The sequence below is a fragment of the Chrysemys picta genome, chromosome 3, assembly GCF_011386835.1.
Source record: "Chrysemys picta bellii isolate R12L10 chromosome 3, ASM1138683v2, whole genome shotgun sequence".
In the NCBI taxonomy this organism is placed as follows: Eukaryota; Metazoa; Chordata; order Testudines; family Emydidae; genus Chrysemys; species Chrysemys picta.
The window spans coordinates 165,939,188-166,227,545 of record NC_088793.1 but is presented as its reverse complement, the minus strand read 5'-3'; the positions used below and the strand labels follow the sequence as shown (position 1 = coordinate 166,227,545).

General features: G+C 42.1%; 2 protein-coding genes and 1 pseudogene across 5 annotated transcripts; 1 reads left to right on the top strand and 2 right to left on the bottom strand.

The window, feature by feature from the left end:
* Window positions 1-56,485: 56,485 nt before the first annotated feature.
* KCNK2 (potassium two pore domain channel subfamily K member 2) lies at window positions 56,486-270,662 on the bottom strand. Of its 4 annotated transcripts, none has more exons than XM_065589481.1 (9): window positions 270,285-270,662; window positions 265,700-265,856; window positions 229,749-229,939; window positions 182,083-182,393; window positions 162,948-163,062; window positions 105,778-105,938; window positions 101,312-101,498; window positions 88,195-88,334; window positions 56,486-58,673 (listed from the first exon to the last, which is right to left on the bottom strand). In XM_065589481.1, the coding sequence occupies exons 3-9, from the start codon at window positions 229,780-229,782 to the stop codon at window positions 58,356-58,358; spliced, it is 1,266 nt and encodes a 421-aa protein (XP_065445553.1). In that variant the 5' UTR covers window positions 229,783-229,939; window positions 265,700-265,856; window positions 270,285-270,662; the 3' UTR covers window positions 56,486-58,355. The 4 variants fall into 4 exon arrangements, with proteins under 4 accessions (XP_065445553.1, XP_065445554.1, XP_005288776.1 ...); XM_065589482.1 differs by lacking the exon at window positions 270,285-270,662 and adding an exon at window positions 224,473-224,587 and having other exon boundaries at window positions 265,700-265,839; XM_005288719.5 differs by lacking the exons at window positions 229,749-229,939; window positions 265,700-265,856; window positions 270,285-270,662 and adding an exon at window positions 184,661-185,707.
* LOC135982086 (tyrosine-protein kinase RYK-like) lies at window positions 172,119-173,849 on the bottom strand (annotated as a pseudogene).
* Window positions 270,663-283,309: 12,647 nt separating the features above from the next.
* Window positions 283,310-285,502, top strand: LOC135982499 (general transcription factor II-I repeat domain-containing protein 2A-like). The gene has a single exon (XM_065589480.1). The coding sequence runs from the start codon at window positions 283,490-283,492 to the stop codon at window positions 285,296-285,298; it is 1,809 nt and encodes a 602-aa protein (XP_065445552.1). The 5' UTR covers window positions 283,310-283,489; the 3' UTR covers window positions 285,299-285,502.
* The last annotated feature ends 2,856 nt before the right edge of the window (window positions 285,503-288,358 follow it).

Genomic DNA, 288,358 nt, shown 5'->3' with positions numbered 1-288,358 from the left:
TACATGACAACTGAAAGCACTTTAAAGCATGATGACAGCTGCAGCAGATTTTCACTTTACTGGCAAATCAAGGCTGCCTACAATTTGCGGCTGAGGAGACATATTCCACTCTAGAGGGTCTGTTTGAAACCCTTGAATTGCAGGACTGAAATTAGTCCCTGCCTTTTGTGTTTGGAGTCGGAAGAAGTTTTTTTTTTTTTAATTTAAAGCCAAACAGGTGTTTAAATGTAATGCTTTTGTATAGTACCTGGTTGATGTTTCAATGGCTGGCAGTCTCTACTCACAGAACACTACAGTATCAACATGATCAGTGCAAACTTCCCCTCACTGCCTTCTACCCTGACATACCATAGCAATTCATTCTATTGACTCTGCCAGTAAGGGTGTTCATTAGTACCAAATGTGTTTGAGGGGGATACTTGACTACTGGGCTCTCAGTTGGGACCACTAAACTCATTTCATGTAAACAAAACTGCAGGCAAAATTTACAGGGCCTGCACAAAATAGAAGTTGGCCATGAATAGTACTAAAGGGGATCGGTGGAACCTGGTAACCTAAAAAAAATGGCTGAGCCAAACTGACAAATCAAACTACTTCCAGAAGTAATGTAGAACAGAAGCAGTAGGTAGAGCTCATTCTTCAAATATTTCTGGAGGAAGGCAATTTGAGAAAGCTTGTCTCTTTTGGATGAAGGAGCCCAGAAGCATTAAAAAGACTATATACATTATACTTTATATCTGATTAAAAATAATACATGAAGGACAGTGTTTGCAATAATGCCAACAATAAAGCCAGGAGGAACATTAAAATTTTTCATTTACCTGGATGGTACCCTCCCCCAAATCTAAAGTTCTTTACTTGTTCTTTCAAACATGAGGGAAATTCAAGCCCTGCTGAAAGACATCAACACTTAATGGGCAGGAGGGTCAGGTAACACCTGGGACAGTTTCCATACTTATCCTCCAAATAATGGCCTGCACATTGGCTGTCAGAGTACAACAATCAGTTACTACAAATCTGAACCAGATTTGAACTGGCAAGCGGAGAAAGGGTCAAATTCTGCTCTCACCCACAACACACTGAGATAGATTTCCTAAACAATGCAACCTCACTGAGGTCAAACCCTCAAAAACACCCACGTATGCGCCAAGGCACCTAGCTGTGAATATACTGCTAAAAGGCAACCTTTTTCGGACCAAAAGAAAAGCAGCCAGCTAAAAAGTTATAGGTTAGCCCATCTGTTCATAACCTAAATAGAATTAGCACAAAACATGCAGAGTTCAAAGGGATGGAGGAGGGAACAGAATGGAGGCAGCAGGGAAGCAACTACCAAACAAACAAACAAACAAAAACCCACTTATAAAAGGTTTGTCCTTTGGATATTTAACATAAGAATATTCTTGAGTTACTCTTATTTCTTCAGTTACTCTTCCACTTATCAAAAGCTACTAAACATATTCTGGTATTCTTTTAGTAAATGAGTTATATAATTTGATGGTTGAGGTACATGCATTTTCCTTTATTTGTATAGTACTTTGCATTAAATTACTAACATACTTAATGCTAAATATATTTAATGCTTTTAAATACACATGGAACCCCCCACCCCTCCTGCTCACTACCCCACTATTAGGTTGTTCAAGATAGGGTAAGTCTGCCTTGTGGCTTTTTACACAACTTTGTGGGACTGGGACTGAGGTTCCTCAGTGTGTTCTACATTGTGTGCCTGGGTCTATTCACTTCAGACCAGACCCACTCAGACAAACCAACAGAACAGTTTTATATCCCAAGGAAACAGACTAGGATTATAGTCCAGCAGCCTCCTCTCACAACTTTAGGATGGCAGAGGGTTATTCTAGACAGGAACCAGGGAGTTCTCCCAACTTGCAGCACAAGGGCAGTGCATGGCTCTGGCATTTGGGAATGCTGGCCTGAGCACCAGAAGCTCCTCCGGTGCCTGGACTGTGGCACTGCCCCCTGCTTTGCCCCAAGACCCCATCCCCACTTGGCTTCCTTCCACAAGGCCCCACCCATGCTTCACCGCTGCCCCTCCCCAGGCCCTGCTCATGCTAGGCCCCCTCCCCCTGTCAAGTCCTTCCTCTCCTCCACCCTCCGCCCCCGACGCTCACCAAGTCCCTGCACCCCTTCTCCATGGTCCCCGCCGAGTCCCTCCACCCCCAAGCAGTGGGCACCTCAGGAGAGGAGTGGAGGGAATCGGGACTCAGGAAGCAGTGGGGCCATGGGGGAGAAGAGGTGGAGGGATTCAGCAAGAAGCACAAGCATCTTGGTGGAGGGACAGAGCAGGGATGGGAAGAGGTGGAGCACAGGTGGGGCCACAGGGGAAAAGCAGGAGGAGCAATGGGGGCAGAGCACAGGCAGGGCCATCACAGCCCAGGCATCAATGCTCATAAAGGCAGCGGGTTGGCAGCTGCACCGCAGGGGAGGCTTAGCTTCCCCTGGCCTATTACATCCATTGCCTAAGATGAAGCAGTTTGTAGTACACAACATATAGTTCCCACTACTGCTGCTGGAGCACAGTGGACCTTGTGCTACACCCACACACCAACATTCCAGTTCTTTTGGCAGAAATATGCTGCAACATTATATGTAGTACCAAGTAACAGAAATATCTGTGTTACTAATTGAAGCTTGCTGCAGAGCAGTCAGCCCATTTCCATATTCACAGATGTGCATAAGGAGCTCTACTGTATCACATATGCACAGACAGAGTTTAGGGGTATTCAGATTTTGGAGTTTGATTTGGGCCCATATTTAGTATATATATATCAATTATGTTTGTGTATGCATATGAATATTTTTAAATGAAAAACATGATTGCTCTCTCCATCCTCACAGCCTCTTTGGCCAGGGACTCACAACGCTGCAATGGAAAACACAAATGTCTCATCTGATCCTGTCTTTCAGAGATGGCCTTGATCTTCTGAAGTATCGAGTGTTCTTCCCTCGGCCTCCCAGGGCTTAACACCCAATTTCCTACTGATTTCCATTGGAACTGTTGTCTTTCAGCACCCTGAAGGCGGTGCTCAGCCCTAACTGAACTGACCAACTGTTTTGACAGATTCTTCTCATAAACTACCCTCTTGCTTTCCATTCCTCTTGTAATGGGCAAAGCAACCCTAAAGTGCTGGCACAGAGACTTGTTTGGAAGGAATTTGTATTTCATTACAATGTGTGACAGATTAAAAAGCAAGAGTAATCATTTTCCATATTAATGGAAAGAAAGCCAAATCGCTGTATGTTATCCACATCCAAGAAGTTATTGTCCCTTATGAAATGGAAGTTAGGAAGTGAGGTGGAAGAGTTTCATTTTGGCGTTCAAGTTTTGCAAAAATTTACAATATTTAGGTTTGTTTTATTTAACATTTGTCTGCCCATACTTTGGATTGATAGGAATTTCTAATGTATCCAGAATGCATGGGTCTAGTTTGGTAGAGAATCACCAGGTGGCATTCTACACCTACTTCGCACAGGTGAGAATCACAATACACGTGTAAGAGAGACAAGCTATCTAATATTTTGGGATTGACACAGTTGCAACACCACTGCGTATACCCATGTAAGGATGTAGAAGAAAAAAAATCAGACACCATGTCTTTTGTGGTCACACCAATATAAGCTATAGGGCTAGAAGAACAAAATAAAAAATTGAAATCAACAAATGCTCACTTGCATGTGCTGCATAGATTATGCATTTAGCTAAGCCTATGTTACAGTCATTTTGTGCTATATAGGAGGAATTCTAGAGCTGAAGTGAATTTTAGATAAATATAATTTGAATGTAATTTGTCAGTGGGATAGATGAATATAGGATCAAGTAAATGCATAGAGATCTCAATAAAATTCTAGATCATCATAGACAATATTGTCAGAATTTGGCTCAACCAATATGTTGGATTTATAAGTATCTGACTTTTCATTATATATGGGTGTTTCACACTTACTCATGATGATCTGTAGCATGCACCTTCTTCCCCAAGTGGCCCCTCTGATTTTAGTGGGACTACTCGTAGGGTAAGGTTCTACTTCTTTGAGTGAGAGAGGTAGAATCTGGTACTATATAAAAAATATGAAATCTTGATTTAAAAAAGTCAAACTGAATTGATTCTATAATTGCCCTTTATGTGATTGCTCTCAATCCCATTTTGGTGTCCAGCAATCACAAAAGGTGAAACAACCTTATGCAGGGGGCCAGCAGAAGCCCAGTACATCATTTAAATTCTACTTAAACCCTCAAAATACTGCTTAGTGGGTTTTAAGTGGTGCATATGCCTTGTGCTAGCAATCAGCAGAGATGCCAATTTAATCCTAAATGATTATCTGCTGGCTCTGGGTAATAGCAGTGTTCATTTGGAAATCAAATATCCTCTCACATGAATCTGTTAGGTTTTCCAAATGAGGGCTGATAATGTCAAGAAAAAAAATCCTAATTTTGGCTGTTTTGGCTTTTTATGGATGTGATTACCTTTGGGTCTTGATGAGCCTTGTTATTACTGGCTATGCTCTACTGACATAATCCATGACAACTGTTAATGGCACAGTTACACCACTGCTCTATTAATGCCTAAACTAGTTGTAGAAGTTTGTGTAAATAAGAATCAGACCGGGCAAGGCCCCTTTACACTGCTCCAGTAATGTGAAGAGGCCCTAATGAAAATAAGAATCAGGCCCAATATTTTTTGAATATATACCTGTATAGGAAAACCAACTACCAGGATAAAGGAAAGCAACAGAACGTTTATATTTAAAAGGTAACCAAACTAAAACTAAGCAGACACTGGCCCTTTATGAGCATGGAAAAAGCCACAGCCATGAGGGTTAAAAGATGGTTAATTTCCCCCCCCCACTACTGAAATGTATTACTTGGTTCACACTTTAAAACCATACTGTTTTGCCTGGTTTCTTCAAGTTCCCAGATACCTGCACTGAATGATCACCCCATTCATATTTCATCTTGGCTGTTGGAACAATCCTTCTTGCCATTAAAATGACAGATATGGAAGTGGAAAATGTGAGGACATATGGTGCATGGAGAGTCCATAGTTTGTAGTGATAACCATGTGGTTCATTGTGTGTCTTTACCTGTTTATTTTTGAAATAAAAGCTTTCGTTTGAAGAACACCTTGTATCCTGAAGATATTTCTACCATATGGCAAATCTCATGTGTCATTTTTAGTGAGATCACACTAATTTGGTGTGGTAACAACTTATTGAGTCACTTGTCTCAATACAAACTCACGTTGTTTAAAGTACATGTGAAAAATGCCTCATTCATTGACAAACCTGGAGATCAGAATTCCTTTATTTATCCACAGAAAAAATACAGCATAGGTAGTAGCATTTCAAAATACTTGCACCGTCTCATCACTGACTAGGAAAGACCCCTTGCAGCCATGGAAGAGTAGTTCATTCTATCCTGGGCCTCCCTGCTGAGACTACTACTAATGGTTTCAATTAGTTGTGACGTGCACACTTGCTCACTAGAAATTGGCTTGAGACCAACTAGTTTCATATATACCCCTAACAGCAATGAGCCAGATTTTACTCGTAGTTAGTAAATTTGGAGTAACTGTTTAAGTTAATAGCTACCCTGAATTTACACCATTGTAGCTGTAACCAATCTGACCCAAATTACTTTTAATCACTAGCAGCCTAGGATGAAAACTGATCTAGAGATGGCACAAAATTCTTCAAATAAGACAAATCACACTTTGGTTTCAGGGTAAACCATATAAATAGTACTGGTTCATATTATTAGCAATGCTCCTTTTTTTGCACAGACTGTTTTGATCTTGGGGCATTTAGTTAGATTTTTGCCATATTTTTTCCTTGGCTTGCTTTGGATTCTGTTTTGGGGATTATTAAAACAATCTCACTTTACATCCCATTTGAAATTCAGAACGTAACATTTATGAAAGTTTTAAATTATTCTCCCACTCTTGTTGACAGAACGCTCTTGGACAAATTTTATTCTGCTTGCATTCGCTGCCATACTTCACCAGCAGTAAGTGGGCTTCCACTACTGTACTGTTAACACACACAAGAGTTTTAAAAACATATTCTAGAAACCTTTGTTTTGTCTCATTCTCTTGCAGATTGTGATGATCTGGGTCTGTGTACAACTTATTACATCTGCGTGAGATTATGAACTCTACGTATCTTTATCAGACTGTAAATTCTATTGTGAATGTGGGCACTAGTTATCTTTGGTTGTCTCTGCTTCCATTTTGGACGGAAATTCCAATACTTATTGATACAGAGCTGACAATAGAGGGCTGTTAACTCAGGATGGTCCTCTAGTCAAATACAAACACCGTAGACAATAGGCATGCTCCCACCCAGAACTGGTTTGTCACTGGCAAGAAAATCATCTGATCGGAGTCTGGGATCACCTGTAAAGGCCAATCCAGGAGTCACCTACCAGAGGGACTGGGACATTACAAAAAGGGCAGGAGCTGATCTAGTCAGGGTCTTTGGCCATTTTCACCACCTCAAAACAGATAGAAACTATTGCAGGGGTTTGAGGCATAGTGGGGGGGAATTCAGATGGTCCTTCAAGAACTCCCGAGAGAAGGGCAAGTTAGAGTGAGGGTCATTGCATTCTGGGTATATATGTTTTCTATATGATCTGTACTCTGTGCTTTAGCTGTTAAGTAAATAGCAATGATGGTTTAAAATCTTATGAAAAAGTCTACCTGTGTGCATTAAGTGTTGCACCTACCATGTGCCCCTTTGAAAAGATCAACCAGCAGGCTCATATCTTTGAGTGAAGTTGTGGGAGAGGGTGCGTTTAAGCTATGGGGAGAGAATGAGGGCTTACCACTGATTGCAGGGACTGGGCACTGGGCCATGTGCTTGAAACTATCAGGAGAGGGTGATCAAAGATCCACACCCTGAGTGTGCACTCAGAGACCTTAAGACAGAGCCCAGGCACTGTCCCTGTTTAGACTCTCGAGGCTTAAAATACATGGGATCCAGTGGCTGAATCGCCTCAGAAATCTGGTGAGTAGTTAAGATGGGGCAGGGTGCTCACCTAGAGCTGTGACACAGGCATGGGTGACTAGACGTGAATGACTTACGGTATTCTGAATAGGGAGCTTTTCACCACTAGATCTCTGATTTAAATATGAAAAGCGTGTGCTTGTTTCCATGTGACAGTTGAGTTGGAGGATTCAATCTGGTTCCTAGTTGACAACAGTCCAGACCCAAGTTGTCACAACATGATATCTGAATTGGTCAAGTCTGTACTCCACCTATTGCAGTACTCCACACACAATATGGTTTGGTCCAAAACTCATTCTTTCCTAGGAACAGCCTTTGTTCTTAACAAAGCCTTCAGGCAGGAGAGCATTTATAAATTTAAAACCTTAGTCAGAGCTCCTTCTTGAGCTGACTGGTCGCAATGCTTTTTCTCAGCCAGAATTTTTAGCAACTATAATATTGCTTCAAACCTAGTCAAAGAGGCTGGAAGTATTTTTAGATTTGGCCCTTACCTCATCTCACACTTAGTAAAAGGGGAATATTTTACTCTTAATATATAGATGGAAAAGTTTCCATACTTAGTGATACTGAGACACTGCAACCATCTATGCAGAAGAGTCATACAATTATTTTATTGATCTTCCAGATATCCTACAAGCAGGCTCCATGGAGTCTAGAATTCTTCCACTAGGGATCTACGCTAGATGAGATCTTCAGACTGTTTACGTTATTTAAAAACAGTTCACTGGCTTTCAGTAATAATTTTAGAGCTGTGCTAATTATTCACCTCATGGCCTTGGCCCCTAGAAGGTATATGAATTCCATAGGAGTCCCCATCACTTCTTTCTTTCTTCCAAGAGAGAAATGTTAGTCTCATTTTTTTTTAAAAGACATCCCTTTCAGAAAAATCTAATGTGTACCTTTTTAATGACATTCTCTGCCTGGAAGTTATGCAAGAGATGTGAAGCTTATTTCAAGGTCTCACTGAAGTCCTGTGGGTTAAATCCTGGCCCCAGTACTAGAGTCTATGGCAAAACTCCCATTGACTCCAGTGGGGCCAGGATTTTGCTCTGTGTGCTTACTACAAATCTTTATGACGCAGTCACCAATGACTTGTTTGTCTAGTCAGTAAGCCTTCTGTGCACTACATATCGTTAGGAGTTCGGACAATGAAATATCACTTTAGTTTTATCAAACCATTCTCTCGTCTCATAAAACAAGACATTAGTAGAAAGCAAACTAACTCTTTAGGTTTGAGAGTACCCATGTTTGAGTGTTTAGACATTCCTCAAAAGTCAGCCAACTTAACAGCTTTAATAGATGTTTACGACTATTTTCTATTTATTCCTAGCACAGAGTTTGCAAAACAAATGTACTTTTACAAAAAAAGGTCCTATATGGAGATAGGTCTGATCCTTCACTGACTGAAGTCTTTTCAATGGCTTCCCAATGCTTGGAAGGGACTCTGTTCCCAAAAGACTTCTAAGAAGAAAAATACCAGTCTGACCATAATATTATGCAAATTACATGCCACACCTGTGAAGTGCTGAGCACCTTAAACAGCTGAGGAAGACTGTAACGGGGCACACTCACCTCTTGAGAGTGCCCTGCTTGGCCAAGTGTGTGTGCCTGCACTCACACTCTCTGTGCTGTGTCCTTGGTGACTCAGCCCTCTGGCCTAGTCTCACACACTGTCTGTGTGATGAAAACTAAGGAAAACCCCCATGGGGTACAAGCCCAACAGGAGTCTCTCTCAGTGGCCTCTGTAATGTCTCCCACAAGTTGTCCCTGCTCCAGGAAAGAACAGTGCCTCTGGGCTCCCGCCCTGGTGACAAAGTTTTCGCCTTCTAGGGCCTTTCTGGGCACAGCTCTCCAGCTGGGCTGCTGCAGTTCAGCTCCCAGTGGGTGCCTGGCTGGGCCATGAAGGGGGAATCCAGGTGCTGTTGCCCTGAACTGTGACAGTTTGATGATCTCATTCAGATTTTAAATATGAAAATCTCAAAGCATTTTAAACGGGGACTCAATATTTTTAACCATCAGGTAAAGCCTCTATGCATTTTGGTGTATGATAGTTATGAACTCTTTTGGCATTGCCATCCTAGTTCAATAGTATCGTGCAAGAAGCCTGTATAATAGGAGAATTTGGGCTCTAGTCTCTTTAATGTCAGCATAAGTCTCTGTTTCTAATTCTTTTTGACATTACTCTGGTTTTATAGTGGCATAATCACATTCCAGCTCTGCATTTTTGTCACTTCAGGCACCTTCCCTAGAAGAACTTGAATATTAGAACCTGAAACAATGATAGGAATGGCCAATGCAATTAAAATAAGGTATCTATCTAGGCTCTTGGAGAAACAAACGACAAATCTAAGGGATTCTCCACACCTAACCAAAGGCACTCATCCAATAACCCATTTAAACAGCAATAGAAATGTTAATTGACAAGGGCTAAGTTGATCACATTCATACACAAACCCCAAGGTCTTGTGATTAAAAAAACCCACAAGTACTGGGGACTAACATTCACTTTTTTTTCTTACCATTACATTGATAAACTTGTCTGTTCAAGTATATACTAGCATAGAATACCATATTGCTCTCAGTATTTAGACTCTATTTTGAGGTCTTTCTAATTAAGGAACATTTCAGTGAAACAGAAAATAAACAATACAGTGTTGAAATGGGGAGTCCATAGCAAAAGTAACATTTAAACAGTCCTGGATTTGGTGAAGATAAAGAGTGATGGATGTACCTTAATGGTTTGAATGGTTAGGGATCTCTCTCTCTTGGTCCAGTATCCAGCAATCTGGGTACTTGAGAGCCTGGAATAAAATGAGCTATAAAAATAAGATCTCTGACTTTGTTAAATTGAAATGCTTGTTTTTGCAGCAGCATGGTGGTAATCAAGTGAATAAGTGAGGGTAAGTTGTCAGGCAATTTTCTCCTTAGATTCCCTTTTATTTTTGAAATCGCCATCCCAAAGATTACAGCATCAATGTTGTCAATAGATAAGATTGTGGAATAGTCTTATTGTCTGCGCCAAAAAGGGATCATTTTGTAGATTCTCAGTGCTTAACTGCTCTTACTAATTACTACTCACAATGCACAAACATGTGACACTTAACTCCCTCCTTATAAGAAAGGGCAGCACTCGCTGATGACTGCCACAGCAACTCTCCCAGGATAGGAGTCCTGGATGCCACCCTGCAATCTAGTCCCAGATGATATGTTCAGCACCCGTTGGTCTTTTTGATGGGGTATACCAGACCCTCTGAGCCCCCTGCTGGAGGCCTTGTGGTCCTGCCACACCCGGCCCCCAAAAAGGGCAGTGGAATGGGTCCTCCAAGCTGCCTAGAGTGGCTGTGTCCCACACAATCAATCAGGGTCCAGCAGCCTAGTATAAGAAGAGCTGCAGGATACATGTGCCAACTTTCTAATATGTCGGGGGGTGCTCGAACCCCTGCCCTGCCCCCACTCCACCCCTTCCTCCAAGGCCCTGCCCTGCCTCTTCCCACCCCTGCCGTGCTTCTTCCAGCCCCCACCCCCTCCCCACAGCGCACTGTACCCTCGCGCTTCCCCCTCCCTGCCTCCCAAAACCTCCTGCATGCCGCTAAACAGCTGGTTGCGGTGGGCAGGAGGTGGGGGGAGGGAGAGGAGGCGCTGATCAGCAGGGCCTGCCGGCGGGCAGCAAACACTGAGGGGCAGGGAGGAGAGCTGATGGGGCTGCCACTGGGTGCTCAGCACCCACCATCTTTTCCCCATGGGTGCTCCAGCTCCGGAGCACCCACAGAGTCGGAGCCTATGCCCACTATAGCCTCCTGACTCCTCAGCTGTCACCTCTTTTGGTGAGACCTGTGTCTCTCACCCTCCTGACCAGGGTTTTTTCCAGTCTGCACAGTTCCCTGGCTATACTGCCCCAGCAGGGCAGATGGTCTAAGTAGACCTGCTTTGCTTTCTCTTCAGAGGCTATAAACAGAATATTTAAAAAAAATAAACGATACAGAAACCACACAGCCCTTTCTAAGCAAATGTATTAAGGTGAAAACATTGCAGAGAAAAATCAGAGATAACAGAAGAACCTACTGGCATGCGAATAAGCTTGCCAGAACTTACCCACAACTCTTCTACCAGAGTTCTTTTTATTCAGTCCTTCAAACCCCACCAAGGGATTTCTGTAGTCACGAATTCACAACAGCCTTTGCTCAGAAAAAGAACTCCTCTGCACAGGTTAGCCTTTCCTTTATACAGCCTGGCTGTTTGATCTGCAAAGATCCTGAATAGGTAACGAGCTAGACAATGGTTCTCTCCTCAGGGTGTAGCTTCAAAGGGCTGGGTCAATAGGTAGGAACTTGTATTCCCCTTCCCCCAAAGATAGTTCTTAGCAAGGCCACTTAACTTTCTTGTCTGGCACATTAACATAGTCCTTTGATCATAACACTTTCCAAGGCTTACATTGGCCACGTCTCCCACCTCGAGAGGAGAGACAGTCCCACGATAATCCATGAACTTTATTTTACATGGACTTCAGTGCTATTTAAACATAATTCAATAAGCTCTCCCAAAGATATTGTAGGAAATTGACATAACTGTCACCAACATCTACTTTATATCAGTATGATTCAGAAAGTACCATTTTTCTTGAAATGAAATATTTCCTCATTATTTAAGCAGTTGACAGGAAAAACAAACTAGTCACTCTTTAACATGAAGAACTATTTAATGCAAAATGTCCTACTAGGTTTATGTCCGTTAAACTGGCACTCGTGTGTCTATGCCAGGGAGCCAGAATGTCTGAGCTACAATTCATTAGAACAGTACAACCTTGGATGAAAGAGATCCCATCTGCTTATTAATTCTGTGAGATCCCAGGTGCAAGACTCAAAATGAAATACTCCCACATTCTTCTGTTTTACCACTGATGAGCTGGATAATGGCCTATGAGTTCCTTCCTCTTTGGCAAATTTGATAAAATATTCAGATCATGGTCCAGTTAAGCTAAACACCATAAGGTCCATGATTACATTCCCTCTTAGTGAGGCAACTGTTGATGTTACACATTTTTCAGTACATTCCCTAAGAGGAGGAGCAGCACCTTTTGCAGAACATGCAGGTATCCCAAGATACGCAGGCAGTGCTGTAATCTGCTTGTAGCAGGGTCATCCACCACCTAAGTACCTCTCATGACCAGAGGTCACTCTATGGCCCCCTGTCTCTGCTTTCCCCCTTCTTTGGGGCTCCTTAAATAAAACAGCCCAAAGGAAATTAACACATTTCCCACCTGGGGTTCACTTTATTCAGTCCTCAAATATGCACTGGCCCTTCAGGTCCCAACCCCAGTTCGATATCTCTCTGCTTTAGTTGGTGGGGATCTAACTCTCTTTCCCAGAGCTGGGGGACAATTCAATGTCTCTGCAAGAGCCAAGTCTTGCTCCCTGCAGCTGATGACCAGCTACTGCTTCTCAGGCTTTTGTTTCCTTGAGCATTGCTCCCCTTACTGCAGCCACTTGGTGCCCTTCAAAGGGAATTTCCTGATCCTGCTTAGGTGGGGCTCTCCAGTGCCTAGGGCAGTGGTCCCCAACCTTGAGGGTGGTGCCCCCCCTTCCCCTCTGTCCATGTCCTCCCAGGGCCAGGAGCAGGGCCGCAGCTTGAGGGGGCAGGGAGGGATGTGGACAGGAGTAAGAGGGGGTGAGGGTGGGGCCGCAGCTGGGGACGGGTCTGGGGCCATGAGTGGAGCCATGGCCAGGGCGGGTCCAGGAGCGGAGCTGCTGCTAGGCCGTGGTGGAGGCTGGCATCTGGCCCCCTGGCCGGGTGCAGAGCTGCACTGAGGCTGGGGACAGGGACCAGTGCAGGGCCAGAGCAGAGCTGGGTATGGGGTGGGGCTGGGTGTCACTCGCTCCCTTCCCCTTGTGGGGGCTAACTCCAACCCACCGCATCCCCATGAACGTTCCTCCGTTCCCCCTAGGGGGGACACGCCCCACAGTTTGGGGGCCTCTGGCCTAGGGCAAGCCACCCTGGCTCCTGAAAAAACACCGTCCAGAGTCTCTTGGAGTCCTTCAGATACAAATGTATAAAATTTACTCTTCAGGATCTCCCCACACATTCTAGAGTGTTACATCTTCTTTGTAAAGAAAAAATTGTTACTACCCATGACATTTGAGAAAAGGAGATTACTCTGAATTAATGAAATGATTCTCCTGCATCTTAATCAGGCCAACTTAGGCCTGGTCCCCACTTAGTCCGGACTTCGGACTAAGGTACGCAAATTCAGCTACGTTAATAACGTAGCTGAATTCGAAGTACCTTAGTCCGGACTTACCGCGGTCCAGACGCGGCAGGAAGTCTCCCCCCGTCAACGCCGCGTACTCCTCTCGGCGAGCTGGAGTACCGGCGCCGACTGTGAGCACTTCCGGGATCGATCCGGGATCGATTTATCGCGTCTTGCGATAAATCGATCACAGAACATCGATGGCGTGCCGCCGGACCAGCCGGTAAGTGAAGACTAGGCCTAAGAAATAATGCTTAGAGGCGCCTCCCCCCCCTTCCAAAAACAAGTAATCTAGGAAGGCTAAAAAAGAGTCATATAGATTTTTTTCCACTTAAGTATGATCTGGCAAAACAGTGAAGCGTGTGCTTAACTTTAAGCCCATAGTTAAAAACCATTAAGTCAGTGGGAGTTAAACATTAAGGATGCTTAAATTCTTTGCTAATAGATATAGCTTGATAAAATAATATTTGCTATTTCAGAGTTTTATTAATATTAAAATGTGGCCAAATATTGAAGTCTTTACTCAGGCAAAACTCTTATTGATTGACTGGATAACAGGATTTCTGAGTTCTGTCCCTGGACGTCACTGACTCACTGTGTGAATGTGGGCAGGTTCCTTAAATTTCCTGTGCCTCCATTAACCTGATTGTCAAATGGGGATAGTAAAATGTACATAGCATACGGGTATTTGACACTTAGGTGTCTACACTACAGCCTATGTCACCCAAAGTTATGTCACTCAGAGTATGAATATTCCCCCCTCCCCCCAGCAATATACATTAGACCAACATGAGTGTTCAGCAGGAGAGCTTCTCCTGCCAACATAACCATCTCCGCGAGCGGCATAAGCATTCTTATGCTGACGGGAGAACTGAGCCAAAACCTGAGTTCCTCTCTCATTTTTAGCTCACTCAGGCAAGACTGCCATTTCAATTGACTTCCTACACAGCTCTTTAACAATCATAAAACTAATCAAACTGTATTAAAATGAAGTCTATAAAAATCCATCTCTGCCATAATAGCTACATACTGAGAGAATTAAAAATACATTAATTTAATATTTAGATAAGTTTTGTATTCTGTTTTTCCCAGTGCAAGTTTTATAATAGGAATAGACAAGAATTCCAAATAATTTTTCGTTGGCTTTCTAATTGGTTTGTGTTATTTTGCTATGTTGCATTTTCCATGCCTGCTTACTCTCAATTGCCCATGATTTTTTAAAAAAATGTTTCCTAAATTGCCATAATTAGTAATGTCATTTTATAATGAATTTGTTTGCTAGAATAAATAATTCACTTTATTATACTGAACAAGAAAGCTATAATTCCTTTTCATGACAAATTATTAGTTCATTTAAATGCTCTTGACAGTGACTAGTTGGAGCATTTCACTTTTGTACGCCTATGCCTTTTATTTCTTTCTATCTTGGTTAGTAGTTGTTAACATTAATATACATATTGAAGAGAGCATTAAAAAGTCTTATATTTGATGGAAACAGGATTATTAGTCCTGGATGAAAACCCACAAAATAAAAATTCAAACCTATGCAAAATTTTGAACAAGTTTATTTTACTGGGTCCATGCCCTTTTTGTACTAGATTTCGATTAATATATTAAAATGAATGAGCTTAGCAATGGGATCATTCATGGAATGAGTTAATTTTAAGCAAATATTGATGGAGACTCTTGAAAAGTTAAATTCTGGTTCTAAATGTGAATATTCATACTGATACTTAGTCCAATTAGAATCAATGGAGCTACTTGTGGTAGTTAAGACTGTGTGCAAGTGTTTTGTGGGTTTGAGGCCAAAGGTGGGTAATGCTATCAGAATCTGACTCACAGGAGATCATAATTTATGGACTTCCAGCTGTTCTGCTTGTTTAGTGAGAATATATTTCAGAGATCAGAATTCAGGACCCAAGCTTAATTGCTACCTCCTTGTACTGACTTGAGCTGAACATGCTCATGAACTGGAGGGAAAAAGCACCTGCCATTGTTCTCTAGAAACTATATTGCCTGTCTCAAGGGAGGGAGTCACATTAAATCCACTGCTAGAGTGAAGGTTACCATCACATGAAGCTTTTAAGTACATGTGTTAAATCTCAAATACGAGGAGATTTGGATGGGGTAGAGCATCCAAGGAGAAAAAATAGTGGTTGTTTGGCATTTAAAAAACTAACAATTTTTAAGTCCACCTTGTCATTTTTTGGGGCCTGACCCATGACTCTTTGGGGTTACTGTAGTATCCCATGTGTTAGCTCACGAGGAGTTTGGACATAGACCTTGCAGGTAGGCACCACCCTCTCAGGGCTGTGGTGTGTCAGCCCATGTGATAGTCAGACACCCTTCCAAACATTCTCTTCAGCACTGAGACATTCTACCAACTGCATGGGCGTGAGGGTGCTCAAGGCTTGCTGCCTCTCTATCCCATCCACCTGTTAAGCATAGGTCACGGCAATTCCTTTCTATTAATGAAATCTCCATGTTTTCCTAGTGCAATGAGCTCTGTTGAAAATAGAGATAAGAGTAACAGGAAATTGCTAGATATTGCTAGTAAAGTCATTTATTCTAATTGATTACGTAGCATGTCTTATGCTGTTATAATGTTTAGTAATCAACGGTAATTGGAAGCATATAACTAAGTCATTCCTAGCTGTGGGGAAGCATGCACAATATGAACCATAAAAATAGGAACAGCTGTAGCAGTTGATATTCTGATTTTTTTTAAATGTGCATTGGAAATTGTATTAGCCAAGATAAGAGAAAGGGAAATGTCTTTTGTTTTTAAGATAGTAAAAGCATAATTAGATTTGGGAATCCAAATGGTTTCAGTAGAGTGGGACATGGTGCAGTTTGTGACAAGGGAAAAGATTATATGGTTTTATGAATTGTCCATAACTCAGTAAGCAATGAAGAAGCCATGGGGACTTTAGGTTTTGCTGTAAGTGTGATTATTATTAACACTTAAATATGAATTTATATCTCTAAGTCCGTGAACCCTCACTTGGGAAATATGAAATAGGGAGAGGGCTTGACAAAATTCACTTATGACAGCCAATTCTCCTCTCATTTCCACTGACCGGAGGAACTCTATGGAAGTCAACGGAGTTATGCTGCTAGTGTAAAGGTGAGATTAGAATCTAGCCATTGTATACCTAACACTTTTCTTATGTTGCTTCTTTGTATATCAGAACTGTTATTTTCCTAACTTTTTTTAAACATGTACCTACATTTTTGCTCCTCACTGCCAAATTGCTCATGGAAATCATGTAGATTTAAGCACCCAGTGTTTACATCTATAGTTCAATGGTATCAAAAGGGATTGGCTATATATGGGTTAAAAAAAAATCTAGAGATATAATAGTTATTGTAACAAGTTTTGGAAAGGATTTTAAGCTATGTGCTTCAGAATTTAAGTCAATCTCAATTAGATATTTTAGAGGAGACAATGTAGGAAGCAGGTTCCCCTCCCTCACCCCCCCACCTTCCTCTGAAGTATCTGCTACTGATGCCATGACCATAGTTGGAGACAACATTCTGGGCTAGATAGAATCTCAGGTCTGATCCAGCATGGCAGTTCCTATGTATCTATGTCAGCTGTGATGATCATAGCTTTAGATAAAAGTTCCACATCAAGTGACCTGGGTCACTTCTTGGCCCAGACAGCAATGGTTCAAATCAAGTCAGCAAAAAAAAAAAAGGCAGTCTATAAACATAACTTAAAAAAGAGAGTCAAAAGGCCCTTAATCCTCAGGCCTTTGTCACTCTTTTATCTCCTTTGCCTCTCCAAGGGGCTTACTAGTCTCTCAGAGACAATCTGATGCTAACTCCACTCACGGGCTAGTAGAGAGTTATTGCTCCTTAGCCATTTCAATCTCTTCTGCCCTTTCCTCTTTATAATTGGCTTACTCTCATTAGTCACTGCAGCTGTGACTTTCCATAACTGGCATTTCTCATAGCTGCGTGGGGTGTGGCTAGTCTGGCTGTCCACAGGCAGGGCAGGGCAGGTTCTTGACCCTTTCCCACCTGTGTTTTGTAGATCCCACCACAGTGTGGAAAAATGGAAGCACAAGTTATATGAGTGCTAGTTGTGCACACATAGGAGAAAACCAGGCCTCAGTTAACAATGTACCCTAGAATATTAATTAAGCCTGACCTAAGGAAAATAGGGATGTAATCGATTAATACATTTCCTATTTAGTGAAATGTTTGACTAAAAAAACATTTATTTTTAAAATCAAGTTAACTTGCTATAGCCACGTTTAGTGTGAATCTTATTCCTTTACCAGGTTTGGCCTTGCCTATGATAATAGACTGAGTTATTTAAGGTGTGGATCGATAGCTGACACTAAGAAGTTTAGAACAGTATTAAGACAGAGTAACTGTATCACTGCATATTAATGGGATTTTTGAGTGACAACTGGTTATTTTTAACATAACTATTACGGAATGTTTCAGTTAATGAGGTTACATGATGAGTCTGGTGATGATATCACATGTTGTTAAAAGATATTTCTGTATATTCAGTGTGTTAAATCCTTATATTTCACTCATAAACTACCTTGAGTCCAGTGATGTTAAATGGGATGTAAAGTCAGGGCCTAATATAAGAACCTTAGAATATGGGCCAAAAATTTTAGTATGCAATTGTGTGATATACTTTCACTGGACGCGTTAAGTACAATTATTACAGGCAAATCTAACACTATAATTTTGTCTAAAACAAAATCCAATTAAACCTACTTCATACTACCCATAACATTCTTCACAACTTTTCTAAACTGAGAGCAACTTCCCATTGATAATTTTCAGTCAGTTATTCTAAATTAGGGAAATGAGATTTTCATCTACAAATAGCTTGCATGTGTTTATCCTTACCCACTGTGAGGAATAATCCTCCAATAGATTATCCACAAGCACAGCCTCCTTGTGCTGATGCTTCACTAGGCAGACATCCCAGATAGGTTATAAATCATGCAAATTTAAAAAGGTGATTTGCATGAAGCGACAGCTGGTGTGTGAAGAACAGATTACACTAGGAACAGTGTAATAGTGAGAGCAGGAGCTGGAAGCGTGTTTAACCAGCAATGCTTTGTCTGGCCCTTAAAAGGCCTTGTTGTCTGTGTTAAAGACATGAGTGATGTAGTTATTTCCAGTTCTTGTTTAGGTTCATGCATCAAAAAAGTGATGGTTTCCATCAACCCAAATATAAACACTTTCACAAACAGTTGTGGAGGACCCTCTGCATGGCTGATCTCTCTATAAAGCCCTTTCATAGGGTGTAGCACCATGGCCACTTACTGCCTCCCATGTGCCCCTCTTGGTTTGGATTGTCTCCCCTCTATTTCCCCTTCATCCTGGCCCCATACGAACCACACTCAGGGCACATCTACAATAAAAAAAGGCAGCAAGTCTCAGAACCTGGGTGAGCTGACTCAGGCTCACACCATAGGGCTAAAAATAACAGTGCAGGCACTCCTGTTTGCACGAGAGGCCAGGCTCTGAGACCCACGCACCTCACCAGGTTTCAGAGACCCGTCACCGGATACCTGGGCAGTGGTGGCCCCACCTCTTCCCCGAGGCTGCTGCTGCCTGCCTTGTAAGCCTTCCTCCACTCCACCCACCTTTCTCTAGCGGTCCCAGCCACTCGCCGCATCCCTCCTCACTCCCCTTCCCCGCGGGAGGGTGGATTGAGGAGGGATGCGGCCAGTGCGGGGTCTTGAGGCAGGCAGGGGGCTCTGGTGGGGGAGTGGAGGCAGCTTGTGGCAGGTGGGGAGGGTCTGGTGGGGGAGTGAGGAGGCAAGCAACAGGCAGGCGGGGGGTGAAGAGGCAAGCAACGGGTGGGGGTCTTGCAGCCAGCAGCAGGCGAGGGGAGCTTGCGGCAGGCGGGGGAGCGAAGAGGCACCCGGCGAGCCAGCAGCAGGCGAGGGGGTCTCGCGGCGGGGGGGGGGGGGGGTAGTGAAGAGGGATGCGGCTAACAGCAGATATTTGGGGTCTCGCGGCACGGGGGAGGTGAGGAGGGACTTGGCGGCGGCGAGGCTGAGCAGGGAGGGGGCTGAGCGGAGGCAGAGCGGGTGTGGAGTCTGGGTGGGGCCGAGGGCAGAAGAGGCGGGACAGGGAACTAGCCTCCCCCCGGGGAAGCTTCACCCGCCGCCCATGGTGGGCCTCGACTTTCGAGCAATGACAGTCTGTGCTAGCTGAGCTTCTCCCCCAATGCCACGTCCTCTTCCTAGCCCTGGTGCCCCCAGACACAGGGCTTCACCTGCCGAGCTGGGCACGTGCATGCCTCACCTTGGGCAATCACCGCCAGCAGCTCCTTCTCCATCGGCCTCAGCTCACCTTGCCTGGGGGGAGCCATGGCGCCTCCCCCTCGCCCTGCACTCACAGGGCCCAGATGTGGCGCTGTGCATTGCTGAACCCAGCAGGGACCTGGCGCAGCTCCCCCGGTGGGGGCCCAACTATTCCCCCTCCAGCAGCAGAGGCTGCGGGGTGAGAGAGTGAAGAGACACAGCAGCCTCCCTTCACAATGCACAGGGTTGATTTCCCAGCACAAATGGCCCACACTGCGTTCTGCGTATGGGAAGGCCTAGGACCCGCCCTCAGGGTGGTGGTTCTCGTTCCCTCCTTTTCAATCTTTCCCCTACCCCCCACGTTAGCAGCCCAATGGTACAGCCAGGCAGAGGGGGATGGCATGGGGCAGAACAGCTGCAGTGGTAATGTGTCTCTGTGGCACCACAGACCCAGGCCATGCCCCAGCATAGATGTACCCTCAGTCTCCAGGGCCCTTCTGAGATCAATCCTTTAATTCATTCCTCACCAGTTCCTCTCAAGCTAGCAAGAGGGTTTGTACTCATCAGAATTCAAAAGTCCAAGACAAACATGTTTTTCAGACCATCTTCCATTATTTAACACCCACCCTCCCAGGGTTTAGCTGGCTAGAGCTCTGCAGGAACCAAACTCATTCCCCGTAGCTGTTTCTTCACCCAGCTACACAACTGCCTGTTTCCTGAGTGTTCCAGCTCACTGCCACACTTCCTACCTCTGGCAATCTCAGGCACTCACACCCCTACCTACACCCTCCCCCTGCCCTTTATATTGGAACTGCCGATTCGCCTCAGGTGGGGCTCATCCTGAAATCAAAGCTAGCTTAGCCCCAGCCTCTCTAGCCCATGGGCAAGCCAGCTTGTTACATGGGGCTTAAGGAGTACTGAGAACCTTGTGCGGGTATCTTTCACTCTCGGCTGGGATATACAATAGTACTCAGCAATGGCCTAACTGTGCCTCTGTTGAAGTCAATGGGAGTTTTACTATTAACTTTAGTAGGAACAGAGTTAGCCCAACACTTAGTATTTTTTAAAATCCCATGTTTAACATCTTTAATACATGTCTTCTCACTTCCATGTGATTGTAAGTATTCCACTGCCGTAAAAGTCAACCAAAAACGACAATTTGGAACTAAATTGATTATAAGACCCAATATTATATAACATGAATGATAACGATACATACTCATCTTTGTGCAATACAGAGACTTCCTCGATTATAGCCTTTTGAAACACATTTATGTCTCATCACCACATCAACTGCCAACAACACTGCTTAGTATTAAACAGCTACTTTTCCCATGAGCAGCCTACCTTCTTCCACTTGGGGTAGCTGTCTGAACCCTTTCTCCAAATGTAACACAGAACTCTTCCAAAATTTCCCAACTTATGACAGCTATTTTTAACAACACTTAAAAAAAAAAAACTTTCTAAAGACAGATATAGAAAAGATAAATCCCAGAACCCCCTTTTCCAGTGCTGATTTGCTTATTGGTGCCATCTATTGGGGAGTGTACTACTATATTATAAAACAAGGAATAGATTGTCCTCTCCCTGATGCTCTCTATATGCATGCACAGTATGGAATGTAGTCTAGTACTTGGAGTACGAGCCAACCAACATCCAATTTTATTAGCCTCATTTTAGGGGAAGAGTGTAATAGATGTGAGGCTTAATTAATGTATGTTTTTAAGTGCTTTGATTTCTTTGCATGAAAGGTGATTTCTAAACGCCAAGAGTTATTATTATCTCATAATATAAACATACTGTGCCTGATTTTCCACTCACAGCAGGTTTTACATTCATTTAACTCTTGATTCTTAATGGAATAACTCATGATTTCTTCCAGGATAAAAGAGGGAAGGATCCAGCTTACTGTTATGCTGGGAGATCATTAAAAGCAACAAAATATAAAGGCCCTAAACCGTAAGCATCTCAAAATTGTAACAAGAAAAATTACTAACAGAGTTTTCACAAGCATAAGACATTGGACTTTGAATAAAAAAAATCCCGACAAATCTCTGTTTGCAGAAGATAAAGAAATATTGACATCCAAGAATCACAGCATGGTTTCCAAACCTCCTTCCCCTCTTAATAGATTAAGGGATAGAGTAGGATAACACATACTGAATATGTGACAGATATTGAAATATAAAAATGAAAAATTGTAAGGGTAAGAGCTTTGATAGTTATACTTTAATGATTTGTAATTATGCATCGTGAATGAGTTTAGATAAGGTAACACTTAGGCCAGGGCCTGGCGGGCGTAAGTGTGGTTTTGCCAATTCTTCTCTTACATAGAATTGCTGATCTGCTTAAAATGATGTTATGGCTAACAGAACAAAGATAATTCATTGTGCTGGAAGTTTTGAGGTAAAAACACACTAATCTGTAACAAGACGAAGGGAAGACACAGAATGACATGACAAACTGCATAAACAACAAAAAATGCAGAAGTTGGGTAAACTGAAGTGAGCACGTGCGTAAAGAATGAATTACATAAAAAATAAATGGGTGATGTGCTAACAGCTGGCTGGAGAAAAGTTAAGCAATACAGAATTTGAAAATGTATAAGAATCCAAGTGAACATGGCCCAAATTGGAGAGGCCAGGCCAGAGGGGGGCGCCCGCCGATGGCCGGTTTTGCTAAAGATGCGTTCAGGTGTTCGGGGTCTAATCCAGACAAGAAACTGAAGGAATGGGACTGAAGGACCAGACCAAGGGATCAGAAGAGGCAATGACCATCATGAAGTATAGAATTTCCTGGTGCCCCAGAATGTTCTAATTTGGGCCCTTTACCTATCCTTCTTGTTTGATATTATTGTCTGGTATCTGTATATGTTCAGATAATATGTGACAATAATTCTGTCTGAAACTGTATAAATAAAGCCAAAAATTGATTAAGCCTATATTGGGTGGACTTGTGACTCAGTTTCCCAATTTAACTCCATGAAAAAATAGTTACGTGCTCCCTCTATAAAAGCTGAGCATGGAATCAAAACAAAAATGAGTGTATAAACATTTGCCCATATGGGGTTTTTAGGGGCTGGAATGGAAAATTGTCTTGTTTTCAGAATATATTTTTTTCACAAATGTTTTTCCTTTCTACTGTCTCAAACTGTTTTTAACAGTGTTAAGGAGAAAAGCAAGATCAAAAAAGAGTTTCTGTTAAGATAATTTGATTAAAAAAGGCATAGAGTGTCAGAGCCCTGAGACACTTTTCAGTAAAGCTTTGTAACATTTGTAAAAATGGAGAGGAAAAAAACAAACCTGTCAAATGTTAAAATCAGTCCTGAAGTTATGAGCTTTAATTCTCTGCAAGTCACAGGAGGCCCTTTATCTTGGCCTTGATTCTTTCAAGTAGCTGGAAATGAATGCATGGTGCAGAGGCAGCAGCTTCAATTAGACGTAATATTGAAAAAAAGGTTGATGGCTCTTCCTTGTTAATGAGGAAAAAACAAGTGTTCCACTCTTTGGAATAGTGCCAATCTACCCTGATAGTTGATACCAACATAACATGATCACACATATCTAAATGGTACAGAAAGCAGGGCATCTTACAAATGTGGTTCCATTCTGAAAAATAACTCTATAAAAATGGCACCTTATTCCTCTACAGACCATCTCCCTCTGTGTATCAAGAGACATTCTCTAGTGATTCAAATAAGCTTTGATATATTTCCCCACTCTTGTTAGCACTGCAGAATCACCACAATCAGAGAGAGAGAAAGAGAGAGAGAGAGTGAGAGCGAGAGCTGGTTTCTGTTCTGGCTCCCAAGGCATATAGAGGGTCTGATTCAGCTCCCCTTGAAATCAGTTATCTTCTCTGATGACAGTGCTTTATTTCTGACTGAGAAGAGGCCTCTCAGCCTACTCTGGATGGATATTGTTAATTTAGGAACGGACTTTTGTGGGACATAAAATGCCCCTCTCAGGGTATGTCTACACTGCTTTCCAACTTGGGAAGACACACCTATGCTAGCTTTGATCAAACTAGTGTGTTAAAACTGGAGCATAGCTGCAGCAGCAGAAAAGGCTAGCCATCCCAAGAACATGCCTACGGTTTCAGATGGGATTGTACTTGGGGTGCTCCCGACACTGTGGTGACGCTTCTATTTTTCGGATCATAACTCAGGCAGAGCTAGTAGGGTATGTCTACTCAAGCTGGAAATTACACCTCCAGCCCCAGTGTAGACATACCCTCAGTCCTCAATCTGCACAACCTGCTATTTAAAATATGCATCACTTAATGGATTCCCATCCTGACTTGTCAGGTTCAGAATCCTTTCGTCACTTTTTAAAAATACTGATGCATCATTTAGTAGTTAAAGTACAAGAATGGGAGTCAGAAAATCTCAGTTCTAGTCCTGGTTGAGCCACAGGCTTGCTGGATGATCATTTAACCTCTCTGTCCCAGAGTTTCCCCATCAGTAAAAGAAGAGAGATAATACCTGCTGCATAAGTAGGGCCCTGCCAAATTCACGGCTGTGAAATACACATCACGGACCATGAAATCAGACCTCCTCCAGGAAATCTAGCTATTGGAGGGGCAGGGCTTGGGGCACCACATCTGGGGGCTCATACCATTCATCAGGGTCCAGCTGCTAGTCCGCCAGTTTGGGACGGGATGGGACTTCCTCTTCCCCTGCATGGCCACTCTTGGGGGTGAGATCAGACTCATTTTCAGGTACATTCCCCAGTTGCAGGAAGCTCCGCGGCTGCTGCCTTCAGAGCCCAGCTCTGAAGCCAACACAGAAGTGAGGGTGGCATCCCCCTCCCCCCCCATGACTGCTTTGCAACCCCCCCCCCCAACTCCCTTTTGGGTCAAGACCCCCACAGTTATAACATTGAAATTTCAGATGTAAACATCTGAAAACATGAAAAATGCTCAAGGGAAAAGATTACAGGACTGATACACAAATACCAAACATGGATTTAGCATCTAATTATCCTGACCTTCCTAAGGAAACCACTGACTTCATTTGGAGCTTTGTCCAGGTAGGACTGTACAATTGGGCCCATGTTTACAGATGCCTGGGCTGCTTCTACCACCTCTAGTCACGCACCTTACTCCACAAAAAGTTCTACTGAAATCAGTAGAACTATTTATGCAGTAGGTTAGTACTCAGTGTAAGTAAAGATGCCAGCATATGGCCAAAGTGAACATTTATATTGTTATCACTGAGGTTGGGTGAAACCTCACTGGAGCTGGCAGGCATGACATTTGCCCTTCATTCAGGATAAATGTAAGAAGCAGTTAAGTTTGGATGGTTTAAACACAATGACTAGATGACCCTTGCGGTCCCTTCTAACCCCATGGTTCTATGATTCTAAGCTCCTTTTTGGAGTCAGATAGCTGAAACAAGAAGTCATCACATGAAACCCCTGCCACATGCACGACCAGTCAGAAACTGAGCTATGTGGGCAGAGGGTTTTTTATGGATATTGTTTGATAGTGGTGTCTGTGTCTGTAAGCAGAAGCAGCAAGAGAAGAAGCAGAGAGAAACAAGCATAGAGGAAGTGAAGCACTGGAAATGTGGCCCTAAGAAAAAGTAAAGAGAGGGAGATTTTTGGGCAGAGTGCTAGCTGGAAAGAGGCTTGGAACTGTGAGCAAAGAAACTGCCTCCTGTTGTTTGATTGCTACTGTGTTTGGGGAAAATAAGACTTTATATGTTCTTTGTAAATAAACAGGATTGCATCAAAGAAGCATTACCATAAACAACCTGAAAGGTCCTGAATACTCAGTTCTTCAGAGATAATGGTATTAAGGATGTGAAAATCTCCATGCTTTTTCCTGTTTATAATTTGATTTAATTACAATATATTTAATTAATAAAGTTTCCCTCCCTGAAATATGCTACAGATCGTTATTGTAATTTCATGATTCTGTATGAAGAAATGTTGCTATTTACAGATTCTGAAGTCAGACTAGAAATGAAGGATGAAAGTCCAAACTTCCCCGAGTGACTAGAAACATTAGAGAAAAGGTGGACATGTGAAGGACAACTTTCAGTTACTACTGCAGTGTAAAAACACCTACAACAATACAGCTAATTTTGTTAGCCTTATTAAAAGGCTACATTGGGGTGCTGACCAGAGGGCAGCTGATAGCCTCTAAAGTAAACTCCCCTATATATGGAACAGCTGATCCCCTCTGAGCAGGCTCTTTAGTTACATTGGTATGTGACCTACTTTTCAGGACTTCCTGTAGTATAATGAATTAGGAGTTAGCATGTATTATTCTTGTCTGCATCTACTAGGGGGCAGCAGAAATCCCGACAAAGGAGACTAACTCAATTGACCAGATACTGTGTTTGACCAGATTATTAGGTGAATAGTGAGTACTTCCTGCTAGTTTTGGTTGGAGGTCAGTAATGCTAGCTAAAAAGCAGCACAGCTAATTAAGAGTGAGCCCTGCAGAAGTAGTGTCTGCCTCTTCCTTACCACACGATCCACCAGTAACACCATGGAAGGGTGTCTAGGATTCAGGTATAAGGATCAGGCAGAGTCCTTCTGCTGGGCTCAGAATTTTTTAAATACTAGGATGCTTGTTAGACTACCCTGACCAACCTCCAGACAGTGAAAGGAACTGGAAGAGAAATCATATGCAGCCCTTTCACCAAGCTGATTTGGTTTTCCAGTGGTTGTGTCCTAGCAATGCAGTTGGGAGAGCACATTGCAATATCATCTCCTGGGTTCAAGAGATTTCTAGAGGAGGGACACCAAGTCAAATACGCACAAAGATACCAGCTAGCCAAAACAAACTCATTAATAGAGATGGCAGAGTTATTAAAGAGAGACTAAAATTGCCTCCAGCATGAACCTTCATCCAAAATGCAAATAGAACTTCAACTCATGGGATTTTTGTTTGATTGCTTGTTTTTGTAAAGTAGCATAATCTAGTGATAAAATCATGAAACTTTGAGCCAATAAACCTGAGTTCCATAGCCAGGTCTGTCACAGACTTCCTATGTGGCCTTGGGCAAGTCAAAGTCAGATTCCTACACTCCCGTCGAGTATTACCTTATTCCACGAGTAACCTCACAGATTTCCCAGTGCCATGAAGTATGGGTGGCTGCATCTGGCCTTTATCTTCTCTACCTCTGAGGACAATGATGCTTACCTGTATGAAGCACTTTGAGATCTCCAGATGTAATGTTCTACATGCAAATATGATTATTTATAAATGATGGTTTAATTCCCCTCCACCATTATTTCTCATCGGTGCATGTCTCTATCAGGATCAGAGATGAAAGTGACAAAATACAATGAAAAAAACAAAACAAACCAAAACACTATCCTTCTGGTATTTCCAACCTGCTTGGAAACATGAATTTTAGCAAATCTCACAAAATAGCTGCTTCTCCCAATTTTTCCAGCCCAATTTTGGAAATAGAAAGAGGTTCTGATGGGAGTTGCTTACTACCTTTAGGGTGTTTATCTGAACCAAACCGTAACTTGGACCTTTTGAGTTTAGTCGATTGCTAATGATTAAAGAACAAGCCAGTGTAAATATAGGGAGAAAACATGGTAAGTTCAGACCTGGTGTGCTATTTATATCATTCAAGTTCTGAACAGGCCATTGTATGTTTTTTTCAAATCCTATTAATTACCGTGATAGTGGAAGTTTTTGTGAACTTGGCAAAAAGTTTGTCAAACCAGTTAGGCTTATCAATTTGCAAGTGAGTTGTCAGCACTGAAGCTAGCAAGATGTTGCTTGGGGAATTGCTCAGGGGAAATAACTTGCCTAATTAACTGGTCCTCACTAAAGGGATCTTAAAAAAATACTGCTTTATCAGCAAGGTACCAGCATTGTCTCAGGCACCATCATCAAAAGTGTATTAATTAGAAACGATTCTGTGATCTTTTAGAATTGTTTGCATTTCAAACAAAACTCCAAAGCCAGGCTACAGCTCTAAACTCTAGATTTGTATAGACTTTGTGACAAGTCAAATCTGAATCCAAACTGAGTATAGAACCAGACCATTTTGACCCCCTTGCTAGAAATTGATCCAGGGGGTGCTCAAATTGCAAGGATTTGCCCAATTCCCTTGGGGATTTGCCATGGTGATTAAATCTGAATACAAACATTGCTGTTCAAACTTATCATTAGCACAAAGCCATGATTTTTTAAAAAAGTTTTGGAACAAAAGTAATGGGCTAAGATGTTTAGAATGTTTAATTTCATATTGATTTTTAGCAAGAAAAGATGGTAAAAGTCACTCTTTCCACAGAAGCTACCATGTCCTTGCAAAAAGTCAGGTAATTTGATTTACTGAAATGGACAGAATTTCTTTCCTGTTGATTCAAGAGGAAAAACAATCAAATCTGACTGCTATTTTAAGTACATAATGAAAACATTGAAGGGTTTAGCTGAGGTTTGATTTTAAGTTAATTTGGTTTAGTTAATTTCAGAGGCAGGTGTGGGTCTAAGATCTGCACAAAGAGACCGCTGATCTGAAACACACATGACCAAAGCCAAGAGTGCCCAGGGATTTTCCTCCACTTTCCTGCAGGCTCTCTCCTACCCATGAAGAAGGGAGAAAGGTTTCCCTGTCAACTATCTTTTCACTCGTTAGTCCAAAATTACACTGAGGTCTAAAAATGAAGTTTGCCTACAAGGAGGTCTGAAAACAAGCTCATGAGATTAATGGACAATATTCAGGATTTTTATATTCAATATAAATGCAATAGCAGATCTATTCTTTTATAAATTTAGTATCTGCAGATAAACCTGGGGTGGGGCAAGGTTGCAATTTGTTTGTTTTTATGTATTTATTGTTAGAGTTTGCAAGCTGGGGTTATTATGGGTCTCCAGTTGTTGGATAAACCTACAGCAGTTTCTACAAAGGCCATTTTTCATCTTTGTTTTCACTTTAATAGATTGAAATTGTTGGTTTCAGCAGTGGACCTTGTTATCTACAATCCATACCTTTGTCACCTCCAGTTTAGTCTACTGAAAAGAACTGTATATTGGACTACGCTGTAAATATAATAACATTACATAGTCCAATTTGATCTTTCAGTAAAGATTATATGACGTTTTGGGTCCGATTCAGCTAACACTAAAGTCAATGGGAGACTTGTGATTAACTACAATGGGAACAGAACTTTCCCAACTAATTGGTAGACTCCTGGTACTGCTGAGCACCTACTACTCCCACAGATTTCACTAGGAGTTGCATGTGCTTGGAGTCGCTGAGGATCCAAGCTGAGATGAAGTATCACGGGTCATAGATCTAGTTAAACTCCCCTCTGCTGGACACTTGCAAAACTGCTGAGAGCAGGGCCGGCTCCAGGCACCAGCCCACCAAGCATGTGCTTGGGGCGGCGCCTGGAGGGGGGTGGCGCGGCGGGGCGCTCCGGCCCGAGAGCTGGGCCGCGACTGGGCTTGCCGCCCTCCCCCGGCGCTCCGGTCGGGGAGAGCGGGGCCCTGGCCGGGTTCTCCGCCCTCCTCTCAGCGCTCTGGCCGCCGGGGAGAGCGGAGCCGCGGCGGGCTTGGCGCCTTCCCCTGCCGCGCTGAAGGGGGGTGGGGGGGTGGGGGCGGCGGGTGGCTTTTTTGCCTAGGGCGGCAAAAAAGCCAGAGCCGGCCCTGGCTGAGAGGGATCCAGACACTTAGCTTGCTGGGGCTGGGCACAGTTTAGGCACTGTCCCTGGGTTTGGGCCTCTCAGCCTGTGCGCCAGGTGCAGACCTTGTGCCTGACACCCCTTTTGGCAGAAAAGACCCCCTCAGTCCAAATGCCTAGCCCCAAATGCCTAGGCTTCTCTCCACCTAGCCTCCCAAGCAGCTCTTGGATGTTCCCCAGACTCCCACCTTCTGGTTTACAGCTTGAGTCATCGGGGATATGTGACAATGGAAGCAAACAGACAGGCATTGCACAGGGTTCTAAAACAAATACATTGCTCTTTTCTTAGGAGCACAAGAAATACATTGATCTATACAAAATAATAAACACATAAGTATGTATTTCACTGTCTCAGGTGCCTCACCACCCTGGATTGTTCTTTGGGCTTAGGCAGAGTTCACTACGGTGTCCAGGAGTTTTCCCTCAGAGCTCATGAATCATGGAACCTTTTCAGCACAGCTTGCTTTCTCTGACCTTGGCTGGTCCCACAGTTGAACCGGACCCCTGCCCTACACACACACACACACCCTGCTGTGAAAGCCTACCCATCTTTTCCTTTTCCTGCCCAAAATTTCCTGTCCCTCCACAAGCCTTCCTGTTAGTTTCTCATGTGAGTCCATTTTAAATTCCTATCACCTCTGTCCCTTTCTCCTGTTTGGAGATTTCCCCGTCTCTCCACTTCCCCCTCCCTGCAGACAAGATGGAGCAAGTAGCTTCTCCCAGCTCCAGCCAACCTCCTTAGCATGCCTATTGTTCAGAGTACAGTTGTTAAGGTTAAAAGTACGAGGAGTACTTGTGGCACCTTAGAGACTAACATATGCTCAAATAAATTTGTTAGTCTCTAAGGTGCCACAAGTACTCCTCATTCTTTTTGCTGATACAGACTAACACGGCTACCACTCTGAAACTTGTAAAGGTTAATGACTCTCCATTGTCCCTTGTCTGGTAAGTACAAAATGGTGGATTCCACATCCACATAAAGGCATTCTCTGTTGCAACAATTTTATAACAACTTTATAACATCAACCAGTTGTATATACATTCCCCAAATTGTCACACCACACTATGGTCCTGCAATGAGCTCCACAATGAAGACAATAGAGTTACACCAGAACTGAACTTACCCAATTGAGAAAAAACAATTGTCATTACCAGAAATATGCTTTTCACTTACAGTGAAATCTGCAAAACCATTCAGGGAAACCAATGAAAAAAATCAAATTCTTTGTGCAACTTCTGCCACATTCTTTTCCTATCCTGCCAACATAGAATCATAGAGAATTAAGGTTGGAAGAGAACTCAGGAGGTCATCTAGTCCAACCCTCTGCTCAAATCAGGACCAACCCCAACTAAATCATCCCAGTCAGGGCTTTGTCAAGCCGGGCCTTAAAAACCTCTAAGGATGGAGATTCCACCACCTCCCTAGGTAACCCATTCCAGTGCTTCACCACGCTCCTAGTGAAATAGTTTTTCCTAATATCCAACCTAGACCTCCCCCACTGCAACTTGAGACCACTGCTCCTTGTTCTATCATCTGCCACCACTGAGAACAGCCTAGCTCCATCCTCTTTGGAACCCCCCTTCAGGGAGTTGATGGTTGCTATCAAATCCCCCCTCAGTCTTCTTTTCTGCAGCCTAAATAAGCCCAGTTCCCTCAGCCTCTCCTCATAAGTTATGTGCCCCAACCCCCTAATCATTTTCATTGCCCTCCGCTGGACTCCCTCCAATTTGTCCACATCCATTCTGTATATCCAAAATGGACACAATACTCCAGATGTGGCCTCAGCAGTGCAGAATAGAGGGGAATAATCACTTACCTCAATCTGCTGGCAATGCTCCTACTAATGCAGCCCAATATGCCATTAGCCTTCTTGGCAACAAGGGCACACTGTTGACTCAGATCCAGCTTCTCGTCCACTGTAATCCCCAGGTTCTTTTCTGCAGAACTTCTGCTTAGCTAGTCAGTCTCCAGACTGTAGCAGTGCATGGGATTCTTCTGTCCTAAGTGCAGGACTCTGCACTTGCCCTTGTTGAACCTCATGAGATTTCTTTGAGCCCAATCCTCCAATATGTCTGGGTCACTCTGGACCCTATCCCTACCCTCCAGTGTATCTACCTCTCCCCCCAGCAATCCATCCCATCATCCAGAGAATTAATGAAGATGTTGAACAAAACTGGCCCCAGGACAGACCCCTGGGGCACTCTGCTTGATACCGCCTGCCAAATAGACATCAAGCTGTTGATCACTACCCCCGCTGAGTCCGACGATCTAGCCAGCTTTCTATCCACCTTATAATCCATTCATCCAATCCATACTTTTTTAACTTGCTTGCAAGAATACTGTGGGAGACCGTATCAAAAGTTTTGACTTTGCTTTCCATGTGCAATTGATCAGTTCATCCACAGAAACACAGAAACTGACATACATGTTTGGAAACTTTTTTAAAGGGCTGGGTAACATTCTGTATGTATGTACCCAAGCAGTTATAGGGATTTTCAAATCTTGATGTCTAAAAGGTTGGGGTCTTTTTGTTTGTAGTTGTTGTTATTGTTGAGTTTTAGTTATTTTTTTAGGAGTCAGAAAGAAATTAAACTCCCATCTTACAGGTACAGCATTGCACAACTCCTCACATGAATTTGGGGATGTTTCGTCTTCTTCTGAAACATCAGGCCGGAATCTGAAACATCAGGCAGGATTATCAATTTGATGGATCAATGGTCCAATTTTGTATGTCAAATTAAAATTATTCTAATATTACAGAACCAGCTTATATGGCCATGTTATGTGACTTTCACCTGTACAAGTGTAATCTTTAGTTTTCAGTTTTAAAAAAAAAGACATTAACTTAGGGCAACCTCTGCCATTAAAACTAAAGCCAAGATTTTCAAACTTGGATGCCTAAACTTAGGCACCTAAATCCATAGTTGAACATCTTACCATTGACTTTAGTGGCAGTTCTGGGCACTCAGCACTTCTGAAAATGATTGGAACAATTTGACTTTCTTGCAAGGGGAAGCAAATATTTCTGTAGCTAAAAAATAATGTAAATAAATTTGCTACAAAGAAAATCAAAGTAAATACCTCTAGGGCAAACTTAAAATTCAGAAATATTTTTAACAAACATGAAAATGTTCCACTGGTGACACAAGACTAAAGCCAACAGAAAAATAAGGTCATTCCTATTAGATTCTTAAGACACATTTAAAAATTATTTATTTGCATGGCAATTAGTATTCAAAACTCAGCTTAGGAAAAAACTGCATATCCTTGGGGATCCCAGTTCTATAGGTATTTTTTAAGCTGTCCAAATGTAAATATAAAATCACTCAGAGGATCAAAGCAGCAGAAAAAAGTTAAATTGCACAGTTTGTCCATACAGCAAGATAAAGCAGAGTCATGAACGGAATCAGTAAAATCACTGATGTCACTGGCACCACAAGCACTCCATTAGATTTGATTGGAAGTGAACATTAGGAAGAAGCAGATTAGCTCCCATAGCAATGGAAACAGGAACTCATATTCCAGATATTTTTGGAAAATCTGGTAAAAATCCAAACTTCTACCCTCCTGAAAAGAACCATGCAACTTCTGGTTATGTCCTTGATTAGAAAAGGACAACTACATACTTTTATGCTCCACCTTTTATTTCCTTGGTTAGGAGGATAATGTCTTCATGGCTTATGCAACATGTTAAATCTAGATAATAAAAGAGACAGAAAAAATGTGTGTTGTTTTATTTAAACAGCTTAGATATATAATATCCAATCACTTGTGCTTTGATGTAGCCAGATTTTAAGGTAAGGAGGTTTTGGCTGGGTTGGGACTTGGATAGGACACCTCAAAGGAACAGCTATAAAACATGCTGCAGAAAGTAGTGTTGGTGATTCAGTGGGTGGCATTCTTCACTCTGAGTCAATAGTGAACCAATGCCTCACAATGGTGCTGGGGGCACTATGCTGCTGGAGGAGCCATCTTCTGGAGAAAACAACAAAATGAGGTCTTGGCAACCGGTGATCATTAAAGAACCTATGACAATATTTGCAAAACAGAGATGTTGACCCTAATGTCATGATCAAATCCTAGCTCAGATAATGACATTCTGCCTATGTAAATTCCCCCTGCTTGCTCACTTACACATGGTATTCTTTCCTATCCTAAATTGTTGTAAAATATTGCTGTATGTTGTTAAATGGCTGCTGCATTTGATCCCACAGGTGGTATTACCATATATCCTTTAAGTATGTTCCTGGAGAAGATCCAGAAGACTGGTAACAAATTGGTGGTGTGCTGATACAGTATTTCAAAAGGATAAATAGAATGACTTAGGTAAATAATAGGCCAGTTAGCCTAACTTCAAACCTAGGCAAAATATAGGAACACCAACTATGGAATCTCAGTCAATAAAGAATTAAGAGGATAGTGTCATAATTAATACCAGTCAACATGGTTTTATGGAAAATAGGACTTGTCAGGTAAACTTGAACTAGTGTCAAAAACAATATCAAATTTAGTTGATATGGGCCACTGTGTTTAGACTAGATGATCTTAGTACCCTCTATGACCCTAAAAATCTATGAATTACCAATACCTACTTTACAGAAGTACTCTGAGCTTTCATTAATCTTAATTTATGCAAGATGCCAAAATCTGCCCTCAGCATAAACATGGAGTCACTTCGTTGATGCCTACTGAAATATTCCTAATTTTCAACAACGAAAATTGGAGTATAATTTGGCCCTGTTTGTGTAAACTGCTTTGCGATCTCCCAGTGATAGGTATTTACAGAAGTGCCTCTGAAATACAGTTATATAGGTCAGATTTAGACTAAAGATTTAAAAGCAATAAGAATACTTTGCATTTATATTTTTCATTGTTTACTGAATAATGAATTTTTACAGTGAATTCTTGACTACATAGACACATATGTGTTCTGTACCATTTGCATTTGAGTGCCAAGACATATACATGATCACTGTATGGAATGCTCTTCAGAGTCAAACATTTGCTTTTTGGCACCAACTATCAAAGTTGTCCCAATGCACTGCATTTGTTCCGGTGAAATTCATTCATGCAAGAGAGATTTCCTAACTTTGAATATATTGCCAAACATCTTGGCCTCTGCTAGGTGTTGCTTGTGCACAGGAATGAAGTGTTTCATTATCAACCTCAGTCTGGATGCCTAAGCCTCATTGTTATCTTTATCTTCCTAAATGCAAATAAATATGTTCTAAGAGACCCAAATAACAGCTCCATTGCATACGCTAAGCCAAATCGTGCGGTACTTATATAAACTGCATTAGGAGCAAGGGAGTTTTTGCCCACTCTCCAGTGGATGGTTCACATAAAGAATATAATTTTCCAGACCACTCCGCATTGGCCCAATTAAATCTTCATTGATCCCACAGATGAGGTTTATGAAACTTCTAGCTAATGGATTTAAAGCCTTAGCTCAAACAGTAAAGGCTCATGCTTTTAGCACGGAAGCCGCCATGTTCAAACCCTATTGTTTGCCCAGGCAATGTCAGTTACACTTATTCAAACAAAACTCCAACAGAAGTCAATGGTAGATTTGTTTGGATAAGCACTAAATGCAAAATTTGGGCCATCAGGACCAGTCCATGTAAAATAAGAACCATCACCCAGAACTTGAATTAACTCAAATTTCTTTTGGCTGTTTGAAAAAAGTGTTCTTACTTTTTGTTGTTGGGGGTGAGATTTTTCAGAAATACTTATTTGCCCAACTCCCCAGTGGAACTAGTGCTCCTAAATCATTCAGGCATTTCTGTGAAAATCATGGATTTTGTGATGTGGACATCTGTGCACAGGAAAGAAGACTCGATTACTCACCTCATTTCTTCCAGGTCACCAGACAGCACTCATCACTGACTAAGCCTGCATGGGGGAAGTCTGATAAGGCACTCTGAGTGATGGAAGAAAGTATTTAAAAATAATTTCATATTTTCACTTACAAGAGACAATGTGTATGAGGATGAAGCCTGTTCTTTCTACTTATGCCCTAATTTTGTTACTGCCTTGGGGAGTGACGCAAAACAGCAGTTGCGACTACTTTATTCAATACAGTCTTGTATAAACGAATTTATTTTCCACATAGCTATATTTGATTTTTGCTTGTGTCCAAGCTTCAACTAATATTTTCCATAAACAGCTATGGGCATGCAAGGGAGAGGGAATTTTCTGAACCTAGTAAGCACCGAAGAAGAGAAATCAGTGTATTTTTTGTTCATAGCAGAATTTGTAGGACTACCACAAATATCTTGGAGCACAAGGGGTCCATTTTTCAAATAAAGGCCTCTAAATAGGGGATCAAACTGGTGCTTGATGTTAAGCTGGCAGTTCTATATTTAGGCTCCTAAATAAGTGGCTTGATTTTCTAAAGGGCTGAGCACCGAGCAGGTCCATTGACTTCTGTATGTTGTTGAGCAGTCACATTTGAAAATATACCTAAATATGGATTACATAGCCTAATTTTGGGCACCCAGTTGAAAATATTCACCAGGATGGCCAAATCCTATATTTTGGCATTTTAATTGTTGCTAAGGCAAGTAAAATGAGCATCGACGTGCCTACTTTCCATTCTCAGCACACTGAATATAGAATTTAGCTCTCCTGTTTAAGTGCCCCTTTTTGAAAATTAGGATCATAGTCAATAAAATATTGACATGGGAAACGCCATTTGAAATTGTTCCTGAATGACATCTGTATAAAAAGCAGAAGAGTTTATTAAAACAAAACAGTTGTAGTATATTCTAAAGAGTTACTTTTGTATTGGCATTATCTTGCAAATGAAGACAGGGCACACTTTGGAAATGTACTACTTATATTCGCTTTTGTTGTTTCTTACCTCACCTTCTCCAACAATCATAAGATCATTTTCCTCTAGGGTATGGGGTCACCCCAGAGATTCATGGATTTGCAGGATTGAGCCAGATTTGGGAACTTCACTACATGATGGTTGGTGTGACACCATCAGCCATGGTCAGTCTGGCTGGTGCATGGACCTCAATAAACTATGTGTGTTTGATGATGATGGCTTGATTGTGCTGTGATAGGAATTCACTCTGCACCACCCCATCTTCTACTTGTCCTTTTTCAAGCTAGGATGTCACTACGCTCAATTACAGTAGAAGCTCAGAGTTACGAACACCTCGGGAATGGAGATTGTTTGTAACTCTGAAATGTTCGTAACTCTGAACATAAGAACATAAGAATGGCCATACTGGGTCAGACCAAAGGTCCATCCAGCCCAGTATCCTGTCTACTGACAGTGGCCGATGCCAGTGCCCCAGAGGGAGTGAACCTAACAGGTAAAGATCAAGTGATCTCTCTTCTGCCATCCATCTCCACCCTCTGACAAACAGAGGCTAGGGACACCATTCCTTACCCATCCTGGCTAATAGCCATTAATGGACTTAACCTCCATGAATTTATCTAGTTCTCGTTTAAACCCTGTTATAGTCCTAGCCTTCACAACCTCCTCAGGCAAGGAGTTCCACAGGTTGACTGTATGCTATGTGAAGAACAACTTCCTTTTATTTGTTTTAAACCTGCTACCTATTACTTTCATTTGGTGGCCCCTCGTTCTTATATTATGGGAACAAGTAAATAACTTTTCCTTATTCACTTTCTCCACACCACTCATGATTTTATATACCTCTATCATATGCCCCCTTAGTCTCCTCTTTTCCAAGCTGAAAAGTCCTAGCCTATTTAATCTCTCCTCATATGGGACTCGTTCCAAACCCCAATCATTTTAGTTGCCCTTTTCTGAACTTTTTCTAATGCCAGTATATCTTTTTTTAGATGAGGAGACCACATCTGTACGCAGTATTCAAGATGTGATCGTACCATGGATTTATATAAGGGCAATAAGATATTCTCCATCTTATTCTCTATCCCTTTTTAATGATTCCTAACATCCTGTTTGCTTTTTTGACTGCTGCTGCATACTGCATGGACATCTTCAGAGAACTATCCACAATGACTCCAAGTTCTCTTTCCTGATTCGTTGTAGCTAAATTAGCCCCCATCATATTGTATGTATAGTTGGGGTTATTTTTTCCAATGTGCATTATTTTGCATTTATCCACATTAAATTTCATTTGCCATTTTGTTGCCCAATCACTTAAGTTTTGTGAGATCTTTTTGAAGTTCTTCACAGTCTGCTTTGGTCTTAACTATCTTGAGCAGTTTAGTATCATCTGCAAACTTTGCCACCTCACTGTTTACCCCTTTCTCCAGATCATTTATGAATAAATTGAATAGGACTGGTCCTAGGACTGACCCTTGGGGAACACCACTAGTTACCCCTCTCCATTCTGAAAATTTACCATTTATTCCTACCCTTTGTTCCCTGTCTTTTAACCAGTTCTCAGTCCAGGAAAGGATCTTCCCTCTTATCCCATGACAACTTAATTTACGTAAGAGCCTTTGGTGAGGGACCTTGTCAAAGGCTTCTGGAAATCTAAGTACACTATGTCCACTGGATCCCCTTTGTCCACATGTTTGTTGACCCCTTCAAAGAACTGTAATAGATTAGTAAGACATGATTTCCCTTTACAGAAACTATGTTGACTTTTGCCCAACAAGTTATGTTCTTCTATGTGTCTGACAATTTTATTCTTTACTATTGTTTCAACTAATTTGCCTGGTACTGATGTTAGACTTACCAATCTGTAATTGCCGGGATCACCTCTAGAGCCCTTTTAAAATATTGGCGTTATATTAGCTATCTTTCAGTCATTGGGTACAGAAGCAGATTTAAAGGACAAGTTACAAACCACAGTTAATAGTGCCGCAATTTCACATTTGAGTTCTTTCAGAACTCTTGGGTGAATGCCATCTGGTCCCGGTGACTTTTACTATTAAGTTTATCAATTAATTCCAAATCCTCTAGTGACACTTGTGTGTGTGACAATTCCTCAGATTTGTCACCTACAAAGGACGACTCAGGTTTGGGAATCTCCCTAACATCCTCAGCTGTGAAGACTGAAGCAAAGAATTCATTTAGTTTCTCCACAATGACTTTATCATCTTTAAGTGCTCCTTTTGTATCTCGATCGTCCAGGGGTCCCACTGGTTATTTAGCAGGCTTCCTGCTTCTGACGTACTTAAAAAACATTTTGTTATTACCTTTTGAGTTTTCGGCTAGTAGTTCTTCAAACAAAACGCAGCTCCAGCTCATCGCACTCTGGGCCAGGTTTCCAGAGGCAGCTAGACAGCTTCCTTGCAGACAGCTTCTTTTCCAGGCCCAGGCAAGCTTGTCCCCCACCCAACTGGGGTGGATGTGGTGTTGGTATTGTTGCCCACTTTCTAATAGCAGAAAACTGAACACCCTTGCATCACCCTCTGCCCTGTTCCTTCCAGAGGCCCCACCCCTTTCCCTTCACTTCTCTGAGGCCCCACCCCAACTCACTCCAACCCCCCTCCCTCTGTCCCTCGCTCTCCCCCACCCTTGCTCACTTGCTCATTTTCCCTGGGCTGGGGCAAGGGATAGGAGGGGCAAGGGTAGGAGGGGGGTGAGGGCTCCGGCTGGTGGTGTGGGCTCTGAGGTGGGGCTGGGGATGAGGGATTTGAGGTGCAGGAGGGGGATCTGGGCTGCGGGGTGGGGCCGAGGCATTCGGAGTGTGGGAGTGGGCTCCGGGCTGGGGCAGGGGATTGGGGTGCGGGAAGGGGGTGTGGGCTCTGGGCTGGGGGTGCAAGCTCCAGGGTGGAGCCAGAAATGATGGGTTCAGGGTGTGGATGTGGGCTCAGGACTGGGGCAGGGATTTGGGGTGCAGGTGGGGGTGTGGACTCTGGGAGGGAGTTTGGGTGTGGGAGAGGGCTCAGGGCTAGGGCAGGGGGTTGGGGTGCGGGCTCGGGTGCAGCCTTCAGGAGGGAGTTCGGGTGTGGGAGGGGGCAGGGGACTGGGGCACAGGAGGGGGTGAAGGCTCCAGGCAGGGCTGACCTCAGGCGGCTCCCGGGAAGCAGTGACATGACCCTCTGGCTCCAAGGTGGAGGTGCAGCCAGGTGGTTCTGCATGCTGCCCCTGCCCTCAGGCACTGCCCTGGAAGCTCCCATTGGCCGTGCTTCCCAGCCAATAGGAGCTGTGAATCTGGCACTAGGGCTGGGGGCAGCTCACGGAGCCCCCGTGGCTTCCCCTCCACCTAGGAGCCAGATATGCCGACCGCTTCCTGGGACCCATGTGGAGCCAGGCAGGGAGCCTGCCTGCCTTACCCCTGCTGCTCCGCCAAGAGGTGGTGGTGAAAACAGCACATCCCCCTCCAGGCCAGAGGGGTGTGTGTGTGTGTGTGTGTGTGTGTGTGTGTGTGTGAGAGAGAGAGAGAGAGAGAGAGAGAACAGCGTCCCCACAGCTGGGGGAGGGGAGGTGAAAACAGCACCCACAGCTTACAGGAAAACAGTGCAGACCACAATGCTACTCCTGCTCCAGCTGCCTTGGGCTGGCAGTGGGGGCTCACAGCTTTGCCAGTGAATCTCAGCATCTTCAACTCCTAGCTGTAAGTGGGTGCTCCGCAGGTGGGGATGGGGGTATGGGTAGGGTTTGGGACAGGCAGCCCAGATGTGCCTACCTTTAAGATGAAATTACAGGCACAGTAGAGTATTTACTTTTTTTTTTTTTTTTGGTCTCCGCTGCTGCCTGATTGGTTACTTCTGGTTTCACATGGTGTCCTGTTGACCGGTCAGTCCATAACTCTGGTGTTTATATCTTTGAGGTTCTACTGTAGTAACATCACATTCATTTCCATCATGATCTCAAGAACTTTAGCATTTGCAATTCACTGTCCCTATGATCGGTATCCTCAAATTCCATCCCTATGGGATGATTGTGAATTTTGGTCTCCTAATCCAAAACCACTAAACCAGGTCTTGCTTACCTTTCCTTACTAACACTATTATTAATTATTATTATTATTATTTATTGCATTAGCGCCTGCAGACCCCAGCTGAAACTGGGGTCCCATTGTGCTAAGGAGAGAGTGTTAAAGCAAAGTAAAGGAAGCATATAAGAAAGTACAGGGAAGAATAGAGACTTACTTCTGAGGAAATCTGTGTGGTCTGACTATCACTAGAGTAAGAACGCTGATAAGATCTCCCCCATTGATAAATGAAATATAGTCAATATTACTATAATAAAATAACAATAATATAATTACTTGAATAGTGTCTCTAGGAGTAAATCATAGGGAAGCACTCTGAAGGAGGAGTAAGAGGTAAGTAAGCATCAATAGTACTGTCTTTTCTGATTTCAGCCTATTACGTCAGTAAATGGCAGAGTGGTTGTGCAATAGAAAAAACAATATCAACCATCAGTCTTAATTCTTCTGCTAAGAGACAGTGTGATGATGGCTCCAGACGTGTATAGCTAGTAATAATTCCTTTAAAATATTTGGATTTCCTCACGCTATCTATATTTAAAAACTGAGGACTCAGCCCTGAGGCTCCACTGGATTCAGTGATGTTATCAAGATGCTACTTGATTGGTAACATTTAAAATATTTGTGGAAGGGGAAGGGAAATTGGGAGAGTGGAGGGGGTAATACAGCGGCAGTGTAGGGTGGGAAATAAAGGTTTGGAGATTCAGTTCAGAAAATATTCCCCAGAAGTCTGAAGACCAAATTCTATCCTGCTATAAGCACATGCTCCTCCCAGTGCAATCCGTCAGATGTGTTGCAGGGGGAAGTTTGGCCTGAAGGACACAATGTGGACACTACCTTTGACAAATGATACATCAAAATAAGAACATAAGAAGGGCCATAATGGGTCAGACCAAAGGTCCAGTTAGCCCAGTATCTTGTCTTCCGACAGCGGCCAGTCATGATTTTATGGACCTCAATCATATCCCCCCTTAGTCATCTCTTTTCCCAGCTGAAAAGGCCCAGTCTTATTAATCTCTCCTCAGACAGAAGCCGTTCCATATCCCTAATCATTTTTGTTGTCCTTTTCTGAACCTTTTCCAATTCCAATGTATCTTTTTTGAGATGGGGCAACTACGTCTGCATGCAGTATTCAAGATGCAGATGGATTTATATAGAGGCAATATGATATTTTTCTGTCTTATTATCCATCCCTTCCTAAATGATTCCCAGCATTCTGTTAGCTTTTTTTGACTGCCGCTGCACATTGAGTGGATGTTTTCAGAGAACTATCCGTAATGACGCCAAGATCTCTTTCTTGAGTGGTAACAGCTAATTTAGACCCCATCATTTTATATATGTAGTTGGAATTATGTTTTCCAATGCGTATTACTTTTAATTTATCAACATTGAATTTTATTTGCCATTTTATTGCCCAGTCACCCAAGAACAGAATAGCAATACTGACTTTGTTTAATGAAGGGATTCAGCTGGAGATATCAGGTAAACAGGATCTGTCTCTCCCCCTTTCTCTGACCCCAAATACATCCTGGTTCTGGCCAGGTCAGAAAACCTATAGATTAAATCCTGACTCAGTGGACGTCAATGGCAAAGCTCATTGAGTTCAACGAGACCAGCTATGGGAATAGCTTCTTTCATGGTACAGTGATGTGAAAATACCAATCTGGAACCAAGAATTTAGAGGCTTGTGGGGAAAAAAAATTTCATGACCATTTTTTAACTTCAACAAAAGTTTGGATTGGGTCTAGTAATCTATAATGCGATCACAGATCAAATCCTTGTCCAACCCTCAAACACCTCAACTACTCTTTTGGTCTGTAAAAAAATTGGGAATGAGATAAAACTTGGGTGTGAGGTGTAGTCCTAGATCTGGTATAGATGGATCATTGTCCTTGCTGGAGAAGAAAGGATCGGCCTCTTGTGGAAGGGATCAGCACCACTGCTGGGACTATTTAATCAAAAGCTAGTGCTGAACAGAATTATGTAGAAGATTTTTTTTTTAAAGGCGTTGCTAAGGGTCTGATGCAAAGACCATTGAAATCAATGGGAATCTGGCCCTTTATACAGCTTGACCTGGACAATCCTTACTTGGTTTTATCAGCATATTTGTGTACCAAGAGACATAATAAGTTACTAATCGGACAGCTTGAAATCAATTACTATTGATTTGCCAGTACGAAAGTAACAGAACTGGAAATCACAAAGCATGGCAGACAAACCTGACTTGGACTGTATGTATTTAATAAACTGTGTGTATGTAATACTTGTTTCTTTTTTTACTCGATGTGAGGCTTATAGAAGATAAAAGGTCCCTGAACTGCAGGCAATACAGCCAGTGAATTATTTGGTTATAGATGTGGAAGTGAATTGATCAAATAATGATGATTTATTAGAAAAAATGAATAGTTTCACTGCTGAATACCCTCTTCTTTATGGGTATAAATAGAGCAACATAGAATAAAACATATTCATGAATCTATAGTATGTGTTGGAAAGCTGATACTTCCTTCAAATCCTGGTCTGTTATTGCATTGTTGCTGCTGTTATATTAATCTTTAAATACACTGTCTCGTTGGTTCAGTAGCACAGATTTCCAGTTAAAATTAATGTTTCTCAACAGCAGATCCATTAAAAAAAAAAAGCTTTAGTTCCTTTTGGGTTCATATCATTATCCACACCATATGGCTATTCTGCTTGTGTGTTTTCCTCTTTTGTCCTGTCTTCTTGACAAAATAATATATTATCTTTAATCTGTTATACTTCTTCAGAGCTGTGCTGGACATCTAACATCTCATAGGATAAAAACAAACAACCCAACAAAGAATCAAAAATAAAGGTCTAGAGAGATGAATGGGGTGTTTCACAGAGGAAAGTTGGCAACATTCCCATTTTTTTTAACAACACAGCAAGATTATGGAGAAGGTCAGCTCAAAAATAAGCAATGCACACCTCTGCCTTGACATTTAAAGAAAGTAATGTACTAAATATAAACATTTTCCTGGATTTCTTTGCTGGATACTTGTGTACTTTTTATTTCTGTAACATTGGCCGTTGCATCAGAGTTGCTAAGAAAACCAAAATCCAGCAACTTTTTTACCTATGAAACGTAATATTAAATAGACTTCTTAACTTGTGGTTCATTTTTAACTTAGCAATGAAAAATGGACTTAGCGTAAGAGGGCAGACAGAGGTGCTTAATTGCTTTCTTTAACTGGGGCCTGAGTGCCTTCAGCATATGGCAGGATGGAGTCCTTAATAAGAAATTTGTAAAGTTTTGTTTGTTTACTTTGTATGACCATCAAGAAAGTTGTAAACAGCATAATCACTATGGACCCCATTCTGACACCTTCACTCAATATCTTCCTATGTGAGTAGCACCATGGATGGCAGTAGCATCCTATATGTGCAAATAGTGACTGCAAAAATGTGAATGACTTAATCTGTTAGTCATAGGAGGCAAAGTTAGCCTGAGTTTCTCATTCCTTAGGGCATCACTACAGAGGGGTAGAATCAAGGTAGTTAGAGTGCAACCTTATATGTTTTGCCTGGGCTTTTACTTTTTAACTGTAATGAAAGCTAATATATATACTCAAACCATCGAAGCATACAACTTTAACTTCAACTTAAAGTTTTGTGTGTGTGTTGATGTTTTACACACACACACACACACACACACACACACACACACACACACACACACACACACACGACAGGTGACTTTTAGGGTTGCAGACATGTAAATGAAACTGATTAAAGTATATGTGCATTAATGTCCAGTATTTAGGCTTTTTACTTTTAGCAAATGAGTTTTCTGACGCCAAACAAAAAATATCCCTGTTTTCAGCAAATAGGCCATTGACATTCACTGTACTGCCACTGAGGATCATACATTCATTTGGTTAAATGGTTTTTAAACCATATCATGTTTGACTACTGCTACAAAAATATTATTAAAACGTAGCAGATTGTAATAGAACAAAATAGCAGATTTGAATTTTGCCATGCGGTCTGATGGTTGAAGAATTGATTGCTAAATAACAGCTCTGCTCACTAAGGAGATGATCATGCATTTCTTGTTCACCTATTCCTTGCACATCAGAGTTCACAGGGGATTCTGGGTGTGCAAGAAATGTAGGCTAGGCCTTGTTAATAAAAGGACACTTTGAAATACTGCTGCTTTTTAAAAATTAATATGGAGCAGCCATGCCAGAATGACAACAATAAAGAATAACAGTGTCTATACCTGTTCATATAAAGATATTTGAAATTAAACAATGCATTTAGAGCTGAGAATAGGTTCTGAACAATGAGCCTTGAAGAATGACACCCTTTGTTTATACACAGAATAGGTACATAGACAAACTTCTGCCCCACTGTCCAGCCAGTGTATCTCAAAACGGACCCTGGAGGGTCCGTCTGTGCAGAGAGTGTGTTTCTGCCTCTATACCCATTCAATCCTTGGTCTCTCCTGAGACTGCCAATGAGGCTGTCCAGCTGTAATGGTTGTATTTTGAGGAGAACTAGGCAACTTTCATTTACTATCAATCTGGATGCCTTGAATTGGTATAAAACTTTACATCCCATAACAAATCCCCTGAGACATCTTGTCTCCTGTCTGCATAGATTATTAGGTTGCACTTGCCTGTCATTTTATTTTCATACCTGAGTTTCCCATAAATTAAACATTAAGCACAACAACTTGGGTGTTTTTATAGTCCGTTGATTTATAACAGCCAATTCCAGACATTACTCCCACTTTCAGCAACTGCGCCATTGTAATTGTTGTCCAAAAATATCTATGTATCTGGTCTACCTATAGCATATTTTGGGCACATGTTTAAACCACATACTGTGGGGCCCAATCTTGCTCCCACTACAGTTGCTGGCAAAACTTTCCTTGATTTCAATGGGAGCAGGGTAAGAGCCTATGAAATGTGCTGTGCTTGGAACGCTGATATCTGAAATTGCAATCTGTTCGTACTGAGCGCAATGAACTTCATAGCTTGTTAACTTCAAGCCACTCAGATAGACTACAGAAATCAATAACAGACACTGACTGACTATAGCATATGAGAATTAATATGAAGGCAGTTCTCCACATAGTCTGTCTAGACTGGGATTTAAATGTGTGATGTTAGATCACTTTAGCTAGCTCAGTCTAATGAACACCTTCTAAAACTCTACTAGAGAAAAGACATGTACTTTAGCATGTGCTAAACCGATTGAATAAAACCAAGGGGGAAGCCTAGGCTTTAACTTGAGCAGTTTAGTATATGCTAAAGAATGATTGATCTTGTCTTGACTAGAATTTTAGAAGGTGTTAGAGCAAGCTAACAGGATCCAACAAGACATCTTTAAACCTTCATTTAGGCAATGTCTTACACATTTTTTACCTCATTTAGTAATTCCTTGAGTAGTCAAATTCACCTCAGAGCTGCAAGCCTTGCTAAGAATTTCTTTTTAACACAATCTGTGTATCTGATGCTCCTGGAATAATTGTGAATCTTTACGGCAGTAGTACAAAGTATCCTGCCATTCAGGATCAAAGCCAGCTAGAGGGAAACAGGAAGCCAGAGGGCTGGAAGTTAGAAAGTTCAAGAGTCAGTCTGCACACACCTCTCCGTCCTTCTATACTAAAATAAAAAACTGAACCAGACTAACGTGTCTGGCTTAACTGCCTCTCTGCATGACAGAAGCCAGCTGCAGACATTGATAAATTGTTTTATCCTTACAGTTTTATTGGGCCAAAAACCATATTCATTAAGTAACCTTCAGCAATAAATATGACAAAACATTTTCTTAGGGAAATATGAACACAATAAATGTGAAGAAGAGGAAGAGGCATCCCATCTCTTCCTGTATTACACATTCACCTTCCTCCTGGGCATTTCGCTGATGCTCCTTGATTTTCTCTAGCGATACACTATGGTTGCCATTGAGATCTTTATAGTTTTTCCTAATTAATGTCACTGGGATATTCCCTATATGCAGAGAATACCACAAATGTGGAAATGATAGTTACTTGCAAAAGCAAGTTGTAAAGATTTTCACAACAAAAACAGTGTAGGTAATGTCTCCCATATGCTTTCTATGGTATCAATCTATCTAAAGTATCTAGGTACTTTTATGACCCTCATTGCTAAAGTATGCAAGTGCCTTATAATCATGAGTGGGTTTTATCCTCACTACACTCCAGAAAGGTAGGAAAGTATTATTCCCATTTTACAGATGAATAATAGAGGAGAAACGTAGATGTTGGACTTGTCGTCATTGCCACAGTTAGCTCAAGTTAGTACATTTGAGTTACTCCACTTAAGCTAGCCTAGCTTGAATGAGAGTGAAGTGAGGAAAATCACACGGCGAAACAACACTCCAGCTACACAAAAGTGATTGGATTCACAGTTGATGAGCTGGAGCTACTGCTTCCCTGCTATATCACTAGCTGGAGCAAGAGCAGCAATCCAGCTTCAACCCACCCCCTTATGTGCCAGCTAACATGAGCTAAAAGCACCGCTTAACTTGAGCTAGCGATTTTTGGACATAGACAAGAGTCAGGTTAGGGGAAAAACTTGAGTTATACTCGAAATAATGATGCAGTGAAGACAAGCCCCAGACTATGACTTGCCCATGGGAAACATGTGGGTAAGCTGGGAACTGAGTGCAAATCTACTGAACCCCAGCCCTGAGCTATTTCCATTAAACTGCTAGTATGTGTGACAACCCCTTAGCTGGGCCATCAGCTAGGACGTGAAACGATCACATCACAAAAAACACCATTGGCAAGCTTTTCCAGAGTCTCAGCAGAGGGGCCAAAGATTTAAAGGGCACTGGAGGTGAACTTTCACCCATACAAGTGGTCCCTCACAGGCCAGGTTTCAAGCCCTTTGGCAGACAATGTGGGGAAGGTCCTAGTGCTGCTGCCCAGCCTGTGTTTCTTGTAGTTATAAAGGGCCCCATTCTCCCAGGCTGCCACTGCAGCACTTCTCAAATACTGAATTTACACACATTCAAAGAAACAAGAAATTAAATAATAATGAACAAGGAACACACACAATACCACGAATGTCCAGGCCATTAAAATAGCCTACCAGCCTATCTTTCCAGTCATATTCTATTGAGCCCCAAGAACCAAATTGATGAGAAGGTTCCAACAGTGCAGAAAAAGAGATTGAGAAGCTTCAGAAAGATAGATCACAAAATCAACTGAGAGAAGACACAGTCCTCATTTGTGCAGACCATCCCAATGAGCAAATGGCACTCTGCAACACATCTGCAACCACGCATGTGATAGCAGACAGCCCAAGGAAGTGAGGGCCTAAAATTAGATGACAAAGGAAAATCCAGAAAGTATCAAGTTATTAGTCTCACCTAACCAACGAGAAAGTGGAATCTGGCTGGTGTAACCTTTGCCCGTGCCTTTATTCTGGAATATGGATGTAGATATAGTCTGATAAGTGAGGATGGCTCACGTATGCCCTTTTGCTGCAGAGATTTGTACCTTTTGACAGCTGTATTATCACAGTGAAATTCTCATTGCAAATGTGACTGCCATACACTCCATGATAACTTACATTTTTAAGGACTCCAAGCATATAATGTCCTTTCATTTGAAGGAAAGGAAAAGATCCATCCTATTGCATCACTAGGCACATGCTTATATCCACCATTACTGTTCCTTATACACTTTTTTGAGATACAGCACTTGCCCTTTATATCGAGCTCATACTACTCATTTCTAATAGAACAAAACAAAAGGAGTGCAAACCACATACATTCAGCAAATAAATTGTTTAAATAAACCATAGTCATTATGCAAGATGTCACTAAAGAACAGAAAAATGTATGAAGTTAATTAACAGCCTACAAATTGAAACAGCAACATAATAATGGGCACTTACTTACTCTTATCTCTTTAGCCAATTTTACATTTACATATTGAATTTTTCAACTTAGAATAATTGGGTTTGATTTTGTAATGAAAAGGGAAAAAACCTTATTGTATTCCCTGTAGCTAAGAGTCTATCCATATTTTCCATTGCCGTTCTCCACTTTTAGAGTGGTAGGGTCAGAGCCTGCTCTCTGTGACACCAAAGAAATATGGAGTAACTCCATTGAGAAATATGGAGTAACTCCAATGGACTTTCACTGAAATTGGAATCTGTCCATAAAAAATTGTTTCAGGTCTAAACTTGGCACATATGGTTCTCAGCCAAGAAGCACATTTTTTTATTCACCAATTTTTAAAAAAGGCGCAATGTTCATGTTTCAGGCTAGTGTAAAAAAATTAGAAAATTACACGTGCTAATTTAGTTTTAAAAATAGTTCTAATTTAATGAGAAATGTTGACCAAATTCAGAGGAGGAGCAGCAGCGCCATAGGTGAGACTGGGCTGCAGCTCTGATCCTAGCTTGGCAGGTTGGATTTCATTCTTCCAACCTCTCCCCATCCCCACCCCCAAGATGAAATGCAGTTCCTGAGGCTTCATGGAGGTGCCAGTATCATTACCAGTGACTCCTTATTCCATGTGGCTGCTTTAATCCTACAGGCCCTAAACCTATTTCTTATTTCATACCCCCAACAGGAAGGCTAAAGAACAAGCTTTGTTCACCTCTCACGATACACAATCTTTGTTGTTTGCTTGGCACTGAAATAAGATGGAATAAATTCATTTTTAATGCACGAACTGAGCTAGCAACAGCATTCGCCTTATGTGGAAGTTCATTTCTGAGTCCTCCAGAAGGAAAAGAAGCTTTTGTGCCTATAAGCTTTAGGGATAATTATACTCACACAGTAAGGGGCATATTTCTCTTATCACCACTTTGCACAACAGAGCTAATAAATATTGCTATTTTGCTGTAGCACAAGAAGATGTATTCTACTGAAATTGATATTCACATCCAATGTGAATTACAAAGTGGGAAAGCAAGTATTCCTGGGACTATTGGGTGAATTCTCTGCTCCATTCTGCAGACACTGGCCTCACACCAGCCAGCGATTCCCACTGAAGTGTTCCCCCGCTGTGTAGGAGGAATCTTTGCTGCTGTTTAGCTGGCAAAGGTGGCATAACTTCTTATGCCAATCACGCTGTCCAGGGCATCAGGGGAGGGAGGAGCTACACTCTTCTAAATCTCAAACTCCACTAGATTAAAGGATTTTGCACCAGTGGTTTAAATTACAGCAGCACCTCTCCTGCTCCAATTTATACCAGGAGTTAGTAGGCCTGAGTTAGGGAGCAGGAAATGGCTCTCTGCAGTCAACACTTCCCACTCTGTGCAAGCACAGCCTGTATTTGGAAAGAACGGCTCTTTTGGTCATATTCTCAGCTAGTGTAAATCAATGTGGCTCCATTGATGTCATCTTACATTATCTGAGGATCTGGCCCCATGGATTTTCCCAAGAATTAGGTATAAGAAAAACTCAGAAATCTGAGTTGGTTTTTCCACAGATGATTTATTTCAGGAAAATTCTGAGCAGTATAAAATAAGGGGAAACTTTGGACAAAATGACCATCTTGAAGACAACTTTAAGATAAATCTTAATTTGTCCTATTTAAGGGTTCCTTACAGGGCCGGTTCCAGGCACCAGCTTAACAAGCAGGTGCTTGGGGCAGCCAAGGGAGAGGGACGGCACCTGCGGCAATTCGGGGGCGGCAGGTCCCTCACTCCCTCTAGGAGCGAAGGACCTGCCGCCGCCGATCGCGGCTTTTTTTTTTCCCCAATTGCCGCAGCCGGTTGCGATTGCAACTTTTTTTTTTTTTTTTTGCTCGGGGCAGCGGCAGAAATGCTGGAGCCGGCCCTGGTTCCTTAACTTCTGAAAAGACCCAAGTATTATTACTTCCATCTTAACAGACAAGGCAAAAGCCAGACAAATGTAGGGCCAGATCCTAGACTGCTCTAAATTGGCATGAATGGAGCTAAGCCAGTTTACACCAGCTCATGGTCTGGCCTAAAGTAAATTTAGTCTCTGCCTCTCTGAACCAAACTTGGCTAAACTTCAGTGATGTTGAAAACTCATATGTATCATTTTTGCAAACACTTTTTAGATCCAGCTATGTAATACAGAGTATCCAATTACTAGTGGTAAAAATCCGTAGTAGATAGCATTGGTCTTTATAATTAAAAATGTCATTTCAAGCTGCTGTTCATCCACCAGAAAATACTGTTATTTATTACTAACTAGAGGATGAGTTTTCCCCAGCTGGTTCTTTATTGTATGCACATCACATGTCTTTCTCTGGAGAAGGAAGATCTGTCTGCGTGCATTTATTCTCTATGATTAGCTAGCATTAACAATTGGGTTAATAAAGTAAATCCCTTTCAGGAGTAGCCACTAAGCAGATTTACTAGCAAAAGTCATTGTAAACATGACTACAGAAATACTCTCCTTTCTTCTGTAGACATGGTGCTATACCCAAGCTGTCTAATAAATGCAAATAGCAATGACTAGTAACAATGGAGAAGAAATGACGGAATTCTGCTATTATGATTCAAATCACAAAAAGCTTTAGATACCGGGGGCCCTGTCATAGTGTATTATTTCCAAAGCATAGAAAGGCGAGTTGTTTTCTCTATAATTAGCTGTGTAGCAGTGAGAGTGTTCTTAATGTTACAACATTCATGAAATTTGTGGGAAACCTGTTACATATTCTGGAATGGTTAATTCTTACTTAGGACCAAGATATAATAGCCAGAAAATAGAACACTTACAGAGTTGCCCCTGTCATCACTGATGGAGAAAGATTGCTACTGATGCGTAAAAAGTCATTAGATTCTGAAAAAAAATACTGATCTTTCACTGAACCAAATTGTACCATGCCAAATTAGTATTAAGAACAGTAAAATCTATATTGCTGAATTTGGTATTGTAATTTTAAAATGGACGGACTCAACATTTTCATAGTATGGTAGGAGGCACAAACAAACTTGGATCCCAGAACAAAGCAGTATATCAGCTACTGCGTAAGATATAACAAAGAGTAAAACAGAATTATTCTACGATAAATAATTAGGTTTGTAAACTTTTTCAACGAGTTGATTTGATGGTTCCTGGTTTCCAGAACAGCAATGTAAAAAAAATGGAAATTCTCCAGCCTTCCAGTTATAGCATATAGCCTTCTATCCACAAGGTCTTTTGGGGTTAATGTTCTCCTCCATCCCATCCCCACCCCATGCTGGCTGTTTGGGAGCACAGTAGTAATTTGGGCAAAGGTAAGCTCTCTCCCACACCAATCAGGTCAGACGAGACGGAATTGCCACTCTGTGACTCTTAGTCACAATTCCTCCTGTGGTTGTGCAGCCTACATATGACGCCTCATACAGGGTTATGCCTCAGGGCATAAGTTAGAATGATATTGTCAGCAGTGTGCTTGCAAAGTAGTTACTGTATATCGTCTGAGGAATCCAAAAGTGTCATATTAGAGAATTCCACCAAATAGTAAGCCTGTTGTACCAGACATACCACAGGCAATGGCAAAGACAACAGAGGTTTTATCCAACTGCTCCACTGACAGCTTTCATCTCAGGTTTACTAATACAGTGTGTTATCTGTCAAGGAGAAAGAAATGAGTCATATCGTTTGGTGGCATTTGAGCCTGCAAAGGTCACAACATGTCAGATCAGTCAAGTCATTTTGGAGCTTCTATGACTGTCCTTTTTTTGTGCTATTGGTTTGAGTTCATTAGTAGTGAAATTGAAAATTACACTCTACCAAAGTGATATGTAAAAATCTTGCCCAGACTTGGCAGGCTGAGAACAGTTCTCTGCACATACAAAGGAAAATAGGTCTAAAAAGGGAATTTGGTGCAGTCATAACAAAAGTTATTATGGCTCTACATTGACTATGTTGGACTAGTGTATTTAATAATTTAACACATCTGGAAGGAAAAAAGGAGCTGTCTTGGAACTTCAAAAGACAAGAAAGATCTGATTTTTATGTTAAAACATGTATCTTTGTCAGTATGTTTCAGACAAAAAAAAAAAAAAAGAAAAATCTGATGATATCTTTCAACAAGCTGTATAAATACATGTTCAGCCCCTATAGAATGTGTGATATGATTCTATATCTGGGGCAGTGTGAGAGGAGGGGAGAATACTTCAACTAAAATTAATGGTACTGGGTCATATGAACTCCACCGATTTACACCATCTAGCCTATTGCATATTTTTGTCTTCATTCACTAAACGTCTAAACACTAGAATAAAACATTTTACAAATAAAGGCCAAATCCAGCTATACTTTGTCCCATTAAGACAGAATTTGGCCTACAATTTAAAGGGAAAGAGATAATTTCTTAAGAGATATAAAAAATTTACAGATTCCCTGTGTACTGAAGTCTTAAAAAGGATTCTTCCCTCTCCAAATCAACTCCAAAAATCATTGTGAATAAATGTTAAAATGATTTAACAAGTAGTAATAATAATAGTGTGCTTTTCATCCTAGGATCTTAAAACAATTTACACCTCACAGCCAGTCTCTGAGGAAGCAAGTGTTCTTAAAATATTCCATTAGAGCTTGATAACTGGAGACAAATAGTGTTCTATGATTTTGGATGATCTAGGTTTTAAGTGTCCAACCCGTGGTCCTAATTTTCAGAGGTACTGAGCACCAGCAGCTCCCATTAAATGTAATATGCTCAGCCTCTCTTAAAATCAGGCCCAAAGTGTCTCAAGCGGGACTCCCAAAAGCACACACAATTAATAAACACTTTTGAAAATTTGTGCCTAAGTGACTTGCCCAGGGAACACTGCAAATCAGTGGCAGAGTTAAGAATAGAATTCAGTAGTAAGGAATGTGCTGAATGTAAGCACAGAAATCCAGAACCTCGAAATATCAGAGTAGGAAGATGGGGTTCATTTAGCTCCCCCCATCTGCCCTTCTCACAGGTGCCTTCCTGCTAAATACCCTACAACTATCCCCTTATCCTAAATCCAAGGGCACCCACACATTACAATAAATGTTTTCAGTAGGCCACAGGGTCCTGTTCCCCATCCCTATGCCCTCTCTTTGTGGCTGGTGGCACTCTTAATTCTCTTGGTTTTCAGAAGTGCTGAGAATGGTTTAGGAGAAAGGCCTTGTACAGGTCACTGCTGCCCAATCCATATAGTGCAGAGACCTGATAATCCCCTAGCATGTTAACTAGGAAACCTTAGGAAGGTATCAAGTATATAGCTGATAAAGCTCTCAGGGTTTTCCTCACTACTGCATTAAGAATTATGAGGCATCTTTGTTGCCTGTTAACAAAGTATTTATTTTGTTAACATTGCTATTGGGGAGTGGAATGAAGCATATCCCTAGGAGGTCCACCCTTGTTGGAGGAAACAGCTATCTGGCATCTGGAAGACCCTTGTTAGGGCGAAGGGGGCTGTTGCCTCAGGAAGATGATCACTCTGAAGACACCTAGTTGCAGGGGGTGGCTGTGGGTTTCTCCTGGAAGTATGAGTTCTGAACCACCCAAATGAACCAATACCTGCTGCTGAACCCCGCTTAACATGGCTCACCCAGAATGAACCCTGCAGAATTTACACACTGATGAGCTCTGTGCCAAGCTCCAATCATTACATTTATGGGTCATCATATGGACCCACAGGAAGGAGGCCCTTGAAGAATTCCACCTGGATTTCAACAATTTCCACCCCACCATCAACCTCAGCCTGGACTAGTCCACACAAGAGATCCACTTCCTGGACACTACAGTGCAAATAAGTGATGGTCACATAAACACCACCCTATACTGGAAACCTACTGACCGCTATACTTACCTACATGCCTCCAGTTTCCATCCAGGACACATCACACAATCCATTGTCTACAGCCAAGCCCTAAGATACAACCACATTTATTCCAATCCCTCAGACAGAGACAAACACCTACAAGATCTCTATCAAGCATTCTTAAAACTACAATACCTACCTGGGGAAGTGAGGAAACAGGTTGACAGAGCGAGACGGGTACCCAGAAGTCACCTACTGCAGGACAGGCCCAACAAGAAAAATAACAAAACTCCACTGGCCATCACATACAGCCCCCAGCTAAAATCTCTCCAGCGCATCATCAACAATCTACAACCTATCCTGGAGGACGATCCCCCACTCTCACAGGCCTTGGGAGGCAATCCAATCCTCGCTTACAGACAGCCCCCCAACCTGAAGCAAATACTCACCAGCAACTACACACCACACAACAAAAACACTAACCCAGGAACCAATCCCTGTAACAAATCCCATTGCCTTCTCTGTCCCCATATCTACTCTAGCAACACCATCATAGGACCCAACCACATCAGACACACCATCAGGGGCTCGTTCACCTGCACGTCTACTAATGTGCTATATGCCATCATCTGCCAGCAATGCCCCTCTGCTATGTTCATTGGCCAAACCGGACAGTCTCTATGTAAAAGGATAAATGGACACAAATCAGACATCAGGAATGGTAACACACAAAAGCCAGTAGAAGAACCACTTCCATTTCCCTGGTCACTTAATAACAGATTTAAAAGTAGCCATTCTTCAACAAAAAAATATTCAAAAAACAGACTTCAAAGAAACACTGCAGAATTACAATTCATTTACAAACTTAACGCCATCAATTTGGGCTTGAATAGGGATTGGGAGTGGCTGGCTCACTACAAAAACAATTTTCCCTTTCTTGGTATTGACACCGCCTCATCTATTATTGGGAGTGGACCACATCTACCCTGACTGAATTGGCCTTCAACATTGGTTCTCCACTTGTAAGGTAACTCCCTTCTCTTCATGTGCCAATATATATTCATGCCTGTATCTGTATTTTCACTCCATGCATCTGAAGAAGTGGGGTTTTTAACCAAAAAAGCTTATGCCCAAATAAATCTGTTGGACTTTAAGGTGCCACAGAACTCCTCGTTTTTTTGTACATTTACACAATGAATCGAACAATGGAAAAAGGCCATGAGATAAGGGGGACCCGTTCCACTCCTGAAATTATATCTAAGAAATGTCTGTGGATAGCATGATAACTTTAATTTCTTGATCACCTTTGATTTATTTTATTACATATAGTTCGGCTTAAAGATTAAAGATTGCTGACTCAGTGTTGCTAGTTTTAGAGCCAAATTCAGCTCTCTGTTACTTCATTGACTTCAGTGGGGTTTCACAAGTGTAAATCAGGGTTCAGTTTGGCACTTATTTTGTCCTGGTGAATTTAAGTGTTAGATATCATACAAAAGAGTATATCAGTAGGTACAGTATATTCCAAGGGAAGGGACTTATACAGTATATATTGTGACAAAGTTCCTCCTCTGCCTTGGTGGGTCCTTCGCTTTCTGGCAGATTTGCTCGCCTTAGAGGTTCATGGCAGCCCTCAGTTTGCCCGCCTTTGCTAGAGGCTCAAACCTGCCATTTATTCAGCTAACCTCATCACTGGCCAGCATGGGGAGTCTCCGCAGTCTCTGTTGTCCCACCTAGTGGGTCGGGGACAGGCCAGATCCCTTCCCAAATTAAACCTTCCCCTCTGGTTTGTCTCACAGACCAGGTCAACTCCTCCTGTGTCAGAGAGGGAGTTGGGGAGATGGGGGGGGGGGGGGGGACCCAGGCCCGCCCTCTACACTGGGTTCCAGCCCCAGGCACTGTGGATAGCAGCTGTCTACAATGTCTCCTGTATCAGCTGCATGACAGCTACAACTTCCTGAGCTACTTGCCCATGGCCTCCCCCCAGCACCTTCTTTATCCTCACTGCAGGACCTTCCTCCTGAAGCCTGATAACGCTTGTATTCCTCAGTCCTCCAGCAACACACCCTCTCACTCCCTGCTCCTTGCACATGCCCCACTAACTGATGGGAGGTCCTTTTTAAACCAGGTGTCCTGATTAGCCTGCCTGCCATAATTGATTCTAGTAAGTTCTTAATTGGCTCCAGGTGCTTTAATTCGCTTGCCTGTCTTAATTGGTTCTAGCAGGTTCCTGATTGCTCTAGGGCAGCCCCTGCTCTGGTCACTCAGGGAACAGAAAACTATTCATCCAGTGGCCAGTATATCTGCCTTCTACCAGATTCCTGCCCCTAACTGGTCTGGGTCTGTCACAATATATACATTCCAAGGCTTATACTTTCTAATTGAAAAGTGTATTAGTATTGAAATTCAGTCCTGCCAAATTCCTTTAAAAAATAGCCACAAAAGAACATTTAAAGGTGTAGCAACCCGAAGAACATTACTGTTTAACATTTAGAGAAAATGTTTTGATTGTTGGAGTCAAGTTCTTCTTTTCATTGTTAAGACTGCTTAAATTTAAGCAGGCTGCAAACAAGTACAAAAACTGTAACCCTCGAGCCCTCGAACAGCTGGTGTCTCAAGTGATTTCTCAGCATTCTGGTGGGGCAGCAGCAAGCAGAAGACTCAGAAAAGCTTATTTTAAGTAAAAACTTTATTTTTCATTACAATTCACAGTTTATACATGGCAAGAAGAGCTTCTCACCACGTGGACATTCAGAACACTGTGCTGGGAGAGACAGGGGTCTTTTTCTTTTAAAAGAGCATGGCCTGGTACTATTTCATGGAACTTTCCTTATTTTAAAAGCTTACTCTCTGTAAATGTTAATTGACTGATATTTACACTGATAGCGTTGATTAATCAGAGAACAAGATTAAGAATCCAGAACATTAACATTCATATTTTGTATGTTATCTAATGGTCAGAAATGCTACAAATTTGTCATTTTCATCATGGCCAATCAACAAAGTCTAATTTTTCTTTAATTTGCACAGAGCCTAAATTATTCCCTTAGGGCTTGTTATGTTCATTTTATGTACAGCCAGCTTACGATAGACTAAAATATGAAAAAATTTAAAAAAGACAAAATTATCCATTCCTTGTTTTTATCCTGCATTCCTTCTGAATCTCACACACAACTATAAACAAAACAACAGATATAGAATTAAAGTCAATGCTTTTCTTTAAAACAAACACAGAAACCCCAAGGATTGGTTTCAGATCTGCGTATCATCAGCCTGTCCTATCTGAACAATCATCAGCATTCCGATTGTGCTATTTATCAGCTTTCCTTCATGTCTGTATTTGTATTCAGAGAAGTCTGTAGTTTATATGTAGAAAGTCACAGTGATACCAGTTTCAATTGCATTCCCACATCAGTCACAGTTCCGGTGTAGGCAACCAATGTACAGTGTGACATTCAGAAAGATCCAGTAGGATCCAGTAGGTGCCTGGTGTGACTTGGCTTAAATAAAAAGTTTAAAATTCTTTTCATAGATTAACTTTCTGGCAGCAGATTTGTGATTATTAGAAATTGCTGTGGTATTTTTCTGTAATGTTTTCATGAGTATGGTTATTAGAATGCACCAATTTAAAACATTTCCACATAGTATTAACTTCTACTTGCTCTTGTCATCTAGCAAATAATTTAATTACATATAACTGGAGATTTTTGGTAATCTGACACATGGGATAACATTGCTGAACAATGCTTGAAAAATAAAACTCAAAATGGATCCATAAATTCTACAGGTCTGGTTCTAATATAGTGTGAGCATGCATCACCTGGATGGGAGTAAAATAAATATTTTCAGGGGACATTTTTGCAACTCTTGTAACTGCAGTGCCTTTAAAGCTAGATTTAGGAGTGTGGCTTTGATGTCTGTTGATTTTTGGCATCCATTCTCAATGCTGGTATCTTCACTAAAGACACCTTTAAAACGTCATCATTTCAGGCAAGATGAAAGCTCAAATGAAATACATTACTCATGCAAAAAACAAATAAACAAACAAACACAAACCATACAAGAGTTATAGAGGTTCTGTTTCTTCAAAAGATAAGGCACTGACAAAAACTTCTTAGGTAAAAGGCTGCATAAGAATTTCTTGCCATTTACAAATGTGTTGTAGTCCATAAATGGTCCATTCCTAGGCTCAGTAAGGTAGACCCTGAAAATTTAAGGACTGATCCCTCAAAGCTACATTGTTAACATAAACAAATATAATTCATTCGTTAGGCCATATGGCACATTAGGAGAAATGAACAACAGTCTGAGCACAAAAAGGCATTGGATGTTGCTTGCTCCAGCATCTATCAACAACAGAAATTCCATTCATCTTGTGTCTGAAGAGACATGACGGTGACACTGAATCCCTATCGTGGTGGTTTCTGTTGAACTCATGCACATGTATAAAATGCTACTAGCATCAATCATGGATAGGAAAAAAAGGAAGTATATGGCTAGTTTAAGCCAAGAGCTTCTCCAAGGATCAGCATCCAAAGTCAGCACTACTTAATGTTTTCAATCACAGCAATATCTTCTGCTGCACAGTGAGGAGTCAAACCATTCATATAAATGCTGTCTGTCTTTGTTAGAGCGGGCAAGATGTCCTTTTCGCTGGTGAGGTGGTTGACTGACAGGGTTCTCTTGCAAGGGGTCAGATCTTGACTGTGGTTGACAGCGAGTTCTGCAGAGAGCTTCCTTTTGATGGAGGTAGCCCGTTGGAACTTGTCATAAATCTCCACACTTAGACGCCTGCGGGTTTCTTTGAACTCTGCCGTGACATTGGCTGTCCATTCGGCAGCGTGAGCTCTGAACTCTCCCACCTGCAGCACACACAGTGAAAGAGAAGGGGAGAGAAACACAACATGACTAGGCACTTCAAGGATGGTTTATGTTCAGGACCCCAGAACGAATAGAGAATAATGTGTTCTACAGACTGACAAAAACTGTTGCCCATTGGCACAACTCTTTTTTTGGTTCAGGTTTAGCTTTTGAATAAAAAAAAAAAGTCTAGTTTCATAGAATTACATTCTTTCGTCCAAAAGGAAGAAATATTAATACAATAAGAGCTAAGAATGACATTAAACACAACAAGTATACAGTTAAAAATGGACAAGCTGATTTATATGGAATCAATAAGGGGAAGTTTCCTTTTAAAATGAAGCCCTGACAGTTGAGAACAACCCAGCTGGCCAGGGGGTGTTGAATTCCCAGAAATCCAGACTGTGTTATGTATTGTTACCAGGGGAGATGTACAGGGTTATTTATGGACACACTTACTGTCTGTGTAAAGATCTCTGTGAAGCTTGACACAGGATTTTCTAAATATAGATGGAAAGGGCTTTTTAAAGAAAAATGTCAGCTGCTTGTATTCTATTTTTAGTGCATGTTCAAAGCAAGGATTAATGCAAGTGACAGTTTTAGTCAAGTCAGCAATATGCTTTGCTTTTTCTTTCCATTTCAATTAAGTCTCTTATTTCAAATAGAGAAAGGACTATAATTACAATGTGGGACTCAAGGGCTGTCACTAATTATTCTGAAATGAAATGATGTCCACTAGTCAGAGAGCAGAGATGATGTGGAGTCTCACGGCTGTATGATGATGTGGAGTCTCACAACTCTATGATTGCCATTATGAAAATCCCTCCATTCTGACTGGCTACAGGAGGTGTTCCAATTTGCATAATGACTGCTACTTCTCAATTAGGAAATATGCAGATCCCTTCCCTTTGATTGGTTCGTGCTCTCAACACTCCAAATGCATTTGCCAGGAACTAACACAAGGACTGATCCACTCTCAGTGAAGACAGTAATCTTTCAACGATGTTTCTCCTCAACTTTACACTCCACTTAGCTTTCAGTATCAGCAGGCCTGAAGAACATGTGTGTGCGCACACATGCATCTGAGAGAGTGGGCAGGAGGTGGGGAGAGTCCAAAATTACCCTTTACTTCCCAGTGCCCCAGATGTTCAGCCGTTAGACCACTTGAAATGGGAAAGGCACTCTTTTTTGGAGAGAGGGGTAAATAGAGCAAAGAAAAAGATAAGAGGATGGAGAGAAGTAAGAGAGATAGGAAAGTGGGGGTGGTGAAAAAGCAGAGAGAAGCTTTTAAATATACTGTTACAAAACTTATTTTTTAAGGGAGCAGGGTGGGGGGGGGCAGGACTAATCCTTTCTAAGTAGCAAAGGCCGGGGAGCCGCTGAGGTGTAGCAATAGGAGGAAACAGATAAGAGGAGGGAGAAAATGTTTTCGTATAATACATGAAGGGGGATTCCTCTAAATTTGGCAATAACTTTGCACAGTGCTGATATGAACCTCAGCCTCTGACTTTATTTCACATTAACACATTGGCCTTTGACTGTATTTAGCCTAGGATACAGTCATTACACCAAGCAGAGAAAACCCTCCATTTATCACTTAAAATAAATGAAGAGGACTCCTTGGAATGATTAGGTTGTTTTTCAGGGTTTTGTGTTGTTTGTTTTTTCAATTAAACTCAGGAACAGATATTTTTGGAGGTTTTATTCCCTTAGGTCTCCACTTTTCAGACTGTTTTAATGGTAGGTTAGGCTCAGAAAGGAGATGGTAGACTGATGTAATTCTAAAGTGTAGCACATTAAAAGAATTAAACCACTTAAATAAATTACTCTAATTTGTAGTGTGGAGTCCCAGAATTTCAATCACTGGCAAACAAGCAGTGACAAGGTGAGCACATATTTGTTCACAAAAATCAAATGAACATAAAGTCAGAGTAACTAGAGGCTTTGCCTTTAAAATGGTCATGTACCTTAGCTCTGGAAGGTGGCCACAGGGCTATGTATATTTTGCAGTGCCACTGGAAACAGAAATGCAATGGTGGTAAAAGTCATCATCTCACTGGGGAATGATGAAGGGTGTTTAATCCTGCTTTTCTTCTCATTTCACAAACAAAAAAAGCCCCCAGATCCAAAGGTCGTGTTATTGAGTCTGTACATCATTCAACTTCAATAGAATTACACCAGAAATGAATGTGGCCTAATATGTATATTTATAAAACAAGGATTCTTTTCAGTTCTGCATAGCAGTTTAAACCAGCTGAATAATTAATCTGTATTCAAACCGGGCTAAAAGGAACACTGACATATGTACTTCATATTTTAGAAGAATAAAGCCTCTGATACCTACAGATTTTAACTGTGCCAGTACTTTTCTTAATAGAAAACAAGTAATGAAAAAAACCCCACCAAAACAATGAGCTAGATCATCCCCTACATTAGGGCAGCTTTGCCCTACTGCACTGGTGCAAAGCTATCCTAAGGACGGCTTTCCTGACAAGTAGAAAAATCCCCTTGAGAAGGGGAATCCTTAGATGGCACAGAGAAAGTGTATGGGTTGTGTTGTGATAATTGGCTTGACAAAGTTACCTTAAGATCCATTGTAAAAAGTATGTGAAAGTTCATAAGATGTTACAATAACCACAAAAAATAGGTCAGTTGTTTACGACGATGAACGTTACAATAGATTCAAGAAAACCAGACAGAGAAACTATTAATCCAACCCAAATGGCCTACTGATATAAATCAAGGACTGTGGTGAGATTATACTTGGTAAACAAGAAAATGTGGGAACAAAGTTACCTGTGCCAAATTTGGCCTTACAGAAATGGATTTAACTGGTGGACAAAACAACGAGGATATATGCCACCAACTTTTACTCCTTTTGGGGGTTCTTAAAAAGAGATTTTGAGGCAGTTCATCCCCACAGTTCATCCCCCAATGTGCCAGCATTTCAATGCCTCTCAACTCTTCTAAAGGACTCACTTCCTGAGAGGAAGGCTGGCTGGCCTTGCTCTTGTTTAAGGAACTTTGTCTTCCCATTTTAGTGCTGAAAGTCATCATATTATCTTGACATCCAGTCTTCTGCCCACCAGTTGGAATATCTAATTCCCAGCACCACAAAGGTACCGAAGATCCTGTATTGTATTCCCTTCCCTTGTTGTGTTATTTCCTGCCTACTGTTTCTTTCCTCCTGTTCTATCTCACTAATGTGGGTTTTCCTCAAATCCCAAAGTCAACTATACTGCATTCATCTAAACCTGCCTTGTCTAAAGAGAAAGAATCCAAACAGATGACAGCCCTGACTAAATCATAACTAACCAGAGTCCAAGCAGCAGGTGTTGTGGTCAATGTGCAAGCCAAAGCATCCACTCATAACTAACCAGAGGTCTAGCATTCCAAAAACATCAACAAAAGCCATATTTCACCCATCTTTTCTATCCTATCTCTCCTCCACCTTCTGTCCATCTGTTTGTTAAGAACTGGATAAGTGAATGCCCTTCACATCAGGGCTGAGAGTAAAATTAACCTTTTCCTTTTCATCAAAGAAAGGTTGTTCTGAAAATAAGAGACTCTGATACTTTAACTCCAAAGGGAGTTTGATAAGTCTGATAGGAGAGGGGACTTTGAAGTTTGTTTTGTATAATCACTTAACTACAGTTTCAATATAAATCTTGTTTTCTTTCTTCTTTGTGTGGAAGTGTGAGAGTTTAATCCATACATTTTCAATTTGAATGAATGCTTTTGGGTGTTTGCCAAGTAACCAAGTAAAACCAAGACCTCTGTTTAAAAGTAACCCCAAACCTATCTATCACCATTTAATGTTGACCAGTGATGAGTTTATAAACACCTTAAACTCTTTAGGCCTTTGAGATCAATATCCATACAACAATTCCCCTGCTATCCCCACACCTTTGCACTTTCTCAGCTGTGAGAGTACTTCTTGGCCATAGCTGAGGATCTAGCCCAGATATTTTACTCTGAGACACATTGCTGACAAGTCACGTTTCAAGGGATGTTGTCAAGATTGGTACATTTAAATTTAGACCTACTGAACTAGCTTTGTTTTAGTTACCACTCCACTGCTCTGTCAGCCTGCTCCACTCTTGTGCCCAGGCAGGCTATTGAAAGTCACAAGCATTCTGAACTGACCTACCCACCACCTTTTTAATCTCACTCTTATTTTTCTTCTATTGGCAGCTTCAGCTCTCTTCTCCCCACCCTCATACTTTCCCCACAAATAACCAGCTGGCTGTGCTGCTGGCACAACTAATTATTGGCAATCCCGAAGACATGCTTAATATTCACTGTTCATGTCCACTCAGCGACATGCAGATGACCATGCTATCTTCATAACACTGGGCCACTTGCTGTATTTTAACAGTTAGGCACATTAATTACTCCATGGGATTTTAAAAGTGTAGTTATTAGGTTATCTAGTAATTAAATTCTAATTAAATCTCCTTTGGAGGGCTAGGTGGTGTAATTGGTGAGGCTCTCCAATAAATATCCTCTTTGGAGACTTGGATTCAACTCCTGATTTAGATAATAAAAGACATGAACGTGGGGATCTTATCATCTGCCCATGTTTCAAAACTATCACACAGTTTGGCATAATTCAATTCTTATAGAATAAGAGAAAGAAGGATTGAAATGCAATGGTGTTGCATGGGGAAGCTGAGTAAGTGCTATGTCTCCTATGCCTGGCCCAAATTGCTGCTTTCAGCCCCTAACGTTTGTGGGCCCTGACATGCACTTAAAGAAAAATTTTACCTTTTCAGAATACAACATCTTTTATCATGTAACATTTATGGACTCAAGCTCAAGAGGTTATTGAAAGAGTAATGTGCAATTTCTAAAACTGCCAGAGCACATAAGCAACCTGCTCTTGTAATTTAATTCCTCCTCTGTTCATAACGACATTTCAGTGAATGTTCAGGTTCTCTCAGTCCCCAAGGTATGACATTTCCTCGTACTGCATTCAATTTTAGCTTAATTTGGGGTCTGGTAGCCACTTCATATCTGACGCTAAGTGATTGAAATGCCAGTTGTCTCTGCGGTTCAAAACCAAAAATATCTGCACTACAGCAAGAACTGTTTACTTTTTCTTCAAGTCCCCTTGCCTCACAAGATTACACTGTAGACTCCATAGGAGACATGTCTGCTTTTTTAATCAAATAGTTCTGAACTATATGATACACTGATGAAGACTACTAGTCACACAAATGACTGACTGCTAATCACTAACATGGAGTACAAGGATTGGAATACGCACAATATTTCTTAAGTGCTGGTGAAAGGTATCAGAATGACAGCCCAAGACTCAACCACATAACAGATATAAAAATTTTATTAAAGTTAATGTTTAAAATCAAATTTACACAAGTTAAGAGGGAAGGTACTGTTCATCTGGGGTCGGGCTTGGGTTGTGGGGGATTGCAAGTAACATACATATCACATAACCAGCATAGATCCAGATAGGGGTGTGGGAGTTTTTAAAGTGTCAGTAGATAAATGGGCTGAGGTACGCCACCCATGGAATGTATTAAGAGTCCCAAGTCAGTACTGGTGTAGAGAATAAGTACAAGTGCCAGCAGCCCAATATCTTCTTGTCAATAGAAACCTATGCTAGAACACCACCATTAAATGTGAGCAGTTCCAAGTCCAACCCCCAGTGTTGTCTTTTTCTACAGAGGCAATCAAAAATAGATTTGGGAGGAGTTAAACAGCCTCATTCATCTCAGTGGAGTATTAACTCTAAAGCATTATGATGGCAATTTAAATGTCAATGACTAACTATAACTTTTCTGATCATTTTAAAGAAAAAATTATCCAGCTATCTTGTGATTGTGGCTAAGTCTTGAATTTGTGCACAGAGCATGACTCACCTCCAATCTAACCCCTGATCAGGCATTCAGGTTATAGATAGTTGCAACTTTTCTTTTAAACTCTCTGATCTATATAAGCAATGTGGACTAATTTAGAATTTACAATTTATACTTAATGTGGTAATTTAAGCATTCAGTACTACTTAATTAGTTTTTAATAGGAATTTTCAAACATTGCATGTTTGCTTTGGGCTCTCCTGATCATGGACCTTTATGCTATTATGTTCCCTGACCCAACAGACACCACAGTCCCGCAGGTCTTCCCATAGGAACTTCAAATGTAGCAGCAGATTCTTCCAGAAATATGGTAATGCACTTATCATGGGACAGGAGAAAGCTCACTATCCTGAATAATGGAATTCAGATTGAACCAGATATGTTTCTCTTGAAGAAAGACCATCAATCTGCCTAAAGTGAAAATATCGACCTCAGTTGGTTATAACATAATGGGGAATATTCTCTAAATTACAAATCTCCGATACAGTTATCAAATAATAGAAAACAGTTAGCCACCATTTTAGTGTGACACACCTAAAATAATATGTGAACTTCCCTGTTCAGTAACAAAACAGACCTTTGCACAGACCTTTTGCTGATGCTACTAATAGACAGGCATGCAGGATTTGGCAAGACTAGGGAAGGCCCCCAACAGCATTAGAGTGGTCTAGTGGTTAGCGTAAGGAAGTCAATCCCATTACCAAGAAGCCATGCAGATAAATGAAAGTGCCCTGAAATGGCTTGAGTCATTACAAAGTGCCCTGTGCCTCCTGAGCCCTTTTATTTGGAGTGCCACAAGGCTTAGTTCCCAACACCACCCTAATCAATTTCTATATAAAACTGTTGGGGGAGATGGTGAGAGAGCATGGGTTGCAATACATCAATACCCCGTATGTCAAATGCAAGCAGCACCCTCTTCCAGCTTTCTCGGCACCTCAATGAAGATTCATATAGTCTAAGGCCAGAAGGGAGCATCTAGCTAAAGCAGAACACAGGCAAGACTAAGATGATGCTACTGGGAAGGAAAGCACTTTGAAGGACTCGTGTCTCTATAATTGCCTCCGCTATGCAGGATCTTTACCCTCAGATTCTCAAGTTGGCCTGCAGCCTTGGGATCCTTTGGGACTCCTCATTGCAATAGGTGCCCAAACATCCATAACAACAAAAATATACCGAGCAAATACTGAGTCCCATTCTATTAGACAGGGACCTGGCCACAGCAAGACATGCATTCATGACCTCCAAGCTTGATTCATTCATATTAGGAATGAAACTACAGACAATAAGAAAGCTCTAGTTGGTACAAAGCACATTAACCCATCTTTTTAGTGACACAGATTACTGTGAGCACATGACCCTGGTATTCTGCTCTCTCCTCTGGTTCCCCATTGCAGAGAGTTAAATTCAAAACCTCTCTCCTGATATTTATAGCCCTCTATGGAACTGATCCTAAGCACCTGAAAGGTTGCCTCTCCTTCTGCAACCATGACTTCCAATAACAGTTCCTATGTTCCACTGGAACTATAAAATTGTTAAAAAATAGCACAGGAGTTGCGGGAGACTTTGGAATTTCCTACCAGAAGAGGCAAGAATGACTATGAGCCTTTCCACTTTCAGAAATAAATGCAAAACTCATCCTTTGACTTAGCTGTCCCACTACAAGTTCATTCTCTCTCTCTCTCTCTCTCTCTCTCTCTCACACACACACACACACACTTAGAAAAAACACCCTACAATCTTATAATCTTAGCAAGCAATTTATTCCTATTAACAGGGAAGGAAGGGAGATATCACTATTTCGAATTAAATACTCGAGATGCACACAGCTACTGTGATAATGGATTACAAAGAGGCTATATAAGGAGATAGATAAGTATTGTGTACCATAGGAGAGGAAAAAGGAAATTTTATAGTAAGTATTTCTATTTACTTTGTTTGTTTTTCCTTGTCAGCTGTACTTTTACATTATTTTCTTTGACTTGTGCATTTTAATCATTTCCCTAAAGCTACTTTAAGCCAAAAATAGGAATTAAATAACAATTTGGTAGGCTGGGACTGGAGATATCCCCCTATTAATTCTGTAGAAAAAAAATGTGACCTGGTTTACAGATATTCTTAAAGCACATGCTCTCAAGTCTGTAATGTCTAACAATTACCACTAAAACATTCCCCCAAAGTATTTCATTTTTCCTGAGGTGAACTTTTCTTAAAAATAAAACTTCGAATTAACCTCTCTTGGACACAGTAGTCTGAGTCAAAACTAGAAAGAGTATGAAAGTGTCACATTGTCCTTGCAGAAGAGGAGAGTACATCAGGTTTTGTCTTTTGAGAAACTCTCATGCAATATTCTCAGGAACTGTACAGTTCAGCTCTTTTTTTAAATTTAATTCATATAGATAGGAAACAAGGCAGCAGGGCAATTGTTGGGTGGGCTGAACACGGCATGAGCAGCAGAGCTGGCCTATTTCCTCCCCTACTATCCTGCAAGTGCAGGCTACAGCTCTTCCGGCCTGCGGACATTCCTGCACTGAGCTAACTTGTTGCGCATCAACAATCCTAGCCACATACAGAAGCTACTATTGCCCCTCTGTTACAAAGAGGCTATGGTCCTCTTGAAGGCTCACACTGCCGAAAGGCTCTTTGGGCTTCCTGCTCTCTTTTCCATATCTCTCACCATCTGTCCTCCTATCTCTCCTCAATACCGCTACCCCCACCAAAGTCGCTTCTTCTAGACTTCTGTCTGTCATTCCCCACAACTGTGGTGGAATTATTATGATTTATTATTTGTATTATGACAGTGCCTAGCAATCCCAAAGATCAGGGCACCATTGTGCTAGATGCTGTACAGAGATGTAATGCAACAGAGGACACTTCCTGCCCCAGTAAGTTCATAATCTGCAGTTCAAATAGTATGCAACAGGAGGCTAAAGCAAAACTATTATATAAGAAAATGAACAGAACTGAGGAGAAAGATAGAAGTCATCACCGAGGTCAATGCCATTTGGGAGTGATTTGTATGCATTATAGCAAAGGAAAGTATTAAGGAGAGATTTGAAACTGGAGTGGCTCTACAGATCTTCAAATCCCTTCCAGCCTCCTAAGCACCCTCTACCCACTCCTTTTCATACACTGGATGTTTGCCACTGATTTAGATAATAAATAGGCCAATGCTCAAACCACAGGGCTAGCTCAGTGGTTTGACCATTGGCCTGCTAAACCCAAGGTTGTGAGTTCAATCCTTGAGGGGGCCATTTAGGGAACTGGGGATTGGTCCTGCTTTGAGCAGGGGGTTGGACTAGATGACCTCCTGAGGTTCCTTCCAACCCTGATATTCTATAAAAGAAGAGTCTCTGACATCCATTTATCCATGCTTCCAGTGACGTATAGATTTGTGACTATCCATTGTAATGCTTCAGAATATGTCAATTTGTAATATTCAAGGTTAACAAACAGATGGTTGGTTTGTGAGAGTAAAACAAGCCAGACCATGTAAAGTCCATGTGCACAGCTTGTCACTGGCTCAATACCTAAAGGGGGCTGAATGTTTGGAGATACACATTCTAGAACAGGAGTAGTCAATAGGTGGACCATTGGCCAAATCCAGAACACCAGATGCTTTTGAATGGACCTTGAAATCTTTCTATTTACTTATTATTTTTATTGTTATTGCAGTATGAAAAATGTTTCTCTGGAGTCTGGACCTTGACTGTAGCTTGACCAAGAAATTTGGACCTTGACAGAAAATAATAGACTCCCCCTGTTCTAGAACCAAATTTCCAAGAAAATTAGGAAGGCACTGTCCCCCTCCCATAGGACAGTGAGAGATGGGAAATCCTCCAGAGAGATTTATTTTGGCTGGATTGGGCTTCTGTTTGGACATTCAATAATTTCTTTGCTCCCAATAGCATTCAGCAATCATGCAGAACTTTACATTTTCATAGCACCATATAAGCTTTAATTAATTGATGCTCAAGTGCTACTTGTTGAAAATTGTAGTGCATGCCCAAGTAACAGTTTTAAAGATGTGGCTCACTTCCTTCTTTTTGATGGAAACAAATTCCTCACTCAGACAATGTACAACCACAGTGATGATGAGACCTACTAATGCAGTGGCTCTCAAACTTTTTCACTGGTGACCCTTTTCACATAGCAAATCTCTGAGTGCAATCCCCCTTATAAATTTAAAACACTTTTTTATATATTTAACACTATTATAAATGCTGGAGGCAAAGCGGGGTTTGAGGTGCGGGTTGACAGCTCATGACTCCCCATGTAATAACCTCGCGACCCCCTAAGGGGTCCCGACTCCCAGTTTGAGAACTCCTGTACTAATGTTTATAAAAAATAAAGCCAACTTCAATTACTTACAACACTATGCCAGGAACGAGATTGATCAAAAGTGAGCCAATGTATTAAGGTGACACAAGGATCATGTAAGTGAGTAGTGGATCAATAGAAGTTCAGTTTATGGTGCTAGCATTTCTTACAGAAGATTCCCAATATTACATTATTGGTGGCTAAATCTTAACTTTTAATGTCAAGATTTACTTGGTCCTTTGACCCTTTGAGTCATAGTCATCTCTAGCTGAATTCCATTGACATGGAGTAGAATTATACCAGGAATTGATTTGGCCCATAGTTTTGGGACTTAAAATCCTAAAAACTGGAAAGTGCTTTATTTTTAAAAATAGAGTACTGTATAGATACTGTTGGGGAAAGACATCAAAAGGGTATTCGAGAGACAAGGTGAGTGAGGTCATATCTTCTACCTGCTCATGAATAAAGTACATGCATTTAACACCTTTGATTTGGAAGGATCTCCAGGCACTTTATAGCCATGCAATGCCAATTCGCCAGAGAAGGCAGGCACCTCCCAGAGCAGGTATGGCAGTCAGGCAGACAGCAGGTTGCCCAACAACAGCGGAAAGGGATTTGGGAAGCTAAGGATCCCTTTTCTTATTAAAAGATGTCACGGGAGCTTCAGAAGCCGCACAGAAATAACATAGAGAATTTTTTCACTTCAAGGTCCCAGAAGCAAAGACAAGGTTTTCATCTCGAGGTCAAAAGACCAAAAACATCAAGACACACTTGACCAGAGCTCAGAGAGCCAGGAAGCGGTACTAAAAAGTGGTACTAAAGTTTCACTCAAGAAGTATTGGACTCCATTTATTGACATTGGAATGCTGAAGGATTAAACCAATTCTACTGGAATTTGAACACGTGGTTACAGAGAGCAATTCTCAACTCTGTCACAAAACCATGGCTAAACTTCAAGGTGTAAAGTTTCTTATGTGCTCATTAGCATGACTTTGCAACTGAAAAAGCCCACTGAGCTTATGAGTCAATTATTGTCTCTCTTCCATAGGATTTAAGTTAACACACTAGCCTTCCACTTCTGGAGACCCGGGTTTCATTATGCTCCTAGCCATAGTCTAAAAATGTTTGCTGTTTGCGGCTGCTACAGGGTGACAATTTCCACAGAACTGCCAAGGAATACAGATTCTTCTGATGAGTGACCTTAAACACAGGAGCTAGAACTTTGCACAAATATGCAAAGTAGTTTCTGCTGACTAATGCTGAAAGGTAGATATCGGTAACTCCAAGCAGGATAATAGAAGAGATTCGAGTCTCTCTCTGAGGCAGAAGGAACACAGAGCTGGGATTGAGAAAAAACCCTAAAAGCAGCCTACATGGGTGAGAAAGATCATCCATGGCTTTTTCCTTAAGTTATCAATAAAGTCAAACAAACCCCAGGTAAGCAGTAAGCCTGGACTATATATGCTGTGTGCATACTCTCTTCAGAACAGAGTGGGAACAGCTGCTGATTACAAATACCTATATGCTGAGAAGTTGGAAAGAATAATTTCCAGGCGCTGTCTAGCAGTAGAATAGTTCAATGTCTAAAATAATCTTTATGTGCTTACTCATATTTAAACTTTCTGAAAAAGAACTTAAGGGATAAAAGAATACAGCAACAATGAGTGGTTGTGTGTTTGAAACAGCAAGAGGCATGTTATATATTAAGTAAGATTCTAGAAGAGGGCAGCTATTGGTTGAACAGGCCATCTTCATTTCCACAATAAAGGGAAACATTAGCTAATAAGAGGAACATGAGCACAGGACAACTATTGAATGATTAAGATCATTTATTTATTTTTATTTTAAAAAACCAAAAGAGTAATCACTGAGAGATCTCAGATGAAAGAGATCTGGTCTGTGGTGATGAAGGTCACAAGTAGAGCTGGCTGGAATGTTTCAACTATTTTTTTTTTTTTTATGCATTTAGTGAAAAAAAGATTTGACAACACCAAAACATTTTGTGAATTCGGAATGATTTCACAAATTTGTTTTGGTTGAAAACAACTTCAGAAAATTCATTAGACTCAAAATAAAACTTTTTTGACTTTTCTATTTGCCAAAACTTTAGATCTGAAACATTTTTTTTTAAATTGACAGCAAACAAACATCCATTATTTGCACAGGTTCAAATCCTGACCCCTTGCAGGTGGTAGAGACCAATGATTAGCCACTGTAGCTACTGCTTACTACACCAATCATAACTAAGGCTCCCTGTTTGTCATGGAGGTCACGGAAGTCACAGATTCAGTGACTTTCTGTGACCTCCGTGACTTCTGCAGTAGCCTGGAGCAGCTGGCCTGGGAGCCACCTGAGCAGCTCAGGCAGCCCGTGGGCCAGTTGCACTGGCTGCTGCTGGGGCAGTCTCAGGCCCCCCCGCAACCCAGCAGCAGGAGTTGGGGGGGGCAGGGTTGGGGATTGGGGTGCAGGGCAGTGCTTACCTGGGAGGGTTCCCTGGAAGGGGGACAGGAATTCCCCTCCCTCAGCTCCTAACTCCACGTTCTGCCTCCGCTCACAGGCACCGCTCCCACAGCTCCCATTGGCTGTGGTTACCAGCCAATGGGAGCTGCAGAACTGGGGCTTGGGGCGGAGTGGAGACAGTATGTGGAGCTAGTAGCTGGAGTCCCCGCTTCCCAGGACAGGGAAGGGAACCTTCCCCAGCTCCGCCAACCCTCCGCTCCCAAGTACCCGTGGCGCCCCCCAGGTCCACAACTCCCTCCCCCGAGCACCTGAGGCATTTCCTCAGTCATGCCCCCCCCCCAGCATCCGAGTCTCCACCCCCCGAGCACCCACAGTGCTTCCACAGGGCGCACACCACCTTAGCACCTGCGCTCCCCCAGCACCCGCCGCTCTCCCCGTTGCCCCCCCAGCACCTGTGGCACCCCTAGGGCCGCCTCCCCAAAGCCCCACCCAAGTTTTAGTCAGGGGTATATAGTAAAAGTCATGGACAGGACACGGGCTGTGAATTTTTGTTTACTGCCCGTGACCTGTCCATGACTTTTACTAAAAATATCCTTGACTAAAACGTAGCCTCAGTCATAACCACCTTGCTGTTACCTTGTGGTCTCCCCTTCTGTTTGCTGTATAAACCAGCCATCTTGCTTTATATTTAGAAATAATAAGTGAAGCAGGGACAGTCTTTTCATTATACAGATATACAGCACTTAGCACAATGGGTCCTCATAGCTGATTGGGGCCTCTAGGCACTACCACAATACAAATATTAAACAACATCATCATCACCACCACCACAACAGGCCTGATTCTGGTTCCTGGCTCTGTCTCTTTTGTGCTCCAGCATTTCTAGGGGATGGAGAGAGCTGGTCCATACCACCCACCTTTTCCTTCCCTTCACCCAGATGGAGTGGGCCATTCCTGCATGGGCCAGGATCATGAGATGGCCAGAGACAGTGCTCTCCAATGATCACTGATGTCTAGGGGACTGTTCTAGTCAGCATAAGTTAGAGTAGCCCTTAGGCTGCTCTAAGGTATACTGGGACCTGCTTTGGCCTCTGGTCAGGATGAGGATGAAAAGAGTGGAAAAATAGCTTAGAATCATCTTGCCGTCTATTCTAGGTCATGCACCAGGCACAACTCAGCTGTTCTAGGGCTCAGTAGACTACGAGCCCTAGGAGTGTCCCTGAACTAGAAGAACAGACTTCTTCATCTTTATGTTATATGCACTTCATTGCATTTAGTAGCTATGTTCTCTTTGTGAAGGCTGCTCAGTACAGGAACAATGAATGGTGGACTGCACTAAGCATTTTATAATTAAAACCAGAATCTACAGCACTACAACCCACAATCAGGAAATATTGTTTTGAGAAGGAGGAGAGGCCAAATTCCACTCAGAATCAATTCAGACAGTTCTCCACTAATGGTTAATGATAAAATACTCTTGCTCACTTGGCTAATTGCTACTCTTTTTGAATCTCTCATTAATAAAAAATCTCTTTTCCACTGATCCCATTGGCATTGTCTGACCTATTTGGTATATGGAGATGGACACTATCATCGAGTATGAAAATTACTACTTCAGGGACATGTGCAAAAGAGACAAAATATCCACTCTCATCATTAAAAAAAAATTCCATTGCAAATTTCTTCCATGATATGAAATTTAACAGCTAAGTGGAGTAGATTTAGAAAGCTTTCAAAGTGCATGGCACCATAATGCAATAGCCATCCAGTTAATACTTTTCATTCATAACAGCACACAAAATGTATGAGAGAGGAACTATATCTCAAATAGATTTTTTTAAAATGCAGTTGTTGGATTAGTACGTCTGAGCAAAGGCATCTTGATGTATTTTCCTGCCAGAACCATTTATGAGTTTAGCAGTGCTTTGGGCCTCTCTAACATCTGATTCAAATATAAACACCTAGAAACTATTGCCTTTCTGAATGCAGCACTTCTCTATAAAACACACCTCACCCAGTATCCTGGATTGACTGAACAGACTCTTGGATGTGCCAGCTACAGTAACGCACACGCCTACTCAAGATGCAAAAACATTCAACAAAGGCTCTCATTCTTTCACAAAATAATACCTATAATTCATAACTATAAAGAGATAAGGGATTTATTAAATAAAACTGACCTGTTTTCCCCTTTTCCTCTCATAATCATCTATTCCTCATTCTAAAAGAAGAACATGTTATCAAAAGCTGTGCACTTTCCAATTGTTACATTTTGAGAGAGAAAGTCAAGCTGGGCTAAACTCATCACTGGTGTAACTGCACTGACATGAACATTTACAGTAGTAATGAATTTGGCCCATTGTACAGCACTGTGCAATTGGAAAATATTTAGGAGTCATTCAGCAAAGAATACCTCTGCACCTCCTTTCAGTTTTTTCATAGGTCTCCTAAAATTTAAATATGTGACATCTATGTCATAACATCATCCATTTGTATTCCAGTGGTATCCAGAGGCCCCAGATGAGATTATGCCCCATAGTGCTAGATGCTTTACATACACATAGTAATAGACATCACAGTCCATATGCACAAAAGGTAGAATTTCCTATTTTTTGAGTGTTTTACTTTGCAACCATTTCATATAGTTTTTTGTTCATTATATCTTTTCACACACCAAAGTTAATGCAAGATTCCTCACTGTAGTACATTTTCCACTCATACCTAATCCAGTTATACCATTACTGAAGTATAGGGGTTCTCACCACTCCCTAGAGAAGTTTACTCCACAGACTAATTATCCTTGTAATTAGGAAATCTTCTCTGATATTCAGCTTAAATTTACCCCTTTGTTCACCTTTCACTCCAACTTATTTTTGCAGAGCTGTCAAGTTTTGTCCAGTTCCATTTGTGAAACTTTATGCAAATTATTTGCAAAGATACAAATTATCTCACTGCATAATTTACATATTTGCAAGTAATTTGTATATAACCATAACCTTCAATTTACCTAAAGCTGCACAAAAGTTGGTAGCTGTGAGGCAGTTAGATGCTGAAGGAAGCCTTAGGAATACAATACCTACACTTATTGTTCTTAGATGTATGATCTTTTATTTTACTTTATTAAAAACACCCATTCAAATGACCCCAGCTTACCCAGTATCCATATTGCTTTGTAGAACTGACCTGACCTTATATATATTTACCATTTCACCAATTGTTTTCGTCATCTGAAAACTTTACCATCAATGATTTTATATTTTCTTGCAGATAATTGAAAATGCTGTATAACAGGTGATATTTTTTTGAAAAGAGTCCCAGCCTTTCCATTATTTCAGAAACAAATATAGCGTAATATACTACTTAAGATTAACATTTTTTGTCCTTGTAACATACTACATACTTATGTAAATATACTCCCAGTGACAAATTGCTTTTATTCATAGATTCCAAGGCTAGAAGGGACGATTGTGATCATCTAGCCCGATCTCCTGTATAATACAGGACATAGAATTTCCCCAAAAATTCCTAGAGCATATCTATTAGAAAAACATCCAATCTTGATTTAGAATTTGTCACAGATGGAGAATTCCAATAGTTAATTACCCTCACTGTCAAAAATGTATGCCTTATTTCCAGTCTGAATTTGTCTAGCTTCAACTTCCAAGCATTGGATCTCATTAAATCTTTGTCTTCTGGACTGAAAAGCCCATAATTAAATGTTTGCTCCCCATGTAGATATTAAGACAGTAATCGAGTCACCACTTAATCTTCTCTTTGTTAAGCTAAATAGATTGAGCTTTTAGACTCTGTTACTATAAGGCATGTTTTCCAGCCCTTTAATTATTCTTGTGGCTCTTCTCAAAACCCTCTCCAGTTTATCAACATCCTTCTTGAACTGTGGGCACCAGAACTGAACACAATATTCCAGCAGCAGTCACACCACTGCCTAATGCAGAGGTAAAATAACCTCTCTACTCCTATTCGAGATTCCGGTTTATGCATCCCAGGATCACATTAGCTCTTTTGGCTAAAACATCACATTGGGAGCTCATGTTCAGCTGATTATGCACCAAAACACCCAAATCTTTTTTAGAGTCACTTCTTCCCAGGATAGAGTCCCCCATTCTGTACGGATGGCCTACATTCTTTATTCCTAGATGCATACATTTACAGTTAGCCATAGTAAAATGCGTATTGTTTGCTTGCGCCCAGTTTACCAAGAAGTTCAGATTTGTCTGGATCAGGCTACCTATGCTCTGCATTATTTACCATTCTCCCACTTTTTGTGTCATCTGTAAACTTTATCAGCAATGATTTTATGTTTCCCTCCAAAAAAATGTTAAATGGCATAGAGCCAAGAACCGATCCCTGCAGGATCTTACCAGAAACATACCTGCTTGATGACGATTCCCGCTTGACAATTACAATTTGGAGACCTATCTGATAGCCAATTTTTAACCCATTTAATGTGTACCATGTTCATTTTATAATCAAAGTGTCATGTGGTAGCAAGTCAAATGCATTATAGAAGCCAAAGTATGACATAAATGCTATTACCTTTATTAACCAAACTTGTAAGCTCATCAACGAACAATATTGTTAATTTGACAGGATATATTTTTCATACATCCATGTTGATTTGCATTAATTACATTAATAGAATCATAGAAGATTAGGGTTGGAAGAGATCTCAGGAGGTCATCTAATCCAACCCCCTGGTCAAATCAGGACCAACACCAACTAAATCATCCCAGTCAGGGCTTTATGAAGCCGGACCTTAAAAACCTCTAAGGATGGAGATTCCACCACCTCCCTAGGTAACCCATTCCAGTGCTTCACCACCCTCCTAGTGAAATAGTTTTTCCTAATATCCAACCTAGACTTCTCCCACTGCAACTTGAGACCATTGCTCCTTGTTCTGACATCTGCCACCACTGAGAACAGCCGAGCTCCATCCTCTTTGGAACCCCCCTTCAGGTAGGGGAACGCTGCTATCAAATCCCCCCTCACTCTTCTCTTCTGCAGACTAAATAAGCCCAGTTCCCTCAGTCTCTCCTCATCAGTCATGAGGACATTAACCTCTGTGACAAAGTTCCTCCTCTGCCGTGGTGGGTCCCGCGCTTTCTGGTGGATTTGCTTGCTCAGAGGTTCACGGCAGCCCTCAGTTTGGTCACTTTTGCCACTGGCTCAAACCTGCCGTTCACTCAGCTAACCTGGCCAGCATGTGGGAAAGGGAGGAGAACAATCCCCACAGTCTCAGTTGTCCCCCCTAGTGGGTCGGGGTCAGGCCAGAGACCTTCCCCTCTGATATGACTCTCAGTCCAGCTCAACTCCTCCTGTGTCAAATAGTGGGTCAGGGGGATGGGGGGAAACCGGGCCCACCCTCTACTCCGGTTTCCATCCCAGGCCCTGTGGATTGCAGCTGTCTACAATGTCTCCTGCAACAGCTGTGTGACAACAACAACTCCCTGGGCCACTTCCCCATGATCTCCCCCCAGCACCTTTTTTATCCTCACCACAGAACCTTTCTCCTGATGCCATATAGCATTTGTACTCCTCAGTCCTCCAGCAGAACGGCCTCTCACTCTCAGCTCCTTGCGCACCCTTCACTGACTGAAGGGAGGTCTTTTTTAACCAGGTGCTCTGATTAGCCCACCTGCATTAATTGGTTCTAGTGGCTTCCTAATTGGCTCCAGATGTCCTAATTAGCCTGGGAAAAGTGACCTGCTTAATCTGGGGCTAATGTATCTACCTTCCACCACTCTCCGGTGGCCATCAGGCCTGACCCTGTCACACATCCTTTAATTCTTTACTAGTTGAGCCACATATCAGCATCTTGTAACTTTTAACATTTATTATAGATGGAGCTAGACATGTTTGATGATGCAGTAGTCTTTTCTGGCGTGGCGTCTACACTGGGAAGTAGACTTACATGACACATTGTCAATTTTCTCCATCAAACAGCAGCTGGACACGACTATTCACAAGCTACTCTAAAATCCCTCACTTAAATTTAACTATTAAAACGTTTATTTTTAAAAATACCCCAAACTTGCTTTACATTGCTGAAATTCTATTTACAACAAACTGATGAGAGATTTAGAGTTTTCCTGCAAATTACCACAGTCTAGGTTTTTTTTGTCCAGCCAATACCGCCCACAACAAAGTACATTTTACCTGCTCCCTCTATTATGGCAGTGGGTCCTGTGGGACCCTAGTCGCACTGCAGGGCTCTACCTACAAGTATAATAATTTCCCCCTCAAATTTCAAAGCAAAGTGAAGTCATTATTTTTCATTGCTGAAGTTCCAGATCTAGTCTTTAAAGGCCTTATCCAACTACGTTCAAGTCAGTGGAAATTATCCCATCAACTTGAACAGGACCAGCATCAGAGCCTGAGGCTGCGATTTTCAAAGGAGCCTAAGGGAACTAGGCACTCACCTTCCATTGAATTTCAATGGGATTTGAGCTTCTAAGTCCCTTAGGCTCCTGTGAAAATCCCAGCCTAAATTATTAAGATACTTGACTTGGGCATGTATTCTCACAATTTAAGAGCAGCAGCACTCAGAAGTCAAGAGAAATCCTACAAGGGAGAACTCCTGCTGAAATCTTACCTTTCAAGGGAATATATAGTCAAAAGACCAAATCAGAGTTCAGAGTAATCAAAGTCTAGAGAATAATGAAGAGGAGGAAGTTTGAGGAAAGCTAGTAGTGTCAAAGCTGAACTTCAGAGAGGCAGATCACCTACTTAAGATTAGTGTGCACAGCATGTTCCCCTGCCTTTCTGACTGCTAGTGTATCTTGCTGTATGAATTGATTCTAGCAACAGATCTATCCTCCAAAAACTCCCACCTTTGTCTCTGCTTGTCTTTCACTTCCCACCCCATTAGATACATTTCAAACTCTCAAGTGTGCTAATTTCGATTTAGGGTCATCTGAACTCTGACAGGCATGTTGGTTATCATCCTTTTAACATTAAAAACATCGAGATATTACTGAGTACCCCCCATAATTAAAAATCTTCAGCAATGCAATGGTATGTCATCAAAATAATTCTATTTTAAAAATATAAACAATTCATTTAAAAAAATCAAAGGAAGTGTAACAACAGTGGGGCCGTGTAGTTTTTCAACACAACACCACTTATTCCTGACAGACTTACCTGTGGGATCTCAAAAATGGCATTATGAATGTTATTTCTATTGGGACAATAAAATGTATTATTACCTCCATACCTTCTGTAAATTCCTTTATAAGCAAAATATAGCTACATTAGCAAAGGCAGAAAAGGGCCCATAGGACTGTAGAATTTAGACAAGATTAATTATCAACAAGACTATCTCCTAAATCCCAATTAAGGACAGATACACTACTCTTGATTTTAGCAAAAAAAAACCCCAAGCAACAGGAATAGAGGTATGTGGATTATTATGGCAATATATGAAAGCAGATATCAAAGACATATAATAAAACATGGTTGATTTGCACAGGGGCTGGGGAGGAGGGCAGGAGGGGATGGGTGCTTTACAACTGGGGCTGGACTGGTCCCTGGAGCAACTTAGAACATCCTGAGGGCTGCTCTCAGTTGCCTGGGCTGGTATTGGCGTTCAGAAGGCTATTCTCCCAGTTGGAGATGACCACAGTGGAATAGTATTGCAGCCATGCCTCCTCCCCCTATGCCTAAAGCCAGTAGTGGGGAGGAGGCAGTAATTTCTCTGTGCTGGGAAAATCCACAAATGACTTGTTAAAGCTGGTGTTCGGACTTCTTTGTGCTGCCATACCAGATTACAGCAGATTGAACAGGGATCCAGGATCTATTCCACTGGTGTAGTTTAAAGAACACTTATCCTTAATGAGTTAACGTACTTAATAATAGGGCTAATCTGCTCCTGATTCTCACCATGTCAGGAATTTTGCTATTGATCAGTGGGAACAGGGGCAAAGCTAATAGAATCTTCTGCTTTAGAAAGGCAGGCCTGTAGCCCTTGAACTATAAGAAAAAAACACATGGTTAGCTGTTAATACTATTAAGACTTATACCCTCCTTGTAAACCAGATAATATAAGGCTCTGCTTTGGCTAGCTAACACTCCCTACCAAACCTTACAGAACTGCATTAATAAGGAAATGCTATGTCTGCCCATATCAACTAATTTACAGTCAGTTCCACTTTTCTTAGTAAAGGGTCATGACAAATCTACCATAAAATCTGGGCAATTTGCTGGCCTTATTGCTGTATTTGTAATATGTTTATAGCTGTGTAACTCTACCAACATTAGGAACCCAGGATTGTCATCAGCTACCGCAGCTTGGTTGAATAAAACATGCTGCAGCAGCAAAATTTCTTTTAACCAATATTTATCTCATCAGTTTTTAGCTCTTTTCAAATGTTCTCTCAGACATTGTGGCAAATTAATGGAGTCATACTGTAGTTTTGTTGAATCATACAGCCAACATTAGTGCCTTTCAGCAAATACTGAAGCTGCATTTCTTCAATACTAATAGAATATCATTCATCTACATTTAACTTCTGGAGGGCATGTCTTCATTTTTACACGGAGCTGGTGAGCTGCCTGCTACAGTATTTATCAAATAGATTTTCTGAAACCTCTGGTTCTGTGTCTGTATCTGGAGAGAGTTCAAGTGACTGCATGCTTGAATATATTTTTAAAAATATATTCTTAATATTATATTTCTTGTATAAATTGTTCAAACAACAAAGGAGGAAAAAAAGGAAAATATGCACACAATTCTTTTCTGATAGAAAATTTAATAATTTATGCAGGCAATACTATTATTCCTTTTCCAAAGGGTCCATAAAGTTTCTTCATAGGTTTTTAAAATACGTCAGAATTATTCTGCAATCCGTCTATCATTCCGTCAGAACCTGCTGCCTGTTTAAATGCAATTCAGTTTCTGTAGCGGGACAGATACTCTTCCAATGATACAATTGGTTTTGCCATTATGAAAGCTTAATGTAGACACTTCTTCCAATAAGTAAGGATAGGTAAGATTAATGTTGTTCACAATACTGCACAGAAGGCTGGGGTAGCTTATTATTATGATTGGCCCATATCCTGCAATCCTTTCTAACTCAAAGTTCTCCTTGACTTCAATGGGATCTTTCCCTGATATGGCTGGTTGGGCCCATCATTTTAAAGTCACTTATTATAAATGTATATTGTGTTTAATTAATAGAGCCAGACAAAATGTCATAAAGAATTTACAAGCCAAGTTATCAGAGACAAACAAATGAGACTGGACTATAGTTCAGGTGAGGGAAGCTCTGGGGATTATTGATGATGAGAAGGTGGTAGGAAGAGTTACTGGAAAAAAACAGTGGATTGCAAAAGCTAGTTTGCATATGAGAACAGTGAGGCAAGCAGTATGAGTGAAGGTGTAAAGCAGAGAGTGGGCGAAGGAGACAAAAGGAGAGAGGATTGAGAAGGCAGAAGGAGCAAGTGGAGGAGTATTGGGGAATGAAAGCAGAAAGGTAGGCATAGCTTGTATTTTGACATCTAATATAGCTTTAACCTGTCTCATAATCCATCAGTTACGCATGGTTCTACTACCCATGATATACTAATGCTTTTCAATTTCTACTTCACACCTTCAGTAAATCCCTATTGTCCTTAATTTTAAGCAGAATATTTTAACGGAGTCCAATATAGTCCACTAAATAGATTGAATTATTTCAGTTTTAGCCATGCATCATTTATGGCATTATGGATTTTATACTAAACTCTCTCTCTCTCTCTCTCATTGGAATTCATCAATTTCATTTTTCTGGATTACAACATAATGAGCAATTCCTCCAGAGTCGGAAAGAGAATCAAAAGTCCCTGATGTGTAGTAAATCATCATGCTGCTATTTAGAACTTTCTATTGCAGTCATCATTGTGGCATCTGAGTTCCAATCAGGGACCTCCACCAGAACCTACACAGTGAAAACCAGAACAGACCATGGGTGAACTCTGGCTTCCTCGGGTGCAGAACCTTGTGGGGAGGCCAGGATGACAGAAAGTCAACTGGTGACAGGTTTCAGAGTGGTAGCCGTGTTAGTCTGTATCAGCAAAAACAACGAGGAGTACTTGTGGCACCTTAGAGACTAACAAATTTATTTTGGCATAAGCTTTCGTGGGCTAAAACCCACTTCATCAGATGCATGGAGTGGAAAAAAAACAGTAGGCAGGTATATATACACAATACATGAAAAGATGGGAGTTGCCTTACCACGTGGGGGGTCAGTGCTAACGAGAATTCAATTAAAGTGGACTATTCTCAAGAGTAGAATACTGTCAAGTGGGTTTTCCCAACAACAAAAGGGAAAGGAGAACAAAGGAGCACCCATTTAGCACAAAATCAAGATGTAAGGAATACAATTTTAATCAAGGAATCATAGAATCACAGAATATCAGGGTTGGAAGAGACCTCAGTAGGTCATCTAGTCCAACCCCCTGCTCAAAGCAGGACCAATCCCTAACTAAATCATTCAAACCAGGGGACTTGAAGAGAAGAAATTCTTAAATTGACTGTGCATCAATGCTAGGAGCCCAGATAATAAACAAGATGGAACAGAATTGCTCATTTATGAGTATGAATTTGACCAAGTTGATATTACTGAAACCTGGTTTGAAGTTTCACATGATTGGAATCTTAAAATCCTTGGTTATAACTTATTTAGGAAGGTATGAGTTGGCAAAAAGGGAGGGGGAATGGCACGCTGATCCTGAATCCTTATGGATTAACGTTCTAACAGATAAAGCACAAAATGGAATACTAATTGCTGTCTAAATGACATTAGAGAATGACTGCCTCATTACACATCTATCTACAAAGTGTAGGGGTAAAAAATAGCATTATCATGGAGGACTTCAATCTGAGTGACATATGCAGGTGATCTCATGCTGCCAGTACTAAAACTTCCTTGGGATTTCTAAAAAAATTATAGACGACAAATTTCTCACTCAAAAAAAAGTTGCATCCAATATATGGGGAAATTCTATATTAGACCTCACATTGTCAGATAAAGAGGGACTTGATCTCAGACCTAAAAAAAAAAAAAAAAATTAGTGGTTGCTTTGGTGCAAGTGATCAAGACTGGATTACATTTGTAATGTGCACACATAATAAAGTCTAAACCAGTAGTATATTTACTTGGTGCTTTTAAAGGGCCAATTTCCCAAAGTTGAAAAATATTCTGAGCCAAATCAGCTGGAAAAAACAATTTAAATGGAAAAATGTGAATAATAATAATAATTGGGAATTGTTTAAGAATATTTTACTGAAAAAGATTTGGGAACCATAGAGGAACCAAAGAGAAACCAGAGAGGAAAATCAGCTGAACATGAACTTCCGGTGCAACGCTGTGGCCAAAAGGACTAATTCAATCCTTGGATGTATAAACAGGGATATCAAGTAGGAGTATATTACCGCTATATATGGCAGTAGTGCAATCTACTGGAGTACTGTGTCCAGTTTTGGTGTCCACATTTCAAGAAAGATGTTGAAAAGGGTTCAGAGAAGAGCTAGGATAATGATTAAAGGATTAGAAAACGTGGCTTATAACGAAAGGTTCAAGGAGCTCAGTCTGGTTATCTTATCAAAGACCTGATCACAGTCTGCAAGTACCAACTTGGGGAACAGGAATCTGATAATGAGGATTCTCCTGTCTAGGAGGTATAACAAGAACCAACAGCTGGAAGTTGAAGCTAGACAATTTCAGACGGGAATGGCATGTACGTTTTTGGAAGTGAGAATGATTAATTATTGGAATATCTTATTAAGGGTTGCAGTGGAGTCTCCATCCCTGGAAATTTTAAAATAAAGATTGGATGTTTTTCTAAAAGACATTCTCTAGCTCAGGGGTCGGCAACGTTTGGTACATGGCTCGCCATGGTAAGCACCCTGGCGGGCCGGGCCAGTTTATTTACCTGCTGACGCGGCAGGTTCAGCCGATCACGGCTCCCACTGGCTGCGGTTCGCCGTCCCGGGCCAATGGGGGCGTTGGGAAGCCGTGGCCAGCACATCCCTCGCCCGCACCGCTTCCCGCCGCCCCCATTGGTCTGCGACGGCGAACCGTGGCGAGTGGGGGCCGCGATCGGCCGAACCTGCCACATCAGCAGGTAAATAAACTGGCCCGGCCCGCTAGGGTGCTTATCCTGGCAAGCCGCGAGCCAAACGTTGCCGACCCCTGCTCTAGCTCAAGCACAGCTATTGGATTCAAAACAGGAATTAATATAGGGAAATCTTATGGCTTGTGTTAGACAGGAGATTAGTCAGGTGATCATAATGGTCCCTTCTGGCCTTAAAAATCTATGAACTTCTTCATCATGAGGTCCTCAGACAGTCGAAAAGTCAGCCTCAAAATGATACTAATGGAGTAGCATGTTTGACCTAGTAAAGTCACTTGTAGAGTGAACTCTTTGCACAAGAGGGCAAGGAACCATCCTGTATGATTGGAGAAAACACTAAATGAGGTAATACGGTTTTTCAAGTTTAGCTTTTACGATTTATCAACATAGAAAAAGCTTCTTCCAGACAAGACTTACAGCATAATACCATATACTTTTATATAACTTCCTTTACACAAAGTGCACAAGAGTAGAATAGAAAAATAGTGTTTTAATATTTTCTTAGAATAGCACAAAAATGGGCCAAAACTCAGTCTGCTCAAGCTGATTTCTGTTACTTCTGAAACCTTAACAGCTATGGCTACAACACTCTCTGTTGTGAGTACTCACAGACATGCTTGAGCAATGAGATAAAGAAGCACACAGTGAGTCTTTGCTTCTCAACACAATGAAAATTTCAGTACCTGAGGGATGCAATTACTTGAGCAAATAGTGCCAGCTATTCTATGGCTGTATTTATTCTGACCTTTAAAAAAAAAAACAGAGAGAGAGAGAGAGAGAGAGAGAGAGAGAGAGAAGTGTATCACAATATTCTGTACCCCTGCATTAGCTAAGGGAACATGAATATATACATATATCTGAAGAATGAAATGTTCCTTTCTGTAGCCACAATGAATATGCTTGTTGAGGCTACAAAAGAGAAAAGGGAGAGGAAAGGGAATAGGGTATGCATTTTTGGTGCTTGAGGGAAATATGTTTGGCACTGTAGAGTGCTGCATCACCTGGGAAGTATCATTTTACTTAATATGCAATAGGGGAATGAATTTAAAAGCATCCAAACTTGTATTTGTTTAAATATTACCCAGAATTGAGTTTGGACTCAAATGCCTACAGTGCATAGTTAAAATCAACACGCGAAGTTTTAAAAAAATCCCAAGTCCAATTAATAAAAATAAATCGTAATGTATGAGACAGTAGTACACAGAGGCCTCAATCAAAATTAGGGCTCTATTTTGCTAGGTGCTGTACAAACATTTGGTACCGATAGTGCCTCACCCAAAGAGCTCACAATGTAAGGCTACATCTATACTTGGAGCAGGGGGTGCGATTCCCAGCTCATGTAGACGTACCAGTTCTATCTCTGCTCGAGCTAGTGTGCTAAAAATAATAGCATAGCTGGAATAGCATGGGCGGCAGCTCGGGCTAGCCATCCTGAGTATGTACCCACCCAGACCCTCTGGGCATGTACTTGGGCAGCTAGCCAGAGGTGCCTCCGATGCCACCGCATTGACAGTGTTATTTTTAGCATGGCAGCTCAAAGAGAGCGAATGCGGATATGTCTACGCAAGCTGGGAATCACATCTCCAGCTTCAAGTGTAGACATAGCTTAATAGAGAAACAAAAGGGTATATGAAAGGAAGCTTTATTATCGCTGTTCTACAGATGGGAAACTGAAGCACAGAGAGATTAAGGACCAGGTTCTCATTTATACTCTCCAATGAGAAGTTAATGTGAATGAGAATCAGTTTTACGTGACTTGCACAAGGGGACATAGGAAATCCATGGCAGACAAAGGAACCTAACCTAGAATCCCAAGCCAGTGCATCAACCACAACACCATAATGTTCCAAAAATATTAAATTAAGTCCTTAAAGTTTCACAGAATTCAAAGCATGTTCATTGAAACCAATAGATATGGTAAACGTTAATTTCTGGAGAGCTTTCAAAAGTGTAAATGGGATTTAGGAGCACTAGTTCTGTTGACTTACAATGGGACTTCTGCCCCTAGGCAAGGCCTCTTAGGCACTTCTGAAACTCTCTCCCTTAGTGATGAAGTGCCCATCTCCACACAGAGTATCTGGGATACTCAACAAGCTTTAGAGAGAACGTAAACAAAACGTGGATACATGCCCACAGAGATCAGCTTGTTTCTTTCAGAAAACTGGATGAAAGAAAATAGTCCAAAAATAATAGATGATGAAGGAAAAGGAGATCTAATTGGTAAAGATGCACTGACATGAACAGAAAGGCCTTGCTCTAAACCCTGAAGAGAGCTTTCCTGAACTAAGAAGGCCCTGTAAATGAAAGATTCAGATGGAATATCAGGAGTACAAGAATGACCTAGCTGACTGCAATTGCCTCAGTGTAACAGAGAGAGAGAGAGAGAGGTTTTTTGTCAAATGTGTCAGGCTCAGATTCATGGGCGGTGCAGATAAAAGGTCAGGGGAGGCAAAAGTCCAGCCAGGCAGGGGGGAAATGCCGTGGCTGTGGCGCAGGTCACCCCTCCGGAAGCGTGCCAGCCCACCACCACCTCTGGAGTGCCGGAAGCAAAGCTCGATACAAGGGGGTGGAACAGCACCTGGACCATGGCCACGCCCACGCTCTGCCTCACCCCAGCACCACCTCTTTCCCCGAAGCCCTCCCCACACCCACACTCCTCCCTGCCTTTTCCCCCGAGGCTCCACCCTTGGTCCGCCTCTTCCCGCCCCTGCTCTGCTTCATCCCCCATGGCCTCCCCCTGCCTGCCCCCCTCTGCCCCCTCTCTTCCGTCGCTCACCTAAGGCAGGAAAAAGTGATGGAGCCATGACCCCATCGTGGTCCCTGCCGTTCCGGGAAGGGGACCAAGAGAAACAAGTGGCGGGGGCCTGGGGAGAAGGGGCGGAGAGGAGTGAGTGGTAGGCGGGGTCTCAGGGGAGGCCAGAGGTGGAGCCAGGGTGGGAATTTGGGAGGGGGAAAAGAGGCTGAGTTGGAGCGGGGCCATGGTCCAGGTGCCAGTGGCCCAACCCACTTCTAGGGAACTTCTGGCGCTCGCATGTGAGCCTCCCCAAATGGAAGACTCATGCACTCCCTATGCTCAGATTACTAAGGCTGTAACAGCAAAATTTGAAGTAATCTGTTTATTTACTGGTTTCAAAGTCGCAGCCGTGTTAGTCTGTATCCGCAAAAAGAACAGGAGTACTTGTGGCACCTTAGAGACTAACAAATTTATTTCAGCATAAGGTTTCGTGGGCTACAGCTCACTTCTTCAGATGCATAGAGTGGAATACAATCTGTATGTATAAATATCTTCTGTTTGTGTGTTCCACTCTATGCATCTGAAGAAGTGAGCTGTAGCCCACAAAAGCTTATGCTGAAATAAATTTGTTAGTCTCTAAGGTGCCACAAGTACTCCTGTTCTTTTTGTTTATTTACTAGCAGCCAGTGCTGAGTGGGCATCATAGATTCCTTCACCACTTTTCCAGAGAGCAGGGTTCCAAACCTGCAAACGGTTAAACATGTTGTGCATGCAAGTAATCACATGTGTAGTGTCATTGACATCAGATGGAATACTCATATGAGTAAAGTTACAAATATCCTTAGAGGGTTTGCAGGAATAGGGCCAAGATGAGCAGCTATCTTCTTTAACTACTGCAGAACTAATATACATATTGTCTTCTAAGAGAGGACGTTAGATTAATACCCTTTCACTAATTAGATGCCAATTCTTTTCTCAGAATAAGTGACTATGAATTCACACTAAAAATGCACTCATATCAACCCTTCGCAATCAGCTACATGAATGATACCACTAAACATAAGCAACACAACACAGCGCTAGATATAGAAGAGCAGTTCACCTTGTATCTCCACTGAAAACAATGATTCCTTGTATTGTCTTTGATTACTGCAGATGAATTATTTGTAGATGACGTGAACCTAGATCACATGGAATGAATATCTTGCTTTTGAACAAAATATTTTTTCTTAATTTATGTTTAAAGCTTTTTAATCAAGCCTGTTCTCATTAGCCATAACCAAAAGAGGTTTTACTTATCCCAAAATGTTTACTGAAACTAAGCCATTTGGCTAACTGATTACATTTTAATTAAACTACTTTATCATCATTGGAATGATAGAAACACATTTACATGAAAAAGCACATTTGAACTTAAACCAACACATCTGACTTGTGAATTAATGTGTATGTAACTGAATGAGACTATTGTAAAACACCTCTGGGCATGCCTTAGGTGCAGTGCACTGTATGACAAGTAACATAAGACAAATTAATGTATCGCTAAAACAAGTCCAGGAGTCTCTTTCTGCTTAATATGGCTATGTAGTGGTACATTTGATTCTTTTGCTTTACATATCTGTATCATATAGCAAAAAATCATAGGAAAATATTATTTCTCCAAACACTGAGCGCAGGGCTGAACTATCAAAAATAGTTCCTATAAAAAGAGACATTTCCTTCCAGCAAGATAGGTGTACTTTTGTATTGCACACATTTTCCTTTAATTGATATCTATGTTTACTTGAGTTTATAAGTAGTGTCATAAAATCAATATATATTCAACCAAACTGGTACAAATGAATTGTACAATGACATCAGCTATTTCAGCCCATGCTGTACCTCATATATAGGCAACTTTGATTCATGCCCTAAAAGCAAACATTTACTATATGTTTTCCTGTCCTCTAATCCAAATACAAATGAAGAAGCAAATTGTTCTTACATGCAAGATGCTCTTACCTCTTCCTTTGTCTTTTTCGATATGACTCTTAGCCAGTCTCCAATCATGCTCAGGACAGCAGCAAAATAAGCAAGTCCTACAAGGATCCAAAACCATACCACTGGCTTGTAAAAATCAAGGTATTCAATGTCTGATCCCCCTGAAAGACAATAAAGTTAAAAATAAAGTGTGCTTCATATTGGTATACACAAAATTGTACTTGATGCTTTCCTTTTCTAAAACACTCATTTTTTAAAAATGTACATTTTTAAGGCTTTTAAAAAAATTCTTATTTTCCAACTGAGTTTTTCACATCTGTGCAAATAAGAATAGGCAATGAAATAAAAAGAAAATCACTGAACGAGACAATGGGCTAAATTCATCCCTGGAAGAAAAGCACTGAAATCCGTCGCATTACACAAAGGATAAGTGTCCCTCAATAACGGCTATCAGGTTATAATTATAAAAATGAGCCCACATAATTATGCTCAACAGCTGACAAACGTATTTATAAGCACTGCTGGTTCTTCCATACTTGCTCCAAACTCCTATGCTATGTAAGTATTAAGGGCTGATCCAAATTTAACGGAGGAGTAGGTAATATGTCAGGATCTGGATGGTGGGGTTGGGTGTTTGTGGAAGCAGTTAGAACTACACTGAATAGAGGTTTTTATCTGCCTAGCTACATTCATGGTCCCCATCACTTTAGTACCCTGAGCCCCTTACAAACATGAATGACTTTGTCCTCCCCACACTCCTGGGAAGCAGGAAATATTATCACCTCCGTTTTACAGATGAGGAAACCAAAGCACAGGGAGACTAACTAAACTGCTCATGATCACAGAGCAAATCTCTGGCACTGACAGAACCCAGATCTCTTTAATCCAAGTGCCAGGACCATCCATCTTCCCCTTTTTACTAAAAAGGAGAGAAAATCTGTGAAATGCCCATGGTGGGGCCATCATAAAGAATAGACATTCCAATTCCATAGGGGATTCAAGTTATGGTTACCACAGAGCTTTCACTCCACATTAAATAGTTTATATTTAATACCACATAGCACACTGAGCACTAAACCCCACACTAGCAATTCAGCCTGGCCATAATATGATAAAGCCCAATCTGGAGCCTCTGAGACTGCAGATTTGGCAGCAGCATCCAAACCAGCCAGGTTTATAAACTTGTGGTTGTTATTAGTCAATGAATCCACCAGTTACATGGAAATAACATACAGATTATGGAATTCTACTGATAATTACTTATTAGAGGGAAAGGCTTTTTAATGTATAGATTTAATGCTATATCTACAAATAATAAACTTTCATGTCAGTCAAAACTGCTGGGGTAAAGTATGGTGACCAGATGTCCTGATTTTATAGGGACAGTCCTGATATTTGGGGCTTTGTCTTATATAGGCGACTATTACCCCTCACCCCCGTCCAGATTTTTCAAACTTGCTGTCTGATCACCCTAGGGTAAACCCATGGATAACAAGATTTTTTATTTAATTGTTTATGAACTTCCAAAAATACAGGGAAATTCTGAATTCAGTAACATTCTGCAATTCCACTGATGGCACTGAAATGTAAAAAGAGGCTGCAAAGATATAAGAACATAAGAATATCCATACTGGTGAGATCAATGGTCCATCTAGCCCAGTATCCTACCGGTATTTTACAACAGTGGCCGGTGCCAGATGCTTCAGAAGGAAGGAACGGAACAGGGCAATTATCAAATGATCCATTCCTTGTCGTCCAGTCCCAGTTTCTAGCGGTCAGTGGTTTACTACCTGGTACATGGGATTGCATTCCTGACCATATTGGCTAATAGCCACTGATGAACCTGTCCTCCGTGAACTTACCTAATTCTTTTTTGAACCAAGTTATACTATTTGGCCTTTACAACATCTTTATGTTTTACCTTATTATATACTCAGACTAGTATCCTTATAAAACTGAGGTTTGAGTTGAAATTTATAATCAGCAACATAGGGAGGAAAATCTTATTATAGAATGTTGTAATTTAAGGACAAAAAATTCATTGCTGGGATAAGGTGGAAAAATATCACTTGCAAGTGTGAATTTAGCAGCCGCAAATAATGAGATATAAAATGTGCTTGCCTTGACAAGACAAATCTTAACTATAAGATCCACTATTGTGTTTAAAATGAAATTACAGCCATTAAAAATGATGAAAAGACATTACCAACTTTTTGTGTGCTTGCTCAAATGTGGTCCATTGGACAACGAGATAAATGGATGTGAATGAAGGTGGTAATTTGACACATTATTTGACAAGTTCCTAATATTAAAAAATGTTGGTCAAATGTTATCAAATTGCTTTCAAGACACAATGGAATCTTAAGCTACTAACTGAGTCAGCGTTACGTATTGATGAAAAAAATCAGATACAAAATCTTTTTCGTATGGACTGCAATTCCCCTTACTTGTGCAAAGAGATGGATCCTCAGAAGATGGTAACACTCATTTCTCCCAATTTAATGAGGATCTTATGTTGGTATGGCAGAATATTTTTCATATACACTTTTTATTTCTTGAGATAAAATACAAGATTTAAGGATTGCTTGTGATATGGGAGGAGTTTTTCTCATTTGTCTTAGAACACAAACATGCGGAAAAAAGAAGAACATGAGATTACTAAGGAGCTTGCTAGTCATGAGAGCAGCCTGGGAGGAGATCCCAGACTTCATTTTGCAGTATTTTTTGCTTCTCCATAGCGTATGCTATTCTTACATATATTTTATCATTATTTTAAAAGCAGAGGTGCTTTTAAAAAGTTTTAACACAAAAATGGTAGTATTTCTATCGTATTGAATTCTTATATACTTGTTAGTTTTTATACTGTGGAGTTTTGTTAACAAACAATTGGATCTGCGTTATGCACATTTTTATTTCTCCTCTTGTTAAAAAGGTGATCCATGAAGGGAAGATGCAAAATTCCAGCAAGTTAACTGTGTGATAAATATACTCAACAACCAGCCTAGGAGGGGCATTCAGCAAAATTTTCCTTTATAAGTGACTTTCTTCTTTTAGATCCCAGAATATTCACCCCATTGGAGCTGGCTCCCACTCCAAGCGATGGCTCTGCCACCAATAAACCTTGCTGGAGTCTAGAAATAGTCTATAGGAAATCAGGTACGTGTCTGTTTAAAATAAATTGCTTGGTCTTGCACATAAAGGAAAAACTATTTTAAATATGCAAAACCCCATATATATTTTAAAGCCCTCAGCACTTAGCTGACTTACTAAAAGCTGAGTCCATGCTACAACAAGCTTCTCTAGCAGCTGTAAAGTCACAAGCATGGTGCATGCTGCAGCATTATTTGAAGTGGGAGTCAGATAGTCCCTATAGAGATGGTTGTGTGGCACCAAGCCTGGAGCTAATATGCTAACTTCTTCTCTTCCTCTGGCTGTGGGAAGCATTCAGCACATAAGGTTAAACCTCATGGAGTTCTGTAATAAGGTTAACTAAGAATCTCATTAAATTAAATAGGTAAGAGAGTGGGATTCAAATCACTAATATAACTGTTCTGAAGTTAGAGTTAATGAGATTCATTAACTATTGAATTACAGTTCAGATGAATGAGTATGATAGCAAATGCATCCCCACTAAAATGTATGAGAGTAGCCAGCTAATGAATTTACCGGTTTATACTGTAAAAAGAAAAGAAAAAGAAAGGAGTTCAATATGTAACACATTTGCATTGACTTTTATGCAGCATAATCATTTATTCAACATTGTTATCTTTATTTTAAAAGCCAAAATGATCTATGTAGCAAGAAGCTGAACTCATTTGAACATGTTTTGCTTTGCAGAAACAGTACTGAGGGACAAAATTCTAGTTCTTTGCCCAGGCGGTTTGCGCAGCCTGGTTGCAGTTACTAATAATGACCATGGAGAAGAGCTGTGCCGCTCTACCCAGGGACATGGTCTGTTTGATCTGTGCACAGATCCATTGATCGCACCCCTTGCCTGCCCATAATCCTCCCACCATGGGGTGCTATAGAGGTCCACCACTGAGACCTCCTAACTAGTATGCAGGGGAGTGTGGAGTACACCAGGGGTCTGACCCAAAGCCCTGTGAAATCAATGGGAGTCTTCCCATTGACTCCAGTGGGCTTTAGATCAAGCTCCAGGACAGAGTCTACACTACTGCTGCCTCTCTGCACATCTTCCCCACAAATAAGTGATTTGGGACTTTCAATGGTTACCTAATACACCCTAGAACTGGGCCCAATCCAACAGACCTTACTGAGATAACAATCCCTTGAACTCCAATAGAAGTGTTGCCTTAGTAAAGACTTCCAGATTGGCTCCCCATTGCCTACTAAACTGAGAATGTTAAAAAAGCTACTTTTACAGAAATACAGTATATTTTCATATTGTTTAAGCAACCATTGAAACGAATAATTATTTCCGTAAAAGTAGCTTCTTCTTTTTTGTTTCAGACATTTAAATATATATATATATATATATATATATATAAATATAAAATATATATATATAAAAATAAGAGACAAGATAACCCCTCCAGTGTTGTAAGTTTCAGTATAAAGAGGTGGTTACTCTAAAGCTAACGCTTCAAATATTATTAGTACCACTATAAAGAATGCTCTTCTCCTGGCTCAGGTGAGCTGTACATTTGTGACAGCCAGCCAAAGCCTTTCAAGCAGATGCAGGATATGTGGCAGAAGCAGTCTAAAGTAACAGGGAACTAGGCCATTTGGGCTTTATAAACTGTAACTAGTACCTAAAGTATATAGGCAGCTACTGCAGAACATGAAGCACAATTGCAATATGCTCTCTCCAGTCTGATCTATTGAGGAGGTGTACAGCAACATTCCATACTAACTGAAGCTTCAAGTAGCCTTCATAGTTCACTCCAGGTAGAGCTTATTGAGCCAGTCTAGACTTGACGTGACAAAGAGTGGTTTATGTCAACACTGATGTAACCCCAGTTATAGTTATAAGAGCTTATCAGAAAGACCACATGCATCTTTTGTTCCTCAGCTTTGCAATCTATTTCTGCAGAGCCATATCCTATAGGGCAAGTAATATCACATAGTGGTGGAAGACAAACTGTGCTGCAGTGACTAATACACTTAGCATTCCAGCTTTACCAGGTTGTGTGAAGGAAAAACTGTCACTAGTATTGAACTTTGCTTTCAATTATAGGGCTAAATAATTTCATTGACTCCAGTACATTAGTGGAAACATTTAAGTCTCCATCTTAACGTTGTTAGGCCATTTCTGTGCCCTGCAGACAGTGGCAGGACTATCAATAATGCCAATATACTGAATCTAAGCACTGCAGAACACAGTAAGGAAAAGAACCAGTGAACTTTAAGGTGGAGGCAAGTAAAGAGGATATTCTGGAGTCAATTTTCGAAGTGGTGAGCAGGAGATATGCAGGCAAATCCTACCATTTATTAAACTGCACTGGTTGTGATGTGAGCTTACAAGTCAGGTCAAGTTTATTAATAATGACGCCGCCATAGGCCAAATGAGCCAAAACCTAAATATATTACAATAAACTAAATCCAGAATTTTAAAATCTATATAAAATAAATTTGAAAGAATATGAACTAATTAAATCATATATGCTTCCTATGCCACAGGTCTTTTCCTTCCTTTAACAGTTGACCATACAAATAGGACAACTGCTTGGTGCACAGATACACTGTCAGTTCCTAATAAGTACACCTCTACCCCGATATAACGTGACCCAATATAACACGAATTTGAATATAACGCGGTAAAGCAGCGCTCCGGGGGGGGGGAGGGGGCGGGCGTATTGCGCACTCCGGCAGGTCAAACCAAGTTTGATATAACGCAGTTTCACCTATAATGCAGTAAGATTTTTTGGCTCCCAAGGACAGCATTATATCGAGGTAGAGGTGTATTCTGTTTTCTGAGACGTCATAGAAAAAGGCATCCAGGACAAAAATACTGAAAGCCATTTTGATCTCAAGTGGCAATACAAATTACAATATAATAAATAATGGGGTAGGACTTCCACCTGGCCAGAGCTGCATGGACAGAGGTGGTTACATTTCTCAATTCCAATATATTGCCCTTCTGAGTAAACTGACTGCATAGATTGCAAATGGAAAGCTGTAAAGGCCCTCTTCCTTAACTTGTTATTAAACAAACTGTCTAAATATCTGACATATTGATGAGTCTTTTTAACAAGGGGGAATCAAGATGAAATATTGCCATGTCTAGTTGCTTATTAATATCCTCTAGTCTCAGCTTGATTAGGGATTTCACATTTTTAAACTTAAATCTAATTATTTCCAATTATGAGAGGTCTAGAGAATGAAAAGAATTTTGAATGTACTCTAACCAAGAAAATATATGTGAGAAAGCCCTGCTGAACAGGTCCTCTAAGCATAGCCTCAGCAAACAAAGGGGATGAATACTATGAATGTGAAACCAAAAATTGATATTATGGTATTACACTTTGGACAGAAAAGAATTCATGCTTGACTCCGCTCTAAGAAGAGCAGTGGGTTTATTATTTGGGAGACCAAGAATCTTTCTAAGAAATTTGTTTTCAATCACTTTCATTCTCAAGGGATTATTCCATGCCCATATTTCCGCACCATGCAAAATTTGAGCATATACCGGACACCTTGGCCTCAAACACTAAAGGCTAGAGCAATTAAGTTGCCCCAATGAGCCTACAAAATTCAAGCCTAACATATTTGCATAATTTATTTATATGCAACTCCCATCTTTGACCTTTGTCTAATTTACTTGAGTTTTTGGACATCTCATTTCATTTATATACAATACCTGCCATATTAAGATTCGCTACTTCAGAAAGGCTTGAAAATACCTGTTCATCCACTTGTTATCTACTTTGCACTATTTTTATATACAAATAATTTACTCTTGTGTTACAAATATCGTCATTTTGAGGCTAACTTTAGTACCTGATAATATCTTTCATTATACTGAAAGATGACAGATGTGGCATGAAAAAGCTCTCCACTTTTCACCTTCATAGAACATTTATATTATTGGCCTGATTTGTTCTGTACTGTTAAAGTCAATGGTTTCACTTCAAAGCAAGAGAAGGAGAGAATTTAGAACCACTGTGTCCTATTTCTCAACAGAGGATATAGGTTATTCCACAAGCCTGGTCTCTTACCTCATTTTCGCAAATAGGAACTACAGCCGCAAAGCTTTGTTCGGTTATGGAAATTATTTCTTTCTCATGGACATGACCTGCAAATTAGATTGTCTACCAACTATCTAATTCTGCCATGCTTACCTGTATTGATTAGTGCCCTTCTCTGCAAGTAGCCTCATTGGAATAAAGGACACTACTCATGTAGTAAGATACTACACCATGTAAGTAAATGTGGCAGAACTGAGACCTATGTTAATTAGACACTATTATTTACATAGCAACCAAAGCACAGCAGGCAATTCTGTTTATATCAGTGGAGTAACTCTGGTTTACACCTTTGTAAAACATAAATATATGAAAAATGAGAGAATAAAATGTAACATAAAATAACTCAATGGTGAGGTCAACACACATCTTGTTAAAACTATTATTTATGTTTACATGGTATTTTGTTTGATTTTTATAGTACTCAGGAAAACAAAATCTTTAGCATTGTTGTATCACAGAACTCAAAATACAGGATATGGATCAATTTGCCAGTCATTGTGGAATGCCACATTTTACCAGTCACTTTTTATTTTCTTCAATAGGTGCTGTAGTATTCCCTTTGAATGGTTTGTCACTTTGTTATGTATCGTGGCAAAGTACAATATTTTGACACTTGTTTTTGTCACAAATTGGAACAAAAAAAAAAAAATCAAAATATGCTCTTCCTGTGAAAGAATTTGATAAGTGTAATTGTTAAAATACTATATAATTATTTTCTTGGACATGTAACAAAAGAACTCTCTCTCCATCTCTCTCACCCCTTTTTTCCATCCTGGGACACTGCAATCCTCTATGGTTGCTCTAAGATATCCTATTTTAGTGGAAGTAGCCACTGAAAGTTTCCACTGGCTTAGGGTTACCATACGTCCGGATTTTCCCGGACATGTCCGGCTTTTTGGGACTCAAATCCCCGTCTGGGGGGAAATCCCAAAAAGCCGAACATGTGCGGGAAAATAGGGAGGTGCTGGGCCGGGGGCGCTTGGCGGGGGGGCTGGCCCGGGGGTGCGTGGCCGGGCCAGGCCCGGCGGTGCGGGGCCAGCAGTGCTGGGCCGGGGGCGCTGGGCCGGGGCCGGCAGTGCTGGGCTGGGGGTGCTGGGCCAGCGGTGCTGGGCCGGCAGTGCTGGGCCGGGGGTGCTGGGCCGGGGCCGGCAGTGCTTGGCCAGGGGTGCTGGGCCAGGGGCCGGGGCCGGGCCGGGCCTGGCGGTGCGGGGCTGGGGGTGCTGGGCCGGGGCCCGGGCTGGGCTCGGCGGTGTGGACCCGGGGGCGCTGGGCCAGGGGCACTGGGCCGGGGGCCGACAGTGCTGGACCGGGGGCTGGGGCTGGCAGTGCTGGGCCGGGGGTGCTGGGCCAGAGGCCGGCAGTGCTGGGCCGGGGCCGGAGGGAGCCGCTCGGTTCGGGGGGGTAGACTGGGCCGCGCCTCCTCCCTCCACCCCACCCCCCCACCCCCCGCTTACCTGCTGCCTGCTTCAGGCTTCCCGCGAATCAAATGTTCGCGGGAAGCAGGGGAGGAGGCAGAGTTGGGGCGGGGACTTTGGGGAAGGGGTGGAGTTGGGGCGTGGGCGTGGGCGGGGCTGGGGGCAGGGCCGGGGCCCTGTGGAGTGTCCTCTTTTTGGACACTCAAAATATGGTAACCCTACACTGGCTCCAAAGAGCAACTAGGTTTTGGATATAATAAAGATCTGTTAGTCTACTGTTTCCTGGGAATACTGAGTCTCGAACAGAAATCAACAGAGACCAAGAGAAAGAGTCTAGTGGAATCTACTGGAATTTCTGTCAAGGCAGCCTCCATTACAGCCTTTCAGTTTCATTACGCTTCTCTATGTTTAAATTCTTCTGTTTGCTCCCTTCCTTGTCCCAGCTATTCCAATACACACTCAATCTCTCTCTCTCTCTCTCTCTCTCTCATCTCCCTAAGGATTTAAGTCTCCTCCTTCCTTTTCTCAGCCTCTTGGCGTCTTGTTTTCTGCAAAACTCCTCTCTTTAAAAAGTAGTGATTTCTGGGTTGGTGTAAGATGCCAGTCTGGGGACTCACCTCTTCTCCTTAGGCACAAAACAGGCACCATTCAGGCAGTGGAAGTGGCAAGCTACACCACAGTGCCCTACCAGTGTACCTTAGTTCTGACCTGGAAAGACCATCCCTAACTTATGGCTACACTGCAGCTGGGAGTTCTTCCCAGTGTGGCTAGACAGACACGTGCTAGCTCTGCTCACGCCAGCACACTGAAAATAGCAGTGTGGCTGTGGTGGCATGGGAAGCGCTTGAGCTAGCCATCCAAGCAGGTACCAAGAGGGTCAGGTGGGCTTGTATTCAGGCAGCTAGCCTGAGCCACTGGCCGTGCCAACACAGCCACACTGCTATTTTTAAGCACACTAGCTCAAGCAGAGCCTAGCACGTGTTTGTCTACTAGGGTTACCATACGTCCGGATTTCCCCGGACATGTCCGGCTTTTTGGTCCCCAAATCCCCGTCTGGGGGGAATTGCCAAAAAGCTGGACATGTCCGGGGAAATAGGGAGGCTAGGATCTCCAAATTTGTGTGTGTGGGTTGCCCGCTGTGACATCATCTTGGTGCGACACTCGGCTCCTGCCCAGGGCATGCTGGGGGCTGTAGTCCGGCCGGGCCTCACGCTCCAGGGAGAGCCGGGAGAGGGGAGCGGCCGAGAACTACAACTCCCAGTGGCCCCTGCGACATGACCAACCTGCCCCTGTGAGGCAGCAAGCCGTCAGGGGAGGGGGGGCGCGGGCCCCTGTCCTTTGGGTGGGGGGTGTCTCTGGGCGCCGCTCGGCAGCCATCGCAGGGCTGGGGGGCGCCCCCGGGGGGGTTGTGGACGCCAGCGCGTTGCGGGGAGCCGGCACTGTCCGGATTTGCGTCCCCCTGGGGCTGGAGCAGCACCCCCACCCCGGGCACCAGTCACGTAGGGTTACCATACGTCCGGTTTTTCCCGGACATGTCCGGCTTTTTGGTAATCAAACCGCCGTTTGGGGGGAATTGCCAAAAAGCTGAACATGTCCGGGAAAATACCGGCCGGGCACTTCCCCTCCCGGGCTCCAGCTGCTCTGATCCTCCCCTGACTCTTCGGCTCTGTTTAAGAGCCAAGCTGCCCGAGCCAGCGCCACTGGCTTCGGGCAGCCCCCTTGCCTCTGGACCCCGAGCCGCTGGCTGGGCACTTCCCTTCCCGGGCTCCAGCTGCTCTGCTCCGGCGGCGCAGGGTCCGGAGGCAAGGGGGCTGCCTGAAGCCCAAGCGCTACCGGCTTCACGGTTTGCCGGGCAGCCTCCAGACCCTGCGCCCCCGGCTTGGCGCTTCCCCTCCCGGGCTCCAGCTGTGCTCAGACTCAATTAAAACTTGTTCCTCACTGCTGAGACAGTCAGCATCAGTGCCAGTTGTAAATGAGTTTTTCAGATGTAGACACCTATGCCTAAGACCTGGACTACAGCTCCATTTTTACCTGCCCCACGACTCAATTGTAATAAATACAAAACTAGGCACCATTTCACATTCTACAGCTCCAACAAACTAGGAGATTTTATTCAGCCGATGCACACCAATGTCTCAGAAGCATACAGGATCTACCCACAACTTTAGCAGAGGTAAGAAGAAAAAGGAGAAAGCCATGCTATGGTGGCTGAGCAAAACTCAAATCTTACTACAATACATGATCCCTATTAAGTAGCCAACTTGCAAACGTTCTGCATGCTTTCTCATATCTAATAAAGAAACCCAACCATTAAGTTAGCTCAATGTTTAGAATTATGCAGAAACTAACTGATCTTTGCAAAATATTCCAGACATCTGTTGTTGATGCAGAATAAACTAACTCACAAACCAAGGACAATGTTTAACCAATCAGCAGCCAACTTCAGATCTGTCGCAACCATTCTGAGCTTCACAGCTACAATGGAGATAGAAGTCTGATGCTCTTCCTCTAAAAGCACGGACCCATACAACTTGAAAATCACCATTACCAGTACAGGACCCAGGACACAAAGGCAAGCAGTTATGTGGTACACACACTGACTACATAAATACCAGTCTTCTGCATATTAATCTGAGTGGAAATAAAAATCAATAGTTTCATGTTAATAGTGGAAATGTGAAATGAAAATGTATATAAAATGAACTATTACAGAGTAAAATCACGCCAGGATGTTCTGCAGAAAGATAATGTGTTTTCTGGTAAAATACAAGTTTTAATTATACTGTGCACTGCAGGAACAAAATTATTATATCAAGTGGGCCCATGAAGAGGCAAATGTACAAAAATTTATATTGAAAGAAATGATTAATGTGTACTCAATGTTTCAGTTACAGCCAAGTGGGCCATTTCACATTATGCCCCTACTATAAATATAACCAGGCCTTGCATTAATGTACTGCTGATTGCATCAAGATAATATAAAACATGCAAAGCTTTGGCTTTGAAGCAGTGTATCAGCTTTGACATAGTGCTAGCCAGCAGCAGGTGAATCTCACTGGAATCACAAATTCTGAGCCAATGTCTACTCCTGCAGCCAGAACAGCAAGCAGAGGAAAAGAAGAGAATATAAAGACTATAGAAAGGAATATGGGAGAAAGAAAACAGCAAGCGACATACAAACCTAACATGCATTCACATTTTATATTTATGTATATGTCACACAAACACTACATTAAAATAACATTACAGTTGCCAAGTCAAGCACTCAAAAATTAGGAAATGCCACAATTAAGTTTGCCAGTGCAACCTTAATTCAACCCCCTTGGGCATAAGCATTATGCTACAGTCTTTAATTACATGATCACATACTATATTTTCCACAGGATCTCTGCCTCATTCAGTGCACAGGCCAGATGATGCTCCTGGAATAAATCCCAGCTGCTAGGACCAGCAATTGCAGAGAAAGACCTGCTCAGTTCCTGCAGCCTTGGATGGAGCATGCTTAGTCACTCTGTGGGGATGGTGCATGCGCAGTCCAGTCAGCACATGGGAGCTGTGAGCATGCTCACAACAGAAAAACTCTTCAGAAAAATGTAGCTCCCAAACTCTAACAAGTTTCTACCAAGCATATGTGAATTGTAACTTTTCAAAGCCTATAATTTGGCCAGTTTTTTCGGGACCAGACACATTCCTGACACCAGGACAACCTCCCTGCCACGTTTCAAGTCCCTGCTAAAAAACATGGAGGCACTAAAGCTTCTCAAAGAAACAGTTATAGGATTTTTTTAAAACATGGACAAATAATTTTTCTCTAGCCTCATTCTGAGAAATGGTTATAGAGTTTAGCTAAAACTTTCATAACAAAATTCAGTCTGACACTTAGTATGGAAATTTTCAGCCCAAACAGTTAAAGTTTGGTTAAGTTATAAGTGATTGAAAACAGGGTCTTGTAATGGAAAGTGTCACGCAACCTTAGCTACAGCGCAGTGCTGCCAACTCTGCCTATAACACACACAAATATATGCAGGGCGAGAGTGAACACAGGAGACAGAAAGCACAGAAAAAGAGAGAGCATGACAGCCAGAGATATTTGTACAGCTGAAACCAAATTCTGAAACAATATTTTGACAAGTGAGAGCAGAAGATCACCATTGTCAGAGCTGTTTTTAAATGACTCCAGTGTAAAAACCAAAATATTTAACAAACTGAAATAATGTACTTATTATTATAATGTTGTACTTGTCTAAAGTTAGAAAAAACTATTACAAAGTTAAAACAAGGTTTTTTGGTTTTGTTCATGCAAATGATTCCGATTGAAATAGCAGTCTGAAAATACTTGTCAAGCAGAACAACAGGTGACCCCACGTTCTCTTCTATAATCTTATCAGCAAAGCATCTACATTCTGATGGAGTTACGTGAACAATAATTATATTAATTATCACAATGTAAATCCTGTATAACTATTAAAAATATTACAGATTTAGGTTGAGAAAAGAATCATGACAAAATCTTACCTGCAACATAGTCACCAAATCCAATGGTAGTTAAAGTGATAACTACAAAATAAATTGCATCTAGTGTGCTCCAGCCTTCTATATGCTTGAATATTACGGCAGGAAGAGCAACAAACAGCACACAGCCAAACAATATGAATATTATTGTTGATATGATGCGAATCTTTGTCTGGCTCACATTCCATTTCTACAGAAGAAAGGGAGGGGAAAGAAAGAAAAATCCATGGTTAACAAAACTGTGTGATTGTACTTGATCACCTATCAAACCCAGAATGAGAAGCATCACCTTTACTAAGGAGCAGAGCTGGATGAATCATTAATTTTTAAGTTCATTAGCAGTTAAGAAAAAAAAGATTAGTCAAACAGAACAGCAACAAAATGTTTCAGAATTTTTGGTGAATTGACACAAATCAACAGAAATTTTGTTCCGGTTAATGAAATATTTTGTCCAACCAGAAACAAAATGTTTAATTTAGTTTATAGGCATTTTAATCCTTCAGAAAAATAAAAGCAAAAGAAATGAAGGGCCGGAGTTACAAAATGGCCAGAGGAGGAGGAGAAGGATCTCTACTTGTAACCTTTAGGCAGTCGGTAGGCACTCAGCTGGGACAAGTGAGATACAGGTTCAACTCCATGCTCTAGGCCAGGGATTAGAAACCAGCTCTCTCCCTGCCAGGTTGAGTGCCCTAACCCCCAGGCTATTGATTATTCAGGAGTGGGTTACTCTCAGCCTCTCGTGTTAAAGCTATTCCACTTCGCATAAATAATTAAATAGTAATTGGGTCAGGGCCTTTAACTGGGGTCTCCCCCTCTTTTCTCATCAACATCTCAAAGAGCTCCTAACTGTCCTTGTGAATCCAGCCTGAAAAAAAATTTAGAGCTGAAATGATTCAACAAATTTATGACTAGAGTTGGGTCAACCTGAACTGCATTTTTCAGCGCATAAACTATTTGTCTGAAAAAAATTTCCCAGCGGCACTCAGAAGGCTAGGATATTATCATTCTGGGTATGTCTACGCTGGAATAAAAGAGCCGCAGCTGGTCCAGGTCTACTGATTTAGGTTTGTGGGGCTCAGGCGGCAGGGCTAAAAATTGCTGTGTAGATGTCCGGGGCTCCACAGCTCAGGCTCCAGCCCAAGCCCAAATGTTGGCAGAGCAATTTTACAGCCCCACGGCCTGAGCCCCGTGAGTCCAAATCAGCTGATCCAGGCCAGTCGCCAGTGTTTAATTGCTGTGTAGAATTACCCTCTGGGTCCACCACAGGAATAGAGGTGTTTATTCAAAGCAAATGTGGATATTCTGGGAAACACTTGCAGTCTCTGAATGTGATTCCCTTTTTGTTCTGAACGAATGGCATTTATACCACTCAGTAATACTAAAGGTTCAGCAGATTTGTCATACTGCAGTTTGGCATACTTCACTAAATGTTTAAATGGGCCTCAAATGGCTTCTAATTTTGTAGGTGCAATTTTTCACCTGCAAGTAACTACGAGTAAAAATCATGCATTTTAGCCTTCTAAGTATCTGATTGCACCCACAAATCAGGTAATGGCCTAATTATATTGGTTCAATTAAATGCAGGCAGAAAATTGCACCCCCAATATTGGAGACTTTCTTAAAATCTGGCCTATTGTATAGATAATAAATGAAATCCGAAAAGAGCTTAACTGGTTCCTGATTGACCTTTCCTTATATTTTTTTAAACTAGTTTAGTGCTTGTGAAAGCTAGTGGAGACATCAAGACCAAAGCCAAGCTTTTATCATTCAAAACCAGGAAGCACCGGCTGTGGTGATGTAAAATCTCCTATGATGTGTCTCAATTTTTATTTTATTTTGCTGGTGGGGAGTGGGAGGGGAAAATCACCTCTAAGAGTGAGAGAGCCATTCAGTGTCTGACCATTCAAATCAAACCTTCCCTGCAGAGACTGCCAACAAGGGAGCAAATTGCTGCTCAGTTTTATAATATGGATACTTATCTATTAGGAACTGAATTAAGCAGTTTTCCACACAGGGAGACAATTAGCCAATAAATGCAAATAGAACTGGTCAAAACCTTCTAGAATCTGAATTTTTCAACAAAAATTTTCATGAAAATTTTGATTTCTGAAGAGAAGGAGTAAAGAATGATCAAAACACCTCATGATGTTTTCTTTTCATTTTTTCAGCCAACTCTAGATGCAAATAGCTCTTGGTTGCCAATGATCCAGCTGGGTTTGAAATGGTGGCTTTGAGCCGAAAGTAAGTACCCTGAGCCTTTTCTTTTCACTTGTCTGAAAGCCAGCATTTGCTTGGTGGACGAAACTGTCTGGCATAACACCATCTGCATAGTGAGAATCTCAAAAGCAACCATGCTAGCGGACAGTTCCTACTATAGAGGAAAACAGGCAAGCAATACGGCATGCCGCACAGAACTGGTCCCTTTGAACACACAACAGTTGCAGTGCTGGTACAAACAACAGGAAATTGCACTGCAAATTAAGGCTGCTAAATAAATATGTATTTAAAAATGTAATATGACAGGTACTGTACCACCTTCTGCCACTGGGACAACCAGCGCTTGGGTTGTAGCTGTAGCTGCTTCAGCCACTGGAGGCTGCAGTATACCTAGATGCAACTGAGGGACTTCTGGCCCTACAGCACAACAGGCAGTGGCAGAGAGAGGCAACACGGAGGAGGAAATTCACACTTCTGTGGGTCTAACTCGGCAGAGGCAGAGTATGTGGCTGTCTGCACATGCTTCTTGCTGCCTCTGCTACTGCTTTTCCAGATCTGGCAACAAGCGTGGGAGGTGAGACTCACAGTGGTGGTTGTCAGGTAGGAATGGTGAGGTTTCCATGTGACAGCCATCAACTAGTTAAAAGGAGCAGTTTTGCCAACTTTCACATTTTTATTGCAATTCTTGCAACCATTGGTGTTTTTCTTTAAGCCCTGGCTGCTGAATTCCTGTGAATATGTAAGAATCTCAGGTTTCATTTCATGTTTTTAAAGTGTCCACACTTCATGGTTGCAAAGATAAGCATGAAAGTGTGACCTCGGTGCATCTAAAGGCTCAAAAACCAGAAGGCCAATAAAAAGAAACCCGAATGTACTTTTCTAAAAATTGCAATCCTAGACGGCCCTGACTCATTGATTTTTGAATGTTTGGGGTTGGCAACTTGCTCCTAAATTCCCCTGGGGCAATTTTTGTGCTTTTACAATTATACTGTCCTGTTCCAAAAAGATGTTTTTCTCTGCCCTATTTCTACTGTAGATTAAAGACCAACCCAAACAGGGGCCACTTGCTCAGCCTTCAAAGACTTATGTCTGTGAGTAACTTCACATGTGAACAATCCCATTGACCTTAGTAGAACACCTGATGGTGTCATAAGCAGGCACAGACCTCAACTACGCCAAGAAACATTGAAGCCAAGTCCTGTCAAATACACATGAAAAAAATGAAATGAAAGGAGAATTTTGTTTCCAATCTCTTTCAGTTACATGAATTGTAGGTCTTACTTGTAACAACAGAGAAGTACAAATTTAAAAAAAATCATACTCTGTCTGAAAGTTAAGTTGCTAGTGTCCCTTTAGATATCTGTTTTATGCCAATCAGTGGGATAAAGCTATTATAGGCTCAGAAAAATAAATGTATAAAACAGGCAGTGGGATTTAGTTTCAAATGGATTCTTGTGTAGGTGTAAGCACAATTTTTGCCTACTACCATTTGCACATGCTTAACCCATGTATTTGCACTTATGATGAAGCAGAAGAGAGCACTGGCCAAACTTTCTTTTAAAGACTATATTCTCTCCCACCCCCTCCTTGTTAAAATTAAACAGAAGGATGCTTATTTTAGTTCAGGGGAAGTCCTGGAGAAGGGGAGAGTCCAAAGGTCACTTCCTATGCTGTGGGGGCTGTACAAGGAGGGCAAGATACAGTATGGGGAATGGAAAGACAATAGAAGGGCTCACTAGAAGGTGTAGCAAGGAAGTACAGGAGTTCACTTCCTGCTCACTTTGAACACTGCCTATAATATCAGTGTATGTTTTATCTATGGTTTACCATCAATGTCAAAGTGCCTGCACCGATTCCCCTATATTATCTCAAGTTATCCCATTCAGCCACATTTCTGTGTCAGTGACTTTTTACTATAGTGCGATACGATAATTTTTTGAAACAAACTGCTGCTGCTCTAGGGTATTTTAAAGGCAAATAAAAATATGAGTTGATTGATTTGGATCCAATTTCTCTTCCCAGTCATAATTATTTTAGGAAACTGAATCTGAATGTATATGTTGAACTTCACCCAGTTCTCTGTCAACAATGTTGGATAACATGTACTTTCAGTAACCTTCAACGCACCTTTTGCCAGACATTAACAATGATTCAATGCATTATTCCCTTTAAAAAGTTTACTATATTTTTACTTAATTTACTATATTTAGAGTGATGAGTAACATTCAGGACAATATATTTAGCATACTTACAACAAATGTATCTTCTACTTTGGCAATTCCTTTTCCAAATATGGTCCCTAGTTGATCTCCAACTCCAGCCAACAGAAAACCAAACAGAGGAATTCCCAATAAGGCATAGATGATACAGAATATCTTTCCACCTTCTGTACGTGGCGAGATGTTCCCAAAGCCTACATTACAAACAACTTGGGCTATTTATAAATTACTTACACATATTAAATTACATGTCCAAAAGTATTGCAAGAGGAGAAAACTTAAGCAGTCCCGTTGGATCAATCACATTATACACTGTACATTGCTATAGATTCACCCTCGTAATTTGATTTTCTCATTTTCCTCATTCAGAGTGTTGTCCAATTAACCAATTTGTCTCCCTTATACATAGAATTCTTATATTGCTGAATTTTTTTTCCTTCTCCCACAGAGTACCTTCACCATAAAGGCTGACTCCTGCACTCCCTAATCAGGCAAATCTCCCACTGAAATCACTTGGAGCAAATCTTCCATTGACTTCAATGGGTGATTAACCTGAGCACAGGGTGCAAGATCAGACCCTACTAAGTGGAAATTACTATAACTGGAATTGCAATTTGCAGACTGCAATGCATTGAAACGGTATGCAGCTTATATTCAAATGTAGTATAAACAGTGTTCCAAAATCACAACGAGCCACATTTTCAAGGGAGACCGTATGAAACCACATTTGGATGAGCAAGATGAGGATTTGTACATTAAGGGTACATCTATACTTACCTCCGGGTTTGGCGGTAAGCAATCGATCGTCTTGTCTAGACGCGATAAATCGATCCCGGAAATGCTTGCCGTCGACGCCGGTACTCCTGCTCTGCGAGAGGAGTATGCGGAGTCGATGGGGGAGCCTGCCTGCTGCATGTGGACCCGTGGTAAGTACTTTATAGTTCGAACTAAGGTACTTCGACTGTGTATCTTAGTTTGAACTGGGGGGTTAGTGGACCAGCCCTGTGTGGGACTATTCATATACTTAGGACTCGAAGGAGTACACACATACAGGAGGCACAATAAGACTTTGCAATTTGATGCCACTGTCCATTTGAAAACTCAAATCACTTACAAAGATTATTGAATTTAGTTAAAAACATACTTCCAGCATGCATTTTAGCTCTGTTTTAAAATAGGGAAATGGAGGTATAAATACATTCAGTCCTGTAAGATGCTGAATGCTCTGAACTCTAAGCACCTCACAGGATTGGACCCTAAATGACTTGTCCATGGCCACACAAGAAGACTATAGAATAAAATCCAGATCTCCCGAGTCCCAGTTCTGCGTCTTAACCCAAAAGCCTTCCACCTTCCTTGATTCACCCACATTTTTCATGGGCTATTTGCTGCAATCTCCTATCCCTATAAGCAATTTCCATGCTTCACTTTTCACCAAGATGGTATTCACTAATAAAGGCCTGAAAATTTCAGCAAAAATGTTTTTCTTTCCTCTCCCTCTCCGGTTCATTTTCATCAAAATCTTCTACAGAAAATTTCAACTTTTCTATGAAATATCAAATCAGAATATTTTGGTCACAAACCAAAATCCTTTTTGTTTTCAGGCATTCAGTTTTTCAACAAAATATCAATTTTTTCCATGGAAAGCAGACATTTTTTGCAAAAAATTTTGTTTACTCAAAAATCCAATTTTCTATTGAAAAACAATTTAGACAGAAAACTTTCAACAAGCCCTACTCGGAATTTATAATTATTTTTTTTCCTTTCATGTATAGTTCCCCATTTATACTGATTGAGATATAGTAGGGGCACCTGAACTTCCAGAATGCAAGAGGTAATACAAATAAGTGAAGGTCTTTTTTGTACCTAGCCCAATTTCTGTTTATCTATTTTGAGCACCCTGGTTTAGCATCAAAGACAAATTTTCTTCACATGCAGCATTTTGTTTATTTTTATTACTGCCCTTCTTGAAATTAGAGATAAATCAGAACCAAAATCCTGTATCCAAACATCTCCCCTTTTCCAACACATACACACTTTGGAAAATTTTAAATAAAAATCTGGTTATGAATGCTATGGCTTGAGCCAGACATTAGAAAAGTTTGTAGTAACGTATGTAGCAGTTGTATTGAACTAAGAAAAGCATTTCAAGAATGTAAAGTATCCCCAAACCAAATTTATGTTGCAGGCATTGTATTATTCTTAATAGAAACACTACCAGTATCCTTTTGTATATACGGGGGCCAAAATCATCCCTGGAATAACTCTCCGGAAGAAAACAGAATTATACAATTCTCAATATGCCTTAATGTAAGGCTCAATATGCTTTAATGTAACATTTAACCTTAATGTAAACCTCATTTCCCAGACAAAAATGAGTTATGAGGGAATTAAGGTTGAGTACACATCAATAATCAACAGCAAAAAAAGTTATCTGAGTTGTAATTATCCCAGAATCAAGCATTATAAACCCAGAAAATTCAGTTAAGGTAAAAAGAAGTGCCAACCTATTAGGGATAGAAATGCACCCAAACAACCTTAACTCTGCCCTGTAGTGACACTATGCAAAAAAAAATCACATGATTATGATTAAGACATTTTAGCATTTGTTGTCTCTGATTAGATTAAACTGATTTTAACTAAATATATGTTTTCTCCCTTCCCTGCCCACTACCCCGTGATGTCACTACGGGACAGTGTAATACAGTGCTCTGAGTTAATCTGGAGCCAGGACTGGAGCCACTGAGGTTTACTGATGCATTCCCCACTTTACTGCACCAAGCAGATCTCAGGGCACGATAGAATCTGGCCCCAGAGTTTTAAAATAAATTAGCTTCTGTTTACTCATGGCCAAACCAAGAGAGAGAAATAAATACTATTTAGTCTGGTTTAATAAACAGGTCTGTGTATGTGGCTACAGTATTTTTGAATAGATTCTATTGTTCAATTTTTATAAGGCCTTAGCATAACTTAGAACCAAGCATCTGGGGCACCATGTGCAATTCAGACTCTTGTCTTTGGCAATAGCCCTTGTTTTTGGTAGAGCCAAGAGACATATTTCCCTGTTCCACATCCTCTCAGTGATGATAAAATACTTACCCAACTAAGCATACTCAAAAGAAAGAGGCTGCTGTATTTTCTTTTTAACTCTGACATTGCCATTTCCATTCCTCCCACTGCTGTCAGAGGAGATATGTTTCTTGTGCACTCTATTTGTAATCTGCTACTAATCACTTCCAGGACATCTAGTTCCCATTCAGCTCTATGTATTTACATCTTTACAGAGATGTACTTTACATAGGAACTAGATGATGAATCTCTTTACTTTTATGGCTGTCAACCATTTGTATATGCTCTTCATAACAGATTTTTTTCATGTAGAAACACCATAGAAAAGGTCTCTTTTTAATTAATTGCATTTGAAGGGTTCTCACACACACACACATTCTGGATTAACGGCCAGCAGTGACAGGTGGTGCAGTGTACCTCTGGCTGGATGCTCACTTCTCAGGAAAAAAGACGACGTGTTTTGGGATCTATCGTTATAACTTAGTGCCTTAGCCAGGGCTTTGGAGCTGTGCTTCGGCTCCGGAGCAAGCTCCAGGCAAAAACCTGCAGCTCCACTGCTCCGGAGCTGCTCCGCCCTTCAGCTCTGGGCTCTGCTCCAAAGCCCTGGCCTTAGCAACATGGTCTGTTATAAGATTTCCATCACACACATGCACAATATTATGTTTCATAATAATATGCTACCACATATTACAAATCAGCCTGTCTTGATAGCTACATGAATTGTCCCTAAATAATATTGTCCTATTACTTCCCCACATTGTGAGGTATTCTTTTATTTAGGGAATGGGAGAGGAAATGTACATGTGCTTATTGTGATTGATTTAATTTTTAAATGTTTTGTCTAAAAGAAAGCTATGGTTCTCTAAAAACATCAGCAGCGTGCTGCTCCTACATCAAATGAGAGAAAAACTACATCCCACATGGCTACATCATGCTGATCCCAGCACATAAACCATAGGGACACCACTACATGCCTCCAAGTATCTTGCAGCTCTTTTCTATTTTCAGTGATCGCATAGACATTCACAGCATTAATGTACTTGCTATAGCTTTACCACTGAATAAGTTACATGGCAGCAAAGGTCTTCACTGCAGAGTTCTCTCTTTTGCTCTATTAGCAGCTCCAGGCCCATCCAGATGCCGGATCCTGTTCCCAGTCTGCCATATTGGCTGAATTACCTCTCCAAATCAGCAACATTTACACCCCTCCACACTCTCTCTCCGCCTGTCCCCTGGACCAGCATTTGTAAATAGAAACATGTCTGGGTTCTCAGGCTCTGCACACAGGTCAGCACCACAACCATACAGGCAGTTGCTGTGCAAGGAGAGATTCTTCACACCTCCTGTCCCGTGTGTGTTTCTACTCCTCTGGTTCCGGTACAAAGGGATTCCTGGATTTAGCATCTAGAGTCAAAGTATTTCTTTCAAACAGTTTGTGGATATGAACTAAGGCAGTGTTTTTCAAACTTTTTTGGCTGCATACCCCTTTCCAGATAATGTAGTCTACTATGTATCCCCATCTGAGATAGGGTCATAATATACCTATGATTAGATTACCTAGTCTTCCTAAATAAAACGCATTGTCTGCCATTACAGGATTTTTCTTGCCTACCCCAGTCTGAAAACCACTGAACAAAGGGATCCAAAACCCATTGAAGTCAATGAAAAGATTCCCTTCGAAGTGCTTTTTATCAGGCCCTGTCTGCAGTGAACTAGAAGAGAATCAAAAATTTTACTTCCAAAACTGGGTCACAGGCAGTCTGCCACCTACCTTACTTTAATAAACCATAGCATGACTTACCTCCTGGTTTCATAAAATCCCTTCCATGGTGTGTTAAATGCTAAGTGTGCCACTAATGCCCAAAGGGTTTGTGTGCATTTAGAATATGTTCTCTGACAGGTAGTTATAGACAGATACAAGAAACACATTTTAAAACCAAGTAGCTTCCATTCACCCATGAGTGAACCAAGACAGGAAGGGCATTGTAAATACTGCCTAATTGTTCTCTTCAGCAAGATAACACATTGCATGGTTTTAGCTGCAAAATCTACATCATCCAAGACTCAATTTACACATGTGATTTGGAAAACTCAGTCACCTACTGGCCTTGGTAGTAGTGGGTAGTGCAAGAAGTTGCAGTATTTTAACTTAAATATGTAAACATCAATTTGTGCTTTTCAAATTTCATTTCACCAGTTTCACACACTGTCATTTTTTCACTTGAGAAAGGGCCAGTTTTGCATGAAAATTAGTCATTTTCATGACAATTTGTCTTGGTTTTGGGCATCACAGAAAATGTTTAACATTTCAATTTCTGATTTTTTTTCCATGACCAACAACAATTTGCATTGAAACCATGCATAAATTTGAATTTCATGGAAATTGTTGCTAAAAGCAAAAACTTCTAGGCCACAAATTAGCCTGAAGTGAAATGACAAATTCTCACATACAACTGTACAACAAAATGGTCACTTTTGCATCGTTCTAGAAGAGAAATCATGTCCATAGCCAGTCACATATAAGAAAAGGAGACTGAGAATGAATGTACAAAATCTAACCTCTATTCTCAGTATTATCAAACTTTTGCTTTGGTTTCCCAGTTAACTGCTTGTCTTAGTCATTCAGAAAAGCATCCTTAGGTCCTTTACTATAGTTTCAACCAATTCACCTGGTACTGAAAATTGTTTGAAACTATAGTAAAGAACAGAATTATCAGACGCATAGATGAACACAATTTGTTGGGGGGAAAAGTTCTGTAAAGGGAAATCATGCCTCACCAATCTACTAGAATTCTTTGAGGGGGTCAACAAGCATGTGGAAAAGGGGGATCCAGTGGATATAATGTACTCAGATTTTCAGAAAGCCTTTGACAAGGTCGCTCACTAAAGGCTCTTAAGCAAAGTAAGCTGTCATGGGATAAGAGGGAAGGTCCTCTCATTGATTGGTAACTGGTTAAAAGATAGGAAACAAAAAGTAGGACTAAATGGTCAGTTTTCAGTATGCAGAGAGGTAAATAGTGGTGTCCCCCAGGGGTCTGTATTGCCACCAGTACTGTTCAACATATTCATAAATGATCTGGAAAAAGGGGTAAAAAGTGAGGTGACAAAATTTGCAGATGATACAAAACTACTCAGGATAGTTAAATCCAAAGCAGGCTGCGAAGAGTTACAAAGCAATCTTACAAAACTGGGTGGCTGGGCAACAAAATGGCAGATGACATTCAATGTTGATAAATCCAAAGTAAAGCACATTGGAAAACATAATCCCAACAATACATATAAAATGATGGGGTCTAAATGATAAGGTCTATAAAATCACAACCAGTGTGGAGAAAGTAAATAAGGAAGAGTTATTTATTTCTTCTCATAACACAAGAACTAGGGGTCACCAAATGAAATTAATACACACACACACACACACACACAAAAGGAAGTATTTCTTCACACAATGCACAGTCAACCTGTGGAACTCTTTGCCAGAGGATGTTGTGAAGGCCACGGCTATAACAGGATTCAAAAAAGAACTAGATAAGTTCATGGAGGATAGGTACATCAATGGCTACTAGCCAGGATGGGGAGAGATGGTGTCCTTAGCCTCTGTTTGCCAGGAGCTGGGAATGGGCGACAGGAGATGAATCACTTGATCTTTACCTGTTAGGTTCACTCCCTCTGGGGCACCTGGCATTGGCCACTGTCAGTAGACAGGATACTGGGCTAAATAGACCATTGGTCTGATCCAGTATGGCTGTTCTTATGTCCTAATTTTCAAAATAACTGCAAAGAACATTGGCTCTAATGTAAATTACTATTTTGAAATATACTCGGACAAACTTCTATTTGGAAATATACTCGGACAAATTCCTGGGACAAGCACAATCTTCACTAAGGTTAGCTGAGCGGAAAGAAGTATTTTATGGAAAAGGTTACATATATCCTTTTGATTTATATGAATAGACCCAGGGAGCTTCCTATTTTATTTGCAATATTGTGTAAGCGAGAAAGTCTCACTGATTCATTTATGTGATAATGACTTATCTTCACAATCAAGTGGGATCAAAAGGTCTGCTCTCTCTAATATTTTCCTTTCAAACAAGAAAGTGCAAGCCCACATTTCAAATGGGTGTTTTCTCACAGTGAGTTTCATAGGTCTCAGGACCAGAAAGAACATGAAGCCATCAGGAAAGTCAAAATGAAATATTTTGTTTCAGAACAGTCTGACCCAAATTAAAATACTTCAGTTTGTTCAATGTTTTGTTATGAGGCAGTTCAGCATTGAATTGCATGTGCCTACGGTCTCATGGGATTTGTAGTTTGGGTGCCTGATGTCCCCCATTCTCTTCTATGGGCTGAGCTCCCTGGCCAGATTACCTCTTCCCTCTGACTGAGCTGTGTGGTGCACCATGGGAGTCACATGGCTGCGGGTGCATCATGGGAGAAAGACAATGAACAGATTGGTACATTTCCCAAACAGGAAAATCCTTGTCATTGCCATTGGCCATGCCCTTTCTGTGGTAAGCACCATGTAGCACATGTATTGGTAGATGAAAATATTGTGGTTTGTTTGTTTTTAAATAATTGCCCTATTTACACAGACTTTATTCCTACACACTCTCACAGGATCTCATGCCCTCTTAACCATGCATCTGTTACAGTAATTCCCCTTTCCAAAAAGGCATCTGTGTGTTTTGGAGGCACATGTTGATTAGGAGGGAGAGAAGAACCCTGCCTCCACCCCCTTACCCCCCAGGGAATGGAAACTCTATGAAAGGAATCATATGGAATCCCTAGTCTGCAGTGCAGGTTTTTCCCTTTATAGAGTGTGGTTTGGGTTTAGGAGATTAGTGCTCACACATATGCTTACCCATCAGTGTCAAAAATTAGATATATTTTTAAATAGATTTACATCTGAAAATGGGTGAAAACAATAATATTTCTGCATCACATAAACACTCTGTGAATTGTTGCTACACATTTGATGCCTTCAAATGAAAACTGAATGGGTGGGTTCTGAAAATAGAATGGAAACTAGCAAATTGAGACATTTGAACGCATTGGCTGATACATAAAAATAAAAATTCCTAATTTTACTCATTTTAGCGGTATAATTATCTTGTTGGTTTTAAGCCAAAAGAAGAAAGATCTGAAATGATCAGAAGGCAATATTCTACAATAAGGGACATTGCTACAATAAATAAAGAATAGATAACAATTATTTTTTGAATTTCAGAGCTGTTAGTGCCAGTTTGCCAACATATTGGTTTGCTCTTTCAAGAAGGTTACTATAGGACTTCCATGTGAATGCTTGCAAAATTCTATGTGTACTATTATTATTATTGGGGTAGTGCCTATGAACCAGCCATTGATTAGAACCCTATGGTGCTAGATGCTATGCAAGCACAAAACAAAAAGATGGTATATGTGCCCATATGGCAAGTGCAAATATCTGCACACACTATAAAAATTCTATTGCCTGGGCATTTACACTCAGGGTGTGGAAATGTTCAAATTTACAATTGGTCCTTTTTCCTTATCCACTCTTTTAACTGTCTTGCCCACACACACCATCACATATACTAAGGGAAGGTAACAATGTTTTATGGCAGTGGCTCCCAAGCTGTGGTCCATGGATGACTTGCTGGTAGTCTATGGTTTAAATCTCCTCCACCTTGTTTCTAGCTGCTAAATTACAGCTAGAAATAATTAAATACTTTTCCATACAAACAATTACAGTTGCTGCAGTATACCAGTTCAAATTTACCTAGGGTGCCATGTGGGCTTGAACTGGGAGTGCTCACCTGAGTTAAGAGCGGTGTCTTCCCTGCTATTTTAACTGAGTTAGCTAACCCAAATTAAGAACACACCTTGTTTTGCAGAGAAGCTATACCCTGAGTTAATTACCTGGGAGAGATATTGTCATATAATCACCTCTTATTAGTTCTGTTCATTGTCCAATACAGCTTTGCTTTTAGCAAGATATGGATTCCAACCATTACAACGCCAACCATAGTTCTCATCAATACATTGGTCTCTGTTGGAACACTTCCAATATATTACACTGGGCTGTAACTATGTCCCTGCACATGCCTGAAAGAATCTCTGTATGTCATATATATAATATATCTTATTTTTCTCCATTTCAACATTCGTTAACAGCAACAACAGAAGCCTATATTAATGTTTATAAAATGTGTCATACTCCAGAGCAAGAAATTCAAAAACCAAGGGCCTTATCCAGATACATGTGAAGTCAAAGTGATGGTACGTTTTGTTTAGTCTTGAGTGGGGATAGAAACCCCAAGACAAAAAAATCAGGGTACCAGTATTCATAGAAATTAAATCTCCATTCAGTCAAGGCAATGTGCCAGAGCAGGGAAGGAGACAGCCACAGCCTCGGTATGGGTCCTGAAGCTGTTGCAGAGTCCTGTAGCTGACACTCTGTTGCCAGGGTAATTTAGGTAATTGTTACAAGCCTACTAAAAGCATAAAACATCAATTCACAGAGCTATGCTTACTAATGCTGGATCTTTATTTCACATGGCTGCCACTTTGCCCAGTGAATATTATCTACTTTTATCAATAAAAGGTTTGTCTATTTTTTAAAAACTTTTATTTGATTTTTTATTGCTATATGAATTTTCAAAATGTAATACTTATTCTAGCAAAACTGATACAATTCAAACAAAAAGTCCAACCATTATTAACACACACACACACACAAAGTTTGCTGAATGAGAATGTACTTAGCTATCCTATTTATTAAAAAAAATGAAAATCAAGCAAGTGAATAGTTGCAGACATCATTGATCTTGTACTACCCTCATAAAATAAAATTATTCTTATCAAGTAAAAAGTAACATGTATCAATCTTAAATCTGATCCAGGATGAATATTTTATTTTTAACAGTACTCTCATAATATAAATACAACAGAAAACCCTTTTGAAAAAGAAACAAAAATTGTGTTTCTTGAAATTAGGGATACACACAGTATACACACTGATGGGTAAGCACATTATTGTCCGTTGGCAACTTTAACAGATTTTGGAATATAGTATTTGGTTTCTGGAACTGCAGAGTTTTATTTAAGCATACCTGTCTCATCTTTCCATCCATGCAACTAAGTGAAGAAAAAAGATTTTTTGTTGTTTAAAAACCAAGGATTTTATGGTTCTGGTTAATAATGGCTTTTGCTAATGGATCATTCAAACTACACAATCTATGCACATTCACTATGTAGCTAAGTTATGCTGTTTCATGCTCCACAGGCTAGATAATAACATGAGAGTACTCTCTGTTTCTTAATCTAAACTGTCTCTTTATTAAAAAGAACTATTTACAGAGGTGCTCCAGATGCAGTAAGCATCCCAAACACATGTACACACACTCACTTCCTGGTGCCGCCTCTAAACTCCTCTCTCCAACAACCCGTGTTTCCCCCTGCAAGTTCCATGCAGGTTGCTACATCTTTCTGGTCAAGGATTTTTGTTGTTGTTGTATATTTTGTGCCAGTATTTGCTGAGGCCACAGATTATTAGTACATAATGCACAACAGGAACATGGCCTTTACTGCTCTCCCACTGCGACCTACTAGGCCTCATAGTCCTTCAAGGTGATGATCTTTGAATAAGTCTCCCATTTGCAATGCTGAGAAGTGCAAAGTAATGCACATCGGAAACATTGGAAAAAATAATCTGAACTATAGATTTAAAATGATGAGGTCTAAATTAGCTGTTACCACTCAAGAAAGACCTTGGAATCATTGTAGACAGTTCCCTGAAAACATCTGCTCAATGTGCAGCAGCAGTCAAAAAAGCGAACAGAACGTTAGGAACCATTAGGAAAGGGATAGATAATGACAGAAAATGTCATAATTCCACTATATAAATCCATGGTACGCCCACACCTTGAATACTGCATGCAGTTCTGGTGGCCCCATCTCAAAAAAGATATCTTGGAATTGGAAAAGATACAGGGAAGGGCAACAAAAAGGATTAGGGGTATGAAACAGCTTCCATATGAGAAGAGAGTGAAAAGACTGGGACTGTTCAAGTTGGAAAAGAGACGACTAATGGGGGATATGACAGAGTCTATAAAATCATGACTGGTGTGGAGAAAGTGAACGAGGAAGTGTTATTTACCCTTCACATAACACAAGAACCCAGGATCACCCAATGATTCTCCAACAACAGGCCAGCTGATGGCTGAGGCTCTTTCTAAATCTTCCCTGTCATAGATCTGGCCTGTCTGTCCAGTGTGCCTGCTGTCTGCCACTATTATGCAGTTATCTTTGGCATTGTTGCCACCACTGTCCTGAGGGGAGCTGGGTGAGAAACAGTCTTCCCATGTCATGAAGCTTTGAGATTTCAAAAATGTTCTTATTCCACATCAGGACAAAAATCAAGCCTTTTCCATGTGTTTTGAGAAGAGAGACTGGCTATTCTGGGTTGGGTCTATCAGCTGGAGGTCAGAGCACTTACCTGGGAGACCCAGTTTCAAGTTCCCACTCTGCCTGACTCTTGGGAGGGTCTCTCATTATTTCCTGATGGAGCTGTTCCACTTAGTATGAGGGAGAGAGAAAGAGAGAGACTGACTGGGTCTATAGTCCAATGGTTAGGGCACTCACCTAGAATGTGGAAGACCCAAGTCCCTGCTCCAATGAATATTTAGTCATTTAAACAAAGTGCAATAATTCCAAACAGAAGAGAATGAAAAAGACCGAGCCTAGAATAGACAATAGCCTGGTGGTTAGGGCACTCACCTAGAATGTGTTAAACCCAGGTACGAAACCCTGGTTTGGAGCAGGAACTTTAACCTGAGTTTCCGACAGTCCAGGTGGGTCTGGGGTGGGTCTCCTCTTTCATGTTGAAGATATTCTGGTGTTGTACTGCGATCAAATCTATAACTTTACTACCCTGCTGCCCAGCAGTGGGTGGTGCTCCTGTGTGTCAAACTATTATAAACTCCAAGTGATAATGTCTCCTCGTTCTTGGGTTTCTTATCCACAGTCTGAATTTGCCCACTGGCCTCAGACTGGTTTTACTGTATATCAAAACAACTTGTTCACATTTCTCCAGTCTAATATTACTGCCTATCGGTGTAGCTGGAATTACTTGGCAGCTGACTCCACAGTCCAGCTGGAATTGAGTTGTTCATTGGTTTAATAACATAGTTGCAAATGTGATAGTTGAATAGCTGACAGAGTTCTTCTTTAGTGCATGTACATTCTGAGTCCTAAATCTGACCAAGTCACAATGCAAATTTCCTCCTCTTCATTGGAAATCTCTATGTCCTCAATTTCTGCATGCATAACTGAGCTTTTCTTTCCTGGTGTCACTGCAATATCAGGACATCAAGCGGTTCTGTTTCCCACACCCCTTGCACCATTGCCACTAGGCTGGGTGTTTATTCTGCCTTTTGTGTTACTTTCCAAAGTATATACACTAGACCACAATGCTTGTATTGTTGGTCATTCTATCTCTGGCCCGAGTCCTGGGTTCCTTTAGCTTGAGCCTGCATATTTGTTTTGCGCGAATGGCAGTAGGTTTGGGTTTTTTTAATCCTTTCACCGGACAGTTCAGATGCCCTTGGTATTTTGGAGACATTTATCAAGTGTTACAGCTGTTTTTCCTCACTACTCTCTCCTGGAATCCTGTGTCCCACGAACATCCTGCCTGTAATTAGGGAATGTCCAAAGTTACATGTGTGTGTCAGAGTTCTCAGCTTTGTAATATGAATATTTATTCCCTTTTCTGCTTGTTGTTGTTTTGGTGGAAAAAAATCTCTCTACCATCTCATTCTGTCTGGGGTCAGAGTACTCATCCAGCACCTTGATCAGTTGTCCCAGTGTTTGGGCATTATTCCCAGTAGCAGTGTCTCATTCACTTCTCATCCTTTCCCCCCCCACAATGAGATAGTAAAAAAGCTTCACCTTCATTTTCTCATTTTTTCTCTAGGGCATGGTCAGGTCTGTATACAGATTGAATTCTTTCTTCCATGCATGTACAAGGCTTTCGTCTGGAGACCCAGTATTTCCAGTGGTCTTCATGCTGCCTCTTTGTTAATTACACCCTCTTCCTTGTTGTGAGTCTCACTAAACTGACTACTACTATGTTTTGTATACTGTGTGCTGGGTAATAATATGAGAAGACTCCATTTTTTAAAATACTGAACTGTCTCTTTATTAAAAGACCTATTTACTATTTACAGAGGTGCTGCAGCTGTCCTTCTGAACATGTGCACACAGACTGACTTCCTGGTGCCACTTTCAAACTTTTCCCTCCTGCAGCGTGCATTTAATCTTCCCTCTAAGTTCCAGGCAGACTACAGTCTGTGCTGTGCATGCATGCGTGGCTACAAATACTGGTCAAATGTGCCAAAATTTCTTAGCAAATTAAGTGCCAGATCCAATACTAGAACCTACATTAATTAATTCTGCCACCAGCATTTAACCCTTAAGCCCAGTGTCAGCCAATGTATCGAATCTCTGAGCATTACTCTATTTAAAAATGTGGCTAATAATAATGCTTTCCAGTTACCTACTGATTTTCCATCTATACTTCTCAAGCACTTAACAAGATTGTTAAACATGCTTAACCTGATATTATAGTTGTTCTAAATACAGTTTCTATATTTATATATGGGGAACTATGTCTACTGGACAAATAATGGGTCTGCCACTGGAGAGATCAGGTTTGTATTTTTAACTTTGCCATAAGATTTTATGTTAACTTCTGACAAGTCATTTAACCTCTGTTTCTCATTTACCCCATACACAGATCCCAGCGTTTCCTTTCACTATCGAGAAGTAGCCTTGACCAGTTTGGAATTCATCTATGAAAATATTTTCCCTCATCCCCTTTTTTCTTCTTCCATCTGCTTCACTGAAAGAGAATTGTGTGCCTTAAACATTTAACTATTCTTACCCTTGAAAATTGCCTCTTTTGTGAACCAGTATTAAAACATACCTGTATGTTAAGAAGTGTATTTTCCATGAGTGGATCAAAGTTACAGAGAAACACAAAATATTGCAAAATTTCTAAGAGTTTAAGGATTTTTTACTCATAAAAGTCCTTGCTCAAAAAAAATTCAGAGAACAGTCTAGTTGTTAATAAGACTTACACCTAAGTGTCTTGAAGTGAAAGGATGTTTACCTCTTCATTTTTTGGAGGCAAAAGAGGGACTTAAATCATCTTTGTAAGGTGACTGAAGTTGCAATCTTAAATAAAGATAGGTTACTCCCTCTCCCTAATAAAACAATATACAGCTGATCAGCTAAGACTGGACGCCTTGGTCTTCCTGTGCCACAAAATACAAACTTCCACCACTAGAGCAAAAGGAATATCTCTGCCAGCTACAGCCTACAGAAACACCTTTAATATTCTTTCTATGCTGTAATGAGAAAACAGCGGGTAACATGCTAGCCCCATTTTGGAGGGCCCAATTCAAGGCCAAAACTCCCACAGACATCAATGGGGACTGAACCAATATTGAGATGTGTGTCAGCTGTTGATTTGCTAGCTACTTCTTCACACTTACTAAACGGTACTATTAATACCATCAAAATGGTGAAATGCTGATGAACCTAAAATGTAAGTTAATCTTTAAAGCCTTCAGTGAGCTGCTGGGGGGACACTGGCTTTGAGATTGTTTCTCTTCCTGAGATCTGCCATGACAGCTATGATCGATGCCTGATGGAGCCCGCAATGAAACTCAGTGTGATTGAACTTAACAGACTGTATATCTGAGTTATTTTATATCAATTCTGAATTATGGAAATTTTATTTCCAGGGCAAATCCTGAAGTTATTGACTTCAGGTTTTGGGTTGACTCTTGCTGTACATACTGTAGCGCTGATTCAGCAAATCACTTAAGCACATGCTTAAATTCATCCGTACTCATCAAGCATTTAAGCAAGTGCATATAAACATATGCTATATCCATACACACTTACACAAAGATGTATAAAACCTACTGAACAAAGTAGTAAAAAAATTTATTAGCTGATTTTAAAAGTCATGAGGTAGCAGAAATTGTTCCTGGAACTCAAACTGTCCTATGTTCTCTTACTTCCTAGAATCTCACTCTGTGTGAGAATCTTTTAGTTATTTGAGGAGCTAAACCAGGCACAGTTACAGGACAGGAATAATATTTTTAAACCTTTCAAAGGACTAATAATTAATTCTGTGTTTTCAACTTGCAGGAGCCTTAAAACTCTGTATAGATGATAGTTTCTGTGATGTTGCTTTCCGTTCAATACAATGGATGCTATGCACTATATTGCTCACCAACATTATAGAATGGTCCCAGTTCATCAGGACACGTGAATATTTACATACAAACATCTAATAAATTGATTAACTGAATCCTCAATGAATATTCTGACTTGAATTCTTTGATACAGCCAGAAATCCAAAGCTGGGAAAGTTTGGAAGTGAACAGAGAGGGGTATCTTGTAAAGTTGGACTGGTGCTTCTAACACAGAGCTCTCAAAAGATGTGTCACTGAATCCAAAATTGTTACTGTTTGTGATATAAGCAATAGTGTTTGTGATATAAGCAAACACAAAAATTATTATTAGGAAATATGAAATACACTACCACGTTGTATTGTTTTATTGAAATATTTTTGCTTTCCAGGCCCTTCTTGCTTCTAAATCTATCCATCCAGCATAATTTTCCATGGACAGCAATTGCACCAATCAACAAAAAACGTAGAACCACCATCTCCAGGTTACTTTGTTGTTAAATGTGTAGGCCATATCTTTTCTTGAATTAACTGAAGTGAAGTGTTTCATAATATGAAATCACTTCACCTGGCTATGGGAAAACAGAACAAAGTAGAATAGAACACTTTACAAGATACTGATAGAGACTTTCAGTTAAGGGACCTTAAGTTAAATTGGTGGAGACCTTCAATTCATATCAAAGTGGGGCACAGAAAGTAGTAGAATATACCCTTTGTTAGAAAATGAGCAGCATTTAAAAGTCATTTTTCACTCCTGCCCCCCACTAAAACCAAGCTAAAATGTATATGCAGACCGAGCATGTGCAGCCTAGGCCATCTGATTCAGAAGGTCAATCTGATTCAGAAGGTCAGAGCTGGTATTCTAGACCAGCTCTGACTATGTATCTTGTGTGCTGTTCTTAGGTCAAGTGCTGAACAGAGTTTGGCCAAACATGCCAGCTCAGCATGTTCAAATTTGTTTTGAGAGGGCTGAAGCTGTATCTGAAAACAGTTTGCTTTCTAGGGTAGACAGGGCTTGTTTTTCCTAGGAAGGGTAGCGGGATTTTTTATTAATAATGGGCAAACCAAAGGAAAAAAGACTTGGAGAGGTGATAGCTAATAGATCAGGAGCTTATTTGAAATCTTTGAGGGTTCCTCTCTCTCATGTGCATGACACCAAAGGGCACACCCCATCACCTCTAAAATCCCTGGTCCTCCCTAATATTGGTCTCGATTCTGTAAATAGAGTGCCTCTTCGAGGGTATTGAATCTCCTCTGCTCTCCCAATCACATCAACAGAAGTTGCAGGCATTCAGTACCTAACAGAATCAGGCTCTTTGGTGTCAGGTTACCTTTTGGGAGGGCTGTGAAGCCTGCTGTTCCCCTCCCCTACAACAAAGCCCTATTGGAGATGGTCCAAAGTGGGTGAAATCTCACTACCATTGCCTGACAGGAAGAAGAGTCAGGATGGGAGAAAGACATCCTCTGAGGGTAGGTTTGGGCACTTTCCAAATTAACAGGGGGGATCTGATTCAGGGATGTACAAAGGTTTAGTCTGGCTCTTATTCCGAGCAAATTTGTTTACTCATATACCAATTTTTAAATATCAGTCCTGATTTTTTTCTTGTCTCAGCCTCTAAAAAGTGTCACCAGCCCTTAAAATAATGGGCACAAACCATAGCTGACAATGCAACTATTCCCTTTTCTTAAGAACCACAATATGTCTATGACCTGAAGGACAAGGACATCTGTTTCATGAAAGAAATAATCTCATGCTGCTTCCCATTTAACACTAAAGCATGAAGCATTTAGGGACAGAGCATCAGTAATGTAACCCATGAATAATAAATTGTAATGGTTTTTAAATAGCATTGCCATAAGTACTGAAAAGGGTCAATTAAATAAACTACAGTACAGGTTTTGCCATTAAACCTGAAAAAGCAAAACAAAAACAAAAAAACAAGATAGGGTTGGGGTGAGATAGCATTTTCTATACTCTCATGGTGGGTACAAATCTGTTGATTTTAGTTACTTAAGAATTTTTTTCTTTTATCATAACTTTGAGGGCACTACAAATTCCAGCCCCATTTCTAATATAATATTATAAAATGTCAAACAAACATTCTCAAAACTCAAGTTGTCTAGAATGCATAATAGAAGAGAACTCGTATGAAAGTCCGAGGGCATTATTTTTTTAAATAGCCAGTATCCCATTGATAGAGATTTACAAATTCTAGCAAAGGCCTGAAAACTTCTAGTAACTCAGTCCCATCACCAGCTCTAACAGAAATTCGATGACAACTTTTAACAGTTATGAAGTCCACATGGGTCACTACAGTAATTCAACAGGAGAAATCCACAGGACTTCAGAATCCTCAGGCTACATTTTGGAAAAAAAATCATCCTCAGAAATAAATCTATCTGCACACATTGTTTTAAACATGTATTTTCTCTTGCTAATTAAAATGGGAAAATTGCATGTAAATGTAACCCTTAAAAATATTTAGGGATAGATGAATTCTGCAAAACATTGTTCAAGCACTTTCACTGTAGTTCTGAATGGCAAATTATCCAAAAGGGAGAGGGGAAAAAAAAGAGTTGATTTTGCAATTAATGATTCTCAAAGTGTAATTCCACCAACTGTAAGCAACACCTTTGATCATTAAAATTGATGGAATTTAAAAAAATCAAATTTACTTTCCACTCCTTCTGTTGCTTGCATTTCACCTGTTGCTGTATGGACAATGAAAACAGAGTGGTCATTTTGGGTTTAAAACTCTGCAGTAGAATGTTTAAATCCAAATAATTTTATTTTCTTTTTTTTTTATTTCAAGAAAACATTTATGTTCATTTTAAGTTTTTTAACCCTAGAGTTCATCGTAATTTTCTGTTTGTAACTCCCTAATTAGTTAATACCAGGTAACTGTGATATCACAAATTGAAGACTAAAGCCAGATTTTCAGCTCCATCTTAACCACAGCTGCCTTTTCTATGACTACAAATATTTCTGAGAACCATGTGTGTCCTCCAGACGTCTGAGAGCCTAATTTGGAGGAACAAAAAGGGAGGCTATTTTTTATCGTTGTTTCGTATTTTTTAATGTGACTCTGACTTCATGTGGAGAAAAAGCAGTATCACATGACATCTTAAGCAGCAAATAAATCTCTTGTTTACATGCAAATAGACTGAGAACTGATGAAAGCTAAGTTTTCAAATTCTTGTTTGGTTTTCCACTGACTTTAATGGGAGTCATGCACTAAATCCTTATATTCCTTTCTTAAAATCACATAGGTATGGGATGCTGAGATACATTTCAGCTGGTGCTCTTCTAAATTCTTCCCATGCTCATGCAAAGGTACTAATAATATCACTAAAAAGATGACGTTCCAAAGAACCTGATGTGCTGGTACTACTCTTTAAACTGTCAATGGACTAATGAGCAGTTCTCTGAGGAAAGCATCCCTACCACATCCCACATGCTTATATTTAAGTCAATGGGATTTACGCACATGCTTAAATGCTTTCCTGAATCAGGCTTTACAGAGAGATAGGGAGAGAGCCACTCTCTCTGTGATCCATTGTAAAAACTGCAGTCAAAGGCAGATAGAGCCCAGGATGAAATTCTAGGGTCTATGCTCGCCTAGTGGTAGACTCTTAATATGTAATTCCTCAGATCAGGGTGTGTAAGAATCTTACACTTCAGGATACAATGTAAAATGCATCTTTTTGTGCAAGCCTTCACTCAATGACAATGACTGCAAATGGTTGGAACTTTCTTGGGCACACACTGAGAACACCCCTCATAAGCAAGCAGAATAACTGCTGGCAATTATATTATAGAATAATAGAAATGTAGGGCTGGAAGGGACCTCAAAGGATTATGTAGCCCATTACCCCCAGTTCCCTGCACTGAGGCAAGATTAAGTATACCTAAACCATCATTGACCGGTGCTTGTCTAGCCTGTTCTTAAAAACCTTGAGTCAGGCATTCCACAGTCTCCCTTGGTAACCTACAGTATTCCTCTTAGCTATCCAATTTATCTAGATCATTTTGAATTGTAATCCTGTGCTTGAACCCCTCCCAGCTTGATGTCATCTGCAGAATTTATAAGCATACTCTCTACTCCATTATCCATGTCATTAATGAAAATATCGACTAGTACCGGGACCCAGGACAGATCCCTGCAGGACCTCACTAGATACATCTTTCCAGTTTGACAGCAATCCATTGATACCTACTCTTTGAGTACATTTTTGCAACCAATTGTGCACCATGGACTTTTCAGAGGAACTGATGATATTTTTAGATTTGGTGTCTAAATACTACAGTGATGGATGCATTAAAAATATATAAACAGAAAAACTGCTCACTTCCTCTCCCCCTGTAAATAACTTTTCTCCCCAAACATTTCTCAATAGATTTAAATCACACTCAGTTATACAGTAGTGAGTTCATGATGTTCAAAACAAGCATGTATATTGGACAGAAATCAAATGTTTAATGAAATGCCGAAGGCAAAGTTTATTCAGTGAATGACAGCTACCAAATGCAATTCCTTGTAAATTAAGAGGCTTATAAAATTTATTCTAGTAAAGGTAAAATATAGAAGTAAAGTTAAATGACCCACTGCTACCTTTAACTGGACTAACCAAAAATAAAATAAGCAATCCTAAGAATCACACTTTTAAAATCAGCCTCAGGATACAGAGAGAGTATACACAACAGATTTTGTATAACATAATAGCATAGTGTTACTTTAGCATGCATTGTTAACTTCAGAAATACAATAAATATGTAAAAAAATCAGGTGCAAAATATGGATTGGAGGGCCTCCTTTTTTGTACCCTACTTTCTAGAAACTTGACATAGGTGTCACCTGAAAGAACATCAAAAATGCTCCAAAAACATAGTAACACTGAGGTATATTGACACATGTGAATGTATGTATTTACAGCAGAAGAAAAAATATATTCAGACCAAGCTACAAGCACTACCACAATCAGGAACCCCAACCAGGAGACTTGTATATGGTTCTAAAAATACAAGTAGTAAGCAATGAAAAATAGACTGTATCACGCATTTGCACATTGCACAAGTCTTTCACCCCTTGAAGTCAATGGGAATTTTGACACTGACGGAGCAGGATCAAGCTGTGACAAATATTGCAATCCCATGCAGTATCTTTGGGGGCTGTCATATTAAAGTTATGTAGGATTGTGCTCTACTCCACAGAGGAGGATTACCACAGCTTCTCCAGAAACTAAGAACAGAGGGATGATTAAGGTGACTCATTTAAATTACAAACACTTGCAGAGAGGTACCACCCCCAGGTATGGTGGCATATACTGGTTCAAACTGGTTTTTCCAGAGACAGACTAAAAAAGAGCTTTTGATATAAAAAGACTGAGTTTAAACTGACTCAAGGCCTTCTTTCTGATCTAGAAAACGGACAGGTCCTTCTGTCCAAAGGGGTCCTCCACAACCTTTGCAAAAGGGTTGGGAAAACTTTGGCCTACTAGGGCTCCATAAGACTGATGGGTGACTCCTGATATGTTTAGTGTGTGCTTAAACCTGTTCATTGTTTTTATTGTTTTCTCTAATGCTTTTACCTGAAAAATAAGTGTGCTTGCTTAGAAAGAGCTGTGTGATCACTTGGAACTGCTGGCAATACATGGTTCATAGCCCTCAAAGAGAAAAAGCAAAGCACAGGCAGTGGTCTTTAGGAAGGCTGACTTGATGGGGATATCAATGGAAGGCAGAGAGCTGTGCAGTCTTAAAACCACTGGTCTGAAGGGAGTGGGATACTGGTCCCTGACCAGAGTCAGGTGACGGCTGGAGACCTGAGACCTGACTGAGAACAGCTGGAATGGACCATGGAGGGAGACATACAGGTGCAGTTACCCTGAAACTGTGACACAAGCCTTGACAGAAGAAACATCAAGATGGGTAGAGAATATCCTAAAAATCATTTGTACATGGCACAAATAAATATATATGGCATACATTGTTAAAGCACAGAGACTGGCCTGTTCTCTCCCACCACTATATTAGTCCCCATGAATGTTAAATCCCAAGACTGCAGTAGTCTCCATTCTGATGAGGTACTTGTATACCAGAAGATCCTCGGTATAAAGCATATGAATCACATTTTCAAGCACATCTAGGTGTGTTTTTGACAATTAGAAAACTACAAACTGTGGGAAATGCTGTAGGTACAGATATAGCACCACATCACTCTTCATAATGAATCTTGAAGGCAAATTGTTCAGTAAACTGATAAGTAAACTTTTCAGATATGAACACTAGCCAAAAGAAAACCAGAACCACTTCAACAATACATTAAATTCCATCCATCAATAAAAGTTCAAAATAGATTACTCTCCAAAACAATTCTATCTCTTAGATACCACCAGCACAACAGCATATGGTGAACTACAAATAGCCATATACAGTAACACAGAGACAAGAATAGCTGTCACAGAGAGCATGCTTCTTTCCCTGCACATCTTAAACATCCATCACATAGGGCTAAACCACCTGATGCTATTACATCTATTTTCATTTTCACACACTAAAAGGAGCTTTCTGAAAAAAGGGCTATAAATCTGATCTCTGTACTTAAGAAATATAACCTGTGCTTAACAGACCCTGGCATGAAGTGTTTCAGCACAATTCTCTTTCCCAATTAAAAACCACATTGTGTAGCCCCAGCTGCATCATACAATCCACACTCACAAACCTTCAGTAAATACCACTGAGCTTTAGTAAATAGCTATTACAAGATCGATCCTTCCCACAGCAACTTTAGTATCATTTTCATGACCTACAAATCTAAAACCAGTTGGTACAAACTAAGCACCCAACTGAACAATTTATGCTGGGAAACACAGGCAACAAATCTAAAAATATGGACCAGCACAGCTATTTCAAGTATATGTAAACCTGAATAACAAAAAAAATTCCAAATCCAAGTATTGTTTTCTAGCCCTTACAGTAATGAGAGCTATTTCTTTTTGCCTATTGTTCATTTTATTAAAAATGTAAGTTCCTCAGAACAGGGATTTTGTCTACTCCATTGTAGCCCCAGCATATTTGGAGCACTCAGCCAATAATAAAGAAATGGAAATGTGTTTTCTTACCATATATCATCTATTGAGAGTCTTATGCTACGCTCCATAGATAGTGCCAAAATTAGTGAAAGTGGACAGAAAGTGAAAAGTAGCACGAACATTTTATAAGTCAAACTTTAAAACTGAACAAAAAAAAAGTTGAACAATTCTCACAGACAGATTGACTGATGTTTCTTCTTTCATTCTTTTCTCATTGTAACCCCTAGTGCCCTCAAGCTGGTGGTAAACACATCGATCTCCTTGGGCATGGAGTGTTTCTTATTATATGTCTGTACAGTGCCTCGCACAATGAGGGCATGTTAATCTTGAGAAAAGAAGACTGAGGAGGGACCTAATAACAGTCTTAAAATACATTAAGGGCTGTTATAATGAGAACAGTGATCAAGTGTTCTCAATGTCCAGGGAATGTAGGACAAGAAGTAGTTGGCTTAATCTTCAGCAAAGGAGATGTAGGTTAGATACTAGGAAAAACTTTCTAACTATAAGGATAGCTAATAGGAATACTGTAGGTTACCAAGGGAGACTGTGGAATGCCTGACTCAAGGTTTTTAAGAACAGGTTAATTACGACAATTACAAATAAAAATGACAACAAAACTTTTCCCTTCCCTTAGAAGTATCTTGAAGTTTCTGAGACGAGATGAGTAAACTTGGCTTCTGCCTCCTCCTTAACTCCTTTTCCCCAGCTCAACAAGAAAACCACCCACCCACCCTGTCCAGCCCTCCTCCTCAGTTGACCCTCGTGAGGCTCCTTCCACTGCTGTTGTCCTCTCTTGTTCCTCACCTCAAGGCAGACATAGAGCCTCACATTCCTGTCTGCTTTACCTCAGCCACCAGCCCCTTTTCCCTGCACTGACATCTTGCCACCAACATGCTGGTTTCTGGCTTCTGCTAGCTACTACTGCATCCTGACACCTCCAGCTGTTTTCTGGCCTGAGGGAGGGAGTAGGACCTTATAGTAAAGTGAAGTGTGGCATCCTGCACCTGGAGGCTTGAGGAGGACGGTGGCTCTCAGTAAGAGGGAGGAGGGCAGGGATTTTCCCCATCCCAAATAACTGAATGAGCTTCTGCTTATTTGCCCCTCTGGCGCTTGGAACCTCCACACACACAGGTTTCAGGGGTCATAGCAACTGGTGTGCCCCTGGTAGCACAGCTCCAATGGAACCACTCTGCCTAGATGCCAGAAAGGGAACTGGGCCTCAGAGCTAATATGGAGGCCCAAGAACCCCATACAGATGGTGCTTTGCTCCCAGTGGATATCCTAAGGCCAATATGTTCTGGGAGCTTAAACTACCTAATTAGTCCTGTGTGGGATAGAATTTGGCTGACGGTTTCAAACGTGCTTGTTACTAGCACAGTTTTTGATTTATAATGTAGACAGGACCTTACAATCCAGCACTGAAAGCCCTTGGAAACATTATCAAAGAACTACACTATACTGAGTTTGGCACCTTCAGAAATACATCCCAGGAAACACCACTATTGTCATTCTAACACCATCCTTTTCCAACATGTTGAGTTTAATTGTCAAGCAAAAGCTCCATAGAGAACAGAACAGCAGAGTATAGGGTGTCACAGACCCCTATGATACCTAAGTGCTTATACACATATCAGCTGAAGATAGCATAGGGTTACCATATTTCAGCAAGCAAAAAAGAGGACAGGAGGAGCCCCGCCCTAGCCCCGCCCCTGCCCCTCCCACTTCCCGCCCCCCCAGAACCCCCAACCCTCCCCCCGTTCCTTGTCCCCTGACTGCCCCCTCCTGGGACCCCTGCCCCTAACTGCCCCCCAGGACTCCACTCCCTATCTAAGCCTCCCTGCCTCTTGTCCCCTGACTGCCCCAACCCTTATCCACACCCCCACCCCCAGACAGACCCCTGGGACTCCCACGCCCCATCCAACCACTCCCCACCCCCTGACAGCCCCCCCCCAGAACTCCCAACCCATCTAAACCCCTCTGCTCCCTGTCCCCTGACTGCTCCGATCCCTCTCCCCACTCCTGCCCCCTGACAGCCCCCCCCCCCCAGAACTCCCAACCCATCTAAACCCCTCTGCTCCCTGTCCCCTGACTGCTCCGATCCCTCTCCGCACTCCTGCCCCCTGACAGCCCCCCCCAGAACTCCCAACCCATCTAAACCCCTCTGCTCCCTGTCCCCTGACTGCTCCGATCCCTCTCCCCACTCCTGCCCCCTGACAGCTCCCCCCCAGAACTCTCAGCCCCCCACCCCGCTCCTTGTCCCCTGACTGCCCCCTCCTGGGACCCCTGCTCCTAACTGCCCTCCAGAACCCCACCCCCTACCTAAGATTCCCTGTTCCTTGTCCCCTAACTGCCCCCTCCTAAGACCCCCCCAACTGCCCCCCAGGACCCTACCCCCTACCTGTACCCTGACTGCCCAAAACTTTCTCCACTCCCCCCAAAAATCCCCCCCCCGTTTCTTGACTGCCACCTCCAGAACCTTCCTGCCCCCTGGCCCCCTTACCCTGCTGCTCAGAACAGGGTGTTGGGCTCTGTGCGAGCCGGACACGTGGCTGAGCTCCCCAGCACAACAAAACCGGGTCCCTGGCCCTGCACAACAAAACCCGGTCCCTGGCCCGGACCGGACTGCAGGGGAGAGCTGCCCTTGTATCAGCACAAAGTGCTCTCGCTCCCGTTTTGCTACGCTGCATGGCAGAAACCGCTCCCAGTTGCAAAAGGGGAGGGCTGCACTTTGTGCTGATACACTTGCTCAGAATGCAGGGCGGATCCGGCTCCTCTACAGCTGCTCCGGAGTCCAGCCCGGGACTTCCCTGCAGCCCTCCCAGCCGCTCGGTCTGCTCTGCCTGGGGGGGAAATCCCGGACATTGTGAGTGCTTTACAAATTCCCCCCGGACGCTATTTTTAGTACAAAAAGGAGGACATGTCCGGGTAAATCCGGACGAATGGTAACCCTAAGATAGCACCCAAGAGAGACAAAAGACATTCAAAGGAAGTTAGAAAATTTGTTCTACCATATATACAAATATCAGGTACAGGTATAGTTAGTCCCTTTGAACCAAAAGGTGATCTCAAAACCATAGATAATAAAGGACAAAGAAATTACTTCTCACAGTTGATTTTCCTCTAGCCTCTTTGTACTGATCTTAGAAGGAAATCTCCAAAACACAAGAAACTGATAATGTGCACTTACTTTACAACAGCTGGAAATACTAAATTTATGATGAAAAGTAAAACCATATGCATATATATTTATGAGCATTACATATGTGTGTATATACATACACATAGCTACATACGTATATGCAATTTTTACATATGTACACATCGTATGTATCTGCAAATCAGAGAATATAAGAAGGTAGTGGCATTCTGCTCTTATTGGCGTCTGTATGACTCATGATTGCTGAAGCTAGTTTAAACAAATGCCAATACATTCTTTATACCCTCACATACTATCATGCTTTGGTTTGGTTTTTGCCATATTATAGAGAAGTTATTTTAACTCCTAGTGGCACTGAGCAAGGTAAGCTGACACAATCATAGAAACACCTCTCTCCAGTCTATATTAGCACTCCCACTAGCACCAGTGAAATTTCCCCAATGCTAGACCTGTGGAGGGTGGGGAAATTCCTTAAAGATCTCAGGGCAAAAGCACCTGACTTGACTGGACAGGCAAACTCGGTTTCAGCGCTACCCCTCTGGCACATTGTCTTCTGAAATAGCGTGTGTTGCATAAAGGTGATAATAAGAAGGACCAAGATCTGAATGTCTGTGGACTGCAGCAAGTCTTCCTTTCAATTTATTTTAGGTTGATACTTTTGGGGTAGGTAAAGGTAGGGGGTAGAGTCCAGAAGATGCCGGGGGTGGGAAGTAAAAACTCATCCGCCAATAAGAATATTCAACTTTAATTTAAAAATTAACTGAAAGAATGTGGATGGGGAGAGGGCTTAAAGAGTAAGGAGATAATTTAGACAGGTAAGGAGGTAAATTCTGCAGTACAGAAATTTCAGAAGTAACATGTTAAAAGAAATGACTGAAGAAATTTCTCAAAGAGGTCTCAAAATCAGATTGTGGAGCTACATGCATTGCTGGCATGAAGACATTTTAAAGATTGCGTGTGTGTCCAAATACTCTACGGTATTCAGAAACCTACTTTTAAAGTTGACCCTGGTAGTATTTACTATGTTAAAGATTTAGGAAACCTTATTTTAAAGTATGATTTTTTCCAATTGCTCTCAGATTAATTTATATTAAAATATCACAGAGTAGCCCGCGAGGAAAACAAAATGTCACAAGTTCAGAAAGAAGCTGGAGTAGTACGCTACTATTCAGGAAAAATATCAAACAGAAGAGTGAAAAATGTTGAGTCTGAGTCTCAGTGGTCTAGCAAATAATGAAATCTATTTTAAGCCCCCAGCACATTTCAGCTTCACAATAATGAGATTTTCTCACACGCCCTCTAAGGCCCTGACCTTCAGTGAGACTCCTCACATACTTAAAGTTAAGCATGTGCATAAGTGTTTGCAGGATCAGGACCTAACATCTTAACTACATCACGTTTAGAAGATTGTATAGTACTTTTAACTGTGCTTATGTTATATGCTTCTGTCCATTTACGGTACAAATTTAATAGCAATATGTACAAACACACTTGATTTTTTTAACCAAACCTAAAACTTCTGTCTGGTATCACCTTACTGATTTAATTTAACTTGATAGTTCTTTATTGGGTAAAAAGGATCTTGAATGTTCTATAGGATTTAGGCATGACACTGATGATAGCATCATGTGCTACACGCTATATACAAGAAACACTGTAGTGGGAATTGGGAGTATGTAATAAACACACTGGGACATTCAACTGGGACATTCTGAACAAGCCATTGTTACGATTTATCTTAAAATCCACAGTACTCTCAGTGGGTCAGATGCTGATACCCTTGCCTTTATTTCAGTGGGGCTGCTTAAGAAGTAGGGTACTATTCAGTGTGACTAAGGATATCAGAATCTGGCCCAGTGGCAAAACAAATTAGTGGATTATATATTTCTGATTACAAAATAAGGTGGTTCCAAATGTTGTTTTCTTTTCTTGGTTTAGCCAGTTTGCGATATTGTTGTTTATGATTCAAATGCAATAGAAATACTTTATATATCTTTAAGGAATCCTTTTCACAATCCTAAACTTTCTCATCTTTACCATCTCTGTGCAACTATGTAGTGGCATGCTGGGTCTACTACAAATAACAGGTATGAGGTCACTTCTTTCATCTTCCAACAGCCTTTAATGCTGCATCCCTGTCATTAGATGTAAAGGTGTTTGTAAGCAAATCAGGACAACCCATTATAATAGGACTGCTGCTTACTTCGTGGCCGCTCCTAGCCGGAGTGTCTCCACAAGTCCCCCTTTCTTCAGGGCTCTTTCCCAACTCACAGAGGCTTTGGTTAAAAATTGCCCTGTCTGGGGTTAGTTTAATATCAGAACCAGTTTACAACAACCGAGAGGCCCAAACTCAATCCATTCCAGCAACACAAATAAAAAGTCCATACTTAGTACATAGACTCATAGACTTTAAGGCCAGAAGGAATAATCATGATAATCTAATCTGACCTCGTGGGCATCACAGGCCACAGAACATTACCCACCCACTCCTGTAATAGGCCCATAACCTCTGGCATTTTCCTCTCACGTCCAGGGCTCTTCTTCCATCCTGGTCTGATCTCTCAGCCAATCCTGCCAGCTCTTCCTCACTGGGGCTCTGACAACCAGTCCCAAATGCAGTCAGGGTTTCCCATCACTCCAGGAGCCTCCTACTCACTGGGCTTTATTCGCCAAGCTCCCTGATGTCATGGGCCTGCAGAAGCCATTTTGTTTTTTATCCCTGAAGTGTCCACCACTATAGCTGCAGCTCCCTGGGCTTCCCATTTTCAGTGCAGGCACCTTCCGTTCTGCATAGGGAATTGCCTGATTCCCCTCTGGTGGGGCTCATTCCGTACTCAGGGTTGGCTTAGCCCGAGGGTCTCCGGCCCGCAGGGCAAGCCCTCCTGTTACACTCACCTTTGGCAAATTCCTGACTTCATCCAACGGAGTCATGGGGAGGTAGGAATAAAGCTGTTCCAGCTGTATATCCAGCTCAAAAGTCATCCTGCAATCTCAGGGGAGGATGGCCAAGGGCATGCGTCCACCATGCACTGCTTATTGCCCTTCTGAACAGGAGTACACTATATGGCCACAGCAAGTGCATGCTGCTGGCTACAGCCTATATCTTAGCTTGTACAGTCCCATAACTGGCAGGCTACACCCCCTTAGGGGATAACAATACCTAGATATTATACGGCACTTTTCATCCATAGATCTCAAAGCGCTGGACAGGGCACACTGTTGTAGATGCCACCCATTTAAACACTATGGGCCTGCTTCTGCTAAAGTCAAGTGCAAAATTCGCATTGTCTTCAATGGGAGCAGGATAAGGGCCTATGAAGAGACCCTACTTTGCTGCTAATGTGGAGAGAGTTTGGGGAAAGAGCCCTTCTTTGCTTTCTTCTTCCCTACCCCTTTAACACACCTGTGAAGCATAGGACAGGATTTTGGTCTGTACTTTTTGCACAATCTGCCAACACCTGGAGAAGGGAGAGCTCTTTGGCCTTGAAATGAGTGTACTAATAATTATTTGCTTGACTGACAACTAAATTATCTATATTGCTTATCTTTCATATGTTGTATCTATAAATTCAATTATGAGCTTTGCTACTCTAAGCTCATTGTTTTCAGAGTGTGATGGAGAGTGTGATTATTTATTTTTAATTAAGTTCAATTTAATGTTTACACAGAAAAAGTGGGTCACCTGCAACAAGTTCTTGAGGTTTTTTTTAAACAGCAAATATAAAAAACTAGAATGCAGTAATTGTGCAGTTACTAGGGAAACAGATTAGAACAAAATAATATAAGACAGATATGCTATCATTTAAGGTTTTAATCAGCAATAAAAAAATCTGTCGGATTTCAGGGTAGCAACAAAGAATATTAATTGTCATCTCCATGCAAGGGTTAATGTTGGCACAAACAAGAACCACATGGGAAAGGAGTCAACAACTCAGCAGGAGTTCTGGTTTCACAAACAGTGCCATTAACCAAACAGAAAATGGACGAGCACTAGATGGCCCTGATCTAAAGTCAACTGGAGCCAGTGAGAGTCCTTCCATTGATGTCAATGGGGTTATGGATCAGGTCCTAACCAGGCAACTATGAAACTAGTTTATTCATCCCAGGAGAAAAATAAATCATATTATATTTCCAAAACTCAGGTGAAAAGGCTGTTTCACAGACAGATCCTGACCAAACTATGAGATAATAATGAGACAATTCATGACAAATTCACAGAATAATAGAACAAATAAAATAGATAATACAACATATTTCATTTCTCTAGAGCGGTCTATTAGGCAAGGACAAGATGAAAAAAATTATACATTCTGAAAGAGAAAACATGAGCAGAGACAAATAGATTTGTAGAATGCCTCTTGCAGTGTTATATTTGATATTTGTAAGTTTAAACAAATGCAAACCCTTTGGAAAAGTCCTAAAAAAATTATAGAGAAAGATCACCTTTCTTCTAATAAATTGTATGGGATGGTTGAAATATTCTATAGAAAGGTGATCTCTCTATTAAATTATATTCACATTTGGAGTAATTTATCCATTTGGTTGCAATAGGACATTTTCACAAAAGAATAAACCCATTTATGCAGGATAATATCACTAATATCCTGTGGTCTCTGTAATTTCCATATCTCCAGACCCAAACATGTACAGAAAACAACTTTGCAAATAATCTTTGTGAAACAACAACTCTGAAAATAATCTAGAAGGCTGATTAATAATGGTCATTGCCCCAGTCTAGTGCTGCCTCCTTCACACAACCGTGCCTGAGCATTCTCCACTGCAACCACCTGAAACAGCCTTCCTGTACCTCTTAATCTGACCATTTCTTTAAATCTCCCTTGGAAAAATTTTTTGTCCCTGGCCTATACATGTTAATTTATCTATTCCAATTTTTATTATAGAATGCTCTGTGTGTTTTTTAACTCTGTAAATCATCCCAGTATATAGGAAATAGAATTTGTCATATCATATTACACTGCTGGTCCATCAAGGTCAGTACTTGATTCTGGCAGTCGCCTGTTACTTCAGAGGAGGGTGGAAAAATCCCATGACATAATGCATCTTCACCATTGTGTCATACTATCTACAGGAGAAACAAATTATCTCCTGTCCTTTGTGCTGTTCCACAGAGTGTTTGTATTTTGCAGAGAGTGTGCATTTAACACTAAAATTAACTTTAATGTAAATATTATAGAACTCTAACATAAGAGCAAACAGACCCAGTGGTTGATTAGTAAAGAACAGAATTATCAGACACACACAAGAATATGATTTGTTGGGCAAGAGTCACCACAATTTTCATAAAGTGAAATCATGCCTCACCGATCTATTCGATTTATTTGAGGGAGTCAAGAAACCTGTGGACAAGGGTGATGCAGTGGGTATAGTGTACTTGGACTTTCAGAAAGCCTTTAACAAGGTCCCTCACCAAAGGCTCTTAAGCAAAGTAAGAAATCATGGGATAAGAGGAAGATCCTCTCATGGATCAGTAAAAGACAGGAAACAAAGTGTAGGAATAAATGGTCAGTTTTCACAGTTGAGAGAGGTAAATAGCAGAGTCCCCCAGGGATCTTTATGGGGGCTAGTGCTGTTCAACATATACATAAATGATCTGGAAAAAGGGGGTAACCAGTGAGGTGGCAAAATATGCAGATGATACAAAATTACTCAAGATGGTTAAGTCCAAAACAGACTGCAAAGAATGACAAATGGATCTCACAAAACTGGGTGACTTGGCAATAAAATGGCAAATGAAATTCAGTGTTGATAAATACAAAGTTATGCAAATTGGAAAACACAATCCCAACTATAAAGATAAAATGATGGTGCCTAAATGAGCTGTTACCACTCAAGCAAGACCTTGGAATTATTGTGGCTAGTTCTCTGAAAACATTCACTCAATGTGCAGCGGCAGTCAAAAAAGCTAACAGAATGTTAGGAACCATTAGGAAAGGGACAGATATTAGGACAATAAATATCATAATGCCACTATATAAGTCCATGGTCCGCCCACACCTTGAATACTGTGTGCTGTTAAGTTCTCCCCATCTCATATTAGAATTGGAAAAGTTACAGAGAAAGGCAACAAAAAAGATTTGGCCTATGGAACAGCTTCTATCTGAGGATAGATTAAAAAATCTGGGACTGTTCATCTTGGAGAAGAGATGACTAAGGGGGGATATGTCAGAGGCCTATAAAATTATGGATGATGTGGAGAAAATGAATAAGAAAGTGTTATTTACCCCTACACATAATACAAGAACCAGGGATCACCCAATGAAACTAACAGGCAGTGGGTTTAAAACTAACATAAGGAAGTATTTCTTCATACAACGCACAGTCAATCTGTGGAATTCATTGCCAGGGGATGTTGAGAAGGCCAAAAGTATATCTGGGTTCACAAAACAATTAGATAAGTTCATGGAGGATTGGTCTATCAATGGCTATTAGCCAAGATGGTCAGGGATGCAACCCCATGCTCTGGGTGTCCCTAAGCCTTTGACTGCCAGATGCTGGAACTGGATGGATCACTCAATAAATCCCTCTGAAGTGTCTGGTATTGGTCACCGTCAGAAGACAGGATACTGGACTAGATGGACCACTGATCTGACCCAGCATGTCCATTCTTATGCCACCCACAGCTGTTTACTGTCCCAAGTACCACCTTCCACAATGGAGGATGAGCTTTGCTCTCTGCAACAACATCAACGGTCTTACATAATGGTGAAAGATGCTCCACACAACCTTGGACTTATCATACTATATGCTTGAGCATGGGATTTAATTTTCTCTCTCCTCAAGATTGGAGATGGTCAGGAAATTATTTCTTGTTCCTGTGAAAATTTTCAATGAAAATTAAAAAGTGTCCTGGTCAAAAAAAATTTCTAAAGCTTTCAAGTCTGTATTACAAAATAGAATGTTTATTTTTTTCTTCAAGTTTTTGGCTGTTGAAAACCAAAAAGAGGGTGTAAAACAATACCAGAGCAGGATACCACATATAGTACAAGGCAGTGGAGAATCAGGCCCCCTGGTGTAAGAATTTCTAATTCAAATCAAGCTCCACAACCTATTACAGAATATCTCGTTCAATCCTTGCAGCTGTCTGCTTTCTTGGTATTCACAGAGAGCCAAATCTTGCACCATACATCAAAGTAAACGGGCTTAGCTAAGGAGTATAGAAACATCCTTCCCTCTGCCTCCCCCACTCCCTGGGTCAGACCCCACCCAAGGCCACGCCTGCAGCCTCAGGGCTGCAATAGGCTCAGCGGAAGCTGTAGCCCGTCCTTTTTGCAGGGGGCCCTGCCAGTGAACCTTGTAATCCTTGAATTCCAGTCCCGCCTTAACACCTTCATCTCTATATACAGCAATTCAGCTTAGGCTTCTATGGGACACAGCTACTTGGGTATGCAGTGACTGCAGACCTCCAATTTTCCTACTGGCTCCTTACTTCCCACCCCATGCTGCAGAACGACACAAGCCCCACTGCCTAATGAGCCTTTAGCCCAATAGTAAAGAACCATCGGCAGAAGAGTACTTGTTTCTTCCTAGAATAAAGGTGTATTATGTTCAGTAACTGATTCAATTCTTCACTGATCTGCGATGGCAGAAGAAGATTACAACTTTAACTCAATAGTCCAGGCTTTTGTTATTTCATATATATTTCATTCCTGGAAATAATGCACACTCTATTTGCATTGCCTAATTTGAAGTGGGATGGGTGGGGGGGAAGAGGAGGAGAGAGGTTGCATGCAAACAGATTCATTATTTTATCTAGGTTCAAACGGGTGAAAAAGCATAGTGCTTTCAAAACACAAAAGTGAAAGTTAAGTTCAACAAAGATTTAATTGCTAAAGAGGAACACTGTATGAAGAAGAATTTTTAACAATAAAGTAAACGTAGAACTAAAGTGTTCCCAGCAAGTGTGGTGCTAAATTATGTCTTTAAGTATCTTTAAAAAGATAATGTCTCAGCTGAAGATCGGTAAATCCCATAAAGAGATACACAGAATGAATAGGCCTCAATCTTATGAAGTAGAATGATGGAACAGGTAATAAACCCCTGTTCTGAGAGGGACAAATCCTCTGCCCTTGCTTAAGCCAAGTAGGTGCTCAGGAAATAGACAGATGTATGGATAGGCATGGATAGGAGATAGAGAATCCTCCGCTTTCAGCTGGAGGAGCCTCTAAGGCTACTACAGTCCAACAGCTGGAATGAGCTCTGTAGCTCTTATGCATCTCCACCTGGGAAGTGGGGAGAGACAAGGATGGGAGGATCTATGCAATAACAGTTTCCCTGTCACTGCTTTTCCCTCGCAATTGCTCCCTCCTGTGCACTGCCATGAAGGGAACACTCATTTATCTTCATCAAGAGCCTGGCTGCTGAGTTATCCAAATAATCTGCAGTCTTCTGATCAGCTTGGAGTCCATCAAACAGTATTCAAGCTTGGATACCATAAAAAGCATGAATTAATGCCCAGGTCAGCTTTCAAGAGGACAGGGTGTAACCTGGCAATGTTGTTGAGAGTATAAGAGCATTTGGAGACACTTGAATGTGTTCTAGCGTATTTACACCCTGCTGACAGACGAGACTGATATGATTTTACAGTGGTTGCCATTAAAATTGATACAAATGCCTCTGTCAGTTATTGATTGCATTACTAATATAGCTGTGTTGGTCCCAGAATATTAGAGAGACACAGTGAATGAGGTAATATCTTTTATTGTACCAGCTTCTGTTGGTGAGAGAGACAAGCTTTCGAGCTAGAGTTCTGACCTAAAGTTGGTCCAATACAAAATGGTACTTCACCCACCTTGTCTCTCTATGTCAGTTATTACAGGGTTATTTCCCAAGGGGAATTCCTCAAATACCACTGACTTCCTTGCAAAGGAAAAGTTGTAACGATTTTAATGGCAACTACTGTACAACAATTTAGGTGAGAAAATAATTGAAAGGATCGAGATCAACCATTGCTTGGGATTCAAACACAGGATTTCAGCCAGCCAGAAATTTATACCCAGAAGACAATAGATCACAGTCTGAGGCTACGTCAACACTACGGGGGTGGGGGGGATCGATTTCAGATACGCAAATTCAGCTACGGGAATAGCATAGCTGAATTCAATGTAGCTGATCCGACTTACCCCACTGTGAGGACGGCGGCAAATTGACCGCCGCAGCTCCCCAGTTAACGGCACTTACTTCTACCTGAGCTGGTGGAGTACGCGCGTCGATTCAGGGATCGATTATCGTGTCCCAACAAGATGCGATAAATCGATCCCCGAGAGTTCGATTTCTACCCGCTGATCCAGGCGGGTAGTGAAGACAAGCCCTGAGTCTTCTAAGCTGCCTACCATACCAGCAAACTTAGAAGCCAGTGTAGACAGGACTCAGTAATAATTTTTACCATTATTATCTAACTAAGCCATTGCTGGAAGAATAGTGATAAGACATCCCATACATTTAAATTATGTCACTCGGAGGAAGTACAGAACTCTTTGACCTCTGGTGCAGAAATTATTTCCTGCTTCCAGAAAGCTCAGAAATTAAAATTAGCAATATTAGCTACATATTGTAAAGAAATCTCAAATATTTCCTTAAAGTGCCATCAATTAAAATTAGCAATATAGAGACATTTGTGATATTTCTTAATGTTATCATTATTATTCTTGACTGTTCCCCCATCTGATTCAGGTCCCCATTGTGCGAGGCACTGTACAAACACCTATAAAGACACATTGCCTGCTTTAAAGACTTTGTGATCTAAATAAACAAGACTGACAAAGAGTTGGGGAAAGGGATACAACACACAAGCACAGTGATTAGGATGATGGTTGGGCAAATGTCATATTAGTTCCATGTTTGTTAGGATGCTTCATAAAGTAAAAAGCCTCAAAAACCCCTGAACCCAGATCACTAATCCATATTTTTTCTTTTAAATATTTTGTTCCAAACTACAAAGACTGGAAATTTAGACAAGCTGAACACAGTAGTCCTTATTAGGTAAGGTACAGACTACAGTATGGACTAAATTATGCTCTCAGATATTCATGGCTTTGATTTAAATCATCTATCCCTAAGAAATAATTTGTTAAATAGGTGTCATATATTCTGAAAAGCAGCAGAGGAAATGAGTCAACCCTTCTCTTATTAATCATGGGAACCATCTGAATGAGGAAAAGAAGAGTAAGACAAATGTAAGCAGACAAGAAAACTCAAAAGAGAGCAGCCAGAATTGAGAAGCGTCAGTAATATGATAACACATTATGGTATCATCTAAAGCAGAGAGTCTGTAAAAACAACAGGTCAACTAGAAACAACAATAATTAGGCCTAGGTTTAGGAAGTTTAAAGGAAAAAATAATATTGTGAAATTCAGACAGTGAAAAACAGCACTTGTATATATAGAATAAATTGTATTGAGAAGGAAGCCCTAGAAGCTACTGTACTATCCCATATTTAAGAAGAAGACTGAAAACTTTTACAGTGCAGAAAAAGGTTTTAAGGGCCAGAACCTCAGCTGGTGTAGACAGTTGTAACTCCACTGGCTTACATATTATATGCTGTAAAGGATCTGACCCTACAAGCATTCCATCTTCAAAGAGAAAACTCTCTTGGGACAAAGAAGTTTTGTAACTACCCACAGAATCAGAGAGGGGTATCTTTGCCAAATTCCAAAATGGCAGAAATCTGAGATGCTATATTTTAGAAACATTAACCTCAGACTATTTGCCTAGACAAGAGGAAGTTAGGAAGCAAGAACTGAGAGTAGCAAGTCATTGATCACCAGGAAGAAACAAACTGGGCATGATTACAAGAGCTGAGATGAAACCAGACCGAAAGAGAAGAGCCTCGGTTTTCGATCTGGATACATTTCTACCCATCATCCAGGACATCCTGGGAGATGAGAACCATCAACAACCAGAAACTTCCAACAATTTCACCCTGAACCTACAACAGAGTACAGTGTAGATATCCGGCACATATCAGATAAAGTAGTGCCTAAACACACATCGAACCTGAGAATTCCACTAAAACTGTGATGCAGCTGAAAAGAGTAAAATGTCTAGTTGATGGAAAATGCCTGAACAATGTAGTGAAACCCGATACGTGTGCATGCTGCAGAGTCAGACAGAATGAGTAAAATGAACTTTACCATCCAAGTAATTTATTTTAAAAGGCCTTTTACTATCTCAGGGCCAGTCTAACTCATGCTGCATATCACCTTCTGTCTATTTATCTATGTATTTACATGGCCCTCTGTGACAGAATACACCCCTTTATTCACACCCTACACACTATTGTAATAATCTCTGCATAACATATGCCTTGTAAAGTATCATTTGAAAACTCATAATTTGCTGGCCAGTATTGTCCTGGTAAAATATGTGTGGCAAAGTATGTGAAGTTATAAGATTCCCAGATACGAAGTTATTAACTCCTGTTGCAAACTGCACAACCCTGCCCAGGCAGAAGCCAGGTCTGTCCTAAACAAAGGAAGGAATGTGTGCTTCCCTTAATTTGCATTTAAGCAGTTAACAGAGTCATCAAGCAAGAAGAGAAGACAAAGGAAGTTCAAACAAGTGAAAAAAAAATCAGGGAATATTCTTCCACATAGACTCTTTGTTTCCCGGTTCTCAGCTGGAAATGTTTTTCAAGAGGGGGACTGAAACTATAAAACGGAGGGATGAACCCCCACCCTCCAGGCAACCAACTCTCTCTTTCCCTGCCCATCGCATTCACTGCATCTGAAGAGACAAAGGAAGCAGCTGTTGGACTCTGGGGGAGGGGTCCCAACCTAAAGAGTTTGGTCAGTAAGACTGCTGAAAGTATGTGCTGAGAAAACTTTTCTTTGAATCTAATGTAGTTTGTTAAGTTAGGCACCAGTAAGTGTTTTATCTTTATTTTTCTGTAACCATTTCTGACTTTTATGCCTCATTACTTGCACTCACTTAAAATCTCTCTTGTTAGTTAATGAATTTGTTTTATGGCATTATCCAATCCAGTGTGTTCAAGTTGAAGTGTCTGGGTAACTCCATTTGGTGTAACAAATTGTGTGCATATTATTCCCTTAAAGGAATAACAGACTCAATATATTTGTACTGCCTAGGAGAGGGTTGAGCAGTACAGCACATACCTTTCTGGGAAAAAATCTGGGAGTGTGTTGGGGTCACTCTGTAGTAAGTTTTAAGGATGATAAGAGCCAAAGGGTGGCTAGCTGGCTGGCTGCAGCTCACACAGACAAAGTTGGGAGTAACTTACATGCTGGAGTCTCTTTGTGGGCAGTCAACGTTGGACGCTACAGCAGCAAGGCACTGTAAAGGGCACCCCAGGTTACAGGACAAAGGTGACACAGCTACTCTGGATTGTACCCTGGTATGTCACACCCTCCCATCTCCTTAGTATCAAAGCACACTGCATCTCATGGTCTTCAACTGGACAACTTGCTTGAGTATTATCACACTATCATCACTCTGAGAGCTAGAACCATTCTGGAGAGGACCCTGAAGGATGCCATCCACTGCCAATACATGGAAAACCTGAAACGGAAGCCGGACCAGGGCAAGGCGTTCAAGGTGACGTGCAAATGGGACACCAGCAACCACTTCCTTCCCCGTGGCAGTTTCACCCAATTTGCCGACTGGAGGTTCATCCACAGGGCCCGGCTCAACTGCATCCAACTGAATGGAACCATCCACCACGGGAATCAGAACAAGCAATGCAGGAAGTGCGGCTACACCAATGAGACGCTACTCCATGACCTGTGTAGCTGCAAGTCCCATGCGAGAGCTTGGTAGCTGCGACACAACACCATCTAAGATCACCTGGACAGACACATCCCGCCACCCATGGGAAAGGTTGCCATAAACTCCACCATCCCTGGAACCGACAGCCAACTGCGACCAGATATCATCATCACCAACGAGGACCGGAAGAAGATCATCCTGGTGGACATCACAGTGCCATTCGAGAACAGGACCCCAGCCTTCCACGATGCCCGAGTTCGAAAGGTAGAGATATATGCCCCTCTGGCCGAAACCTTGAGAGCTAAGGGTTACCAGGTCCAGACACAAGCACTGATCGTCGGAGCCTTGGGCGCATGGAATCCCAGTAACAAGCGAGTGCTGAGAGAATGGGGAATCGGTCAACGCTACGCTTGGCTGATGCGGCAACTCATGGTGTCGGACGCCACCAGATGGTCGAGGGACATCTACATAGAACATATCACTGGGCATTGGCAATGCCAGGAAGGAGGAGCTGGAGTGCTGATGAGAAGCTCAGTCAGGAAGGTAACAAATACTTTCCTCCTGGATTGTATTTTCTAAATGGACAACCAACCTAATTCTCAATTACTGAGGGACAATCTCCACTCATTGATCTATTTTGCTTTCCACAACCAAATCTCCATATAACGTTTCATGAGTGATGTACCCAAGTATTCGGATTCTAATATCTAAACTATTGTTAAATCTATTCACCTAAATTTGGGTTATTGCTGATTATGTACTCTATGTATCATACGACTTTTAAAAACTAACTTTGTATTTGTGGATAATCTAAGCACTATACCTAGATGTACAGTCACTCTTTTCCCAACCTCTGTATTATATATATTTTTTAACATTAGTTTTAATAAAAATTGTAAATATGCTAGCCATTGAGAGTAAGGGAGGCAGAACTGGGATGATAACATCCATTTGGCCACTGGGAGCTGCAGGAAGCTGTGCAAATGTAAACAAACTGTCTGGCGGCCCTACAGAGGATTACCCTGACTGGCCGCGTGCGGCCCATGGGCCGCAGGTTGCCCACCACTGCTCTGGACTATGGACTTATACTAATGGAAGCATTCTAAAATGACTGAGGACCTTCCAATGATTTGGAAGCAACCAGAGATGTAACAAGCTAGCAGTCTATTCCATCACTGCTACAAGCCTGAACCAAGCACTCTGCAATTATTGTATGTGTGATGGGTTGGATCACAGAAACCCCCTTGGGAACTGCCCACTGGCAGCTTGGAACATCAGTGCCCTGCCTGGGTTGAGCCAGACACGCTAGCCTGCTACAAACCCAGACCCAGGTCTGAACCACATCCTGCCCAAACTGCAGGCTTAACTGAAAACAGCTTAAGAAGTGTTCCTGTCTCCAACACTCAGATGCCCAGCGCCCAATGGGGTCCAAACCCCAAATAAATCCATTTTACCCTGTATAAAGCTTATACAAGGTAAACTCATAAATTGTTCACCCTCTATAACACTGATATAGAGGTATGCACAGCAGTTTGCTGCCCCCCCCCCGGCATTAATACATACTCTGGGTTAATTAATAAGTAAAAAGTGATTTTATTAAATACAAAAAGTAGAATTTAAGTTGTTCCAAGTAATAACAGACAGAACAAAGTGAATTACCAAGCAAAATAAAATAAAACAAAACACGCAAGTCTAAGTCTAGTACAGTTAGAAAACTGAATACAGATAAAATCTCACCGTCAGATGTTTCAATAAGCTTCTATCACAGACTGGACACCTTCCTAGCCTGGGCACAATCCTTTCCCCTGGTACAGCCCTTGTTTCAGCTTACGTGGTAGCTAGGGGATTTCTCATGATTGCAGCCCCCTTTGTTCTGTTCCACCCCCTTACATATCTTTTGCATAAGACGGGAATCCTTTGTCCCTTTCTGTGTTCCCATCCCTCCTTCTAAATGGAAAAGCACCAGGTTAAAGATGGATTCCAGTTCAGGTGACATGATGACATGTCAATGTAAGACTCCAAGCCCTCATTTATCCCAGCCTGACTCACAGGAACGCCTGCAAGCAAACAGAGCCATCCACAGTCAATTGTCCTGGTTGATAGGAGCTAAACCACCATTAATGGTCCACACTTTGCATAACTACAATAGGACCTCAGAGTTATATTTCATATTTCTAGTTTCAGATACAACAATGATGGCCCTTACTTGGTAGATTATAAGCTTTTTAATGATACCTTACAAGAGACCTTTTGCATGAAGCATATTCCAGTTACATTATATTCATACTCATTAGCATATTTTCATAAAATCATATAGAGTGCAATGTCACAGTATGTATTTGATTCCTTTAACCACTTTTAACTCTCACCTTTCTTTCTTTCTTTTTATAAATAAACATTTAGATTTTAGATACTAACGGATTGGCAACAGCGTGATTATTGGGTAAAATCTGAGTTATATATTTACCTGGGTGTGTGACTGGTCCTTTGGGATCAGAAGAACCTCTTATTTGATTAATTTCAGAGTAGCAGCCGTGTTAGTCTGTATCCGCAAAAAGAAGAACAGGAGTACTTGTGGCACCTTAGAGACTAACAAATTTATTAGAGCATAAGCTTTCGTGGACTACAGCCCACTTCTTCGGATGCATATGATATGCATCCGAAGAAGTGGGCTGTAGTCCACGAAAGCTTATGCTCTAATAAATTTGTTAGTCTCTAAGGTGCCACAAGTACTCCTGTTCTTCTTTTTATTTGATTAAATTAGTTTTAAAGAATCACTCATCTTTAAATCTAGTGTTTTTGGTGGAGATACAAGGACTGGATTGCTTAAGGAAACTGCTTTTCTTACTTCTTAGCCAGTGAGTGGAAACAGAACTTTACTTTTGTTGTTGGTTTGGCATATCTTATGGGAGAATAACCACCAGTTTTGGGGTGTGTCTGCCCTATTTCTCAGCAGTTTGTCCTGGATTTGGTATTCTCAGTTGTGACCCATGGATGCATGGTTACACCATCATGTTTTCTTTCTGCAAAATGGGGCTCACATTTAGATAGTTCACTGTGGTTGCTGCCATTTCCCAAAACAGTCAGAAAAAAGATGTCTTATAAGTGCCATGATAATTTTTTGCCTCTAACTGTGTTTGGTTTCCTCCTATGTCAGTCCAGATAAATGGATGAGAACTCATTTTATACAATGAAAAAGAGAAAAGCACATCTTCAGTGAAGTCACCACTGTATAAAACTGGCTGTTTGACCCTATACAGAGGATTCCTGAAAAATGAATACTATGAATTCTTAAATAACTAAATAAATACTCTAAGAGCAGTTCTAATTCTCCCAATACAAAAAATCAAACCAAGGATGCCAGAGATGCAAGAGAATGACTTAGAGAAAGTAAATTTACAAGAAACAAAAAAATACCATTCTTCAGCATCTTCCTATGCCAGTCAAGATAGTTGGGAACTTAAATGACAGTATCCAGTATCAGGACAGAGGATAAGCACCTAAAAACAAAGAACAACTGGTAGACTGCAGCTTCAGGGCTAATGGACACTCATCACCCACTATTTATTTTTCAGCTCAGCTATTATGCAGCTTTCCTCCCCAGTTTATGGCCCCTGCCTTCCTGTTCCTTGGTCAGGCACAGGGTGGCCAGGAACTCCATACTATGGGAAGGACAGTTGGAGAGACTTCTGTGACCTACCCTTGCTCCTCCACACTGCAGGTCCTTACCACCACCTGCCTTACACCAATTTCCAAGTGCATAGGATGCTTCTGAAAATGCGTCTGCACTGTGCATTTGTTGGTAGAAATCAGGTGCACAGTCAGCACTACCCTGGCTTTTGCATCCAACCAATTCATCTGCATTATCAGCACAACTCCTAATTTTCAAACACTTTCTCACTGTTTGTTTGCTTGTTGCATTGCTTATGCAGATTCTGGACTCTGCACACATGCCTGCTCAAACAAATGTGCACTTTTGAAAATGTAGGCCCCCTGAGCCTACATTTGTCTGAGCAGAAGCAACGCTATAGCCACAAGAGCCCCATAAAAGATCTCCCTATGCAGACCTCATAGCATGATTGGGTCATAGGAGCGAGATTCATCCAAAGAATTTAAGGAGTTTAGGACCACAAGTCCCATTGAAAAAAATCAATGGGACTTGAGCTCCAGAATCCATAAAGTGATTTTGAAAATCTCCCTCTCGTCTTTATTTCCTCCCAGCACAAGTTTTCCAGTTTTCCAGTTTTCAGTGGGAGCAAGCTACTGGTGATAACAGGAACATAAGAGAGAGAAAGCAGCATAAGGAAGGCAAACATACATAAAATATTGATGGATTTTCTTTAGACTTTTCAGTCATTACTACTACTATGTTGTATCATGCTGATGATAAAGAGACTCTGACTAGACGCCATCTCCATCTCATTTCTTTCTTCAAGAAATCTATTGGCACTATCTTGCTCTCAATCTGATTGTACATCCTTTTTCTTGAGCAATGAAATTGTAGTTGCTTTTCAAATTATTAAAGACCACAGAAATGGTAGAATCCATAAATCTAAGAGGTACTATTTTTATATCAGGTTAGACAAGCTTTTTTTATTTTTGTTTTTAAAAAAACTTAACTGAAAAGCTTTTATCTTCCAAAACCTCAGGTCAGCATCCTGTCTTTCTACAGCAGCAACACTAAAACATAAAACAGAACAGAGAACTGCACTTCTTGTGCTACTGTAGGCATTAGCGAGGTTGCCAAGTATAGCAGGAGAAATACATGAACACTGAATTCATATTTCGATGAGTAAGTAAAGGAGGAACTGATTTTAGATTATATTTGGCCAGGTTCTCAAGCGGTGAACATTGGCATGGTATTATAGCAAATAAATGAAAATAAAATTGGCTATTATGGGGCAGATTTCCAAGACTGCTCAGCAAGAGATCTTCAAGTACTTAGTACCCAAAATTGGGGCTAGATTTTCAAAAGAAAGGGCACCTAAATAAAGGCTTTACTTTTGTGATGCTAGCTGACCAGGTCATGCAAGAGTATATTCGGGGCAATTCACTTGTATATTAGTATAGATCAGTGGTTCTCAACCTGCAACCCATATGATCATACAGGTCATGGGGTCTTACAGGTAGTATATATATTGTGTGGATGCGGCCCAATAACATATAGAGAGCTGCATATGGGGCCCACTATGGTAAACAGGTTGAGAACCACTGGTATAGATCAAAATGGGTGTAAATATAAGTATATTCAGGTGTTTAAACTTCACAAAAACTAGTGGAATGTTACTTGTATTGTTTTCACTTATCCGTTCCTGTTATAACGTAATAGCAAACATTTACATTATGTATACCCACCCATCAAAGAAATCTTGTGAAATGATAATAAAGGACTTAAGGACAGAAAATGCTTATTTCAAAGCAAGTGGCCATTATGTATGATGGTCGGAGGTCAAAAGACTAAGTGCATTCTTCACTCACTGTCATCAAAGGAGAAGCCCAGGTGGATAGGGACACTGTCAGCTTGCTTTCTGTGTGAAGAAGCTATAAATATGGATTCTAAGAAAGATCCTTCATCTCTGAACTATTTGGACTTTTACAGGGAAGTGTGCCAGATGCAAACCAGAGATCTCCAGAAACAATCTGGATACCCTGAAAACACTTTTGGGAAACTGGCAGTTTATTACATCACTGCCACCTTTTGTAATTACATACTATGATTCACCTGTACATATATTTTACCTGCTTTAACCTCTCAATAACTCTCATTCTTTTTTCTTAGCCAGTAAACCTTTAATTATTTACTATAGCTTTGGCTGCCAGCATTGTCTTTGGTGTACAATCCAGAATACCAATTGACCTGGGGTAAGTGACTGATCTCTTGGGACTGGGAGAAACCTGATGTGGTGTGATTTTTGGTTTAAGTCAGCATTATCACAAAGTTCAGTTTGTCTGGGTGGCAAGATAGGCTGGAGAGTCTAAGGGGACTGTCTTTGACTCCCTAGTAAAACCGGTATAGTGATCCAGGAGTTCACATTTGTTACTGGCTTGATAAGCCACTCCAAATAATGATGGGGTATTATTTTACTCAGACAAACATCCTAGAAATAACTTTGAATTTTTCACATTATAGTAAGCTGATTCTGATGCAAGTGAAGCCTACTGGGGTAAAATGAGAGGACTGCTAAATGTAGCAAAGTTCCAGACAGTGAAAAGGGGAGACCATCTATTGTACCAAAGTTGATATTTAACACAACAGCAATATTTTAGCAGAGCTAAATGGACAAAGTTGAATTTCCCTGTCACTATTCCCAAGGTAACTGAACCTATCCCTGCCTCTCCCCTCACTCCCAAAGTCTGTCTCTTGTTCCCATTTGAGTCAGGCTGCTCCTCTTCCATGCTGCTTAATCACCAGCAGATGAGCACACAATTGCTCTCAGTTCCTGTACTAAGCATCACAGTTCTTGGGAGCATCAATTATCGGGAAGTACCGCTCAGTCCCAGCAGTACAAGGACGGAGCATGCTCAGTACAGATGGAATCTTTGAGGAATTTAGCTGCCAAACTCTAACAAGTCTCTCCTTAACATGTGCAAACTGAGATTTTTTCAAACTTACGACTTGGTCAAATGTGGGTGGTTTTTATAGGAACACCAAAAGGCATGTCATAGAATCATAGAAGATTAGAGTTGGAAGAGACCTCAGGAGGTCATCTAGTCCAACCCCATGCTCAAAGCAGGACCAACCCCAACTAAATCATCCATAGGCGTGCGGCCGGGGTGTGCCCAGGCACACCCTAATGCAGGGGTGGGCAAATGGCTCCACTCCCCGGGGCGGCAAGCCGTGGGATCCGCGCTCTCAGGCTGGAGCGCCTGGCCGAACGCAGCAAGCCGCCGGCCCCTCCCCCGCCTTGCTCCCTCCCCTGGGGGCATGCTGCCACATGCAGCGCTCTGGGGGCCGGGGCTCCGCAGGGAGTCAGACACGCTCCCCGCTTCCCATGAGCCATGCTGCTGTGCGCCCAGCGCTCTGGGGGCCGGGGCTGCGTGCTCCCGCGGGGCATTGTTTGGCTCCGTGGGGAGGCTAGGAACCTCATCTCACGGTAAGGGGTCCAGGGCCAGAGGGGTTGGATAAGGGGTGGGGGCAGTCAGGGGACAGGGTGGGTTGGATAGGTGGTGGGATCCCGGGGGTGGTGGTGGTTAGGGGCGGGGGGTGGATAGGGGTCAGGGCAGTCAGGGGACAGGGAGTAAGGAGGGTCCTGGGGGGGCAGTTAGTGGGGGGGTTCTCTGGAGGGGGTGGTCAGGGGACAAGGAGCTGGGGGGGTTGGATGAGTCAGGAGTTCTGGGGGGGGCTGTCAGGAGGCAGGGGTGTGGAGAGGGGTTGGGGGAGGCAGAGAGCGGGGGGGTTGTATGGGTCGGGAGTTCTGGGGGTCCTGTCAGGGGGTGGGGAGCAGTTGTATAGGCGTGGGAGTCCCGGGGGTCTGTCTGGGGGCAGGGGTGTGGATAAGGGTTGGGGCAGTCAGGGGACAGGTAGTGGGTAGGGTCCGAGGGGGGCAGTCAGGGGACAAGAAGCAGGGAGGCTTAGGTAGGGGGTGGAGTCCTGGGGGGGCAGTTAGGGGCAGGGGTCCCAGGAGGGGGTAGTCAGGGGACAAGGAGCAGGGGGGGTTGGGAGTTCTGAGGGGGGAAGTCAGGGGGCGGGAAGTAGGAGGGAGTGGATGGGGCAGGACTAGGGCAGGGCAGGGGCGGGGCTAGGGCAGTGCTCCCTGGGTGCACACTCTAATGAAATGGGCTGCGCACACCTATGAAATCATCCCAGTAAGGGCTTTCTCAAGCTGGGCCTTAAAAACCTCCCTAGGTAACACATTCCAGTCCTTCACCACCCTCCTAGTGAAATAGTTTCCCCTAATATCCAACTTAGACCTCCCACACTGCAACTTGAGACCATTACTCCTTGTTCTGTCATCTGCCACCACTGAGAACAGCCTAGCTCCATCTGCTTGGAAGTTGAAGGCTGCTATCAAATCCCCCCTCACTCTTCTCTTCTGCAGACTAAATAAGCCCAGTTCCCTCAGCCTCTCCTCATAAGTCATGTGCCCCAGTCCCCTAATCTTTTTTGTTGCCCTCCGCTGGACTCTCTCCAATTTGTCCACATCCTTTCTCTAGTGGGGGCCCCAAAACTGGACACAATACTCCAGATGTGGCCTCACCAGTGCTGAAAAGAGGGGAATAATCGCTTCCCTCGATCTGCTGGCAATGCTCCTACTAATGCAGCCCAATATACCGTTAGCCTTCTTGGCAACAAGGACACACTGTTAACTCATATCCAGCTTCTCGTCCACTGTAATCCCAGGTCCTTTTCTAGAGAACTGCCACTTAGCCAGTCAGTCCCCAGCCTGTAGCAGTGCACGGGATTCTTCCGTCCTAAGTGCAGGACACTGCACCTGTCCTTGTTGAACCTCATTAGATTTCTTTTGGCCCAGTCGTCCAATTTGTCTAGGTCACTCTGGACTCTATCCCTACCTTCCAGCATATTTCTCCCTCCAGCTTAATGTCATCTGCAAACTTGCTGAGGGTGCAATCCATCCCATCATCCAGATCATTAATGAAGATGTTGAACAAAACTGGCCCCAGGACCGACCCCTGGAGCACTCTGCTTGATTCCCGCTGCCAACTAGACAGCGAGCCGTTGATCACTACCCATTGAGCCTGACAACCTAGCCAGCTTTCTATCCACCTTATAGTCCATTCATCCAATCCATACTTCTTTAACTTGCTTGCAAGAATACTGTTGGAGACCGTATCAAAAGCTTTGCTAAAATCAAGGTATATCACGTCCACCACTTTCCCTGTATCCACAGAGCCAGTTATCTCATAATAGAAGCAATCAAATTGGTCAGGCATGATTTGCCCTTGATGAATCCCCGTTGACGGTTCCTGGTCACCTTCCTCTCCTCCAAGTGCTTCAAAATGGATTCCTTGTCCTTAACAACACAGGCACCTCCTCTGCCAAATTTCAATTCTCTGCTCTCAAGCATGAAGGTGCTAGAGATTTTCATTGAAACAATTGCAAGGTTTGTTTTTGAACATGGGCAAAACAATTTATTTTTCTGTAATCTTATTTTTAGAAATGGCTGAACCATTTTTGCTGAAACTTTCCAAAAATACTTATCCTGAGGCTGACACCCGCATGGAAAATTTCAGCCAAAATGGTTAAAGTTTGGTTAAGTTATAAGTGACCATAAATAGCATCTTGTAATGGGAAATGTTGGGCACCCTAAGTATAGATGGCATTACCAGCTCCCTATACAATTCAACAGACTAGAAGCAGAGATCTAACAGACATATAAAAATGAGAATGGAGAAGATAGTATCTACAAAGCTATTTAATACAATGTTTTATATAAGAACTGGGGTGAGTGGATGGAAAGGCAGGCAAGAAATTAAACTAAAGAAAAAACTGAGTGTTAAAGGCACGTAGGTAGGATTTCTTTAAACAAAATAGTTCTTTATGTTAGAATAATATATTTTTAAAGATAGAAAAAATGCATTGCTAAAGAGCAGAAATGAGGTGTGGGTTGTGTGCAAAGTAAGAGGTGGAGGGCCACATCTAGTTCTGGCTCCTAAAACCCTTCATCCCCTAGCAACCACCCATGAAATGTCTCTCATCACCACATACTCATAACACCATCTGCTTCTCTGCCACCTTCTGCCTGCACCACCCCATGAATATCTGCAACAGGTGACTCTCCCCTTTCCCCCAGAAACATATCCCTGTCAGAAGCTCCATGACCTCTACTTAACCCTTTGCATTTCCAAGCCAGTAGTAGAGGGAAGGCTCACTGCTGTGGCTTGATGGTGCCTTAACTGGAACCCTGGATAGAAAACGGAGGAAGGTTCTCTGGCTGGCAAAGTCCCATCGGTCACATACTGCAAAGGTCACAATGCAGAAAAAATGAAATAACTTGAGGAAAAGCCAGAGAAGAATTTGACAAGAAACCCACTGACATCAAGATATTTACAAGGGGGATGAAGTAGGCCCATGATGTGGCATACGTTAATTCAAAGTAGAAAAGCCTAGAGAGTATTCTTGGCATTTTTACATTTTAAAAGTCCCTGAGTTCCTCATAAGCAGAAATTTTCAGACACACAAAAATAGATAGTAGACTGTTTTTCTGATAACATCTCATACAGTCCTATCATATTCAGATTTCCCTTTGCAATTGCATCTGGTAAGGTGGATTTCACAGCTGTATAGAATCTATACATTGTTTTAAGATATATCTATACACCAATTCCTTGTATGAAGTTAATTAAGCTAAGACTTGTTGCTTTCTGACAGTAGGTTATTGCAACATCCTATTAATCTTTGACAGCCAGTTTCTGTAGCACTCAAGTAGAGGAATGCCCCACAGGAATTTGCATCAGCAAAATTTAGTGCATTTATTCTAGTTTTGTTCAAGTGATAGCCTTGCATTGTAAAGGTCTGAACTATGCCAAGATGGAAAAAAAAATCACATAACAGAACATTTCTTGGCCAACTATATTATATATTCTTTATCGTTATGAGGTCTCAGCATTTATAAGCAGATAAACTAATACCAGTACTCTTTTGAAATGTAATATTTATATTGATCCTTGACAGCTCACTCAAACGTTTATGGGAACAATACAAATGACCCCTCATTCCAGGGCTTGTTCTAAATTGTGTGGCTGTTTGGAGGGGAGATAAGTGTAGATGGAAAGATGTTACTTCATCTGTTTAATTTAAATTATATGGTGCCACTAAAAACTACATTGTACGCTTTTGCTGCTGGGTAACACCAAAAATGAAAAAAAGAATAATTTGATGGAGATGAGTGGATGATACTACCTTATCCAGCTGAGCCTAGGAGAAAGGTCATTTGCAAACTCAGATCTCTACAATGACTATTTGGCATTATACAATATTTTTATGCTTTTGGTTACTGAGTTAACACATATTCCTTACAGCTGCAGTGAAAGTCTGCCAGCAAGGACAGTTAGCGGTACCATTTTACAATTGAGTCAAATCAATAAACTAGATAACAAGAGTTGTTTAAAAAGTGCTGATTTCATAAAAATACTATCATCCACAGAGTTACATTCTTCCACAGAGCTACAGGCAACATTCTTCATGATGAAATTGTATTTGAACCTATGTAGACCAGACATCTAATTACAAATGTGAAATTACAAAATTTAATTTTGTCTGCCAAATGCTAGTTCAGATCTGTAGACTTACATGATCTGCCTTCTAGAATACCAACAATTGTTTGCTATTTGCAATTGTTTCCTAAAACAGAATTTTTTTTCATGAAAATATGCATATTTCTTTATGCTTTATGATAACACTTGATATCTGTAATAAGGATCTAGGGATTTGGAGCCAAAAAGCATGAGAGTTTTAGTATTACAGTGCATTGTATTGGAAATCTAAGTTCCATATTGTCATGTATGGGATCAGTGCAAACATTGGTGGTTTCAGGCATGGGATATGCATTTTCACCCAAGACATCAAGTTTCAGGTGCACATAACAACTCTGGATGGCGAGCCAGCCAGAACCCAAGTTGATGAGAAATGGAGAGGCTAGTGAAAAGAAGACTGAGAGAATAAGGGTGAGAAAGAAATGAAGAAATCTGCTTTGTAGACTTGGTTATAGAGGTTGCCAAGAAAATTCTTTGGCTGGGGCACCAATACACCTAAAAAGTATACTCCAGAGCTCAGAAGTTACCTGTGGAACGATTAGATTCTTACATATGGGAGGACCTAAAAATAGGTGTGCAATGCAGCTGCAGCCAGCCCTCGAGACACTGGATTCTACCCCACAACTGCTGTGTAAGATGTTACATTCTCTGGTGGTTTAAAAAATTACAGTTATTAAATATTATTCCTGTTGTTTGTGTAATTCTGATGCTTCAAGAAGTCATTGTAGACAGACTGGAGAAAAAGCAGCATTCTTACAGCTGGCTGTGGTGGAGCTGGGATATTTGTAGGAGTCTATGGGCATTTTTTCATTATGAACATTATTACTGATGGATTTGTATGATGCGAAAGCTGTCATAGGGAAAAAGCCAAGTGAGCTCGACGGACTGCAGAGGGTCTTGAAACTTTCATCTAACATGTTTCTTTTTACTTTTCTATATGTAGGTCTGAAACTGGACTTCTGGAGAGAGAGTTCCCCTTTCCTCACCTGCTATCCAGGAGTGAATTTTCCTAGGATCTAAAATGTAAGGGTTCTTCTCATGGAGACAGGCCTATTAGTTCTTCTCCTTCCAGCTTCCTACCAAGGGTAGGCAAAACTGAATGTGCACAGGCAACAAAGACTGTCCAGAGCAGAAAGGAATGGTGAAAAAGGTTTTTTTCCCCCTATCCGCAGTGCAACCTCAAGTTTTATGTATTTCTTAACTTATTTTGTACAAAGGTCCTGGATCAGGAATGCCTTAATAGCATAGCTACCTTATATTTTTCATCAAACATGATCCAACAACGCTTGATATGTCCCTCTGTTACTTACCTCTTTGTGAAGAGGTAACAGAGGGATATAATTTCTATATGAAACTAAACAGGGAGACATGAGTTCCAGGCAGCCACCATCTATTCTGTGTATATACCCAGAGTGGCCTAATTGTTTCCCATTTGTTTGCCATACCTGTAACAAAAATTGCCCCCAGCAACTACGGAACACCAATGTTAGCCTCTGAGGTCCCTTCTTGGGCCAGGGTCTCACATTGATGAACAAAGCCAAGACCAGTTCCTTTTGACACACTTCCCGGTGTCACATTCCCTCTACTTCTCTCTGAACATCAGCCATCTCTCAGCCATCCCTCCCTCGCTCCTTTATGGTCCATTCTTGCTGGCTGACATGCTCAATTTTCACCCTCATCTTCCTCAGCAGCTGAGACAACAACTATCTGCTGGCTTTGCACTAGGGATTTCTGCACACTTCACCATTCTGCTGTTGGCAATAGGACCCTGCACTCACCAGCCTTGGGTGATGCTGAGCTGTTATCAAAGAGCTGCGTTTCCCTCAATGAGACTCCACCAGCCCATGCCACACTTCTGTTGCAGTCAGACACAACCAGCATAAAGGGTTCCTATATTCAAAATCTTTCTCTGCTCAAAGGGATACAGCAGAGACCACATGGGGCCATGGCATCTGCATCATCCTGCTTCTCTTCTCACACTTTTTACAAGGCAAAGTCACCTATTTAAAAAAAAACCTAAAATTGAAACGTAATTAAAATTAAAATAAATGCTCGTGTGTTATCTTTGCTTTTTGTTCATTGGTTTCTAATTCAGTAATTTTGGATAACCCAGTCAGAGAGCCATTAGTGAGATTTCGCTGAGCTGCTTCCTTCTCCTCTCAGTCCAACCTCTCTCACCTAATTGCATACCTCAAATGAGAATTTCAAGTAGCCACTAGCTTCACTTCTGGGTTTGAAAAAACTATTGCTCCAGGAACCCAGCTGCAATGCACAGAGCTATAATGAATGCTGATAGCTTGTGCTTGCTTTGCCCACATCATTCTGGGTTTGAGTGAATCTGAAACTCTAAATGAAATTCAAAGAATGTGAAACCATATGCATCAACAGCACCTAGAAAGTCTGTCAAAATTGGCATGGTTTGAACAGCTCTATCTATCTATGTACTCATGTGGCTCCATCACTATAGTATTTGAATTTACCCAATTGAAAACTCTTTTCCCTGTTAGTCCCTCTGATTGTGCGGCAGAGAAAAAGGTTCAACCACCATGATGAATCGCTAATTATAGGTTTGTCAATCCCTCCAGGTAAGTGGCAGCCAGTCTACTTGACAGTGATGGATAAATATAGAACAAGAATTGTACCCCTGGGAGAAGGTTTAAACAAAAGTTCTATAGAGGCAAACCTTTCAGTCCCCTTAAAAATTCTGAGATGCCTAGATGCTACAGTGATGAGTGTGGTAGAAATGATTAGATAAAGATCTATATAGATGAGCAATTAAGAAAATCAGGGAACGTGCTGTCAGCTGTTATACTTAATAGCTATAATTTTCTGTAAATGGTAGTAATATCTTTCTCATGTATTCAAGTACATGGCTGAGGTTTTGCTTGTTATTAAAGAATGAACAAATATAAGAAAATAATTATAAAGTTCCCTCTGGAATTCTGCATAGACTATCACATGAAAACTCTTTGGGGATGTCCATGGCCTGCATTTTCAGTCTCATGAACATTTAAAATATCAAATTTGGTAACTGCCATCTGTCCCAAAATTGGCAAGAATGCCTCAGTTTCATCAAGTGATACTGAGTCCTGATATTACAGAGCCTGAAATACATTTAGGACAGAAATTCCTAAATGTATTTCAGGCTCTGTAACATCAAGACTCAGTATCACTTGATCACATGTCATCACTCTATAAGGAGTCAAATCACACACTGAGAATACTTTTTTGCAGGACCAGCAAAATCACAGCAAAAAATGACACTAGTTCTGATTTAATCACTTCTCTCGGGGTTTTCATGGCAGCCAAGTTTCCAGCACATCACAAGCCCTCTGCATCATCATCAATTTGCATCCCTTGCCTTGTCTACACTACCGGGGTAAGTCGACCTAAGTTACGCTGCTCTAACTACGTGAATAATGTAGCTGGAGTCGACGTAGCTTAGGTTGACTTACAGCACTACACCATGCTGCGTCAATGGGAGACACTCTCCTGTTGACTTACCTTACTCCTCTCATTCCAGTGGAGTACCGGAGTCAACCGGAGAGTGTTCTGCCATCAATTTAGAGGGTCTTCACTAGGCCTGCTAAATCGACCCCCATTGCATTGATTGCAGCAGCGTCAATCCCCGGTAAGTGTAGACATGACCTCTGTGTCACGATGGGATGATGTGATATCAAATATGTTACAATGTAAAGCCATGACTTTGGGTGGGGGGTAACTAGTACATTTTAGAAGTGAGGATAATTTCTATTGCCTAATTCAGTTTAGAATTTTGTTTATTAATCTAGGAAGGATTAGAAAACAAAAGAACAAACATAGTTCTTAATGTAGTGCCTATATTACTTAGAAACAAAAATAAGCCTTTGTGCAGGACAAGAGCTGGTCAGGAATTTTCCATCAGTGGAAAATGTAGTTTCTGCACATTTGAAATTTCTGAAGAATTATTTTGATTTTGCCAAAATGTTTTGATTTTCTGCTAGGAAAAGTGATACAAAATGTTTAATCTGGAGTCATTTCAACCAAATCTAATTATTTTGGCTTATTGACCTGATCCAAAATGTTGCATTTGAAATTAGTTCAGCAGTAAACTGCATTTCCCTGTTGTGACACATTGCCTCATGGGAGATGTAATTCTGAGGCCTAATACCCCCATTCTTTTCTATGGAGCAGGCTTGCTGTCCACAGTACTTCTCTCCTGTGCCTAAGCAGGATGATACATCAATGAAGTCATATGGTTCCTTGAAAGGTCACCTGGCCAGGGAGTATGGGCCTAGGAAAGAATTGGGGCATCAAACCTGAATTACAACTTCTATGTGCCACCCAGGGCCGGCTCCAGGCACCAGCTTAACAAGCAGGTGCTTGGGGCGGCCAAGGGAGAGGGGCGGCACCTGCGGCAATTTGGAGGCAGCAGGTCCTTCACTCCCTCTAGGAGCAAAGGACCTGCCGCTGAACTGCCGCCGCCGCCAATCGTGGCTTTTTTTTGTTGTTGCTTGGGGTGGCAGAAATGCTGGAGCCGGCCCTGGTGCCACCATAGGGGAATGCAGTTTAATATTGAATTGACTCTAAATGAAACATTTTGGAACAGTTCAACAAACTGAAACAAAACACATTTAGCTTCAGGAAAACCAAAATGTTTTGTTTTGATAGAAAATGCCAAAATGAAATACTTCACCATTTCCAAATCATTTTTTAAAAATGTGTCATTCCACAAAAGTTTTTGATGTTTCAATTCTTTGTCCTGATTCGGGTCACAAACAAAAGGTTAAAACATTAGAATGTCCTGAAGGAAGGATATTTTGATTTCACTCAGTTCTATTCAGGACTGTGCATGCTGGTTTATGCCTTATTTTTTCCTATTGTTTAAAATATTCAAAATAATAGGAAGAAATTAGGAATTTAGAAAGAAAACCCTAATGAACTAGAATAAGTTCTTGACAACTTCTAATACATATTACACCATTAAAGTGAGATTAATTTGAGGCAAAAAAGCCTATTGATATTAGATAAAGAAGGGTGACTCAAGGCCAATGTCATAGCCTTGCTTCTGAATTCCCTTGATTTTGTTGGCATATATTAGATTGACATTTATATTTTGATAATTTCTTTTATGTTTCACTATAGGTGACATCCTGGACTCATTGAAGAGCATATGAATTTTGCAATTGACTTCAATGGGGCCAGGATTTCATCCTATATGCTGATTGTTTTGGTTGTTTATGACTTGCCAAAACATTACGGACTTACACACATATTATTATATATATTGTTTCTCCTCTACCTTGGTGGGTCCTGTGCTTATTGGCAGATTTGCTCACTTCACAAATTCACCCTATGGGTCAGGAAACAGCACAGAGACCTTCCCCTCTGGTAGAAGCTATAGTCCAGGTCAATTCCTCCTGTGTTTGATCAGAAGTTGGGAGGTATGGGGGGGAACCCGGGCCCACCCTCTACTCCGGGTTCCAGCCCAGGGCCCTGTGGACTGCAGCTGTTTAGAATGCCTCTTGGTACAGTTGCACGACACCTACAACTCCCTGGGCTACTTCCTCATGGCCTCCTCCCAACACCTTCTTTGTCCTCACCACCGGACCTTCCTCCTGATGTCTGATAACGCTTGTACTTCTCAGTCCTCCAGCAGTATGCCTACTCACTCGCAGCTTCTTGCACACCTCTTGCTCCCAGTTCCTCACACACACTTCCTCTCCTCTGGCTCCCTGGCTTGACTGGAGTGAGCCCTTTTATAGCATCAGAGGGGCCTTATTATAGCATCAGAGGGGCCTTAATTAGAGTCAGGTGCTTAATTGCCTCACCTGACTCTTAGCAGGTTAATTGGAGTCAGGTGGTCTATTAGCCTGGAGCAGCCCCTGCTCTGGTCACTCAGGGAACAGAAAACTACTTATCCAGTGGCCAGTATATCTCCCTTCTGCTATTCTGCTGTTCCCAACTGGTCTGGGTCTATCACAGTATGCACATACACACACTCATGTATATACACAGATATAAACTTACAGCCAATAAATGGAATATAAAATGCACCTATATAAAAGAGGAATTCAAGTCACTGTATTAAACACAATTGAAGAGAGCATCCTTTTCCTGGAAGAAATGTATGTAAAGATTACATTACAATAAAAATTTTAACGGTGCTAAAATGATCTGCATAATTGACTACATGCTGCATTTATAATTTTATTTTTTCTTTAAATTTATAAATATTTTATGGGTGCCCATTCTATCCCCCTACAGACTTATCCCATAATTTAAAATAAACAGGAGAACAAAAAGGACTGCACATACATAAATCAATATCTAGGATATAAGGAAGCTGCATTGTCTTGAGGTCAGAACAAAGGACTTAAAAAGTCAAATATTGCTTTTATTTACACCTGCATAGCAGAGAAATGGCTCTTAAGAGTTTGAAAGAGTCTACGTTGCCAACTGCTGACTAAGCATGTGACCACAGACAAATCATCTGGCAGCTCTGAGATTCATTGAACCAAACAGGAACTTGCTGAAAAGCAAGTCAAGCTGTTGCATGCTAGTCTGACTATGAAAGCCATTTTTATAATGGATTTTCGACTTGTCTTCACTACGGGGGTAAGTTCACCTAAGTTACGTTAGACTAAGTCGTAGTTTAGGTCATCTTACCCCAGTGTCTTCACTGCGCTGCATCGATGGGAGATGCTCTCCGGTCTACTTCCCTTACTCTTCTCGGAGAGCTGGAGTACTGGGGTCAACCAGAGAGCACTGTCGATTGCAGCAGTGTCAATCTCCCTGTAGTGAAGACCAGCCCTTAGGCCTGGTCCACACTAACCCCCCACTTCGGACTAAGGTATGCAAATTCAGCTAGGTGAATAACGTAGCTGAATTCGAAGTACCTTAGTCCGAAAGTACCGCGGGTCCAGACGCGGCAGGCAGGCTCCCCCGTCGATGCCGTGTACTCCTCTCGCTGAGCTGGAGTACCGGCGTCGATGGCAAGCACTTCCGGGATCAATCCCAGAAGATCGATCGCTTACATCCGGACCAGGAAGTAAGTATAGACGTACCCTAAGTAAGGTCAGGGCTGGCTCTAGCATTTTTTGCCGCTCCAAGCAGCAAAAAAAAAGCAATGATCGCAAGCGGCAGCAGCTCTACTGCTGCTTCATTCTACGGCATCAGGTCCTTCGCTCCAAGAGGGAGTGATGGCCCCGCCGCCGGATTGCCGCCGGACGTGCCGCCACCCTCTTCATTGGCCACCCCAGGCACCTGCTTGCTACGCTGGTGCCTGGAGCCGGCCCTGAGTAAGGTTAAACTGAATCCCTAGAAGTTTCTCATCTCACTTGGAATTTATAAAGGACAACAGTAAAAATGCATGTTTAAGCTCAGCATACCACAATGGCTTAAAGCACAAATTTGATTTAAAACATCTAATATTGAGCTATTTTGATAACATAGCTACTAAATTCAAAACTTTTTCACATTCTATTAAAGACATATCACAGAAATCTACTTCTCATTAATGGGGCACTTAGATAGTCTGCATCCTTGAAGGAAATCTCGTATTTCTATCCCTAAGGCTACAGAGTAACTCTATTATAAATTAGAAGATTTGCCATCATTACTATTAATCCCCACTGCCATCCATGCTCATACATATTTGAAATTAAATTACAGCTCATGTACTGTAAAAATATAATAAGTTGTGTCCTACCTATGGTGGTAATAACAGTGCCAGCAAAGAAGAAGGAACTTCCCATGTCCCAGTGACTGATTTGAGATGTGTTTCTTAAAGGTATGATTCCTGTATTTATTGCCTCCACTACGTGCTGCAAGTTTAAAAAAGATACTTGTCAATATTCATGAAACATAAACAATGATGTTAACATACATTATGTAGTAGATTCACAAAGATAAAGCCACTTATTAGAGGTAAACAATGAAAAAGGGAAAGGCTCACTTTGGTCAGTTGGAGTTTTGCCATTGACTTTAATGAGGCCAGGATTTAATCCTTAGAGTAAATCTCAAACATAAAGGACCAATTTCTGCAGTCCTTAACGTCTACTGGAATTTTAATGTGTCAGGACTCCACAGCTGGACCTCAAGGCATCAAGCGCTTGACAAAGCCCACTGAAGTCAATAATAAGAACGTTCTTGACTTCAATGAGTTTTGGATCGCCCTAACTAGAGAAAACAATTAGAGTTAAAAATTTAACCCTTTCTCGGCGTGCAGAAATACACATATTACATGAACACTTTAAATTTAGTTTCCCAACTGTTCACATTGACTCCATGGAACTATCTGTCAGTAAGGCAAGCAAGATTTGGTCCATAGTTTTAAAAAACAGAGCCACATCATCCCCTCAGTTGTTAAGGAGAGATTCCCACTTATATCAGTGGGGAAGTCTGCTTTAAAATGCTGGTAAAATATGTTCCAGAGTAATTAAGAACATTCATAGAGGATAGAAAATGTAATAAATATCTTTAATTGTATGATAAGGTTATTAAATCTTCAATATGATAACCACAAATTCAGAATTAAATATTATACAATCATTATCCATACAATCTCTAGATTTATACTATTATATATGTAATGCAGGTAATTATTGAAAATGTATTTCTCGAACACTTCAGTTCTCTCAATGGAAATGAATGAGCACAATTTTTGTGAAATTTACGTTTTCACAAAAAATTCCCAAATCCTGCAGTGTCAACTCACTGAGATTTATCTTATCACAAAAAAGTCCCTGTGTACCAGTCTTTAGTGCAGACAGGGCTGGCTCCAGGCACCAGATGAGAAAGCATGTGCCTGGGGCAGCACATTGTAAGGGGCGGCATTCCAGCCAATCTGCTCCGGAGCCCCCGGCCAGCTCCCTGCGCTCCACCAGTCCCTGCCCAGCCCTGCGGGGGCATGGACCCCGGCCCGGGGGGGCAGGAACTAGCGATCCCCACCGCTCACCATGCCGCCGGGCTCCCCAGGATGCACTACTCTCTGCCGCCTGCAACAGCCTCCACCTCCTGCATCGCTCTGAGCCTGGCCCGGCTGAGCCACCTTTAAAGGAGCGGCTGAGCCAGCACCTCCTGCAGCCCCCGGGGTCTCCGCCTGCTCGGCTGAGAGAGGCACCCCAAGGCCGGAGGGGGGAGCCCCTCTCGCCTAGCTGTGAGCAGGCTGTGAGTGGCTGCCCACGGGAGGAGGGAGCGAGCAGGCGCCACCCTTCACCCCTCTGCGAGCTGCCTTGACGGCCCTCCACGTGCTCCCTGCAGCTGCCAGTTTGTTTGTTTGTTTTTGCTTGGGGTGGCAAAAAAGCTAGAGCCGGCCCTGAGTGCAGACACATACCAGTATTTATTTTATTTTTAAACATCAAGAAAATAATGCTATTTTAAAACTTATAAAACTGTTTATTGAAATATAAATTAAGGGTGTATTCTGTAACATTCACTTAAAGCAGAACAAATTTTACAAGTGATCATTATATTTGGTAATTGGTGTTTCAAAAACCAACAAATAGGAATGCAATATTTAAGTGAATGTTTTAACTGCCCAAGGCCTAAGCACAGGTATTGTGAACTTAGTTATTCCATATACTGGAATAGCTCTCCATGTGGACATTCTTCCAGTGACTTTATTCCAGAATAATACAAAGTGAAGTAATTATTCCAGAATAAAATCACTTTTACTCCAACACAAACTGGGGAATTTTTCAGGAATAGAAAATTAATAAAATTAGAACTATTCTAGAATTGCTATGCCAGTCAATTTCTCCCATATACACAAGTCCTTAGAGCCAGCATGTTCAACTTGCTACTTTCAAAGGTCATGTATCAGGGGGTAGCTGTGTTAGTCTGTATCTACAAAAACAACAAGGAGTCTGGTGGCACCTTAAAGACTAACAGATTTATTTGGGCATAAGCTTTCGTGAGTAAAAACCTCACTGCATCCGAAGAAGTGAGGTTTTTACTCACGAAAGCTTATGCCCAAATAAATCTGTTAGTCTTTAAGGTGCCACCAGACTCCTTGTTGTTTTCAAAGGTCAGTTGCTTGAGCAGTAGCTGTTAGGAAGCCAAGAACTGCAACTATATGTCTTTAAAGATTTTAATTTTGATTTGCTTTAAAAATAGCAGTGGCAGATCTCAAAGGTCTGAAAGTTCAGATGCGTATTCAAAAGTTTGGATGCCTATTCATAACTTAACTCTAGTCTGCTTTCCCCACCATTGTATTTCATTTCACAAGCACCCGCTCCTATGAGCAGCTGCATACTGATTGCTCAGACAACAGGACTAGGTGTTTGTAATATGGAGCACCAGGGGTTGAAAGCAAAGCTGCAGGCTTTCTGTGCCCAGCCTCAAGGCAAGGGATCTCTTCCCCCATGCTTCTGAAAGACAGGTTATGTACAGACACAACCTCCTCTTCCCTCACCTCCCATCCTCCAAAGAGACTAGCATATTTTTAAAGAGGCGGCATACTATTATTATTAAATAGTAACAAATAGAAATAATAATGTCTAGCTCTTACGCAGTGCTTAATTATTAACCCTAATCATCACATTTTTAAAATAAGAAATGGAGGGCCCTTAAATGAAGATAAGGGGCAGGATTGTCCTCTTACTTAATACAGGTGTAAATCAGAGTTACACTAGTGTAAAAATTGGTGAGAGGGGAGAAATCAGATCCAATATCTGTAAATTGTATATATGCTTACTGCCAGTACTCAGAAGACATAAACTGCTGTGACTTAATATTCTATTTATGGGGTTAGGGCATACATATGGAACCACAGAGATGTATGACTGGAAGAGACCTCAAAAGGTCATCTAACCCAGCCCCCTGCGCTGAGTATACCTAGACCATCCCTGACAGGTGTTTGTCTAACCTATTATTAAAAACCTCCAATTCCGGGGATTCCACAAGCTCCCTTGGAAGCCTATTCAAGAGTTTAACTCCCCTTACAGTTAGAAAGTTTTCTCTAATATCTAATCTAAATCTCCGTTGCTGCAAAGTAATCTTCTTGTCCCACCATTGGAGGGCATGGTGAGCAATTTCTGCAGTCCTCTTTACAACCTTTTACATATTTGAAGACTGTTATTAGGTCTCCCCTCAGCCTTCTTTTCTTCAGACTAACATGCCCAGTTCTTTCAACCTATCCTCATAGATCATGTTTTCTAAATCTTTTATTGTTTTTGTTGCTCTCCTCTGGACTTTCTCTCGAATTTGTCCATATCTTTCTTACCGTGTGGTGTCCAAAACTGGACGCAGTGCTCCTCCTGAGGCCTCACCAGTGCTAAGTAGAGCAGAACAATTACCTCCCACATCTTACATACGACACTCCTATTAATACATTCCAGAATGGCATTTGCCTTTTTTGCAACATCATGCTATTGAATCACATTCAATTTGTGGTCTACCATAACCCCCAGTTTATTTCCTGCAGTACTACTGCCTAGCCAGTTATTTCCCTTTTTGAATTTGCGCATTTGATTTTTCCTTCCTCAGTGAAGTACTTTGCACTTGTCTTTATTGAATTTCAACTTATTGATCTCTGACCAATTCTCCAATTTATCAAGATCATTTTGAATTTTAATCCTGTCCTCCAAAGTGCTTGCAACCCCTCCCAACTTGGTGTCATTCACAAATTTTATAAGCATACTCTCTACTCCAACATCCAAGTCATTAATGAAAATAATGAACAGTACTAAACCCAGGACAGATCCCTGTGGGACCCCACTTGATATGTCCTCCAAGTCTGACATTGAACCATTGATAACTACTCTTGAGTATAGTTTTTCAACCAGTTGTGCACCCATCTTACAGTAATTTCATCTAGACCATATTTCCCTAGTTTGCTTTTGAGAATGTCATGTGGGACTCTCATCAACAGAACTTGGTCCAATAACAGATATTACCTCACCCACCTTGTCTCTCTAATATCCTGGGACCGACCACGGCTACAGCTACACTATATATGTGGGACTGTGTCAAACCTTACTAAAGTCAAGCTATATCATGTCTACTACTCCCCCCGTCCACTAAGCCAGTTACCCTGTCAAACAAGGAAATTGGTTTGAAATGATTTGTTCTGAACAAATCCATGTTGACTATTACTTATCACCTTATTATCCTCTAGCTCAGTGGTGGCCAACCTGTGGCTCCAGAGCCACATGCAGCTCGTCAGAAGTTAATATGCAGTTCCTTGTATAGGCACCAACTCCGAGGCTGGAGCTACCGGTGCCAACTTTCCAATGTGCCGGGAGGTGCTCACTGCTCAATCCCTGGTTCTGCCACCGGCCCTGCCCCTACTCCACCCCTCCCCAGAGCCTGCAGTGCCCTGGCTCCTCCCACTCCCCCCCCCCGAGCCTCCTGTATGCCACGAAACAGCTGAAGGAGGGAGGGGGAGGCGCTGATCGGCAGGGCTGCCGGTGGGCGGGAGGTGCTGGGAGTGGGGTTGGGGGCGGAGCTGATGGGGGGCTGCTGATGTATTACTGTGGCTCTTTGGCACATTACTTTGGCAATATAAATTGCCATTGGTAAATTCTGGCTCCTTCTCAGGCTCAGGTTGGCCACCCCTGCTCTAGATACTTTACAAACTGACTGTTTAGCAATTTGTTCCAATCTCTCTCTAGGTAGCAAAGTTAGGCTGATTGGTCTATAGTTCTCCAGGTCCACCTTTTTGTCCCTTTTTTTTAATAGCTATAGTTCAGATTGTAAATATATCGAGTAAAAAAAAATCAGAGTTCAATGTTGGATTGGATCTGGACAACAAGGCCTTCTGTACACTAGCACATTCTACATCAGTAACAGTAATGAGTGCACCTGGTATTGATCAGTTTAAATTTTAGTGTAGAAAGACAAACTATTTTAAGCAACATGTCAAAAAGATCTGTTATACTAATTTAGTTATACAATAATAGTACAATACAAAATATTCCTTTTGCTATTGGAAATTTTGCTGTACTACATTCAGTAAGTCTCAGACCACACTTAGAGGTGCAGCATGGTTTCACTTCAATGTGGAAGGGTTTTGATCATAAAGCACCTGGAAATGGGAACATACTCCCTAGTGTGTATGTGATGTGGTAAAGCAGGAGATCAATACACTTTTATGGGACTATTCATGTTTTATTGTGGTTCTTCTGTATTGCAGTAACACTGTACAGAGCAATGGACATGTTTTTAAGCAGTTTTACCAAGACTGACCTTTCTAACGTGATAGATGCGAAATGTTTTCTGCACTTTATATTGTCACTGAAAACTTTTCAGGCTACAGTACATCATTCTTATATATAAGGTCTGTTAATGTATCCTCATATTTTACAGATTAACACTATCAATGTCATACCTATGGTACACTGCAGTTGATCACTACTTCAAGAGATTTCTCCCTTGGGCAAAAGGGTACAACTTGAAGATGTTTTTATAGTCACAAAGGGACAAGAGATGCCAGTCTCCATTATGCACTTGTTACATTTTAAAACAAACACCTTTGTGCTTTCTCTGATGCTGCCCTTCACAGTTGGAAGGAGCTCCCCGTAAACCTCCGCAAAGCCCTGTGATTATCCACCTTCAAATCCCTCCTCAAAACTCTATTTTGCTGTGATGCCTACAAAAAACCTGACTGTTTTAGGCTGTTGGTGTGCAAAGACCACTGCCTATGATGCAGACCAGTATTGTCTCCTTGTCCTTCTGCGTCAGTCTGTCTGTCTGCCTCCAGCTGTCGTACATAGATTGTAAGCTCTTTGGGGCAGTGGCCATTGTTTTGTGTTCTGTGTTTGTACACAGCCTAGCGCAATGAGGTCCTGGTCTATGACTAAGACTCCTTGGTGCTACAGTAATACAAATAATAAATAATAATATTTCCCGTTGATATAAATCCACATAGTTCCCTTAATTTCAGAACTGGGGATATGGTTCAAAGCATCCAATATAGTCTTCGACATCTCTCTTTTTAATGTGTCTGCCCTACCGACCGCAAAGTTACCTAGAAGCATGGTTCGGAAACCTTTTAGTACTTTAGAGATATTTTGGCTCCTCAGAACAAAATACAATATTTTTACTGACTCAGGACACCAGATTCAATAGTTCAAGAGACTAGATTCAAGAGGCACACTAGAGTTTAGACAGTTTTGTGACTTTTTTCAACTATATGATATATGCTTAATTATAAAAGCCAATCTAATCCAGGTTTTTTCAAACTATAATTTGAAAATATGGATTTATGGCATGTTTGGACACAGCCTAAGATTTTACCAACAAGGATGGGCCTGGTTCAAACTGCATAGATGCACAATGATTGGTTGAATCTGTGATAGCACCAGACATAAGTCAGTTTCCAAGTTTAAACTATTTCTCTGTTTAATTTTCACAGAAATCGTTGCTGAAAATCCAGACTCACAGAACTAGCACTTTCATAGTTTTATCACTGAGTTCTTTGTCCTCTGCTTTAACTTAACGTTGGAATGGAGTCAACAATTACCGAGAATGGGTTTAGAATCCAGTCAGTATCTGGAGATTAATGTTCAACACCAAGAAAATATTAATCAAAATGGGAATACAACCCAGACAAATTAGTTGATCTTTGATCTTTAATGGCATTTTGGTTATTTTCACTTTGTTCTTTTAAAAAGTCTGATAACACTGGAAACATCTCAATAATTCCCTTTTCAATGTGACTTCACCAAAGACAAAGTTTCTTCATGAAGCCCTTGATCTTCTTTTATATCTGGTATATTTGTACTTCTACCTTGAAGTGTTAGGTTCAGTGCATTCAATTTGCCAAATACGTCCATTAGGTAAGTCAAGAAGTCCACATTACATGTGTAATCTGGAAGGTCTGTTTTCCCAGGGGGGAAATTCTCATTTCATCATGCAATTCAAAGAGGGTTGTAACACTTTCCCCCATCCCCAGCACCAGACCTCACTGTGAAACAGAAGCTGAGTGGGCTCAGAGCTCATCTAGTCATACTGCATACTAAAACAATGTGTGTTCACTGCCTGGGATTTTACAAAATTAATAATTTTAATAACAATTTTAAGGGCCTCATGTACTTCAGGTTGCAACTTTTTTGATGCCAAAGCTTGGCATTGAATTATGCCGTGTATCCAGACTGCTGCTGACACCACTTGATTTGTGCTGCACCTCCACTGGTCTTTCTGGTCATAGCTGCTGCCTCATCAGTGCAAAACCCACCTACATAGTCCATTTGAAACTTTCCTCTGCTATGAATGTATCAAGGGTCTTGAATATTTCCTCAGTGGTTGTTTGGGTTGGGATTTTTTTGCAAAATAGAAGTTCTTCAACTATTGGACCAGCTGTGACAAATCTCTCATAACATAGAAGCTGAGCCATATTGGCTATGTGTGTGGATTCATCCAGGTGCAGTGCAAAATATTGACTCCTCTTTCCTTGGTCTATAAACTTGGTCTATCCTGGACATTTTCTGCATCCACCAGTGCATCGACAGATGGCATTATGTGACATAGGAATGGTTTTCAGTGTCATGGCTGCGTGCTCACTAATCATAATTCTATACATCTACTATTGCTGGAAGTAGAAGGGCCTTGCCTATGGCGTGTGCCTGTTTGCATTTTGCACTTCACCTTGTCACAATATAAGATGCTCCTATGGCTTTGTGAGGAGCAACTGTTTCTTTAGACAGGACTTTTTTTTTTATTCCCAAACACCAGGGGCTCCCCCATGAACCATTTGTGGCTCCCCAAGGAAGCAATGGCTGACAGTATGGGAAGCACTGACCTAAAATACTAGTATAAAACTCCCATTGATTTCACTGGAGCCAGGATTTCACAATTAATGTACATATAGCAAGATATTTATTGCCAGTGCCTATTTAGCTTTGATTCTGGTTTCCATTTCATTTGTCAATCTTCTGCTTTTCCCCTTGAGTGCTGCCTTGCTGTAATAACAGTGAAAGCACAGCCATTTCATTTGTCACAAGTTTGGCATGACACTGCCATCTTTACTTACAATTTTTTTTTCCTGTCAACTTTGTCCTTCATTGGCGCAGCCCTACTTATCCCGTGGTGTAATTAAGTCTGTGTATCTCTAGCGGTGCTGTATCACTTTCCTTTAGCCTGAAAAAGTTAGAATCATGGAAATTCTGTATAATCTGTACTTTTATCATCACTGACTCAAATTTATTCCATTCAGCCTCTTGAGATGGTTTACAAGATTTTAACAGGGAGGTTCCCAGACTTAACTTTACTACTGTAAAATACATTGACCGGCTTAGTAGACTAAATTATTTTGTGTGTGTTACCATAATTCAAATTCTGACTTAAAATTCACCTCTACTGCACTACCTATAAACCACTCAACAATAGCTAGGCAATTGGTGTGCTGACACTTTCACTTATTGAGCTAGTTAGGATTGTTTCTCTGGTTACCTTATCCTCCCGCAATTTATTTGTTTATCCACCTGTTATTGTCTCCTCATATGGTGCAGCTAGATTGTAAAGTCACTGAGCCAGGGACACTCTGTTTATTATGTCTGTGTGCAGTACCTAGCAAAATGAGACTGGTTGAAGGTTTCTATGTGGTACCATAATATACAATAATAAATAATAATAAATACATTAATAGTATTCAGAATAGTTTGTTCACAACTTACTTCTTTTCTTCATGGTTACATTGTGTTCTATTCCTTGGCAGTAAAGAGAATTGAACTTTCCAAAGTGTGTAAGTGACTTAGGACCCTAACACGCATTTTCAAAAGCAATATAACCACTTTAGCAGCCTCCGGGAGTTGCTGAGTCCCTAAGTGCCTATATCACTTTTGAAATTGGCACTTAGTGTCCTAAGTCACTGAGGAACATTTTGAACTTTTACCTGAAAACTCAATCTGTAGCTTTTCTGCTTGAAATAAGAGCAGTGCTAAAACAAAACACTGTCAACTTTGAATCCCCTTTTAAATTCAGTATCAACTCTGTATCCACCCTTTAGCTACGCAGCCATCTCAAAAGGGTCAATATACACATACAGAATCCGCCCCAAAGTCATCAGCTCCCACAGTGTTACTCCAAATCCCCACACATCACTAGCACTGGAAATTTCATTGTTAACCAAGCTTTCAAGAGCCATCTACTACATTGGCCTGTTTTCATTATTTCCCAGACAATGATAATCCATGGGGAATAGGTCTTGGGATAGCACATTGTCTGAAATCTTAACCTAAAGTGCATCATCAATGACCCAGTTTCTAGCAGCCAGGTCTTTGTGAGTGACCTCTCTTCTGGCTAAACAGCTCATTCTACGGGTAATCTGAATAGCCATATGAACAAGATCCTGCTGGGAAATTGCCTGAAGATTGTTGGCCTCTACGAACTTGCATTGGGGCAGGAACAGCTTAAGGTTCCCCCAGTTCATGTAAGACAGCAGCATCATGGGTCTCTCCCCATCTTCTCTACAGACATGGGTGATAGGGAACAGATTCCTCTGAATTCCCCTTATACAGTAATTTTAGAAACTTTATTCTTGCAAATACATAACATAGTCATTAATTTGTCCTTTTCATACTGCAACACATTGGGATCGTATAGGAATCTGTATCTAGAGGCTGTCTCTGGTTTGCCTGATAGGCTCCCATACACAACTGTGTGAATTTACAGCTAAAACTAGAGACAAAGTTTCAGCCTTTTAAAAGCAGCAAGTTCCCCCTATACAAATACAAGACAACTGTCCTAGTTCCAGAGTTCCAATTGAGCAGTGTCTTCAGTAAGGCAAAAATGGAGTAAGTTGTACTGAGTGCAAGCAGTGAATATTTGCATTTGTCTACTCTATGCTTTTATGAAACAATGTAGTATATAACCATGAGTACTCATCAGAAACAAACTGGCATTGTTTCAACTATAAACAATACTGCTCTATTCTAGCACTGCACTAGTCCAGCTGAGTAGTTAACTCCTTGACTATCAATCCAGAGATAAAAGTGAAACCATCTTAAAATATCTTTCTGATTAAATAGAGAATACATACTGTTTTGTTCCCACTGATTTCTCAGCAATCAAAAGTAGCTTGTGTTTCCTGGCAGTACATAAACAAGGGACCCAATACTAGGAATAGTCATGAGGCACTGCCTAGATGCAGGGAGTTTAGCAGCATGTTAGATTCAGAAGATGGATCCCCTCAGAACAGACTGGTGTCCATTCAGAAATAGGGACTGGACCAGACCGTTGACAGGGATCTTTTACAGAAGATCAAGTCCAAACCCTGCTTATAATGTAGATTCCTCTACACTATGGTGTTGTACATCAGAGATACAGGCAGAGATGGCATGCTTGACTATGGAATGAAGCAGATAATAGCATCTGGACATTTATTTTTAGCAAGAATGGAGTAGACAGGATCTAGGAAAGGAAGAGGCACCTGGTTGGAAACTAGGAAACACGAGAAGGTGGGGAAACAAGAGGAGAAAAATAGAAAATAGGCCACAATTCAACAAGGTAGGACAACTCATATACACCTCTATCTCGATATAATGCTGTTCTCGGGAGCCAAAAAATCTTATGGCGTTATAGGTGAAACCGCATTATATCAAACTTGCTTTGATCCACAAGAGTACGCAGCCCCTCCTCCCTTCCCCCCTGGAGCGCTGCTTTACCGCATTATATCCGAATTCGTGTTATCTCGGGTCGCGTTATATAGGGGTAGTGGTGTAGTTACAGTTAAGACTGAGCTAAGTGCTTTGAGTGGCAGGGGCATGCATGGCGGTGGAAGCACAAAGTCCAGTACCTGGGCTTTCATGTGTAAATTGCCTTAAATGAGACACCTCAAATTGTTCCCAACACTCAATAAAGAAGGTATATGTACCCTTGATATTTGCACTTCCTTATGATCCTCAATTCTCAAGTGCTCCAGAATGGCCTTGTATATAAAAAAGCTGATGCAATTGCAGTTTCAATCGCCAAAAGAATATCCTGCAGCATCAGTTTTTTATAGGCAAGGTCCTTCAAAGTTTTCAAGCCTAACACTTGCTGCTTTCAAGCTGGGAACCAGCCAGAGCATGCTGTGTTGTTTTGTGTGGTGTGGGGCTAGAAATGTTAACAACCACCCACTTTAAATCCCCTGGAAAAAGAAAATTGCCTGCATGGTAGCTGTGCAAAATAGAATATCCCACAGAAATGGTGCCCTTAATTTTGCAGTTAAAAGAAATTCATAAAAACTGATCTAATTTTAATAAATCAAGCTTATAAATCTCAGATTTACAAAGTATATTTCAGGACCTACACAAATCCTGTGTCTCAGGTCAGTTATATATTATGATATCTCCAGAAATGACACAGCAAGAACCTTTTTAACGTTTTTAATACCTGGAAGAGAAACAAGAAATCCTACTTAATCATTTTAACTGCATAATAGTTTTCTACTGAATCTGAGAGGTTGCATCTGAAGGAGCCTCTTTGGCTAAAATTAAAGAACACCCTTCAGAAAATGCAACAGCATTAGTTTCCTGGGTCTAAGAGACAAGATGTGAAACATTTTATGCATAGGACAAAAAGTCAATTAGAGGAGAGGTGCAGTGTAACGTAAAATATATTCTAGTTACAAAGAAGCGTAAAAGCAGCTAAAATAAGTTTTTAAAGTGTGAAATATTTTTAGAGAGGAAATTAATCACATAGGAAGCAGTTATCCTGACATTCTGGTGATGAAAGTTAAGGCACAAGGAATGCAGCTCCAGTTATTTTTATAACACCCATGAACATACTAAGCTTTTCTCAGAAGACAAATAGAAGACAGGTTCCTACCTCAAGGAGTTCACAGTCTAAATGGTGAATGCATAGACAAGGGAGATTTTTAACCAACAAAGGGTTAGGGTGAAGACAGACATAGGTTATGGAAATATGATGACAGGGACCCTAGCCTTGCAAGCTAATCTGCAGAGGTGGATCTCTGAGCCCATGGGGAACGCCATATAGATCACCTTGTGGGAATGGGGTCATAGTCACTCAGGTTAGATACATCCAGGTGGTTCACAAAAATATTTCTAAAAACCTGAACATATTTTTTGTAGGAAGTCAGTTTTCAGGAAGAACCTGCATACTTTGGAGCAAGCTGGCCTTAAAATTCTGTGACAGAGTCCTTCACTTCTGGGGCACTTTGGTGCAGCAGACTGGAGACTATGTGGCATCTTCATTTAAGTTTTTAAAAGTAGGTTTTTCCTGAATTAAATAAGAAAATGAATAGTACAATCAGTGCCTTTGACCCCTGTGTTGTTTATTTTGATATTACAGTCCCCACCAGTTTATGATGCGGGATAAGCACATTTGTAAGATGTTTCTGCTAAAAGAATCAGCAGTGAAATATAGTCATTAACATTAATGACATCTTTAGTTTTAAGTCTTAAGGTATATTTAGTTAAAGTGTAATCTATAGGTTTCAGCGTTAACATACTGAGATGACTGGAGCAGTTCATGCTTCTCTGTGATATTATTTCAGTCTGTACAGGCTCCAGCAGACACGTTAGCATTGTTCTCTGTTCAGGCATAAGGAGGTAAAGGAGATGGCAGAATGCAACAGGGAGGAAGGAATGAGCAAAATATCACCTTTTTTCACTCTAGCTGGGTCCTAGCATCCATACAGATTGTTTGTTCCTCATTGCTATGAAGCAACCCAGCAGTCAGCTCTGGGCAATCCACTTTGGCTCACACCCCACTCGTTGGGACACACCAGTCTAAGGTATTTTAATCAAGGGATGAAATTTCTTTTATTTACAACATTTTAATGCTTATGTGTTAAATTACTTTTCCGTTGAATATGAACAGATTTTGTTGTTGTTTTTTATTTTATAAGGGCGTACCTTAGAAGCTGAGCTGCACTTAATTGGGTAGCATTTAAATAAAAAGTTCTTCTCATTTCTCTAATCGATTTTCTCTTTGGCAGGAGATGACAAAGTAAGGCTCTTATTGCCAAGTTCTCACTCTACTCAGGCATCCCAAAATACATTGCAGTGCTGACTTCATTCTCTCTTAGGAATAACTCCAGAGTAAGGAAGCAACCTGTGGGCTGGGAAGCCAATCCATTTTTCCCCAATAGACAAGTGAGTTGAACATTCTCATTTTTATATTCTGTGAGGTATATATTCCATAGGGTATAGAATATTGGGTATAAAATAAGAATACTAACAATGTTAGAGACTTGTTGAATACACAATTCAGTCTGACTCACCTTTCCCCAGAGACAGGCTTTCTGCACTTGCATTTATTGTAGGGGTCACCAACCCAATATATACTAAAATGTCTTTGTAGAGCAAGAATGCAACATATTAATGAAAGCAGCCACAAAAAAAGTGTGTGTGTGTGTATATATATATCAGTGTTTCTCAAACTTTTGTACTGGTGACCCCTTTCACATAGCAAGCCACTGAGTGAGACCCCCCCTTATAAATTAAAAACACTTTTAAATATATTTAACACCATTATAAATGCTGGATGGAAAGCAGGGTCTGGGGTGGGGGCTGACAGCTCGCGATCCCCCATGTAGTAACCTCGCGACCCCCTGAGGGGTCCTGACTCCCAGTTTGAGAACTCCGAGTCCTGATATATACGATACTATAATTTCACATGAGGATTGGCCAAAAATAGACTGATCGTTAGAGATGTGTATTGCCGAATGTCTTCGCAACACATGTTACTGAGCATGTGTGCACAAGTACAGCAGAGGATTCTACCAGGTACTTTGCAATGTATTCTGTGCAACTGAGATTGAAAACTGCCTCAAACATTTTCAAATTTTCAGGAGCAGGTGTACTATAGGAACAATCCCACACTAGATCTAAATAGATTTTTTCTGTCTCTGATTCCTGTAGTTCTTTGTATACCAGTTGCCAGAGTATTCCCGGGTCTACACCAACTTCTGACAGCGTAGAGCTGGGTGGCAAAAAGACATACCAAGGAAGGTGTAAAGGGTCCTTAGTATAAATGAGAATCAGGCCCATATAAGTATACACACAGGCATATACTTTTAGCAACACCCACAACACTTTAAAGAACATCTACCCTTTAATCCTGTTGCATGGCAATTCTTTGTTAAGTTGGCCCTGCCGTACAACGCAAGATGCTCAGACTGAGCAACGGCAATAACAAAAACACCTCTCAGGTTATTTACATAGCTTTTGTTCAGCCAAAAAATGACACAGCAGCCAAGTCTCTGGCCACATCCCCTTCATGCAGTTTAGTAGTCTGCAAACTCTAAACAAGATTTAAAAAAACTGAACAAAACATAAGCCAGGCAGATCTTGCATCTCTAGAGCTCTCCATCCTGACTTCAGCAAACCCATCTTTTTCTCTCCTGATAATGGCTGAGTCCCTTTTAAAGACCCTCTCAGCTGAAACTTTGAAACCCTAGGTTTTAAACTAAAAAATGAACTGCTGCCTGGCTTTTTTTGTGCCTCTTTCTACAGGGATGATAAAAGGCAGTATAAAGTATAAAGGCAAGCTCCCCTTGAAGAGGCACATATCTCATCACTGCCAACTTGATTTTTGCCATGCACAACATATGGTGAACCAGGTGATATTGCCTGTAATGTTGATTTACATTAGACTGGCCTAAAATGACACTGAAAGTTGGCATCCAGTGTTTGAACCCTGACCCCATTGAGTACAGAGCCATTATGCCTATGGTTGTGCATGTTTTATGCCTTCAGTACTTAGGGAATATCTCAAAAATTGTTATGCATCTTGATTAAGCATGTAGGGTCACACATTGCTGTACGTCATCACAGGCAGGTTTTTATTACAGGATACAGAGCAGACAACTGGCATGATTTCCACTGAAGATGGTTTGCAGCACTGGCTCATGGAAGTTAGAGATGGAAAAAGTCATTAAGTCCATCTCTCTGCCCAAGTAGGAGTGATACCGCTGGACTGGGCTGACCCTCCCTCCCACTCCCACCATTTGTTAGCAAGAGCCAGTTCATTGTTCTGAGGCAGCTGTTTCACCAAAAAGGTGAGCGTGTCCCATTTCATTAGCCTTTTATATATTCTAAACTGCATAACACCTGTCCATTTTCTTGTGCTTCATATCAAAGCATATAGAAAACTGGAATACATTTCACACTCAGTACCCTGAGTGATCCATACCCTCCCATGAAGCTGTAAAAAGACAGTCTTCCAGGAATTCAAAAGCCAGCCAAGAAAATTGTGGGTGCTAAATAGTTGGCATTAAAACACAGTCTTTTTACCACAAAAGAACTGCTGTGGGGTATTTTGGATATTTTCTGATACCCTGGCCTGAGTGCATGCAAGCCAAGAGACTTGTGTATTATAACAAGTCAAATGGCAAAGAGAAGCTTTTATTAGGGAAAAGGGAAACTAGATGGACACTAATAGGCTAGAAAGCGACAGAGTCCTGTGGCACCTTATAGATTAACAGATGCATTGGAGCATAAGCTTTCGTGGGTGAATACCCACTTCGTTGGATGCATGTAGTGGAAATTTCCAGAGGCAGGAATAAATATGCAGGCAAGAACCAGTCTAGAGATAACAAGGTTAGTTCAATCAGGGAGGATGAGGCCCTCTTCTAGCAGGTGAGGTGTGAACACCAAGAGAGAGTGAAGGTTCTGAAGTTCCAGATTTCAAAGAGAAACTGCTGAGCTTGAGTTCATTTGCAACTTTGACACCATCAGCTCAGGATTAAACAAAGACTGTGAATGGCTATCCAACTACAAAAGCAGTTTCTCCTCCCTTGGTGTCTACCAATCTGATCCAGGGAAAAATTCCTTTCCAAGGTGATCAGTTAGGCCCTGAGCATGTGGGAAAAACCTACCAGCTAGACACCTGGGAAAGAATTCTCTCTAGTAACTCATAGCCCTCCCCATCTAGTGCTGTTGGAGATATTTGCTAATAGCAGTTGCGGATGGGCCATATGCCACTGTAGGCAATGGCATCATACCATCTCCTCCGTGAATTTATCAAGCTCAGTCTTGAAACAAGTTAGGATTTTTGCCCCCACTACTCCCCTTGGAAAGATGTTCCAAAAGTTCACTCATCTGATGTAAAGCCCTATCAGGGACTACTTTTTTAATCCTGCTTCCACCCTGCCCTGCTATATCCACTCCCACCTGCTCCTGCATTGTTTCTTTTTTATTTATCCACTCCCATCTGCAAAAACCTTAGATTCTGCAAATCCCACAAGAGAGACAGATTCCCCCATGCTACCAAACAAAACAAAGAACCCCCCACCAATATTGGTTAATATGTTATATATATAAATGGAATTCAGACACAATTATTACCACTAAAAGAAAAAAAACAAATCTTGCTTTAACCATGTAAAAAACCACTTTAACTCCTGTTAAGAGACATTAATCTCTTTCAATCTCTCACTTAAATTTAAGTATTAAAACCTTTATTTAATAAAAAAGAAAAACTTGCTTTACACTGCTGACATTTTATTTATGACCAACTGATGAGAGATTTAATGTTTTCCCACAAATACCATAGTCTGATTTTTTTGCCCATCCAATCCCACCCACAATAGAATATTTTACCCGCTCCCGCTATTATGGCAGTGGGTCCTATGGGATCCCAATCCCACTGCAGGGCTCTACTTTGATGGTTAGAAACCTTCATCTAATTTCAACCCTAAACTTATTGATGGCCAGTTTATACTCATTTGTTCTTGGGCCAATATTGCCCTTAACTTAAATATTTGCTCTCCCTCCCTGGTGTTTATCCCTCTGATTTATTAATAGAGAGCAATTGGATCTCCCCTCGGCCTTCATTTGGTTAGGTTACACAAGCCACGCTCTATAAGTCTCTTCTTGTAAGGTAGCTTCTCCGGGCCTCTGATCATCCTAGTAACTCTTCTCTGCACCTGTTCCAGTTTGATTTCATCTTTCTTAAACATGGGAGACCAAAACTGCACACAGTATTCCAGATGTGGTCTCATCAGTGCCTTGTATAACAGTACTAACACTTCCCTAACTCTACTGGAAATACCTCGCCTGATGCAGCCTAGAATTGCATTAGCCTTTTTTACAGCTACATCATATTGACAGCACATAGTCATCCCTTTCTCCTTTTCTGTTGCTTCCAACTGATACGTCCCCAGTTTATAACAAAAATTCTAGCTGTTAGTCCCTACGTGCATAACCTTGCACTTTGTACTATTGCATTTCATCCCATTCCTATTACTCCAATTTTCAAAGTCATCCACATTTTCTTGTATGACATTCCAGTCCTCTCTGTATTGGCAATACATCCCAATTTTGTGTCATTCACAAATTTTACTAGCTCATTCCCACTTTTGTGCCAAGGTCATTAATGGAAATGTTAAATAAGATTGGTTCCAAGAACGATTCCTGAGGAACTCAACTAGTAACCTCCTCCAGCCTGACAGTTCACCTTTCAGTATGATCAGTTGTAGTCTCCTTTTACCCGGTTCCTTACCCACCTTTTGATTCTTGTATTAATCCCCATCTTCTCCAATTTAACTAATCATTTCTCCTGTGGAACTGGTTCAAATGCCTTACTGAAATCCAGGTAGATTACATCTAATGCATTTCCTTTATCTAGAAAATCAGTTATCTTCTCAGTGATCTACTTTTTGTAAAAACATGTTGTAATTTATCCCGATTGCCTTTTTTACCTCTATGTCTTTAACTACTTTCAAAATTTGTTGTAAGACCTTGCATACAATTGAGGCTAAACTAATGGGGCTTGTACTTTCCCAGATCACTTTTTTTCCTTTCTTAAATGTAAGCATAGGCATTGACGCTGTGGGTGCTCGGGGGCTGGAGCACCCACGGGGAAAAATTAGTGGGTGCTCTGCACCCACTGGTAGGCAAGCTCCCCTCCCCCCCGCCCCACCTCCTCCTCCCTCACCCTGAGTGTGCCACATCCCCGCTCCTCTGCCTACCTACCAGCGCTTCCTGCCCAGCCGCCTCCAAACAGCTGTTTGGTAGCGTTAGCCCGCTTGGGTGGGGGGAGGAGCGGGAACGTGGCACACTCAGGGGAGGAGGCAGGGAAGAGGCAGGGGCGGGGCAGGGATTTGGGGAAGGAGATGGAATATTGGCAGGGAGGGGGTGGAGTTGGGTGGGGACTTTGGCGGAGGGGTGGGAAGGGGTGGGGCCTTATGGAAGGGATGGAGTGGGGGCGGGGCAGGGGGCGGGAGCAGAGCCAGAGCACCCATGGGAAAGAGGGGAAGTCGGCGCCTATGAATGTAAGTATTAAATTTGCAATTCTCCAGTCATAAGGTACAACCCCTGAGTTCACGATGCCATTTGAAACACCTGAGAATATGATGAGCCAGATCATCAGGTGGTATAAGCTGACTTCAACAGAATGACGCTGATTTATACCAGCAGAGGATTTAGCCTTTCGATGTTGAAAAAAAAAATAAAAAAATCAAGATTTGTAATGGAAATAGATAGCTAATATTATTTTGCTGCCTTTAAATAAAAAAACTGTGAAAAGAAATGTACAGGTAAAAGAGAGAATTGTTTGCTAATGATAGATTTGAACTTTCTTAAGGTAATGGTTGGCCATGCTCTGCTTTCCCAATATTGACAAAGCAAGTAAGGCTCAATCAATACACCCATTCCTTTGTGAATTATTAAATTATACATATTGCTAATGAATAGTCATTTAATTAGCACAGGAGCATTCAATTTAAAAGCTGTCTAAAATACACACTGAACATAAAAAAGTTAGCAATGACTTTTCAGCTGAAGCCGCATTTGAAAATGCTATTGTCAACTTTTCTGTCTTAAGTTAGCCTTCTTGCTACATTTGCAGCTCAAATGCTGATACAGCGGTGTCCCATTTATTACAGAACCATTGCTATATAAGAGTACGTTCTTCTAAAACATATGAACAAGTTACTTTTTTGCATGAATTACCTGAATTAGTTCATCGAGCTCCGATGCATTCACACAGGAATGCTCAGATACAAATGTCTGCTTCTGAATCACAATGGTGGCTCTTTGGGAAGTTTCATGTGGCTGCTCCAGGGCTTTGAAGACAGTAGCTCCAATTATTAAATATACAACAACTACCAGAAAAATCGTTGAGACCGTCTTCCATTTCATAACATTAATAGCCGAATCACATTCCTCTCGTGACGAGAGCACTGTGGGTTTTGTAGAAAATGATAGCCGTGGTTTGGAGTTCTGAGTGGCAGATTTGGGATCCAGCAAGTCAGGTGCCGCCACTAATAAAACAGAAAAAGAATGTTAATGCTGACAGCGGAGGACAGAGGTGTATTTAGCTGTACACCCTTCTTGCCAGAAGGTTACAAAGATCCTATTAATTCAAAATAGAGTTTATAGATAGTTGTATTATAAATGCACTTTATTTGTACACCATGTTATATTACTACAGAATGACTGGTTTCAGCAACTGCTAGGACTAATAACATGTTATTTATATGAACACACATGCATACACACACTTGCATTGTTTACTATATATATATGTCCTCTATAAATACTCTGCAAGTGTAGTTCTAACATGCAGTATTTTCCCTATTTTCCTCTGTTCCTTTGAATCAGTATAAAAAGGTATTTTTCTGTAGAGCATCCGCACATCTTGAATGTGCAATCTTAGGCATTGCTAATATGCTTCTCAGACTGCATTTTAGTTCAGCATTAAAAAACTATCAGGAAAACAGGACTTACATACCCTCAAGTCTGCATTCAGACACTCATTAGAATATTTGCAGTTCACTTCCAAATTCCCCACACAGGTAACTATAAAAATGATTCATTATTAATCCTAACACTTCGAAAGTGTTGGCTAAACCCTTTTAGGAAATACCAGGAACACATGCGCATGCCTGTTGGAAAAGTCAATCATCTTATTATAGGATATTTGATTGTTTACTGCTACAAGAAACCCACTGGGGCAGTAATGATCACCTGCGTGTGTTATCAAGTAGCCCCATAACGCATGTGATTAAAGTAACTACACTAGTAATTATATAAGAATAATCCACATCACATACACTTAAAGGTCCCCTGAGGGAAGATTGCAACAACAATATAATATTTAAAATTATTAATATATTTTGAATGGCTGCAACACCACTTTCAGCTGTTGTGAGGAAGGCCTACTTCTAAATGTAGATTCAAAAGTCTCTCTCCCAGGTCTCTGGAAGCTGGGAATGCCCCCAGAGGAGGGAGGGAGTGTCATTTTCCACAGTGATAGGATCTTCTTTCGAGCACCCGCTGGAGGTTAACCTACAGGGTTAGAGGAGCTCTCATTCGAAAATAATCGTGCAATACAGGTCAGAAGAAAGGCAGACCTAGGAAATTAATACAGTGGACCTGAACCCTGGCGGGGACGGTTAGACGATGAAGAGGCAGCCCCAAATGAAAAAGCTCCGCTCGTGCCTCGGTGCACAGCTGTGATATAGTTACTGTTCAGCTACTAGAAAACTAGAATCTGGTTCTAACTAACTGGGAGCATGAGACCAGAATGCAAATACCCTTCAAGTGCAGTGGGCATGAACACTGTATGAAGCTATTGATATGCCCCTGGACAAAAATCGATGTGTGTGGCTAAATTTGGAAAGGACACCTGATTTAATAACTGCTCCTTCAAGCTGTGCTCTCCTCTGATTGACACGATTTGTGATGGGGGAAGGGGCGGAGGGGAGCACCATCACATTTTCCTTTCAGTCAGAGCTCCCCTTGCCAGTCGGAATTTTTCCTACTATATTATCACGACCCTCTGTCCAAACCCAAAACTGGGGGCACCTCCGGCTACGCCAAGCCTTGTGCTGTAGACTAGGAAACTGCTCCTCTTTCTGCCTGGCTTCGACACTTGCAGACAGACACACACGCACGCATCCTAGCACCATGAAGAAGGGCAGACCTGCCCCCCCCAGTTCTCCTGCTACACTCCCCTTGCAGCCCGCTGAATGCAGCTAACAAAGGAGAACAGGATGGCTGCGAGGCGCCCTAAACTGATCCACCCAGTGATGCTCCACATCCCTCCCATCAACTTCCCCAGCCCCCTGCTGACACCCATCCACCTTGCCAGGAGATGGGATAATGCAGTCGACAAGGACATTTTCACACCCCCGAGAGGGGCAAAATGTGGACGCTGGGCCCTGGCCCCTTTCCTCTCCCCAGCAGCCAGCTTGCAAAGATGCGCTGGATTTAAAGCGCTTGCAAAAGGCATCCTTGCAGAGCTGGGTTTGGCTGGAGAAATGGTCCGGGTGGGAGCCCGGAGCCCAGCCTGACCCTCCCGGACAGGAGGAGCTACACCCACCTTAGACAAAGGAGAAGTGTTAGAAACAAAAGCCAGGTGGGTGTTTAACCAAGCCTGCAAAATCCGGGACGGAGGCGCAGGAAGGAAAGGGGCGAAGAGAGGGACTGAGCAGCCCTGGGTCCCTCCTGCGAGGGAAAGCAAGGGAGCATGCAGCATTCAGACAGACTTTGATCTAGAAACACAAGCCATTGTGCCAGTACTCACTTCTTATTTACAGACCCGGCGCCCTCTCCTCGCTTCACGGGCAGGCATTTTTTCAGGGTTAAGGTAGGTGCCGTTTGACCAAATGGAAAAAGAAAGAGAGCGAGAGAGAGAGAGAGAGAGAGAGAGAGAGAAAAGGACCAGACCCAGGGCGGGTTTGCTGCTGCTGAGCTCAGATTCCGCGCGGAGCGGAGCCTGGCGTTCTCCCTGTCACTGGAGGGGTGTGTACGATCACGGTGTGTGTGTGTGTGTGAGAGAGAGAGAGAGAGAGCTCACCCTGTGAGAGAGATCGCTGTGTGTGTGTGATCACCCGGTGTGTGTGATTGTCCTGTGTGATCGCTGTGTGTGTGTAATTGTCCTGTGTGCGTGTGTGATCACTCTGTGTGTGTGTGATTGCTGTGTGTGTGATCACTCTGTGTGTGTGTGTGTGTGTGTGTGTGTGTGTGTGTTGGCCTTGGCTGTGTGTGTAAGAACACCCTGTCTCTGTGTGAGATCGCCGTGTGTGTGACCACCCTGTGTGTAACTCACTCAGGCACCATGTGTGTATCAGCCTCTTTCAATGTGTGGCTGCCAATCCCTGAGGTGTGTCTGTCACAATCTCAGTGTGTCGGTGTCTTTCGGTCTATGTATGTGTGTGTATCCGCGTTCCGCTCTCAGTCAGTGTGGGCAGGGGCCTGTCTCCTCTCGGCCCATCTGTCTTTCTCCCGTGTGCATCTCAGTCCTGGTGCCTGGTTCTCACGTGGTGTCTGTGCCCCCGCTCTGTCACTTTGTCTCAGGCTTTGGGCGTGGGGTGCCTGACTCTGGGTGCAGCTGCCTGCCTTGAGAACTGTGTGTGTGTGTGTGGGCGCCAGCTCCTCTCCTCATTCTCTTTCCCCCGGTGTATCCGAGCCGCAGGGTGCGTCTCCCCCCCCCTTCTCTCTAACCCACTCCAGCGCCAGGGGCAGCTGCACCCTCATCTCGGTGAGCTGCTCAGGATTTCTACCTGGCCAGTGCCTTAACAAGACACAAAGCCGAGGGGTGCAGAAAGCAGTGGAGGAAAAAAAAAAAAAAGCTGCTGGCACGGAGATATTTATAACCTGGGTGATGTCCCCCTGCCCCACCTGCCGCCCCGCACCTCCCCTGAGTGTCCCCCCCGCCGGACTTGCTCTCCCCCCCCCCTTCCTGGCCCCGGAGCAGAGCAGCTCCATGCTGCCTCCCTTAGCAACTGCTGCCGCAGGGTCCTAGTGCCCCCCCTCCACTGCCAGGGCAGACTGACTCTGAGCCTGCCCTTCCCCCTCAGACCCTTTCATTTTCCAATGGGACCCTCCAGCAGCACAGGGGGCCCCCTGCCTGCAGTCACCGCTCCTGCCCTGTGCTGGGCAAGGAGGCAGCCCCATCCCTCACCCCCAGTGAGGCTACAGTCAGGGGCAACAGCAGGGGAGGAGGCGCACGCAGCACCCCCCGGCACCCACCACGGGGGAGGTGAGGGAGATTCCTGGACCTGAGAGGGGCCCTAGGAGCACATGCAGTGACAGTGGTGGGAGTTAGTGTGCTGCTGGGGGGGCAGGAAAGGGGGGCTCCTCCCCCAGAGTTTGCTGCTGCCGGCAGGGAAAGGGCTGAGGGGAGTCATCCTCTCTGGCCCCTGTCCTGGAGCAGCCTGCCTGTACCCCAAACTCATCCCCAGCCCTGCCCCACCCGAGAGCCCACACCCCCAGTCAGAGCTTTCACCCCCCCCCCCACTGCACCCTCAACCCTCTGCCCGAGCCCTGAGCCCCTCCAGCACCCCAAACACCTTATCCCCAGTCCCAGCCAGAGCCCTCATGCCCCCGCACCGACCCTCTGCCCCAGCCCTGAGCCCCTCCCATTCCCAGCCCCAGCCCTCACCCCCCACACTCCTACTCTCGCCCTCAGCCCCTCCCACACCCCAAACCTCCCATTCCCAGCCCCAGACAGAGCCCTCACCCCTACTCTTGCCCTGAACCCTTCCCACACTCCAAACCCCTCATCTGCAGATTCAACCCACAGCCCTCACCCCTGCACCCCGTCCCTCTGCACCCCTCCCAGAACCTGCACCCCCTCCCGCTGCACCCCTCCCATTCCCAAACTCTCTCCCAGAGCCTGCATCCCAATCCCCTGCTCCAGCCTAGGGCCTGCACCCCAGACCTCCTCCCTCCCTCACCCAAACTCCCTCCCAGAGCCTTGAGCGGGTGAGGGGGCAGAGTTTGGGTGGGGGTGGGTTCTGGGCACCACCAAAATTTCTACAAACCTGCCACCCCTGATCCTGCCCTGCAAACCTGAACTCCCAGCATTCTCAGGACACATGCTGATATCCAGCACCTCCCTCCTCTCTTAATCTGTGAGTCCCTCTCTGGATTGGAACTGGACTGGAACCAAAGACCATCATGGAAGCAACATTACCAGCCCAAGCAGTCAAAAATCATGAGTTGACCCCGCAAAATCACAGGCTCTACCGCCGCCGCTTCATTCATTCTTCGGCGGCAATTCAGCAGCAGGCCCTTCCTTCTGAGAGGGACTGAGGGACCCGCCACCCAATTGCTGCCAAAGAGCCGGCCCTGGGGGAGGGCGCAATTTTATATTCTTGCCTCGGGCTCAAAAATACCTAGTTATGGCTCTGCTACCTGGCCCCTTTGCTCGGCAGCGCAAGGACCAGGCTGAGGCTGATGCTGCAGGGATGAAGGGGGAGAGAAGGGGGTTAAGAGAAGAGGTCCGCGCAGGAAAGATAAATCCCAAACTGGTGGGCGCTGACTTGGGAGCCCCCGGGGGAGCACAATGGGGCTGAGGAAAAGCCAACAGCCACCCCCAGCACCGAGACACAAGACCTGCTCCTTGTCTTCGCCACGGCCCCTGGGGGATCTTCCTCCAACAGCTTCCCCAAGGGAACTTTTGAACAGGACAAAATATCACTGTAGCGAGCAGAGAGCCCTCAGGCCAGGCTTGGGAAAGTTTGAGTGTAGCGAGCTCCCACATCACGGGGACCCCGTCTATTTCTTCCTCCTCCACAGCTCTGCATTGTAACCCCCCGAGTCGATACTTTGCTGGGAGGAGTTTATCACCTGGGAGCAGAGAGTCACCGCTTGGTACCTCTCCCATACCATGAACAAGCTTCTGCTTGCTTCCAGTTTAAATCGGCACTATAAAGGAGAGACTCTGCTTCCACTGAGATTTTAGCCCTTGAGACTCATGAGATTATTATGTTTGTCACAGACTGATCTGAAGTCTCCTGGTTATCTATCAGCTGTGACATTACCCTTGGGCCAGTTTCACAAGTGGTTAATAGGTGGATGCCCCTGCAGGGTAAAATGTATGGTCAGTATGCACCAATAAATAGCTACAGTACCATCCATCTGCCACCCTTCCTCCCCCGGCCAAAAAAAAAGTCAGAACAAATACAAATATTCAAGAAGGAAGAATAATAAATTGGTTTGGGTCACAAACATTTGAAGCCAAAGGCTGTATCATTAAAACTGCTCAAGTATGGCATTCCTCCCATAGTTTATAGGCTATAATCCTCCTTGAATCAGAAGCACTATCACTAAACTGACTTATTTTAACGCCTCTCCCTCTTAAAGTGACATGATACAAATTGGACAAATGGATACATTACTGAGTTCCCCAGAACTCTGATTGCAGCAGTATCCATCATGCCAGTCTTCTCTAGGGCGTTCATGTCTCTACAAAACTCAAGAGTATAACTCTAAATCTCATCTGCTGTTTCAGTCTGAGCTTTGCAGACCACTCACCACCATTGTGGCCTAGCAAAACAGTTGTTGAGTAATAAGAGACACTGGGCCAAATAAAAAAAATCCAGTTGCAAGTCGTGCTTAAATCACACAGTGCCGTTTCATTGCCTTAAGAGCACAATCCTTAAACAATATAAAACATGTAAGTAATTTCATTCATGCAAGTATTCAACTCAGACTTGTCACCCGAGTAAAATTACTCACTAGTTTAAGTAGTTGCAGAACCCAGATAGCCTGGCGGGGGGGAGGGAGGGTAAATGCTTATTTACATGACCCAACTCTCTTCCTTTAGAGCTTGGAACTTTTCATACATAGAACACCATCTTTTCCCTTTTCCCCTGAAAGGTTTGCCACCCCTAAGCCTGTACAAATACTTTCTGTTCTTCTGATGTGGAAAATAATCATTTCGCAGGATTCCTTCCAATCCCTATGGGAAAAAGAGCATGAACACTTTCTTCCATGCAGCGCTGAGACAGTAAGGAATATTATGGAAAATAGTACCACATGCCTTTCTTTAGTTATCTAAATATTTTGGATGGGATTCTTTTTCCTGAGTTCTTACAAAGTCCTCAAACAGGGCCAGATCCACTGCCCATAATTTGAAATCAGTGGGAAACTTCCGATGACTTCATTGGGTTTCGATCAGGCCCTAAATCAATACATTCTGTGAAACAGGTAGAACCTATTTTGACGACACAAGAAACTCCACTCCAGGAATTACTGTATTGTACCCACAAATCTGATACCTGAGAAGCAGTCTCTAGGAAATTAATATCAATCTGTCAACTGCATACACTTATTATCTATCACTTTCCACCTGAGGCAATCACTGGTAACATTCTTGACTGACGTTTATTGCTTTCTTAGAAAGGAATCTAGTTATGCCATGGCACCCACTTTCTGTGCAGTCAGCGCTAATGCTACCAAATGTGGCATTTTTATGAGAGGCTTCTTGAAATCCAGAAAGAACAACATTTCCATTGGTGGGGTACAACAAAAAATGTTGTGTAGAACAACTCATTTTCTTGAGGCCTTCTAGAGCTCCAGCATCTATTCTGTAGAGTCATGACCTCTTATGTGTTTGTTGTAACCTACACCGCACATTGTTTGAATATTGTGTGTGACCATTTTGCCCTCAGAGTTGAAGCTGACATTTGAACAGTTTGAAGTGTCAGGATTGTAGCAGTTCTGAACTTTACTAAACAAACACACTCGAATGCAGCTCATTGCTGACAAAACATACCACCAACCAACATGGACAGGATTAAATAATAGAAGGGGTTACAACAGGAGAATCTAAAAGGAGAATTTGCACAAACTCAGAAGTTCTAAAGTACGCAACACAGGGAAGTAATACAGTACATGAAAGTTATGTCAAAACTTGTCTGTTACATGTTAATTACAGAGAGAGAGCGAGGGGACATATTACTGGCAGAATGGCAAAATTAATCACATACAGTGGCTGCTGAAAGCTGCTCAAAAGGTGGGATATGTTAAAAGTAGGTTCAGCAGAGATGGATGGATGGGAAGAGTGCAGGTGAAGGAGTCAAAGTTAAATGATAAACAAACTACATATTCATACTACAAACAGCTATAGCCAATCTAAATATAGATTTGACAAGAACATACCTGTGGGGAAACAGTTGTTTCACAAAAATACATCACTATAAGCAGAGTTGTTTCAGTGTAACAGGAAAAGGCCTGACTGCCAAAATAGCCCCATTTCTTGGGGGCACACCCTTTATTCCCCTTCAAGTGCGGGGACACTTCCTGTCTGAAAGGCTAGTCCTTCCTGCTTAATGAAGAGCACCTGCATTAAGTCTGGAGTTAGTGACTTTCCCTTAGCCTTCTCACTGCTCACTTATGGCAACTTCTCCTCCCTTTCCTTCTCTGCTCGGCCTGATAAAAGGCTTGCAGTGCAGTATTTAATACTTATTTGGTCACTGATAATTTCTGTGTTCCCAAAAGATTACCACAGTGGGATTTCATTACGGGGAAAATTCTACTCCCCTCCCTGTGCAAGACAGAGTTTTGGGACCCCTGTCAGAAACACAGCATTCCAGACCTAACCACTCAGGAGAGGCAGGATGGGGGACAGGGCAGGGCAAGAAGCTGGGCATGTTTTGCTACATGCATACATATCTATGCACCGTCTTCCTCCCAGTGAATGGGAGTGCAGCTCTGATGCTGAAGTAGTGGTTGTGAAGTGGCTTTTTTGCCTTTTTGCAACCTGGAAGAGGATTTGCACTTGAAGTGCCATGTATTTCCTTACAAATTCCTTGACTTTGATGGGACTGTTCACATACTTAAGAGTTCCACATATGCTTAAATGCTTTGGTGGATCAGGGCCTTAGAGCACAGGCTATGTGGTAAAGGATTCAGGCTGTGTGTCGGGGAATATACCATCTGGACCTATAAGCATAGTGAAGCTTCTGTGTAGCAGGAGTGGAAATTCATTTAAATGCATAGAAGCAACTTGAGACTTTCAGAAAAGGCCAGACCCTAGATCCCTTTGAAGTCAATGGCAAAACTTACATGAAGTTTCATTACAGCTGAGTTCAGTATAAGCAAGTTCTACTGTATTTGGTTTACAAAGTTAATTTTAAACCTCATTTTATTCATTCAGCGGTCTTTTTTAAAGTGGTCTGTCTCTAAGTTTCTTTGGAGACATTAAAATCTCAATGTCAGGTCTTAGCAGGGCTGATGAGGACATCGGGGACATATTCTGCCATTAAAGTGTTAGTCATATCCTTCCATGGAAATCTGCATTAATAACAAATTAATGACCTAGGGCTTGTCCTCCCACGTGCAGATGGGATGGGTATAGGCTGTTCTCAGAAGCTGTGTAGGCAGAAACCTCACAGTGCAGTTCAGATAGGGGTGCACTCAGTTTGGTGCACTGCAAACTGTACCTGGATTTTCTTCCAAATGCACATGTAGCCCACGTAAGGTACAGTGGGGAACATTGGGCATGCCCATCACAGCGGTCCTAAGCCTTCATCCACAATCTGGAAATTGCTATGCCTCCTAGGAACCAGAGTGCAGCCAGCACCACTCCCAACTTACCTGGCTGCTAAATGGTGTTGCACAGAGCTCAGCCACTCCCATTTCCTATAATGTCTCTCCTAATGTACCGCTATCCTTCTGAAGGAATGAGCCCATCAGTTCTCATGAATGTTATGAAAGACTTACTGCACTAACATTGCAGCAATCAATGTCCAATGTTTGAAATCAGACTATATTTAATCGTAATATTTTACTGAGGAAAAAACACGTTGAGAATAGATATCAATGAGTAACACCTCAATAATAGTTATAGTAATTATTACACCCCTGTGTCTGATTTACAGTGTGATAAATTATTTGCAAAGCAGCTAAACAATTCTCTCACATCATCAGTCTGTAGAAAAATGTTTGTATATGCCCGTCTATTTTCATACAACGCAGTTGTCAGTCTTAATTGGGCTCCAATTCTTTCCATCTCTCATAAATCTTATTCACATGCAGTAAGTGAGAAGCTATTTTAGAATTCATGAAGTAGTTGCTGTTGTAATTAATATTGTAAACCTGTATTTTTCTTCACTGGCTTGCTAATCTCCCAGTGGGTTTCTCTCCCAGCCCATGTCATATTATAAGATCTAATAGGATTTATTTCTCAACTTTTTTTTTTTTTTTTGTATTTTCTTTTACAAATCTGTTATCCTCGGACAATCTCAGAAGAGGTAGTTATGACAAAGTCTTTGTTGCCACACTTCAACAGATAAATGTGAATTGCTGTCTGTCATCATGTTATAGATTACTTGTGCGCAGAAAAATGGATTACTGTTTTGAATTAATATTTTATTGTGGAAGAAAAGCTAGCGGTGCTCTGGGCTGCTTCCAAAATTCATTCCCAATGTTTTTCTGTAATTAACTTTGTTTCTTTTCTTCATTTTTACCTAATTAGTCTAGATTCAGAGCAGGAGATTGACAAGCAGGAGATCTAGGTTCTATCACCAATTTATACAAGTCATGTAACTCCCCTGGTAGATTTTCATGGCAGTCCTGGAAGACTGATGATCTAGATATATAGACATGATCTTTCTATTTTGTATACAGACAGAGAGGCGGTGATAGACTACACTAATACAAAAAAAGACATGCATATGCTATTACATGCATTAGGCCTGACAAAACAGTCTTATTTAGGTAACATTTGCATTGACTGTAAGGGCAGTTTGGCTTCAGCAAGGAAGTGAAAGCTTTGCCTTGCAGAGCTCAGAATCTCCCTTTTACATTTGTAAAGTGTCACATACATATTTTATGGCACTCTAGTAATAGCTCCAGTGATCTCTACTACAAAATCTGTAAACAAAAATTTTATATATATATATATATATATATATATATATATATATTAGGGCTGTCAATTAATCATGGTTAAGTCATGCGAAGACGCGATTAACTCAAAAAATTAATCACGATTTAAAAAATTAATTGTGATTAGTCACAGTTTTAATTGCACTATTAAACAACAGAATACCAGTTAAAATGTATTAAATATTTTTGGATTTTTTCTACATTTTCAAATATATTGATTTCAATTACAATACAGAATACAAAGTGCACAGTGCTCACTTTGTATTATTTTTTATTACAAATATTTGCACTGTAAAAATGACAAAAGAAATAGTATTTTTCAATTCCCTCATACTAGTACTGTAGTCCAATAAGTTTATTGTGACAGTGTGACTTACAAATGTAGATTTTTTTTGTTACATACCTGCACTCCATAACAAAACAATGTAAATCTTTAGAGCCTACAAGTCCACTCAGTCCTACTTCTTGTTCAGTCAATTGCTAAGAGAAACAAATTTGTCTATATTTATGAGAGATAATGCTGCCAGCTTCTTATTTACAATGTCACCTGAAACAAATAACAGACGTTCACATGGCACTGTTATAGCTGGCATTGCAAGGTATTTATGTTCCAGATATGCCAAACATTCATATGCCACTTCGTGCTTTGACCACCATTCCAGAGGACTCGCTTCCATGCTGATGATGCTTGTTAAAAAAAATGTGTTAATTAAATTTGTGTCTGAACCCCTTGGGGGAGAATTGTACGTCTCCTGCTCCATGCTTTTACCCGAATTCTGCTATATATTTTGTGTTATGGTAGCCTAGGATGACAACCCAGCATATGTTATTTGATTTAAGAACACTTTCACTGCAGATTTGACAAAACACAAAGAAGGTTTCAATGTAAGATTTTTAAAGATAGCTACAGCACTCGACCCAAGGTTTAAGAATCTGAAGTGCCTTCCAAAATCTGAGAGGGACGAGGTGGGGAGCATGCTTTCAGAAGTCTTAAAAGAGCAACATTCTGATATAGAAACTACAGAACCTGAACCACAAAAAAAAAAAAAAAAAAAATCAACCTTCCGTTGGTGGCATCTGACTCAAATGATGAAAATGAACATGTGTTGGTCTCCCCTGCTTTGGATCGTTATCGAGCAGAACCTGTCATCAGCGTGGATGCATGTTCTCTGGAATAGTGGTTGAAGCATGAAGGGACATATGAATCTTTAGCGCAACTGGCACATAAATATCTTGCGATGCCAGCTATAACAGTGCCATGAGAACACCTGTTCTCACTTTCAGCTGACATTGTAAACAAGAAGCGGGCAGGATTATCTCCTGCAAATGTAAAAATATGTGTTTGTCTGAGCGATTGGCTGAACAAGAAGTAGGACTGAGTGGACTTGTAGGTGCTAAAGTTTTACATTGTTTTATTTTTGAATGCAGGTAGGGTTTTTTTACGTAATTCTACATTTGTAAGTTTAACATTCATGATAACAGGCCTGGGAGCTGTCCAAGAGGAGGTACGCTAAGTGCTGCATTAGGGGGGCTGTGTTGGTGGGCCTTGAGTGGGCCTGACTGGTATATAAGGGCAGTCAGCAGCGAACCAGCTGAGCGGCGAACAGCAGAGGCTAACAGCAGGAGTTTGCCTGGGAGCTGTCCAAGAGGAGGTACGCTAAGTGCTGCATTAGGGGGGCTGTGTTGGTGGGCCTTGAGTGGGCCTGACTGGTATATAAGGGCAGTCAGCAGCGAACCAGCTGAGCGGCGAACAGCAGAGGCTAACAGCAGGAGTTTGCCTGGGAGTTCGCGTGGGGAGAGCGCACTGAGGCTTTCATCTGCAGGTTTCTCCGAGTAGTTCCTGCAACAGTTGAGGAAGCTCCTAAGAGTACGGTGATATGGAAGGTGAGCGATCAGCTGTTGTAACCTGCACAGGTTGTGCCATGTTTGTCTTTCTTCCGCAGGACAGAAGTGACTTTGTCTGTACAAAGTGCAAGCTGGTCTCCATATTGGAGGAGAAGGTTCGAGGGCTGGAGAAACAAGTATCGACTCTGCGTTGCATAAGGGAAAATGAAGATTTCCTGGACAGACGTCAGGAGATGCTTCTACGGCCACAATGTTCTGAAGATTCAGAGCAGGCGCAGCAGGGACAGAAGGATTGTGAGGAGGTTTGGCAGCATGTGACCTCCAGAAGAAGAAAGAGGAGCGTCCATGCACCAGCAATGGAGATACAGGTGAGCAATCGTTTCCATGTTCTCTCTACAGGTGCTAATGCGGAGAGTGGACTAGATGGCCCATCTGAGGGAAGGGAGCAGAAGGAGACTCCACCGATTGGAAGGCAAAAGATGCACTGTCCTAGGGATGGGGGTTCCACGACCACCACTCCCAAGAGGAGGAGGAGGGTGGTGGTGGTCGGGGACTCCCTCCTCAGGGGGACTGAGTCATCTATCTGCCGCCCTGACCGGGAAAACCGAGAGGTCTGCTGCTTGCCAGGAGCTAGGATACACGATGTGACGGAGAGACTGCCGAGACTCATCAAGCCCTCGGATCGCTACCCCTTCCTGCTTCTCCACGTGGGCACCAATGATACTGCCAAGAATGACCTTGAGCGGATCACTGCAGACTACGTGGCTCTGGGAAGAAGGATAAAGGAGTTTGAGGCGCAAGTGGTGTTCTCGTCCATCCTCCCTGTGCAAGGAAAAGGCCGGGGTAGAAACCGTCGAATCGTGGAAGTCAACGAATGGCTACGCAGGTGGTGTCGGAGAGAAGGCTTTGGATTCTTCGACCATGGGATGGTGTTCCAAGAAGAAGGAGTGCTAGGCAGAGACGGGCTCCACCTAACGAAGAGAGGGAAGAGCATCTTCGCCAGCAGGCTGGCTAACCTAGTGAGGAGGGCTTTAAACTAGGTTCACCGGGGGAAGGAGACCAAAGCCCTGAGGTAAGTGGGGAAATGGGATCCTGGGAGGAAGCACAAGCAGGAGAGCGCAAGAGGGGAGGACTCCTGTCTCATGCTGAGAAAGAGGGACGATCATTGAGTTATCTTAAGTGCCTATACACAAATGCAAGAAGCCTGGGAAACAAGCAGGGAGAACTGGAAGTCCTGGCACAGTCAGGGAACTATGATGTGATTGGAATAACAGAGACTTGGTGGGATAACTCACATGACTGGAGTACTGTCATGGATGGATATAAACTGTTCAGGAAGGACAGGCAGGGCAGAAAAGGTGGGGGAGTTGCGTTGTATGTAAGAGAGGAGTATGACTGCTCAGAGCTCCGGTATGATACTGCAGAAAAACCTGAGAGTCTCTGGATAAAGTTGAGAAGTGGGAGCAACAAGGGTGATGTCGTGGTTGGAGTCTGCTATAGACCACCAGACCAGGGGGATGAGGTGGACGAGGCTTTCTTCTGGCAACTAGCAGAAGTTGCTAGATCGCAGGCCCTGGTTCTCATGGGAGACTTTAATCACCCTGATATCTGCTGGGAGAGCAATACAGCGGTGCACAGGCAATCCAGGAAATTTTTGGAAAGCGTAGGGGACAATTTCCTGGTGCAAGTGCTGGAGGAACCAACTAGGGGCAAAGCTTTTCTTGACCTGCTGCTCACAAACAGGGAAGAACTAGTAGGGGAAGCAAAAGTGGATGGGAACCTGGGAGGCAGTGACCATGAGATGGTCGAGTTCAGGATCCTGACACAAGGAAGAAAGGAGAGCAGCAGAATATGGACCCTGGACTTCAGAAAAGCAGACTTTGACTCCCTCAGGGAACAGATGGGCAGGATCCCCTGGGAGAATAACATGAAGGGCAAAGGGGTCCAGGAGAGCTGGCTGTATTTTAAAGAATCCTTATTGAGGTTGCAGGAACAAACCATCCCGATGTGTAGAAAGAATAGTAAATATGGCAGGCGACCAGCTTGGCTAAACAGTGAAATCCTTGCTGATCTTAAACGCAAAAAAGAGGCTTATAAGAAGTGGAAGATTGGACAAATGACCAGGGAGGAGTATAAAAATATTGCTCAGGCGTGCAGGAGTGAAATCAGGAAGGCCAAATCACACTTGGAGTTGCAGTTAGCAAGAGATGTTAAGAGTAACAAGAAGGGTTTCTTCAGGTATGTTAGCAACAAGAAGAAAATCAAGGAAAGTGTGGGCCCCTTACTGAATGAGGGAGGCAACCTAGTGACCGAGGATGTGGAAAAAGCTAATGTACTCAATGATTTTTTTGCCTCTGTCTTCACGCACAAGGTCAGCTCCCAGATTGCTGCACTGGGCAGTACAGCATGGGGAGAAGGTAACCAGCCCTCTGTGGAGAAAGAAGTGGTTCGGGACTATTTAGAAAAACTGGACGTGCACAAGTCCATGGGGCCGGATGCGCTGCATCCGAGGGTGCGAAAGGAGTTGGCGGGTGAGATTGCAGAGCCATTAGCCATTATTTTTGAAAACTCATGGCGATCGGGGGAGGTCCCAGATGACTGGAAAAAGGCTAATGTAGTGCCCATCTTTAAAAAAGGGAAGAAGGAGGATCCGGGGAACTACAGGCCAGTCAGCCTCACCTCAGTCCCTGGAAAAATTATGGAGCAGGTCCTCAAGGAATCAATTATGAAACATTTAGAGGAAAGGAAAGTGATCAGGAACAGTCAGCATGGATTCACCAAGGGGAAGTCGTGCCTGACTAACCTAATTGCCTTCTATGATGAGATAACTGGCTCTGTGGATGAGGGGAAAGCAGTGGATGTGTTATTTCTAGACTTTAGCAAAGCTTTTGATACTGTCTCCCACAGTATTCTTGTCACCAAATTAAAGAAGTATGGGCTGGATGAATGGACTGTAAGGTGGATAGAAAGCTGGCTAGATCGTCGGGCTCAACGGGTAGTGATCAATGGCTCCATGTCTAATTGGCAGCCGGTTTCAAGTGGAGTGCCCCAAGGGTCGGTCCTGGGGCCGGTTTTGTTTAATATCTTTATTAATGATCTGGAGGATGGTGTGGACTGCACTCTCAGCAAGTTTGCAGATGACACTAAACTAGGAGGCGTGGTAGATACACTAGAGGGTAGGGATCGGATACAGAGGGACCTAGACAAATTAGAGGATTGGGCAGAAAAAAATCTGATGAGGTTCAACAAGGACAAGTGCAGAGTCCTGCACTTAGGACGGAAGAATCCCATGCACTGCTACAGACTAGGGACCGAATGGCTAGGTAGCAGTTCTGCTGAAAAGGACCTAGGGGTCACAGTGGACGAGAAGCTGGATATGAGTCAACAGTGTGCTCTTGTTGCCAGGAAGGCTAACGGCATTTTGGGCTGTATAAGTAGGGGCATTGCCAGCAGATCGAGGGACGTGATCGTTCCCCTTTATTCGACATTGGTGAGGCCTCATCTGGAATACTGTGTCCAGTTTTGGGCCCCACACTACAAGAAGGATGTGGAAAAATTGGAAAGAATCCAGCGGAGGGCAACAAAAATGATTAGGGGTCTGGAGCATATGACTTATGAGGAGAGGCTGAGAGAACTGGGATTGTTTAGTCTCCAGAAGAGAAGAATGAGGGGGGATTTGATAGCAGCCTTCAACTACCTGAAGGGGGGTTCCAAAGAGGATGGAGCTCGGCTGTTCTCAGTGGTGGCAGATGACAGAACAAGGAGCAATGGTCTCAAGTTGCGGTGGGGGAGGTCCAGGTTGGATATCAGGAAAAACTATTTCACTAGGAGGGTGGTGAAACACTGGAATGCGTTACCTAGGGAGGTGGTGGAGTCTCCTTCCTTGGAGGTTTTTAAGGCCCGGCTTGACAAAGCCCTGGCTGGGATGATTTAGCTGGGAATTGGTCCTGCTTTGAGCAGGGGGTTGGACTAGATGACCTCTTGAGGTCCCTTCCAACTCTGATATTCTATGATTCTATGATTCTATAAAGAGATTGCACTAAAGTACTTGTATTAGGTGAATTGAAAAATACTATTTCTTTTGTTTTTTTACAGTGTAAATATTTGTAATAAAATAAATATAAAGTGAGCACTGTACACTTTGTATTTGGTGTTGTAACTGAAATCAATATATTTGAAAATGTAGAAAACATCAAAAATATTTAAATGGTATTCTATTATTGTTTAACAGTGCGATTAATTTTTTTTAATTGCTTGACAGCACTAATATATGACACTGGAAATCACCAAAAATAGGATTAGTCTTTTTACATAGTAAGCCACAATTTAAAAGACACAAAATAGTCCAGACAAATGCAAGAGAAGAAAATACAGTCCAGACACTATTAAGAAAGTATCACACAGGCAAAATCAGAGAACTCGCTAGCAGAAATAAAGAAAATTGATGAGCAGATATAAAATGGGGAACATTATGTATCTTCTATGTTTTAATAGCATCTGACCCATGCTAGATGGCAGCAGCTATAAAGGACAGCATTTGTGATATATATACCGGTATATGGAGTATTTTCAAATGTGCATATGAGACTCATTTCTGGTAGTCTGTGTGTATTACTGCATGGAGATCTGTCTGGGAATGTTGAGGTATATTTTTTCTACAACAAAAGGCATTTGGAAGAAGTCATTTTTTATTATATTAATAGCTTGTTCTAAAAGGACACCTCTTATTTTATCTCCTCCCAGTTATTTTGGATGTCTTTTCCTACTCTCATGCCAGGCACCTAACTCTTAAATCATCAGTATGGGCCTGAGCCATGCACTGAAGCTGAGATCAAAATATGGCAGTTGTAAATAATGATTATTTAACCTAAATAAGTTTGCAAACCTAGGTTCCTAACAATAAGTTCCCAAATTCATATTTAGGTGCCTAAACAGATGTGGCCTGTGATTTCTAGAAGTGCTAAGTAACCCCATCTGATCTCTGCTTGTGGTCCATGAACCAGAAGAAGATAGGCATTTGGCTGCCTAATTCACATACAGGGCCTAAAACACAACAACAGGGGGCTGGCCCTCCCTCATAACCTTTAGCCCAGTGGACAGGGTACTCACCCAGGATGCAGGAAACCCCCAGTTCAAGTTCCCCCTTCACCTCAGGGGAAGAAAGGATTTGAACAGGGATATGTCACCTCTCTAGTCATTAGACCAGTGGTGGGCAACCTGTAGCCTGCGGGCTGCATGCAGCCCATCAGGGTAATCCGCTGGTGGGCCGCAAGACAATTTGTTTACATTGACCGTAGGCACAGCTGCCCGCAGCTCCCAGTGGCCACGGTTCGCCGTTCCTGGCCAATGGGAGCTGTGGGAAGTGGACCAGCCACAGGGATGGTCAATGTAAACAAACTGTCTTGCAGCCCACCAACGGATTACCCTGCTGGGCCGCGTGCAGCCCATGGACCGCAGGTTGCCCACCACTGCACTAGACTAGAGAGTCATTCTAATTCTTTCTCTGGCCAATTAATATTTAATTATTCAATTAAAGTGGAACAAATTCAACAGAAGAGATTGAGGGAACCCCACATCTGAATATCCCGTAGCCCAGTGATTAAGGCCCTCACCTGAGAAGTGGCCAATTCCTCTTCAGGTTCCTTCTGCCCCTCAGACAAAATGAGGACTTGAACCAGGCATCTCCCACATCTGGAATGAGTACCCTATTTGTTAAGCTAAAGGTAATAAGGGAAGTCCTTCTCCTCCATCTCTGACCATTCTGTGTGAACTTGCCTGAAGGACCCGAACCCCTATCTTCCCCAGTTTGTGAATCACTTAAGCAGGAGATAGGCTTCTGGGTGCCTAGAAGGAGGCTGCAGTGGGCATGCTCAGAGGCCGACACACAGGGGCTTAGGGAACTTTGACTTAAAAAACTAAGACGCCGAGTGAGTTTAAGTGCCTATAGAGTGAGATGGCAGCTGAGAAGGAGTTTTGTGGATCACAGAGGTGCCTAAGTACTTTTGTGGACTGCAGCCTAAAGCTACATCTACACTACAAGCTAGGAGCTCATAGTGCGATTCCCTTGCTCACGTATGCATACTCGCACTAGCTGTCATCAAGCTAGTGTGACTGTAAATAGCAGCGTAGCCATGGTAGTGGCAGTGGAGGCCTGGCTCATCCATGCCAAGCAGGTGGGTTTGCACTCGGCACAGCTGAGCCATGCCTCCGCTACCACTACCGGTGCTCTGTTGCAACACTCAATGAAAGCTAGCACAAGCTAGCAATTAATTGATCTTTGACTATTAGTGGTAAATATGCCCAATGGCTTGTGATGGGATATTAGATGGGGTGGAATCTGAGTTACTACAGAGAATTCTTTCCTGGGTATCTGGCTGGTGAGTCTTGCCCACATGCTTAGGGTTTAGCTGATCGCCATATTTGGGATCGGGGAAGAATTTTCCTCCAGGGCAAATTGGCAGAAGCCCTGGGGGTTTTTCGCCCTTCTCTGCAACATGGGGCAAGGGTCACTTGCTGGAGGATTCTCTGCACCTTGAAGTCTTTAAACCACAATTTGAGGACTTCAATAGCTCAGACATAGGTTAGGGGTTTGATACAGGAGTGAGTGGGTGAGATTCTGTGGCCTGCGTTATGCAGGAGGTCAGACTACTAGACGATCATAATGGTCCCTTCTGACCTTAAAGTCTATGATTCTAGGATTCTAAGTACATGCATACCAACAGAGAAATCACACCCCTAGCTCATAGGATAGGCATAGCCTTTATGCAGATTAGGTCAGTGTAATGAAACAACTATGAAAATTTACCAGCCCAGATCCAAAAATCTATCCCGTTTCTAATGTGATTACCCTCTTAGTAACTCAGGTTTAAGGACTAAATATATTTTATTCACTTTCTCCAAAAAAATTATTCACTCCCAATTGAATGGGCAGGTAAGAAATTGCAAGGTTAATTAAACTACTGTATAAGGCTGGCTTAGCCTATTGTAGGAAGTAATTTTTTGCTACTTTTCTTACTTTCTTAAATTGCTCTAGCTTAACAACTGAGTCCCTGTCTGGCCTTCTGTAACTGGTTCCTTACCCTTCAATAATGTCTTTGTGGAGGATGCTGATATACTGTTTTATAAACCATTATTGCCAACAGCACTTAATATAAGCATTGTAAAGAAATCAATTTCTGAAATTCTTGCTTTTCTAGCTTTTCATGTTCTTCCTCATAATCACTTTACATTTTAAGGAGATTGCTAATTCAAACATTTATGTAAGGCTTCATCCAATGTGAACATCTTAAAGGAAAAACTACAACAAAACCTGTCCCTGTGGAAGCTGTTAAAATATCTCTCATCCCAATTTAAAATATTGCAGAGAGTAAGTTCTGAAAATTGTGCTCTTAATGGTAATGTAGAAGTGCCTAAGTGAATTAAGAGCCCAGATCCTATTTTCAAAAGTACCTTGGGGCCAGATTTAGAAAAGTACTTATGCGCCTAGTGAGAGTTACAAAAATACATAAGTGCAATTGCCAAGATAACACTCTGGGGCATATCCTCAGAGAGTGTAAATTTATGACAATTTACCCCAGCTGAGAATCTACCAGCGTGTATTTTAACTGAACGTCTTGAAATTCTAACATTCCAAAGTTAGAATCCCAACTAAGACTGAATTGATCTGTAATGATGAAAGACCCTACTGAAAATGGTAATTTTATTCTTTAAGGCACTGCTCCTGCTCTTATTGGTCTAACTGCCAGGGACTTCAAAAGCTAGAGCTGGTCAGAAATTTTTCATCAAAATGATTTTGCAATGCCTAATTGTCCTTTCTGCCTTTGAAAAATCTCACACAGGGAGCTAAACACATGTACATATAAGTTCCCAAACACATGATGGAAACAATATACCTTTAGTTGCTTATGGGTACTGTGACAGACCCAGACCAGTGGGGTACAGGAATCTGGTAGAAGGCAAATATACTGGTCACTGGATGAGTAGTTTTCTGTTCCCTGAGTGACCAGAGCACAGGCTGCACTAGAGTAATCAAGAACCTGCTAGAACCAGTTAAGGCAGGCAGGCTAATTAGGACAACTGGAGCCAATTAAGAAGAACTGCTAGAATCAATTAAGGCAGGCTAATCAGGGCACCTGGGTTTTAAAAAGGAGCTCACGCCAGTCTGTGGGGTGAGTGTGAGAAGCTGGGAGCAAGAGGTGCAAGGAGCTGAGAGTGAGAGGGTGTGCTGCTGGAGGACTGAGGAGCACAAGCGTTATCAGACACCAGGAGGAAGGTCCTGTGGTGAGACTAAGGAAGGTGTTTGGAGGAGGCCATGGGGAAGTAGCCCAGAGAGTTGTAGCTGTCATGCAGCTGTTACAGGAGGCACTATAGACAGCTGCAGTCCACAGGGCCCTGGGCTGGAACCCAGAGTAGAGGGCAGGCCTGGGTTCCGCCCAAACCTCCCAATTGACCTGGACTGTGGGTTCTTCCTGGGCGGAAGGTCTCTGGGCTGTTCCCCAACCCACATGGTGAATCTCTGAGGCAAGAAAATCTGCCAATAAGCGCAGGACCCACCAAGATAGAGGAGGAACTTTGTCACACTACATTTATCATTAATGGATATCATAACCTTATTCTTTAAACACTAGAATGACAAATACCTCTCTTCAAAGGCTTCATCAAAGTTATGTGCCTGACACTTAAAAAGACATACTACCCAAGGATGCTGCAACACGCAGAAAATTCCTGCTTACCGAGTTCAAACACAGTAATTAACAGAATGAATCAATTTCAACTAAAATAGATCAAAGAAACTTCCCATTAGTTGACTGTTTAAAATAACTCCAGGAAGAAATAGTTTATTCTCTAGTGATCTTTTCAGCACTCTTCTGACCCCAACAGATTGATGGTAATGGAAGAATTAAAAAAAAAATCCCAACTTGCTTATCATAAATCCTTGTCCCTACTACTGAAATGTGCTATTCCCAAGTATCCCTCTTTTAGATAAATAACCAACCCAACCTGCCAACTGCCCAAATATGCTGGGTGTTCAATATAAAAACTAGTAATCCAAAATGATTACGTGAATGGTGTTATACTAAGGGTCTTTCTTCAGGCAGAGTATTTGACAGTAAGCTCTATGGGGAAAAGAACAGTCTTATATTTTTGAGATGTCACATGCACCTATGGCTCAATAGAAATAAACAACATTAATATGGTGTAATATGTTCTACTAGTGAATCAGCAGTAACACACACACCGATTTATTACTTATGGATCGTTGCAGATATAAATGTCTCACACACACACTCTACATGTATAGATCATTCATCTACAGCTATATTAAAATACTTTTACTAATGAGATAATTAGTACAGTAGAACCTCTGAGTTATGAACACCAGAGTTACGAACTGACCAGTCAATAACACACCTAATTTAGAACCAGAAGTATGCAATCAGGCCACAGCAGAGACCCCCCCCCCCCCAAAAGGCAAATACAGTACAGTACTGTGTTAAATGTAAACTACTAAAAAAAAAGGGAAAGCAGCATTTTTCTTCTGCATAGTAAAGTTTCAAAGCTGTATTAAGTCAATGTTCAGTTGTAAACTTTTGAAAGAACAACCATAACATTTTGTTGAGAGTTATGAACATTTCAGAGTTATGAACAACCTCTGTTCCCAAGGTGTTCATAACTCTGAGGTTCTACTGTAGTAGTTTAGTGATCTTGTATACAAATGGGAAAGTTGAACTCTACTGCAGGTCGCATAAAGGTTGGGGCAGTCACTAAATAGAACAGAGTTCTGAAACAGAGCTGCTTGTGTGAATTTCTAACCTAGGTGTCCTTAGCCTCTGTTTGCCAGAAGCTGGGAATGGGTGACAGGAGATGGATCACTTGATGATTATCTGTTCTGTTCATTCCCTTTGGGGCACCTGGCATTGTCCACTGTCGGAAGACAGGATACTGGAGCTTGATGGACCTTTGGTCTGACCCAGTATGGCCATTCTTATGTTCTAAAGGTGAAAGGCTCCATATCCCTTTGCCAATTTCCTGACAGCCCTCCCGCTAGACACCCCGACATGCAAGAAGTTGTGTTAGTATCAGCAATGTCATGCACCTCGTCTCCAGAATTTTTTAATGCTACCACATTTGTAAAGTGAAAGCAGACAAAATCCATGCCAGAGTTGTAGAAACAGAAACAAGGATCCAGATTTTAAAGGTTTTTAGGCACCTAACTCCCACTGATTTCAATGGGACTTGGGCACCTAAATACTTCTAAAAATATGGGCTCAGGTAAAGTTATCCTCTGTTACTGTACATAGGTGCAAGCCTATTGACTTAAGTTGGAATGCACCAGTGTAACTCAGAGGTTTTGGCCCATTAACTTTTTTAATGTCACGGTTATTGGCTTTGTTCCAGGCTAGTATCTGTAGTAGCGGGATAGGGAGACAGGATGCAAGTCTTGGGTAGAGAAACATTCGAAGAGCTGAGCAGGCTATCATCCCAGCTCATGAATGATGCAGTAATAAAAAGTACTTGCCTAGAGAATTCAGGCAGCATTGGTCACTGATGTCTGGTGTTGCATGCTATACATAATGACTAGTGAGCAGAAGGGGGAAAAGCCTGGAAATCTTTACCACACCTAGAAATCAGGATACCCCCATAACAAAAATGAATGCATTTTTTTAACATTCCTGTTTCCTGAGACAGAGGGCTGCGCCTTTGAAAATGCTGCATTGGGATCCAGGAGAAAATCGTCACGACTTATTCTTGTCGTCTTCCATTTCATTCTTGAGATGCTCAACCCCCCCGCCCCCACCAAAAATGGCACTGGAAGGACCCAGTAGCAGTCTACTTGGCAGTTTTGCTGCCACCACCACATCCCCAGAACCATGAATTATGAAGTCTGCATGCTCTATGGAACCTGGAGCACCCGGGCGTTCACAACTCAAGAACACCCATGCTGAAGGCTAGATTCTCCCTGTGCCCTAGAGCAGAGTGGATGCACTGTGATTGGAATGCTAGTTGAATCAACCAGATTTCCTCTTCTGGGCTCCCAGAGTTTTCTCTACAGCTTCTGTCACTGGTCATTTAGCCATGAAACACTTTTTATTGGCACTCAGGCCTTACTAGGCCAAACCTCGAAGCCTTCAATCCATTTTTACACAGTTCTTATTCAGACAAATTCACACTGATTTAGTGGAAACTTGACAGGCATTCAAGGCCTGATCCAGAATACCTTCAGTTCAATAGGACTCTTTCCATTGACTTTAATGGGTTTTGGATCAGGCCCTCAATGCTCTCAGTACCTAGTTGGCTAATTAACTTAATGAGAGGCTTGAGAGAAGGGTCCTCAGAATTTGACCCTTAGTGCATGAAAACACACATAACAACACTGACCAGATAAAATTGGGAGTAGGGAGACTTTCACTAAACCTGAGAAATAAGCATCTTCTTTTGTTCACTGTACATATACATCTGCAAATGGGGCATGTATAAAACAGTCTTCAAGATGCAGTACCCAACAGCAGACATACTAGGTATGAAATAGATTGAAATGTGTAGTCTAAGCCTGCAACCCTTCCTAGGACTAATCACATGACTAAGGCTTGCTGAATCTATCTATCTTATCTATCTATCTATGCCCTCATTACCATAGTATCTGAGCACTTCACAATCTTTAGCATATGTATCTTTTAGGGCTGTCAAGCAATTAAAAAAATTAATTGCGATTAATCACGCTGTTAAACAATAACAGAATACCATTTATTTAAATATTTTTGGATGTTTTCCACATTTTCAAATATATTGATTTCAATTTTGACACAGAATACAAAGTGTACAGTACTCACTTTATATTTAGTTTTATTATAACTATTTGCACTGTAAAAATAAAATAGTATTTTTCAGTTCACTTAATACAAGCAGCAGCATCGCCCGTAAATATAAACAAACTTGTTCATCCTAGCTGAACGAGAAGTAGGACTGAGTGGAGTTGTAGGCTCTAACGTTTTACATTGTTTTGTTTTGAGTGTAGTTCAACTTTCACGATAGAGACTGCACTACAGTACTTGTATGAGGTGAACTGAAAAATACTATTTCTTTTATCATTTTTACAGTGCAAATATTTGTAATAAAAATAATATAAAGTGAGCACTGTACACTTTGTATTCTGTGTTGTTACAAATAAATATATTTGAAAATGTAGAAAAACATCCAAAATATTTAATACATTTCAATTGGTATTCTATTGTTTAACAATGCAATTAAAACTGCGATTGTGATTAATTTTTTCAATCACAATTAATTTTTTTGAGTGAATCACGTGAGTTAACTGCAATTAATCAACAGTCCTAATATCTTTACAAAACTCCTATGAGGTCTGGAGGTACTATTATCTCCGCATCACAGACAGAGATGAAGTGACTGTCCCAAGGTCACACAGGAAGTTTGTGATAGAGCAAGGAATTAAACCCATGTCTCAGGATAGCACCCTAACTATCCCTGGATAGAGCCATAGATTGTAAAGTGTCCAAATTATGCCTTTGGATGTTTGCATGCAGCTCCCATCAGAGTCAACGGAGTCACATATGCACCTCAGAGAACGGAATTCAGCCCTTTGGGCCAAAAAAGTTTCTCTTTCAAAGGGTACAATTTGCTTCCCCCTCTGCACACCCAAATCCCCCCTTGTCCAACCACCTTTCTTACCACTAAATGCCCTAGCAGTTGAAGAAAGTACTCACTACTTCCACCAACAGGATGTTGGCCAGTGCCTGTGCATGGGTGCATAGTACCCTTCCTCTCTTTTGCACCTATGCAGGGATTGGTCAAAATCTGACCCTTGGGATTGTAAAGTGCCAGAGCCCAACAGAAGTGCCACAGAAAATGCTGGATCCCTTTCATTGTATCCTGACTGCCACTAAAGTTTTCAGAAAAATTCACAAACTCATCTAGAGCTACAGCATTTCTGTTATGATTCTATTGCTATTTGCTAAGCACCAACAATATGTCCACTGTAGAAAACGCAGTTATTCAGGCAGCCTCTGCTCCAGATTGCTTGCAGTCTAGAAGAGATGGAAAATAAGAACTGGAAGATCCAGAAAAATGATTTAAATTATTTTTTAAAAATACCCTCTTTTCCTTACATTTTTTCCCATTTTAACTACAATAATCCTTGAATCACAATGAAAATTGGGCAGGTTTATACCAAGTTATTGTCATGAAAGTGGATTGCTCTTCAGGATCTTCTGAACCCATAGTTGCTCCAAAATTAGTTTAATTTTAATATATTGATAACTTGAGGATGTTTCTGGTTTAGGAGGTAATAACTGTATCCTGGGCTGAAGGAACTCCCAGGCCAAAGTGTTTACAGCAAATAAGTATTTAACCTCATGGGCAATAAGAGTTTATTAGCTGAAGACGAGGTTACTGCTGAGTGAAGTAGTACTCTCAGGTTATGTAATTAAAATGGTAATTAAATATTCAAATATTAAACGAAGGAGAAAATAAACTACACAAAATGAGCTGACAAAATGCCGAGATGCAAATTGTAGAGGAAACCAGACCAAAAGGCTATTTTCACCCCTTTTATTACCATCTCTTCTCACCCCCCCCCTAACTTTCTCCCCTCCCCGCATCTGTCTTCCCTTCATCTCCACCCTTCTCTCCTTACAGGCCAGCAAGGTTATTCCCTGCCACGACATAGGTCTGTTTATACCGGTGGTCCCCAAACATCTTATCTTATGCCCCCCTTTGCCCTGTCTGCACTCCTCCCCCCCAGAAGGTGGGGCCACAGACGGGGGAAGGGGGCCGAGGCTGGGGCCACAGCTGGGGGCAAGGGCGGGGCCAGGGGCAGAGCTGGTGGGTGGCACTCCCTCTCCAGCCCCATGAGGACCTCTGGTTTATACTTTGTTTAGAAACTGAAAGAGGAGAAAAAGGCTGGGCTCTCCTAATGGAAACCAATGATGATGAAGGCACAAAGAGGACAGTTCTTCTGAGGACTAGAACCTTGCTGCAGGGAATGAAGGATAGGTTTGTGGGGAGAGAAGGGAGGAATGAGGGAAACGAATCAGGAGTGGGTGTTGACTGCCACGAGGATCGTGGGTTGATTGGTTTACTTACTGTTTTCCCTGAAACAGTTTCACCGCACTGTTTTGTTTGCTGTTCAAAATTATTTTTCCTATTTGGTAAATTTTGCAGTTTTTCTGCTTCATCCAAGAGAAGCAAGAAGCTGACATAGCATCTTGAAAAGTCTAACTACAGATGCCAGGAGAATTCTAGCAGCCACACTAGGGGGTGACACATGCATATTCACAGGGTCATTATTGGAATGGAACTTTACAACCTCTCAAGAACATTTGCACTCTGAAGACTCTAGTCACCCTTGCATACTAAAGCGTTCATAGCCAATCTTCCACTATTTCAGTTTCCAAGGCACAGTGGAGCCAAAAGTTTGTAGAATTCATCTGACCGAACCCATCTATATAGAATTTCCTTTTTGTCATAACGGCCCTCTTTCTTACCAGGCAACAGGTAGTGGGTCGAACTTTTATAGTGGTGTATTCTTTATATTTCTTATATTGTGTTAATTACCTGGTAAAACAAGTATAGAAGCGAGGGGCAAATTCAGAACATAACTATCAGATCTACATCTAGGAAGACAGAATAAATGCAAAGAAGCCATTTAACAATGACAAAAAAGTGCATTTTACAAGACTAATAAAGGATGGTTTTCTTCTCTCCCATAAAGATCCTAGTTATTCAAGGACAGAATGTTCGGTTTGTAGATGCTCATTCAAGGACCAACCTTTCAGCTGCAACTTTTTCTAAGAACACCCAGTGTGTACAGTTTCTATGTATTCTTAGCTATGAGGTTTCACAGTGGATTAAATCTTGTATCTGTGTTGGAAATGCATACATTAAAATTTCAGTTCCCTTTGGATATTTTAATATCAGGTTGCAACTATATATAATGAGGTAGCCCCCCCCCAAAAAGCAAGGTATTCAAAACACTTCAAAGTAGCCCAGAGGAAAAAAAAGATCCCCAGAGCCCACACCATCATTAAGCAGTAGAACCATAAAGTAGTTCATGTGCAGGAGGACCAAAGCATCTCATAGGAAAAGGCCCCCAAGAAAGCAAGAGGTAAGAATTCTGCAGAGGATCCAACCTCAGTCCTTTCCTTGGCTCTTCACAAGGAAGGGTTAGGGTTGCTGTAGAAGTTTCTTTCTCACACACACTCACACACACACACACCCTGACGTTTTATATATCAACTAGTCTAATTTTCGAAAATGCTGAGTACCCTCATCTCCCACATTTGACTTCAAAGTCAGGCCAGATTTATTTGGGTGCTTAATTATGAGTGAATCACAAGAGATCTGACTAGATGATCATACTTGCCCCTTCTGGCTTTAAACACTACGATTTAGGGGATTAATTTTAGGCACCCACGTTTGAAAATCTTGGTCACAGCCTCTGCCTTGAGGTATATGGTCATTTCCATAGTAGCACTGACCATCTCTAGAGTCAGCCGCATCTAGGGAATGCGTCTCATTGAGGTTTTGAGATGAATCTGAAAGATCCTACAGGGTTCCTTAGAGGTGAAGTCACTAGTTATGAGAAAATAAACGGTGGTGGCAGCACTCTTTCCAGAATACTGCTAAATGTATTATATTCGCAGCAGGTGGCACATGACGCATTTGCTTCAGAAGAAAATCTCATATAAAGAGAGGTTGGTGAATAGCTGAAAGAGGTAGCTGAAGTCCTTACACAAGCAAGTCTCTGAGGAGTTTTTGTTTAGTTCCTACACAGGAATTTTTGTGAAGAGTGGGCACAAGTGAAAGGAGTATTGGGAAAGGCAACGGAAATCCAAATAATTACCCTTACCTCAACCAGAAGAAAACCCAGCACACATCTAAAGGGAAGTCAATCAAAGTTTAGCTTTATTCATCAGGACTGCAGTTCTAGGAACCCTTAATGACAGTGTTCTTTATTTTATAAATCATGCTACAGTCATAAGTCTGATCACACACTGTGGCTTTAATTTAAATTTAAGCTATGTGGTTTTACCAGTTTGCAAGAGATTTGACCTTTCAGTTGCCTCTCTCAATTACCTAACACCACATTTTAGATAATGCTGAATTTCTGGTTTGGAATATGATGGAAATGAAAACAGAACAACAAAACAGCAAGCATTTCTCAACTGGATAAAGGGCAACTAAGCTGGAGATTCTGTTTCAAAGTGATTACTGTGAAACTTAATACATTCTAAAACGAATAGTTCACTAAACAGCACTTCATCTTTCAGCTGATTGCATTTGTGGAACAAGGTTTTTTATGAAGAGTCTGCCAACTTCTAGTATAGCATGACCTATGCTACTTAAAATATGGTGGGGGGGGGGGGGACTTTTTAAAAAAAATCTAAGCAGTCTATACATATCATGCGATCATTTTTGAACTGCCTTAAGAGATAAGGAGTGCAGAATCAGGACCCACGCAAGTAAAAATATTCTGTCAACTTCAGTGCAGTGTTTTGTTTGTGTAGAAAACAGAAGGTTGTGCAACATGGATTGGTCCATAACATTGCAGTTAGCTGGCCTTCTATAAGCCCCATTTTGACATGCTGTTCTAATATGGGCTTCTATGCCTGCACCGAGCCCCATTAACTTCACTGGGACTACAGGCAAATGCCCATGTCTGGAGTAGCTTTCAGAATTGGGGCCATCGCTCATAAGTTGCATTCTAATTGATATTCCCTGTTTCTAGTCTATATAGATGCTGAAGTCCTCCATCTCCAGGGTTCTAGTCTAACACTGTTCATGGGTATCAATTCACTTAAATTTAAATTGTTTTTATCCTTCTCGTTATTTATTTATTGGTAATACATATAGAAAAAGTGCCTTATAATAAATGTTGACCAAGCCATAAAAATATAAATGAAGCTTTTAATGTGGGTTACATATTTTGAAGCAGATTGTCTTGTTGTAACTTAGTTTTAATTTAAAAAGCGATTTATTGTCATGTTTGCAAGGAATCCAAGAACAGGATAATAATCTGAACTCTAAGTACTGAAAAATATTAAATCTTATTTTTAAAATTGTGACGTGTACAGTATGAGTTGAGAATTTAAAAAGAAATTGCATATGATCACTAAATATAATCTGCAATAGACCTGGTAGAAAATATGAAATTTGTGTTAATATGCACCTGAAAATAGTTATTAAATATACTACACTTAACATGAGACATATTGCTTCTGATCCAAAGTCTACTGAAGTCAAGACTCTAACTGACATCACTAACCATGCCCATAGTTCCTAAATCAAAACAAGGTTGTTGGTTTTTTTTGTTTTAGACGACTGAGGTAGTAGTTTAACTGACTGCACTTTGACCCATCAACCTTTTACCCCCCACTTGGGGATATTGCAGATTATGTATTCCTTATGCCACCCGACCTTAAACCAAACTTTGCACCCTCAATAATCTGTACGTTATTCCCTGATAACCAGAAACTTCTATGCTTAAACGCTGTACCTTTCACTTTTTTTTTTAAACATCTTAATTTTTAACTGACTGCCCTTTTAGGAAGCATAATTAGTTTCTTTGAATAGTAACTTTAAGAATAAAGCATTGTGGCAATGAAAAAAATCCATACTCTTGACAAGCTTTAATTTTCAAATATACCTTTAGACATTTGCTGTCATAAGACATTTTTATTTTTCCATTCAGTGTGTAAAGGTTTTCTTACAAAATATAAGAAATCAAAATATTTCCCTAAAATATTAATGCATTTTCCAATAAAAGCATCACTCAAACACACACAGTTTGCAACCCCCACTGTCCCTGTAATGCTATCATTTCTGTGATCTCATATCCTTACATGCTCCTAGATAAACAACCTGTGTCTCGTATGCAAGCTCTTTTCTACTGGAAATAGGTATGCTGTTTATCTAGAAAAAAAGAAAAGGTATAATCCCATCTGAGAATTTACAGTACAAAATCAGACATGCGTTCAACGTCAACATTAAAAAATGTTTTTTGTTTTAGGGCCCAGTTCTGTGGCCTTTACTACCATGACTAGTTCATTAGCAGGATTGTCATGTGAGTAGGGGGATGCAGGTCTGGACCCAGGGCTTTAGTTTATCCACTTCTAACTTTCTCACAAAGGGGAGGGGAGAGAGAGCCTCTCTCCATCTTGAAGTTTGTTATGATACTCAGACTGGAGGAGAATGTTTTATTTTTGAAACATGTGGGTTAATTAGCTAATTAAAAAAATTACAGGACTGAGAAGAGTATCTATTTATAAAAACATCCTTTTTTCTACCCACTCATGACCAGAGTTTTGTGAAACTTGGTGGTTTCAGTTCAGAGGATCTCATGGGAATCTTTTTTCTGCTTCATGTGAGTTCACATATCCTGAGTTTTGCTTTTTAATCTCATTGTTCCTAGAATACATATAACAGTTGAAATAGTTCTGTGTTTGAAAAAAAGCTGCCCCAAAAATTCTGCTTTTAGGCACAGAGCAGTATGTTTTCATCGATCTGCGAGTACACATTCTGCAAGAAAAAGCTACACTGAGATAAAGATCACTTTCTAAAATATACCATCTCAAAGTGTTTCTAGAAAAAGAGACCTCATTTGGGCTACTAACAAAAACAACTCACAACCACCTCTGTTTAGTCAGTTAAATGCTCCTAAAACAAAGTGAATTTTGTTAAAGACATACATGTTTTAGATAGGCTCACACACAAGAACATAAGAACGGCTATACTGGGTCAGACCAGGGCTAGTGTAACCGCTAGGCAAACTAGGCAGCTGCCTAGGGCGCCAAGATTTGGGGGTGCCAAAAAGTGGTGCCCAGCATCACGGGAGTCAGCTAAGCAGGGCAGGGAGTGAGGCCTCCATAACAAACCCGCCCCCGCAGCGAGGGGCACCACTCAGGACAGTCAGTGGGAGCCTGCGGCGGAGCAAGGAGGAGACAGCTAGCCGGGCGCAGCGACCAGCTTGGCCGAGAGATGGAGCCATTGGGGGAGGCAGGACACGGTCCTGAGCTCAGGTGAGCTTCGCCCTCCAGCGCACCACACCTGGTGCTGGGAACAGCTGCCTCCTGGGGTGAGGGAAAGTGAAACTAAACCCCGCAGCGTGATGGAGGGGAAAGGGCTGGTGCAGGCTGCTTCCAAACACTGACCCTCCCTCCCCCGGTGGCACTGTGCCAATGGTGGGAACTGGCCCTGATCCCGAGGGAGATCCTCACCTGCTCCCTGGGAGACCCCGGCTCTGCCCTCCTTGCCCCTGGGTCCCCCCTGGAGGGCAAAGTACTCAGAGCCTGGGAACGTTTAGAGACCCTGTGAGCTGGGGGCATTCTCAGCCTCCTCCTTGCTCATAGGTTCCCCTGGGCCAGAAGGGACTATTGTGATCATCTCCTCTGACCCCCTTGTATTAATTCTAATGAACAATGCCACATTATGCAGTATTCATTTTTGAAAGTTTATAGTAAGCGATGCTCTGGGGGGAGGGGAGGGCACAAGGTGGAAGTTTTGCCTAGGGTGCAAAATATCCTTGCACCGGCCCTGTGTCAGACCAATGGTCCGTCTAGCCCAGTATCCTATCTTCCGACAGCAGTCACTGTCAGATGCTTCAGAAGGAATGAACAGAATAGGGCAATGTCATGTAGAGCATGATGTTGTGTCCCTGACCATCTTGGGTAATACCCATTGATGTATCTATCCTCCAGCTAATGTATCTAATTATTTTTTGAACATGCTCCTCCTTTTCAGTACAATCAGCATTGGAGTACTTGGTGAAGAGAGGGTGATTTTTAAGTCTGCATTTGCAATGCAGGACTTACTGGTATCCGCGTAAGAGAGCTGAAAGGGTTTTTCTGTCATGGTAGACATACCACCTCCCTCCACAACAGAAGGTAGGATGATGGAAGCATCCTTCCATTGACCTAGCTGCCAGTGGTTAGGTTGGCATCACTACTCTGCTCCGGGATGTGGATTTTTCACACCCTAAGCACCATAGAGATGATGACCTAAATTTTAAGTACATGGAAGGCACAAGTGTATGGTTGCTTTAGGATGAGCAGGGAGATGTGCTTCAATTCTTTAATGTGTATGATACTGGGAAATTATACTATAGCATTTTGACACCAGAAAATACAGAAGTTACAATGAAACAGAACCACCTATTTTACTTACTCAATGCTTGCCATTCCATTTCAAGGCAGGCAAATATTGATCAAAGAAAATTGATTGTCCGCTCTTTCTAAAACATTTTAATTAAATACAAAAGTTTAGAAAGAAGTGCTGATATGTTGTTTCTCTTCTGCTTTTGCCTCTGATAATTTAGCCATGAAAACATTTATTGTTGGTACCCAGGCCTCAACAGGCCAAACTTATCAACCTATCACTCAGTTCTTATTCAGGCAAATTCACACTGGACTTCATTAGAAGCCAGAAAACTGTCAGGCATTCAGGGTCTGACCCAGTGCCCATTGAATTCAACAGGAGTTTTTCCAGTGATTTCAATAGTCTTTGGATCAGATCCTAAATGCTTTTAGTACCTAGCCAGCTAATAATCTTCAAAGGGAGTTTGCTGAAGGAGGGACCTCAGAATTTGGATGAGAAAACAAGAGACAATACTAACAAGGTACAATTGGGAGTAGGGAGACCTCCACTGTATATGAGAACTAAGCATCTCCTTTTCTGCAGTGTATATAGGTTGTGGATGGAAGTGAAAGCACAGCAGAAAGCAGCACCCACTAACCCAATAACATGTAAAATAATCAAATCTATCCATGCATAAATATGATCTGCAAGATGTAGTACCCAATAGTGGCCATACAAGGCATAAACCAGGGGTAGGCAACATGCGGCACACGAGCTGATTTTCAGTGGCACTCACACTGCCGGGTCCTGGCCACGAGTCGAGGGGCCTCTACATTTTAATTTAAGTTTAAATGAAGCTTCTTAAACATTTTTAAAACCTTGTTTACTTTATATACAACAATAGTTTAGTTATATATTATAGACCTATAGAAAGAGACTTTCTAAAAACGTTAAAATGTGTTACTGGCACGCGAAACCTTAAATTAGAGTGAATAAATGAAGACTCGGCACACCGCTTCTGAAAGATTGCCAACCCCTGGCATAAACAGTTTTAAAATTTGGGGCCTAGTTCTCCAACCCTACCTTGTGTCACAGGAACTACTCATATGAGTAAGGACTACTGGATCTATGTATCCTAGATACTTATATAGCCCCCCGTTACCATAATCTCTCTGCACCTCACAATCTTTGATGTATTTATTGTCACAACATCCCTGTGAGGTATCTCTATTTTATAGGTGGGGAATTAAGGTCAGCAGGCAGATTAAGTGCTTGCCCAAAGTCACACAGGAAGTTTGTGGTGGAGCGGGGAATGGAATTCTAGGGTTCTCACATCCCAGGCTAGCATCCTAACCACTAGATCACCCTCCCTCCAGTGGATGGGGCCTCTGATTTTAGAATGCCCAAAACTATCTTTAAATACTTGCATGCATCTCCCCTCAAAGAGAATGGATGTCACACTTCGACTTCTGATAAGTGAAGTTGGCCTTCCCTTCTCAGAGAGACTTTGACCAAGTAATGTCTTGCAGGCAGCAGCTTAATTTCTCTTAACTAAGAGATAGATACAAAGTGATGCCTCAAATTTGCAAATTGCCCCATGGCGTACTCAAAACCTCCAGAGAACTATACCCTGTACAGAATTTTACTCTGTATAATAAGTAAAGGGAAATTAAGAGTATAGATTACATTATTTGCACTATTTATTTTAGGCAACATTAGCACATTTTTAAAGGGTGGCTACTGGGGCAAGACCCTCATCTCTGTTCCTATAGCTTCCTATAGGGAAGAAGGCTGAAGTGGTGTAAACGGATCTTAAAAAATCCATATCAGGCCAGGAGTCCCCCATCACGTAAGTATGGCCTACATTCTTTGTTCCTAGATATATACATTTAAATTAGGCTGTATGAAAATGCATATTGTTTACGTGTGCCCAGTTTACCAGATTACTCTTAAATAGGTGACCTGTGTTCTCTTCATTACTTACCACTCCTCCAATTTTTGTGTCATCTGCAAAACTTTATCAGTGATGATTTTATGTCTTTTCCCAGGTCATTGATAAAAATGTTAAATAGTATATGGCCAAGAACTGATCCCTGCAGGACCCCACTGAAAACACACATACCCCTCGACCATGATTGTTCATTTACAATTACATTTTGAGACCTGTCAGTTAGCCAATTTTAAATCCATTTAACATGTGCCACGTTAATTTTATATCATTCTAGTTTTTAAATCAAAATGTCACAAGGTACCATGTCCTTACAAAGTCTATTTATATTTACATCAATGCTATTATCTTAATAGCCAAACTTGTAATTGCATCAAAAAAAGCTATAGTTAGTTTGACAGGATCTATTTTCCATAAACCCATTCTGATTTGAATTAAATTAATCTCCTTTAATTCTTTATTAAATCTTCCCACCAGGTTTCAGTAATACCAACTAGATCAAATTTATGCTAATAAATTAGCTTCCAATTTCTCTTGTTTGTTACAGAGGGTGCTAATATTGTATAGACAACTAAAGAATTAATTCTCTTCATGCTCTTTGATTAATTTTGTTCTCAACTTGTCAATTTTGTGCTAATTGAGTGCTTATATCTTCCCTCTTTTTACCTTCCCCTTTTTGTTATTAGTTTAATGCCCTCCTGACTATTCCAGCCTGGCCCCAAGGAGATTGGTCTCTCTTCTACTAAGATGGAGGTCATCTAAAACTATACAGCTCTTTCTCCCCATAGAAGGTGAACCAATGTTCTACTAAGCCAAACCGTCCATCCAATGCTGCTTAGCTAGATAATGGTTCTCCTGCCGAATCTTCTGCCTTCCTTCATCCATGGAACGAAAGGATCTCAGCAATGATCTCTTGGACATGCTTCAGCAAACTCAGAAGTGTGCTGAAGAAGAAATCTATTATTTGTGAGATAGCACTGACACTGCATTGCACAGTGATATGAACCATCATCAATGGATCCTGACCAGTCAACTTCAGAAGCCTACTGAATCTTAGAGTGACATCTTGTATCTTGACCCTGGGAAGATAGCACACTGTACTGTTGTCCACCTGTCCTTTGCAGAATGTTCTTTCAATTCTTCTGGGTATTGAATCCCCAACAAAAATAGTATGTCTTCATTGGACAGTTGGAGAACTCTTTCGGGGCAAACTTGATTTCCTTACGGGTTGGGCCAAGCTGCCATCCACAGGTATGGCCTGTGTATCTATTCATTCCCGTGACCAGCTGGATCTTGAGAGATATCTTCCACACTGAGGACCTGGTATCCTCCTGGAAATGTCTACCTGTACAGAATTCCTCTTTTCTTTGCTGGCCACAGCTGCCCATCCTTTTCTGTCTCCAGCTGCATAGAATGCCCCCATATTCTTTCCTCTGGTGGTTATGAACTGCCAGGCCTTCTCTGACATTTTCCTCTGTCCAACTCCGTAATGGTCTGCTCCTTTCTTACTGATTATGCTCTGCAGGCAAGATAGGCTGGAGAATGCCTAGTTTGAAAACCCCACTGAGGCTTAGGCATGATCCAGGGTTTCAAACAGCTCATTAGCTGTGGAGCAGCATCGGGACTTAAGTTTCTGGAGGTAGGCATAGGCAAAGCCACCTAAGTACCTACAGGGTTTAGCAGTAGTTGAGTGGTGGTTGTGAGATTTCATTAGCACCTAAATGTTGGTCTTAGGCACCTAAGTACCTTTGTGAATTTAGCCCTCAGTGCTTCCAGCTCCCAGTGGGGTAAAGAGAAAGGGGAGGAGAAACAGCGCTCCCACTGGAATGCTGCCCAGGACACAATAGTATGCATACCTATGTGCATTATGTTATGTCACCTTCATCTCATCTTCACATGAAGCAGAACAAGAATAAAATTCTGATCTCCATCACCACCCCACTCTCCCATCAAAGAAATATTACATTATTTTTGTATAACTCAGAAATCATTAAACAGCAGCCCTTTTGTTTATTTACTATGCTTTTTTAGTGCACCAGGTAGTGTGTCAAAACACTAAGCAACTAATAAAAGGGCAAGATTACTTTTACCAAGTGTCCTTCCTTCTGCACGAGCCAAATAATCAAGAAGGAAGAGATAAATCATGCAGTGGAGGGATGCCAAAAAGGAAATTTGTCTTCCTATTACTCTGAGGTTTACCACACCATATTTAAATGTTTAAACAACAAGAAAGGTCACAGATAGTTTGCTGTCAGTGTGGTCCAGCTTCCATCTCTTTAAAGAGGCAGGCTTTATCAAAAAATGGGCCTTTGGATGTAAAAATTCCTTTTTCCCCAACCCAGGTTAGTTATGACGGGAAGGAGAAGCAGTGGTGCTGGAACTAGGGGTGCTGCCACACCCCTTCGCTTGAACTAGTAATAACACCAAATACATGGTTTCTATCATCAGCACCCCCACTATAAATAATGTTCCAGCACCCCTGAGGAGAAGTGGTTAAATGACTATTCATTACATGAATAAAGAAATTAAACCAACATCTGGGTGCTTGCCGACATTGTTTAAGTGGATATGCTTTACAAATTATTTGCCCAACCTTAACACATACATTTTTGTTTGGGAGTTCTCTGCAAACAGCATTGCCAAATTATCAAAATTTGCTATTCAAAATTATTAATAAATTTCTTCTGTATGTATTGGTCTGGAGGTCATTTGCAATTTGCAAATATCCGCAATTCATGTTGGTTTCCTTAGTTGCATAAGTCACATAACTTTGCTTCTATTCCTCAGTCAGGAAAAGAAACAGCAGAAATTGAATACACAGTTAGCACTGTGGTGGTTGACTATGCAAATCCTTCAGTCAGGACAGAAGCAATATCATGTGACTTTCATAACTAACCAAAACTGTCCAAATTGTCAATTTTACATATATAGAAAAACATTTACCATCGGCAAGTATTTAAGAATTCATAGACTCATAGACTCATAGACTTTAAGGTCAGAAGGGACCATTATGATCATCTGGTCTGACCCCCTGCACGATGCAGGCCACAATGCCGTCCCTACCCCTTCCCTTGACTCTGCTGTTGAAGTCCCCAAATCCTGTGGCTTAGAGACTTCAATTAGCAGAGAATCCTCCTGCTAGCGATCCCTGCCCCATGCTGCAGAGGAAGGCGAAAAACCTCCAGGGCCTCTGCCAATCTACCCTGGAGGAAAATTCCTTCCCGACCCCAAATATGGCGATCAGTAAAACCCCAAGCATGTAGGCAAGATTCTCCAGCCTGACCCTCGTTAGCCATTATACTATTTACCTGCCATAGCACGGTATTCCTTTGACTAAAATCATGTTTTTCCATTAAACCATTCCCTCCATAAACTTATCTAGCTTAATCTTAAAACCAGACAGGTCCTTCGCCCCCACCGTTTCCCTCGGAAGGCTGTTCCAATATTTCACCCCTCTGACGCTCAGAAACCTTCGTCTAATTTCAAGCCTAAACTTCCCCACGGCCAGTTTATATCCATTCGTTCTCGTGTCCACATTAGTACTGATCTGGAATAATTCCTCTCCCTCCCTGGTATTTATCCCTCTGATATATTTAAAGACAGCAATCATATCCCCCCTCAGCCTTCGTTTGGTCAGGCTAAACAACCCAAGCTCCTCTAGTCTCCTTTCATACAACAGGTTTTCCATTCCTCTGATCATCCTAGTGGCCCTTCTCTGTACCCGTTCCAGTTTGAGTTCATCTTTTCTAAACATGGGAGACCAGAACTGCACACAGTACTCCAAATGAGGTCTCACCAGCGCCTTATACAACGGAAGCAGCACCTCCTTATCCCTACTAGATATACCTCGCCTAATGCATCCCAAGACCGCATTGGCTTTTTTCACCGCCACGTCACATTGTCGACTCATAGTCATCCTGCGGTCTACAAGGACTCCGAGGTCTTTCTCCTCCTCGGTTACTTCTAACCGATGCGTCCCCAGCTTGTAACTAAAATTGTTGTTAGTCATCCCTAAATGCATCACCTTACACTTTTCACTATTAAATTTCATCCTATTTCTGATACTCCAATTCACAAGATCATTCAAGTCTTCCTGCAGAATATCCCTATCCTCCTCCGAACTGGCAATACCTCCCAGCTTTGTGTCATCCGCAAACTTTATCAGCCCACTCCTACAATCTGTTCCAAGGTCAGTAATAAATAGATTAAATAAAATGGGTCCCAAAACCGAACCTTGAGGAACTCCACTGGTGACCTCCCTCCAACCTGACAGTTCACCCTTCAATACGACCCGCTGCATTCTCCCCATTAACCAGTTCCTTATCCACCTCTGGATTTTCATATCGATCCCCATCTTTTCCAGTTTAACCAATAATTCCTCATGCGGTACAGTATCAAACGCTTTACTGAAATCAAGGTATATTAGGTCCACCGCATTTCCTTTATCTAATAAGTCCGTTACTTTCTCGAAGAAGGAGATCAGATTGGTTTGGCACGATCTGCCCTTCGTAAAACCATGTTGTAATTTGTCGCAATTGCCATTAACCTCAAGGTCTTCAACTACTTTCTCCTTCAGAATTTTCTCCAGGACCTTGCACACTACAGATGATAAACTAACAGGCTTGTAGTTACCCAGGTCACTTTTTTTCCCTTTCTTGAAAATAGGAACCACATTAGCTATTCTCCAGTCTAACGGAACCACCCCTGAGTTTACAGATTCATTAAAAATTATCGCTAAGGGGCCTGCTATTTCCCGTGCCAATTCCTTCAATATTCTCGGATGAAGATCATCCGGTCCACCCGACTTAGTCCCATTAAGGTGTTCAAGTTTGGTTTCTACCTGGGATACGGTAATCCCCCCTCCTGTATACCCCTCTGTCACGCTGCTAATATTCCTAATCCCTTCATTGGCCTCATTAAACACCGATGCAAAATAATCGTTAAGATATTGTGCCATGCCTAGATTATCCTTAATCTCCTCTCCAGCTACAGTCTTCAACGGTCCCACTTCTTCTTTCTTTGCTTTCTTCCTATTTATATGGCTGTAAAACCTCTTACTATTGCTTTTAATTCCCCTCGCTAGGTCCAACTCTACACGGCTTTTGGCCTTTCTCACTCTATCTCTACATGCTCTGACCTCACTAAGGTAAGTTTCCTTACTGATCCCTCCCCTCTTCCACTCTTTGTACGCTTTCTGTTTTTTCCTAATCGCCCCTTTGAGATGGTCGCTCATCCAGCTCGGTCTAAATCTCTTGCTTACTAACCTTTTTCCCTTTTTTGGGATACAGGCCTCCGACAGCTCATGCAGCTTTAACTTAAAATAATCCCAGGCATCATCTGCCTTTAGATCCATTAATACGTTTGCCCAATCTACTTCCCTTACCAGTCCTCTTAATTTGTTAAAATTAGCCTTTTTAAAATTATAAACCCTAGTCTTTTTGATTTAATTCTGTTACTCCTTCCATTTAGTTTAAACCGAATTAGCTCATGATCACTGGAGCCCAGGTTGTCCCCTACAACCACTTCCTCAACGAGGTCCTCATTACTCACCAAAACCAAAAAAAATTCAAGCTACGAGTTCCTTTTTGTACATAAGTATTCATGCTAGCAAAAGTTGAATGCTCAAATGTACATAGAAAATGACCATAAATAGGATGTAAATACAGTCAAATTAACTTTTTAAATTCAAATACTTAAAATATTGACACACGCACACACCGTGCTGACTGCTAAAATGAAACAGCCAATTTGAAATCTAACGAGACAAATTGGGTGAGGGACTCTCTTTTATTGGACCAACTTCTGTAGGTGGAAGGGATAAGCTTTTGAGCTTCATAGAGCTCTTCCTCAGGTCTGCAGAAGGTAGCCAGCGTGTCCAAGCTAAATATAAGGTGGGACAGATTGTTAAGCATAAGAAGTTCACACATGCTGAAGGAAACCACTTAAAATGAAATAGGCCATTAAAGTTTAGCAGGCAGTAAAGTGTTTTACAAAGCATTGTAACACGCCATAAAACCATTGTCTCTATTAAGTCCATGGTTATGTGTCCAGCAGAGTTATGAATTTAAGTTCCCAGGCTCATCTTTTGAAAGGGTTGTGCAGGTTTCATTTGACAGCTAAGATTAAGGGATCAGAGATGGAGTGACTGCTTTGTGAAAAGTTTTATCCCAGGGTGATACTGTTTTTGTCTTTTATCATTTTACTGTGAGAGTTCATTTGAGAGTACAGTCTGGTTTCCCCACATAGTTGTTGTTGGGGCATTTGATCCACTGGATGAGGTATAATACAGGTTGTGATGGGCATGTGTAGGACCCATGCATCTTTAAAAGGCATGTTGTGCAGCATATTGATCATTGTAGCAGTGGAGATATATCTGAAGGATTTGCATCGGTTGTTCTAGCAAGATCTAGTGCTGCTTTGAGTTGGTGTGTCCTGGTCTGTGAGGAATTTGCTTCTGATCATGAGCATGGCAGGGTTAGGGGAGGGGGAGAGCCTGAAGGCCAGAAGAGGGCTATGTGAAAGATTTCTCGCAAGATGTGGTCCCCAACAAGTATGGGTTGTAAGTGTTCGAGGATACTCCATACAGATTCCAGTGTGGGGTGGCAGGTGACATCTAGGGGTGTGCAAGTGGGGTTTCCCCTCCCCCCGTATTGAAGCAAATTCTTCTGGGGTATTTGAGTGGCCTTTTCCATTATGCCACTTCTCTGGTTTGGCGCCCTTGTTTAGTGAAGGCAGTTTTAAGGCTGTATCCTTGACTTTCTCTTTGGAGCAAATTCTGTGCTATCCGGCTGTTGATAACAGATTTCTTGGTGTGTCTGGGGTGATTGCTGATCTGTGGAGGTAAGTGATCAGTGGGTTTCTTGGACTCTATTGTTGAAGCTGATGGTGATGTCCTGCTGATGCTGGTGTGGGAGTATTCTAGAGAAAGTTTGATAAATGGAGAATGGTTGAAATTGTGGTAGAAATCTATGAGGGAGTTTAATTAATCTGTCCAGAGGATGGAAATATCATCGAGGTATATCGTTGGATTTGTGGTGCATTTTCCCAGAAATTCTCTCTTGTAGTGGTCCACGAAGAGGCTGGCATATTGGGGTGCCAGCCTAGTACCCTTGGCAATTCCCATGGTGCAGGCAAAGTGTTGTTTGTTGAATGTAAAGCTGGTGTGGGTGACAATGAAATGGATGAGTTTGGTGAAGTATTTGAAGTGGATTTCCAAGCATTATTCATTATCTTGTAGGTATTTAAGCCAGACTACAATGTTGTCATAGTTAGAGATGTTGGTGTATATGGAGTTGATGTCCATGGTGGCAAGGATGGTGTTCTGGGGGAGCTAGTTAATGATGCAGAGTTTCTGGAGGAAGTCATTAGTGTCTTGGAGAAAACTGTCCCTTTGCATGGTGACTGTCTTTGAGGATGGTTTCTATGAGTCCTGATATTCCTTCAGTAACAGTGCCATAGCTGAACATGATGTGTCTGCCTGTATTCCCTTGTTTGTTTATCTTGGGAAGCATGCAATTTGAAATCTAGTAATTTTAAAAGTTTTTATGTACCATCCCTGCCTCAGAATCCCCTGGCCAATTTGGGGGAGGGGACTCTTTAAAGTGTTTTTTTTGTGAAGACCCACACAAACTGGGCAACTTGGACACTGACCAACTAATTTAAATATGGTGAGAGTGGCAGAAGGATGGTCTAGTGGAAAGGGAACTGAACTGTGAATTCAGGAGGCCTGCATCCAATCTCCAGTTCAGCCACAGAGTTCCTGTGTCTCCTTGGCCAAGTTACTTAGCCTATGCCTCAGTTCCCCGTTCTGAAAAATAGAGATAATGCTTACCTACCTTATAGAGGTGTAGCAGGGATAATATTCATTAATTATTGTTAGGCATTCAGATAATGGACAGATGGGGGCCATATAAGCATATAGGCCTGGATCCACAAAAGGAACTTAGGTGTCTAGGGGGGAAAAAAAAAATCACATGTACAACATTGCAATTCACAAAGCCCGATTTAGGCACCTAGGCTCCTATATAATTAATGAGGAGGGATATGATTAACAAAGCCAGCACACTAAGCGGGGAGTCATCTATGCTAGCCAATGGGAGATGCCATCAAGAAGGGCAATGTCTCTCATGTGAATAGGCTCCTATCTCTGCTCGTGAGCCATGGAAGTGGAGGAAGATAGGCAGAGAAGCACCTAACTCGCATTTGGGTTCCAATCAAGTAAGCATGCTCAGAGGCTGCCTAACTGCACACAAAACAGCCTGGAGAGATGGGAGGAAAAGGCAGTCCTCCCTTCTAACCTTTAACCCAGTGGTTAGAGCACTCACCCAGGACGTGAGCTAATACCAGTTCAAGTCCCGCCTCGGCCTGATTAGAAGAGATTTGAACAGGGGTCTCCCACCTCTCAGGTGAGGCTCCTAACCTCTGGACTATGGGATATTTTAACATGGGGCTCCCTCACTCTCTCCTATTGAAGTTGTTCCACTTTAATTATATAATTAAATATTAATTGGGCCAGAGAAAGAGAGACTGACACCATAGCCTAGTGGTTAGGGCACTCCCCTGGGAGGTAGGAGACCACTGTTTACATCTCTTCTCCTCATCAGCCAGAGGGAGAACACAAACTGATGGTCTACAACATCCTGGTTGAATGTGCTAACTACTGGGCCAAAGGTTCTAAGGGAGGTCATCTTCCTCTCTGGCCCCACCCCTGGCTGTTTTGTGTATGCAAGGAGGCCATCTCTGAGCACGCTTACCGGACCAGGCACCACATGCAAGACAAGCAGATGAACACCTATCTTCCTCTGATTCACTGACGCCTCTGAAGCTTAGGGGAGGAGATAGGCAACTGGACACCTAGAGCAGCATGCATGCTCAGGGGAAAGAACTTAGGCACCTATGGAACTTTTACTGCAAAACCTTCAGTGCCAAGTGAGTTTAAGTGCCTATAGAGTTAGCTGGTAGGTGAATAGCACATTTGTGGATTACAGTGACACCTAAAAAGACACCTTTAGATACCTAAGTAGCTTTGTGGTTCCATTATTGGGCATATAGCTGTGTGGAAAGTGCTACCTGGCTGTCACAATAGCAATAACAGAACGCAATGGTTTTCAAATGTTTTCATACTATTGATCACTTCTTAAGACTAAGGTCTTTGTAGATCGCATCCCCTTCCAATTGTCTACTCCTTCCCTCCAGTAGTCATGGTAACTGATTACATTAAGACAGTATTAAACAGGACAAGACAAAAATAAATTCACATTAATATGCTGCTGCTTAGCTCTCTCGCCCTCATTTTCTATATACATTGTTTATTTCTTCTCCCTAGGTATAGGACTTCACACTTGGTAAGACTGAATTTCTACTTATTGCCTGGTGCTCACATTGCTCCAGTCTCACCAGTCTCTTTGTAGTTTGTCTGTCCTGTGCATTTGCTACCTTCCCAAATTTCACATCAGTCACAATCTTCACCACAGTTGAGTTTGCACCAAAAGAAACACTGGGCCATGAGACACGACACAAATCATAGGCTAGGTCTACACTGGGGGGGGGGGGCGATCGATTTAAGATACACAAATTCAGCTATGTGAATAGCGTAGCTGAATTCGATGTATCCTATTCGACTTACCCCGCTGTGAGGACGGCGGCAAATCGACCGCTACGGCTCTCCCGTCGACAGCGCTTACTCCTCCTGACGAGGTGGGAGTACGCGCGTCAATTCGGGGATCGATTTATCTGTCTAGATGAGATGCGATAAATCGATCCCCGAGAGATTGATTTCTACCCGCCGATCCGGGCGGGTAGTGTAGACTAGCCCATATAGGCTGCGCCCAAGTGTAAACAGCTTCTGAAACAACGTCTTGAGCTGACCTACAGCTGCAGGAAACATCATTGCTTGAAGGAACATAAGGTACAAGAGTTTAGTACAACCTGTCTGGTGAGACCACTGACCTAAGGCACTGTTTGACCAACTGCCAGTCCTGCAGATGTTTTAAACAACTGGAACTTGAAAGTGCTGCTGTGGGAAACCCTCCAATTCTTTTATCTTTCCGTTTCAAACATGACACTGTTTTAAAGCACCTAGAATTTCCAATTGGCTTCCTATTTTTTTATTCCCCTTTACACACTTCCATCTCAGCCTCTCAGGTATGTTTGGAAAATGAAGTCCTGGTAGTGCTATTTGGGGTAACAGGATGTTTACTAGATTGTAATATTTCCTCTGTTAACCTAGCCTCTCTAATTTTATATTATGGCTTTACTGGCAATGTCTATTCTGTGAGTACACAAAGAGCAACATGGCTATGCAGTCAGAGTAAAGCCCTATTAGAGATTACTTTAAAAAAAAATACTGCCTGCTCTGAATGACCCTTAGGCATGATGTTATTATTCACAAGACCGGGTTTTGCTCCACTGTCCATGGCCAAAATTTCCCCTAGCCCTTCTGTTGTACTGTGCATCAGTCAGCTTCTGAGTTTGACGCATTTCACTAGTGTAGTAGGACTACAATTTGAGAAGGATGAAAGTTTAATATAAACTAAAGATACGTTTATTAATACAATGTAAATATAGCACTCGAATGCTACAGGGTTTCTGGGGAAATCAGCTTACACTCCCTCTACTGCATTCACTTGCTTTAACAGCTTTATTGACAATAAGCAGCATGATGGCCTTCATTAAGGGCGGGGGAGGGAGGGAAAGAAATCACATCCATCACAAAGAACTGATCACTTCTGGAACGAGATTGCCATCTCATTCTGAATTTACATGGCTCAACTGCTGTTTGCTTCAGGATGTGTATAAATCCCACTAAATCTATCTAATAATGGACACAAGTTGCCAATAATATCACTATTGAGCATTCAAATTTTCAGAGGTTAAAACTGATGCATCAATCTTAAGTCTTTCAGTTGCACTTGAAGTATTGCAGCTTGCAAGGTACAATTCACCACAGGCATCCATGAGCCACAGAACTGAATGCACAGCAGATAAAATTCATCCCTCCTGTCTCCCAAAATAGTTAACACAGGTTTTATTCAAGGAACTAATTTGGGTTTTGAGGCTAGGAGGGGACTCCACTGACCCAGCCTGGTCCTGCTTCAGCAAAGCACATGCTGAACTTCTCTCCAAGGAGGTTGCAAGGCATTCCTCCCTTATGAAGGTAACCCGGCCACTGGATCTTTTTAAATGCTGTCCCAGCAGTTCCCCCTACTGCAGGCCAACTCTAACGCTGCTTTCTGCACCAGCCTACTGGGACCTGATGCAGAACACAGGTTCAAACCATGCCCTGTAACACTAATGTCAAAACAGCCTGGGTGCCAACTTCGTTTGACCACCTTCCACAAAAGGATGAATTATTCTCAGTATGAAGAATTGAGAATTAACTGTTAGCTTCTGAATTTGTTTCCTGTAGTTGGTTAATGCCACAGTCCTAATATAATTTTACAGACAGAAGGGGCCAAATCCATGTGTGACATTTCCTTTGACACAGGGAATGAGCCCATAGGTAGTTCTTTCCTTTCTTTTTATGTGGGAGGTTCTCTTTTAACTAAGGAAGCTGAGATTTCAGACTAACCACAACACCTGCTGTGAAGTTATGTTCATCATATAAATACACAGTCACACCTTTTATTAAATGCAGATTGTGTAATAACACTATGGCTGTGTTCCATTATGAGGTTGAATGTTAACATAATAACTAGTGTTATCATGTCAAATGATGGCTGCATGTACATGTAATAAGGCTGTGTACTAAATATTCTGAGAACCAGATTCTGGCACCCTTACTGATGTTGAATAGCACCTTCCTCTGAAAGCAGGCTTAGTGCTCTGCTTGAATTCTAGTGTAGGTAATTGCATTCTGCCTACCTAAGTGCTCCCTGTGGTTTCACAAAAGTATTCTTCATATTTTGTGCTGGACTGACGCGTAATGTTGTTGTGGGCTGTTAAACCGCTGCCATACTATTTTGGGTGAAATTATGAGCGGGGGATCACTGGAGATATTATTCAAGATACATTTAACATTTACTTAATATTTAATTAGTATTGAAAATTAAAATATTTGTCATTTTATTTTTCTCCCAAAGTTTCAAGACTATGTTATAAGATAGTGACTTGCAAATTATTAAACAAGTTTTCTGTTCAAAGGAGACAGTACACATTATTCTCTAATATCACATTGACTTCCCATGGGGTGGGGAAGTAAGAAGTAAAATACGGAGAAATCACCCAGAGTTATATTTAATTCCAACATTTACAGCCAAGTTTCATATCTTAAAAATAGGTTTATGTAAAGGAATAATTAACAAAAGCTTAAGTTAAATCCAGTGAATGATAGCCCTTATTTTTATTATAGTGCCAAGTATTTGAGAAGATTTTAGCATAACCCAGCATGCAAAAGAAAGATGAATCCTACTTCTGTTTCAGAAATACCAAATTATGAACAATAATCCAAAAAAATTGCGAATGAAAACATTTACATTCAAGAATTAGCTTCCATAGATTGGCATTAAGAGCTTATTCCTGAAAGGTGATGGGCTCTAGCCCGGATTCAGGGAATCACTTAAGAATGTGCTTAGTTTTAAGTTCAATACATATTTGACTTAAGGAGGACTACTAAGTACTAATGTGTTCAAAGAAAAGCAAGCACTTAAGAGTTTTGCTGGGTCAAAGTGTTCAGCATATTTCAGGATTGAGCCCTAAATAGATATTGAAGTGTATGTGTACTTCAAGATATATCATTGGGGTATATTAGATCAGCTCAAACTTCCTAAATGATAACTGAAGACAAATTATAGAGAAATTAGTGGATTTGCTTAAGTTTTCTCATCTAAATACAGGGAAAGTTAAAGATGTATACACATAATTTGTCCATTAAATAATGGAGTTACCTATAAACCTTAATTTAAGATTTTAGTTTCAAAAGAAACCTGATAAAATATTATCCGTTTATTTGGATTTGGCAGGTAAATTGAAAGCCATTGAACTGTACCTTCAAGATAGAAATTAGTTCATCAGATCCACCATGTCAAGTTCCAGAGTCTGATCAGACATTCAGAATTACAATATCACCAAAATTATGCAATATGGGCTATTTGTCTATAGTAATGATACTTACAGTAGAAGTTATGTCTTCTTTGTGGGTTCCTCATTTGGTGATGTAATTTTCAGAAGTCACCATCTTTTTGTTCTTAGATACAGCAGTTCCTCCATGGTTCCTTTTAAGTACTGTTTGGAACAAGCTGTTTTCTCATAGTATATTTCCTTAAGTGCATGTAAATTCTGTGCTTGGATTTCCTGTCCAAAACACTGAAGTGTATACAAGAGTCAGTCAGTCATCAGGAATAAAAAGTACATAGCATGTATATGGCATTTTACATCTTCAAAGCACTTTACAAATGGTAGCTGATTTCATCATTTACTTTTTGTTCACTTTCCTCCTGAACAAAATCACTGAGAGTTCCTTAGTAGATTGAACACCCAAACCATAAATGGTCCAGAAGATTTTAAAAGGCCAGAAATTCTTTACGGTGAATGAAGAGTTCAAAATCATTAGTCCTATTTATTCTGTCTCTCAGAATATTTACCATTCATGAACAAAACATGTACATGCAGTAGGTCATGTAACCGCTACCGTAATAATATCCCACCTATATTTTAGAGGCCCACCATGCTTTGAAGTACATAAGGTTTCTATTCTTTAAAAAGACAAGAGTTATTTTTAAGCTCATGGGCTTGCTAAGCGCAGGCTTTTCATGCTTGTAGTAACATTCCTGGAATCCATTAATGTGAACTGATTGAGAAATTAACCAATCCTCATAGGATTTGATTTTATTGTTCCTTATTACATTTTAATCAATGGGGGAAAAAAAAGTTACTAAAATTTTATTCCAACTTCAAACATATTGTAAATATCCAAGAATTACTTAAAGGAAAAAATCTCTCTTAGGTTGCACACTGCTTTTTGCAATGCTCAGAAGTCATAGATTTGAAGCATATTATGTTTATGTAAGTTCCAGGGAAAGAGAGAATATATGCCAGAGAGTTATACATGTTCAGCTGTTAAGAAAGCAAGTTGCTCTGGTACACTGAACCTACAGAAACTGGTCTGTGTCATTATATCAGCCTAAAACCTGTAGAAACATAATTGCCATAGTAAAGTCATAACAAAATACAGCTGAGCAGCACTATTTTAGGTAATGTGTTGATCTAGTAGTAATACAATCTGTTTTGGAATTTCTAGGCTTATATTAGATTTTTGAACATCTGGTTTTAATAGGTTAATATATGTGATAATATTCATTATACACTATTTTCCAATACAATTTCACAATGCAGACATCCATCTACAATAGAGGCAACTTTGCAATAAAAGAAAATTTGTTTTGATGTATTCATTATTTTGTGACTTTCAACTGTGACCATACATTTCCTTGTGCCTAGTCTGCAATCCCTAGCGTATGTTTGCATACTCTGGATTTGGCAAAAATCTGGAAGCTTTGCCCACCATTTAAATCTACTATTGGGCCCAATCCTGTTCTCACTGAATTCTAAGGGAGTTATGCCATAGATTTCTAAGGGACATAGTTTGGTCCCAGTTCTTCTGAACAGAGCCACACACAGTAAGCTTTAGAGCAGGGGTGGGCAAACTATGGCCCGTGGGCTGGATCTGGCCCACGAGCCATTTTAAGCCGGCCCGCGAGCTCCTGTTGGGGAGCGGGGTCTGGGACTTGCCCTGCTCCGCCGTGCCAGCCAGGGCACAGGGTCAGGGGCCACACCACAGAGCTCCCGGAAGCAATGGCATGGCCTGCTCCGGCTCCTAAGTGCTCCAATGGCCCCCTCTAGCGCTCCAACAGGAACTGCAGGGGCCGTGCCTGAGGACAGGGCAGCGTGCAGAGCCATCTGGCAGCCCCTCCGCATAGGAGCCGGAGAAGGGACGTGCTGTTGCTTCCAGGAGCCGCTTGAGGTAAGTGCCGCTTGGAGTCTGCACCCCTGAGCCTCTCCCTGCATCCCAAACCCCAGCCCTGATCCCCCTCCTGCCTGCCAAACCCCTCAATACCAGCCCGGAGCACCCTCCTGTACCCCAAACCTCTCATCCCCAGCCCCACCCCAGAGCCCGCACCTCCAGCTGGAGTCTGCACCCCAACCCCCTGCCCCAGCCTGGAGCCCCCTCCCACACCCTTAACTCCTCATTTCTGGCTGCATCCCAGAGTCTGCACCCCCAACCAGAGCCCTCACCCCCTCCCGCCCCACAACCCCAATTTTGTGAGCATTCATGGCCCACCATACAATTTCTATTCCCAGATGTGGCCCTCCGGCCAAAAAGTTTGCCCATCCTTGCTTTAGAGCAAAATATTGTGTCACTGAGCAACAGTATAATATTCTGTTTGTGGACTATCTTTATGCCGTCTTTTGTTGTGGTAATGTGCCCATTGCTAAGTCAGTCTGATTAGCGTTCAAGCATTTCCACCTCTAGTGATTTTATGAGTCTTGTGATATTTGATGTTTTTCTTAACACCTCAACTCTTGGAGTAAGGTAAATGCATAAGGCTGGGAAAGAAAAACATGAATCTCAAAGTCTCAGAACCAAATAAAGAGCTCCTAACAATTTCTTTTACTCGTGAATTTTAAACAAAATCATGATTTGGGGGCTCTGACTAATGATTTTTGAACAGTTGGGGTTGGTAATATGGGTTTTAAATATTGTGTGTGTGTGTGTGTGTGTGTGTGTGTGTGTGTGTGTGAGAGAGAGAGAGAGACTGTGTAAGTCAGTATTATTGTAAGAATTGCCATGTTATTTGTTAGTAATTCTGTGAAATAAGTAGCTCTGTAAGTGAAAGATGTTAATCTATTTTCTTCTCCTTTAAACAGAGCAGCCCAAATCTTGTTACAGACACAGCTGCCATTTTGTGTTTCAGTTCAGATACAGAATGTCACTTTGCTCTCACTTACTGTGAAATAAAGGTAAACTAGGCTGAAGAGGCATTTTGTTCTTTCTGTGGAACACACAAATGTTTTAAAGGCTGCCACTGAAGCGGCAATAAGAATCTGTCCCATAAGAAACCACACATCAGGACTTTTATAAATAAGTAAAGACATTATTGGACCTGAAATAGATACTATAATAGTGTAGCTTAGCATCTGCAATGCTTCTGTAATGCATGTTGCAATTCAGAGATATAAATTATGAATTGTTTTTCATAGGACATGTTTTTGTGCTCTAATTCTGCATGGGACCCTTGACTTGTTTATTTATAAGTGAAATGTTTCACCTGGACTATTATAGTTTCTTTATTGAAACAATCAAATAAATTTCACTACTAGATATACATATACAGGGCCTGCTAGTTAGGCACAGAACTTTGCACATTGCATGTCTCATTTCGGTGAGCAAGTGCCACAAGTATGTGTGTGAATCTGGTACCTGTGAGTTTGAGAACCAATTCCAATTAGTAATGTATGGAACAAATCAGATGGAATAACCGGATCATCACTTGCTATGAATCAGGAGTAACTCCACTGATGTTAGTGGAGTCTCACTGGTGTAAAAATCAGTTTGAGAGGAGAATCAGGCTCTGTGATGACTAATTAACCACATTTTCTTGAAACTTCAGGAAATGCAAATTTCACTCAGAGAACATGTCCTAGGAATCAGAGCAGACCCAACTCGTTTTATTTAAGACAGAGAGTGTAAATCCTGTTTTAAGTGCCAAACAACATAACCTTAACTCTAGCATTGCCATGGCTCTATCATGAAACTTGCTTTAAAATCCCAGATTATCAGGAAAACTGGTAAAATAGCTCTCCCCACATTGCAGCAACACTGCTCTTTTCAGCTTGATCCTTTCCTTCCTTCTCCCTCAACCCTACCCTGCCCTCAGCAGCCCTCTAGTCTCCTCTTTAGAGAGCAGTTGGCCCCAGAAGTCATCAATGTCAAATACAACCATTAGAGCAAAAAGTAACGGGTTCCATATGTTTGTCACGCTTTATGAAACAGTTCTGCTTAGGTTTGTTTTCTGTTGGTTTCTAATGTTTACTTTATGTTCATCTGTGGTTTTTCCAGTGTCCTTTACAATTTGTGCATGTGTATTTTCTGCAAGTAGGAAACATTTGTTTGGATCTAGTTTATCAACACTGAAACCCTTAAAACGTCAGAGAGATCACCACAACATTTTTTCCTTTTCCATAATGAGACAAAGTAAGTTGATTTGCAATTCCTTTATGCTGTTTCCCTTTTTGACTACATCTTAGAATGGGAAAATATGGTGACTGATATTTGCTCAAAGTGTGACATCCACACTCTAATTAATTAATTAATTAATGGAGATATCCTATCTCCTAGAACTGGAAGGGACCTTGAAAGGTCATCAAGTCCAGCCCCCTGCCTTCACTAGCAGGACCAAGTACTGATTTTGCCCCAGATCCCTAAGTGGCCCCCTCAAGGATTGAACTCACAACCCTGGGTTTAAGCAGGCCCTGTTGTACTAGGTGTGTTAGGAATAAATGAGTCGGTGTTATTGAACTGTTTTAGTATTAATGGCTAGGGTTACCATATTTTGTGCCTCCAAATGGAGAACACTCCACGGCCCCCGGCCCCGCCCCCAGCCCACACCCCCCGCCCAACCCCGCCCCCTCCCCAAAGTCTCCGCCCCCTCCCCTGCTTCCCGCGAATATTTGATTCGCGGGAAGCCTGAAGCAGGTAAGGGGTGTGGGGGGGGGGAGGAGGCGCGGCCCAGGCTGTCCCCCCGGCGGCTCCAGCCTGGGTCGGCTCGGGCCCTGGGGTGCCGGCTCCCCGCCGGCCCGGCTGACCCGGCTCCCCGCCGGCCCGGCTGACCCGGCTGACCGGCTCCCCCGGCTCCCCCCCGGCCCGGCCGGCCCGGCTCCCCGCCGGCCCGGCTCCCCCCCGGCCCGGCTGACCCGGCTCCCCGCCGGCCCGGCTGACCTCCCGATTTTCCCGGACATGCCCGGCTTTTGGGGATTTCCCCCCGGACGGGGATTTGAGCCCCCAAAAGCCGGACATGTCCGGGAAAATCCGGACGTATGGTAACCCTATAATGGCCCTCTTTGCTGTCCTCTACCTTTAGACTACTTATGTTTCTCAGCAAACAACCAGAGAAATAGATAAAACAAAATATTCTTGCTGGAAGGTTGCAACATAACACTATTTTATTTCTAAGAATTCAAAAACACACAAGAAACCAAAAATAAACCAGACATACAAAGCAGGCTGCTCCCTAAAATAGAGAGGCACAAGTTACTCCACCTTACTGTAGACTGGCTGTCTGCAAAGTGACTGCTCCCAGACCCAGGCTTTGCTATAGAGCTCCCTAGCCTGCAAGCAGGACTAAGGAACCCCCGTCTCTTAAGCAACCGCCATCTCTTAAAGCTATAGATTGCAATTCCAACACAGTTCAGACTTTCTAGGGCTTTAAAGACATATATATGCTAAATATTTGTTTTTTAAATTATATGCACTTTGTGCCTTGACTTTTTAAATTCATGGACCTGTTTTATGCTATGTTAGGTTAATTTTAATATTGTTTCTCTCGGTATTTTCAGGTATGTTTTGTTAGTAGAATCTTCTCAGTCCTCCCAGCGTACAATATCTTGTAAATGGTTTCTGTTCACCTTCAGTGTTACAGTAGGTCTGCAGAACCATATTGGTTTCAGCTGTTGACACTGGTGGCCCTAGACATAAAAAACTATTTATGCAGCTGGATCTCTTTGTTTTCACTTAAAGAACCTCAAGAGAAAACCCCCTACAGGAACTGGAGATGTGAATTTTAGCTGCAAAATATTTTTTTTAAAGTAATATACTTTGGGCACATGTATTAGCAAGAAAACAGTTACACAATAGGAGGCTAATATAGTACAAAGGCATAATTTCATTGTTTGTGGGCATTCAAAGAAAATGAAAGGTGACAAATTCAAAACTGGTCAAAGGAAATACCAAAGGGGGATGTTGAAGCAAAAACTTACCAAGATTCATAGAGAAATTGGACACTGATATGAAAAACAAGAATATCTAGAGCTATTATAGTTAGTGCTAACAAAGTAGGTCTATATAGACATACACAGGGAAATAAAACCTCATATATCAATGCTTAAGTAAATCTCTATTAGGATTTAGAATGAGACGTTTAAGGAGGAGGAAAGATTATCCCACATCTGCCTGTCGTGGGGTTTCTAAGGCCTTAGTCTGAAGCACTATTTGAGACAGGATGCTGGACTATGGGTCTGAGTATAGCAATTGCTATGTTTCAAAGTCTTCAGTATAGACTCACTGCAGGCAATACCTTAGTTATGAACAATGAAAGAGATACAGTATTCTTGACCGTTGGTCCTGCTTCGAGCGGGGGTTGGACCAGATGACCTCCTGAGGTCTCTTTAACCCTAATCTTCTATAATTCTATGTTCCACAAAATTGTTGCTATTTCCACTGTTTTGACTGGATTTGAGACCAAAACAAATGTCAAAATATTGGAATTTTACACAGGATGGAAACTGCAGCTTTCAACTAGCTATACAAATAACAGGCATAGTGATATTAAGCAATTTGCCCAAGGTCACATATGAAATCTTTGGCTGGGGCAGGAATTAAATGCAGATCTCCTAAGTACTAGTCCAGTGCCTTTCTCCCAGTGTTGAAAAGAGAGCTGTTATCTAGACTCAATGTGACATAGTTCAGGTATGTTGTACTGTATGCAGGGCTGGCTCTGGCTTTTTGGCCGCCCCAAGCAACAACAAAAAAAAGTGATCTGTGCGCCGGAGCGCAGGTGCAGGGGGAGGGAGCAGGCGGGAGAGAGAGAGAAGGGGGCAGCCAGGGCTACAGTGGGGCGCTGCCACGCGGCCCCTCCCACCGCACCGCGCGTCGCCTGCCGGGAGGGCTCTGCTCCAGTCGGCGGGGAGGGAAGGACGAGGACTGCCCTGCCGGGCTTGCTGCAGGGCACTCCTGTCCTCTGCGCTGCCACCCCCTACAGGGCGGCCAGAGCGGAACAAAAAAAAAAAAAAGCGGCCGTGCTGCCCTAGGATTGGGCGGAATGCCGCCTCATTCAATCTACCACCCCAAGCACCAGCTTGCTCGGTTGGTGCCTGGAGCCGGCCCTGACTGTATGTAGATACTATACTTTCATATGGAATTACTTTGATAATGCCTAACCTAATTATGTATTAGTGAAGCTGAATCACCATTGGGGGGCTGAGAGAGGTTATGTGAATACAGTCAAAATTAATCAGAACTTCAAATACTGATTTCAATTTTCAGCATAGCTTAGCTGCTAGAATTCATAAGATGTATTGATCAGGAGCTTAAAGAATTTAGCATGTTTTAAAATTACAGTGTTGCAAAGAGGTTGCTATGCTAAGAAAGGTTAATGAATTGTACTTTGCCTCAAAGGAATAATACAACAAATGTAGACAGCAAATGAATCTTTTAGGAATTGTAGTGGATATCATGACATGCTCCTAAATACTAAGTGGGGAAAAATGGGAAGATATCAACCACATTCCTGAGCGCTTATTGACTGTGAAATTGTGTGTGTGTGTGTGTGTGTGTAAGCCTCTATATGTCCTGCTGTAGAACATCAAGCATAGGTATCAGAAGAGATTTTTCAATTATTTTTAAATGAACTCACGGGAAATTAGAATCCAAAAACCAACTTTGTCAGTTACTAATGCAGAAAGACAACTGTTTTCTGGAATAAGAAAGGCCATACTGGTCCATCTAGCCCAGTTTGTCTTCCAACAGTGGCCAGTGCCAGGTGCCCCAGAGGGAATGAACAGAACAGGTAATCATCAAGTGATCCATTCCCTGTCGCTCATTCCCAGCTTCTGGCAAACAGAGGCTAGGGACACCATTCCTGCCCATCCTGGCTAATAGCCATTGATGGACTTATTCTCTGTTAATTTATCTAGTTCTTTTTTGAACCCTGTTATGGTCTTGGCCTTCACAACATCCTCTGGCAAGGAGTTCCACAGGTTGACATTGCGTTGTGTGAAGAAACACTTCCTTTTATTTGTTTTAAACCTGCTGCCTATTAATTTCATTTGGTGACCCCTAGTTCTTGTGTTATGAGAAGGAGTAAACAACACTTCCTTATCTACTTTCTCTATATCACTCATGATTTTATAGACCCCAATCATATCTCCCCTTAGCCGTCTCTTTTCCAAGCTGAAAAGTCCCAGTTTTATTAATCTCTCCTCATATGGAAGCCTTTCCATACCCCTAATCATTTTTGTTGCCCTTTCCTGAACATTTTTCCAATTCCAAGATTTTTTTTTTTTTAAGATGGGGTGACCACATCTGCACACACTATTCAAGATGTGGCCATACCATGGATTTATATAGAGGCAACATGATATTTTCTGTCCTATTATCTATCCCTTTCTTAATTATTTTCAGCATTCTGTTCACTTTTTTGACTGCTGCTGCACATTGAGTGGATGTTTTCAGAGAACTATCCACAGTGACTCCACGATATCTTTCTTGAGTGGTAACATCTAATTTAGACCCCATCATTGTATATGTATAGTTGGGATTATGCTTTCCAATGTGCATTACTTTGCATTTCATCTGCCATTTTGTTGCCCAGTCACCCAGTTTTGAGAGTCTTTTGTGGCTCTTCGCAGTCTGCCTGGGTCTTAACTATCTGTAGTAATTTTGCATCATCTGCAAATTTTGCCACCCCACTGTTTACCCCTTTTTCCAGATCATTTATGAATAGGATGAATAGGACTGGTCCCAGAGCAGACCCCCGAGGGACACCACTATTTACCTCTCTTCATTCTGAGAGCTGACCATTTATACCTACCCTTTGTTTCCTATCTTTTAACCAGTTACTAGTCCATGAGAGCACCTTCCCTCTTATCCCGTGGCAGCTTACTTTGCATAAGAGCCTTTGGTGAGGGATCTTGTCAAAGGCTTTCTGAAAATGTAAGTCACTATATCCACTGGATCCCCTTAGTCCACATGCTTGTTGACCCCCTCAAAGAATTCTAGTAGATTAGTGAGGCAAGATTTCTCTTTATTAAACCACATTGACTCTTCCTCAACAAGTTATGTTCATCTATATGTCTAACAATATTGTTCTTTATTATAGTTTCAACCAGTTTGCCCAGTACTAAAGTCAGGTTTAAAGTCCTGTAATTGCTGGGATCACCTCTGGAGCCCTTTTTAAAAATTGGCATCACATTAGCTATCCTCCAGTCATCTGGTGCAGAAGCTGATTTAAATGATAGGTTACAGACTAGAGTTAGTGGTTCTGCAATTTCACATTTGAGTTCCTTTAGAAGTCTTGAGTGAATACCATCTGGTCCTGGTGACTTATTGCTGTTTAATTTATCAATTTGTTCCAAAGCCTCCACTAATGATACTTTAATCTGTCACCTAAAACGAATGGCTCAGGTTTCGGAATCTCCCTCATATCCTCAGCCATGAAGATCGATGCAAAGAATTCATTTAGTTTCTCCACAATGGCCTTATCGTCCTTGAGTGCTTCTTTGGCACCTTGATTGTCCAGTGGCCCCAGGTTGTTTAGCAGGTTTCCTGCTTCTGATGTACTTAAAAAAAAATTGCTATTACTTTTTGAGTCTTTGGCCAACTGTTCCTCAAATTCTTTTTTGGCCTTTCTAATTGTATGTTTACACTTTATTTGCCAGTGTTTATGCTCCTATTTTCCTCACTAGGATTTAACTTCCACTTTTTAAAGGATGCCTTTTTGCCTCTCACTGCTTCTGTTACTTTGTTGTTTAGCCACAGTGGCTCTTTTTTGGTTCTCTTACTATGGTTTTTAATTTGGGGTATACATTTAAGTTGAGCCTCTATTATGGTGTCTTTAAAAAGTTTCCACGCAACTTGCAGAGATTTCACTTTTGGCGCTGTACCCTTTAATTTCTGTTTAACTAACCTCCTCATTTTTGTGTAGTTCCCCTTTCTGAAATTAAATGCTACAGTGTTGGGCCGCTGTGGTGTTTTTCCTGCCACAGGGATATTAAATTTAATTACATTATGGTCACTATTACAAAGCGGTCCAGCTATATTCACCTCTTGGACCAGATCTTGTGCTCCACTTAGGACTAAATCAATATATAATTATAGCAGCATTAATGTACATTTCAGCTTTATGCGGAGGGGAGGGGGGAGAAAGTTTTTGTCTGATGGGCAGATTTGCAGTATGCTCTTGACTTCCTAAACCAGGCAGCAAGAAAGCAGCAGACCTGCCTCATGGTGGAAGCCTCTTTATGTAGTTAAAAGGGCCAGATTTAAAAAAAGGTAGTTAGGTGACTAGTGGGATTTTCAAAAGCATGGGTGAAGTTAGACATCTATGTGCTTTTGAAATACCAAATACCTTTTAAAAAAATAAATAAGTCTAATCTAAACCCTAACCCTAATCTTAGTGATAGAACTAGATTGGGATAATATCATCACTGGAAAAAAAAATAAAGTGAAGAGGTAATTTGAGCCCCAAAAGATTGGCCAGCCATAAGGTAAAAAAAGGGGGCCATGTCACTACCTTAAGTTAGCTCCAAAATATTTTATGACCACAAATTTTTCTAACTAGTCTATTTCTCAAATTCATCAGTGGATTTCCATTTATTTTTTGCACTCTAATTCTTTCCAGTGTTGATAATTTGGGTGGGGGGAAATGTTACAAAAAATGGAAGGAAAAATTAAATTAAACTCCATCGCGCTTTGAAACTGTCCTGAATTTAAGCAAGTTTTGAAAAAGGAAAGTATCAAAAAAGGAAAAAAAATTATGCACAGGCTTGTTTCCCCCCCCCCCAAGCTATTTTGTGGCAGAAAAGGAAAATAGGGCAAACAAAAATCAAAATTTTGCAACACATTTAAAAACACAAAACATTTGCAAGATTTGAAATAAACAAAATAGAAACAACAGGTTTTTTTAAGCAAACAGCTCTACTCAGACAGTTGAATCTAGAACCAAAATCCACTGGAGCCAACTCATCTTCTAGTTTCAGTCCAGACTAAAACCAACTGTGGGTCCCCTTAGTGATCATCCAGGTATTGATACATCCAGCCCTTTCTATGAAGAGAGTTTCAGTTAAAAATACATTTGTAGAATTCATTCAAAAAATGAATTTCATTAAGCCCAGTTGCCATAACAATACACTGGGACAGTTACCCATGCTCAGGATGTCTAATACATGAAATTCTGATTAACAGATCCTCAGTATGAAATGGAGGAACCCATTCACCTCAGTGAGCCTTGCGGAAACAAACTGTAGTGGGTGGACAACTCATCCCTAGACCCAATTCACGGAGCTTCTCCAAAATAATTCCTAGAGCATATCTTTTAGAAGAAATCCAAATCTTGATTGTTAAATTGTTCCAATGGTTGATTACTCACCTTTAAAAATGTATGCCTTACTTCCAGTCTGAAAACTTATTATAGCTACCACTACTTTTTTTTTAAATTAATTCTCAAGGGGTCCAAAACCTCAACTCTTCTGCAGGCAAACCTTTTATTGCAGTCAGTGGGAGTTTTGCCTGAATAAATCTTCAGTAGGACTTTGTTTGGTCTATGTGCTGGATTGGATGATGTAATAAATCTGGTCACAAACGGTAAGTCGCATGAACTCATATTGCTTTTAAGGAGAACAGTATCTTTTAGGACAGTTTCCTGAAATTATTCCCCATTCATTCAGTGTTTGTTTTGAACCATTTTGGTACTCCTCAGTCCATCTACTAGAAGTATAAAAACAAAAAAAAAAATCTTAGCAGCTTTCCTGTTTGAAGGAGGGGTGGAAAAACATTACCTACCGTTGTTCTTTGAGATGTGTTGTACATGTCATTCTCTGACAACATCCATGTACAATGGAATTTTCTCTCTCAGTGGTACCCTTCAAGGCAGCTCACATGCCCTTGCCATCATGCCCTACTGAGTGCTGGTATGAGAAGATGGAGCAGACCCCAAACCTCCCCTTAGTTTCTTCATCCGAGACATTCTCCATCACAGAAGGGAAGGCGGGTGGGGTGTGGAATAGACATGTTCAACATCTCAAAGAACAAGTTGTGGAAAGGTAGGTAAACTCCTTTTCTTCAAGTGATTGAAGTTACCATTCCACTCTGGTAACTCACAAGCAGATTAATATGGAGGCGGGCTCCAAGTCTACCTCAACAGTGATTGTAGAATAACCCGTCCAAAACTGTCCTCATTTCTGAACTGATGGAAATGGCACAAATGAGCAGCAAATGTATGAACTGACAAACAGGTTGCTGCTTTACAAATGTCTCAAATAGGTACTTGCACCAGGAACGCTGATGAAGTTATTTGTGCTCTAGTCAAAATAAGCCAATACTCTAGGAGGAGGCATGACATTATCTAAGTGGTTGCACTCATGAATGCGAGAGGAAATCCTCTGAATGGAAGCCAGTTTACCTTTCGACCTGTCTGCAATTGTGACAGTTAACTGAACTCAGGCTCTAAAGAATCTGGTGAGGTTCAAGTTGAAGGCCAACTCTCTCCCCTCACATCCAAATGAATGGAGAGTCTGCTCATCTGGATACATGTGAGGCTTCGGAGGGGAAAGAGTTGACAAATAAGTGGCCTAGTTAGTTAATGTAGAAATCAGAAACCACCTTTGTCAAGAACTTTGAGTGAGGACAGAGGTAAACTTTATTCTTATGGAAAACTGTATAAGAAGGTTATGAGCCCAAGAATGTCAATTCAACTATTTTCCTTACCGAGGTTATCAGTAATCAGAAATACCACTTTTATAGAGAGGTTTAAAGGGAGGTCCCATTAAATTCTGTTAGCATGAGGTTGAGATTCCATAGGGGAACAGGTTCCTGCACCTTTCTGTCATCTGTCCAACCCTTTCAGAAATCTGAGAGTTATGGGGCTGGGGGTGAAAAACTCATCTACTGCCCACTGGAGAGGGGAACACTGACATCTCTGCCAAATGTACTCTAATGGAACTGTCAGACCTGGATGTTTTAGGTGCAACAGATGATCCAAACATTGTAAAAATGGAAGCCTGCACCAGAGAGGCAAATTTCTGCTGAGACCAGACAGAAAAATGTTTCAATTTGGCCAGCTAAGTACACCTATTTGAAGGCTTTCTGCTACTCAGAAGCACTTCCTGAACTTCTTTCGAGCAAACCATTTCCACTGGTGTCAGTCATGAAGCACCCACACTGTCAAGTGGCGGGCCTATAGGTTGGGGTGGAGCAGACAGCCACGGTCCTGAGAAATTATGTCTGAATCCAACGGGAGAGGCAGAGGAGCTCTCACTGACAATGCTAGCAGGGTCAAGACTAATGTTGCCGAGACCTCGGTTGTGCTATTAGTATGAGGGAAGCATGATTCTGCTTGGCTTTGAACAGGACTCTGGGTAGTAATGGCATCAGAGGAAAGGCATATACCAGGTACTTTGTCCATGATAGCAGAAACGTGTCCATCAAAGAACCCAAGCTGTGACACCCTTGGGAGCAGAACCGACAGCACTTTGTTGGCCTTTGTTGAAAACAGGTCTGCTTTGGGGAGTCCCCCACAGCTGGAAGATGGACCTGGCCATTTCTGCATGTAGCAACCAACCAGAGAAAGACCTGCTTAGGTGATCTGCCAATGTGTTCTGCTATCCTGGAAGATATGTAGCTTTGAGGTGAATGGAGTTGATTGGGAGCTCTACATAAAGTAGATTGTTGGGACAAATGGGCCCCTCCCTGTCTGTTCACATAGAACATAGTCACTGTGTTGTCCATTAACACTAGCAGATCTTTCCCCCACAATATGTGAGCAGAAGGTTGAACAGGCTAGATGGATAGCACATAGTGCCCTGATGTTTATATGAGTCCTCCGATCCTGTGGAGGACCACAGCTCTTGAGTCGTAGAGTTCCGATGGGTGTCCCCCAGCCCAGGGATCAAGCTTCTGTGACCAACATGAGCGTTGGTTGCAGAGAAGTGAAGGGAACTCCTACACACGCGTTACGAGGGTCTGCCCACCAGTCCAGAGAGGACAGAGTTCCACGTGGAATGCAAATCACTGTCTAGTGAATGTTGACAGGGGACATATACTGATGTTAGCCATCCCTGAAGCCTTCTGAGGTTTAGTTGGGCATGCTGTACTGCATAGGTACATGCTGCCATGTGCCCCAGGAGTCTGAGGCAAGTGTGAACGGTGGTAACGGGAGGTTCTTTTTAGATCCAAGACCAGGTCTTGGAGTACCTGGAACCTTGACTGGGTAGAAACACTCTGGTTTTGTACCATCCATGAGTGCGCCGAACAATTCTAAAACCTGTGCAAACAATAGAGGTTTTTGTCCAGACTGAGTAATAGCCCCCGGGCCTTGAAGGCAGACTGGATAATGGTGATGCTGGATAGTATCGGAGACTCCGACCAGCCTCTCACCAGCCAGATATCCAGGTACAGGAACAATCTCCTCAGATAAGCAGCTATCAACGCCATGCACTTTGTGAAAACATGAGGGGCTGCTGACAGGCTGAATGGAAGTACTGGGAATTGGTAAAGGATTTCATTTACTACAAACCTGAGAAAAGTCCAGTGGACTGGAAAGATAGTTATACAGATCTTTAAGCATCCATTAAGTCAAGGGCAGCATATCAGTTGCCCTGTTCCAGGGAAGGAATAATGGAAGAAAGGGTAACTGTCATAACTATAAAGGGAAGGGTAACAGCTCTACTGTGTACAGTACTATAAAATCCCTCCTGGCCAGAGACTCCAAAAATCTTTTACCTGTAAAAGGTTAAGAAGCTCGGGTAACCTGGCTGACACCTGACCCAAAGGACCAATAAGGGGACAAGATACTTTCTAATGTTGGGGGTGGGGGGGGAAGGTTTTTGTTTGTGCTCTTTGTTTGGGAGTTGTTCGCTCTTGGGACTGACAGGGACCAGACATCAATCCAGGTTCTCCACATCTTTCTAAACAAGTCTCTCCTATTTCAAACTTGTAAGTAAATAGCCAGGCAAGGCGTGTTAGTTTTCCTTTGTTTTCTCAACTTGTAAATGTACCTTTTACTAGAGTATTTATCTCTGTTTGCTGTACTTTGAACCTGAGGCTAGAGGGGGGTCCTCTGAGCTCTTTAAGTTTGATTACCCTGTAAAGTTATTTTCCATACTGATTTTACAGAGATGATTTTTACCTTTTTTCGTTAATTAAAAGTCTTCTTTTTAAGAACCTGATTGATTTTTTTCCCTTGTTTTTAAGATCCAAGGGGGTTGGATCTGTATTCACCAGGGAATTGGTGAAGAGTTTCTCAAGGCTTCCCAGGGAAGGGAATCCACTTGGGAATGGTGACAGCGGACCAGATCTAAGCTGGTAGTTAAGCTTAGAAGTTTTCATGCAGGCCCCCATATTTGTACCCTAATGTTCAGAGTGGGGAAGCAGCCTTGACAGTAACCATGCAGAAATTTATTTTCTTCAGGTATTTGTTTAACCCTCTTAGATCTAAAATAGGTCTGAGATCACCTTGTGCTCTGGGAATAAGGAAATAGCAGGAATAAAAACCCTTTTCCTAAGGAACTTCCTCAATGGCTCCTTCTAGAAGGAGAGATTGGACCTCTTGCTGGAGAACGGTCTCATGAGAGTGATCCCTGAAGAGGTATGGGAAAGAGGCGATGAAAAACAAATTGAAGGGAACATCCCAGATTCACTGTACTTAGAACCCAACTGATGTGATGTGAGTACATGCATGAAAAAAGTGTGAATAGATGTTTGGCAGAGATATGGGTAGGAACAAATTGGTCTGCAATATTGGTATGTGATCCTTGACAAACCCAACAAAATGCAAGTTTAGACTGGGCTGTTGGTTCAAAAGAACCTGGTGTTGCAGATGATGAGGGGTGGCATGGGGCAGCGGTTGCCTCCTGTAATTCCTGCCCCTTTTTCTTGGGGGCAGAGATATAAAGTTCTGATACCCGTGAGCCTGCTGGGGCCAGAACTGCTTCCTAGTTGTCACCGATATGTAGATTCCAAGCAACTTCAGTGTTGCCCTGGAATGTTTTAAGACTATGCAGCCTATCGTCCATGTTTTCCAAAAAGGAGACTCCCCCCTCAAAGGACAAATCCTGCATGGTCTGCTATACTTCAGGAGGGAGGCCAGAAGACTGCTGCCACAGATAGCTCCTCATAGATATGGCAGACACCATGGAACAAGCTGTGTTATTCCTTGACATTAGCAAAGCTTTTGATACGGTCTCCCACAGTATTCTTGCCGCCAAGTTAAAGAAGTATGCGCTGGATGAATGGACTGTAAGGTGGATAGAAAGCTGGTTAGATCGTCGGGCTCAACGGGTAGTGATCAATGACTCCATGTCTAGTTGGCAGCTGGTTTCAAGTGGAGTGCCCAAAGGGTCGGTCCTGGGGCCGGTTTTGTTTAATATCTTTATTAATAATCTGGAGGATGGTGTGGACTGTACTCTCAGCAAGTTTGCAGCTGACACTAAACTAGGAAGCATGGTAGATACACTAGAGGGTAGAGATCGGATACAGAGGGACCTAGACAAATTAGAGGAGTGGGCCAAAAAAAACCTGATGAGGTTCAACAAGGACAAGTGCAGAGTCCTGCACTTAGGACGGAAGAATCCCATGCACTGCTACAGACTAGGGACCGAATGGCTAGGTAGCAGTTCTGCAGAAAAGGACCTAAGGGTCACAGTGGACGAGAAGCTGGATATGAGTCAACAGTGTGCTCTTGTTGCCAAGAAGGTTAAACGGCATTTTGGGCTGTATAAGTAGGGGCATTGCCAGCAGATCGAGGAACGTGATTGTTCCTCTTTATCCGACATTGGTGAGGCCTCATCTGGAATACTGTGTCCAGTTTTGGGCCCCACACAACAAGAAGGATGTGGAAAAATTGGAAAGAGTCCAGCGGAGGGCAACAAATATGATTAGGTGTCTGGAGCACATGACTTATGAGGAGAGGCTGAGGGAACTGGGATTGTTTAGTCTCCAGAAGAGAAGAATGAGGGGGGTATTTGATAGCAGCCTTCAACTACCTGAAGGGGGTTTCCAAAGAGGATGGAGCTCGGCTGTTCTCAGTGGTGGCAGATGACAGAACAAGGAGCAATGGTCTCAAGTTGCAGTGGGGGAGGTCCAGGTTGGATATTAGGAAACACTATTTCACTAGAAGGGTGGTGAAGCACTGGAATGCGTTACCTAGGGAGGTGGTGGAGTCTCCTTCCTTGGAGGTTTTTAAGGCCCGGCTTGACAAAGCCCTGGCTGGGATGATTTAGTTGGGAATTGGTCCTGCTTTGAGAGGGGGTTGGACTAGATGACCTCTTGAGGTCCCTTCCAACCCTGATATTCTATGAGTACCACATCCAAGCTGTCCTGGAGAGTTGTCCTTGCCACGAGCTTGCCCTCCTCTAAAATCAGCATGAACTCACGTCTCGAGTCGGTCTTTCTCGGGAGGTGTACTGTATGCTGATGGTGTCACACTCAGAGGGTACTCTCTGAACCTGATGGCTCCACTGGAGGACAAAGGGCCACCCCCATAAGGAGACACTTAAGTCTCACTGCTCTCTTTTTTAAAGGAAGGCTTAAGCCCTCTACAAAAGTGTGACACTTGTCACAGATATGGAGCTCCTCCAAACATTTTAGGCAGTTAGGATGTGGGTCACTGACTGACAATGGCTGGCACATGACCAGCAGGACTTGAACCCCAGAGAATGAGGTATGCCTCCAGCACAAGTCCAGGTACCACGAATCAAATTTGGTCCAAAAAGGACTTAAACTGAAGCCTATCACTAACTGTACATTATATCTAACAAACGACTAGCTGCTAAATGACAAACCAGATTATATACAAAAAGAGTGAGGGAAATAAACTTGCAACTTCTTTATTTAGCATTTGCATATTCGCCGAGCCAAGCAATAGCATTCTTAGTGGCTAAGTGGAGTTCTCAGAGCCCGCCTCTAAATTTGGCTAGCGGGCACTCCTCGACAACACATATCATTCATTGTTTGATCTGCGCTGCAGCTTGGATTGGCTCGAAAACCCCAACAGTGCTGGTTGGCTGCACAGAGGCCTTGCCCAGTCTGGAATCAGTTAAGAAGGGCCCACTGACAATGTCGCAAAGCGGGGAACATGGGCAGAGGGTCTGTGACGGGAACTGATTGGTGTTTGATGTTAAGCATCAGTCTTCCCACCACAAGGATTCCGCTGTCATGTCCTGCCATGAAAGAAGCGTAGCTGGTGGGCTAGAAACCAACCCATGCAACAAACCTCTATGCCAACTCTGCCCACATATCTACACCAGCAACACCATCACAGGACCTAACCAGATCAGCTACAACATCACCGGCTCATTCACCTGCACGTCCACCAATGTTATATATGCCATCATATGCCAGCAATGCCCCTCTGCTATGTACATTGGCCAAACTGGACAGTCACTACGCAAGAGGATAAATGGACACAAGTCAGATATCAGGAATGGCAATATACAAAAACCCGTAGGAGAACACTTCAACCTCCCTGGCCACACAATAGCAGATGTTAAGGTAGCCATCTTACAGCAAAAAAATGTCAGGACCAGACTCCAAAGAGAAACTGCTGAGCTCCAGTTCATTTGCAAATTTGACACCATCAGATCAGGATTAAACAAAGACTGTGAATGGCTATCCAACTACAGAAGCAGTTTCTCCTCCCTTGGTGTTCACACCTCAACTGCTAGCAGAGCACCTCACCCTCCCTGATTGAACTGACCTCGTTATCTCCACACTGATTTATACCTGCCTCTGGAGATTTCCATTACTTGCATCTGAAGAAGTGAGGTTCTGAGCCACACTGACAGGTACCGCTCAGTGAAGAAGTTCTCTGACAACTGCGCATGAGTCATCCTCACAGCTACAGTGGAATAAACATGTGCAATCACTCAAGGAAGAAATAATATTTGTTCCCCCAACAACTTGTAGTGAAGAATCCCCTCGGAGATGTTCCCGAGACAGAGGGATAGCAATGATCTTTAGCTCCAGAAAATAAAGTTGTCTAATTTACATAATTATAAACATTAAAACTAAACTGACAGCGACACATATGGCATCAGGAAAACATTGGCACAGCAACACCAAAAATCAAATACAATTCAGAGTCCTTCTCATTCAGAAGATAGAATCACTGGGGTGTAGGGGGGAGAAGTCACTGTTTGCTCACTCTCCAGGAGTAAAAGCCTATTTAAAACTTATTTCAGGTATTAAATGGTTATAATTGATTCTGGGAGTACATAAAGGCAGATCTGATGATTAAGGAAAGGCTATTTTTACTAGACATTTGTTAGAGCAGAACCACACTATCAGGGAATAATACAGTATATGGCAGAAATGTGCTGTAATGTCCAAACTCTTTGCTATGCTCAGGCAAAACCTGACTGGCTAAATCAAAACACGGTCCTAAATTTCTTCCAGTTCCTCAGTTAGGGAACCCCCTCCCCTGTCCCATCCTGTAACCATCCAAACCTGTCCTCCTAAGGCAAGCCAGCCTCCAGCTAGGTGCAGACAAATAGAAGCCACTTCTAAAGGCTTGTCAACATGGGCATACTCAGGAAAGTGAATCAAAATTAACTAATCCCTTCCAAAATGAATTAAGATAAAACTGAATTAAGGCCACTTTAATTCTAAATGAGAGGATCCACACAGGGTAAAATGTAATTGAATCCACTTTCAATTCACACTTTTAGTTAATTTGAATTAATTTTCCTGAGTGTCCCTGTGTAGTCAAGCCCTAAAACTGACAATATGATTCAGTAATCTGAACACAATATGATTTTCTTTAGGAACATGGGTTGTCTTCTTCCCACTGCATCACCTAGAACCCAAATCTGCCATCTCTGTCTTGCACAGAACCCTGTTTTCTGTGAATGAACAGGTTTATTGCATAGTTTTGAATAAATGTGTTGGGTAAAATATATCCCTGGGGTAACCTTGTTGAAATCAATGAAGTTAATCCAGCATGAATTTAGCCTTTATTTCTCATCCCCTCCCCCAAATTACTATGACATCTAGTTACATCAACAAATGTTTTAAGAGTTTTCTTTAGAAAAACCTGTGTGTATGTGCATGTAAACTCATTACATGCAACATAGTAGAGGTGCATTTTCCATGTCCATGGCATAAAGCTTATTAATCATATGCTGATAGCTATTTTCTTAGCTGCTTGTGTCAATATGGTAACCTCACAACTACATAGGATGACTCGTGGTGTACTGAACAATCTATGCTAGCAGAGCTCCTAGTTCCCATGGAGACTGTGGATATTTAAAATAATGTAACAAGCTAGAGCAGTGGTTCTCAACGGATTACACATTGTGGGCCTCATATGGGGCCCACAATGTGTTACGTGGGCTGCAGGGACCAGATGGCAGGGCAGCGGCAGCCCCAACCCTGATCCTCACTGTACAGGCCAGGCAGCTGCCCAGGAGCTTGCGGGGCTGGGCAGCTGCCCCAGCACCCCTCTGCACCAGGGCAGCCTAGCCAGACCCCTCCATACCGGGCAGCTGGGAACCCAGCTCAGACCCCTCCATGCCGGGGAGCTGGGAACCCAGCGGACCCCAGGCCAACCTTTAGCACACAGCTGAACTGGGCCTCAGCTGTGTGCTAATTGGGCCGCATGCACCCCGGGTTGAGAACTACTGAGCGAGAGAGATGGTGCTGTCATGGCTTGCTTTACCACGTGGATTCCATTTATGTAATATGTTTGTTGACCACTTTGGTACATCCAGAAGCTTTCCTTAGTTGCTGTATCTAGCCCATCGTTTATTGCAGTGGTGCAGGGGGTCCGCCAAGCAGGGCCAGCATTAGAGTCGCAGGGGCCCAGGGCAGAAAGCTGAAGCTCCACCACATGTGGCTGAAGCCTGGGGCCCTGAGCCCTGCCACCCGGGGTTGAAGCCAAAGCCTGAGCAATGTAGGTTTGCAGGGTCCCCATGCAACTGCCCTGCTCGTTACCCCCTAATGCTGGCCCTGGCTTTGATACACACACAAAAAAAACCCAGTTATTATGGCACAGGTGGGCCATGGAGTTTTTATAGCATGGGGCGGGGAGGGTCTCAAAAAGAAAAAAGTTGAGAACCCCTGGTTTATTGTCTTATTGACTTGGATGTAGATGAATTAGGCTGCTGAGACGAGCAGCCACACCTCTTGTTAAAGTCCTAGGCACCTTTGGAAGTGGCCTGTCTCCTTTCTAAGGATAGGAGAACAAAGTGACTAGATTCTTTGCCTTGCATAAAAGGAGATCCCCAAAATGACAGATTTCCCAGATTAGGACAAATTTTTTAAATTTTAAGGGAACAAAATGTTATGTTTAGACTTGGAAGGTTTAGATTTTTTTTTCCAATCGATCAATGTTGCTTTCACCACACAAGCTGACCCCCCAAAAAAGTTACATCAATAAATCAGAATTTACAATTTACACTCCCACAAAGTAAGAAAAATGTTGCTTGAGAATTTAGTTTGATTTAAGATATTTACTTTGTGTATTTTGATGTGATGTTGACAATGTGTGTTTTAATTTGTATGTTTTGTTTATTGTCTGGATCCTCCACCTCCCTTTCTTTCCTACAACTCTAAAAATAGATTTTAAAAAGTTAATGCTTAAAATTAAATATTGATATCTGTCAATTTAGAAGGAAATAAAAAAATCGAATTCTGCCAAGCCTAATTATGTTTTACCTACATTTGTTTTGCAGATGTGTAAAATCGGCTTATGGACAACTGATACTTGAACTCTACGTTGTTATTATTTTAAACCTCCTTTAGCTCTTCTAAACATTCAAGACCTAATGAAGAGTCATGTTGCATACTTTTCACTGTCACTTACATCCTGTTGCAATACATAGAGAACATGCACCAGTGTCTTGTGGCTCTTGCTTCAATGTCCAGTGGATCAGATTTTGCCCCATTTTATCAGTGAAACCCAGTAACTTCATAACTGATTATTGTAAACATTAATATCCAACTGTCCTAATAAGTGAGATTGTACTCCACTTAAATAGTTACCTATACAGAACTAGAGTTTTCAGTACAGTATGTATTCCTGAGAGATTCAGCCCATGAGTCAAGTCCTGCTCTGCAGGAAGTCAGTGGCAAAATTTCAGACTTCTAAATCAGATCGTGTGAATTAATTATATTGATTTATATTAATCAAATGATTAGATTGATTGATATATAGATTTCTACTGGTGTGAGATCAAAACTTATGCCCATTGTCTCTTTCCCAGGCTCTACTATTTTCCACTACTTTAGCTCAAAGACATTCATACTGAATCACTCCTGTGACAAGTGAGAACGGTAAAAACAATCACAGCTGTTAATGACAGTTATGGAAGACCTTTCCCACTGGCTAGCAGAGAGGCCTCATGCCGCTAGAATCTTTTCTTCCTCAGACAGTGAAGGAATGGTTCGTTTGTAATGTGACACTGACAAAATATCTTCAAGAGTTTTGCTATTTTCCAAGTTTTATTCTTAGGCTCATCTCTTATAACAAGTCATCTTGTGTTTTAACAGGGGTCTGGCACACCTTTCTGAAGTCATTGTGACTGCATTTACCAGTTCATTGCTATTAACCAATGTCAAGACCAGATAAAGAAATATTGTGCTTTATAACTAAATGCTATTAAGTTACACAACTGGCTTCAGCTCTTAAAGATCCTAAGCAAGTTCAGGACTACTGTGGCAGAGCACACACTGTCCTGCCGGATCGTGTCTCCCACCTATGCTGTGAGGAGAGGGCAGAGTTGCAGGGACTGGCTACAGTGCAGGTGCACAAAACAGGAAGTTTCCTTCCAACAAAGCCCAGCTGCAAATGCCCAGCAGAGAATTATGGCCTCTTTGTGCCATCTGAGGGGTATTCAGAGGCTGTAAGCCATGTAGTGACTAACTCTGTAACTTATCAAATCATTTATTTCCATTCTAAGGAAAGATATCTTGATTTTGCTAGTAGACAAAGCTAGACATCCATAACAATTCCTGAACACCCAGATTTCCCATAAAATAGTGGTGCTGTTACAGTACATACCTCAACCTTCCAGGCAACGTAATCAAACACCCAACATGAGGGATGCAACAATTATTCATGCAGAAAAAACAAACAAAAACAAGTGACGCAGGATTTCATGTAAATAAACTCTTTCATGGTTCCTTATTCCTGATGCAAGTAATTTTTAACACTAAAAGGGAGGGCATGCCAAGTTTGTGTGGCATGCAGGGCCGACTCCAGGCACCAGCGAAGGAAGCAGGTGTTTGGGGCAGCCAATACAAAGGGGCGGCACTCCATCCGGTATCGCGGCGGAATCTCCAATAAAAAACCCGATCAGCAGCACTTCGGCGGCAGCTCAATTACGCCACCCCAAAGAGGAAGAGAGGGAGTGAAGGACCTGCCGCCAAAGTGCCGCCAATTGGTGCTTCCCCCCCCCACCCCCCATGTTGGTAACTGTAGGATTAAATTGAGTGATTTCCTTCAAACGAGGGACACTTGTGAGGAAAGTGTGTGTGCAAGTTTCAGAGAAAGCTACAGATCACATTTTAGTTTGTTTTTTTTAAAACAAACATCTCATTATAGACCTTTGGTACATAAAACCCAGATGGCCCTCTGGAGATTAGAACACAGCCTCCTTCAATCACACTTTGGTAAAGCAATAGGATGACAGCGCAGGGACTGAACTCCCAGTGAGGTCTGTCAAGTTAACACCATAAGAAAGCTTTGCAAATATTACTACATTATATATTTGAACTACTGTTTTTCCTACTGTTAAATATTAGAGCTGTATGCAGTGTGTTCACACACACAGTGCGGGAATTGGACTCCAGTGGAACGGATGATGTGAATGACACCAGAAAACTAACAACTTATGAGAGATGATGGCCCTAAACGTACACTCTGTGTAAAGTGAAAGCTGATTTGGAAGCCACTACACAACTCCATTCCACCCATGCTGTGTGTGCACTAGAGACCCCCTCACAATGCTCTTTATTCAGAGACAATGATGAGCAGTGGAAGCAGCTTCTATTAAAGTCACTTTGAAGGTTGCCTGCAGAAGAAATTTCTGAAGCATCTACCCATCTTTCCCCTGGTGCTCATGTTCATTATGTGTAGGCCTAAGATTGGGTGATGGAAGCTATGGAGACTGCCAGAGATCTGAGACATTTTCCGCTTCAGCGCCGGTGGTGGGGGGGGCCTTACAGCTTCGAGCTGAAAACACCCCCCACACACACACCTCCTGCAGCAGTTCTCGGGCTCTCATCCCCATCAACCCCCTTTTGTCACAGTTATTTTTAGTAAAAGACCGGTCCGTGACTGGTCCCGGTCACAGTCCATGAATTTTTATTACCTGTGACCGGTCCCTGTCTTTTACTAAAAATAATCGTGACAAAATCTTAACCTTAACTATGTTTGACCAACAGACCATATAGAATGCAGTCCCTGTGGGTAGGCCTTCTGATGCTCTTGACTTCTCATTCAATTCTTTTAGAACTTGTGCCATCATAGGAGAAGGCACATGAAGAAAAGGAAAATTCACTTGAGATGACAGGATTCAATAGTTCTATAGGCTAGCTTGTGATCTCCACAACAGTGGTGCAGATTCAGAGGAATTCCTCTGACTCCATTTACAGTACTGCAACTTGTAGCAGCTCAGAAACAGACTGTGAATGTGGCCCATCATTCCTTTGTTTAAATGAGCTTTTCAGAACACCACTTGATGGATTTTGCCTTTCCACTAGGAAGGCAGAGTAGCAAGCCTACATTAAATGTTCTGCCTTTTCTTTATAAAATTATCAGTGCCAGATGATGGAATTTCATCCACAGAACGAGTATATAATAGACCAGAGGGGGGCAAACTACGGCCGCAGGCCACATCCGTGTTCTCTCCTGCCAGAGAGCGGGGTCAGGACAGGCTTGCGGAGGAGCCAGCCCAACTCCGCGGCAGCACGGTGAGTGGGGCATAGACTAGCCCCTCCCCTTCTGCTTCACTCTCTCCCTCGTAGTCACAGTTCCTCCAGCACCTGGGCAGTGTGGCTGCAGCTCTGGCTGGGCGGCACAGCTATAGAGCCGCCAGACCTAGTGCTCCAGGGCGGTGCAGTCAGGGGCCTGGGCCCTGCTGCCAGGGACAGAGCAAGCCAGGGCCCCCCTCCACCTCCAGCATGCTTGGCCCCTGTCCCCAGCAGCCAAGCCCAGACAGGGAGCAAGCCCTGCCTGACTGCCAGGGAGAGCAGCCAAATGAGCAGGGGAAATGCACAGGGAAAGGACTGAGCACCCCTCTTCCCTCCACCCCACAGATAACCTGGGGCGGGGAGAGCAGGGAAGATTGAATGGAGTGGGGGTCCTGGGGATGGTCAGGGGGTGGGGAGCAGGGGTGTTTGGATAGGATGCGGGAGTCCCAGGGGGGCAGGATGGTAGTGGGGACTCCAGGGGGCTGGATAGGGGGCAGAAGCCAGGCCACACCTCGCTGTTTGGGGAGGCATAGCCTCCCCCGGCCTTCCCTACCCAGCCCTCCATATAATTTCTGTTCCTGATGTGGTCCTAGAGCCAAAAAGTTTGCACACCCCTGTTATAGACAGTAGTATTGTATAAGCTTACCTTTGTAAAGCTCAAGTGTTGTTCATTTTTATTATACACGTTCACAGAAAAGAGCCCCTTCTCTGTTTGTGTTAAAACACTGTTTAAAATAAAGCGATGTAGTATTTACTGTAGATGGTAAAAGTCAAAGTTATCTGTTTATGACTCCAATAGCAACCTTTTGTTCCTTTATTTGGCTGCTTGGGATTTCTGAGAAGGAAATTATACTGATAATTATTTTCCCTAGAAATTCAGGGCAGAATAATCATATCAAATCATTTCAACTAATTTATGTATTTTGTTATTTGTTCCGTTGGCCCATTTTGTCAGGATGACCATCATAGTCAATATCCTTGGTATATTAGCATCCTGCAGTAATGTATTTAAGTTGGACATGTTATTGTATTTTTGTCTTAAGTACAAAAATAATAGAATGAGATGCAAGATAAGCCCATACATCTTGTATTTAGTTATTAAACTACATATTTGTTTCTCCTACAGGTTTGCCGATTTAAAATAACTTAAAATAATAATTTAAAGTAACGCAGCAGCGGATTCAAAATACAATACAATTTACTCATTACAGACCAAATCCCAAAGCCAGCAGTCCCAGAAGTGCAGAACCTTCAGTAGTTCTATGGCCCAGAAAGGCTCTGTAGAAACAGATGGAAAAATCCCAACCAGGGGAGAGGAAAAGAGAGAGGGCTACACATTCTTGTCTGGTTGCCCATCCTCTACTTCTCCAAAAGCGTGGAGTCAGACTCCATCCAGCCCATCTGCCATACAGAACAATTGAGTCCTAGGGACCAATGTCTCTAGAAGACATATGCATGCACTTCATTTCCCCAACATCCAGAAAGGTGAGAAGGTTCTTCCACTCACTGACAAGAAACTAGTGAGGGTCTGACTACAGACTTTGGCAAATCCTTTATTAGCCCACAGCACGGGAGTATGAATTGCATGCACAGTAGGTATAATGGCTTTGGCAAGTATACTAAATTAGAATTTCAGTTGCCTTTACTAATGAAGAAACCCAGCAAAGTGCAGAGTGAAGTGTAATTATTTTCAACTGATTCCAACCTTATTTTGATTTGTGCTAGTCCATTATATTTTTCACATTTGTAAATCCAGTTTTTATTCAAAACATTAAAATCCATAACACATGCATAGGAACTAACAAAGACAACATTGGAAGACAGACATTTTTGCATTTAATAGGTGGGATTAGAATTCAGACTCAACTTTTCACTTATTTAAAAAGGAAAGAAACCAAGGAACAGGACATGACAGATATCAGTTATTGCCTCTGAATTTTATAGCATTAGAAACAGCATTGGAAACTTACCTCTTCACTTATTACCACCAAAACGATAAAGTTAATCATGCCTGCTGTGACCCAAGAACCTCTTACTGCCTACTGGCCAGAGGGTTAGAAGAATGTCCTGATTCTGGTATATTCTTTGGTAAACGAGAACGTATGTCACATGGTATCTTAAATGAAAGCCAGGGTCACAGGTCATTTATATCACTGTGAAATGTATGTGCAGATACTATGTAAGGAGCTATGTAGACCTACTGAAAATATTTTCTAAAGTCTAGATCAAAGCAGAGCCATCTGGCAGAAAACCTGTTAGTCAAGACATGTTTATTCACTTGTCTCTTTTGAAATGTAAGTTAAGTATGGTCTCATTTACAAATGGGTCTCGCATCACCCATCTAAGCTAAATGCAGACAAATAATTGTGAGAATTTCAGCCAGCAGGTATGGAAACACTGGTGGAAGAGAACATTGTCTTGAGATACACTTCAAAAGGTTTGCTGGACTATATTTGGGGAATAAAGACAACACCCCTGCCCGCACTCCATCCAGCACCTATGAAGCAAATGGCAGCACATTTAAAATCAGGAAAAATGAGATCACAACCAGTCTTGTCTGAAACACTGCAGAGGACTTTGGGGGTAAGCTGCTTTAGACAGCAGGTTAGCCTGTTAATTTTAGTTTTTAGAAAGCACGTTATGATTTTATATGCAACCTTTTATTTCCATTATTCGTACACACTCTCTCTCAAAATCTTTGGTAATAGATATATTTATGCGAAAACAAAAATAAGTTAAGTGTTATGGTATTAAACAAGGAGCTGATCCTAAGTGCAATCATACAAGCTGGTGTGCATTCTGTTCTCTTGGGGACAGCAGGCCTAGTATTTCTGTGGCTGTTCAGTGGATAAGGGCACTAGAGTGGAACCCTTGAAACGAACTTGTGGACTGGGGTCCACCTATTGTTAATCTGTAAGGCAAAGTAAGGTCTAGTATTTCCAGGAGGAGATTGCTTGGGTGGCTAACAGGATGGTGGTGTTAGGGAGCTGACACCATCACACCTGTGCATGTTTTCTTTGATATACGGATTTAAAAGCCTTAGGAGCTTCACTTCCTAAAGACTGGGGAATGTTGTGACTGGGTTTCCTCCCTCTACCATTAGTGGAAATGAGTCTTCTGATAAGGAGTGTACTGAAGCCTAGATGGAACTTCCGGAAGGCAGATTGGGGCGCCTTTACAGACTAATTAGAATGGAGCATTGTAACCATCCCCTTAAACATCATCTCCATGGAAGATGCAAACTGTCACTTCTGTTGTGCCATCTTTAAAGCTGCAAGTGCAACAATTCCACGCAGTTTCCAACCAGTGTAAATTCCATGTTTGAAGGAGGATTGTGCAGACCTGCTGAGGCAGCATAAGCAGTCAGGTGATGTGGAGATTGCAGACCATCTTATAGAATCATTCGGCTCGCCATGCTCGATGGGAGGAAGTGACAGTGGTGCTTAACTTTACGTGGTCAAGCCAGAAGAGCTGGAGCTTAATTCATCGACTAGGTGCAGCTCAACAGCCATATGGACAAAGCAGGCCAGCAGTTACTCCCAATCAGACTGCCAGTCATCTGTTGAAGGTCACCAAAGCTCCTGTTGACAGAGCTGTCAAGTGCCAGGTACATGACAAGTGGCAGTGTTTCCTAAGGAGTAATCCAGCAGATAATAAGATTGAGCCATTCACTAGTCTGGAATTGGATAAAGGACTGAATGATTTAAAAATGGGAACAGCTCCTGGATATGATACAGTTGTCTCATGAATTCATGAGACATCTGGGTCCTTGCGCTCAGGAATGGCTCGTCAGAGTTCTGCGTGAATCCAGACTGCCTAGAATCTGGCACCAAGTGAAGGTCATTGCCTTGCTGAAACCCGGGAAAGATCCACACTTGCCTTCTAGCTACAGACCAGTTTCACTTCTAAGCATCTGCTTTAAGGTGCTCAAGCATCTGATTTTGCAAAGAATTTCACCATCTGTGGAAGGCATGCTGGCATCAGAGGAAGCCGGTTTTCACTGCAGTCATAGTACATGTGATCAAGGGCTGGCATTGGTTCAGTTTTCCTTGTCCTGACCATGGCATACAATATGGTTTGGCACACAGGCCTTTTGATGAAATTGTCTACAACTATGTCAAGTTGGTTAGTATGTGCAATGGCTCTGTTTCTGAGAAATCACCATTTCTGTGCATATATTGGTGATAGAACAAGTGCTTAAAAGCACCAGAAGAATGGCCTCCAACAAGGAGGCATTCTCTCCAATGTTATTCAACTTATAGTCGAATGACCTACCACATACCAGGTCCCACCAGTTTGTTTATGCAGACAACATATACCTTGGTACTCAGTCACACTCCTTTGGACATACTTGAGAGTGCCCTGAATGCAGATATGGTAGTTATGGCAGATTATTGTCATCAGTGGTGCCTGATATCAAGTGAAAGTAAGACTAGGTTGAGTATTTTTCCTCTTACATCATGCACAAGCAGGCAGAGATCTGCATATAGTTCTCAGTAGTCAGCGAATAAAGCATGATTCACATCCGGTTTATCGAGGTGTCATGTTAGCTAGAATGCTCACATATCATGACCATCTTACAAAGACAGCGACTAAAGTCAAAAATGTGCAACAACCTGCATGGAAGACTGGCCAGAATGACATTGAAGGACCAATGCCCAAATGTTACACACTTCAGCCTTGACACTCTATTACTTGGTAGTGGAGTATCAAACTCCAGTATGGGCTTGCTCATCTCACACAAAGATGATCGCCATACAATTTAATTGCACCCTGTGTATTATTTCAGGCATACTTAAATCTACTCCTCTACCATGGTTACTGGTTCTCTGCAATATTGCTCCACCTAGTGTTCAGAGAGGAAAGTGTATCAAAGTTCATGACGAAGTTGTACAATATGCCACGTCTACTGTTAATTCGAGACTTGTTTAATCCACCACATGGCCATCTGCCCTCATACCACCTGTTGTGGATAAATTTACTGGGTAAGGGATTTATGGTAAAGGATGTGTGGTGAGAGTCATGGTCTGCAGAGAAAGTGACAAATAATTATCTCATCTCGAACCCCACTCAACATCAATCCAGGTTTTATTTACTGTAAACGCAATGGAGCCTTCTGAACCAGTTTCATACCGGTCATGGAATTTGTGCTGCAGCGGAACTTCAGTGGCATTTAGAGATAGAGACTATGTCGATGTGGGCAGCTACAAACCATGACACATACTGGTCTTTGTGCCTTGAACATCGTTGATAAGAATGCTGTGGCTTGGCTTGACCGGACTTCATATGCCAAATAATAAATAAGTGGTGTGTTAGTCAACAAAAGTTCCAATGCAAGTCATATCAGCTAAAGAGCTAAAATTAAGCTATTGTGGTAAACAAAAGTCATGACAACAATCTCTCCCTGAATTACCTGCATTCTCTGGTGCAAGAGGAAGAATCCCATGCCCTGCTACAGACTAGGGACCGAGTGGCTAGGCAGCAGTTTTGCAGAAAAGGACCTAGGGGTTACAGTGGGCGAGAAGCTGGATATGAGTCAACAGTGTGCCCTTGTTGCCAAGAAGGCCAACGGCATTTTGGGCTGTATAAGTAAGGGCACTTACTCGATCCCACAGATCGAGGGACGTGATCATTCCCCTCTATTCTGCATTGGTGAGGCCTCATCTGGAGTACTGTGTCCAGTTTTGGGCCCCACACTACAAGGCGGATGTGGAAAAATTGGAAAGAGTCCAGCGGAGGGCAACAAAAAATGATTAGGGGGCTGGAGCACATGACTTATGAGGAGAGGCTGAGGGAACTAGGATTGTTTAGTCTGCAGAAAAGAATGAGGGGTGGATTTGATAGCTGCTTTCAACTACCTGAAAGGGGGTTCCAAAGAGGATGGATCTAGACTGTTTTCTGTGGTAGCAGATGACAGAACAAGAAGTAATGGTCTCAAGTTGAAGGGGGGGAGCTTTAGGTTGGCTATTAGGAAAAAAAAATGTTCACATGGAGGGTGGTGAAGCACTGGAATGGGTTACCTAGGGAGGTGGTGGAATCATCTTCCTTAGAAGTTTTTAAGGTCAGGCTTGACAAAGCCCTGGCTGGGATGATTAGTTGGGGATTGGTCCTGCTTTGAGCAGGGGGTTGGACTCTATGACCTCCTGAGGTCCCTTCCAACCCTGATATTCTATGATTACCTGTTCTGTTCATTCCCTCTGGGGCACTTGGCATTGGCCACTGTTGGAAGACCGGATACTGGGCTAGATGGACCATTGGTCTGACCCAGTACAGCCACTCTTATGTTTTTACGCACAGTAAGTTATCAGTTTCCAGAAGGAGTCATAGGGTTATGTGCATGACATTTAAGGTTATTATAGGAGGAATCAGACAAATCACGGGCTTCTAACTCTTCCTCCTCATTGCCAGAAGGAATAGCCAAGCCTATTACAGAGCCCTATGAAGAGGGTCCCTAGTAATGATATGGACAGCATGATGTTACAAAGTAATAAATAGAATGGCACTGTAATGGTATGTGCCATTGTAATAAGTCCAACAGCAATTAGAATAAAATACTGCTCTCAGATGTCTATGCATGTCATTCCCAGTGGGAATCACCTATGTGCATTCAAAAGGAGGATTTGTTGTGAATATTTTGACATTGGTTATTTCAGAGAGCCTTTGACAAAGTCCCTCACCAAAGGCTCTTAAGCAAAGTAAGGATTCATGGAATAAGAGGAGAGGTCCTCTCATGGATACAGAGCTGGTTAAAAAAGACAAAAACCAAAAAGGTAGGAATAAGTGGTCAGTTTTCACCATGGAAAGAAACAAACAATGGGGTCCTCCAAAGTTCTGTACTGGGACAGTGCTGTTCAACATATTCATAACTGATCTGGAATAAGGAGTGAACAGTGAGGTGGCAAAGTTTGCAGAGGATACAAAATTACTCCAGATAGGTAAATCCAAAGCTGACTGAAAAGTTACAAAGATCTCACAAAACTGGGTGACAAAATGGCAGATGAAATTCGATGTTGAAAACAATTCCAATTATATATACAAAATGAAGGAATCTAAATTAGCTGTTACCACTCAAGAAAGAAATCTTGGCATCATCATGGATAGTTCTCTGAAAACATCTGCTCAATGCTCTGCAGTAGTCTAAAAAGCTAACAATGTTAGAAACCATTAGGAAGGGGATCGATAATAAACCAGAAAATATAATTCCACTGTATAAATCCATGGTACACCCACACCTTAAGTACTGCATGCAGTTCTGGTCACCACATCTCAAAAAAAGATATTAGAATTTGAAAAGGTGCAGAGAAGGGCAACAAAAGTGATTATGGGTATGGAAGTTTCCATATGAGGAAAGATTAAAAAGACTGGGACTGTTCAGCTTAGAAAAGAGATGACTAAGGTGGGATATGATAGAGGTTTGTAAAATTATGAATGCTATTCACTTTCTTCATAGGGAAGTATTAGTTACCATTTCATCATATAACACAAGAACTAGGGGTCACCCAATGAAATTAACAGGCAACAGGTGTAAAACAAACTGAAGTACTTCTTCATAGTCACCTTGTGAACTCATTGGCAGGGGATGTGAAAGCCAAAAGTGTAACGGGGTTCAAAAAAGTATTTGATAATTAATGGACCTATCCTCCATGAACTTGCTATTAGCCAAGTTTGTCAAGGGTTTCCATAAACCTTCAAATGTCAGAAGCTGGAATTCGACAACATAGGATTGATCACTTGAAATTGCCCTGTTCGGTTCATTCCCTCTAAAGCATCTGATACCAACCACTGCCAGAGACAGGATTCCAGCCCAGTATGGCCACTTTTATGTTCAAAATGGGTCAACAAAATGGCCAATTACGTAGATAATCAACATTGTTAATACTACACTTACAATTCAGTTGATAACTGCTCTACTTAGGTATGGAATAAATTTACAGGTGGGCCCAAACCATAGCTATCTAGCTGAACCATGCTGCTCACCTTCCCTCTGATCTTTGAGGGCTTGGATAAAGTTAGACCTGAATCCAAACCAGCTCTGGGTTTGGTTTGCAAAGGTAAAACCCTATCCTGCAAAACCATTGTTGCTTTCACCCATCTCTACAACTAAGCCAATAAATACTACTACTTATATAGCACTATAGATATGTACAGCCCTGAACATAGGACAGCTGTGCTCAAATAAGACCCTGGTTCCCTGCCTATATGAGTTAAAATTCTCCTCTACCCCATGCCAAGCCTGTGTTGCCAGACTTGGCATAGGGGGCTTCTCTGGGACTGGGAAGAAGCCATTCTCTTCCCCAGATTCCAGAGTACTGTAGTAGCAGAGCCACTCCATGATTGCTACTGCAGAGCCTACTAAACTCCAGTGCTTCTGCTCCATCAGGGGACAATGGTGGGCGGGTGAATCCAGATAGAGGAGGAGTCACCAACACTGTTGTCTGAGTAAATGCTTTTTAGAGTTCAGGCTCCACAAATCCTCTCTCCCCTCTGCCCAGTGCAGTGTTGGGTTCCACATTGGTTCCTGTGGAGCACGGGGCAAGATTTGCCCTTCAGGACATGTTCTGTACCATACCAGCTTAAGAAATATGATGCCATATAGAAGCAGGTGGTCATTGTAGCAGAAATTGATGTTAAATATATTTCCAGTGCTATCTGTCAACAAGCTATTTAAGGCTTGTCTCTATATTTTTATCCTTCCTGCCGGTCTGAGTTTCTGGATGATTATTGCAAATTAATGATAAAGATAATAGCAAAATAGACTTCCTTCCAGTGGCTGGAAACATGTATTTTGGAAACATGTTGCTCCAACAGTTTATTGCAGCCAGAAATTAAGGATTGCAAGAATCAAATCATGCTATTTATGTATTAGACAAGAGACAAAGGAACAGACGTTCCTGCTACCATTTCAATAAAAGGAATGACTCTAATCATGTCATTAAGGCCTATTTTAGGGGTAAGTAAACAAATGTAAGTAAAGTAACCAGGGCAGATGAACTTATGTTGGTTCTTGTGTGTAATACCACTACAGATTTTACGTGATGTGGTTTATGCTAGTTTTAGTTTAAAAAGTAGTAGCCCCAATCCTGCAATCTTTATGCCAAGTTCAGTCCTGCAAGGTGCTGAGCACTCCTTAATTTTCATGTGTTGGCCCAAGTATTGGCACACTGTCCATTCGCTTGCAAAGGCTAAACCTTGTTCATTTAGAGATTTCCTTAACAAAAGTGTTTCATGCCTAGGTAATAGTTGGGTGTCAATGCATGCATTGACTACAGACAAAAGCTTTTTTAAGCTCCTATCCTGCAAGCAGTTGGATTTACATACATCACTCCCCAATCTCATGTCTTCACAGAGCCACCCTGAAGTCAATGGACTCTTCACTAGCACAGCTGCTTACAGAATCAGGACTTTAGTTAGTTGGTTCAAATCCTGTGATCACTGTTCCTAGGAAGGAAGATTTAAAAGTAGTAGGGTTTATTTAACACTTTCCTAGAGTGGTAAAGAGTTAGCTTGCATAGCAAGCTAAATAGGCATTGGAATACATTTAGTTTATGATAATACAATCCACTGAAAACAAAGGGGGAAAAGAGAGAGAGAGACACACACATGGGAATAATGGATTCCTATTGATACATTACTGATCTGTTTTTCAAAAGCGTTGAGTCCTCATAGTTCCCATTTATTTCAGTTGGGGCTGGAGGCACTAAGCACTTCTGAGAATGGGGTCCTAGAACTTCTAAATAGGTTTTGCAATGCAATTGCATTTAAAATGTTATTCTCAATATTTGTTTTACTCTGTTTGCATTGTGGTAGCACCTAAGAGCCCCAGGCAAGGATCACAGCTTGTTGTGCTAGGCACTGTATAAACAAACCAAGAAAACAATCCCTGCCCCTAAAAGTTTACAATCCCAGTCTAGAATAGCCACTATATACCATGATGATGAGGAGCACAGTAGAGACAGACAGCTAGGCAAGCACTTCCGATCTTTTCGCCTCTTGCAAGTTTAACAAAAAGTTTTATTTGTGTTTTAACAAGAAATGTTATTTTACTTTCAGCTCTATGGTGAAATCTCCTGGATATGCCACATTCAAGTACAGGATAACAAACACAAAAACACAGCTAATATGTGTAAACTGTGTTCAAAGTTTGTGCTTGCTGTTCTGCTTGAAGACATTCCTTAGTGCTGATCTGCTTGGGCTTTTAAGATATTAAGTTTTTAAAAAAGCAAGCTGATTAATGTTTTTCTTTTGGTTTATTTTTATGAGTCACTCCACTAAGTATTTGCATTAGCAGGTCTCCTGCTGCCACTAGATCATTCAACCATGTTTGTTTAGTCGCTGTGTCTCTTGTAAAGTGCAACAATGTTGAATTTTTCTGGGTCTCCTTTTGAGTTCTACTAAATGTTTAAGTCTAATTTTTAAACAGTTGATTAAACACTCAATTCTGCAACCCTTCTGTGAGTAGCCCAACTGAAGTAAGTGGGACTACTCACTTGAGTAAGCATTGCAGGACCAGACCAATGTTTTTATTGTTGCTCTTTGTATTTTCTCCTGCTGGAGCTGTATTAAAATGGAGGGCAAAAAACAACATAGCTGAAATGTCACTATAATTGAATGCAAAACTTTTGTTTTCTCTTACGCTTCAAAATACAAAGCTATTTAATATGAACTACTTCTAAAACAAAAAACAAACAGTGATTACCATTTTTAAGCCACTCTGGAAAGAAGAATTATATTTCCATCTTAAAATTAGAAGAAGTTCTTTAACATGTTAGAGATACTTCATTTAGAAGCCAGCATCTTGACGGGCACTGGCATGACCTGACTTCTGCAAAATAAAATGCAATCAGAGGTCTTGTTGCTTAGTTATGTCAGAGTGGAACTATAGGCAAGGTTGTGGCTATGTTGACCAGCACCAACAGTAGAAACTAAGTCTAAGGGAGATTGAGGAGTTCCTAGATTTCTCTATTTCCCTTTCTGAGGCTGCCCATCCATACTCTGTTCAACCTTCTGAATCTCCTTTTCTTATCAAATTACTCTCTCAACACAGCTTTAGTCCCCCCCTCCAGGATTGCAAGTATAAGGAGAGAAAGGGAGACTCTGAATTAAATACAACAGGGGTAAAAGCCTTTTCCACTAACTTAAAGGGGAATAAAAGTCTCTGTGCTTACCTGTTCACAAAGAAGCCTGTTTCAGACCAGAGATCTTCTGCAGCTGAGAGTTTGGCTCTCAAGGGAAGCATTTGTAATGGCAGCTCTTCAGAACACCACCATTTCTGCCACATCAGGTGTTAATGGTATTTTTCCTTCTCTGCAATTGATGCAATGGCTGATGGGAGAAAAGGGAGTGTTTAAGGACTATAAAAGGTTTTAGGAGGCTTAAAGAGTGTTAGTATGTCTGAGAACAGCCTTCCTTTGAATAGACAGTTAGGATCTATGCAAGTTTGTCTTAAACTGCAGTACTACTCTGAAAAGTGACCCATTGTATCTTTTTACTGATCGCATCTGTTCCCTGTGTGAATTCAGAGTTGCATCTGCTGACTTCTGTAACAAAAACACTTTTTTACTTTGCATTCCTGCAGAACCAAAACAACTCAGGAAGAGTGAGCTACATCTCTGTTTTCTATTATTGACAGAACTATGTCATGTGTGATAATTCCATAACTTGCTGAAACTTTATCACCTGTGATGATGTGCAAGCTAATAAGAACCTAACTTAATGATTGGCTCTCTTGTTGAATGTGTAGGCTTTTAGTTAAGGGAAAACACATCTTTTCAATTTGAAATGTGCTTAGATTTTAAGTGAAGTTACTGGAAGATATTAAAAACACAAGATTTCCCAAAGCTAGCATGGAACTTCTCCTGATATAAATTCTGTATGGTTATACATACATATTAGTTGTTTCTATTTTTTAAGTTATGTTACCTAGTAAATCAATATATTAATTAAACATGATCAGTTTCTGCTGGAATTTTTTCTTAACAGGATAACCCCAAAAATCTCACACTAACATGCATTGAAATTAAAACCGGTTTTTAAAGACCAGGGACGACATTGTACCATTGATTTTAAAACTGAAACCTCACTTGAAAAGAGCAGCAAATATGGTCCCATATCACTCAACATTTCCAGCTCACTATTAGTTTTAAATACACATACACAGATACTGCTAAATAATTTTCTGCTAGGCAGGTTCTACTGAATATAGAATCAGAGAAGCTACCACCACTAGGAGCAGAGTTCTACCTCCCATTTGTGCAGTTATTCTTATTAAATCTAGTGAATAAAGCACTCAAGTTTTCAATACTCTCCTACTTAGGATGAATCAGCACAGTTTCCATCAGGGGCGGCTCTATGGTTTTTGCCGCCCCAAGCACGGCAGTCAGGCGGCTTTTGGCGGCACATCTGCGGGTGGTCCGCTGGTCATGCTGATTCCGAAGTGCCGCCGAATCCGCAGGACCGGCGGACCTCCCGCAGGCATGCCGCCAAATGCAGCCTGACTGCTACCCTCACAGCGACTGGCAGGCCGCCCCCCAAGCACACGCTTGCTGTGCTGCTGCCTTGAGCCGCCCCATATTTCCATGTCTTTGAAGGAGAAACTCTTGCAGTAATATTTAGTGCTTCTCTGTCTTCTTCCATTCAAACTATCTCATGTATGCTCATTTTCTTTCAGAAATTTCCTAGATTAAGGTTCAAGGGTGTGTCTGTTCTAGACAGAATAAATTTGTGGTCTAAACTACAAAGTGTTTGTCATACAGCTAGACTACCATGTTTTTTTTTTTAAATAAGGAAAAGCTGCATGAATACTATTTGACTTCTGCATGTGCCAACGTTCTACAGTGCTCACTATTCTCTCTGTAGTGCTCACTATTCAGGTGACTGATGCTGTACATAAACTGAGATCTTTCCAGGATCAGATTCCTCCCTTCCAAAGTTAGTTGCAGACTTTAGACTATTTAAGTATTCGTTATAATATTGGGAACAGACAAAGGCTGGCCACCTTGTTTCATCTTCAGCAAGTGCTGGAGGAGGGGCTCTTAAAGTGATCTACTAAAGAGGTCAGTATGATTATTTCCATTTTATAGATGAGAAAACTGAGGCAGGGAGAGGCAAAGTGACTTGCATAAGGTCACAGAGCAGGCCAGTGACAGAACTGGGTACAGAACACAAGTCTCCTGAGTCTCACACAAAACCATACTGCCTCCCTAATTAAAATGTATTTGGTAACAATTTACATATTTCAAAACCAAAAGTTGGCTATAAACAACGGATAACAATTTTTTTGCTGGGAATAGCTGTAACAACCTCTAGGATAGGTCACCAACAGGGTTGGAATGTAGAACCTTCATCTCTGTACTTCTACCACTTCAACTAAAAAAATAGCTCCTTTAACAGACAGAAATCATAGGCTCTTATTCTCTATGTAGTCCAGCCACCAGAGAGGGACATAATACACACTATGAAAACATGGTACATAGAGTTGGGAGAAGGTTTTTCAATGATCCTTGAAACAAAGAACAAGAACATTTGAATGAAAGTCTCACTGAGACTTGCTCCTTGATCACAGAAGGAGAAAAGTGGGTGTTTCCCATGGCAATAAGCCCCAAGATAAACTCTCTATCCATATTTACTACCAAAAGGTAGAATTTGTCCCTTTTGCCAAATGCAGGTATCCAGCCCTCTTCCTAGTGAGCCATGTTCCCATGACTGATACAGATTATAAATTACTGCTAGAAGAGTGGGGAACATTTTAGTGCAAAACAACAAGGCAACACTAAGCCATAACACTTGTGATTTATCATAGACACGTTGCTTGGGCCATCTCAGCCAAAGTCTGAAATGATGGTGCCGGAACTGGAGAGGAGTCAGGGTAACTGCAATATGGGATACTAGAATACTATTGAACTTTCTACAGAAAACTCATAAATTAATCTTGCCCTACAATAACTTCTGCTCTGCAGTTTATACACTTCATTGGTGCATACTATGTATGTTTCAGTGGTTTTGAATGCACCCAAGTAACAACAAGCATTATTTGTCATACACAGAGTGTACATCCATAGCCCCTGCCAAATAGCAGGTGTAACTCACTAGCTCGTTGTGCTGTGTTCCCTTGTAGTGGCTAGATCCCTGAGGCTAAGCATCTGTTCCTACTAACAGCAAATAGAGCTACTTCTTTCAGTCAAGTGATTAAGGGCTGTGCCTTGTAGTTCCAAGGTTTAATGTCTGCTGACTCAAGGTGGGGAGGTGTATGCAGTCACATATGCTACACATTTTACCTATACTTGATAGCTGGGCAGTTTTAGCTAACATTGTTTTCTGTACTTACTCCTCCCATTGGGGATTTTTCAGTTCCCATATGATTATCTAGAGTTACTAACACTTACTTTTGGAGCTACATAATCTGAAAGGCAGGAGATAGGGGGGTCTGGATAAGCATGCTTTAGGAGTATAGCAGACCCCAGCAGGTCCTCCAGGAATGTCTCAATTCACAACAAGCCTGGCTTATGCTTCAGTCACTTTTCTGAGATGTACACACTGGACTCTGATGATGGAGCATATCCCTCTAAGGCCTAGCTGCTGCCTCAATTATATGTCTACAATGAGAATTTAATCTACTAAACAAAAGGAGACTATACCTTTAGTAAGGTCTTGCCCTCAAAATGATTACCACTAATGAGCTCCTACAATAAAGCCTGTTTCTAAACTCATTTGGAAGACCAGCTATTGACAGTTAAACAGCTGATTATGATTGTTAGTTGATGGCTCACATATGATTTACTATAATCACTAATGTATTATTCTGCCAGTATAGACATTATCATTTTTTCTGCTATTCTTTTCTTTCTGGTAGGCTGTAATCATTTCCCTCCCCTCCAATTCCATCCCCAACATTATATTTCTGGGGTGTATTTGTCATAACTATTTGAAAAAGAAACCTGTTAGAAAGTGTATAAATATATGATTGTCTTGAGTCTAAATGTGCAGTTCCTGGTTATTTTATCCTCCTCTAATATTAAACCTTTGGCACTAAGGCTTTTGCTATAGTTCACTGAAGCTATAGCCCTGGATGTCAAGAACATTATTTCTATTATCAGTTTTAAAGCCACTGTAGCGTTCTAAATTTTTAATCTGGTGGTGGACTGACACTTTTTATTACTCAAGCTGTACTTATCACATTTTAACAGCACTTGGAGACCTCTTTCACAGAAGAAGTGCTCTATAAATAAAAATTGGTTTCTTGTTAATCAGCCACACCCAGACATATTTCTCTAACCTTTGCTGTAGAAATCCCAGACTCAAGTCTAAAAATAGAAAAGAACAATCTATAAATAGACAATGTAAAAAGCTTTTAAAATACTCTCTAAACACTACTGCTTTGAAATAAAATACGGTATTATTTATTAGATGCTCTGAGGGGATGTGAAATCTCATAGCAGGGAAAATAATCCTATAAATTGGAGATGTGCATGGAAATTCTGGAGGTGCCAGTGACATCTTCTGCACCCATTTTACACCAACATTTTTGGTGATGCCACTGACTTATTGTCAGACCTCCTAACATTTCATGTGGCTGAGGTTGGGTGCTGTGTCCCTGTCATAATGCCACTCAGTAGGGAAACCCTCTCTAACATGGGGCGCGAGGCACACTGCCCCACCTTGGGCAGCCCTGAACTTCTCCAGGGACAGAGAGGTTTGGGGGTCAGAGTGGGACAGGTCTGCAAAACCCCATCTGTATTTCTGCATCAGCTTTACCTGGTGCTGGCCCTGGGTGCAGCCCCCTCCTGGCCCAGGACGACTTGGCAGTTCCCAAAACTCCGGGAGAGGCGCACCCCGGCTGACCCGCTCTCGCTTGGTTTCCAGGCGGGTCCCGCTGGCCCAGAGCCGCTCATTGCTCCCCGGGCGACTGGCCCCTGGTTCCCGTTGTTATGGGGGTAATCACGCGACTGACTGGCCCTTCCCAAGGCCCCGGCACATTTCCTCCGCCCGCGAGGGGGTGAAGGGACACCCCAGAGCCGATCGCGGCGCTCCCCGGGGCAGGGGCACTGAGCCACGGCAGCAGCCGGCGCGGCTCCCGCAGGTAACCAGGGCGCCGGGGCTGCCCTGCCGGACACGGGCGGGTGGGCGCAGAGTGAGGCGTCCTCGCTTTAGCTATAAAGGGGGAGAGAGAAATACCGGGGGTGGGGAGGAGCAGGGATTTGAGTCCCCCGCGGGGTTCTCGATGGTCTGACTGGGAGCTGTGTTCAGTCAGTCGATCTTCAATGCCTAGTGGGATCTGTAGGGGCAGGATCGACCTAGGAGCCGCTCCCCTGGGGCGAGGGGTTTCTGGCTCTGCCCAAAGCGCCTCAGGTTTTTCAGCAGCTGAATTTCACTGCGCACAAAAACAAAAAAAAGTCTCCGGACAGGTGGTTGTTTAGTTTCATCGGGTTTGGGGGCTTTCTACTTTCATGTAGGTTGGATGCTGGCCTTCAGATTAGTACATCAATTGAGCTGCAAAATATGGAGGGTGAAAAAGAGCCAGAGCTGGACCCCAGAGGGATTTAGGAGTCTAACTGCCATGTTAAACATCTGCATCCAAAATTTAGATGCTCAAAACCCATGCTCTGGTGCTGCCTAATCTTACAGGTGCCTTAATTCCCTAGTTGCCTAAATTTATACCAGTAAAGGCCCCCAGTGCATGTATTTCTCCGGGTGGGCATGCACACCGCTGCCTCCATCATGCTACTGAATGCCCAGCTCACAGGTAAGCCAGAGTAAGAATCAAACTAGAATCCCCCTCCCCCCGGCTCTCTCACCTACAAGGTCCAATCCATCCCGTAAGTGTTCTCAGGGCACATTCTGGATTGGAGCCTCCACCCCAAAAAACACACACCCAGAGAAGGATGTTGTTACCCCCTTCAATAGCACAGTGGTTAATACTGACCTAGGGTGTGGTAGATCTACCTTCAAATCATTCCTCTTCCTGATGTCAAGCAGGGATGTGAACCCAGGTTTCCCATCTCCCGTGGGAATGCCCTAACCCCAGCACTGTGGTTGGTCTTGCTCAGGCAATCTCTTCAGTTGGATCTGTTCCACTGTGTATAACTAATTAAATTGTCATAGGGCCAGAGAGCATCTGTTAAAATGATTTTATAGCCTGGTGGTTAGAGAGGTTGGGGGGGAAGGCCTGGGTTCAGGTCCCTGCTCCAATGCATAGTTAATTATTTTATAAAAAGTAGAACAGCTCCAACAGGAAAGATTAAGAGTACTGTACATCAGCATACCCTATAGGTTGGTGGGTCGATTATTCACCTGGGACATAGGAGCTCATTGTTCAAGTCCCTACTCTATAGGAGACAGAGGATGGATTTGAACTAGGGTCTCCCATAGACTGCTGGAGTGCTCTAACCCCTGGGCTATTGAGAAAAGGGGACAGTACCTCATTTGTCTTGTGAGAAGGGACTGACCTGGCTTAGGCTCCTAAATCCAGGAGAGGGTTCATGGCCATGAATCTTCAGTAGAGGGAGGCACTTCCTGTTGGGCACCTAACTCTTTGCGGAATGGCTCTTAGGCCACATCCCTCTCCTTGGCGTTTCCTTTTGGCTGGCTTAGACGGATATCTACTCAGGTTTTGTGCTTTTGGGCATTCCATTCTTAGGTGCCTACCCCTCCCCGTGTGTTGTATAGGGAGCCAGGTTGCCTAACTCAGTTCTGTGGATTTCACAAGGCAGCAGGACACCTAAAAGTTAGGCATTGCAGCACTGAGTCTAAGTCCCTTCTGTGGACCTAGAGCAGAGAGATTTCACTTGAAAAGGGATTCTTACTATAATATAGATGGGCCTACAAACATAGTAGGACCCAAATGGAATAGAATGAGCCCAAATCAAAGTCAAACATTTTTGGAACCATATCTGAGTTTCCCAGTTTATCTCTACAAAGGAACAAATTAAAGCTCCACATCTGAACACTCCTGAACTCTGGAGATGTTCAAATCCAGGCCTAAGCATTGAGACTGAACATGGCTGCTCTGTCATGGATGAACTGAAGAGGACAACACAAAGTTCCTTCTACCTGTGCAAACAGCAACACTATTTCATCACTTTCTGCTGGGGATAAGGGCAAGGGGAAGGAGGAGATAGGGTAGTTGACTAATGCTGCTGGCAGTGGCCTCAGAAGGGATAAGTTGAAGGTGGAGCCATGCCTCATCCCACTCTCAAATCAAAAACCATTCAGTTGTCAAAGGACAATAAATGTTAGGTTTTGCAACTAAAACCCAAGGTCTTTTGAAGAAAAAATGTCAGTGTAAAATTTTTCACAGGGAAAAAAAAAATCTGGACCTTGTAGGATTGGGCCCATAATTGAAAGCTCCAAACATTTTGCTTTCAGGGCTAAATACTGCCAAGATTATTCTGTATCTAATGTTAAAACAGCAATTAGCATCCCAGAAATGAACTTCCACTGCATATGATTTTGAGTAGCTTCTGGTTGAACCTCAAGACCTCTAGAGCTATGAAAGAAAAACAGATTTCAAATCCAAAATTTAACTGGTAGAAGGTTAAAGAAGAAGATAAAATCTAATAAATTGTGACCATTTTGTAGTTTAGCATAAACCTTCCATTGTTTGCAGTTGATGTCCAGGATTGCAAATGAATGGCCCAGAACCTCAGCTGGTCTAAAGCATCATAGCTCCAATGAAGTCAGTGGAACCACACAGATTTACACTGCGGAGATGGCTCTACATACACAGTTCTGCAAACCCTTCTTGTGCAGGACTCCTATCCACTGTACTGGGAGATTTGTGCACTGAGTGAAATCCTGGCTTCAGTGAAGCAAATAGCAAACCTCTTATCAGTGTGGCCAGGATTTCACCTTGATTTGCAATAGCGATGGTTGAAAAATAAATAACTAAGAGTGAAATCCTGGCTCTACTGAAGTCAATAGGAGTTTTGCCATTTACTTCATTGTGCCAGGATTTCACTCTTAAGAGTTTTGGAAGAGAGAGAAACCCTCATACTCCAAGGCATAAACCAATTATAATTAAAGAGAGATAAGGAAGACACTACACCTATGGACAAATTATTCCATAACTTCAACTTCTTCTGAAGTAACTGGCCATTATTGCAGACAAGATTCTGGATTAGGTGGACCGTTGGTCTGTTCTTGTATACTCCTATATTCCTGATAAAATATAGTCTCTTCATGCAGCAGATTTAAATTGCTGTAATTATACTAGAGTTTTATGGACTTTTTCTCAGTTGCCAAGAAGTAAAAGCCAACAAAAAGAAGAGGCCAACTCTCTCAGGGAAATAAGTTTTGTTAGCCATGTCAATACAGTAGAACTTAACGAATTATCACTTTGCTAAACTGCCTATTTGATAATTCTCACAAATAATGTGGTGGTCTTACCCCAGTTCTCAGGTCATTTTTAATAGCAGAGTGATGTCTCATATAACTAAGATGACTTTTTAAACAAAAATATGGTAGTCTTTTTTACTAATATACTATGAGAAATCTTTAATAGTTACTGTAAAACTAAACTGCACCTGTCAAAATAAATGAAGTGATACCACAACTTGGATTATTTAATCATATTTGTTCACCTAAGGCCAGATTTTCAAGAGTATTTAGGTGCCTAAAGAGGCAGATAGGTGCCTAGTGGAGATTTACCAAGAGTCTTATTCTATGAGTTGCTGAGTCCCCTCAACTCCTGTTTAGCTAATTTCAGTAGGAGTTTACACTGATAATTCACAATGGGGCTACTAGACATTAGTGCCAGTCATTCTTTCAACACATTGTAATTATTATTTATTTGTGTTACTGCAGCTCCTAGGAGCCCCAGTCAAACCAGAACCCTGTTGTGCAGGGCGCTTTGCAAACACAGGACAGATAGTCCTTGCCTCAAAGATCTTATAGTGTCTAAGAGCCATTCACTACTGTTTGGCCCCATCATGCTGCACATGGAATGAATTCTAATTGAAATCATCATAACTTCTGTGCTAAATGACTAGAGGATGAGGCTCTATATCAGAGGTTCTCAAACTGTGGTCTGCTCCCTCTAAGGTGCGCGTCTGGGTGGCCGCACAGGAAAGAATGAAGGGCTGACCCACCTAACTAGTGGAGCCACGCAGGCATGGCTCCACTAATTAGGTGTCTGGACCCAACAAGATGCACATGTAAGGTGAGGTGGTGGCCTTGGGGGGGGGGGGAATAGGGGATAGGGGGGGGGAATTTGGGACATGCAGGGCTGTGGTGGCCAGAGAAAGAGGTGACTTTCCCCAGCTCCAGGGCTGAGGCTGCCAGGGAGAGACAGCCCTCCTTCCCAGCCTCAGCTCTGTAGCTGCTGTGGTGGAGGAGAGAGGGAGAGACTCCCCCCCAGCCCCAGCTCGGGGGCTGCCACGGCAGGGGAGAGAGGGAGAGACTCCCCCTCCTTCTCAGCCCCAATTTGGGGGCTGCCGTGCTGCGGGAGAGGGGGCACATCCATCACATTAAAAAGGTAAGCCTACGGATAATAAAATATGAGTTGTGTGCTTTTATTTCAGAGTAACAGCCGTGTTAGTCTGTATCCGCAAAAAGAACAGGAGTACTTGTGGCACCTTAGAGACAAACACATTTATTTGAGCATAAGCTTTCGTAGGCTACATACAGCCCATGTCTTTGCATCCTTATGTTCAAATAAATGTGTTAGTCTCTAAGGTGCCACAAGTACTCCTGTGCTTTTATTTGTAGAACAAAAAAAGTTTATGATTAAGGTCTTTTTATATAGAGCTTTTATCCAAAGCACTTTACAAGAGTTAGCAAACAGTACAAACAACATTTGGAAAAATCATTAAGTGGCCTGCTGAGACCCTCAGCAATTTTCAAGTGGACTGAGAACCTGCTCTATACCATGATTTCCCCCATAGTATCTGTTTAGACAAGTCCAATTAGATAAAACAGAGATTGTAATTGATATCTATTCTGCTTCAGTTCCTCCCCCATCTCTTGACCATGTAACTTTAGATTAACTATAAATTGTCTTAAATTTTTTCCTAGTAATTTAGATATCAGCGACTCTCCTTAAAACTTCCCAGTTGTGCATTAGATAATTAGATAATGTAGTGTCAGCTATTTGAAGCATTCCTGGTACAGTAGTTACTAAAAGGAACACTTGGGAAATATTGCTAATGCCAAGGTAATGTTACTTAGCTATTTAAGGTAATTGAAGTGTTTTCAAGACAACTACTGAAGTAATTGTTAATAATCGATTGTACAAAAATATACTGATGTATTATTAGGATGACATCCTTTTTATTGTATCCCTGATATTTAGGCAAAAGACCGATGTGCCTGTATGCACTGTTTCATAATTAATTATAACAAAAAGTTTGCAAAGAATATAAAACCTCATTCTTCAGGATTTAAGTCAATCTAGAGAGAATGAGGAGGAGATCTAAAATGGGGGGGGAGGGCAGATTATCTACATCTCTGCCTACTTCAGGTTTCTTACACCTTCCTCTGAATTACTGGCTGTAGTCGGGTCGCGCCGGGGCTCTACCCTTTGAGACGGAGGGGTGCCACACCGGCTCACTATAGCGCAGACAGTCCAAGCTCAGGTCCTTTTACACAGGGGCTGAGCGGCCCACAGTTCAGGGAGCTCAGGCCCTTAGGCAGGGGCTGAGCGCTAATCAGCAGTTTAAGCAGGTCCAGGCCCTGGATCAGGGCAGGGCACAAACAGTCACAGCTCAGGCCCTTGGATGCAGGGGCTGAGCAAACAAGCAGTTCAGGAGCTCAGACCCTTTTGGTGCAGGGGCTGAGCAACAATCAACTAAGGTAAGCCCAGGCTCCTACACCTGAGTGTTGGATGAGGGGGAAGCCTGCCACCCGTAAGCAGGGGTGGCAGGGGGGAACGCAGGCCCACCCACTCCACTGCGTTCCAGCCCGGGGCCCTAGCAGCGGTTACTGACGCTGCTGGTCAGTGGGGTATCCTGACCGAAACACACTGACATCGGCTCACAGGCCTCTGCAGCCTGACCGGGGTCGGTTACCCCCGGGCTACTTCCGTGTTCCCCCTCGGGGCCTACCTCGTTGGCAACGCCGGGCTCGGGCCAGTCCGGCAGCATCGGTTCCTCCGGTGCGGGGCTTGGGGGCAGGTCCGGCAGCTCTCCCCCTCGGGGTAGCTGGCGCGGGGCAGGCTCGGCCAGTCCCCCTCGGGGTAGCTGGCGTGGGGCAGGCTCGGCCAGTGCGGGGGGGGGGGTGGCTCGCGGCCTGCGGCTGTCTCCCAAGCGGGAGCTCGGCCCAGGACGTCTGCTCTCTCTGGTGGTCTGGGTCTCACTGAGTTCTGCCGGTGGGCTTTTGTACTTCCGGGTTGGGGCCGTGACCTTGGAGGGGCGGGCCCCGGACCCGGTGGCTCCGCCCATGCTGGGGTTGGAGGAAGCTCGGCCCTATCAGAGACGGAGGGGTGCCACACCGGCTCACTACACTGGCCATTGTTGGAGACAGGATTCTAGACTAGATAGATCCTAGGGTTGAATACAGTATGGCAATTCGCATATGTTCCTATTGTTTCATTGTCAGCATATGTCACCAAAGGGAGGGGGGCCAAAACTTTCATAGTGTTTAAAGTTATAAAGTCCAATTCTTGGGTCTGGCCAAGAAATGCTCACAAAGGGGCTTTGCACTCCCTTCACAGCTCCCTGATTCTCCAAATTGTGCCTGGGGCTAGCTCCAGTGGACTGCTCTGGCATAGAGATGCTCTGGCCATGTCCCCTCCCCACCCCTAAGCTGGGGCCTGTAAGAGTGGATAGCTAGAGTTGCTATGTTGGCTTTGTGCTGCCCAGAGATTCCCCTACTCGTGAGAATTCTGAGCCAGCCAAATTGACTGGCTTTATGTTCCCTTGTTTCTGGCAGAACAGATCCTGTAGGTCTACATGGTAGCAGACATTGCTTTTACTTTTTGATATCTTAAGTCAATTATCCAGCACCAGTATCTATTTAAAAAAAGCCATTCGTACAGAGCACTAGAGGACCCAGTGGTACAGTGGAGAAGGATCATGGTTAATGTACTGTAGTAAGCTTCATGGCAGCCTGGACAAGTGCAAAGGATGCCATTGAAGCAGCATTAATTAAAAAAAAAAAAAAAAGCTGCTGTCATTTTTTTCTCCCCTGCAACCATGTACCTGTTATTTTTTTCTGTGCTTCTGTTGCTTCCAGAAGACCCTGTATGACTTGCTCCTTCCCAACTACTGTGAACCAGCAGGTTTCAAATGTGATCTGCTGTATCCGGAGAGGATGCTATGTTCAAGACTGTCACCTTTAATGTACCACACCGATACCTCAATGTGATTTACAGTCCCCTGGTTTAAACATAGAAAAGTAGCAATAATAGGAGTAATAATAATAAATAATAGAATATAAAAATAAAATGATCTATGAAAATACATTTTGTAGTTCAGGACCCTTATTGAACACCTCTGCAAAGAGCAATAGATTGTATCTCAGCATTAATCAGAAACAGAGAAGTTTGATGACTCCTTACCGAATAAAACCGAACTCATCTTGAAAATGGATTACTTGTCCCATTTCACTTTTTTCTTTTTGATCTCATTGACAATGTCATTCTGATATTGTGATATAAGAAGGAGAAGTATATGCCTTACCATACCAGTGCTGAACTGGGAAGAAATAAGTGGAGAGAGTATAGATCTATGTAAAGTCACAGAAAAGAGTAGAGAACAGTAATGAGTAATCCTCATATTAAGCAACCTTTCTCCACATCCTTCAAACTTTTTGGATTTTATTTCCTTTTTAATCTTCTACTTTGTTGTTTTCCAGTAAATATCATTAAGTTCAACAAGAACATTTATACTATCCCAATGGTATCTAGGGTTGTAGAGGAAACATCAGTAAAGAATATTGATATCTGCTATTGCATTTAGCTGCTGCTAAGTGGATTTGTTTTGACTTTTATTTCATGGGAATGACCCCCAGTTTCAGCCACTGATGTTGTTGCATTAAAAACCAACCCATGGTGAGGATGAACCAAGCTACACCAATAGAACTTATACTGGTTGCAAGCAGGGGTAAACTGCACCAAAGGCAAACCACATCTTTGCCTTTCCTACAGCAAGGGATTGCACTGGTGCAGCTATGCTGATGTCTGAAACTGGTGCTAAATCCCTAGGAGGCAAGACTAATTCCCAGTGTAAGTTATACCCAAACGAAACTCCCTTTCACTGGCACAGCAGAGCAAAGAGTTCTCAGAAGTTGGTGGGCTATCTTACTGTGGCACTCTGTACTTCAGGGGAACAGCCAGCACCCCCATGTTCATCTTTATAAAATGATTGTGTGGTATCCAATGCAAAGTTTGTCATGTTGGGTGTCTTCGGAAGGCTCATGATGCAGTGAGCATGGTTGTTATAGTGATATTATAGTAATTGTTACAATGATGTTATAGTCAGGGATTTGGAGCCATCAAATTTTTGAATTGCTCCAGCTCCGAGCTCCGCTCCAAAGCCCTGGTTATAGTGATGTTATAGGTTATAATTTCATGTATATAGTTATGAGGCTGAAAATGTATCCTCATGGCTTAAAGCAAGCCCAGACAAAAACTCTCCAGAAGCAGAGGGGCAATTCACACCTCATCAGGGCGTGGATGGGACAAACCCAGCCCAGCCTCACAGGAACAAAGGGTGCTGACCTAGGCAGCAACAAAAGAATCTGTTAGACTCTCGAGGGAGTCACCCCCCTTCCTTTGGTCAGTTTGGAACTGTGATGCGGTAATGCTCACTTGACTCTGAAGGGGTGGGGTGGGGCAAAGCCAAGAGGGAAGAAAGGACGTAATAAAAGGGAGACACATTTGCCATGCTCTCTCTCTCTCTTCCACCTACATCTACAGACATCACCACCAAGCGACTGAAGCGCTGATCAAAGGGGAGAGCCTGGCTGAAGGGCAACCAGCCAGCTGTGGTGGCAAGCATCTAGGCCCCATCTACACTGGCAAGTTTGTGCGCAGTAAAGCAGCTTTGAGTGTTGTAATGCCTGAGGTGCACACACTGCCAAGCCACTTAGTGCGCAGAAACTACGCAGATGCAGCACTCTAAAAAAAACTACCTCGACAAGAGGCATAGTGCTTTCTGCGCCATGGCTACAGCGCTCTGGTGCCAGTGTAGACACCGTGGTGATTACAGCACTGTGATTGGCCTCCAGGAGGTGTCCCACAATGCCTGTTCTCACATCTCTGGCCATCGGTTTGAACTCTACTGCCCTGCCCTCAGATGACCAACAGTCAGCCCCCACCCCATACATTCCTTTGCAAATTTGAAAGTCCCCTTCCTGTTTGCTCGGTGATGTGTGCAGTGGTCTCAGCGCATCTTTCCAGGTGGCCATGCCTGCTCCACGCACCAGGCGATCCCCCGCTTGGAGCAATGCTGAGCTGCTGGAACGCATTGGCATTTGGGGAGAGGAGGCAGTGCAGTCACAGCTGCGCTCCAGCTGTCAGAATTATGATACCTATGGACAGATTTCTAGATGCATGATAGAAAAGGGCCATGACCAGGACACATTGCAGTGCAGGGTCAAAGTGAAGGAACTGCGGAATGCCTATTACAAGGCTCGGGAGGCAGCCCACGAGCTGCCGGTTCTACAAAGAGCTGGACGTGATACTCGGTGGTGACCCCACCTCCATTGTTAAGTCCCCTGTGGATACTTCATTGGCTTTGTTGCCAGTCGAGAGTGGACCGAGCCAGGAGGAGGCAATCTTGGATGAAGATGGGGAGGGGGTACCAGAGGCAGAGGATGACTCGGAGGCCAGAGATGCATGCAGTCAGGAGCTCTTTTCTGCCCCAGAGGCGCCTAGCCAGTCACAGCAGTCAGATTTAGGGGAAGCGCAAACAGGAGAGGAGGCCCCTGGTAAGTGGATCTGATTTTGGGAATTGCTGAAGCGAGTTGTTGGGGGCAGGAGGGTTGCAGAAAGCAGGCTTGTCTCCCATTTCATGCCTAGTTTGAGTGGCAGAACAGGCTGTTGATACATGCCCTCACTTCACGTGAATCTCCCTCAGAGATCTCCAGGAAACTCTTGTGGAGATACTGGGCAATCCACTCCCACAGGTTCCTCGGCAGAGCTGCTTTGTTTCTTGCCCCAGTAACGGTAACCTTTCCACGTGACTGTGCTGTCGCAGGAGGGACGGGGGCGGGACCATAGCTGCACTCCTTTTGCCTTTGTAGTTTAAGGAATAACTTTACTGCCACTCGTGACATGTTGGTCAGTGCAAACAGCATTTTTGTTAACAGCTCAGGATCCATTCCTGCAGCCAGAAACAGGCAGGGCAGGGCACGCAGTACACAAATCGTTGAAAGATGGCGCCAAATGCGGACGGAAGCACAGGGATTGCTGGGATGTGAAGCAATGCATCACGGGGCATTGGGACAGGACCCAGGATGCCCCGTGACCTCTTCTGCCTTCCCACAAGTCTTAGCAGCAAAATAGAAAGAGGTGCTCTGTGAGATAACTGCCCAGAGAGCACCGCTCCGAATAGCACTTCAAGTGTGAACATGCCATTGCGCAGGCAGCTGTCAGTGTGAACACGCAACAGCGGTTTTTCTTTGGCGCTCTCTGAGTGGCGCTGTACCTGCTGGTGCTGTAACTTTGCAAGTGTAGATATGCCCTAAGTTTGTAAGGACATTGAAAGTGTTAAGATCAGCTCAGAATGCGTTTTGCTTTCATTTCATTTGACCAAATCTGACTTGTTATGCTTTGACTTAGAATCACTTAAAATCTACCTTTATAGTTAATAAATTTGTTTGTTTATTCTACCTGAAGCAGTGCGTTTGGTTTGAAGCATGTCAGAGGTTCCCTTGGGATAACAAGCCTGGTAAATATCAATTTCTTCGTTAAATTGATGAACTCATATAAGCTTGCAGCGTCCAGCTGGCATAATTGGACACTGCAAGACGGAGGTTCCTAGGGTTGTGTCTGGGACCAGAGATATTGGCTAGTGTCATTTGGTTGTACAATCCAAGGAGCAGCTTACATGCCAGAGGCTGTGCGTGAACAGCCCAGGAGTGGGGGTTCTCACAGCAGAGCAGGGTAAGGCTGGCTCCCAGAGTTAAGTATTGTAGTGACCTAGCAAATCACCAGTCTGGATAATACGAGAGGGGAATGTCACACTTACCATCTCAGGAAAGAACCAGTGCCATGCCTGAGTCCATCTCCAGCCCTTGCCTCAGGGCCCAATTTATGGTTCAAACACAGAAACTCATGAGCTACACAAAAACAAAGCAGTTGCCTAGAAGTCTTTTCTCTTACATCTCTCAGCCCTTCTTCCTTAAATCCCCTGGTGAGTCATTGGACCAACAGGTAGGCCCAGATCCACAGAAGATGCCGCTAAGTCCCAGTTTTGGCTCCACTGCAATCCACAAAACTCCCTCTCAACTCTGTATGCACCTAAACTTATTTGGCACCTAAGTTTTCAGTGTAAAAGCTCCATAGGCACCTATGTTTCTGCCTCTGAGTATGCACACTGCGGCCTCCTAGGCCTCTGGCTGCCTATCTCTTGCCTAAGCCCCAGAGCAATTCACAGACTGGGGGAAGAGAAGCATTCAGCTGCTTAAGTCGTGTGGCCTGATCCAGCAAATGTGTTCAGAGGCTGCCTACAAGGTCAGGTGCTGTTTGAAAGCTGGCTGGAGGAGCTGACACATACCTTATGTTTAGCCCCATGGTTTGGGTACTTGTCTGGGATATGAGAGACCCAGGTTTAAGTCTACCCTTCCAGCTAGAGGAGGAGAAAGGATGTGAACAGGGGTCTCCCACCTCTCTGGAAGCTACTATAACCACTGAGCTACAGAAGAGGCAAATGTGGGGCTCCCTCAGTCTCTCTTGTTGAAGAGTGACTGGACCCTGGTCTCCTACTCCCTCCTCCCCCAAGTGGGTGCCCTAAACCCTGGACTACAGAGTCTCTCTCTGGCATATTAACTATTCCTCTATGGATAAATAATTTAAAATAATCATTGTGCCAGAGAAAGAGAGAGAGAGAGAGAGAGAGAGAGAGAGAGAGAGAGAGACTCCGCCCTTCAGTGGAAGGGATGGCAAAGCAGTTATTTACATCCATATTTCCGTGCACTAGTCACCCTGGCATCTACATCCTTTCTCCCACCCTCTGCCAGTCTTGGCTGTTTAAATTGTAAGGTCTTCAGGTGAGGGACTGTGTCTCACTAGGCAGTGCCTAGCACAAAGAGGCCCTGATCTCACTTGTGGTTTCTAGGCGCTACTACAGTACAGTCAATCAATCAATAATCTAGGTACCGATAAGTACTGAAACATCACAGGGAGTGTGCAAAGGATGTAATAAGAAAACTTTTAGGCAATTGAAATTGGGATGACTCTTAGCAGTCCAAATACTGTCTTTAAGGAATTTAAAATACACCTCTACCCTGATATAACGCGACCCGATATAACACGAATTTGGATATAACGTGGTAAAGCAGCGCTCCGGGGGGGAGGGAAGGCTGTGCACTCCAGTGGATCAAAGAAAGTCCGATATAACGCGGTTTCACCTATAACGCAGTAAGATTTTTTGGCTCCCGAGGACAGTGTTATATCGAGGTAGAGGTGTAATAACTTCGGTAATGTTCAGGCAGCAGGTTCCTGGCCATTAGAAGTGATAGCATACACCTATTTATTCTTTGCTCTTACTTGCCCAGGAGGGGGCCGTATTCTTTGTTAATGAATGCAGTCTGAAGTGTTTTGCCTGCAAAATGCCTTACCTTAAAGCACATGTGTCAAACTCAAGGCCCGCGGGCCACATCCGGCCCGCCATACAATTATATCCGGCCCACAAAATCGTTTTATATATCTGTTTTTAATGGCCCTGTGATATGACGCCCCAATAACACACACTACAAATCCCATGATGCAGTGCAATTGCCGCCAACGGCAAGCCGCGGTTCAAGTTCGCGGTCTGTTGATGTATACAACGCTAATCTCAAATCAAAGCTAGACCCCAACAATGGCCAAGAGAAAAATTGATTCTGAAAACCGAGGCTTTCAAAGCCGGTGGGAGAATGAGTATATGTTTACTGAAATTGCAGGTAAACCAGTGTGTCTCCTTTGCGGGAGTAATATCGCTGTAATGAAGGAGTATAACCTAAGACGGCACTACGAGACGAAACATGAGAACAAATTCAAAAACCTGAGCGCAGGACAGAAGCTACAAAAGGTAGAGGAGTTGAAGAAGAATTTGACATCCCAGCAGACGTTTTTCACCAAAGCAAAATCACAAAGTGAAGCTGCTGTGAAAGCAAGTTTCATTGTGGCCGAAGAGATCGCCAAATCAGGACGGCCGTTTACCGAGGGGGAATTCGTAAAGAATTGTATGATGAAAGTGTGCGACGTCCTTTGTCCAGATAAAACGCGAGCGTTTGCAAATGTAAGCCTCAGCAGAAACACTGTTGCTAATCGGGTTTGTGAGATGGCGACTGATTTGAAAACACAGTTGATTGAAAGAGCAAAAGATTTTGTTGCATACTCCCTTGCCGTGGATGAAACTACTGACGCGACTGACACTGCACAGCTGGCGATATTTATCCGTGGTGTGGATTCCAATTTGTGCGTAACAGAGGAAATACTGGACATTAAATCGATGCACGGGACAACGAAAGGAGAAGACATCTTTGGAAATGTATTTCAAAGTGTAACTGACATGAAACTGCCGTGGGAAAAACTCGTTGGACTTACAACAGATGGCGCACCTGCTATGTGTGGTGAAAAAAATGGACTGGTGGGAAGGATGCGCTCAAAGATGCGGGAGGAGAACTGTGCCGGTGAGTTGACAGTGTATCACTGCATCATACACCAGGAATCGCTGAGTGCTAAAGTCCTAAAAATGGATCATGTGATGAACACTGTAACACAAACCGTCAACTTTATCAGAGCCCACGGTTTAAATCACCGCCAATTCCAGTCTTTTCTGCGGGAAATAGATAGCGAGTTTGGCGATATGCCATATCATACGGAGGTCCGGTGGCTAAGTCGGGGAAAAGTTCTCAAAAGACACTTTGAGCTGCGAGAGGAAATCTGCCAGTTCATGGACAGTAAGGGGAAAGACTGCACAGTTCTGCGGGATGAAAAGTGGAAATGTGAGTTGGCGTTCCTGGCTGACATAACGTCGCATCTTAGCGCTTTAAACCTTCAACTCCAGGGACGGGAGCACATAATAACCGATATGCATGATGCAGTGAAGGCATTTCAAGTGAAGCTGCGCTTATGGGAGACACAAATGCACCAATGCAACTTGTCTCACTTTCCCTGTTGCCAAGTAATACGGAACCAAGAAAGTGCCACAGTTTTCCCAAATGCCACCTTTGCTGAAAAACTCAGCGCGCTGCGCACTGAGTTCGCACGGCGCTTCAGTGACTTTGAGGCACAGAAAAGTAACTTCGAGCTGCTTCGCAACCCATTTGCAGTCGATGTGGAAACCGCACCTGTAGAAATGCAGATGGAGCTGATAGAACTGCAATGTAACGGGACACTGAAGGCAAAGTACGACACTGCGGGGCCAGCACAGTTCACTCGCTTCATTCCTGAAGCGATGCCGCAGCTCCGCCAACATGCGGCTCGAATCCTGTCCATGTTTGGCAGCACATATCTGTGCGAGCAGCTGTTCTCTGTGATGAAAATTAACAAAACGTCACACAGGAGTCGCCTCACTGATGAACACCTGCAATCGATCCTGAGAATCTTCACAACACAGAACCTAACCCCAAACATAAACGAACTTGTTGCAAAGAAAAGACTCCAAGTATCAGGCTCTGACTAAATAGGACAAGAAAATGGAATGTTATGATTTGTTATGATTATACTTTTGCTTTAAATTCAATTTTTTATTTATATTTTCAGATTTTTTAATATTCCAGCATGTACAGATTTTGAATGTATTGTATTGACAGGATATTTTTTTATGAAGAGCAAAATATTTTAAGTTGAAATGTATTTATTTTGGAATGATATCCTGTATTTTGGTTCATATTAATGGTTAAAAAACATGAATATTTAGTCTGTTAAATAAATGGTTATACTGTTCGGCCCGCGAGTTTTGAGTTTTGGCCCCCTGTGCAATTGAGTTTGACACCCCTGCCTTAAAGGGTCTTTAAAGTGTCTCTGCCTTAACAGGTGCTTTACTGTGCTTCCTGCCAAAGCCCACCAAGATGCATTGGCTGGGCTGAATGCTTGAGAAGCTGTTTGGCTGCTCTACCTGGCAATTAGCTCATCTGTCCTGCCACCACATGCAGGTTAAACACTGATGAACAGGCTCCCCGGCGTGTACAAGTTCTCTCATTTGGATACTGCATAAGAGATTACAAGTTTTAGCTGAGCCACAGCCCATGTACTACAGAAAGGCATGTTAGAGCGTTACTCTGTTGCAGAAGGGGTGAGTACTGCTACTTGAGAAACAGGAGCTAGCGAATTAGCTGAAAAAGGCCAGTGCAATTGGGGAGTTTTAATTACTATTTAAGATGCTTGAAAATGCTGTTAGAAAATTATGAGACTAGTACTGGTTGTAAAGAAATGCCAGTAATGAATGCAGCTGCACAGAGCAGTATGGATGATGTGCACAGCTCTAGACTAAGTCAAAATGTAGAATTAATGCTGCTAGGTCTTAAAAAAGAAAGACATTTCTAAATATTCTGCCAGCTAAACCTGCCAGATGCTACCATTCCAGGTGCTATTAATGAAAAGTGACAAAGAAGAAGGGTCAGAAGCTGGCTGTGAAATTAAATTTGCCCCTTACTTTCATGTGCTCCTTATTGTATTTGTCTTCTGTTCTTATTTTTCTGTTTTTATAGGGACAGATCCATGCACAACTCTCCTGGATATCAAAGGAAGTTGATAAAGGCCATGCTTTTTCCCCTCTTTCATCTCTCTCTTGTTGTTTCTCACCTTTTCTCTGTATCTACAATTATAGTGGTGGCCACCTGGTGCCAGAAAGCCCACTTGGAGTGGGATTCCTCTTGCTCTACAGAGTAGCTCCACAGCTGTCTAGTACACTGCTAAGAAGTGGGCATTCCTAGCCAGGGACGGGCATAGTCTGGGTAGCTTAGGTATGGGTTAATTCAGAGCTTCCTGGAGGCTCTCTCTACTAGGGAGGTGCCTATGGGACACTGACTGCTGTTTAAAGTGGGGGTGAATTGAGTCCGGAGTGGTGAACTGGGTCTTTACAAGACCTGGTAGTTAGATACGAAGCGCATCCAGCTGGGACTCGGTATAGTACAGACAGAGTGAGCTCTATATAAACGGCAATAGAGAGCTGTTGGGAGCTTCTGGTTTATGTGATGTGAGCTGCCTCTGATACCAGACCAGGAACATTACATCCTGTGGGTATTCGCACAACAGCCCAGAGCTAATACAGTCTATTGGGAAACTATCCTGTGTTTTAAGAAGCTGAAAGTGTTTACCAAAGTGTTTAAAATGTGCTTTGGTGGTGGAGTATGTGCAAGATGAACTGCTACTGTTTTCACCATTAATAGTACATGTCTCAAATACTGTATTTCTGTACTCCTGGGGGAAAAGGTCCACACCCCCCGTGTTTCCAACCTTGCATGATTAATAGAAAACATCCGAAAAAGTTATAAATCCTATGTTGTATCTGCTTAAATGTGTGTTATCAAACCCACTTCTCTTTCAAACTTTGCACATGCCTAGTACTAGGAACACCATGTGGCTAATTTGAAACCACACCACAATATGTCTCCCTAAATTTGTCAAACAAACAAACAAACCCCTACATTAGAAGTAGAAGTGTGTGATACAAGACAGCACAACTCTAATGAATAATGTTACAGGGAACAAGGCTTCATAAGGAATTGCCTTTGTCAATATCTCTTTTGCAGAAGGAGCCAAATCCTGCCAGGGACAAAGCTCTCTAAATTGCCATTGAAATCCATGGGAGTTGAAGGTGGAGGCGCTCAGCAACATAGAAATTCAGGCCCTTTATCCTTGGAGAATGATCCTCTCCTACAGCAATAACTGCTTCAGCGTTATACTTTTGATTTTCTTTCAGATGGTCTTTAGTCTCTTCTGTTATGTTTCATTCTAAATATTCAGGGAGAGTCTGCCTCCTCTTTTATGTGAATGACATTGTCAATGTTTGTAATATTTGTGCATTATTATGAGATGGAACCTAGCAAAGTGCATCTCAAGTTCTGTAATTTTTACTTAGCGCTTCTAATGTTTACTTTCACCTTCATGTAGTTGCTTTGTTTTATAATCAATAGAAAGAATTCCCTGGGTAGGGCATTGCCTTTTGTCTACCTGCTTTAAGAATATCTGATTTTTCTTCTATTAAATTTACAGTGTGTTGCTAAAAGAACCGTGCACTGATGCAAAATATAGCAAAGTGTTGCATTTTTATTTTACAAATTATTTTTGTTATACTCCAGAAAAATTAAAGCAGATGCTTGGGACAGATGCAAGCAATTGTGGGAGACATCATACAGGGCATAGCGAGAAAGTACAGTTAATATGAAACTGAGAAAAATACAGAGAAACTGGATAGAGATTATACAGACAACAAACACACTGTTAAATAAAAATCAGGCCTTGTAGGTTGATTTTCTGATAGATCACAAACCAAAGATGAGGAGTCTGTATATAATTTTTAGTACAACTTGTTCATTTGCTCTGGATACCCCAGTTGAACAGAGGTAATCATAACAGGCATGCAGGTAAACCCCTCTTTCAGAAATCTCAGTCCAAAAACCACCATTGTCGAGATTCCCAGGTAGTAACTTCTACTCTGATAACTGACTGTAGTAAAAGAGATTAAGGCAGAGAGCAAACTCTTGCTGCTTGCCATAGCTTCCCCAAAGAAAATTCTTCA

Coding starts and splice junctions, on each gene's coding strand:
- LOC135982499 (XM_065589480.1), top strand. CDS start 283,490: ATGGCCAAGAGAAAAATTGATTCTGAAAACCGAGGCTTTCAAAGCCGG.
- KCNK2 (XM_065589481.1), bottom strand. CDS start 229,782: ATGAGGAACCCACAAAGAAGACATAACTTCTACT. Junction 182,394..229,748: donor AAGAAGACATAACTTCTACT/GTAAGTATCATT, acceptor CTGTTTTATTAG/TGGCGGCACCTGACTTGCTG. Junction 101,499..105,777: donor AAGTAGAAGATACATTTGTT/GTAAGTATGCTA, acceptor TTTCTTCTGTAG/AAATGGAATGTGAGCCAGAC.